Source organism: Homo sapiens, chromosome 2 (assembly GCF_000001405.40).
Source record: "Homo sapiens chromosome 2, GRCh38.p14 Primary Assembly".
In the NCBI taxonomy this organism is placed as follows: domain Eukaryota; kingdom Metazoa; phylum Chordata; class Mammalia; order Primates; family Hominidae; genus Homo; species Homo sapiens.
In genome coordinates this window covers 42,998,234-43,209,572 of record NC_000002.12, presented here as the reverse complement: position 1 = coordinate 43,209,572, position 211,339 = coordinate 42,998,234, and the positions used below count along the sequence as shown (strand labels likewise).

At 51.0% G+C, this 211,339-nt stretch overlaps 1 protein-coding gene, 5 long non-coding RNA genes and 1 pseudogene across 15 annotated transcripts, besides 54 other annotated features; 5 read left to right on the top strand and 2 right to left on the bottom strand.

The window, feature by feature from the left end:
- Nucleotides 14,644-15,563: an enhancer, noted in NCBI's record as "H3K4me1 hESC enhancer chr2:43421149-43422068 (GRCh37/hg19 assembly coordinates)". NCBI's record gives its function as "activates a minimal SCP1, AML or CMV promoter by ChIP-STARR-seq in naive H9 embryonic stem cells {active_cell/tissue: H9 hESC(naive)}" and the evidence as "EXISTENCE:reporter gene assay evidence [ECO:0000049][PMID:30033119]".
- Nucleotides 18,520-19,118: a transcriptional cis regulatory region, noted in NCBI's record as "candidate enhancer chr2.1723 targeted for multiplex CRISPR interference". NCBI's record gives its function as "positively regulates ZFP36L2 gene expression in K562 cells {active_cell/tissue: K562}" and the evidence as "EXISTENCE:mutant phenotype evidence [ECO:0000015][PMID:30612741]".
- Nucleotides 21,296-22,029: an enhancer, noted in NCBI's record as "H3K27ac-H3K4me1 hESC enhancer chr2:43414683-43415416 (GRCh37/hg19 assembly coordinates)". NCBI's record gives its function as "activates a minimal SCP1, AML or CMV promoter by ChIP-STARR-seq in primed H9 embryonic stem cells {active_cell/tissue: H9 hESC(primed)}" and the evidence as "EXISTENCE:reporter gene assay evidence [ECO:0000049][PMID:30033119]".
- Nucleotides 22,030-22,763: an enhancer, noted in NCBI's record as "NANOG-H3K27ac-H3K4me1 hESC enhancer chr2:43413949-43414682 (GRCh37/hg19 assembly coordinates)". NCBI's record gives its function as "activates a minimal SCP1, AML or CMV promoter by ChIP-STARR-seq in naive H9 embryonic stem cells {active_cell/tissue: H9 hESC(naive)}" and the evidence as "EXISTENCE:reporter gene assay evidence [ECO:0000049][PMID:30033119]".
- Nucleotides 22,110-22,280: a silencer, noted in NCBI's record as "fragment chr2:43414432-43414602 (GRCh37/hg19 assembly coordinates)". NCBI's record gives its function as "represses an EF-1alpha promoter that drives an FKBP-Casp9 reporter gene in an ReSE screen in K562 erythroleukemia cells {active_cell/tissue: K562}" and the evidence as "EXISTENCE:reporter gene assay evidence [ECO:0000049][PMID:32094911]".
- Nucleotides 23,498-24,231: an enhancer, noted in NCBI's record as "H3K27ac-H3K4me1 hESC enhancer chr2:43412481-43413214 (GRCh37/hg19 assembly coordinates)". NCBI's record gives its function as "activates a minimal SCP1, AML or CMV promoter by ChIP-STARR-seq in naive and primed H9 embryonic stem cells {active_cell/tissue: H9 hESC(naive and primed)}" and the evidence as "EXISTENCE:reporter gene assay evidence [ECO:0000049][PMID:30033119]".
- Nucleotides 24,304-25,261: an enhancer, noted in NCBI's record as "H3K27ac hESC enhancer chr2:43411451-43412408 (GRCh37/hg19 assembly coordinates)". NCBI's record gives its function as "activates a minimal SCP1, AML or CMV promoter by ChIP-STARR-seq in primed H9 embryonic stem cells {active_cell/tissue: H9 hESC(primed)}" and the evidence as "EXISTENCE:reporter gene assay evidence [ECO:0000049][PMID:30033119]".
- Nucleotides 24,304-26,219: a biological region, named in NCBI's record as "P300/CBP strongly-dependent group 1 enhancer GRCh37_chr2:43411165-43412364".
- Nucleotides 24,348-25,547: an enhancer, noted in NCBI's record as "P300/CBP strongly-dependent group 1 enhancer chr2:43411165-43412364 (GRCh37/hg19 assembly coordinates)". NCBI's record gives its function as "activates an origin of replication core promoter dependent on BRD2, BRD4, P300/CBP, MED14 and CDK7 cofactors, with strong dependence on P300/CBP, by STARR-seq in HCT116 cells {active_cell/tissue: HCT116}" and the evidence as "EXISTENCE:reporter gene assay evidence [ECO:0000049][PMID:35650434]".
- Nucleotides 24,949-25,243: an enhancer, noted in NCBI's record as "tiled region #12188; K562 Activating DNase matched - State 5:Enh". NCBI's record gives its function as "activates a minimal TATA promoter and a strong SV40 promoter by Sharpr-MPRA in K562 cells {active_cell/tissue: K562}" and the evidence as "EXISTENCE:reporter gene assay evidence [ECO:0000049][PMID:27701403]".
- Nucleotides 25,262-26,219: an enhancer, noted in NCBI's record as "H3K27ac hESC enhancer chr2:43410493-43411450 (GRCh37/hg19 assembly coordinates)". NCBI's record gives its function as "activates a minimal SCP1, AML or CMV promoter by ChIP-STARR-seq in naive H9 embryonic stem cells {active_cell/tissue: H9 hESC(naive)}" and the evidence as "EXISTENCE:reporter gene assay evidence [ECO:0000049][PMID:30033119]".
- Nucleotides 29,112-29,637: an enhancer, noted in NCBI's record as "H3K27ac hESC enhancer chr2:43407075-43407600 (GRCh37/hg19 assembly coordinates)". NCBI's record gives its function as "activates a minimal SCP1, AML or CMV promoter by ChIP-STARR-seq in primed H9 embryonic stem cells {active_cell/tissue: H9 hESC(primed)}" and the evidence as "EXISTENCE:reporter gene assay evidence [ECO:0000049][PMID:30033119]".
- Nucleotides 30,092-30,948: a transcriptional cis regulatory region, noted in NCBI's record as "candidate enhancer chr2.1717 targeted for multiplex CRISPR interference". NCBI's record gives its function as "positively regulates ZFP36L2 gene expression in K562 cells {active_cell/tissue: K562}" and the evidence as "EXISTENCE:mutant phenotype evidence [ECO:0000015][PMID:30612741]".
- Nucleotides 30,092-31,213: a biological region, named in NCBI's record as "CRISPRi-validated cis-regulatory element chr2.1717". NCBI's record gives its function as "regulatory_interactions: ZFP36L2".
- Nucleotides 30,689-31,213: an enhancer, noted in NCBI's record as "NANOG-H3K27ac-H3K4me1 hESC enhancer chr2:43405499-43406023 (GRCh37/hg19 assembly coordinates)". NCBI's record gives its function as "activates a minimal SCP1, AML or CMV promoter by ChIP-STARR-seq in naive H9 embryonic stem cells {active_cell/tissue: H9 hESC(naive)}" and the evidence as "EXISTENCE:reporter gene assay evidence [ECO:0000049][PMID:30033119]".
- Nucleotides 31,214-31,740: an enhancer, noted in NCBI's record as "H3K27ac-H3K4me1 hESC enhancer chr2:43404972-43405498 (GRCh37/hg19 assembly coordinates)". NCBI's record gives its function as "activates a minimal SCP1, AML or CMV promoter by ChIP-STARR-seq in naive H9 embryonic stem cells {active_cell/tissue: H9 hESC(naive)}" and the evidence as "EXISTENCE:reporter gene assay evidence [ECO:0000049][PMID:30033119]".
- LOC124907755 (uncharacterized) lies at nt 33,998-38,094 on the top strand. Its single transcript, XR_007086298.1, has 2 exons — nt 33,998-35,521; nt 37,785-38,094. It is a non-coding gene; the product is annotated as an uncharacterized LOC124907755 (long non-coding RNA).
- Nucleotides 35,291-35,370: an enhancer, noted in NCBI's record as "active region_15662". NCBI's record gives its function as "activates an Ori minimal core promoter by ATAC-STARR-seq in GM12878 lymphoblastoid cells {active_cell/tissue: GM12878}" and the evidence as "EXISTENCE:reporter gene assay evidence [ECO:0000049][PMID:35858748]".
- Nucleotides 38,437-39,122: an enhancer, noted in NCBI's record as "H3K4me1 hESC enhancer chr2:43397590-43398275 (GRCh37/hg19 assembly coordinates)". NCBI's record gives its function as "activates a minimal SCP1, AML or CMV promoter by ChIP-STARR-seq in naive H9 embryonic stem cells {active_cell/tissue: H9 hESC(naive)}" and the evidence as "EXISTENCE:reporter gene assay evidence [ECO:0000049][PMID:30033119]".
- Nucleotides 39,298-39,943: an enhancer, noted in NCBI's record as "H3K4me1 hESC enhancer chr2:43396769-43397414 (GRCh37/hg19 assembly coordinates)". NCBI's record gives its function as "activates a minimal SCP1, AML or CMV promoter by ChIP-STARR-seq in naive H9 embryonic stem cells {active_cell/tissue: H9 hESC(naive)}" and the evidence as "EXISTENCE:reporter gene assay evidence [ECO:0000049][PMID:30033119]".
- Nucleotides 39,329-39,623: an enhancer, noted in NCBI's record as "tiled region #1558; HepG2 Activating non-DNase unmatched - State 8:EnhW". NCBI's record gives its function as "activates a minimal TATA promoter and a strong SV40 promoter by Sharpr-MPRA in HepG2 cells {active_cell/tissue: HepG2}" and the evidence as "EXISTENCE:reporter gene assay evidence [ECO:0000049][PMID:27701403]".
- Nucleotides 40,047-40,106: a silencer, noted in NCBI's record as "silent region_11419". NCBI's record gives its function as "represses an Ori minimal core promoter by ATAC-STARR-seq in GM12878 lymphoblastoid cells {active_cell/tissue: GM12878}" and the evidence as "EXISTENCE:reporter gene assay evidence [ECO:0000049][PMID:35858748]".
- Nucleotides 41,236-41,882: an enhancer, noted in NCBI's record as "H3K4me1 hESC enhancer chr2:43394830-43395476 (GRCh37/hg19 assembly coordinates)". NCBI's record gives its function as "activates a minimal SCP1, AML or CMV promoter by ChIP-STARR-seq in primed H9 embryonic stem cells {active_cell/tissue: H9 hESC(primed)}" and the evidence as "EXISTENCE:reporter gene assay evidence [ECO:0000049][PMID:30033119]".
- Nucleotides 50,871-51,066: a silencer, noted in NCBI's record as "fragment chr2:43385646-43385841 (GRCh37/hg19 assembly coordinates)". NCBI's record gives its function as "represses an EF-1alpha promoter that drives an FKBP-Casp9 reporter gene in an ReSE screen in HepG2 liver carcinoma cells {active_cell/tissue: HepG2}" and the evidence as "EXISTENCE:reporter gene assay evidence [ECO:0000049][PMID:32094911]".
- Nucleotides 50,954-51,023: a silencer, noted in NCBI's record as "silent region_11418". NCBI's record gives its function as "represses an Ori minimal core promoter by ATAC-STARR-seq in GM12878 lymphoblastoid cells {active_cell/tissue: GM12878}" and the evidence as "EXISTENCE:reporter gene assay evidence [ECO:0000049][PMID:35858748]".
- Nucleotides 51,281-51,799: an enhancer, noted in NCBI's record as "H3K4me1 hESC enhancer chr2:43384913-43385431 (GRCh37/hg19 assembly coordinates)". NCBI's record gives its function as "activates a minimal SCP1, AML or CMV promoter by ChIP-STARR-seq in primed H9 embryonic stem cells {active_cell/tissue: H9 hESC(primed)}" and the evidence as "EXISTENCE:reporter gene assay evidence [ECO:0000049][PMID:30033119]".
- Nucleotides 56,589-56,737: a silencer, noted in NCBI's record as "fragment chr2:43379975-43380123 (GRCh37/hg19 assembly coordinates)". NCBI's record gives its function as "represses an EF-1alpha promoter that drives an FKBP-Casp9 reporter gene in an ReSE screen in phorbol 12-myristate 13-acetate-treated (for megakaryocytic differentiation) K562 erythroleukemia cells {active_cell/tissue: K562(+PMA)}" and the evidence as "EXISTENCE:reporter gene assay evidence [ECO:0000049][PMID:32094911]".
- Nucleotides 68,436-69,006: an enhancer, noted in NCBI's record as "H3K27ac-H3K4me1 hESC enhancer chr2:43367706-43368276 (GRCh37/hg19 assembly coordinates)". NCBI's record gives its function as "activates a minimal SCP1, AML or CMV promoter by ChIP-STARR-seq in naive and primed H9 embryonic stem cells {active_cell/tissue: H9 hESC(naive and primed)}" and the evidence as "EXISTENCE:reporter gene assay evidence [ECO:0000049][PMID:30033119]".
- Nucleotides 69,007-69,578: an enhancer, noted in NCBI's record as "H3K27ac-H3K4me1 hESC enhancer chr2:43367134-43367705 (GRCh37/hg19 assembly coordinates)". NCBI's record gives its function as "activates a minimal SCP1, AML or CMV promoter by ChIP-STARR-seq in naive and primed H9 embryonic stem cells {active_cell/tissue: H9 hESC(naive and primed)}" and the evidence as "EXISTENCE:reporter gene assay evidence [ECO:0000049][PMID:30033119]".
- Nucleotides 69,315-69,384: an enhancer, noted in NCBI's record as "active region_15661". NCBI's record gives its function as "activates an Ori minimal core promoter by ATAC-STARR-seq in GM12878 lymphoblastoid cells {active_cell/tissue: GM12878}" and the evidence as "EXISTENCE:reporter gene assay evidence [ECO:0000049][PMID:35858748]".
- Nucleotides 74,776-75,537: an enhancer, noted in NCBI's record as "H3K27ac-H3K4me1 hESC enhancer chr2:43361175-43361936 (GRCh37/hg19 assembly coordinates)". NCBI's record gives its function as "activates a minimal SCP1, AML or CMV promoter by ChIP-STARR-seq in primed H9 embryonic stem cells {active_cell/tissue: H9 hESC(primed)}" and the evidence as "EXISTENCE:reporter gene assay evidence [ECO:0000049][PMID:30033119]".
- Nucleotides 75,195-75,264: an enhancer, noted in NCBI's record as "active region_15660". NCBI's record gives its function as "activates an Ori minimal core promoter by ATAC-STARR-seq in GM12878 lymphoblastoid cells {active_cell/tissue: GM12878}" and the evidence as "EXISTENCE:reporter gene assay evidence [ECO:0000049][PMID:35858748]".
- Nucleotides 75,538-76,301: an enhancer, noted in NCBI's record as "H3K27ac-H3K4me1 hESC enhancer chr2:43360411-43361174 (GRCh37/hg19 assembly coordinates)". NCBI's record gives its function as "activates a minimal SCP1, AML or CMV promoter by ChIP-STARR-seq in primed H9 embryonic stem cells {active_cell/tissue: H9 hESC(primed)}" and the evidence as "EXISTENCE:reporter gene assay evidence [ECO:0000049][PMID:30033119]".
- Nucleotides 75,705-75,754: an enhancer, noted in NCBI's record as "active region_15659". NCBI's record gives its function as "activates an Ori minimal core promoter by ATAC-STARR-seq in GM12878 lymphoblastoid cells {active_cell/tissue: GM12878}" and the evidence as "EXISTENCE:reporter gene assay evidence [ECO:0000049][PMID:35858748]".
- Nucleotides 77,199-81,177, bottom strand: LOC105374570 (uncharacterized). Of its 3 annotated transcripts, XR_007086297.1 has the most exons (4): nt 80,665-80,737; nt 79,864-79,943; nt 79,584-79,776; nt 77,199-78,519 (listed from the first exon to the last, which is right to left on the bottom strand). It is a non-coding gene; the product is annotated as an uncharacterized LOC105374570 (long non-coding RNA). The 3 variants fall into 3 exon arrangements; XR_940018.3 differs by lacking the exon at nt 80,665-80,737 and adding an exon at nt 81,111-81,177 and having other exon boundaries at nt 79,584-79,943; XR_940019.3 differs by having other exon boundaries at nt 79,584-79,943.
- Nucleotides 77,860-77,909: a silencer, noted in NCBI's record as "silent region_11417". NCBI's record gives its function as "represses an Ori minimal core promoter by ATAC-STARR-seq in GM12878 lymphoblastoid cells {active_cell/tissue: GM12878}" and the evidence as "EXISTENCE:reporter gene assay evidence [ECO:0000049][PMID:35858748]".
- Nucleotides 78,400-78,459: an enhancer, noted in NCBI's record as "active region_15658". NCBI's record gives its function as "activates an Ori minimal core promoter by ATAC-STARR-seq in GM12878 lymphoblastoid cells {active_cell/tissue: GM12878}" and the evidence as "EXISTENCE:reporter gene assay evidence [ECO:0000049][PMID:35858748]".
- Nucleotides 81,708-82,208: an enhancer, noted in NCBI's record as "H3K4me1 hESC enhancer chr2:43354504-43355004 (GRCh37/hg19 assembly coordinates)". NCBI's record gives its function as "activates a minimal SCP1, AML or CMV promoter by ChIP-STARR-seq in primed H9 embryonic stem cells {active_cell/tissue: H9 hESC(primed)}" and the evidence as "EXISTENCE:reporter gene assay evidence [ECO:0000049][PMID:30033119]".
- Nucleotides 103,285-103,334: a silencer, noted in NCBI's record as "silent region_11416". NCBI's record gives its function as "represses an Ori minimal core promoter by ATAC-STARR-seq in GM12878 lymphoblastoid cells {active_cell/tissue: GM12878}" and the evidence as "EXISTENCE:reporter gene assay evidence [ECO:0000049][PMID:35858748]".
- Nucleotides 107,128-111,827, top strand: LINC02580 (long intergenic non-protein coding RNA 2580). Its single transcript, NR_151714.1, has 2 exons — nt 107,128-107,538; nt 111,533-111,827. It is a non-coding gene; the product is annotated as a long intergenic non-protein coding RNA 2580 (long non-coding RNA).
- On the top strand, nt 107,128-145,528 carry LOC107985876 (uncharacterized). Of its 2 annotated transcripts, XM_047446566.1 has the most exons (3): nt 107,128-107,538; nt 111,533-111,615; nt 137,013-145,528. In XM_047446566.1, the coding sequence occupies exon 3, from the start codon at nt 140,920-140,922 to the stop codon at nt 141,838-141,840; it is 921 nt and encodes a 306-aa protein (XP_047302522.1). In that variant the 5' UTR covers nt 107,128-107,538; nt 111,533-111,615; nt 137,013-140,919; the 3' UTR covers nt 141,841-145,528. The 2 variants fall into 2 exon arrangements, with proteins under 2 accessions (XP_047302522.1, XP_016860949.1); XM_017005460.2 differs by lacking the exons at nt 107,128-107,538; nt 111,533-111,615 and having other exon boundaries at nt 139,918-142,332; nt 143,024-145,528.
- Nucleotides 108,075-108,746: an enhancer, noted in NCBI's record as "H3K27ac-H3K4me1 hESC enhancer chr2:43327965-43328636 (GRCh37/hg19 assembly coordinates)". NCBI's record gives its function as "activates a minimal SCP1, AML or CMV promoter by ChIP-STARR-seq in naive H9 embryonic stem cells {active_cell/tissue: H9 hESC(naive)}" and the evidence as "EXISTENCE:reporter gene assay evidence [ECO:0000049][PMID:30033119]".
- Nucleotides 118,079-118,185, top strand: RNU6-242P (RNA, U6 small nuclear 242, pseudogene; annotated as a pseudogene).
- Nucleotides 122,004-122,542: an enhancer, noted in NCBI's record as "H3K27ac-H3K4me1 hESC enhancer chr2:43314169-43314707 (GRCh37/hg19 assembly coordinates)". NCBI's record gives its function as "activates a minimal SCP1, AML or CMV promoter by ChIP-STARR-seq in primed H9 embryonic stem cells {active_cell/tissue: H9 hESC(primed)}" and the evidence as "EXISTENCE:reporter gene assay evidence [ECO:0000049][PMID:30033119]".
- Nucleotides 122,543-123,082: an enhancer, noted in NCBI's record as "H3K27ac-H3K4me1 hESC enhancer chr2:43313629-43314168 (GRCh37/hg19 assembly coordinates)". NCBI's record gives its function as "activates a minimal SCP1, AML or CMV promoter by ChIP-STARR-seq in naive H9 embryonic stem cells {active_cell/tissue: H9 hESC(naive)}" and the evidence as "EXISTENCE:reporter gene assay evidence [ECO:0000049][PMID:30033119]".
- Nucleotides 124,632-125,398: an enhancer, noted in NCBI's record as "H3K27ac-H3K4me1 hESC enhancer chr2:43311313-43312079 (GRCh37/hg19 assembly coordinates)". NCBI's record gives its function as "activates a minimal SCP1, AML or CMV promoter by ChIP-STARR-seq in naive H9 embryonic stem cells {active_cell/tissue: H9 hESC(naive)}" and the evidence as "EXISTENCE:reporter gene assay evidence [ECO:0000049][PMID:30033119]".
- Nucleotides 125,399-126,165: an enhancer, noted in NCBI's record as "H3K27ac-H3K4me1 hESC enhancer chr2:43310546-43311312 (GRCh37/hg19 assembly coordinates)". NCBI's record gives its function as "activates a minimal SCP1, AML or CMV promoter by ChIP-STARR-seq in naive H9 embryonic stem cells {active_cell/tissue: H9 hESC(naive)}" and the evidence as "EXISTENCE:reporter gene assay evidence [ECO:0000049][PMID:30033119]".
- LOC124907756 (uncharacterized) lies at nt 125,473-135,944 on the bottom strand. The gene is made up of 2 exons (XR_007086299.1): nt 135,720-135,944; nt 125,473-130,381 (listed from the first exon to the last, which is right to left on the bottom strand). It is a non-coding gene; the product is annotated as an uncharacterized LOC124907756 (long non-coding RNA).
- Nucleotides 128,408-129,110: an enhancer, noted in NCBI's record as "H3K4me1 hESC enhancer chr2:43307601-43308303 (GRCh37/hg19 assembly coordinates)". NCBI's record gives its function as "activates a minimal SCP1, AML or CMV promoter by ChIP-STARR-seq in primed H9 embryonic stem cells {active_cell/tissue: H9 hESC(primed)}" and the evidence as "EXISTENCE:reporter gene assay evidence [ECO:0000049][PMID:30033119]".
- Nucleotides 162,308-163,021: an enhancer, noted in NCBI's record as "H3K4me1 hESC enhancer chr2:43273691-43274404 (GRCh37/hg19 assembly coordinates)". NCBI's record gives its function as "activates a minimal SCP1, AML or CMV promoter by ChIP-STARR-seq in naive H9 embryonic stem cells {active_cell/tissue: H9 hESC(naive)}" and the evidence as "EXISTENCE:reporter gene assay evidence [ECO:0000049][PMID:30033119]".
- Nucleotides 162,308-163,054: a biological region, named in NCBI's record as "H3K4me1 hESC enhancer GRCh37_chr2:43273691-43274404".
- Nucleotides 162,975-163,054: an enhancer, noted in NCBI's record as "active region_15657". NCBI's record gives its function as "activates an Ori minimal core promoter by ATAC-STARR-seq in GM12878 lymphoblastoid cells {active_cell/tissue: GM12878}" and the evidence as "EXISTENCE:reporter gene assay evidence [ECO:0000049][PMID:35858748]".
- Nucleotides 165,744-166,685: an enhancer, noted in NCBI's record as "H3K27ac-H3K4me1 hESC enhancer chr2:43270027-43270968 (GRCh37/hg19 assembly coordinates)". NCBI's record gives its function as "activates a minimal SCP1, AML or CMV promoter by ChIP-STARR-seq in primed H9 embryonic stem cells {active_cell/tissue: H9 hESC(primed)}" and the evidence as "EXISTENCE:reporter gene assay evidence [ECO:0000049][PMID:30033119]".
- Nucleotides 166,686-167,627: an enhancer, noted in NCBI's record as "H3K27ac-H3K4me1 hESC enhancer chr2:43269085-43270026 (GRCh37/hg19 assembly coordinates)". NCBI's record gives its function as "activates a minimal SCP1, AML or CMV promoter by ChIP-STARR-seq in naive and primed H9 embryonic stem cells {active_cell/tissue: H9 hESC(naive and primed)}" and the evidence as "EXISTENCE:reporter gene assay evidence [ECO:0000049][PMID:30033119]".
- Nucleotides 167,329-167,623: an enhancer, noted in NCBI's record as "tiled region #14376; K562 Activating DNase unmatched - State 5:Enh". NCBI's record gives its function as "activates a minimal TATA promoter and a strong SV40 promoter by Sharpr-MPRA in K562 cells {active_cell/tissue: K562}" and the evidence as "EXISTENCE:reporter gene assay evidence [ECO:0000049][PMID:27701403]".
- Nucleotides 167,628-168,570: an enhancer, noted in NCBI's record as "H3K27ac-H3K4me1 hESC enhancer chr2:43268142-43269084 (GRCh37/hg19 assembly coordinates)". NCBI's record gives its function as "activates a minimal SCP1, AML or CMV promoter by ChIP-STARR-seq in naive H9 embryonic stem cells {active_cell/tissue: H9 hESC(naive)}" and the evidence as "EXISTENCE:reporter gene assay evidence [ECO:0000049][PMID:30033119]".
- LINC01819 (long intergenic non-protein coding RNA 1819) lies at nt 170,017-181,720 on the top strand. Of its 7 annotated transcripts, none has more exons than NR_175899.1 (6): nt 170,017-170,453; nt 170,974-171,050; nt 172,808-172,877; nt 176,047-176,343; nt 176,671-176,839; nt 176,937-177,776. It is a non-coding gene; the product is annotated as a long intergenic non-protein coding RNA 1819 (long non-coding RNA). The 7 variants fall into 7 exon arrangements; NR_110585.1 differs by lacking the exons at nt 170,974-171,050; nt 176,047-176,343; nt 176,671-176,839; nt 176,937-177,776 and adding exons at nt 174,421-174,518; nt 178,272-178,438; nt 179,596-180,659; nt 181,388-181,720 and having other exon boundaries at nt 170,030-170,453; NR_175903.1 differs by lacking the exon at nt 170,974-171,050.
- Nucleotides 181,754-182,569: an enhancer, noted in NCBI's record as "H3K4me1 hESC enhancer chr2:43254143-43254958 (GRCh37/hg19 assembly coordinates)". NCBI's record gives its function as "activates a minimal SCP1, AML or CMV promoter by ChIP-STARR-seq in primed H9 embryonic stem cells {active_cell/tissue: H9 hESC(primed)}" and the evidence as "EXISTENCE:reporter gene assay evidence [ECO:0000049][PMID:30033119]".
- Nucleotides 182,570-183,386: an enhancer, noted in NCBI's record as "H3K4me1 hESC enhancer chr2:43253326-43254142 (GRCh37/hg19 assembly coordinates)". NCBI's record gives its function as "activates a minimal SCP1, AML or CMV promoter by ChIP-STARR-seq in primed H9 embryonic stem cells {active_cell/tissue: H9 hESC(primed)}" and the evidence as "EXISTENCE:reporter gene assay evidence [ECO:0000049][PMID:30033119]".
- Nucleotides 208,207-208,988: an enhancer, noted in NCBI's record as "H3K4me1 hESC enhancer chr2:43227725-43228506 (GRCh37/hg19 assembly coordinates)". NCBI's record gives its function as "activates a minimal SCP1, AML or CMV promoter by ChIP-STARR-seq in naive H9 embryonic stem cells {active_cell/tissue: H9 hESC(naive)}" and the evidence as "EXISTENCE:reporter gene assay evidence [ECO:0000049][PMID:30033119]".
- Nucleotides 209,013-209,072: an enhancer, noted in NCBI's record as "active region_15656". NCBI's record gives its function as "activates an Ori minimal core promoter by ATAC-STARR-seq in GM12878 lymphoblastoid cells {active_cell/tissue: GM12878}" and the evidence as "EXISTENCE:reporter gene assay evidence [ECO:0000049][PMID:35858748]".

Below are 211,339 nucleotides of genomic sequence, written 5' to 3'. Positions count from 1 at the left end.
CCACGGTTATGCAGCCACGCCTAGAAGTGGCTGGTGGCAGAACCTGTATTCACAATCTCCCGTGGCTGAGCCCCATTTCCCCACACCTCCAGGCTCTTGGGGAGCAGCAACTCTCCTGCTTCCCGCCCCCCACCTTCCCCAACATAGTGCCAGCTGGGCGGCCACAAGATACTTAAATCAAGGCTGTGGCTTACTCAGTGGCTGCATGCAGTTGGTGCCATCTAAATGCTAGATGACTGAGTAACTGAACAGGATTGAATGCAATCTTTTACTTGGAACAATAAAGTGCAATGTTGAGAGTAGGAGCTCTGGAATCACTCAGCTATATGACTTTAGGGTACTGACAGACCCAGCTGAGCCTCAGTTTCCTCACCTGCAAGATGGAAATCGCCATTGTGTCTTCCACACAAGGTTACTGAGAGAATTTCTGCGACGCTGGGTGTGATGGGCTTGGCTCCGTGCCTGGCACACATTTTGCAGTCAAAAATGTCAACTGCTGCTGCTCCACTTTCGGGGTAGAGCTGGGGCAAGCATATTCTCCCATTTTAACAGTGAGGAAAACTGAGGCCCAGAGAAACCACTTTCCCAAGTTCCTGCAGGACTTGGACTGCAACTGCAAATTGCTGATTCCTAGCCTGGAACCTTTAACAACAGGCCAGCGCTTCTCATCCAGTCAGTGTGGATAGAGGCAGTGGAGTCAATGGAGGAAAATATTTTTCTAGACCTTACAAAAGTTTCTGATCAGCAAGAGAGCAGTGTCCTCTTGGAAAGATAGTACTCTCATTTTTCTACCCCTGTGAAGGAGGGATTAATCAAGGAGGCCTTACAGGAAGAGGTGGGCATCAGAGTAACCTTGTCTCCTTAAAGGAGGAAGACACTGTGGCCCTTCAGGGGAGGCTGAGCCTGTCTCTCCAGGGTGACCTGCCCTGTTAGCCTTCCAATCCTGGAAGACCTCCAGCCTGGCCTGGCCTGGGGTCCACAGGCTGTACCTGAGTGCTGTACCTCTATTCCCCTGTTTTCCCCCATCCCTTCCCAATGCAGGGCTTTGGGAGAATCTCCTCCAAAGCCAATTTCTATTTTTTTTTTTTTTTTTTTTTTTGAGAAAGAGTCTTGCTCTGTCACCCAGGCTGGAGTGCAATGGTGCGACCTTGGTTCACTGCAACCTCCGCCTCCTGGGTTCAAGCGATTCTCCTGCCTCAGCTTCCCGAGTAGTTGGGATTACAGGCGCCTGCCACTGCGCCCAGCTAATTTTTGCATTTTTAGTAGAGACGAGGTTTCACCATGCTGGCCAGGCTGGTCTCAAACTCCCGAACTCAGGCGATCCACCCTCCTTGGCCTCCCAAACTGCTGGGATTACAGGCATGAGCCACCGTGCCCGGCCCCCAAAGCCCACTTCTGTCACCTCACTCCTGTCTGCTCTCATGGTCAAGTCCTAGCTTCTGCACCTGGCATCCCAGGCAAGGCCCCTGCACCTGGCCCTGCCCTCCTGCAGCCCCTACTGACCCGTAGCTAACATTGCAGCAGCTCCCCGCCCTCCACTACTCCCCTCTTCTGCTGTTTCTCCACAGCCTCCTCACCAGTCAGCACACTATAGAGTTTACAGATTTGTCTTCATTGTCTGTCTCCCACTAAAATGTCAGCTGCAGGGATTTGGGGAGGGGGAGAGGAGGGGTCTTTTTCATCGTGCTCAACAAATACTTGAGGGAATGACTGCATGATCTCCACCCTCCTGCCACTGCACACTCATGCCAGGCACCTTTACCCTGATGCTGTTATGCCCTTGCCCTAATGTCCTCCCGATGCCTTTGGCTGAATCATGCTACCTCTTGCAGAAAGGCTTCCGGGATTATACCTGCCCACAGCCCAGCCTCCCCTCACTGACCTCATCACAGTGCAGAAATCCCCAAGCTCAGGTGGATTTCAGAGGAAGAAGGTGGACAGGGCAGGCCAGCTCCTTGGGGCTGTGCAGGGACCAGGTATGCATAGCCCCAGGCTTGGGAGGCTGGGGCTCCTGTAACCCACCAGCTTTGTCCAAGGGTGGGAGATGAGTCCTATACTTTCTCCTCTTTTGACCCTAAGATCCTTTCGCTCCAAGTTCAACTTCAGGTAAACCTGTGGCAGGGGAGCCCACAGTTGAAGTAGGAGGTGTCTTGTAGCCCAGGTGGACTGCTCAGCTCTAGGAAGGCCAGGCTCTGACCCAGAGACTCTGCAGCCAAGGCTCTGCCCTAGGGGCTTCTCATGAGCTGGAGGTTCAGGACCCCCTTGACCTTGGAATCCTTCCCTGAGCATTCTTTTTTTCTTTTTCTTTTTCTTTTTCTTTTTTTTTTTTTAAGACAGAGTCTTGCTCTCTTGTCCAGGCTGGTGTGCAGTGGCACAATCTTGGCTCACTGCAACCTCCACCTCACGGGCTCGAGCCATCCTCCTGCCTCGGCCTCCCGAGTAGCTGGGATTACAGACACACACCACTATGCCCGGCTAATTTTTTTTTTTGTATTCTTAGTAGAGACGGGGTTTCACCATGTTGGCCAGGCTGGTCTCGAACTTCTGGCCTCAAGTGATCCTCCCGCCTCGGTCTCTCCAAATGTTGGGATTACAGGCGTGAGCCACCGCGCCTGGCCATCCCTGAGCATTCTTGAAAGAAGCTGTCACCAGGCAGGCTGTGCTTCCCTGGGAGCGCACAGATGGGAGGGAGAGAGAAAATTCTCTTCACAAAGAAACCCAAGCTGGGGAGGCAGGTGAGTGAAAACCAGAGAGATAGAAGGTGAGATGACTCAGGTGTTGCTGTGGTCCTGGCCCAAGCACAGGGCAGCAGGGGAGAGGTGCCCTGAGGCTGGATCTGGGGCCATGGGCCCTCGGGTGGAGAACGTCCTCCTCAGAGCAAGCTGGAGCCACTGGCCTCAGAGGTCTTCAGGGCCCAGGATGGTGGCGTCTTCTTCCCTCTGGCTCCCCTTCACTGGGCCCATGTAGTCCCCACCTTCATGCATCCTGGGGAATGGGGAACTGGAATGGCTCCCATGAACTGGAATGGCCAGCCTCCCTCAGCAGTAAAATAGTCTCTTGTGCAAGGATTAAATGGCATATAATACATAAAATACACCTTGCCTGGCACACAGTGGCACTAAGTCATGTCAGTGCCTTGCCCCACACCCCTGGTGGGCACCATCCCTGCAGATTTTCCCATGGTCACTTCTTCTAGTGAAGTCGGAGTACACAGAGAGCCTCTTTGCGTGGGGCTCCATGGAGGAAGAGGGATGCAGAGGGCTTGAGACCCCTCGCCCTGCCCAGGAGGGGTGAGTGACTCTTGCACCTGTACCTTATCCAGTTTGGGAAGTCCCTTCACTTCCCTTGGCCCCTATTCACCCCTAGCTCCTTCTCAGCCAGCCTCCTCCAGCCCAGCCCTCCTGTCCCTGGAAACTCCTCCAGGCTCCTGCCCTCCTACAGCAATCGCACCCCCCACCATGTCCCAGAGCACAGTCTCTGGGCTGCTCCCTTCCATCCTGGAGGTCCTGCAGTGTGTGGTCTAGGGCCAGGTCCTCAATCACTGCGCCTTGTTTCCTCATCTATTATTCCCTTATCGTTACTCTTCCCTGGAGATACAGGAGGGGAAATGTTGTGCTCATCAAATAGTCACTGAGTTCCAGAGGGGTATAGGAAGCCCATTTATTAGGCCACACTGTCCTTTTAAAATTTCTACCTCCAGCCGGGCACAGTGGCTCACGCCTATAATCCCAGCACTCTGGGAGGCTGAGGTGGGAGAATCGCTTGAGCCCAGGAGTTTGAGACCAGCCTGGGCAACATGGAGAAACCCCGTCTCTACTAAAAATAGAAAAATTAGCTGGGCATGGTGGTACGTGCCTGTAGTCCCAGCTACTTGGGAGGCTGAGATGGGAGGATCATCTGAGTCTGGGACGTGGAGGTTGCAGTGAGCTGAGACTGCACTACACCACTTCACTCCAGCCTGAGCCACACAGTGAAACTCTGTCTCAAATAAAATACAATAATAAAATAAAATAAAATAAAATTCCCTAACAAGAGCCTGATCACCAGGTGGCCTGTTTACAGGAGACCAGCCCCATGGCAGCATGTCTGTGAAATGGTAGATTTTGTGTGGTCAGAAGGATGTTTAAGCTGTCAGGTAAAGTTAAAAGAGCTTGAAAGACTGGGTGAGGTAGCTCATGCCTGTAATCCCAGCACTATGGGAGGCTGAGTCGGGCGAGTCACTTGAGGCCAGGAGTTCAAGACCAGTCTGGCCAAAGAACTTTGGTAGAGACGGGGTTCCGTAGAGATGGAACCCCATCTCTACCAAAAATACAAAAAGTAGCCGAGCATGGTGGCACACACCTGTAGTCCCAGCTACTTGGGAGGCTGAAGTGGGAGAATTGCTTTAACCCAGGAGGTGGAGGTTGCAGTGAGCAGAGATTGTACCACTGCACTCCAGCCTGGGGGACAGAGCGAGACCCTGTCAAAAAAAAAAAGAGCAAGGAAAGAACCATGTGTTACAGCACCACCTCTTCGGCTGAACATTGTCTTTAACAGACACACATGTATACATATACACTAGCGTGGGCATGACATTTTTTTCTGGCAGGCTACCTGAGAAACTATTAAGCGGTCACCTTCAATGAAAGGTTGGGAAAAGAGGGGAGAGTTTTATCTTCATTTTATACTTTTTGTTTGACTTTCCTACCATGTGAATATATTGTTATTATTTTTTATTATATTTTATTTTTGAGACAGAGTCTCGCTCTGTCGCCCAGGCTAGAGTGCAGCGGCGCAATCTCGTCTCACTGCAACCTCTGCCTCCCGGATTCAAGCAATTCTGGTACCTCCCGGTAGCTGGGATTACAGGCATGCGCCACTACGCCCGGCTAATTTTTGTATTTTTGTAGAGACAGATTTTCGTATTTTTGTGGAGACAGATTCTCGTCATGTTGGTCAGGCTGGTCTCAAATTCCTGACCTAATGATCCGCCTGCCTCGGCCTCCCAAAGTGCTGGGATTACAGGTGTGAGCCACTGCACCCAGCCTGTTATTATTTTTTAAATGTCCAACAGATATTATCTGAGTGCTTGGGATGAGGGGCCTTTCTGTTCTTTTTCTGTGGTGTCAAAGAAGAAAGAGGTAATGGAAGTTGGCAGGAAACAGCTATGGGTTTGTTGGGTCTTGCTGTTGGGGGCAGGGCCTGGCTGCGGACAAGAGGCTGAAAGGCCCAAGGACCCCAGAAGGGGATGGAGGAGTCACTGCATGGGGTGGGGGTCCTGCCCAGCCACCCACTGGCTGGGCAGCCTCTGAGGGGCCTGGGTGGGGCCTCAGGCTTTGGAGCGCTCTCTCCCTGTTGAGCTAAGCCTCCCAAAGCACCAGCTCCTTTACTCAGGGGGCACGAAACAAGACCTCTGTCTGTGTGCCTGAGGTTTGCCCACAGTTTGCATGTCCCCCCACTGCCTGTCCTCTTCCTGAGCCTCTGGCCGTGGCCTGTGGCAGATGGAAGGCGGAGGTGAAGGAGATCTCAGGCCAGGGGCTCTCTGATGAGTCTTGCCATGTCTGCTCACAGCTGCCTCCCTCCATTCCTGTGGCAGATGACCGGGCAGGAGCCACACCTTGCTGGCTACTCCTGGAGGGCCTGGGGATGCCCAGGGCTGCAGGGGTGCAAAGATGACACCCCACATATCCCCATGGTCGGGCCAGACAGGCTCCCTAGGTTGCCATTGCTCCTGGCCCAGCCCCAGATGGGGCAGGCTGTGGTTTCTGGGGTCAATCACCCCTGCACTGACCACCACGCCAAGCCATGCCCCTCATCCCTAGTGGACAGAGACCTCCCCATACATCCCTGAGGCGGGAAAAGTGCTGTGAGCTCCATTTCACAGGCTGAGAAACTGAAGGCCAGGTTGGTAAAGTGACTTGCCAAGGACATGGTGAGCTGGTGACAGCATAGAGCCTGAGAGCCAGGTGTCTCTCCATCCTGGTGCTCGCCCCTTAAGGGCGGGCTGATAAGAAATGAAGTTAATAGGATCTCAGGATTATGTGAGGAAAAGCCTGCCCTAAAAGTGACCCGCAGCCTGTGATCCCAGCACTTTGGGAGGCCGAGGCGGGCGGATTGCTTGAGCTCAGGAGTTTGAAACTAACCTGAATAACATGGTGAAACCCCGTCTCCACAAAAAAAAATGCAAAAATTAGCCGGGTGCGGTGGCAAGCGCCTGTAGTCCCAGCTGCTCAGGAGACTGAGGTGGGAGGATCACTTGAGCCCGGGAGGTAGAAGCTGCAGTGAGCCAAGACTGTGCCACTGCGTTCCAGCTGGGGCTACAGAGTGAAACCCTGTCTCAAAAAAAAAAAAAAAGAAAGAAAGAAAGAAAGAAAACTTATGTCTGCTGCACAAAAAACTGCACACAGATACTTATAGTAGCTTTATTCATAATTGCCAAAACATGAGCATAACCAAGATGTCCTCCAGTAGTTAAGGGAGAAATAAATTGCGGGACATCCAGACAATGAAATATTATTAAATGCTAAAAAGAAATGAGCTATTGATTGGGCGTGGTGGCTCACACCTGTAATTCCGGCACTTTGGGAGGCCAAGGCAGGCGGATCACCTGAAGTCAGGAGTTCGTGACCAACCTGGCCAACATGGCAAAACCCCATCTCTAATAAAAATACAAAAATTAGCTGGGTGTGGTGGTGCGTGCCTGTAATCCCAGCTACTAGGGAGGCTGAGGCAGGAGAATCATTTGAATCCAGGAGGCAGAGGTTGCAGTGAGCTGAGATTGCGCCACTGCACTCCAGCCTGGGCAACAGAGTGAGACTCCATCTCAAAAAGAAAAAAAAAAGAAATGAGCTATCAAGTCATGAAAAGACATGGAGGAAAAACTTCAGTGCATATCACAAAGTGAAAGAAGGCAATCTGAAAAGTTACGCATGCTGTATGATTTCAACTATATGACATTTGGGAAAAGGCAAAACTATGGAGACAGTAAAAAGATGATCGGTAAAAAGGTGGTCCTCTGGGGCTGAGAAGAGGGAGAAATGGGTAGATGGAGCACAGAGGATTTTAGGGCAGTGAAACAACAGTGTATGATGTCATTATACATTTGTCCAAACCCACAGAATATACAAGGCCAAGAGTGAGCCCTAATGCAAACTATGGACTTTGGGTGATACTATGTGTCAATGTAGGTTCATTGATTACAACAAATGAACCACTCTGGTGGGAGATATGGATAATGGGGGAAGAAGGAGGTATATGAGCATTCTATAGTTTCTGCTCACTTTTGCTGAGAAGCCAAAACTCTAAAAAAGAAAGCCTTTTTTTTTTTTTTTTTTTTTTTTTTGAGATAGGGTCTTGCTCTGTCATGCAGGCTGGAGTGCAATGGCATGATCACGGCTCACTGCAGCCTCACCCTGTCAGACTCTAGTGATCCTTCCCACCTCAGCCTCCCAAGTAGCTGGGACTACAAGTATGCACCACCACACTGGGCTACTTTTTGTATTTTTTGTAGAGACCAGGTTTCCCAGGCTGGTCTCAAACTCTGGGGATCAAGTGATCTGTCCACCTTGGCCTCCCAAAGTGCTGGGATTACAGACATGAGCTACTACACCTGGCACAAAGTCTATTTTTAAAAAAGTGACCCAGGAGCAAGGGTTCCAAAGAGCCCCTCTTGACCCTCTCCCCAAGGCCCTTTCTGGTCCATGCCAGCGGGGAGGTGGGTTAAGGGATGCTCAGCTCCTTCCCAGCATGAGGAAGTGAGACAGGCTTTGGTCGGCTCCCAGTGTTGGGGGCTGCAAGACAGCAGGCCCATCTTCACCCCTCTCATCTCCCCTCACACTTCCTGGAGGAGCCTCAAAGGTCCTTGGCCGTTGGCTCCCTTCTCCCCAGCTTCCTGTTTGGGTTCCACAGAGAGGTTTGGCCGTTTCTGCAGCTGAACTGGGAGCCAGTTGAACTGGTGAGAGGGAGGACACTTGCTGGGGAGTGGGTTGAGGGGCTGCCAGTCCAGGGGGCAGCAGCTGGGGGTTGGTTGGAGCCTCAGCTAAAATCATTTGGAGGCTCAAATCCTCAGGCCTGGAGCCTTTAAGACCTCAGTTAGTTCAGCCTCTACCTGGATGCAGCACATATTGGGGTTGGGCCGCTGAGCCGTAGACATCACCTTAGCCTGCTACAGCCGTACAGGCACCTTCTTACTGGTGTGACTTGAGCAGTCCACTTTGTCCAGCCAAGCCCCAGGTTCACCATCCGTGAATTCCCACTCCGTAGGCACACAGGCTGGTAATCAGCACTTACTGTTATGGCAGATGGAGCCCATACTTTGGACACATCAGAAGACAGGAAACCCAGCCTGTCCCCTACTCCTTCCTACCTGCCTCTTACCCTCTGCTCCTTGCGGCCCCTCACACCGCAAACTTGATCCTAGCTCCAGACCTGCCAGGGGTCTTGGGGAGTAGATGACAGGCCCGCCCTCAGAAAACCCAGGGTGGTTCAGGCTAGAGACAGACATACTTTGCTAAGTGGTCACTCGAGGTAGCAGCGTGGGAAGGCTGAGTTTCAAGGAAAGATTCTTAGGGAAAGAGTGTTTCAGCCAGGCATGGTGGCTCACGCCGATAATTCCAACACTTTGGGAGGCCAAGGTAGGAGGATCACTGGAGCCCAGGAGTTTGAGACCAGCCTGGGCAATATACTGAGGCCCTGTCTGTACAAAAATTTTTGAAACTTAGCCAGGTGGTACACACCTGTGGTCCCAGCCACTGGAGAAGCTGATGTGGGAGAGGTGGGAGGATCACCTGAGCCCACCAGGAGGTTGAGGGAGCCACGATGGCACCACTGCACTCCAGCCTGGGCAACAGAGGAGATCTTGTCTAAAAAAAACAAAGAAGAGAGTCTCAAGTCAGTTGTTTCAGAGTGAGTGGAGATAGCCCAGCACAGAAAGCTGGGCAAGGGGGCCGGGTGCGATGGCTCATGCCTGTAATCCCAGCACTTTGGGAGGCCGAGGCAGGTGGATCACCTGAGGTCAGGAGTTCAAGACCAGCCTGGCCAACATGACAAAACCCTGTCTCTATTAAAATACAAAAATTAGCTGGGCATGGTGGCGAGCGCCTGTAATCCCAGCTACTCCAGAGGCTGAGGCAGGAGAGTCACCTGAACCCAGGAGACGGAGGTTGCAGTGAGCTGAGATTGCGCCACTGCATTCCAGCCTGGGCAACAGAGCAGGACTCCGTCTCAAAGAAAAAAAGAAAGCTGGGAAAGGGGATCCCATTAGCAAATACCCAGAGGTAAGGCGGGTACCTGATGTGGACAGGCTCCCACTCATCCTGCCTCCTCTACTCTACTCCCTGGGATCCAAGACTGGCCAAAGGCCTCAGGTGCCCTGAGGTATCAGCAGGATCACAGTCCCTGCAGGTCCTGGCTCTGTCTGCCCCCACCAGGAAGCAGGCTCACCAGGTGAGCAGAGGCTGAGGTCACTGTAGTGCTTGCTGGCTACAGGGAGGGGATTGGGCCTGACTCACAGGGCCCACAGGACACAGCCCTCCAGCTGTGGCTGGGAAAGGACGGCCCTGCCCCCAGGGAGGCCACACCACATACCCTGGAGCCAGGGAGGGAGGACGGCACTGCAGGGGCTGCCGCCAGAGGGGCATGCCCACGTGGGCCCCACCTCAGCAAGGCTATTTACAAATAGGAAAGGCAACGCCTTCCTTCAGTGGAGTGTGTTGGGGAGAAGCTTCTCTTTGTGGGTGCACAAAGGGATGTTTGGGAGTCGGAACTCTGCAGGGTTGGGGTTAGGAGTAGAGAGGTACCCAGCTCCTGCTTCTCCAGCCCCAGCACAGCTACATCCTCCTGCCGCTGCTCCTAGGAAGGGTCCCAGGAAAGGAGAGTGTGAGCCCAAAGTGTGGGCTGGCCCCTGGCACCACGGTGCCCTGGCAGAGAACTGCCTCCCTCAGGAGATGAGGGCCTTCCGGGGCCAGCTGCTTGGCCTCCCCCTTTAGAATGGGGCCTCCTGGGGGCGGAAGCCGAGTCTTCTTCCAAGACAGAACCAGGGGCTCTCCTTCTTTCCGTTCTCCATGTCCCCTGGCAGTTCTGTGCCCATTTTCTCTGGTGACATATGGCCTGGGCCCGTGATGTCAAAGGGTCTCTGCTTCTTTTCCTTGGACTGTAGGGCTGGCCATCCCACGCCAGACCTTCTCCCTGGTCCATGAGGGTTTGGAGGGGAGGTAGGGCTGAGGAACGGTTGATGGGAGGAGAAGAAGGCAGGGCTGATACATAATTTGTGGAGTCCAGTCTAAAATGGAAAGTCAGGGCCCCGTGGTGGCTCACACCTGTAATCCCAGCACTTTGGGAGGCCAAGGCAGGCGGATCGCTTGAGGTCAGGAGTTCAAGACCAGCTTGGCCAACATGGTGAAAACCCATCTCTACCAAAAATACAAAAATTAGCCAGGCATGGTGGCATACACCTATAGTCCCAGCTACTTGGGAGACTGAGGCACGAGAATTGCTTGAACCCGGGAGGCTGAGGTTGCAGTGAGCCAATACCGCGCCACTGCACTCCAGCCTGGGCAAGGGATCGAGACTCTGTCTCAAAAAAAAAAAAAAAAAAAAAGGAAAAGAAAAGAAAAAAAGAAAGTCAGGGCCCCTTGCCCTTGCTCAAAATTTTTAAATTCCAGGATGACATTAACAGAGCATTAAACCAACCATGGGGCTGCATAGGTCACTGTTCATGAAGCCAGCCCTGCAGGAGAGGGCAGGTGTTCCAGAATCAGGGCCCTTGGTGGGGAAAGGAAAGGAGGTTGGAGCAAGGACCCAAGGTCCCTGCTGGACCCCCAGAAAACAAGGGAAGTGAGGCTGATGAGGCTGGATGGCACCAGATGCAGAGGGTCCTGAACACTCAAACTTGACCCTGATCCTAGAGGTAGACACTGAAGATTCCTGAGCCACAGGGAAGTGGGCCAGGGAGGCTGGGTCAGGGCAGCAGAGACATTAGACCTGGGAGGGCCTTCGAAACTCATCTGCTTGCCCTTTCCTGAAGAGGAGACTGAGGCCCAGAGAGGGACCAAGACCCGCCCAAGGTCACCCGGCAAAGGGTGCAGAGCTGGGCCAGAGCCCTGGCTGCCTAGAATCTTGTCTCAGGTTGTGCGGCGAATTAAGTTGAGAGCTGATGTGCAGGGTAGGAGGGCAGCTGGTGCTGGGCCTCTGGTGTCTGTGTTCACCTAAGGAGTAGGACCCACCCTCCCAGCACCTCTGAGCCGGCACTTTCCTTTCCTGGGTGCTCTTCTCCTCTGGCCCTGCCTCAGGGTTTCCTGTGTCCCTCTCACTTGGGGTCCATCCTCTTGCTTCTCTGCTGCCTTCCATACTTGGCCCAGGAGCGGAGCCTCACTAGGCATCTGGACTTTTGGAAAATTCCTGCCCCACCCCCTACCCCACTGCCAGCCTGGCCTTCAGGGGCACTGAGTGGGGGACCCTGTGACAAGAAGATAGCCAAAGGCCGGACGCGGTGACTCCCGCCTGTAATCCCAGCACTTTGGGAGGCTGAGGCGGGTGGATCACCTGAGGTCAGGAGTTCGAGACCAGCCTGACCAACATAATGAAACCCCATCTCTACTAAAAATACAAAAAATTAGCTGGGCATGATGGCGGGCGCCTGTAATCCCAGCTACTTGGGAGGCTGAAGCAGGATAATCACTTGAACCCAGGAGGCGGAGGTTGCAGTGAGCTGAGATGGTGCCATTCCACTCCAGCCTGGGCAACAACGGTGAAAGTTCATCTCAAAAAAAAAAAAAAAGAAGGCAGCCAAGGCCCACAAGGTTCCTCCAGGCCCCAGCTACCCTATTTCCTCTAGCCTGCCCCTGTAATGTAACCAGATGACCTGTCGCCTCCCTATTCTCCCTGCATTCCAGGGCCCACCTAACGCATCTGGAGGCCTCACGGAGGCCTTGGGGCCCCCTGAGGACCACAAATCCGTTACTTCTCAGTGCCCTTAGGGACATGGAGAATGGTCCAAAAACAGTCTATGCAAATACATGCAAAAGAGATGTAAATAGAAATGTGAGCATCCCCAGTTAAAGCCAATTTCGGCTTTAAGTGTTGCTTCCCTCCTCTCTGCTTTGCCTGAGTCATCAAAATTTGTGAGTTTGTGTGAATGAGTGAGAGTGCGTGTGGGAGAGAAAGAGAGACAGACAGAAACACAGGGCAAAAGACAGCGTGGCAGGCTGGGCGGGAAACCTGGCTCAAAGTGTGTGTGCTGTGCTGGGATATGGGAACACTGCTTATGGCTGAGAAGCTCGTATTATATGTTTCCCGGACTCCCCACTATCCCCTGACAAACCCTGGGCTCACTGTCAAGGATGGGGGAGCTGGACTGTGGGGAGCAGTGGTCCAGGGAGGAGGTGAGGGGCAAAGGGGAGCAGGTTGAGGTTCTCAAGGATGTACTGGGGGTTCAGCTCTGAGTCTAAGACAAGGGGCTGGGGCCCCAGAGGAAACCTCTGAGCCCCTGAGGTATGGGTCTGGAAGCCCCATCAGTGCCAGTCAGAGGCCATCCCCTTCCTTAGTGTTGCTGCTGCCCTGAGGAACTCGTGTGGGAGCCACTGGGCCAGCGAGGCTCTTGACCTTCGGGGGCCTTTCTTTCCTCATCTGTAGACACAAGCGCTGGTGTGAGGAAACCGCAGTGCAATGCTGATTCTACACCATCCTGCACTGGTAAGATGATTTGTAACATGCAGGAAGAAGGAAAATGGCAGGTCCTTCTAGACGTCTCTGCAAAAAACTTAGTAAAACATCTTAAAGGAATGAGCCCCATTTTAGGAGGGAGAGAGAAATCCCCATCTAGAGCCAGTGGGTCTCCACGTGGAGTCTCCTTGGGTCATATCCTCGGTTCTGAGGAGATCAGGGGCACCCTTACTTGGAAGAGCTAAAGTCATCTCTCCCACATAATGGAGGCCATAAGCGGTTGTTAAGTGTTCAGGTATCAATACAGGTGAGAGAAAGTTGAAAGGAGAAAGGGGCCAGGCGCAGTGGCACACGCCTGTAATCCCAGCACTTTGGGAGGCTGAGGAGGGAGGATCGCTTGAACCCAAGAGTTTGAGACCAGCCTGGGCAATATAATGAGATCCCCAAGTCTACAAAAATAATTTTTTTTTTTTTTTTTGAGATGGAGTCTGGCTCTATTGCCCAGGCTGGAGTGCAGTGGTGTGATCTCGGCTCACTGCAAGCACCGCCTCCTGGGTTCACGCCATTCTCCTGCCTCAGCCTCCAGAGTAGCTGGGACTACAGGCGCCCGCCACCACGCCCCGCTAATTTTTTGTATTTTTAGTAGAGACAGGGTTTCACCACATTAGCCAGGATGGTCTCGATCTCCTGACCTCGTGATCCACCCACCTCGGCCTCCCAAAGTGCTGAGATTTAAAAAAATTTTTTTAAATTAGTCAGGCATGGTGGTGCACACCTGTGGTCCCAGCTATTTCGGAGGCTGAGGCAGGAAGACCACTTGAGCCCAGGAGGTCAAGGCTGCAGTGAGTTATGATCGCACCACTGCACTCCAGCCTGGGTGACAAAGCAAAACCATGTCTTAAAAAAACAAACAAAAAGGCCGGGCGCGGTGCCTCACACCGGTAATCCCAGCACTTTGGAAGCCTGAGGAGGGTGGATCACTTGAGTGAAGTCAGGAGTTTGAGACCAGTCTGGCCAACATGGTGAAACCCCGTCTCTACTAAAAATACAAAAATTAGCCAGGAGTGGTGGTGTGTGCCTGTAATCCCAGCTACACGGGAGGCTGAGGCAGGAGAACGGCTTGAACCCAGGAGGAGAATGGCTTGAACCCGAGAGGCAGAGGGTGACAGAGTGAGACTCCATCTCGAAAGAGAGAAAGAAAGAAAGAAAGAAAGAAAGAAGGAAGGAAGGAAGGAAGGAAGGAAGGAAGGAAGGAAGGAAGGAAGGAAGGAAGGAAAGAAAGAAAGAAAGAAAGAAAGAAAGAAAGAAAGAAAGAAAGAAAGAAAGAAAGAAAGAAAGAAAGAAAGAAAAGCAAGCAAGCCACACATGGTTGGGAACTGTGGCTGAAAAGAAGCTGAGCTTGGGGCCTAGACAGCTGTGGCAAGAACGGTGTTAGGTCCTTTTCAGTTTTGTATGGCTTTTGCACCAGGCAGGCCAGCTTCTGCCATTTCCTGTCTGTTTGAGCGTGGCCAAGTCCTTTAATTTCACCCAGCCTCAGTTTCGCCATCTGTAAAATGGGGATGACATTGCCTGTCACTAGGCCTGCAGTGTCAATGCAGTTCACTGACATGCAGAGAGAGCAGTGCAGGCCCAGGCTACGGTGGGGCTTACGTACCATAGTAACTTACCCACACAGTCATCTGGGGCTTCCCCACAAACAGGAATGAGAGCATATCAATAGAGTTATTATTTGAATAAATAATTCCATTTTTCTATATTTATAGAAAAAGACGCAGGTGAACCCTGTGTCATACTGCCTGTGGTTCCTGCTGTGGGGAGGGTGACCATGGCTTCACCCAGGGGCAGGCCCTAGGCTTAGGTGAGATAGAGCAGTCCCCGCCCCCAGCGCTCGGAGGCTGTGCACTTAAACTTCAAAGGACCTTCCAACAGATGCAGCTGGTTTCCTGCAGCCGTGCAGCAGCCAATGCCAGCCTGAATCACCCCGGCCTAAGGGAAGCTGGGGAGCAGAGGCCCGCAGAGACCTTAGCCCAGGTTAATATGAGAGGCTTCCTGGAGGCAGAACACACCCAGATTCTAACTGCTAGAAGAAAGAAGAGAATGGCGTGTTGGGGAGTTGCTGTAGCCCAGGGTGTTGGGGCCTGGGATGTGTAGATTCAGAGGGGTCTTTAGGAGGAACGACTTGGGAGATAAGAGCGATAAGAGCACTGATAAACGAGGTCACAGGTAGGAATGTAACCTGCGGACTCTCCAAGCCCCAGGAGTAGCTGGGTTCAGGCAGGTCCTCTCCTCCAGAAGGCCCACCAGGAGTGCCTACAGTGGTGTAGCTTGCAGCTTCCAAGCTACAGGAAGAGTCCTTGGGTCTGTGCTGTGGGTATGAGAGAGTGAGATGGGGTGGACACGGGCCAGGGCCAGGGCCAGGGCAGGATGGGGGCATGGGGAAGTGGTATCCCTAAGCAAGGGGCTTAGAGGCCCTGTGTGGGGCTGGCCCACGGCAGGTGGGAGGGATTTTTAGGTAGGCTCAGGTGCAGATGGAGACATTACGCCGTGGCCCCACAGGTGGTTAATATTTAATCTCCTCCTTAATCATTAACTCCCTGGCTGGCTGGGGAGGAACAGGGCTGTTGTCAAATCAGTAACCACAGGCCCAGGAACAATGTCCACAGATCTCATGGCCTCTCCCATTGCTGGCCGAGTGGGGTAACCCCTGGCCCTGGGGGCCAGGTGCATCTCCCTCCCACGGTGACCTTGGGCCATGGAGAGGGCTTGAAGAGGCCAATCCTCTCCGAGCCCCTGGATCGCCCTTTACCCTCCACCCTCTACTTACTGGTGGGGAGTGGTGGGAGGTGGTGTCCATTCACGCATGAGGGTTCTAGTCCCTACCCACTCCTTCCAGGCTGTGTGACCTTGGGCAACTCACGTAGCCTCCCTGAACCTCAGTTTCCTCATCTGTGCAATGAGGATAATTATTCGTGTCTTGGAGGATTGTCATGAGATTTGAATGAGAGGAGGGTATACAAGGAAGTACTTTCTAAGCTGACGATTGAGTTAGCAAACAAGTTAGAGAAAGTACAGATGGGAAGAGACAGAGAGCAAAGGGTAAAGAGGAAAGAAAACAGCTTGAGAGCTCTTGTTTCCATCCACCCAAATGCAGTTCCTTTCCTTGGAGTTTGTTTTAATTCATTCAAGGAGTGTTGATTGATAAGGCTGTGTCTCCCTAAGTGGGGCTTTAGGGGTAATTTAAAAAGGAGTCAACCTCACCCTCAGGGAGCAAGAGTGACCAGGCTCCAGGGCTGAACCCAGCAGTGTCTGGGATGAAGGTCAGCAGGTCAGTGGGATGGGCTGGAGGGTCAGAGCAGGCCTTAAGGCTGAAGCAGGGCGGGGAGAGGATCCTGAGGGATGATTAGGAGTTGCGTGTGGAGGTGTAGGGAGGACTGTGCGTGCAAGCTTGCACCTAGGGATGTTTGTGTCCTTGAATTCAAGCACATAAGCAGACTATCTGAACACAGCCTGTCGCGAGGGTACACATGAATCACCCACAAACTCAGAGTAGTCAGCCACCCACCCACAAACACACACACACAGATGCACACGGTCACCCCAGGGGCGTGTGGACACACCAGCACCTTGGGATGGCAAGGCCCTCCTCTTCCAGCCCCAGCCCTGAGGCTTTCTGGATAACTTAGCATATGTGTCCCCCAGTTTGTGTGCTTTCTGGGCCTGGCTGACACCCATCACAGGACTGAACACTTCTGGCGTTCCAAAGTCTTCAGGTACATCAAGAAGCCACGGTATCCTCTCAAAGCCACCAGGTCTCCAGCTGGGACCCAGTGAGTGTGGATGTGAGGGAGCTGTAGGCAGAGAGCTTGGAGCTGGTATGGAGCCCTGGACACATCGCTGCCTGGGACAGGAGACAGGGCAGCTGGACATTGCAAACCCTCCCTGACCACTCCCCAGCCTGTGGGAGCAGGTGGAGGCTGGCCTGGGGGCAGCAGCTGGCGCTTCTTGGAGGAGGTGGGCATGGAGCTGGCCTTTAGAATGGAAGGATTTGAGGGGCAGAGATAGGTCGCAGGGAGCTACTGGAGCCCCCAGGAGCCAAGCCCCCAGCCCTCCTCTGGGTGGTTCACTCACATGCCACACTTGGGCTGGGCCCAGCCTGCCAGAACCAAAAAGAAGCCAAGCAGTGACTTTTTTTTTCTTTTCTTTTTTTTTTGTGAGACAGAGTCTCACTCTGTTGCCCAGGCTGGAGTGCAGTGGCTCAATCTCAGCTTACTGCAACCTCTGCCTCTCAGGTTCAAGCGATTCTCCTGCCTTAGACTCCCAAGTAGGAGTAGCTGAGACTACAGATGCATGCCACCATGTCCAGCTAATTTTTGTATTTTCAGTAGAGATGGGGTTTCACCATATTGGCCAGGCTGGTCTTGAACTCCTGACCTTGTGAGCCGCCTGCCTTGGCCTCCAAAAGTGCTGGGATTACAGGGGTGAGCCACCTTGCTCAGCCCAGGCAGTGACTTTTGAGAAACTGGGCTGAGTGGTAATAAAAACAAAATTCTGTCCTTCCCCGTGCTGCCTCCTACAGGGGACTCTGAGGACTGGAGGTCTGGGGGAGGGGTCCAGCTCTGAGCTTTCTAAGCAAATACTAAGACTTCTCCTACAGGAAGCCAGTCCTGACCCATGGTCCCTGCCCCAAGGAGTTGCTAATCCAGTGGATGCCATGGATCCAAACTGCCAGAGCCTGAATCCTGCCTTGATCTGTTTCTGGCTGTGTGACCTTGGGTCTGTTACCCGACCTCTCTGTGCCTCTGTTTTTTAATCTAGAACCTGGAGGTGATAATAGTGGAGTGAATTTGCTGCTTGTGGTTGCTGTGAGGGTTAGATGAGACCCAGGGCTCAGCACAGTGCCTGGCATATAGTAAGTGCTACAGCCATTTGAAGGAGAATGTGTTTTTGACTGCCATCTTTAGGGAAGCTTCCTGGAGGAGGAGACATATAAGCAGGCCCCTGAAGGACCAGCAGGATCCCCAGAGATCCAGAGGGAGGGAAGGTACCACTTCCCTGCGGAGGGGCCAGGGCGAGTGTGGGCAGGAAAGAACGTGGCATAGTTGGGGTCACCAGGAGCCTGTGAGGCCACAGCCCCTGCTTGGAGGACGGAAGTGAGGGTGATGATCAGGGTGGGGAGTGGTCAGGGAGGGTTTGCAATGTCCAGCTGTCCTGGAGAGGGGAACGCTTGGAGGCTTGTGAGGGGAGCCCCAGGATTGCTCAGGCTGAGCTTGGCAGCAAAGAGCAGGCCCTGTTGGAGGAAGAAACCCAGGCAGAAGGCTGTCGGGAGACAAGAGCCCTGCAGGAAGGAGGCACGAGGGCTCTGGGCTCAGGCGGTGCTGGGAGGCTGGCCGGAGACTGTGGAAGGGGCAGTGCACAGGCCTCATCTGCAGGCTGGCCTCTCCAGCTGGACTCATTCAGAAAACATCCTCCACAAAGCCCCATCAGAGAGCCCTGGGACATGCTGAGGCCCCGTCCAGCCCCGACTTCCTATGGGTCTGGCCCAGTGACCTTGGGCAGGTCACTTACCCAGCCTCCATTTTTTCTTTTTTTTCTTTTCTTTTTTTTTTTTTTTTTTTGAGACAGTCTTGCTTTGTCGCCCAGGCTGGAGTGCAGTGGCGCGATCTCCGCTCACCGCAAGCTCTGCCTCCCAGGTTCACAGCATTCTCCTGCCTCAGCCTCCTGAGTAGCTGGGACTACAGGCGCCCACCACCACGCCCAGCTAATTTTTTTTTTTTTTTTTTGTATTTTTAGTAGAAATGGGGTTTCACCGTGTTAGCCAGGATGGTCTCGATCTCCTGACCTCATGATCTGCCCGTCTCAGCCTCCCAACCTGCTGGGATTACAGGCGTGAGCCACGGTGCCCGGCCCCCAGCCTCCATTTTTTCATCTGCCAAGTGGGCACAGGAATTCCTGCCCACTGTCCTTGCCCATGGGGTTGGAGAGGCGGTCTGATCTTGGGATGTAGAAGTCCCAAGAGGAGTCTCTGCTGCTTTCCACCCAAGGGCCAGGCAGGGAGGTTCAGGGCTGGGGAAGAGCCAGGCTACAGCTTTGCCTCTCTCCTCCTGGGCTGGCCCCTCAGCTTATCTGGGTCAGGGCAGAAGCTGGGGTGGGCGCGGAGGAGATACTCCTTCAGCGGCCTGATAGTGTGAGGGGATGATAAAGGGCCCAAGCCCAGCAGCCAGCTTAGGGAGAGGTGGTGCGACCAGTGAGGCTGGGCTGGAGGGTGGCATTGCTCCAGGCTGGCACTGCCCTGCCCCTCATCCAGCCCCACTGCATCCCTGAAGGGCAGTTGGGTACTGCCCAGCCTTACACCACCCCATGGGCAGGAGAAGGGAGAGGCCTCTGAAGGTTGATGGTGGCCTTTGGACACTGTTTCAGGGAACTGATGGAGGCAGAGGCCAGCCTCTCGGGTAACAGAAGGGTGACCGACTTGCCCTGGGTTGCCTGGGGCTTTCCCAGTTTCAGAGTGGAAAGCCTGTCCTGGGAAACCCTTCAGTCCTGAGCAATTCAGAATGGTTTGCTGAGGCCAGCCATTCAGTTTTTGGTTTTTTGTTTGTTTGTTTGTTTGTTTTTTGTTTTTTTCTTGAGACAGAGTCTTGCACCCAGGCTGGAGTGCAGTGGCGTGATCTCAGCTCACTGCAACCTCCACCTCCCAGGTTCAAACGATTCTCCTGCCTCAGCCTCCCCAGTAGCTGGTATTACAGGCACATGCCTCCAAGCCTGGCTAATTTTTGTATTTTTAGTACAGACAGGGTTTCACTATGTTGACCAGGCTGGTCTCGAACTCCTGACCTCAAGTGATGCACCCGCCTCGGCCTCCCAAAGTGCTCCCACAGGCGTGAGCCACCACGCCTGGCTGCCTTTGTTTCTTATCTACAACAAAGAGGTGATAGTAGAGTACATTTGCTGCTTCTGGTTGCTGTGGGGGTTAGATGAGACCCAGGGCTCAGTGCGGTGCCTAGCACATAGTAAGTTCTACAGCCATTTGAAAGATAATGTGGTTTTTTGTTTGTTTTTTAATTTTTTTTTTTTTTTTTTTTGAGATAGAGTCTTGCCCTGTCGCCCAGGGTGGAGTGCAGCGGCTCGATCTCGGTTCACTGCAACCTCCACCTCCTGGGTTCCAGCGATTCTCTTGCCTCAGCCTCCCAAGTAGCTGGGACTACAGGTGCATGCCACCACACCTGCCTACTTTTTTTTTTTTTTTTGAGACAGAGTCTCTCTCTGTTGACCAGGCTGGAGTGCAATGGCAAGGTATCGGCTCACTGCAACCTCCACCTCCCAGGTTCAAGTGATTCTCCTGCCCCAGCCTCCTGAGTAGCTGGGATTACAGGCGCCCACCACCACGTCCAGCTAATTTTTGTATTTTTAGTAGAGGCAGGGTTTCACCATGTTGGCCAGGCTGGTCTCGAACTCCTGACCTCAGGTGATCCACCCACCTCAGCCTCCCAAAGCGTTGTGATTATAGGTGTGAACCACCGCACGGCCGAGAATGTGTTCTTGACTGGCATGTTCAGGGAAGCTTCCTGGAGGAGGAGACGTATAAGCAGGCCCTTGAAGGACCAGCAGAGTCCACAGAGATCCAGAGGAAGGGAAGGTACCACTTCCCTGAAGAGGGGCCAGGGCGAGTGTGGGCAGGAAGGAACACAGCATGGCTGGGGTCACCAGGAGCTTGTGAGGCCACAGCCCTTCCTGGAGGATGGAAGTGAGGGTGATGATTGGGGTGGGGAGTGGTCAGGGAGGGTTTGCAATGTCCAGCTGCCATGGAGGGGGGAACGCTTGGAGGCTTGTGAGGGGAGCCCCAGCATCGCTCAGGCTGAGCTTGGCAGCAAAGAGCAGGCCCTGTTGGAGGGAGAAACCCAGGCAGAAGGCCGTCAGGAGACAGGAGCCTCACGTGAGGGAGGCACCGCGGCTGGGGGCTCAGTGCTTGATGACAGGTTCAGAATAGGCTGCTGGGACTGGACAGGAAAGCTGTCAGGAGGGCAGAGGGATACCTGGGGACACCTCGCCCCAGGGCATTCAGAAGGGAGTCCCTCTGCAGCCTGTTCTTCCAGCCTACGCCCCCTTGCCCCCTGCCTTGGGCTTGCTTTCCTCCAGCACTTACACTGTAAAAAATCATGGCCTTGGATCGGCGCAGTGGCTCAGGCCTGTAATCCCAGCACTTTGGGAGGCCAAGGTGGGCGGATCACAAGGTCAGGAGCTCAAGGTCAACCAACCTGGTCAACATGGCGAAACCCTGTCTCTACTAAAAATACAAAAATTGTCCAGGTGTGGTGGTGCCTGCCTGCAATCCCAGCTACTCGGGAGGCTGAGGCCGGAGAATTGCTTGAACCTGGGAGGCGGGAGGTTACAGTGAGCCAAGATCATGCCATTGCACTCCAGCCTGGGCAACGAGAGCAAGACTCCATCTCAAAAAAAAAAAAAAAAAGGTGGGGGGGCTTTCCTTACCTTGATGCTGACACAGGAGGTGAAAATCCTAAAGACCCTTGGCCCTGGCACCCCATCTAGGATGGGCACGGACGGGGAGATGAGAGCAAGATTCATGCAGGAAACAGAGCACCCCAGGGGAGAAGGCTCTGAGTTTTGTTTGGGTGATGGGCCTGAGGGGATGAGACAGGCAAGTTGCATCCAAAGCAGCTCCTAAGGTTCAGACAAAAGAATGTATAATATCTGAGAGGGAAGGTGGGCTCTGGGGAAATGTATGAATCAGATGCCAGCTGGGCGCAGTGGCTAACACCTGCAATCCCGATACTTTGGGTGGATCACTTGAGCCCGGGAGTTGGAGACCAGCCTGGGCAACATGGTGAAACCCTGTCACTACACACAAAAAAACAAAAATTAGCCAGGTGTGGTGCGTGCCTGTAGTCCTAGCTACTCAGGAGGCTGAGGAAGAAGAATGGCTTGAGCCCAGGAAGTGGAGGCTGCAATGAGCCGTGTTTGCAGCACTGCGCTTCAGCGTGGGTGACAGAGCGAGACCCTGTCTCAAGGAAAAAAAGAATTAGATGCCCCCAGAGTGGCTATTCTAGACTGGATGGGCCGTCTACCCCACCTCCCTCCCAGGAGCCCAGAGTTGGTGGTGTGGACAAAGTCTGTTAGTAAAGCTGGATGTGGTCCTGTTGTTAACATCAGGGTTGGCAAATGGGCCCAGTTAAGCTGGTCACATTCTAACTGTAGGCGCTGTTGCTTCCAGAAAGTCCTTCCTGGCCCTCTGTGGCCCACCCCCACCACGGCTCCTTCCACCTCACATCACGCCCCGTCACTTTCACCTACTTACACCTCCACTATCCCCTCCTCCCTGGAGGTGTCCCTGTCTGGTCACCTCTGAATCTCCAACACCTTCCAGGTAGTGTGCTCAGAAGATTGCACACTTCCAGGCATCTCCCACCACACATGCCTGAAGATTCATGTGTGGTGGGAGATGGGGTGCCCAGCAGTGACCACGAAGTTCCAGACAGGTGGGGGTCCTGGGGAAGGGCTGGTAACCTGGAGCTCAAGGAGGGGCCCAAAGGCCAGTCGAGGTGTTCTGAGGGGAGAGAGTGCTGCAAGGGGTCCCCAATTTCTGAGGCTGTTTGTGTCTCTAACCCAGCCTTCCCTCCCTCTTGTGCCAGACTCAGCCAAGAGAACAAACTGTGTGAGCAGATGGTGCTGCTGTCCAGGCTGAGACAGAATCCCTACAGACAGGCTGGCCAAAGGGTCCGGCCCTGGACCTCCTAGGTGTGGCTGAGGCTGGGGAGGGGAGAGGCTGAGGGCCGGGCCACCAGTCTGGGAGAGGCTGCGGGGAGAGGTGCTGAGGGCAGGGGAGCCAGGCCTGGCTGGCCTTTGAAGGGCAGGCCTTCCTGGGGAGGACACTTTAATCGCCCCCAATTAAACCATCGCCGGAAGCTTTTAACAGCCCCATAAGGCCTTTTAAGGACCGCCCTTTTGTTAGGCAGCCAAGCTGTTATGCAAAAAGAGAGCAGGCCAGAGCCTCTTACCACTTTCCCCAGGCCCTAAGACCAGCGGGCCCCAAACTCCAGTCCGAGTCCAAAGAGGCTGCTTGTTGGGGAATCAAAGGCTGGGGAAGCTGCTTTGATCTGGGGAAACCCAGCCCTTCCCAGCCTCCCCAGCTCGAGACCTCCTCCCACCCCCGCCCAAGGGCTTGAGCCCTTGAGGTCTTCACTCCCACAGTTTCCAGTGTGGAGCCTGTTGGCTGATCCCCGGGGTCCTGGGAGGCTGCCCCTGTGCCTTACTTCAAGAGGCAGGCCTGCCACAGGCTAGGAGCTTCCAGGGCTCCCACTACCCCTCAGGGCAAGGACACCTTGGCCTCACCTCTTCAACCTGCGCTAAGGTCTTCTCGGTCCCATGAGACTCCGAGTGTCAGATGGGCGTCACCTGGGACTCTGTTAGAAGCGAGGACTCTTGGGCCCCACTCCAGGCCTTCTGAACCAGAACCTGCTTTTTAACAATTTCCTCCGGGAAAGTTGAGACATTTGAGAAGTAATGCTCAAGTGTCTTCCCTCCCTGGCCCCCAAAGCAAGATAGAGTGTAGGAATGATGTTAGCCATGGTAGACTGTGGGCACTACACCCCTCTGTTTTCCAAATTTTCTTCACCATATCTGTTTTTAAAAATGACAACAAAGCCTTTTCTGTAAATAGCAGCTTCTGGAGGACCCCAAATGGAAGGCTTCCATTTGGTCCTTTGGTTGACATCAAAACCCTCCACCCTGGTGTCCACATCTGCTTCATCATTGCATACCCAGAACTGCCGGAGGGAGACAGGACAGACATTCCCATTATACAGAAGAAGAAACAAACCCAGGAAGGCTGGTGGACTGGCTTGAGTGAGGAGCAGAGTTAGAGGGAAACTCAGGAAACCCAAGCTGGTTCAGGACCTGCCTACTGTCAGGTCAAGTCAGGCTGCCACAGACAGCTGTGAAATGGGAGCACTACATAAGCGTGTCTGGCCTGGGGGTGGGCGCAAGGCGGGGCTGAACTACAGCTCCCTCCCCACTCACCAAGGGCGTCCTTGTTGGGCAGGAGGAAGGGGAGCCTTTTTCTTTCCTTCTTTTTTTTTTTTCGAGATGTAGTCTTGCTCTGTCGCCCAGGCTGGAGTGCAATGGCGCAATCTTGGCTCATTGCAACCTCTGCCTCCTGTGTTCAAGCGATTCCCCTGCCTCAGCCTCCCGAGTAACTGGAATTACAGGCACCCGCCCCCACGCCCGGCTAATTTTTTATATTTTTAGTAGAGACGGAGTTTCACCATGTTGGTCAGGCTGGTCTTGAACTCCTGACCTCAGGTGATCCACCTGCCTCAGCCTCCCAAAGTGCTGGAATTATAGGCGTGAGTCACCACGCCCGGCCACCTTTTTCTAATTTATGCAAAAGTCCCACACAGGTTTCCAGAATTCCCTATTTCCCTCCTCCTCCCCCTAAGAGTTGCAGGTCATCAGCACCTGTCACTTGCTATCCTTTCAGGCTTAGTATTTTCTTTCTGGGTCCCATGCAGTCCCCATAACAACTCTCTGACTCATTCTTCCCATGAAGCCTTCTTCCTTCTGCTGTTTTCCTGGAAGTTGTTTCTTTGAAAACTAAACAAGACCGGAAGAGCACTCCACCAGATGAGTCAGATCCTGTAGGGACCAAGGTGTCCCACCGCAGACCCTCGGACAGATAGTCTGGCTCAGCGGGGAACACCAGTAGGGGTTGGTTTAGAGGCATTTTCTGGATGTTTTCAGGTCTTGAGCCTTTAGCAAATCTTGAGTACCTGGGTGTACAAAGGGCTGAAATCCACCTTACTTTTCCTCCAGGGTCTTCCAGCAACCCCTAGATTCAGGCAGTGTGTTTAGGGCCCCTGGGGCTGTGGGAGAACCCTTTAGCGCAGGGCCCAGCAAATGCTTTCTGTAAAGGGCCAGATGTAAAAAGAATAAGGCTTTGGAGTCTTTTGTCTCTGTCACAACTACCCAACTTGGCCATACCTGACTGGGCACAACTGTGCTTCAATAACATTTTTTAACGGGCACTGACATTTTAATTTCATATGATTTTCACATGTGCCAGAGTGTTATGCTGCTTTTGATTTTCTCCCTGCAACCACGTAAAAAATCATTCTAGCTCTCAGGCTGCACAAAAGCAGACAGTGGGTAAAACCGGGCCCACAGGTCAACTGTAGCCTCAGCTACTTGGGAGCTCAAACCATAGTTTGCTGACCCATGAAACAAAGCGAAGTTTTTCAGATCGGTCATCAAGTCAGCCTTGGATTCAAGTCCTGGTTTTTTAACTAACCACTGGTGTGAGTCATGGCATGTTACTAAGCCTCTCTGAACCTCTGTTTCTTCTCTGTCACCTAGGGACGGTGGTGTCTGCTGTTCCGGGATTGAGAGAGATGAAGCACTTACTCACCTCAGTGACTGGTGTGCGCAGCCACTCCCTGTAGGTGAACCATGAACTTGTAGCAGCCCATTCGGAGGTCAGCGGGAGGGGGCGCGAGCCTAATGAGGTCAGGAGTCCTTTCCTGGAGGAAGGCGGGGGTGAGCTGGACTGATATGAGACCAGCAGTGATGGAAGGAGAGAGAAACTTTGGAGAGGTCAGGTCAAGAAAACTCAATCCTGGGGTCTGGCCATTAAAGGCTCTGAGAAGGGGCCCCCTTCAAAGTAGGGCCAAGGGGAGGTTCATCTACAGGTGCTGCCTGGGCGCCGGGGAACTGGGGTGGGGGGACGGTGGGGGAAGACACCATGGACTAGAGATATGTGAGGAGGTTGCTGGTGAATCCATGTGATTGGGAGTGGGAGTGGTGGGGTGGGGGTTCCCCTGAGTGCCAGGATCTATAGATGGAAACAGCCCCAGGGAACGTGCCTACAGGCACTAAATGCAGTTTTGACTGCAAGCACATTTCCGCAGTAATGTGAAGGGGCTGCCTATTGTTTTGCTGATGAAGTATCTGTCCTTTCCCTCCTCCTGCCCTCCATGGCACCATCATGTCATGGTACACGCCAGTCCCTTTGCTCCTCCATACTGACTGGTGCAGGGGTAGCATCTGAGCAAAGCCCAGCCAATCGGGGTCCTTCCCTAAGAGTCTTGTTCACGTGGGATCAGAGAGAGTATAAGTCCCTCTGTGTGAGCAGGAACATCAAGATGTGAACCTCAGGCCTGGCCAGCAGCTGTGTTGCCTACCACAGGGAAGTCAAAAAATTCAGGAGAGAAGGAAGTTGATCCCACCAGGAAGGGATTCAGTGAGAGTCGGGAGAGGCCTGCGTTCCTGCCCTTCCACTGTGTGTGGCTTGGCGACAGTTCTTCCTCTGATGTAGGAGCTACCCAAATTCTTTGAATAAACGCCTCATGTGATCTTGGCTCACTGCAACCTCCGCCTCCCAGGTTCAAGCAATTCTCCTGCCTCAGCTTCCCTAGTAGCTAGGATTACAGGCGTGTGCCACCACGCCTGGCTAATTTTGTATTTTTAGTAGAGATGGGGTTTCACTATGTTGGTCAGGCTAGTCTTGAACTCCTGACCTCAGATGATCCGCCTGCCTCAGCCTCCCAAAGTGCTGGGATTACAGTTGTGAGCCACCACATCCGGCAAACGCTTCTTTTTCTAAAGCAAGTCTGAGTTTCTATTACTTGCAATTAAAGAAAGTCATTGACCACATGCATCATCACAGCATTCCTCCCCAGCATTTATTGCTCATTTGCTGTGTGCCAGGCACCGGATAAGTGCCTTACATCCATTACTTAATAGACTTCTCAGTTATGCTGTGAGCTGCGGGTGCGCCTACCAACATTTTACATTTGATTAAACTGAGGCTCCGACTTCACCGGACGTTTAAGTGGGGTGGTCTTCAGGCCCTGGGCTGAGTTCTCTTTGGCTGATTATTTGAGAGCCGTGATTACTCTCTCCCAAACAATCTTCCCATTCCTGTCTTTTAATTCCACCTCTACGATTTCCAATTTTCAATCTAGAAAATTTCTTTGTTTTACTTATTTGAGACGGGGTTTCACTCTGTTGCCCAGGCTTGTGTTCAGTGGCACAATCTCCGCTTACTGCAACCTCCACCTCCCAGGCTCAGGTGATCCTCCCACCTTAGCCTCCTAAGCTCCCGAGTACCTGGGACTACAGGTGTGCACCACCATGCCTGACTAATTGTTTATATTTTTTTGTAGAGATGAGGTTTCGCCATGTTGCCTAGGCTGGTCTCAAACTACTGAGTTCAAGTGATCCGCCCTCCTCGGCATCCCGAAATGTTGGGATTACAGGTGTGAGCCACTGCACCCAGCTGATGTTTCTTTTATTTTTAATTAATTTATTTACTAATTTATTTCGAGACAGAGTTTCACTCCTGTTGCCCAGGCTGGAGTGCAATGGCGCAATCTCAGTTTACTGCAACCTCTGCCTCCCGGGTTCAAGTGATTCTCCTGCCTTAGCCTCCTGAGTAGCTAGGATTACAGGCATGCGCCACCACCCCCAGCTAATTTTGTGTTTTTAGTAGATATGGGGTTTCACCATGTTGGCCAGGTTGGTGTCGAACTCCTGACCTCAGGTGATCCGCCTCCCTCGGCCTCCCAAAGTGCTGGGATTACAGGCATGAGCCACCGCACTGGCATTTTTATTTTTTTGATACTTTTTTTTTTGAGATGGAGCCTCACTCTGTTGCCCAGGCTGGAGTGCAGTGGCCTGATCTCGGCTCACTGCAACCTCCTGGGTTCAAGTGATTCTCGTGCCTCACCTCCCAGGTAGCTGGGATTATAGGCGTGTGCCACCATGCTGACTAATTTTTGTATTTTTAGTAGAAGCAGGGTTTCACCATGTTGGCCAGGCTGCTCTCAAACTCCTGACCTCAAGTGATCCACCTGCCTCGGCCCCCTAAAGTGCTCAGATTACAGGTGTGAGCCATGGTGCCCAGCCCCTTTCTTTTAAAATCAAGACTGTAATCCCAGCACTTTTCAAGGCCAAGGTGGGAAGATTGCTTGAGGCCAGGAGTTCAAGACCAGTCTGGCCAACATGGTGAGACCCCTTCTTTTTAAAAAAAAAAAATACTGATATATCCAGTTGCTTACTTGCTAGGGATATCTCAAAAATAGATCTCAAAAACTAAATTCCTGCTCTCCCTTCTCCCAACAAATCTGCCCCTCCTCTGGGGTTTCCCATCTCAGTAACTGGCCCCACCCAGTTTCCCCAGTCAGAAACCTGAGCGGTATATTTGACATCTTCTCCTTTGACCTCCATAACTGCCCTATCACCAGGTCCTATTGTACCCACTCCCTGCGCACATCTTGGCTCTGCCCCTTCTCTCCGGCTCCACTATCCCCTCCAAGTCCAACCACTCTTCCCCTGGAAGATAGCCTCCTCCCTGGTCTCCTGAAACCCGCTCTAAGCCATTACCCCTTCAGCTACTGGAGTACAGCAAGAACTGCAGCCATGCCCCCCACCACTTAAAACCACTCACTGGTTCCAGTCAAGAGTCCTTCCCAAGACCTGTGTGTTCTCGCCAGATTCAGCCCTGTCTACTTCCCAACCTCATCTTTGGTCTATCTTTTGCTCCCTCACTGTGGCCTCCTTTCAGTACAAGGAGTACCCAGCTCTTCTGACCTCAGGGCTTTTGTACATGCTGTTTCTGCTGTTTGTCCAGTGCTCTCCCCATCTCTACTTCCCTAGCTCCTATCATTCCTAGATATCCTTCAGTTGCTGGTGTAAGCTTTAGGGATACCCTCTCTTGGGCCCGCTGGGAAATCTGATCCCATCGCACCCTTCACTCTCTGCAATACTCACTAACTATGCGTTGGGTGTGTATTGAATATTTGTCTCCGTTGCTAGATGATTCACTCTCCCAGGGCAGGGATTGGGTCTGTGTCGTTCACCATTGTACCTGCGGCACCCAGCGTAATGTCAGGCACAGAGCAGGTGCTCAGAGACATGTGCTGAATAAATGAGTGAGTGACAGAGGCTTGGGGAGGACCCATGGCTTGTGCTAGGGTCTCGCTGCCAGTGAGTGGAGGAGCCTAGATGTCACCCCAATCTCTTGGGCTCTCAAGTACACTCTGTTAGCTTCATGCAATATTGGCACCCTTGGGAGAACCAGGAAGGGAGAGGCTGAGGATCCAGACCCCAGGTGCTTAGACTCACCAGAAAGGATGCTGGAGCTAGAGTGGGGTGGGGGCAACCAAATGGAGTCAGATTAGGGGTACGGAGATTCTCAGGCACTCAGCACAAAAGCTGAGACAGGAGCTATTCAAGGCCATAGTGTGGCTTAGGGATGGAGCTGGGGTGGAGACAAGGGTGGGGGTGGGGGAGAGGGAGAGGACACCACAAATGGAACCCTGGCCTCACACCCAGGCCCCACACAAAGAGCTTGGCCTGTGCTGCCTCATCTACTACCCTGCCCACCATGCAAGGCAGGGATTAATATGTCCTGCTACAGACAAGGAAACGGAGCTTGAGAGAAAGAAAGTAGCTCGCTCAAAGTCTCCCAGCTAGTAAGTGTCAGGACCAGATTGGAATCTGGAGCCTGAGAAATCAGCTATTTGGAAAAATCAGTCCAGACAAGAAAATGGTAGGACAGAGCCCACCGTGGGTGAGAGGTGGTGACATGGCCACCCTCCCTCCATCATTTCACCCCTGCAGGCCCATCGTCTGTGGGGACATCTTTTTGAAATTCCAAAAGCTCTGGATGCAAACCCCAAAGCCTCTCTGAGTAAGTCCTCAGGTGGCCAGATCCTCCCAGGCTGGCGCCTACCTCCCTGGAGGATTTCCCCTGTACGGCTTCCATTTGAAAAGGAGCTTAGGGCCTCGGTACCGACCCCGCTGGGCCGTTCGATGCCCTGGCTCAGGGATGCAGAGTGGAGGAGCCTGGCCTGCTGGGGAGGGGGTGGGGGTGGGAGCAGGTGTGGGGTGGAGGAGGGGGCACTGGAAAATCCCTCTGAGCCTGGCCTTGGGTGTTGAGTTTATTTAATGTTACCTGTGGACCCCCCACCTTTTCCCCCATTTAACATCTCTTGTACGTAGCTTTTTAAAAAACTCACATCAGGCCGGGTGCGGTGGCTTACACCTCTAATCCCAGCACTTTGGGAGGCTGAGGCGGGTGGATCACCTGGGGTCAGGAGTTCGAGACGACCCTGGCCAACAAGGAGAAACCCTGTCTCTACTAAAAATATAAAAATTAGCTGGGCGTGGTGGTGTGTGAGGTGTGTGACTGTAGTCCCAGCTACTCAGGAGTCTGAGGCAGAAGAATCGCTTGAGCCCGGGAGGCAGAGGTTGCAGTAAGCCAAGATTGCCCCACTGCGCTCCAGCCTGGGCAACAGAACGAGACTCGGTCTCAAAAAACAAAATAAAACAAAAAAACCCCAAAAAACCTCACATCCTTTATGTAGCATTTTATAAATATGAACTCATCAATCCTCAGAACAACTTTATGATATAGATATTATTGTGCCCAAATTTTACAGGTAAAAAAGTTGAAGCAGAAGGTCAGGGACTTGCCCAAGGTCATCAGCAGTCAGTGGCCGAGGTGGAGCTTGAACCCAGGCAGCTGGCCTCTGGACGCTATGCTCCGAAATCCCTCCTCTCTTTGGAGACAGAAGCCTCTGAAAGTCTTGCTCCCCAGCCAGGCCGCTGAGGGCCTCAGAGATAACCGTTCCTTTCTTTTCACACAGGCCCAGAATTTGTTTACCTTGAGTGGGCAAGTAGCCGCCCCAAACAAAGGGGATGCGAGTGGAGATAACTCAATCGTTCAGGGCCTGGCCAGGCAGTTGGGAGGGCCAGGATTGAGCCCAGCCAGCCTGGGGGCCAGGCTTGAGAAACTGCTGGGACCTGGCTGCCGGCTGTTTGTTGCAAAACAATGAGTCAGCCCCGGAGGAAGGGGAGCAGGGGTGCTGGGGAATCGGGTGGAGAGGCCTCTCCTCCCTCAGCCCTGACTCCAGCTTTTCCCATGGTGGGTTCTGCCCACCCCCACCCTCCCAGACCTTGGTCTTCAGAAGGCTCAACCAATTTCCTTTTTTGTTGTTTGGCTGTGATAGGAAAAGTATTGAAAAATAGAAAGTGCCCTAGACAAGAAAACACTCTGAAAGCTGAAACGTGAAACCTGGCAGCCTGGGCCAACGCCCCAGCGGGAGGTGGCCAGCGAACCAGGCTTCTATCCCTGGGCTCCCTCCCAGGCAGGCACCAGCCCATGAAGGCACTGCAGCCCTGTCAGTAGAGCTGAGAACTTGGAGGTTCAGGGATGAGTGGTGACCGGTTCAAGGTCGCATGGCTGGTGCTATGGCCCGGGAGGGTGGGCAGGTCTCAGGGACCAGGTCACTAGATAGGAAGAGGCTGGAAACACAGACTTCTTTAAAAACAAAACGTTAGCCTTGCCAAGGGACCATGCACTTCTATTCCCACATGGCACCAGAGCTCCTTGCCAGAGGTACACCAGGGTATGTGACAGTTCTCCACCCTGGCCTGCCCCAGTGAGCCAAAGCCACTCCTAACAGATCCCATCTGCCCACAGTGGGTGTCACGAGCCACTCCATTCCTCCTCTGGCCCTGCCTCCTCCACCTCCGGGCCCCTTCCTCTCACTTATCTAGTAAAGATAGTGCCTTCCCGTTGTTGAGAACAGGACAGAGGGAATTTGCTCATGATCACAGAGCAAATTTATTAATTCATTCATCAAAACCATGTTGGGCTGCTACAGAGCCTGACTCCAGAGAATAGTGAGAAGGGAGGGCACGGTCTCTTGGGGAGCCAGCTGTACACACAGATAACTGCTTTATCACAGCACATCGATCAAGACTTATCTGCCATGTGTGCAGTGGGACGCTGAGGGGCCTGACCCAGCCTGAGGGACAGAGAAGTCTTTCTGGAGGAGTCAGAAAGAGCTGGGTCTTAAGAACTGAGTATGAGTGCACCAGGGCCAGGGGGTGATGATATCCACAATCTCCCAGGCCCCCTGTCTTGGCCCTATCCACTGTTGGGTCTACAGAACCACTCAGTCCATAGAACTGAGCTCCCACAATGGTCCAGTGGTCCACAATGGGGGTGGTGTGGGTGTGGACACAAGGCAAGTATCACATGGTACCTGCCCTCAAAAAGCTTCCTGGGCCATTGGAGAAGACAAAACTATCATCCTTGCAATGTTGAGGAAACCCAACAAGTGTTGGGAGCTCCTCTGTGAACAGTTGTCCCTCCCTCTGTATCCTAGGGGTATTGTGGCGGGGGGATTGGTTCCAAGACTCCCATGGATATTGAAATCCACAGAAGCTCAAGTCCGTGATATAAAATGGCATAGTATTTACAAATAACCCACACCTAACTTCTTGCATACTTTATTTTTGGCTAAGCAGGCATGAATGACTCAGGTATACTTTAAATTATCTCTAGATTACTTATAATACCTAATACAATGTAAATGCTATGTATTTTTTTTTTTTTTCCTGTAGAGATAAGGTCTTGCTTTGTGGCCCCTGGCTGGAGTGCAGTGGCTTGATCATGGCTCACTGCAGCCTCGACCTCCCAGGTTCAAATGATCCTCCTACCTCAGCCTCTGGATTAGCTGAGACTACAGGGACACACCACCACGCCCAGCTCATTAAAAAAATTTTTTGTACAGCTACGATCTCTCTATGTTGCTCAGTCTGGTCTTGAACTTCCAGGCTCAAGCAATCCTCCTGCTTCAGCCTCCCAAAGTGTTGGGATTACAGGCGTGTGCCACTAGGCCTGGGTGCTATGTAAATATTTATTATGCTGTATTTTAAAATGTTGTATCATTTTTCATTGTATTGTTATTTTTATCATGTTTTTAGTATACTTTCCATCCGTGGTTGGTTGAATCCATTGATGTGGAGCCTGAGGATAGGGAGGGCCTACTGTATCTCTATGCAGAGCTTACCTTGTTTGGCCAGGCGTGGTGGCTCATGCCCATAATCCCAGCAATTTGGGAGGCCGAGGCAGTCAGATTGCTTGAGCCCGTAAGTTCAAGACCAGCCTGGGCAACATGGCCAAAAACAGTCTCTACAAAAAATACAAAAATTAGCTGGGTGTGGTGGTGCACGCCTGTAGTCCCAGCTACTCTGGAAGCTGAGGTGGGAGAATCACCTGAGCCTGGGAGGCTACAGTGAGCTGAGATTAAGCCACTGCACTCCAGCCTGGATGACTGAGCGAGACCCTGTCTCAAAAAACAAACAAACAAAACAAAACAAAACAAAACAAAAAACCTACCTTATTTAATCCTCACAGGTGGACATTCTTCTTATTTCCATTTTATAAACAGGAAACAGAGGCTCAGAAAGAGGCTCTGGAGTGGAGCCAGAATCTTAACTCAGGAGCCTGTGTGTGGAGCCTGAGCCTTTAGCCACTCTGCTTATTCCAGTTCCAGGGGATGGAGGGATGGGAGAAGCAGCAGTAACAGCCTTAATTGCCAGGCTAAAGAGCCAGGACTTTATTCATCAGGCAATGGGGAGCCAGCAAAGGCTTCTGAGGAAGGGAATTACATAATCTGACCTGTGTTTTGGCACAATAACTCCAGAGGCCACTTGGAGAATATATTAAAAATACAGTGCAGGCTGGGTACAGTGGCTCACACCTGTAATCCCAGCACTTTGGGAGGCCGAGTTGGGTGGAGCACGAGGTCAGGAGATCAAGACCATCCTGGCCAACATGGTGAAACCCTGTCTCTACTAAAAATACAAAAATTAGCTGGGTGTGGCGGCGCGTGCCTGTAATCCGAGCTATTTGGGAGGCTGAGGCAGCAGAATTGCTTGAACCCAGAAGGTGGAGGTTGCAGTGAGCCGAGATCGCGCACTGCACTCCAGCCTGGTGACAGAGCTAGACTCCGTCTCGAAAAAAAAAAAAAAAAAGCCACAATGCAAAGGAGGATAACTATCTTGCTGTTCAGTTGAGAAAGGTTGAAGGCTGAGTGGGGCATTGAGGCTGCTGAGAAAAAGGGATTGCTCAGAGAGGTAGAAGATCTGGCTTCAGCCCTGGTCTGGTCTCTTCTTCAGGAGAATAATCATTGCTTGACCTCCTCTGACCATCTGCTGCCAGTGAAGCCAGAAAATGGTGATTCACCCAACAGATGCCAATTGAGCCCCTCCTAAGTGCAGGACCTATCAGTCCTGAGACCCAAAAGGGGCAAGACATTTTCTGACCTCAGGGAGCTCAGGTCATTGTGGTCCATAATCCTCAAACAGTTAGCAATGTCACACATGCTGCCTTATCCCCTCCAACCCTCCAACAGCTCTTAGAGGAGTTTTCATATAGACTCTTTTCTGATTGTTTAGGCAGAAACCTCTCCCTGCCTCCATCCTTCTCTTGCCCCTGAGAGGCTTTGAGACTCATCTATCTTCATATGTACATTTCCCACAGGACCAGGTACAGTACTGAGTATATTACTAAGTAGTCATTTAGTCTTTGCTGAGGCTAATTAGTAATAATGGAGAAAAACTGTTCTCCCGCTGACCTTGAATCCAGACCACAGACAAATTCCTTAATTTATCCAGAAGTTTTCAAAAGGTGCTATGGGCCCTAGAGTCCCTGTTAAAGAATGAGGCTGACCAGGTGGTCCCATTCTGTGAGACCACAGGGCTGTTACTGTAGGCTCAGAAATGATGACCTTGCTGAGCCTTTAAGGCCACAACCCTGTGTACTGTGGACAGAGTGATCTCTGAAGGCTGCCAGTCACTCCAAGTGAGCCAATCAGCACAAGCTATCTGGAATTAAAAGCTATATTAAGTTATGAATGAGAGGGCTCCTGTGAGGATGGGATCTGGTGTCCTGTATTACCATAAGCTCTACGCTGCTCTAGACTTTGATTGTTGAGGCAGCTGAGATACAGGCAAGCCCAAATCTAGAGCTTGGAAAGGACCCTGTGAGGCTATTCTAGTCCTTTGGGGGCCTCAGTGCAGGTAGCTCTGGAGTGAGAAATGGGGTAGGACCTGGGAGCCTCAAGTGGGAAGTGACTATGGGGGGTCAAACATGCTGGAATGCATTTTGAGGGCTGTTTTTATTTCCTGGACTTGTATGTTTTTATTTCCTCTTTGCCCTTCCTTAGGATTTACTAAAGCTCTTTGGGAAGTTTCAGCTGCTTCAGCTGTGTGTATGTGTGTGTGTGTGTGTGTGTGTGTGTGTCAGATCTTCGGTGTGAGGTGATGGACAGAGGACAGTGAGGGATTTGCTGGGGGTGAGGTTGAGCTTGTATCAGTATCAGGAAGCAGAAACTCTGGGTTTTATGGTCGGGGGGCAGGGGTTTTTCTCTTCCCCTCCCAGACCCTGTTGCAGCAGTGAGGCGGCCCAGGTCATGACGGGGATTATTTCTTCCTTTCATTTCTGGCAAAAGCTACAGGAGGGGAGTTCCCCTTCTCTGTTTGTTTTGATTCTGTTGTTTTCTTAAAGAGAGGAAGGAAAACCATCATCACTTTTTCGGTTTTGTGAACAATAAAGGCAGGCTGAGAGGATGTTCGCCTGGGCTGGGGCTGTGGGGGCTGGGCCAACACCTCCTCCTCTTTCCCTCTGGCAACCCTTCTCCTGGCAGCTCGGCGCCTGGGGAGACCCCCAGAACACAGATCAGGCCACGTTGTGGGGTCAAGTTTAAGTGCCGGCTCTGCCTTTTAACTGCTTTTCACTGGTCTGAGGTGTATCTGTATAAATGGGAGTCATAGGGTTGTTGAGATTAAAAACAAAAATACTCGCTTGTAAAAACACAGTGCTGGGCCTACACTAAATGTCCCAGAAATGTCTTTCCTTTGCTTCCTTCCACTGGGGGGGTCTATATCATGAGCCCAGTGGTATGGTATACCCAGGGCCACCCTCCTGTCTTCCTGCTTGTCCACCCAGAGCCGGCTTCTTCCATGGCAGGACCTGCAAATGCTGGACTCACAGAAGGCTCTGAGAAGTAAATAACAGGTGAGGCTGGGGGTGCCTTCTTATTTCTTGGGGTTGTCCCCAGTCTGTTAAGAGACAGTCTAACCTTGCCTTTGAATTTCTTTTTCTTTTCTTTTTGAGATGGAGTTTCCCTCTTGTTGCCCAGACTGGAATGCAATGGCGCAATCTCGGCTCACTGCAACCTCTGCCTCCTGGGATCAAGCCATTCTCCTGCCTCAGCCTCCCAAGTAGCTGGGATTATGGGCACCTGCCACTACGCCCAGCTAATTTTTTTGTACTTTTAGTAGAGACGGGGTTTCACCATGTTGGCCAGGCTGGTGTTGAACTCCTGACTTCAGGTGATCCACCTGCCTTGATCTCCCAAAATGCTGGGATTATAGGTGTGACCCACTGTGCCCAGCCCTTGAATTTCTCCTAGCCCTTCAGTTCCTCAAGCTTCATGCCTCCCAAGGTTGCACCCCCCATGGCCTGTCCTGCAGTCCTGGGGCCCTTCTCTGAGGGGATGAAGGGGGCACTTCCCTGAACAGAGAGAAAGGGAGACCCACACCACTTGGATTAAACTCCCTGGGCCCCAGCTGGCTCTGCAACTTGGCCAAGAAGCCCTATCTCCTAGGGCCTCAGTGTCTTAGTCCGTAAAATGGTTCCTGAACTTTTAAAATACAAACACTCTTTTGTAGAGTCGAAACACTTTGCAGACCTGCACTCTGTGGCAGTACTTGTACTTTTAAAATCTTTTGATTAAAAAAAGGACAAATGGGCTGGGCGTGGTGGCTCACCCCCATAATCCCAGCACTTCGGGAGGCCGAGGCAGGCGAATCATGAGGTCAGGTGATCGAGATCATCCTGGCTAACATGGTGAAACCCCGTCTCTACTAAAAATACAAAAAAAAAAAAAAAATTAACTGGGCGTGGTGGCACATGCCTGTAGTCCCAGCTACGCAGGAGGCTGAGGCAGGAGAATGGTGTGAACTCGGGAGGTGGAGCTTACAGTGAGCCCGGATTGTGCCACTTCACTCCAGCCTGGGTGACAGAGCAAGACTCCGTCTCAAAAAAAAAAAAAAAAAAAAAAAAGACAAATGACCATCTGCAAGGATACCTTCATCTGTGCTTTAATTTTTTTAAAATTTTATTTATTTATTTATTTTTGAGATGGGGTTTCGCTCTTGTTGCGCAGGCTGGAGTGCAATGGCATGATCTCAGCTCACCACAACCTCCGCTTCTGGGGTTCAAGCAATTCTCCTGCCTCAGACTCCTGAGTAGTTGGAATTACAGACATGCGTCACCACGCCCAGCTAACTTTTTGTATTTTTAGTAGAGATGGGGTTTGTCTGTGTTGGTCAGGCTGGTCTTGAACTCCTGACCTCGGGTGATCTGCCCACCTTGGCCTCCCAAAGTGCTGGTATTACAAGCATGAGCCACTGTGCCCGGCATGCAATGCTTTTAGATGAGTGTATATTTTATTCAACAGCCCTAAGTACTTTTGAAAATGTGTCCCCTTGGCTGGGTGTGGTGGCTCACATCTGTAATTCCAGCACTTTGGGAGGCTGAGGCAGGCGGATCACCTGAAGTTAGGAGTTCGAGACCAGCCTAGCCAACATGGTGAAACCCCGTCTCTACTAAAAATACAAAAAATTAGCCGGACATGGTGGCTGGTACTTGTAATCCCAACTACTCGGGGGGCTGAGGCAGGAGAATTGCTTGAACCTGGGAGGCAGAGGTTGCAGTGAGCCGAGACTGAGCCACTGTACTCCAGCCTGAGCAACAGAGTGAGACTCTGACTCAAAAAAAGAAAAAAAGAAAATGTGTTCCCTTATGTGGGAGGCATCAGCTTGTGGATGATGCTGATTCCTAAGGGGCTTGAGGCTCCCAGCATGTGCAAATTTGTGTCTTTGAGGGGACAGATAGCCCTGGAATTAGTTGATTCCTCCTTGGCCCTCCTGGGGCAGACCCAGGGACTCAGGGACACCAGATGGGTAGCCCTGGCTCAAATGCAAAAGTCCAACAGTGACTGACCAGAATGTGCAGTGTAGTGGTTTCTCTTTAACATGTGGATCCTGCCTTGGATGCCTGCCAGGGCTTCCATCCTTGTTCTGCCACTAACCAGCTCTCCCCCAAGGCATGCTACTTTATCTCCTGGGCCCCAGGATTGTCACCTATAAAATGAGGTTGACAGTACTTGCGAGTTTTTGTGAAAATTAATGAGATAATGAACTCATGAGACTTACTTAGCACAGGGCACAGTTGTTGCTTAACAAATATTACTTTTTTTTTTTTTTTTTTTGAGATGGAGTTTTACTTTTGCTGCCCAGGCTGGAGTACGATGGTGCGATCTCAGCTCACTGCAACCTCCGCCTCCTGGATTCAAGCGATTCTCCTGCCTCAGCCTCCCGAGTAGTTGGGGCCTGGCTAATATATATATATATTTTTTAGTAGAGACGGGGTTTCTCCATGTTGGTCAGGGTGGTCTCAAACTCTGACCTCAGGTGATCCACCCGCCTCGGCCTCCCAAAGTGCTGGGATTACAGGCATGAGCCACCACAGCCGGCCCAAATATTACATTTAAAAGCAAAAATAAAAACAAACCCACGAGTGCCCAAGCTTCTCTTCTTGCAGTTGCTGCTCACCATCCTGTGGGCTGGTGCTGTCTGCTTTTGGAATGGTCTCCTTTGGCCCCTCCATCCTTCAAGCTCAGCCTCCTTCAGGAAGCCCTCCTGGCTCCTGCAGACTGTCCCTGCAGACCCCTTCCCTTGCCTATGCCCCTTTAGCATGCGGCGCTGGCCCTCCTACGTGGTTCCCTGATGGGCCCTGTCTCCCTGAGAGCAGGATTCCAGTCCCCCTGCACTGTTGCTTGGGGAGCCCTGCAGGTCCAGGCGCCATTCCCAGCCCCACACAGCTCTGGAGACCAGAGCTTGGTTCCCAACCACATGAAGGAAGGCGCACGGAAAAACCATAAACCCGAAGGCTGAGCGGGTTATTTGTCAAAGCAGGACAGATCTGCGGCCAGGGACGTGGAGGGAGTGCGCTGGCCCTGAGTGGAAGCGAGCATTTCAGGGAGCCGGGATGAGCACCGAGGAGCTGGCACGGGCAGGGCACGGCAGGAAGGAGGCCCATTAACACTTCTGCCCCGACCACGCTTCCTCCGGCACCTCGGCCAGGATGCACACAGGCGCGTTTGTCCCACTTTCACTGCGGCACTGTGTTTGCAGCAGCCCCGGCTCCCCAAGCCCCAGGTGGGTGGGTGTTGCCTGGGCACAGATGCCCTTTATGGATGGGCAGTGCTGGAGGGAGGCAGGTTCAGAATTGACCTTAGAGCTACCTCCCTGCCAGCAATGCAGCCACTCAGGAGGCCTGGTTGCATGGAGGCCATGGCATTGCCCCCAGGGACCCCAAATCATGGGGGTAATCCCAGGAGAAAGCAGCCGCCTTTAAAAGGCGAGAGTGCCCCAAGTGAGCCCTCCCTCCAGGGCCCATCACTCTGCCTGCTGCCACCTCCTGGCACGGGGACTGTGGATTCTCATCTCCTTGAGGGGCTCCAGGTGGCAGGCCTGCCTTGGTGAGGCTCGCAAAGGAGAGGGAAAGAAGGAAACCCCATTGATGCCTCATTGCCCTCCTTCCACCATCCCAGGAGGAGTGGGGCCTCAACCAAACATCCAAGGACTACCTTCCCTTCCATCCCTTCCATGAAGCCCAGCCTGCGTTAGCCTGAGAGTTTATTCACAGAAGGGCCTTTGGTGCTCTTTCTTAGGCCAGTGGGTGACAGAAGTCACACATGCCCCAGACAAACCCTCCAGTCACGCCCCACTGAACTTCCATCCCCCATTCACACTTAGCCTCAAGACCCTCTGCCCTGCCCCAAGGCCTGCCTGGGTTCTTTTTTTCAGCTGTCTTTTGCTCATTTAACTAGGGACAGGTGCAGGCACGTGCTGGCTGACTGTCAGCGCCCCCTAGAGATGGCCCAAGGACCCGCACCCACCCCCAAGGAGGCCTCAACTGAACCTTTTCTTTGGAGGCTGGGAGGTGAAGGAAGGGAGCCTCCGTTCCCTGCCAGCCACGACGCCAAGCTCACCCCGGTGCAGTTAGCCCCTCTCTGTAGAGATCATTGTCCTCCTTTGACATCTGGGGAGACTGAGGCTGGGAGAAGAAAGAAAAGTCAAGCCCTGCCTCCTGGGGTTCTCAGTCTAGCTGGGGCGGCGTCAGGTGGGAGGGGCTCGTGAGTGGGAACAGAGCAGGTCCTCCCTGGGTGCCCGCCGGTGCCCTGCCTGCAGAGTCACAGGCACTGTGCTCCGGGTGCCCCTTCTCTCTGGCTGGGCTTGGCGTGGCAGATGGACCACCTTGAGGAGGGCAGGAGGGGCTGCCAGGCCCTCAGGAAGTCAGATGAGCTTCCCTATCTCCTGGAGCCCCCCAGGAATGGGACACCACACGGCCACAGCCACCAATGCTTGCTCACTTGGGTTTATCTCCAACCCTCTGATCCGACTGGAGGGTGTGCCACTGGCCTCAGTCACAAACCTTTTCACATCCTGCAGAACCAGATGTAAAGGTTGGCTGGCCAGGCACAACCCACCCCCGCCAATCCCCGCCACCCCCACAACACACACACAGACAGACAGAAACACTTCCTCCATGCCCAGCGCCCCTCCTCCCACACTCACCACACGGATATCCCTGCGGACACACCTCGGGCACAAATACGTTCTCCACCCACGCCCTGTCCCCTTGGGGGCATAGACAGCACACACGCCTGTGCTCGCCTCACAGCCCCCGAAACCTCCCTCCCACCACAACCCCACAGACACAAAGATGCCTCCACTCCCTTCCCAGACACTGCCCTGGCCTCAGCAAGCTCACACATTGAGACTCCACCTTGTCCGAGACTGCACGCTTGTGCCCTCACGTGCTCAGGAACCCACTCTGCAGGTATCCACATGCCCAGGAACCTGAGCCAAGCCCCTCACGACCCTAGCCTGGATCAAGTCATTTATGGTGATAAAGCACTTATTTATAGTTCACAGGTTCTGAAAGGCAAGTGTGTGTGTGTGTGTGTGTGTGTGAGAGAGAGAGAGAGAGAGAGAAAAAAAAAATGAGCAGGGTGTGGGACAAGCAGGGCAGAGAGGAAGAAAGGGAAGGAAAAGTTCTGTGACTCACTTGCAGCTTAACAATGCCACATCTCAGCTCACCAGGCCAGGGGGAAGGACCCATTTGTCAACACAGCCAGGGCCTGGCTGTGGGCCAGTCAAGTGAGGTCCTGTCTCCTAGGCCGATGAGATAGGGAGGTGAGGATCCCCCTCAGAGACAATTGCTGTTCCCCCGTCTGCACCCTGGGGGGTATGCACTCTGGGCGGCCCCAGAGCCCTTCTGTTTATCCTTACCATAACTCCCCAGCTGAGGCGGCCCCACCACTCACAGCCTGGACCCTGCTTCCGTCTCTAGGACCCCGTGTTCCCCATCCAACCCTCCAGGCCATTCTTCTCGCTGTGCCTCCTGCCTGCAGTGCCCTCCATCCCCTCTGCACTTGGTCCGCTCCATCCTTCAGGCTCCAGCGCCTTCCCCTGTTCTGCCTCCCGCTTCTGAACGCTTCCTGCTTTCTCCAAACCACAGTCTCTTTTCCATGTTTTCTGGATAGTGAGCCACTACTCTCTTCCCAGTTAGACTATGAGCTCGTCAAGGGCAGGCCCTGGAATTTCTTCCTCTGCCCCCAGAAAGTCCCACCCAGGACCCCAGCAGGGCTGTGGAGCAGCAAGTGCCAGGATGTTCTTGAGAGGCAGACAGTAAGGGACTGAGAGGGACTGAAAAGGCCAAGTGAACCCTTCTGCAGCCTCTGCCTGGCAGGTCCTGGACAAGCCCCTCCACAGCTTAGGCAGGCTAGGGCCGCAAGGATTTCTCACCAGGTCCTGTCTGACACCAGGGTCTGGGGGACAGAAGCTGGGGGCCCAGAGAGCAGCACATGGCCTCACCTGCCTGGTGCCAAGCTCATGCTAGTTTTCCTCAGGAGCACACCCATCCCTACAATAGCCCTGTGACCTAGGGGCTTCCACTAGCTCAGGAAACTGAGGCTTAGAGAGGCCTGGGGATTGCCCAGGTCACCTAACTGGTGAGCAGCAGAGCCCCAGATCCATGCTCTTTCCTCCATTCCCTACCGCCCCTGCCCCCACAGTCCCTGCCCCCAGCAGCCCCTGCCTCTGAATCTCACTGGTCTCAGACCTCAAACTTTTGCTCTGTTTCATCTCCTGAAACTCTGCTCATTTCTTCCCCTATCACTCTCCTGAGCCTCCACCCCTTTGCCTCACTGCACCTCCTTTTACTTGCCCCTGGAGCAGAAGAAGGAAGAAGGCCCATAGCTGTGGGCATCTGTATATGCTGTTTCTCAGAGGGAGCGAGGCTTAGTACACAATTCTGGATGTGGAAAGCCTTTTCTTTTTTTTATTTAAAAGTATAATTTTTAAAAATATAATAGGGGCCGAGCGTGGTGGCTCATGCCTGTAATCCCAGCACTTAGGGAGGCCGAGGAGGGCGAATCACCTGAGGTCAGGAGTTCTGGACCAGCCTGGCCAACGTGGCAAAACCCCATCACTACTAAAAATACAAAAACTAGCCGGGTGTGGTGGTACATGCCTGTAATCCCAGCTACTTGGGAGGCTGAGGCAGGAGAATCACTTGAACCTGGGAGGCAGAGATTGCAGTGAGCTGAGATCATGCCATTGCATTCCAGCCCGGGTGACAGAGCAAGACTCTGTCTCAAAATAATAATAATAATCATAGGGACAGGTAGGCCAGATGTGGTGGTTAAAAAAAAAAATAGAGACAGGGTTTCACCATGTTACCCAGGCTGTTCTCAAATTCCTGGGCTCAGGTGATCCATCCACCTACAAAGAGCTGAGATTACAGGCGTGAGCCACCACAAGGCTTTTCTTTCTTTCCTTCTTTCTTTCTTTCTTTCTTTCTTTCTTTCTTTCTTTCTTTCTTTCTTTCTCTCTCTTTCTTTCTTTCTTTTTTTGAGACGGAGTCTTGCTCTGTCACCCAGGCTGGAGTGCAGTGGTGCAATCTCAGCTCACTGCAAGCTCCACCTCCCGGGTTCACGCCATTCTCCTGCCTCAGCCTCCTGAGTAGCTGGGACTACAGGTGCCCACCACCACGCCTGGCTAATTTTGTTGTATTTTTAGTAGAGACGGGGTTTCACTGTGTTAGCCAGGGTGGTCTCAATCTCCTGACCTCGTGATTCGCTCGCCTTGGCCTCCCAAAGTGCTGGGATTATAGGCGTGAGCGACTGCGCCCGGCCCCCTTATTTATTTATTTATTTTTGAGACAGAGTCTTGCTCTGTTGTCCAGGCTGGAGTGCAGTGGCACGATCTCAGCTCACTGCAACCTCCACCTCCTGGGTTCAAGCAATTCTCCTGCCTCAGCCTCCCGAGTAGCTGGGATTACAAGTGTGCACCACCACGCCCAGCTAACTTTTGTATTTTTTTTAGTAGAGACGGGGTTTTGCCATTGTTGGCCAGGCTGGTCTCGAACTCCTGACCTCAGGTGATTCACCTGCCTCGGCCTCCCAAAGTGTGCAAGGCTTTCCTTTTCTTTCTTTCTTTCTTTTTTTTTTTTTTTTTTTTTTTTTTTTTTTTTTGAGACAGAGTCTCACTCTGTTGCCAGGCTGGAGTGCAGTGGCATGATCTCGGCTCATTGCAACCTCCACCTCATGGGTTCAAGCGATTCTCTTGCCTCAGCCTCCCGAGTAGCTGGGATTACAGGCACCGCCCCTACACCCAGCTAATTTTTTTTTTTTTTTTTTTGTATTTTTAGTAGAGACGGGGTTTCACCATGTTGGCCAGGCTGGTCTCGAACTCCTGACCTCGTGATTCGCCCACCTCGGCCTCCCAAAGTGTTGGGATTACAGGCGTGAGCCACCACACCCAGCCTGCAAGGCTTTTCTTAAACCTGGACTCAGAAGCTAGACAGAAACCTGTCCTTCCCTCTCCAGGGACCAGCAGGGGCTGTGTTCCCAAGAGGCTCTCCTTGTGGGTTTGCACCTCTCTGGCTGACCGTCCCTTGCACACACACGTACCATAGCTGACTTGCCTTCAGAGCCCACAGAATCTCCTTTTTAAGCAATGATGGGAAAAACAGGTAATGGGTGCTGGGAAACACATGGGGCAGACTCTCTTCGTGGTGCAACCTCAAGCGTGTGATCCCAGCCTGCACATAGCATGTGATTATTTGATAAAAAATCGCATTCCAACCCCAAGCCAGCTGTCCTTGGTTTTCTCCACCGCCCCCCCTTGCTGGTTGCCGGACCCACCGTGTCTGTGAAATATGGTTGTGATTTTATGCTTAACCAAAGTCAAGGCTGGATTCCTTGATGAGTTCAGTTTTGCTAGAAGATAAGGACTGACCCAGATTCTTGTGTGCTGATACTATGGGGGGAGTGTTCCAGGGAAAGGGGAGATGGACAGCCTTTGGAGGGGTAGGGTCCACTCTTTGCCACAAGGGGGCTTTGGGTGGCACAGTTTGGAGTGGCTGCTAGCACACCTGGGGATGGTGGCCTTCATGACACAGAGTTGGGGGTGCAGGCCTGGCAACTTCATTACCTGGTAACTTCACTCGCCTGGTAACTTCACTACCCCCTTGAAGTAAGTGTGGCCATGTGAGTTGCTTTGGCCAAAGAAATGTGAGTAGAATGGATACATCTCCCTTCCAGGTAGCAGCAATAAGAGCAAATGTGTGAATCCCCATAGCCCCTTCTTGCTACCGTGTGATCATCTGCAATGCTGTTGATATGAAGCCTCCTTAAGCCCGGGTCTCTGGGCTAGCACAACACAGCTCAGGATCCTCCAAGTCATCTGCAGTGCTCATTTGCCATGACAGAAATAAATCTTTGCTGTTTTAAGCCACCAAAACATTGGGATGGGCCAGGCCCGGTGGCTCATGCCTGTAATCCCAGCACGCTGGGAGGTGTAGGCAGGTGGATTACTTGAGCCCAGGAGTTTGAGAGCAGCCTAGGATTTGTGTGTTCCAAGCAACATAGGAAAACCCTGTCTCTACAAAAAATAAAAAAATTAGCCTGGTATGGTGGCGCAAACCTGTGGTCCCAGCTACTCGGGAGGCAGGAGAATTGTTCGAGGCCAGGAGTTCCAGACTGCAGCCTTGACGACAAAGCGAGACCCTGTCTCTAAAACAAAACGAACCCCCCAAAACATTGGGATGTTTGTTACTGCAGCATAAACTAGCGTCTCCTGACTGATACACCTACCTCATTGGGTTGAAGAGATTACCTAGTGATGAGATTATGCACTAAATAACACAAGTGAAGAGCTTAGCAAAGTGCCCGGAAATACGCGGCTGTTTCTTCCTCCTTTTTCCCTTTCTCTTCTAATGTTATTTCTCTTTTTCTGCCACTTCGAACCAGGTCACAGGAAGCTTTCCAGGCCCACTAAGTGTGTATAATAGTACAGGAGCACAGAAGTGATAGGTGGCTGGGGGGACAGACATATATGCAAGTGACCATCACATGATGTGCTAAGTGCTATATTACCACTGTGAGTCCAGAGCTAGGCAAGCCCAGGGGAGGTATGTTTACTGACATCCTCAAAAGTGAAGTCTGAACTAGAGATACTAGATATCAAAGGGTTAGTTCGGTTTCTTTAGGCAGAGCAGGGAGAATGGAGCATTCTAATAATGACAGCAACTGCCATTTACTGAGCACCTGCTGTGTGCCAGATATTGAATCACGCAGTTTTCCAATTCTCCCCTTCTGTCGGATCTACAATATCTATGATGCATGTATTACTGGTTTTTCTTGTTGTTGTTTGCATCAAAATTTTTTTTCCCCAAGAGAGGATCTCTCTCTTTTGCCCAGGCTGGAGTACAGTGGAGTGATTACTGCTCACTACAGCCTCAACCTCCTGGGCTCGAGTCATCCTCCCACCTCAGCCTCCCAAGTAGCTGGGACTACAGGCATACGCCACCACACTTGGCTAATTTTTTTTTTTTTTACTTTTTTGTAGTGATGGGGTCTCACTATATTGCCCAGGCTGGTCTCAAACTCCTGGGCTCAAGTGATCCTCCTGCCTAGGCCTCCTAAAGTGCTGGGATTACAGGCGTGAGCCACCGTGTCCAGCCCAGCCCATTTCCTGCGTTTTCAGTTTTGCTCAAGTTGTTCCTTGTGTTTGGAATGCCCTTTCCCAAATATATCCTTCTGCCTGAGGCCTGCTTTTCCTTCTAAGCTCGGCCCAGTTCCCCCCTTGTCTCTTTGCTGAGATGGCCTGGCTGGAATGGAGACTTGGGGAGTGTGTTCTGTTTGAATGATCTGGTTTGAATGATGGGATGAGAATAGGAGTGCAGATATTTGCTAACATTTAATACACAGATTTCAGTCACACATGTATATGATTTGTGGAAGCATAATTATCCTGAAGGTGTGTGCCAAGAGTTGTTTCTTCCTGATAGCAGAACATAATCAAACAAGTCTGGAAACCACTGCTGTGCAGAGTTGTTGAAGTTGGTTGTTTACTGGCTGTGTGACTTGGGCAAGTCACTCAGCCTCTCTGAGCTCAAGTTTTCCTGCCTATAAAACGGGAATTATCTTGGTGCCTACCTCATGAGGTTATGGGGCCTTGGTGAGATAAAGCTTGGATAAAACTCAGACACATCTGTGCCTCCCAGATGTGTCTGAGTTCCAGCCTGGGCAGAGCCTTGTTGGGTGCGTCCAAGCTGCTGGTGGGTCCTGACAGGAGAGGCAGAGAAGGGAGGGGAAGAGGAGCTGCACCAGGTGACGGGGACTCTTGTGACTTAGGCAGGCTGAGCTGAGACATCCCAGTGGTGTTTGATAAAAGGCGGGGGCTCTTCTCTGGCCAAGTAAATATTAGAAGAAAAGGCTGTCTCCAGGGAACGGCTCCCCTCCCACTGCCCCTTGAGGGCCAAAGTCCCCAGGGGCCAGTCTGGAGGCTCCTTTTATGTGACTGTAAAGTAATCCAGGGCCTGGCAGGGTCGAGCCTGGGCGGGCACTGACGCGCAGGGCGGCATTGATGTGGTCAATGATTACCTTTTATGCCTGGCCATAAAGGCAACCGCCCAGCCCTCTGGACAATGCCCCCTCTAGACAATGCCTCGGGAGGGTGGGTGTACACACACACACACACACACACACACACACACACACACACAACTGCCAGGCAGGGACCTGTCCCAATTGAGGTCTCCAAAGACATCCTTGCAAGGCATCTCCATCTCCCTTGGAGTCCCTGAAGACTTGGCCCAGGAGCTAAGGGGTTTAGGTGGCCATAAGTGAGGCCAGTGAAGTGTAAAACACAAAAGAGTGACATCCAGGGGCCTGGATCCTGTTCCAGGTGTATCTATGCAGATGGGGAGGGGTCGCCACCCAGACTCAGGTACCACATCTCCAGGGAAGGAGGGTATTCTGGGACAGATCAAAGTCTACTCCCATTTTACCGGTGATGCAGCTGAGGTCTGTGCGTGCTGTGGCTTGCCCCGGGTACCAAGGATGGAGATGATGGCAGAGCTGGGAGTAGGACCCAGGTCTGCTCTGACAGTGACAAACCCTCTGGCCACTGCCCCCAAGGGGGTCCAAGTAGGAATATCAGGGGTCAGGAAGGGTTTGGGTCACTTCTCAGACAAGATATCTCTCCTGGGGCTCAGAGGGGAGCTGGTGAGAACCTGAGGTCGTGGCTCCAAGGCTGATGTGGGAAAAGACCTAGGGTGAGCCCCTCCAGCGGCCACAAAGGCCATGTGCAGGGCCCTGCCCTCATGGGGGCCCCTTACATAGCCCCACCTCATTCTGTCCCGATGCACAGATACTCCCACCACCTGGATGATGGCGGCTTTGCTATGCGGGTCAGGGCTGGGGCATAGATGGCCAGATTAATATTCTACCTCCTTGGTTGATAAGGCCCGTAACCTTTGTCCCGGCGAGCGAGGCTGGAGAAGCGGGGGCCATGGCCCTGGTAGGGAGGTCTCACTTTGTCAGGTTCCAGAGCCGGGGCATTGCTGCTGGGTGCTGAGGACAGGGCTCAGGAGACCTGGGTCCCCGGCCAGCTCACCCTGGGGCTGTGCATCGCTTTTCTCCCCAGCCAATGGGAGAAGGACTCTGTGCTGTCTTCCTGGTGAGGATGGTAAGGATCACACCAAGGACTCTGCAGGGAAGGTCCTGAATGGATCAGGCTGCTATCTTGAGGAAAGAGGGTTATTATTCACAGTAGTCATAAATGCCCTGTGAAATTGGAGTGGAGTTGCTTTGAGCTTTGGCCAGAATGCCCCAATCAACCTTTGGCTCTGATAAAGATAAGCAGGCTCAAGGTGATAACACATAAACCAGAAACTGTCAACAGGAGCTAATTAGGGCACTGGGTGCCGGGGTGAGCCACGCCCCCTACACCTGATGGAGGAGAAATCTCAGGTGGGGGAAGATGTGGGCTCATTGCCTGGACCTTAGCCTATTGCTTTTTTGTCACCTTCTGGCCACTTTTCCACCTCCAACCGCTACCTCCCACCCCTCTGCCTGCATTATATAACATAACATGAAACAAGATGGAATAAAACAGAATCCAATGTGATGGGTGCCATATAACACAGTGGAAAGAGTCCTGACTTGGGGCCAGGTGTGGTGGCTCATGCCTGTAATCCCAGCACTTTGGGAGGCGGAGGCAGGCGGATCACATGAGGTCAGGAGTTCGAGACCAGCCTGACCAACACGGTGAAACCAGGTGTCTACTAAAAATACAAAAATTAGCCAGGCGTGGTGGCGGGCACCTGTAGTCCCAGCTAATCGGGAGGCTGAGGCAGCAGAATCGCTTGAACCCGGGAGGCGGAGGTTACAGTGAGCCGAGGTCACGCTACTGCACTCCAGCCTGGGCGACAGAGCGAGACTCCGTCTCAAAAAAAAAAGTCCAGAATTGGGAGCCAAGGAACCCGAGTCCAGCCTGGTTCTGCATGCCCTTGAGCTGGTCATTTGTCCCTAAGCCGCAGTCTCCCTCTCTGTAAAATGGAGGCCAGAAGTGGGGCAGGTGTGCAGTCATCCCTTGCTGGGATCCCGTCTAGGTTTAAAGTCCATGCTCTTCTGCGACACAACACTGTAATCTGTGAAGTGCACAAAACATTGCCCTGGTGCCACCCAGTAACACAGGGGTGTGTGTGACACTCGGCAGAATCACAGATCCACCCCTCAGGGAGAGGGAGGTCATGTGGAGGCCCTGAGACATAGCTAGTTCCCAGGGGTCCTGGAATCCCTCTCCCTATCTGCAGCCTGCACTAGGGGCACTCAGGTCTATTTTTAACTCAGTGCCCAGTAAATAAATGTGGCGTTGAAGCTGGGGCCCAATGGTCCATTTCCCCTCCCTCATCAATATACATCTCCCCCGCCCTGCCCACCACACACACACACACACACACACACACACACACACACACAAGTTGAAGTGGCCGCCCATAGGTAACCCCCAGTGCTGAGCCAGGGCTCCTGGCGATGTGGTTCAGGCTGGGCCTCCTTCGAGCTGGGGGAGTTGCTGGAGGAACCAGCCCTGCTCCTGTCCTAGTTTTAGCCCAGATTCTGCTTCCCATCAGCAAAGTCCAAGTCACTTTTCCTGGGAACTGGCAGGAAGGGTGTAGACAGGGTTGGGCAGAGAGAGAAGTGGGTGTGAAAAGACAGGGAGGGGCCGGGAGCGGTGGCTTAACCATGTAACCCCAGCACTTTGGGAGGCTGAGGCGGGTGGATCACGAGGTCAGGAGATCGAGACCATCCTGGCTAACACGGTGTAACCCCGTCTGTACTAAAAATACAAAAATTTAGCTGGGCATGGTGGCACATGCCTGTAGTCCCAGCTACTCGGGAGGCTGAGGCAGGAGAATCACTTGAACCTGGGAGGCAGAGGTTGCAGTGAGCCAAGATTGTGCCACTGCACTGCAGTGTGGGCGACAGAGTGAGACTCCATCTCAAAAAAAGAAAAAAAAGGGAGGAAAGTGGCCAGGAGGTGGGTGAGTAGGAGGGAGGAGAAAAAGGAGGAGGGCCTGACCATTCTTCCTGCCGCCCACTTCTCTGGGCAGCAGGGTCACCTGCACCGAGGCTTGCCTGGTTCGGGGCTGGGCAGGCAAGGCTAGGCAGTGACTCAGCCCCAGGCCCAGCCACCCACTCTCACAGGCCCCAAAACTGAGGGAGGAGGGCACAAATCAGGACCTGGGGGCTGAGGTCTCAGCCTCAAACAGAAGTCACTACAACGGGCAGTGGCTCTAGGCTGGGAGCAGTTTCTCCTGCCTGGGGCGTAGTGGGGCGGTGAAGAGGAGAAGGCAGAGTCTGAGGAAGGTGATGTCCAAAGTGAATCTTGAAAGCTGGGTAGAAATGCATCTTCCTTGACCTCTGTCAGCTCAGCTTCCTCCTCTGAACAATGGTATCTTTTTTTTTTTTTTTTTTTTGAGACAAGGTCCCTCAGTTGCCCAGGCTGGAGTGCAGTGGCGTGATCTCAGCTCACAGCAACCTCCACCTCCAGGGCTCCAGTGATCCTCCCACCTCAGCCTCCCAAGTAGCTGGGACTGGGACTACAGGTGCACGCCACCACACCCGGCTAATTTTTGCATTGTTTGTAGAGATGGGGCTTGCCATGTTGCCCAGGCTGGTCTTGAACTCCTGAGCTCAAGTGATCCTTCTGCCTCGGCCTCCCAAAGTGCTGGGATTACAGGTGAGAGCCATCGCACCCGGCCAACAGTGGGTATAATTAATGGGACTTTTTTCATTGGCATGGTCAGGAGGATAGGACACAGCCTCGCTAGTGGTAAGTGCTGGGTGCTGACATGTGGGCCACTGACGCTATGGGCAGGAGGGTTAGCGGGGAGGGGATTTCAGGCACAGTGAACAGCACAGACATGAAGGCGAAAAACGAAAGAAAACAAAATGCCACAGCCCTGAGCCATCCGGGGTGCTGGGAGCAGTGCAGAGTCACTGCCAACTTCTGTGTGTTGCAGGCAGGAGCAGGCGTGGTGAAACTGCGGAGTGGCCGCCAGAGCGATCAGAAGTCTAGCCAAAGAGGCGTGGACCCAAGAGGGCCAACCCTGGTAGGGGGAAGTCCCCAAGACTGGGCCACAAGGGCCTGATCTCAACTCCTAGGTGTTGAGAGAGGCCAGAGGCTATGTGGGGCTTTGATGCTCCTTCTGTGGGGTGAGGGTGGGTGAGAAATTTTGAGGAGGTGCAGGGGAGGAGTCTAGAGGGGTGTGTGTAGGAGAGAGAGAGAGAAAGAAAGGGAGAGAACTATAAAGTTGGAGGCCAATACCAAGGGGCAGCCAGAATTAATGCCTGTTCTGGAGAGGGAGCAAGCAGCACCGGTCTCTTTCCCAACCCCGGGCCGCTTTGCCCTCCAGTACCAGGAAGTGCCTCTGCGGGAGAGAGGCCAGGAGGCTGCTCCACACACATCCTGCTTTTGCTCAGTCTAACTCTCCTCCCTGGCCTGCCTCAGCCCTGCACCCAGACTGTTTCATCAGGTCATAGAGCGGCTGGGTGTGAGTGTGTGGGTGTTTGTGTGTGTGTGCACACACATGCGTGTACATGTGGCATTTCTAGATCAGAGAATGCTCAGAGGCCCTGCTAAAGGTCAGGTCAGTAAGGAGTGAGGGCATGGCCAGCCCCTCAGGTCCTGGCACCCAGATAGCTCCTTCCCACCCAAATCTGCCAGGCCTCGGGGGCAGTGGCAGCTGACAGGCCTCTGAGTCAGGATGGGTGAGGAGGAGGAGCTGAAGGGCCGGCCAAGGAGGAGTAAGTCGTCACCTGCTGAGTGGCGGGTCATTCGTTTAGCCCAGTGATGGGGAGCAGTGCTGCAGGGGGCAGGGGTCGGAGGGGAGGGGGATTTCTGCCATTGAAACAATAGGCACCCTAGTTCTGTGTTACTGGGGCTGGGGGCCAGGAGGCAGGATAGGACATGCTCTTGCCTCCCCACCTCCGCTGTGCTCAGCAGCTGGTGGAGACCTGGGAGGAGAATCCCAGGCTGATGCCTAGCGTGGGCCCAGTAAAGTCTTTGGGGATTTGATGCAACCCCGAGTTCCTGATGGCTCATGGAGAGGCTGTGCCTGCACCTCGTGGCGATGAGCCATCTGGGGCTCGCCCCGCACCCAGCACATGGCTAGGAGCATAGTGAACTCCGTCTCTAGGAATGGGCAGGACCCAGGAAGGCTAGTGAAAAGATGCATTTGAGGCCTGAGCTCTCTGTGTCCAGAAGCAGCCCCCTCAGGTTGTGGGGGGACACTCTGGGTCTTGCACCTGCCAAGGCCCCTGCCACAGAGAATGGGAACAGCACTGCTCCCCCAGGGCCACTCCAAGTTTTCTGGTCTCAAGATGCAGTCCCTGTGGGGCTGTGGGTGGGCCCCCTCTCTGCCTAGCCCAGTTCCAGCTACAGAAGCTGTGTGGAAACATCTCCCCTGAACCAAGTGCCTTTGAACTTTCCAGGAATGCTGGCCTGGGGCGGAGCAGGGGTGGCAGGGAAGGACAGGCGTGGGGTGGGATGTTCCAGAATCTACTGGGACCCAAACCCGAGAGCACCGAGTTCCCACGAGCCAATGCCTGGCTGTGGAGGAACCGGGAGGTCACAGGGATGCAATGGGCAACATCAGGATGAGGCAGGTAGGAGTGTGCGCGCGAGTGAGACACAGGGCTGGAAGGGACCTGGAATGTCACATGTCCATGCCCCTAATGCCAAAGGCTGCCTGGTGCAAGTAATATTACTTTTTCTTTTTCTTTTTTGAGACAGGGTCTCACTCTGTCACCCAGCTGGAGTGCAGTGGTGCGAACACAGCTCACTGCAGCCTCAACCTCCTGGGCTCAAGTGATTCTCCCACCTCAGCTGGGACCACAGGCATGAATTTTCTGTAGAGATGGGAATCTCACCATGTTGCCCAGGCTGGTCTCAAACTTCTGGCCTCAAGTGATGCTCCCACCTTGGCCTCCCACAGTGCTGGGATTATAGACAAGAACCACCATGCCCAGCCTCACTTTTTTTGTTGTTGTTTGTAAAAAATGTTAAAGAAGAGACATGGTAGAGTGTAGTGGTTGAAAGTGCAGACTCAGGCCGGGTGTGGTGGCTCAAGCCTGTAATCCCAGCCCTTTGGGAGGCCGAGGTGGGCGGATCACAAGGTCAGGAGTTTGAGACCAGCCTGGCCAATATGTTGAAATACCGTCTCTACTAACTGGGCGTGGTGGCATGTGCCTGTAATCCCAGCTACTCGGGAGGCTGAGGCAGAAGAATCGCTTGAACCCAGGAGGCGGGGTTGCAGTGAGCGGAGATCGCGACACTGCACTCCAGCCTGGGCAACAGAGCGAGACTCTGTCTCAAAAAAAAAAAAAAATGTAGACTCCAGGCTGGGCGCCATGGCTCACGCCTGTAATCCCAGCACTTTGGAAAGCTGAGGCGGGTGGATCACCTGAGGTCAGGAGTTCAAGACCAGCCTGGCCAACATGGTGAAACTCCATCTCTACAAAAATACAAACATTAGCCAGGCATGATGGCGGATGCCTGTAATCCCAGCTACTTGGGAGGCTGAGGTGGGAGAATCACTTGAACACGGGAGGCGGAGGTTGCAGTTAGCCAAGATCACGCCATTGCGCTCCAGCCTGGGTGACAGAGTGAGACTCCATCTTAAAAAAAAAAAAAAAGGAAAGTGCAGACTCCAGACCCCATAGCCTGGGTGTGGACCGTGACTGCCCACTCCTAACTGCTTTGATGGTGTGAAGTCAGTTTATCTGTCTCTGTGTCTCAGTTTCCACAACTGTGAAATGGGCATCAGAACTGTATCTACCTCACAGGGTCATTACAAGAATGAAATGAGCAAATATAAATGAAGTGTTTAGAAACGGGCCTTACGTCAACTCTATGCAGGTGTGGTTGGTCCTTGCTGAAGGAATGGAATTCCATGTCAGTCAATCGATTATTGCCAGGCCCAGGCCCAGGCCGGCCAGAGCTCTGGCCAACTGGGCCCACATAGGGTGTGTCAGGGCAGCCAGTGTCAGCACATCCAAAGTCCCCGGCCTGCTGAGTTGGCAGAGGGCCTGCCCTGACACTCCCCAGCCCCAAAGAACGCTCTAGAAAAGTGCCTGGGGCTTCCTTAGGTGTCAGTGGGTAGAGGGAAGAGGAGCTTGGGAGCCCCTGACCGTGGCTGAGACCCTCCCGCAGCCCTCGCTGTGTGTCCAGGCCTGGCACGGGGCAGTGGCGCATGTTTTCCATGGCATGTGGAGGGTACGAGGGTGCAGGACTCACTCCAGGGGGGCTGTAGTCACATGTGTGTGCTTATGGGGGCTCAAAATCCTCCAATCCATGGGCGCTCTCCTGCTCTGACTAGAACTGATAGCAGCAAGTCCAGGCCAGTCTGTCTGGCACTAATTCTGAGCTAACTTACACTTCTAATGATTTCATCCAGCAAGTCAGTCAGTCAGGCAGTCAACAAACATTTTTGGAGGCCCTATTGCATGTCACACCATTAAAGTGGAGGTACACAGACGTCTCTGTCTTGAAGGATGGGCTTATTGTGATGAGAAAGGGATTCCTGGCTGCAGGCATTGTGTGCACCAAGGCACAGTGAAAAGGGAAAGCCTGCCCAAGGTGGGAAATGTGGCCGAAGGGAGGGCTAATGGGAGGAGGGCAGGGCAGGAGGCAGGGCTGGGGCTGAGATGAGGAAGGGCCCTGTGAGGCAGGCTCAGGGGTCCAGCATCCTCTGGAAGGAGCCCTTGAAGGTGCAACTTCAAATATCCAGAGATTGAAGGTGACTTTCCTGTCATCCCACGAGGCCTGGTCCAGGAGCTGTTCAGTGAGCCTTGGCTAGTTAATGACAGCATGAGTGTTGGGTGGGTCTGAGGGTCCAGGTTACCCCATACAATGCAGACCACATGACTGGCTCATTGTGGAGTTGTGCAACATGGCATCTCTGTGGCATCTGGGGCCTGGTGTCTGGGCATTAGTGACTGTGCCCATTTGTGTGTGTCAGTGAGTGTCTGTGGGCTGTGGTTCAGCCATTGTATGTGTGTGTGTGTGTGTGCGTGGTGCAGGTGTCTGCCATGATTGGGGCACTCCCCAGGTGCTGGAGGGCTGACGAGTATTAGTCCGTAGATACAGCCTACCCCAATCCCATCCTAGGCACAGCTGCTATGGTGAGAACATCTGGAGGTGATTCCACATCTGGGCTTGCAGTAGTAACAGCAGCAGGATCATACCTGGCTGGAATGTGCATCTCTGGGCACAAGGCCAAGCAGGCGTTGGCTTCCCTGGAGCCTGGCCCGGGGATGTGCAGGGGTGGGAGTTCTGGAGTGGGAGTAGCTGGGTCTTAAGGCTCCTGAGGGTGACTGTGGGGATAAAGGTCCAGCAGCCCTCTCTCCCTGCCTCTCCAACCTCCATCCATCCCCACTCCAAATGTCCATTCCTTCATCCACCCATTTCTGCCTTTCCATTTGTCCATCCATCCTCCTCTGCCTTTCAGCCCATCTGTTAGTCTATCCATTTGTCCATCTGTCCTCCTCCACCTTTCGGTCTGTCTGTTAGTCTATTCGTTTGTCCGTCCATCCTCCTCCACCTTTCGGTCTGTTAGTCTATTCATTTGTCTGTCTGTCCTCAGCCATCTTTCAGTCCATCTGTTAGTCTGTCCATTTGTCTGTCCGTCCATCCTCCTCTGCCTTTTGATCCATCTGTGAGTCTATCCATTTGTCCATCCGTCTATCCATTTGTCCGTCCGTCCTCCTCTGCCTTTCTGTCCATCTGTTAGTCTGTTTGTCCATCTGTCTTCCTCCATCTTTCAGTCCATCTGTTAGTCTATCCTTTTGGCCTCCCATTGGCCCCCTGTCTGTCTCTGGTCCCCTCCGTCACCTGCCTGTTCCCCCAGGCACCTCATTCTTGAGTGGTCTGATGCAGGCTATGATCAGGGGCTTCACTCTGGCCCCTCAATAGCCCCTGTGGCTGCAACTTGGGCCTGCCCAATCCCTAGTGTGTGAGCCTGCCCGGTGCGCCTCTGCCTCACTCTGGAGGGTGTCATGAACTCCTAAAACAGATCTGATGCATCCTTGCCAGTCCTGAAATAATCACACCAACAGCTTCAGATTCCCCTTTCAGTCCTGTTCCCAGATGGTCCTCTTGTCTCTCACCTGGACAAGGTTCCTCTCCTCCAGGGAGGACTCCCTGACCACCCACCCATGGGCTCTGCGGCCACCACATGCTCTACTCATAGGTCTCAATTTGTTGCAGCCAGGCTCAGCCTGTGGGAAACCCGGGCTTTCTCCCAAAAGGGATTACCCATGACATGGACCCAGCCAGACCTTTTCCCACTCAGAATTTCAGCATGGTGCTGTGGCCCCCGCGGGAGGTTCTTCCTGTAGAACACCAGGATCCCCGCTCACCTTCCACACATAGGCTCAAAGCTGCTGCTTCCCAAAGCTCTGCTTCCCTGGGCCACCTCCCACCCTCCCTTGCCTGGACAATGGGTTCGAGGGGCTCACCTGGTCAGAGAGGGACAGACCTCCAGGTGCCGCTCCCTCCAGGGCCTCAGAGAACTCAGAGCGCCAGGGTGGGGGGGGTGAGGGTGGGGTAATTAATCATGGAATGTGTGTCTGTGTGTGTGTGTGCAAGTGTGTGTGGCATTCATTTATAGAACAAACATTTCCTGAGCACTGGCACGTGCCAGACACCATTGCAGGCACTGGAGAGATAGCAGTGAACAAAACCAATGGCCCCTGCCCCCAGGAGGCAGATGTCCCAGCCAGGGAGACCTAGGAGGCTGCAGGGCCTGTGAGTGTCAGGGAGTGTGAGTGAGTGTGAGGATGGTGAGAGCCTGTGGAGAAGGGGCCTGTACAGGAACAGGGCCAGGTCTAAGTCAGGACATGGGTGTTCAGACTCAAGTGTCTGTCTTTGGTGGATAGGAGTGTCCACTGGGTTCTGTGCCAAGGAGTTTGTGTGCCTGTGCAGGCCCAGAATTGACATGTGCCTATCAGCCAGTTTGGGAGGCTGTGTGGCAACCACACCTGGCTGGCTCCCAGGCTGCGGGGCTCTATTTTTAGAAGCGACAGCCTGCAAATCCCCGCACCCACCCCCATCCCTATCCCATACCTGCTCAGGTGCCTAGCCTCTAGGGAGGGCCCGGCTGGCCTATCTGCAGAGAGAGCCCACACTTCAAATGGAGCAGCCTGTGGCCCCCAGGTAACCGGGGTGGGGTGTGCCTGGGTTCCTGCTGATCGATGGGGGAATCCCAGCTGCCTTGCCTCACACCTGCAGCCCTACCTCCTGCCTCCCAGCATAGCCCCTGTGTGGGAGGCACAGCTCTGGAACCCTCCAAGGCTCCGCTGGCCCATGGTGTGCCCTGCCTGATCACCCTCAGAAGTGGGCCAGGCAGGGTTGGAGGTGAGAGGGGAGGAGGGAAGCAGATCAAGGATGACCTCCCATCTTATCAAATATCTGAGCCCCTCCATCACCCCCTCCTTCCATGGGGTCTTCTTCCCTGGCTGCAAGTGGATAGTCCAGGTAGGTAGAAGCTAGGGCTGCCTGGGTGTTGCCCTCCCCTGCCTCTGACACTCCCTCACTCTCTGCACCGTGTGTCCTATTTACCTGATCTTCTCTCGCCCTTGTCACTGCTCTGAGTTAATAACAGTCGTGCATTGATCTGTTAGCAGGCATGATGCTAAGTGCTTTGCGTGTATGCTCTCCTTTCATCCTCAGAGCAACTCTGTGAGGTCAGCAATTGTTATTCCACTAGAAGGGAGAAAGCCGCAGCTCAGAGGCATCCACATCACCCAGTGAGGAGGGCAGAGTGTAGGGCTTCCTGCCCAGGTTCTGGAGAGCCCTTAGCTGTACTGCGGCCTTGGGATCACGCTCTGTTGCTCTCCTCCCAGCCATGGTCCCTTGGTGGGAGCTGAGCTGTGTCCTCGAGGGGTGTGGACTGTGGACATTGTTCACAGGAACCAGAGACATCACTCTTTAGGATTCTACCAGCAACACCTGAATTGGCTCGACATTTGTGGAGGTGATGTTTCCCCGAATTACTCACTTTTGTTTGATAATAATTAAAATCTTTATTTGGTCTTATTTAATATAGTTTAGAAGCTATCTAATCTGGTTTTTTTGGAGAGGCAAACTTCTTTTGAAAATGTAAGTTTTGGCTGGGCGAGGTGCTGTATGCCTATAATCCCAGCACTTTGGGAGGCCGGGGAGGGTGGATCACCTGAGGTCAGGAGTTCCAGATCAGCCTGGACAACATGGTGAAACCCTGTCTCTACTAAGAATTAGCCAGGCCTGGTGGCGGGCACCTGTAATCCTAGCTACTAGGGAGACTGAGGCAGGAGAATTGCTTGAACCTGGGAGGCCGGGGTTGCAGTGTGCCAAAATCATGCCACTGCACTCCAGCCTGGATGTCAGAGTGAGACTCTGCATCAAAAAAAAAAAAAAAAAAAAAAAAAGAAAGAAAAAGAAAAGAAAAAAAAAGAAAGAAAAGAAAATGTAAGTTTTGCTTTTAATTAAAAATAAAGTCGCCGGGCACGGTGGCTCATGCCTGTAATCCCAGCACTTTGGGAGGCCGAGGCGGGTGGATCATGAGGTCAGGAGTTCGAGACCAGCCTGACCAATATGATGAAACCCCGTCTCTACTAAAAATACAAAAATTAGCCGGGTGTGGTGGTGTGTGCCTGTAATCCCAGCTACTCAGGAGGCTGAGGCAGGAGAATTGCTTGGAGCTGGGAGATGGAGGTTGCAGTGAGCTGAGATCACGCCATTGCACTCCAGCCTGGGCAACAGAGTGAGAGAGAGACTCCATCTCAAAAAAAAAAAAAAAGTCTTAGTTCAGAAAACTCAGGATGCACAAAACTATTCAGACTGTTACTTTAGCATTTTCCCATTACTGCATCAGTAATATTCACCACACTTTGCTAGATGTTCATTGATTAGAGTATTGGAATCAAATTCTGCTCTAAATGTGTGTGAATACATTGGAGAGGCTTTGTGTTTTTCACTGTGAAATGCAATTGTGTCTCTTTTTTTTTTTGACAGTCTTTCTGCGTCGCCCAGGTTGGAGTGCAGTGGTGCAATCTCAGCTTACTGCAACCTCCGCTTCCTGGGTTCCAATGATTCTTCTGCCTCAGCTTCCCGAGTAGCTAGGACTACAAGCACATGCCACCACACGCAACTAATTTTTGTATTTTTAGTAGAGACAGGGTTTCGCCATGTTGGCCAGGCTGGTGTTGAACTCCTGACCTCAAGTGATCCACCTGCCTCAGCCTCCCAAAGTGCTAGGATTACAGGTGTGAGCCACTGAGCCCAGCCACAACTGTGTCTTGAATAAGAAGGTGCCTAGAAGTCAAATTAAAGTAATAATAATGACTTATTTTTTTAAATGTGTTTTATTGGCTCCTCTTCTTCTGTGCACTCCCTGGACTGAGTTAGGGGTGCACAGAGGGAGGAAGGAGCAATAAGCACATGTGGGGTCCAGGCTGTAGCCATGGAAGATGGTGGCAACCAGGGGATCCCAGCCACCTCCCATCCTCTGGTCCCTCCCCTGCTGTAGAACCTACAATGGCTCCCTACAGATGCTTCCCAGGGTAGCTCCAAGTCCTCTGTCCAGCAGGCAGCCTTGCCTGCACAGCCTCCCTCTCCTCCTCCCGACAAGCACCCTCTCACCCAGGCAGACACTGCTCCTGCTCTGCCCGTGGCCCGTGGCCTCTTCTCTCGCTGCCCTCCTGCCTCAAGCTGAGGCACCCTACCCACTTCATTTCATTCAATCTGCAGAATGTCCCCACAGGCTAGGTTTTCTTATGCATTTTTTTGTTTGTTTTTTAGAAATGAAGAAACTGAACTCAGAATAGGACAGCAACTTGCCCCAGGTCACACAGCTAGTAAAGAGCACAAGTGGGATTCCAGAGCAGGCTCACCTGACTCCAGTGTGCCATGCAGTTCAGCTGCATTTCATAGATCTTTACTGAGCATAACTCAGTGCCAAGCCCTGTGCTAAGGATCGGGGATACAGACTATTAGGGGAGAGGGATAATGTATATGCACATGCATGCATGCATGCACACACACACACACACACATACACACAGACACACACACAGACACATACATAGACACACATGTACACAGACACACACACAGACACACACACGGACACACAGCACACACAGATACACAGACGCATATACAGATGCACACAGACACAGACACACACACACACAGACACACACACACACAAACACAGACACATACACACACATACACAGACACACACAGACACATCGACACACAGACACACACGTACACAGACACACACGGACACACACAGACACACAGATGCACACACAGGTGTACACACAGACACACACACATACATAGACACACACACACACACACACACACACAGACACACACACACACGTGCACGCGCGCATGGTTCTGATACCATTTCCTGCTGGCAGGTGGTGGGATGTCCTCTGGTCCTCTCTGCCCTTTCCCTTCTGAGTTTCAGATGGGAGGGAAAGCAGACAGGGAGGAGGTGGTAGGTGCTGAATTACTCACCACCCAGTCTTAAAATCTTCACACTTGTGACTTAGACTCCCAGATGGTCCCTTTCAAGAAATGAGCTCTATTTCCCTTTAAAAGAGGGAGAGAGTATGAAAGAGAAAAACGTTTTGTTCTGCAGTTTCAAGTTGTCATGTGGGGGCAATTTGTTCCTTTTCCTCCCTATCTCTATCTCTCTCCTCCCTCACCTTCAACCCAGACTGGTCCTAAGACCACAGAGAGCATCACTTCCACCCATCCTTCCCTGCACCAGCTTTCCCCAAATCCCGGTGTCCAGTGCTGAGCCACTAGGCTGGGGCTTGGGGGGTGAGGCACAAGAGGGTTTCTTCTTTTTGACACTTGGGGGTTGGGAGGGAAGTCAGGGGTCCTTGGCTAGCCCAAGACTTAGATCTGAACTCCTTCACTGTCTCCTACTTTTGTTGAAATGTTGGCTTGTTTGTGGATAGAAAGCTCTCTGGGCCAGGCACGGTGGCTCACACCTGTAATCCCAGCACTTTGGGAGGCCGAGGCAGGCGGATCACCTGAGGTCAGGAGTTCGAGACCAGCCTGACCAACATGGAGAAACCCGGTCTCTACTAAAAATACAAAATTAGCCGGGCATGGTGGCACGTGCCTGTAATCCCAGCTGCTCTGGAGGCTGAGACAGGAGAATCGCTTGAACCTGGGAGGCGGAGGTTGCAGTGAGCTGAGATCGCGTCATTGCACTCCAGCCTGGGCAACAAGAGTGAAACTCCATCACAATAAAAAAAAAACAAAGATTGACTCTAATTTCTTAAAAAGCATCATGCAAACTTGAGACTTCTTTGAAATGAGAACATCTAAACCAACCAATAGCTTTAAAATGTAATGAAATAGTCATGATTTCCAGGCTTTCCAATTAATGAAGTTGTCATACAATTATGGTTTATTGACATTAAATGACATAATTTTCGTTTTCATTTTCTGGTTTTTAAAAAATACTTTGGGCTGGGCACGGTGGCTCACGCCTGTAATCTCAGCATTTTGGGAGGCTGAGGCGGGTGGATCTCTTGAGGTCAGGAGTTGAGACGAGCCTGGCCAACATGGTGAAACCCTGTCTCTACTAAAAATACAAAAATTAGCCGGGTGTGGTGGGTGAGTGTCTGGTAATCCCAGCTACTCAGGAGGCTGAGGGGCGAGAATCACTTGAACCTGGGAGGTGGAGATTGCAGTGAGCAGAGATCACGCCACTGTACTCAAGCCTGGGCAACAGAGTGAGACTCTGTCTCAAAAAAAAAAAAAAAAAAAATGAAGCCAGTATGTCCCCTCTCACCTTCCAAGTCTCAAACCTTTTTGCAGGAGCATAAAATTTTGATAGGCCCCAGACACTGCCTATGTGACTTAAAGAACGAACAGCCTGGCCGAGGGTGGCTCCTTGAATATTGTTAAAGAGAAGTGAGAGAGAGAGACAGAAATACAAATGATTTGGAAACATGAAAAAAAAAAAAAGCTAACATCTCTCATCATAAAGAATGCAAATTAAAATGAGATACTGTTTTTTTCATATCTCAGATTGGCAGAGACCAAAAAGTGATTTTTTGTACAATTTGGTGCAAATTTTTAGAGGACTATTGGATGATATCTATCATAATGCGAATTGCTCATTCCTTTGCCCCATCAATTACACTTCAAGGAAGCTGAGCTCCAGATACACTCACAGATATACAAAGATGCCTGTAGAAAGACTTTCATTGCTGTGAAAAACTGGAAACAGACTAGATATCAACTGACAGACAACTGACACAGATGGCAAGACATCACAATCTGGAATAGTTCACAGCCATGAAAGGTGTGCACGTGTTGATATGGAACAAATACCTCAATACAGAATTAAGTGAAAACAATTCAAGGTGCAGAGCTGTGTGTAATGTATGATTTCTTTTGTGAAAAAAGGAAAACAATACACACCACACACATATGTTTGTGTTTATTTATAGTTATATACTAGGAACTGCCTAGAAATACTTGGAAGAAGACTCAGAAATTGAGAAGAATAGTTGTTTCTGAGAGGGGAACTGTTTGCTTGCTCTGTTTAATTTAATTTTTTACTTTTAATTTTTTTTTGAGATGGAGTCTTGCTCTGTTGCCCAGTCTGGAGTAAAGTGGCATGATCTCGGCTCACCGTAACCTTTGCCTCCTGGGTTCAAGTGATTCTCCTGCCTCAGCCTCCTGAGTAGCTGGGATTATAGACGTGTGGAACCATGCCCAGCTAGTTTTCATATTTTTAGTAGAGACGGGATTTCACCATGTTGGCCAGGCTGATATTGAACTCCTGACCTCAGGTGATCTGCCAGCCTCCGCCTCCCAAAGTGCTGGGATTACAGGCGTAAGCCACCACGTCTGGCCTAATTTTATTTTTTAATTATAAGTGCATATCTCTTTTTTAATTTAAAAAAATCTAGTTAGCAAACAGATAGACAAATGCCTGTGGAATAAAAGAAGTAAAACAAACGAATGAATGACTAAATGAATGGATGAATGAATTTTAGGTGCTTGGTTGGGGAAGGAACTCCACTGAAGGCCTGGTGTGGTGGCTCATGCCTGCAATCCCAGTAATTTGGGAAGCTGAGGCAGGAGGATCGCTCAAGGCCAGAAGTTCAAGACCAGCCTGGGCAACATAGCAAGACCCCCCCCATCTCTACAAAAAATAAAAAAATTAGTCAGGTATGGTGTCACATACCTGTAGTCCCAGCTACTCAGGAGGCTGACAGGAGGATTGCTTAAGCCTAGGAGTTTGAGGCTGCAGTGAACCATGATCACACCATTATATTCCAGCATGGGTGACGGACCTCGACCCTGTCTCTTAAAAACAAACAAACAAAAAAGGCCGGGTGCAGTGGCTCACGCCTGTAATCCCAGCACTTTGGGAGGCCAAGGCGGGCAGATCAACTGAGATCAGAAGTTCAAGGCCAGCCTGGCCAATAGGGCAAAACCGCATCTCTACTAAAAGTACAAAAATTAGCCAGGTGTGGTGGTGGGCGCCTGTAATCCCAGCTACTTGGGAGGCTGAGGCAGGAGAATCGCTTGAGCCCGGGAGTCACTGCACTCCAGCCTGGGAGACAGAGCGAGACTTTTTCTCTAATAATAATAATAATAATAATAATAATAATAAAATAATAATAAGAAGAAGAAGAACTGCACTGCATCCTGGAGCCCAAGAAGCTCCCACCACCTGGTGGAGACACAGAAAGAGCAGAGAACCCGATGTTCTATGCAACTGTGGGAGGAGGGGCCTGGAGGAGTCATGAGGGCTTTTCCTAGGAGGCCTGAAGAATGGAGAAGGCTGAGCCGAGGGGAAGGAGGAATGGTAGGGGGTGGTTTGTGGGTTTTTGTTCTGGGAGGCCTTCCTTTCTCCCCTGCTCCCACCTGCGGCTCCTCCCTTGAGTATATGTCAAGCCTGGGAAGCCCCAACCCCTAGCGTGGTACCTGGCATACAATCTATGGCAATAAACAGTGGTTGATCGAACTGATGGAATCAGTCACTGGTTAATTCAGGCGACAGTGAATTAATTACTCCCCTTTCCTACCCGAACATCCCCCCACAAACAACAACAGATGACTTTCTCAGAGCTGCCATGGATAGCTGTACAGACTGTCCACTGCACAACTCCAGGAGGCTCTATTTTCCTAGACTGTCATGTGAGTGATGCCTCCTGAAGCTGTGGGACATGGTGCACCTGCAAAACACTGTTTCTTCCTCTTCTAAACTCAAGCGAATTTAATCCACATGAAGAGTGAAAGGGCTCAGGGAACGAGGATCTCCCAACTCTGACACTGCAGGGTTTCCCCTCCCTTTTCCCTCCTGTTCTTACGGCCTCGCCCTTTCCTTTATTCCTTTCTAACTTGGGCTTGAGGCAACTTAGCCAGATCTGGCCAATTACACTACAACTCAACTTTACAGCCTGGAATTTGCTTGCAGTACGATCTCAGGCAAGTCCCGGAACCTCTCAGGGCCTCAGTTTCCCCATATGAGAAATAGGTAAACGTGTAGGGAGCAATTCTTGATCATCCTCCTTGGCTTGAAGGGAACGTATCGGGGTAAAATGTCGAAGAAATGCATCCCTATGGGACCTGGCATTCTCGAAGGGACAAGTCCCAACGTCCTGTCCAGTCCTGCCTGGCCCTACTTACCCTTGAGACCTACACTCTGCTTCATGGGCAACATCCTCGCATGGAAGGAATTGTGCTGGGAGCAGCCTTGGCCAAGTCCTCACTGACGATACTTACTGTGTGCCACTGAGCAAGCTGCAAGCCCTGCCTGGGCCTCAGTTTCCTTTCCTGTAGAATGGGAACTTAGGCCAGATCAGCAAGTGTCGAATGCCAGACTGGGTCAGGCGCGGTGGCTCACGCCTGTAATCCCAGAACTTTGGGAGGCCGAGGCGTGTGGATCACCTGAGGTCAGGTGTTCGAGACAAGCCTGGCCAACATAGTGAAACCCCATCTCTACTAAAAATACAAAAATTAGCCAGGTGTGGTGGCAGGTGCCTTTGAGGCAGGAAAATCACTTGAATCCGGGAGGTGGAGGTTGCAATGAGCCGAGACCACGCCATTGCACTCCAGCCTGGGCAATAGAGTGAGACTCTGCCTCAAAAAAAAAAAAAGCTAGACTGAGTCTTTCATGGCCTTTTCTTTTTCGCTTTAATTTTTGTAATTTTGGTCTTTCTTCTTTGTGACTACAAACATCATACATGCTCATAAAACTTCAAACACTTCCAAAATAGGTAATGTACCAAGGGAAAACCAACCCTGAGGCTCACTGCTAACTCACTGCTAACATTTTTTTGGGTAACTTAATTCTGACATAATTTCAAATTTACCAAAAAGTTGCAACAATACTACAAAGACTCTAGTATAACTTTTTTGCAGATATACTAATTGTTTACATTTTACCCCTTTTACTTTATTTTTCTTTATATATGTTTATGTGTGTGAATGTGGATGTGTGTATGTGTAATTTTTTCCTGAAATTTCCCAATTAAGAATAAGTTGCAGACATCATGCCCTTTTACCTCTAAATACTTCAGGGTGTATTTCCTAAGAACAAGGATGCTCTTTTACAGTGCAAGACTTACGTAACTCCTGCATGGTAGACACGGGAAACTCAGCATTGATCCAATACTATTCTCTAATCCACAGCCCATATTCAAGTTCAGCTGTGTCATGATCTTTTCACAGGTTTCCAGCAAAAGTCCTGAAAAGTCCTGGAAATTCAGGGCAATATAATGAGTTTTCTTAAAGCCAATATGTATTTAGCTTAAAGGATTATGCTCTATTCTAAAACCTGCTCTCCTCTCTTTTTATTTTTTTGGTGTTTAAGATGTCGCTTGTCTCTTTTTTGATGAAATGATGGTGCCAGGAGAAAGTGATTTGTTAGCCTAGGCTCATGTCTGCAGTCCCAGCACTTTGGGAGGCTGAGGTAGGAGGATCACTTGAGGCCAGAAGTTCGAGGCTAGCCTGGGCAACAAAAAAATAAATAAATAAATTAGCCAGGCATGGTGTCGTGCACCTGTAGTCCCGGCTACTTGGGAGGCTGAGGTGGGAGGATTGCTTAAGCCTTAAGAGGCGGAGGTTGCAGTAAGCTGAGATTGCACCACTGCACTCCAGCCTGGGTGACGGAGCGAGATCTTGTCTCAAAAAAGAAAAAAAAATGGTTTATTATTTCTCTGATATTCTTACTTGACAAAATAAAAACTGGGTGGTTGAATGTTAGTCCACGGACTTCTTTTGTAGAGATGCCCCTATATGGCCCCTCCAGCTCCCGTGGTCTCTAATTCTGGGACCCCTCACCTGAGGAAGGTTTCCTGCGCCCTGTTGAGAGCACAGCCACTCCTGAGGCTGGGGTGGGGGCTGGGATAGGCAGACACAGGCCCTGCCCCAGGAGCAAATGGTTTCTTACCCAGCAGAGGGGACCTTTATATGTTTTTTTGTTTTGTTTTGTTTTGTTTTTTTGAGACGGAGTCTCATTCTTTGGCCCAGGCTGGAGTGCAGTGGCATGATCTTGGCCCACTGCAACTTCCATCTCCTGGGTTCAAGCGATTCTCCTGCCTCAGCCTCCCGAGTAGCTGGGACTATAGGCACGCACCACCATACCCAGCTATTTTTTGCATTTTTAGTAGAGACAGGGTTTCACCATGTTGGCCAGGCCGATCTTGAAAGCCTGACCTCAGGTGATACTCTTGCCTCGGCCTCCCAAAGTGCTGGGATTACAGGTGTAAGCCACTGCGCCTGGCCCACCTTTATGTTTTCCAGACTCTCTGGCCTCTGTCTGGAACCTTCCTGACCTTGTGAGTCTCCCCAAGAGGCAGACTCTAGGCACCAGGCCTCACTTTCCCAGCCTCCCTTGCAGTTGCTGCAGGCTTGTGACCTGGCTCAGCCAATCAGACACACACATTCAGCAACCCTGACTCAGGCAGAAGACACAAAGAAGCAGAGATGGAGTGCATCTGCCCCAAGTGGAGGCAGCAGCAGCAGCAGGAGGGAGGTGTCGGGGCAGTGGGGCCGCAGGGCCAGTCCTCAGGTTGGTTACTCAGTTGTCCTCCCTGGTCTGTCCTCAAGGCGTGATTTGGGCTGGGGTTCTGGCTGCCGTCCAGCCCTCCCTGGTTGCTGTGAGCCTGGCTCTCTAGCCAGCCCTAGAAGTCCGTGAGTTAGTTCTCTGTTGCTTGCAACCAAGAACCCTGACAAGTAAGTACAAAGAAGTCAGTATTCATGGGGATGGCAAGGAAGGGGGGCCTGGAGTGTGGACACATCTGGGCTTGATAAGCAGTGATTCTGAGGCATGGGCAGCCATGGAGGAATCTTGTTGCCTTGTCTGAAATGTGGATGGGACACCCTGTCTAGGTGCTAGGTGGGGAAGCCCAGACAAGGAGTGCTGTGGGTAAGGGGTGGGAGGGATCTAAGAGGGGAGAGCCTAAAGCTGGGGACTGAGGATTGAACTGGGAGGAGAGAGATGGACTCAGGAAGAAGAGGAGGGTGGCATTGCAGAAGGAGATAGCCAGATTGGGTCACATGGTTCCACATGCTTAAAATATTTTTTCACCTTTTTCTTTTCTCTTTTTTTTATTTTTTATTTTTATTTTTGAGAGGGAGTCTTGCTCTGTCACCAGGCTAGAGTGCAGTGGCACAATCTCAGCTCACTGCAACCTCTGCCTCCCAGGTTCAAATGATTCTCCTGTCTCAGCCTTCTGAGTAGCTGGGATTACAAGCATGCACCACCACACCCAGCTAATTTTTTTTGTATTTTCAGTACAGATGGGGTTTCATCATGTTGGCCAGGCTGGTCTTGAACTCCTGTCCTCAGGTGATCCGCCCACCTTGGCCTCCCAAAGTGCTGGGATTACAGGTGTGAGCCATCGCGCCCGGCCTTTTTCACCCTTTTCTATATGCCAGGCAATGTATTGGTTAATAAAACAGTCCAGGGATGGGTATTATCCTCATTTTACCTACAAAGAAATTGTGTTACAGGAGGATTAAACAACCTGAATAAGATCAGAAAACCAGAAAGGGACAGGGTCAGAATTCAGACCTAAGTCTGCCTAACTCTGACACTGATGCTCTTAACAACCTCAACAGGTGCTCAGATGAGGAAGCAAAGTCTCTGCCTCAATCCCTGAGTTTTTATATAGTCGGCCCTCAGTGTCTGTGGGTTCCTCATCTGTGTATTCAACCAACTGCTATCAAAAACATTTGCGGGCCGGGTGCGGTGGCTCATGCTTGTAATCCCAGCACTTTGGGAAGCTGAGGCGGGCAGATTGCTTGAGGCCAGGAGTTCAAGACCAGCCTGGTCAATATGGTGAAACCTCGTCTCTACTAAAAATACTAAAATTATCTGAGCATGATGATGCACGCCTGTATTTCCAGCTACTTGGGAGGCTGAGGCAGGAGAATCACTTGAACCCAGGAGGCAGAGGTTGCAGTGAGCTGACATTGCGCCACTGTACTCCAGCCTGGACAACAGAGTGAGACTGTCAAAAAAAAAAAAAAAAAAAAAAAATTGAAAAAATATGAGGAGGCTGAGGCAGGCAGATCGCTTGAGCCCAGGAGTTCAAGATCAGCCTGGGCAACATGGTGAAACCCCATCTCTACTAAAAATACAAAAATAAATTAGCTGGGTGTGGTGGCGCACACCTGTAGTTCAAGCTACTTGGGAGGCTGAGATGGAAGGATTACTTGAGTCAGGGAGGCAGAGGCTGCAGTAAGCCAAGATTACACCACTGCACTCCACCCTGGGAGACAGGAGACCCTGTCTCAAAAAAAAGTTTTTGAAAAAAAGTTGTGTCTGTACTGAATACACAGACTTTTTTCTTGTCATTATTCCCTGAACAATATAGTGTGTACATTTATGTACTGTAACAACTATGTACATACCATTTACATTATAATTAGGTATTTAAAGTAATCTAAAGATGATTTAAAATACAGAGGAAAGGCTGGGTGTGGTGGCTCACACCTGTAACCCCAGCAATTTGGGATGCTGAGGCGGGTGGATCACCTGAGGTCAGGAGTTCGAGACCAGCCTGGCCAACATGGTGAAATCCCATCACTACTAAAAATACACAAATTAGCCAGGTGTGGTGGCGGGCGCCTGTAGTCCCAGCTACTCAGGAGGCTGAGGCAGGAGAATGGTGTGAAGCTGGGAGGCGGAGCTTGCAGTGAGCCGAGATAGCGCCACTGAACTCCAGCCTGGGCCACACAGCGAGACTCCATCTCAAAAAGGAATTTTATCACTGTGAGATAACACACTTTTCTTCTTGTCTAAGCCAATTGAATAGGAGTTCTGTTTCTTGTCGCTAAAATATCCTTACTAATTTGGTATGCTAATAGCTGCAGCAGGAACAACAGCCATCAGTTAAAAGGGGAAAACCTGACTCCTTGACCAAGGGGGACCCTGAGAATTCCCTTCGCCGCTGGTTCAGTGGGGAAGAGGGAGAGAGTGTGCAGAAGCACAGGCGGCCCGAGGCCCTTGCACTCTGAATCTTGTGGCAGGCAGAGAGCTCCCATCGGAGGAGGCGCCGCTGCTGGCCAGCCAGATTTCCAACTCCCATTTCCTGTAGGGTCAGCAGAGGTGGAGGATGGGGTAGGCAGAGGAAAGCAGCTTTAGTTTCCGAATCAGGATGGAAAACAGATGTCCCAGTACCCCGCTGGGCCCAGATTCACCCTGGACAGAGGCTGGGCCTGTTCTCAGCCCTGACCCGTCCACCAACCTCCTGTCCGCCACATCAAGTCCAGATGTGGCTTCTTCCAAGTTCTAATAATAATTTTGATTTGTTGCAGCGAAGCAACCTTCACCCCCTAGCTCAACCCTAAACTTACCAACTCACCATGGAGTAGAGAAGGAGTAACACTATGAAAGCTTTGTAAGGAAACCTGGGTGGGGTAGAGAGGAGTGTGAACTTGAGATTCAGACCAATGTGGGTTCAACCACAGCCTGGTCTTTTACTAGCTTTGTGATCTCAACCATTACATCAGTCATCAGCTTCTGTGTAAGAAGCCACCACAAAACCTAGTGGCTCAAAATAACAACTGTTTATTGCTCACGATTCTAAAATTTGGGCAGGGATTGACAGGACAGCTCACTTTTTCTCTACATAGTGTTGCAGGGAATTTTGCGTGTGTGTGTGTGTGTTTTGAGACAGGGTCTCACTTTGTCACACAGGCTGGAGTGCAGTGGTGTGATCATAACTCATGGCAGCCTCAAACTCTCGGGCTCAAGGGATCCTCCTGCCTCAGTCTGCCAAGTAGCTAGGACTACGAGTGCACATAACCATGCCTGGCTAATTTTTAAATGTTCTGTAGAGTCAGGGTCTTGCTATGCTGCCCAAGCTGGTCTCGAGCCCCTGGGCTTCCTCCCTCTTCACCCTCTCAAAGTGCTGGGACTCCAGGCACAAGACATGGCGCCCTGCCCATGGTGTTGTGTTTTGTAAGTTAAGACAATGGTGCATGTGCATGAGCAGAGGAAGTCCATAAAATGCATGTCCACCCTGTTCCTGGTCTCTCATCTCTGTACAGATCATTCCTTTTCTTTTCATCTGTCCTTACTCATCAGTAAACCAAAGGAAGAGAGTGTTGGTAGAATATATGCATAGCAAGAAGAGAAATTAAAAGGTGTTAGTTTTGGCCAGGCACGGTGGCTTATGCCTGTAATCCCAGCACTTTGGGAGGCCGAGGCAGGTGGATCACCTGAGGTCAGGAGTTAGAGACCAGTCTGGCCAACATGGTGAGACCCCGTCTCTACTAAAAAAAAAAAAAAAAAAAACATTAGTAAAGTGTGGTGGCACACACCTGTAATCCCAGCTACTCAGGAGGCTGAGGCAGGAGAATTGCTTGAAGGTGGAGGTTGCAGTGAGCCGAGATCGCGCCACTGCACTGCAGCCTGGGTAACAAGAATGAAACTCTGTCTAAAAAATAAAAAATTTAAAAAAAAAAGTTGTTAGTTTTGTGTGGTGTTCCCACTCTTCTGGTAGGAATGAAATATATATGCATGTATGACCTATGAAATATGAATTGCATAATTCTGATGATTGTACATATGAGCTAAATGCTCTTTTTGCATTTAAAACTGGCTTTGCACCATATAAAGTTGAACAGCAAAATTCATAGTAACATTTTCAAATTTTAGCTTTTTTATTAGGGTAGCATTAAATAGCAAGTTAAAAACACCATGGTGAGTTAAGGGAGAGAGACTATCAAAAGAGAAAGCTTTATATTTTAGTGCCTCTAACAATGTTTATCTTGCTTTTTGAATAAGGGGCTCCACATTTTCATTTTGCTTTGAATTCCAAAAATTGTATAAGCCTAGGCATAGGCCTCTTAAAGCCTGTGCCAGAACCGACACAGCATCACTTTTGCCACATTCTATTGGTCAGAGCAAGTCACAAGGGCAGCCTAGAGCCAAGGAAGAGGTGGGGGTATGCAGGTGTGTGTGTGTGTGTGTGTGTGTGTATGTGTGTGTGTGTGGTGCGGAACTGGCTCCACCTTTTGAAGGGAAGAACAGCATTCTAATACAGAGAGGAGAGGAATTGTCAGTGACCATCTTCGCAGACAATCTACAACCACCATAGGTCATCCCCTTTCTGATCTCATCTTCTTATCTGTAAAATGGGAATGATTCCCCAGGGTTGATGGAGAATAAGGGAATATTGTGCTTGCAATTTCCTGGAACATGGTGATGCCTCATTCAGGGTTGGTCCCTCCCCTTCTATTTTTTGTTTTGGGAGGGCGGGGAATGGAGCCTCACTTTGTCGCCCAGGCCGGAGTGCAGTGGCACAATCTGGTCTCACTGCAACCTCTGCCCCCCGGGTTCAAACGATTCTCCTGCCTTAGCCTCCCGAGTAGCTGGGACTAGAGACGTGCAACACCACGCTCTACTAATTTTGTATTTTTAGTAGAGACAGGGTTTCACCATGTTGGCCAGGTTGGTCTCAAACTCCTGACCTCAGGTGATCCGCCCACCTCGGCCTCCCAAAGTGCAAGGATTACAGGCGTGAGCCACTGCGCCCAGCCCCGCTTCTATTTCTTAATCGTGCTTTATAAATGCTTACTGATTTGCTGTCTCATTTCAGTCATTCATTCACTTAATCTTTATTGAGTCCTATGAGTCAGGCTCTGCTCTGAGAGCCAGGGATCACAGCTGAGAATAAAACAGACAAAAGTCCTTGCCCCTATGGAGTTCGTTTTGACAAGAGAGACAGACAATAAATGAGGCAAACAAATAAAATACGTATTGTGTTGGGAAGTAAAGAGGCCAAGGAGAAGGAAAAAAAAACGGTAGGGGGCTAGAGAGTTCTGTGGTGAGGGCCCAGTGTTCGCTAGGGCGGCCTGGGAAGGCCTCACTGAGAGGAAGTCATCTGAGTAAATCCTAAAGGAGGAGCCCTGGGGATGTTCCAGGCAGAGAACAGCTAGTGCAAGGGCGCCGAGAGGGGAGCACGTCTCAGGTGAGTGAGGGGTGGTGAGGGGTCCCGGGTGGCTGGCGGAGGGAAGAAGGGGAGAGATAAGGGAACTAGGGAGGGCAGATCAGGAAGCATCCCCACTACCCGCCCCCACAAAGGAATTTGTCTTTTACTATGAATAAGATGAAATCACAGAGGCTGGCGTGGAGGAGGAGAGCAGTGGCTGCAGGGTAGGCCAAAGACTATAGTGGGAGCAAGAAGAGGCAGGGAGACTGGTGGGAGGGTGGCCTGGCCAGGGGCGTCCCACTGGAGGTGGGAGAGGTAACTGAATTCTGAACAGTGCTTTGGAGTTAGACAGGACTTTCCTGTCAAATCACAGGATATCAATTTGGCATGACAAGCAGGTGTTATCAAATCCTCATGTTATAGAAGACAGCATCAAACCTTGGCGAGGCTGGATGACATGCATCGTGTCACGTAGTTACTAAGCAGTGTCTTTCTGAAGGCAGGAAGGTTGCGGGGTCTGTCTGAAGCTGACAGTAACGGATGTGTGGTCTGCACGTGGGTGTGTCTGTAAGTCTTGCCTTTCTCTGGGTCTCCATATCTGTTGTCACCCCATCTCCACCCCCTACTGCCACCTGTCAGCTTCTGCTCTTCTTACGCATTGCAGACACATCTTCATCTTCTCCCAAGCCCATTTCTAAGGGGCCTGTATGTTTCTGGTGCCCAGAGTGTATGTGGGCGACCGTTGTAGCATCGGCATGCCTCATAAGAGTGTGAATGCCCCAGTGTGTGTGTTTCTGAGTTTGTGTGCATTACTTTGGCTGTGTGTGAGGTGTGTGTGCATACTGCTGGCTGTGAGCACCTATAGATGGGGGGCTTAAGGGACTGGGTGTGTGCACGAGAGTAAATGTGTGTGCAAATGTGTGAGCACATGGAGGTATCCTCTCTCCTCCTTCAAATTTGCTCCCATCCTGAAAAGCCCAGGTCAAGCCCACTTCTGCAAGAAGTCCCCTCACTTTTCTAGGCCATAAGAAGCCCTCCACCGCTGACATCCCACCACCCCCTCTGTCAGAATCACACACTCCGTGGCTTTGATTGCTTTCGAGTGGATCTACCTCCTAGAATGCCAGCTGCCCACATGCTGCAGGGCAAAGTGGACATGCAGGCGCACATCCCTGCCCCTGTTCAACCATCAGGCTAGACCTCCTGGGGTCACCTCCCCCAGCCCCCCACGTGAGTTGTTTAATGGTGCTTTGGAGAAGGAGGGGCAGCAGCCTCAGTAGGGTCTAGTAAGCAGGCCTGGTGGCCTCCAGCAGGCAGACGCAGGTGCGCAGAAGTGGCTGTGTTCCAGGCTCCCTTCCTCCCTGTGGGTAGCAGCTGAGTCCAAGCTGTAGAATGGAAGTCTACACTGCACTCTGTCAGTGAGCTCCCAGGGTGGGCTCGTGGGGGTCCTGGGAACGCAGAGACTTGGCCCTCTAGAGAGACCTGCGGGCCTCAGGGTAGCTGGTCCCATCCTTTGCTCCCTCCCCTGCACCCTCTAGGGGCCCCCACACTGGGCCCCAAAGCAGGGCTCCTTCTGATGTAAACCCCTCTCCTTCTCTTCCTCCCAGGGCACTGGTTCCTCTGTGAACCCTGTGGCCTCTTCTGTAGGTACTACAGGGTCCTTTCTCTTTAATCCACTGGAAATCAGGCCTTTGCTGTTAGCCTGAGTTGCCCGACAGACTAGAGAATCATTTCAGCCATGAGCCGAGCCATCCTCACATGGACCGCACTGGAAATCCTGGAGGTGTAGGGCCAGTTTAGTCCCCACCCCAACAGCCTGCCCTTCCCCCAGTCCTGGCCAGGCTCCTGCCTCAGGCCTTTTGTTCTAGCTGTTTCCTCTGTCTGAAATGTTCTAGCCCAGACTCTGCTTGGCTATTCCTTCCCCAAGCTCCTGTTGAAATGTTGGCCTCTTCATGGGGCCTCCCTGGAGCACCCAGCTTAGTACGGTGACCCGAGTGAGTGCACACCCTCGCACCCACCAGCACTCCTCATCTCCCAGCCCTATCTGCTTCCTCTTTCTTTCCATGGAACCCACTGCCTACATGAGGATTATAGAATGTAAGGCTGGGCGCAGTGGTTCACACCTGTAATCCCAGCACTTTGGGAAGCTGAGGCAGGAGGATCCCTTGAGGCCAGCCTGGGCAACATAGTAAGACCCGTCCCTACAAAAAAGAAAACGAAAATTAGCCGGGCTTGGTGGTCCCAGCTACTCAGGAGGTTGAGGTAGGAGGTTCACTTGAGCCCAAGAGTTTGAGGCTGCAGTGAGCTGTGATCCTGCCACTGCACTCTAGCCTGGGTCACAGAGGGATACCCTATCTCAAAAAAAAAAAAAAGACAGAAAGAAAGGAATGTATTTATTCTGTCTATTGTGCCTCCCCAACAAAATGTGGGCCCCAAGAGGGCAGGAATCTTTTTTTTTTTTTTTTTTTTTTTTTGAGATGGAGTTTCGCTTTTGTCACCCAGGCTGGAGTGCAATGGCACGATCTCGGCTCACTGCAACCTCTGCGTCACAGGTTCAAGCAATTCTCCTGCCTCAGCCTCCTGAGTAGCTGGGATTACAGACAGATGCCATGACGCCCAGCTAATTTTTGTATTTTTAGTAGAGACGGGGTTTCACCATGTTGGCCAAGCTGGTCTCGAACTCCTGACCTCAGGTGATCCACCCGCCTCGGTCTCCCAATGTTCTGGGATTACAGGCGTGAGCCACCACGCCCGGCCGAGGGCAGGAATCTTTACTTTTCTCGCTGATGTCTCCCAAGTGCCCAGAACTTGCCAGGCCATTTTAGGTGCTCCATAGACATTTATTTAGATTGTCGCTGGCACTGGAGCTGAGAGCAGAGAGAAGCTTGAGGGAAGAAGGGGGGTCCTCAAAGCCATGGCTACCCCTCAGAGGGGAGGCAGGGGCAGGGGAAGGAGCGGGGCCGGGCGGCCACCGGATCTCTGGACCCCTCCACCCCACTTGCCCTCCTCCCTCGGGGGTGGGGGGGCATGTCTGCCCTGCACACGCATGTTGGCACACACCTGCGTACCCTGCATAGGTGGCCCCACCTCCCACCTAGTCCAGATGCATGCGCGGCTGACGTGGCTGTGGTTTTGAGGCCCCAGAGGTACAGATTAGAGTCAGGGCGTCTGTCCTTTTCGGCTGCAGGAGCAGGGTGGGATGGGGACAGGCACTCCCTGCAAGCAAGCACCCAGAGGCCCTTTCTCCCTGACCTCTTGCACACACATGTGGACAGACAGGTGGTCCCCCAGGCTGGCTGTCCTTAGACCTCAGGCCCAGGAGCTGTGCACCTATCTATACTAGGCCTTGTTGCAGGGGAAGAGGGGCGGCAGAGGAAGTGGCTGCGGGCGCCCTTCCTAGCGTCTGAACTTCCACCTTTAGTGTTTGTGCCCGACACATGGGCGCCCAGCTTTGTTTGTCAGTTCTTTCCTTTGAGGGAAGCGTTATTTCTTTTGCCTTCTCATGTCAAAACCACATCCCTGCGGGAGGGTTTCACATTCAGCCCTTAGTGGTGTTGAGCTTGTCTGCCCAGGCCTCCCTCACGCGCACACCATGTGGCCAGTCCTGGGGAGCATGCCGGTCCCCTGCTCAGAAACCTGCTGCTGCCCAGGGCCTACCAGGTCCAGCCCCGCACTCAGACCCAGTGCTCGAGGCCCTGCCCTGCCGCCTTCCCTACCCCAGGCATCCTGCTTTGCGGGCAGATGTGTGGCCTTGAGCCAGGTGTCCAGGTTCAATGCCAGCACTGTATGACTGGCAAGTCACTTAGCCTCTTTGTGCCCAGGTTCTCTTCCTCGCAGAACTATTGTGAGAGTTAAGTAGGTTCACATATGCAAAGTGCTTAGCACAGCACCTACTGTGCAGGTAAGGTGTCAATTAATATTAGCTGCCATGATGATCATTTCCTGCCTCAAAGTCAGGAGGGCCTGAGAAATGGCTTTGTCAGGGCTTTGCAGCCCAGCTCTGGCCTCCCAGACTGAGCCAGCTGCTTCCAGGTCACCTGGGAGCTTGTTGGAGACTCAGAGTCCCAAGCCGCTCTAGGGGTTGTGACACAGCAGCTGTGGGCTGGGCTGGGGTGGTGGGGCTGGGGGCCTCACACCTGGGCCTGCAGGCATCTGTGGGACAGGAATCCCCTGCAAGGCCCTTCCCCAGCCTCAGGCTGGTCCACCCACCCGAGTCTTTCCAATTCTGCTTCTCCAGATCCCCTGTGCCTTGCAAGGTTCCTGTCCTGCAGGAAGTAGGCCCACAAACCCTGCCGCCGACACCCCACAACCCCTCCTTCCTGGAGCCTCAGTTTCCTCAAGTATGAAAGGGGATAAAAAATGCCCACATCTCAGGATTAACATCAAGCAAGGTCTTAGATGAAAAGCACCTGGCCCATGGCAGCCGAGAAGGCTAGTTATTATTACTGCTATTGGTGTTATTGCCCGCACCCTGCACCTGCTGAGCACCTGCATGTTCCTCTGGGTTCCCGGCAGGGTCTAAATGCCTAAACTCACATCAGGTGTTAGGGAAGTTGTGTTGACCAGGGTGGACTCTGATTAACCTTCCACCTCCTTGCCTTGGGCTCTTGGAGCTGAGAGGGAGCACCATGGCTGGAGTCTGAGTGTGGCTGGCCCTCACTCAAAACAGCCTGAGTGAAGGAGGAAGGAAGAGAGGTTGAACTGAGTGGCTTGGGCCCCAAAGGATGTTGAAAGCTAGGCCGCGGAGTGACAGTTCTTGGGGGCCCCACTGTAGCTCCCTGCCCGCCCCACCGGCTGCTGTCAGTGGGAAGTGCACAGGCCCGGGGTGGGTAGAGGTAGGGTCCCAGCCTGGGCCAGCTCCCCGGGCCCTGCCACTGCAGACCTGGGCAGCCACCAGAGCTTTGCGTCTTGGGGTCAGCATTGCCTTCTCCAGGCTCCTCCAGTGGAAGCCGCCTCCTCACCGCACCCCCAGGCCCCACCTCGCCCCACCTCACCCCACCTCGCCCCACCTCACCCCACCTCGCCCCACCTCACCCCACCTCGCCCCACCTCACCTAGGCGCAGCCCCAGAAAATATCTATGAAGCACTCACTTCATAGATAGCACCTGTGCCAGGTGGTTTCAGTTCCACAACCTCATTTAATCCTCCACAATTCCCTGACATTTTATAGGAAAGAAAACTGGCTCAGAGAGGCTGAGTAACCTGCTCAAGATGACACAGCTTGTGGGTGGCTGAGTTGGCCTTCCAACCCAGATTCCTGTCATGTTCCTCAAGCCGACAGGTGGGTGAATTTGTGCTGGAAGAGACTATGCGACTAGGCCTCTTGTTTGTTGGGGGAAGAAATAGACACCCTGCACTGGGAATTGAGCGCCCCAGGCCATGCCGCAGGCTCCTGGCAGAACCAGGACGGGTTATAGAAACTTCTTTTGGCATTGGGTGCCAATGGGAGGGGCTCTGCCGGGAAGGCTTCCTCCTTTGCTGCCTCCAGGTCTCCCCTCAGAGGCCACCTCCCCACAGAGAAGCCTTTCTGGCAGTCCTAGCTGAAGTAGGGCACTATCACCCTCTATCCTGGGCTGGCTTTAGTTTTCTTTGTAGCACTTATTGTCACTTGCAGTTTTATGTATCCAATTATTTATTTATTGGTTCTCCCCCATGCTAGAATATGAACTCCATGAGCTCCAGGAGGGTCTGTCTTGTTCCCTTGCCTAGAATAGTACCTTGCACAAACGCCACAATTTTTTTGTGGAATGAATGAATGAGAGTGTCAGGTGATAAAGAAGCAAGCATACATGGGGGAAAGTTTGGTGTGATAATTCTGGTGGAGGAGGGAACTGAGAAGTAATTTACAAAAGGGAAGGGGCAGGGCCACTGTGGACAGCCATAGCATCTGGCACGAAGACTGCCAAGTGAATGGTGCCCCCTGCAGTTGGACAGTTCTCAACTTGGACAACAGTCCATGGTGCCCTTAAGGGTGGGAAGGGACCATCCCCTCAGCAGGGACTGAGGGAGAAGGGAGCCATGAATGGGGCAGGTCTGCAGGTGCCCTCAGCGGGAGGAACAGGCTGTTCCCTCTGTAAGGACGCCACGTGGTTGCGGTTAGCAGTTTGCCATCCGGTGTTGTCTCCACAGACAGTTGTCCAACCAGGGAGGGGGCTACTGCTCTGCTGTGAGCAATCGCTAGTACCTGGAGCACCCAGCAGGCTTCGGGCAGGAAAATCACCTGACACACCCCACAAACACACACCAAACACTGTGGACAAAGATAATCGCACAGGCAGAGGGGGGCTGTTTCCTGAGCCAGCCCCGGGCTCAGAGGTGGAGGACACTGTGTACTGAGGTCTCTCCCCTGAGCAGGGGCCTCGGTGAGGAACTTGTCACAGCTCTGTGGCCTGCCCCCCTTCCTCCTCCCCAGCCCCACAGGCTGGGCACAACAACAATCACCTGGCGATCGCAGGCCGTCTTCAGTGAGTCACCCTGCCCACAGTGAGCCTGGCTGGACGATGTTATCAGCTCCCCTGCTTACTTAATTCCTTGGGTGACATCACCACCGCCTCCGTCTTCTCCTTCTCGGCACTGTAGCCTGCAGCCTGGCATATCCTGGAAGGGAAGGCGGTGGAGGTCTCTTGCCAGAAACTACCAGGGCAGGTAAATTGGAACCTTCAGTTCCTTGACCTTTAGCCCCAAGGGGCTTGCCCTAGTTTCTTGCTTTGCACACAGGGGCCTCAGTTTACCTCCCAGGAGATGCTGTCTGCAGTGAAGCCCTGGGAAACACATGGCACCTCTACTCTGTGCTCATTCCCTCTCTCCTTGTGCAGAGGGGGTTTCCTGTTGGACAGAGGCCAAGCTGCTTGCCCTTCAATGTGTCCAAGTTTATCCTGGGGTTGTACCCCCAAGTCCAGCCTAAGTTCTGTCTCGCGTGGACACAGCTGCCTCCGAGCCTCTGTGATGGGCCTTTGGGTTCCCAGGCTCTCCCAGGCTCAGATGGGGCAGCCCTGCTGGCCTTCTACCCGCCTCTGTGTCCGGCCACCATGACCTGGGACTCAGCCCCTCACCTCCTGGGAGCCCAGGCCAGCCCTTCCCCGCCACAGCCTAGCATTCCCTTTTGCGTCCCCTCACCTTCACCCTTGCCAATACCGACCTGCAGGCCCAGTGGCACATGGGAAGTGCTGTAGGGTCAGTATAGCAATGACAGAAGTGACTGGAGATGTGTGTGGTTCCCTTTCAGCCTGGCCTCCTCCTCTGCATCCCAGTGGGATGAGGGAGGGGATTAGTTCCTCTCTCTGAATTGTCCTACTCTACCCCCTCCCCACCATTTGAGCGGGACAGCAGAGAGGGGAGACTGAGAGGCCCCAGGGAGGGGCTGAGCACAGGCCTCTCTGGCTGGACCTCGGTCTGTGATGGGAAGCTGCCCAAGCCTGGCATGTGAGGGAGGCAGCCAGGGGAAGCCGGTGGGGCTGGGCAGGGACAAGAGGCAACCCTCTGAGCTGCCAGACAGCTTCCTCTATGACCCTCAGGGGACGGTTCCTCCAATGGCACTGCCAGAGGCTGGGGAAAGAGGTGTCTAAACACCAGTCACTTTTGCTCTAGTTATTTGACCAAAACGAATTGTTCCTTAGAAGGAAAAAGAAAAAAACAAAACCACGAAACCCAAAAAACCTCACCATTGATGTCATGCCGATCACCCCGTGGGCTGATAAACAAGTCCTGGAGCAGATAGCATCCCTGGGCAGGGTGAGCACCCCCCACTGCACCCTTCCTACGGGAAGCTCATCGGAGGTCGGCCTCGCCACTCTGCACACAAACACTGCTGCCCCCTCCACATCCTGGAATGCTGTAGAATGCTGTTCCAACCTTCTGGAGTGGGGGGCCCCAGAGAGAGGTCAGAGCAAGCCTGGGCTCCTCCCCACACATGCCACTCTCACTGGACTGATGTTTCCTCACCTGTTGAGTGGAGGAGTGATAGAGGTATTAAGTATGAAGGTTCTTGGAAGTGTTCACTGGCCAGCCAAGAGGCTGGGGCCCTGCAGAGAAGGGAAAGGGGAGAGGGAACATTTCAGAGAAGAGATCCCACCTCAATGATTTAAGGTCAGTTGACAACATCTGGCCTCAGAGCTGATAGGGTCCCTTTAAGTCCTGAGCTGAGTTCTTATGAATGCTTCTAGGGAACTGCACGCCTTGAGAGTGATTGGCACCATTGCTGAACTCGGCCTGTGGTCTGCTCAGACCCTTGGCTCCTTCTCCAAGTTCTAGAATACAACCTAACCAGAGTTAATGGGTGTTCTTTCTGTTGTACTTCCCTACTTGATTGCAGACTAAGCTCAAATTCTAGTCCACCCTGATGGCTTCCCTCAGTTGAAGTGTACAGCCTGACTTCAGCTCTAGTTTGAGCCCTTATTCCTCTTTTTTTTTTCTTTGAGATGGAGTCTCACTCTGTCACCCAGGCTGGAGTGCAGTGGCATGATCTTGGCTCACTGCAACCTCTGCCTCCTGGGCTCAAGCGATTCTCCTGCCTCAGCCTGCTGAGTAACTGGGATTACAGGTGTGCACCAATGTGCCTGGCTAATTTTTGTATTTTTATTAGAGATGGGGTTTCACCATATTGGCCAGGCTAGTCTTGAACTCCAGCCCTCAGGTGATCCTCCCGCCTCGGCCTCACAAAGAACTACCACTCCTGTCCTGACCCCTTATCCCTCTTTAACTCTGAGCTCAAAGCTCCCGTCCACTTCCATAGCCCATACATACCTCACACTCATTTGTCCCAAACCAAACTTGTCTTTCTCTCACCAGCACATTCCTCCACTTGAATGCTACATCTTAGCTCACAGTCACACTGTAAGCCATCATCCACACCAGAGGCTGAGCCACCCCTGACCACTCCTTCTGTCCAGGGCATCTTATTGGCCCTCTCATCTGGTGAGTTCTAACGCTTTGGTGTCTTAAGGCTTCATCCCCTCTTCCTCATTCCTCTCCACCCCTCAGTTTCTATAGTAATTTAGATCCTCATCTCTTTCCTTAAGAACAGCCAGCGGAACCAATCAGAACTCCGAGGCCATCCTCGCACAGCTGCCAGGGGCTCTTTTCTGATGCCATGGTGCCCCCCTCTCAGTGTCTCCCTGCCTGCCCCTCCAGCTTCATGCTCTGACCCTCCTGGGTGCAGACCATGTGCATCTGGAAACAGCTGGGCCTACCTGCTTCATTACCAGTGCTCAGGCTGCTGGCAAGGCCCTCCTCTCCTCCTCTTCCCCCTTCACTGCCTCCTCCAGGAGGCTTTCCTGACTGGAGACACATGGCTGGTGCTCCTTCCTCCATGCCCCTACTCTGTCCACTTCCTGCTGAGCATGCTCCTCCCTGGGGTGCCTTCCCAGTTACAGACTCAGCCCCGACCCTGGCCACAGACAGGGCCTTCTTCTCTCTACCTAGACTGTAGCTCCACCAACCCTATGTTGTGGCTACATACCAGGCAGACCTGGGTGTGGGTATCCCGTTTTACCCACTTCCCACTGGGGACCTCGGACAAGTGACTTTCTCTCTCTCGGTCTTCCTTTCCTCATCTGTCAAATGGGAGGATAACATAACCTGCCTCCCAGGGTGGGTGGTTGGGCCTGGCACACCGTGAAGGGCAGCACAGGGCGTCCATGCGGCACCCGCTGTTTTGATGACTTGCTAGGACCTGGGAGAAAGTGCAGAGGGACCAGGTCTCTCCAGCACAGTCCTCCTGTTCTTCCCCCTTTCTGGCTGTCTGTGATCTCCACCCAGCAGAGGGCTTGGGCGAGGCCGCCTCTTCCCCTCTGCAGCACTTCCTCCCCAGGACCCAGTGCTGTCCACACCGGCGGCAGGGTCCAGTGTCAGACTCGTTCTCAGCCGGGGACTGTGTGGGCTGCCGCACTCCTCTCCCTGGTTGCAACTGCAGTGCTTTGCTCAATAAGGCCCCAAGGGTTGCTGCAACCACACGGGGACTGAGCCGCTGAGGTGGCACACAGTACACCAGTGGCTTCTAGCTCCAAAGTCCAGATGCTATCCACTCTGCCCTGCTGCTGCCCCTTCTGCCTTTCTTTTGGCATCTGAATGACCTTAGTCTCCTCATCTGCAAAATGGGCATAATAATTGCTTCTCTTGCTTCCTCAGCCAGAGGACAGGGAGAACAATGGGGCTGGGCTGGGAAGTTGTGAGGAGGTGGAGACCTCGCTGTGTGCAAGGCAGGAGAGCCTGGCTGGGCGGGGGATATGACAAGAGTTGCTGTAGGGAGACCTCACCATCCATCCAGCCGCCTCCCATCCTTGGCCAGAGCCGCGTGTCTGAGTCCACAGCGCCCCCTGCTGGCTAGCCGGCCCAGAAGCTCCCTGTGGGCAGCCCCAGCCCCACACGGCGTTTCCCCGCAGGGACCACGCGGAAGGAGCGGACCCTGCCCTCAGGGAGCCCTATCGGAGGAGGGACGTGCAGCCAGGCCTCAGGGAGCCCAGACGGGGCGTGGGGAACCGGGGCTTTTGTCTGAGAAGGGAGCTCCCGAGGTCAAGGAGCATACCATTCTGCTCTGAGGAACCTGCTGAAATCCTTCTGCGGAAGGTCTAAGGCCTGCCAGGGAGCCAGTGGTCAGCTCCAAGTCCAGCAGCCATCCCTTGATTAGGGCTGCCCCCACCCCGCTCCCATCCCACATGGACTTTGAGGGAGGGACATCGGGCAAGGACAGACCCTGGGAAATCAGGCTGGGGCTGGTAAGGTCCCTGGCTCGCCCTCAGGCTGGGCCCCCGTTGGCATCAGTGGCGGTGCTCCCAGCCCTCCGGATCCCAGGTGCCTTTCTTCTCCGTCGGACCTTTTCTTCAAGTCGGTGGCTTCATCATCTCAGCTTTTCCTTAGGCTGGTTCTGTATTGGGTGCTGGGGATTCTGGGAGGAGAAGCCCGTAACTGGCCCTCTGGGATCTCAGACATGCCCTTATCCCCTACCCTACCATCCCCCTTCCCTCCTTCCTCCTCAGTGTCTTCCCTGCTCCCTGGGCTCAGGGACCTGCTCTGGGAGGAAGGCAGCTGAGGCAAACAGACACCCCGCCCCCCCCCACACCAGATTAAAATCCAGCCAGCAGTGCCATCCTTCCAGGATGCTCTCCCAGTCATCCCACATCCTGGGCTCTGCTTACTGTGTTTGAGACTTTCCCCTCAAAATCCCTTCTCCCTCAACTGCCTACATAAGTCCCCAGTGGAATTTCACCTTGTCCAGGAAGCCTGCCTTGCTGGATCTCAGCCTCTGTGGTTTTTCCCAGCTTTAGACTTGCGCAGGATTTCCTGACACACGCTGCTTTATCCCATCTGCCCATAGTAGATGCTCCACGCCTCAGGAAGGAAGATCTATGGCACCTTCTTCCTTGCACCCCTGGGAAGACCCAGGGGACAGTCTCAACATGCTCACTGAAGCCCATTTAAGTCAGTGGTTTTCAACTGGGCACAGTTTTGTCCCCAGGGGACATTCGTCAATGTCTAGAGATAATTTTGATTGTCACAACTTGGGGAGGGGGCGGTGCTACTGGCATCTAGTGGATGGAGGTCAGGGATGCTGTGACACCCCACGATGCACAGGCCAGCCCCAACCCCAACAAAGAACTGCCCAGCCCAATATGTCAGCAGTGCCCAGGTTAGAAATCCTGATTGAAATAAATTCATAGATTGAGGTATAAATATAGCATCCAAGAAGAGGCAATGGCTCAGGCAGGAGCAAATCATCCCTCTGAAGGAGACAGAGCAGGAGCCTCCCCTCCATATGACCATCGCAGTCCCAGGTCCCTCCCACGGCCTTTCTTGGGCTGGTAGTGTCTAAGTGGAGGCCCACCTGAGCTAGAGGAGGAGGAGCCAGGGTCTGTCTAGAGAGGGAGTCCGTGGGGGAAGAGGGCTCTGTGTGAGGAGCTCTTTGGGTACAGGCTTGGCCTCAGTTTAGTCATCTGTAAAATGGGGATAGGGTGGCCCCTTCCAGTTCTAATGGTTTAGGGTTCTAAACTGAGTCTCTGATGTGCACAAGTCCTTTTTCCCTCTGCTGATGGGCAGGACCCCTCCAGCAGAGCTGAGGGTAGAGTACCGGCTTTGGGCCCCTTCACCAGATGTGTAGGGTTATTGTGGCTATAATTGCCCTTCCGGGAAACAGCTGTGAGAACAAGAATGCTTTGATAGGTTCCATCAAAGCTTCCTTCACGTCTCCTGGGGACTGACTGGGTGGGGGCGCATAAAGAACTTCCAGCTGGGAGCAGCTGTTAGCCAGGCCCCCATGCAGAGGTGGAGGCTCCACAGGGTGGCCCCACTTTGGTTGGGGTTAAGAATGTCCCAGAGGCTGGTCACCCTGAGACGGGCCTCTCTGAGGGCTCTTCAGGGGCTGTCTCTGTGCCCTCCTGGGGTGGGCTCGAGTGGCGCAGGGCGCTTGGCTGCAGAGCGGAGGTGGCACTCTCCTGGTGTGAAAACCTCTTGTGCCACCAGGGGCCTAGCTCTGGCTCTCTGGGGCAGGGGTCCACACAGAGGGCAGGGGAAAGTGAGCCCACTGATATCCTCTCAGTCCTCTCAGAGATAACCTGGTCTCTGGTTATCAAGGGGACCTGGAGCACCTCCCTCTCCGGATCTCACAGACCTGCCTTATGGGGGAGAGCTCTATCTGGGGTCCACACCTCACCAGGAAAGGATTGGCCTTGGAGGAGAATAAGCCTCTCTGCCAGTCAAGGCCTTTTTAGCACTTTCCACAAGGAAACTGTTGCCCAAGCAGCCCCTTCTGCAAGTGGGGTGTGTGTGTGTGTGTGCGCGCATGTGCCTGTGCACACTGGCTGCACCGCGACTGGGCTGAAACATCCCTGGGTCCTATCGTGCGGCTCTGCAGGTAAGGCTACATTTTGGAGTTGGCCCTGGGTCAGATGCTGGAATCTCCACAGAGACATTGAACTCCTCCGAGCCTCAGCTTCCTCATCTATAAATGAGCAAAGTATCAGTTCCTACGTTATGGATTGTTGTGAGGGTTGAATGAGGGAATGTATGTTAAGCATTTAGCGTGGTTGCTGGGGCATAGATTGTGCTCAGTGGGTGCTGGCAAGTGTGGCTTTTGCTGCTGCTGTTGTCATCATCATCACCATTCAAGTTAACATCTTGATTTCCAGAATCCAACTTTCAGGTGATCTATTGCTTTAGCCTGATGTGAAAAACAAAGCACTGCCTGGCTTTCCCCACAACCCCACCGCCCTCCAAGCAGCTTGCAGAGGCAGTTGGGAGAAGGTTTAGCCCAGGAACACCTTGGACATTTGGGGTACAGGATGAGGACCACAGATGTGGGGTGGCTGGGGATGCAGCTGAGATTGGCTGTGTTCCTGTTGCTTTCGGGGAATGTGTGTGAGATCATGTGTGGTGAGTGTGTGAGGGTGCAGGAGTGTGGTCTGCACCGTCTGGGTGTGTGTCTGTGTGGGGCATGCATGCATGCTCTGGGTGAGGGCACGTGTGTGCCGGGTGTGCACCATGTAGGAATGCTTCTCGGTCCGTGTGTGTGAGGGCTTCTCTGCATTGACACCCCTCTGGGTTTCTCTGCCCCCCTGCTCCCCAGCTGAGTGCATCTGTGTTTCTGCTGCTGTGTGTGGGTACCTGGCCCTTGGGTCCTTTCTAACAGTGCCGTGGTGGGCTGATTTGTGGGAGCTTCTGCTGCATGAGGGGGCTCCAGGGCTGACGTGAATGGAGGTAGCACAGGCCTGCTGCTTCAGGAGGGCTGAGTGTGGAGGCCTTCTGGGTCTGCAAACATCCTCCTCATGCTAGTGGAAGTTAAAGATTCTTTCCTGCAGTAAAGACTATCGGGTTATTAAATCTAATTCTGAGCCACGATGGAGTTTAGAGTTCCACCCTGGACTAGTTCTCTCATTTTACGGCTGGGGATCTGAGACCTAGCCAGGGGTGGGGCATGGCTTGAAGTGTGGGCCGTGGGGGCTATGGGCTGCTGTTGGGCACCTCCCTGGCCCTACTCCCTACCCTGAATGGTGTCTCTCCGCGGCCAGACCCGGGGCAGAGGTAGAAGTCTCAGCAGAGAATCTGGGTTTCGGCACAGCTTCTGCTGGTCCTGGCAAGGACTTCTCTGGGAACAGGCTCCTAGAGCATAGAGTTTCTGATAAACAATGAATAACTTTTTAGTATAGTATGTCATAAATATTGCATGGAACATATTTATACTAAAAATTATTCATTATTTGTTTGAAATTCAAATTTAACCTGGCATTCTTATTTTTATTTGCAAAGTCTGGCAACTTAGCGCCAAATGGGCTAAGAGGCTGGGGGAGAAGTAAGGAGACCCAGCCGGCCATGTTCCACCCTGGCCAGCAAATTCAGGGCAGCTCCAGTCAGCTCATGCCTGTTGAGTGATTCCTGGGGCTCAGCCTCGTGCCGGGAGCATGGGGCTTACTCAATCTGAGGCCCAAGGCCTCTGCCTAGTAGATCCACATGGTCTAACTCAGTGGACCTGAATGGTGGGGCCAGGGAACCAGACTGGCTTAGGACAGCTTTCCTACTGATGTGGCTGCTGTTTTTCAAATGTTAGGAGATACTACTGTAATGAATAAAATGCACATTTGTTTCAAGGCAAGCATTGCATAATGGCTGTTGCTATTAAAACTTTTTCTCAATCAGGAGAACACCAAAAGCATAATTACTAGTGGAGAGGGACACATTTAGGGGTGTGATTTTCTACTGAAGAGTGTGAGAATTCTAGGACTTGACCTTTCACGTAGCATAAACCCCATGGGCATGTGGTGAAGCCTATGGATGGACCCCTTCTCAGAATAATGTTTTCAAATGTGTAAAACAAAATTCACAGGGCTGCAGAAGAAACCAATGCTACTAAAATACATTTACCAAAGCATTAAGAAAACAGCTCTGATGTAGTAATATGTGTGCTTCTTTATTGACACTTTAATTGTGATCACTTTAAAGTGGTGATAATATAAATGATATTTGAAAAGACCTGCAACAACTCAGATGTGATTTAAAAATGCCTGTGAGTTTGGCTGGGCTGGTGACAAAGCTTGAGGTTCTGCAAATACAACTGGAGATTTTTCCTACGTCCATGTTGAAAGGAGAGGCTACCTTTCAGTTGGAGCCTAGTGAAAATAAGGAGGCATTTTTTTTTACCGTCTGAACTCATGAATGGCAGCATCATAGGAAAGGTAGAAAAGAGAAAAAAAGAATAAAACAACCCCCACATTCATGGACCCCTGAATTCTATTCCCAGACCTCTGGGTGAGAAGGGGCATCTGTGGACCCCAGGTTAACAGCATGTGCTCTTGAGGAAAACCCACAAGGGGATTAGAAAAGAGTTCAGGCAAGAGTCACTCATGCACAGAAGTGGGGTGAAATCAGACAGGAGAATGATGGGCAACCTGCAGGCATGGGCCAGTGTGTAGGGGGCTCCGTGGCTGCCCACAGGGCCCAAGAAAGACACTAAGTATGCTCCTACCTGCACTGCCTGACCCAGTGCTGCAGACCTTGGGTTAAGAATTGCTCTCCAAGGTCCTTGCTGTGTGGGCAGACCCTGTCCTTCCTGAGCAACCAGCTGTGAGTAGACACTGGGGGATCTGGGCTATTCTGGAGAGAAGGTCCTGGAGGGAAGGACTCAGGCAGAGCTGGTGACCAGGTGAGACCAGAGGCCCTGGTTCAGAGAGGTGCTGTGGGCAGCTTTGGAATGCGGGGGAGGGAGGCAGGAAGGGTGGGGGGGGGTGTATTCAAGCTAGAGCTGGGTTTTGTCTTCATGGGTAGGAGTGCCAGGATGAGATGCACGTGAGAGGAAACCATGAGGAAGATTCTGGAAATCTATGCCTTTTGCCTCCTTCCTGAACTCCCTCTCTCTCCTCTCCTTCCATCCCATCTGGAACCAGGATCCAATTTCCTCTTTTTTCAAAATACAACTCAAAACAGATTTAATCTCAGAGGATTGTTCTGTGAGGAGAACCTGTGGAAACAAGTTGTTTCTGAGGTTGTAAGATAAAAATAAAAAGCTCTGAAAAATACAAAGCTCATTCAGCACATGAAGTGACTTGAATCTCTGGCTGCCGGTCACCTGCATCCTGCCTGGACATCAGCTAGGGCCACATCTCAGGGTTGGTTTCCCTCACCTGCCCCTTCCTGTCCTAAAGTGGTCTCAGTCTATGGGGACCTTTCAGAAACGACCACCTAGAAACCCTAAATTTGGGAAGGGCCTAGCCTCCTGTGACCTGTGATAATCCTCACAGCAGAGACTAAGAATGAAGATTCCCAGGCCCCTTCCAACTGAATGAATTGGAATCTCCTAGCAGCTTCTGGAGATTCTACTGCAGCTGGTGCATGAAGTCCACCCTGGGTAGCCCCTGTCCCTGGCTGGCAGCTTTCTCAGTGAGCTCCTGGAGGTGGTCCGTGTTGGGGGCCTTTCTTTATGCAGTGTCTCAGAGAGGGGGCTTCAGGACAGAACTTTTAAGCTCTTGAAAACTGCCTCTTGATAGCCACAATCATTCTGAAGTGCAGTGAGATGGGGTGGGGTAGAGTGGGGTGGGTGTTGCCCAGTGTGTAAGACATGGGATTCTTTCGCGCCAGGTGACAGAGGGTCAGTGTTGATGCAGTAGAATGTGTTGGAGTCGACTGACAGGGGCTGTCCCAGACACTCCTCAGGTGGTGTAGCAATGATGCTCCTGACCTCCCATCACTCAAGGCCAAGGGACACAAGGGACACAGGCAGTCCCACAGAAAGGAGGGCTTTCCATTCCTCTGGAACAAACTGTGTCTGATCCACTGTGGGCAGCCTGCATTTATGGTCCTAGACACCTAAAGCCCTTCTCTATAAGCTTTAAATTCCTACCAGGCCAGCATTTCCAGAACTTTTTGAGCAACGTTACCGTACCATGGAATGTAAAAAGTCTCCTCCCACAAACACACAAAATTAGTAATTTTTTTTTTCTTTTTGAGACAGGGTCTTGCTCTGTCTCCCAGGCTGGAGTGCAGTGGCCCAATCATGGCTCACTGCAACCTTGACCTCCTAGGCTCAAGTGATCCTCCCACCTCATCCTCCTGAGTAGTTAGGACTACAGGTGCATGCCACCATGCCTGGCTAATTTTTATATTTTTTTGTAGAGACGGGGTCTCACTATGTTGCCCAGGCTGGTCTCAAACTCCTGAGCTAAAAGCAATCCTCCTGACTTGGCCTCCCAAAGTGCTGAGATTATAGGTGTGAGTTGCTGTGCTTGGCCAAAACTAGTAACATTTTTAGTTTAAAATTTATGTTGAGGCCGGGCGCAGTGGCTCACGCCTATAATCCCAGCACTTTGGGAGGTCGAGGCGGGCAGATCACGAGGTCAGGAGATCAAGACCATCCTGCCTAACACGGTGAAACCCCGTCTCTACTAAAAATACAAAAAATTAGCCGGGCGTGGTGGCAGGCCCCTGTAGTCCCAGCTACTCTGGAGGCTGAGGCAGGAGAATGGCGTGAACCCGGGAGGCAGAGCTTGCAGTGAGCCGAGATCATGCCACTGCACTCCAGCCTGGGTGACAGAGCGAGACTCCATCTCAAAAAATTATGTTAAAAAATGTATTAATATATGTATGAAAAGTATAAATATGTGACTACACTTATCATCATATGATAATCTGCCTTTACAAAATGGGACACTTTATCAGATGTCAGGAATTCATATTAGGGCTTGCTGAATGCATGAATGATGTTGAGAATTCTGTGATCTCTAACACATTTCAGAAGTGCTGTACTGGTCTGTGAGATACTTGAGGACAAGAGTCAGGAGTAGTGTCCCCTCATATCTTGGGGTGAACTGTTATATTGGTGGCTCCCAGTGAATAATATCTTTTGGCATTCATGCCCTTGTATCGTTGTCTTCCCCTCACGGGCTTGAGCATGTAACTTGCTGTGGACAATGTAACATTGATAAGCATGATGCAAGTATAGATCTAATAAGCACTTGCTTCTCCTCTTGCGGCTTGTTCTATTGGAATGCTCTCAAGGAATCTAGCCACCTAGCTGAAAAGAAGTGTGGGTAGATTCATGAATGATGAGACAGCACATGGAGACAGAGAGGCCATGTGGAGGAGCTAAGGCATCAGATATTTTAGTGCAGCCATTTTGGACTTTCTAGGCTAACTCAGTTGAATAAGTGGCACTAAGATGCCACCTGGAGCAGAAGAACCAACCAGCTGAGCCCTACCCAAATTCCTGATCCGCAAAATCATGAGAAATAATAAATCATTGCTGTTTTAAGCCACTACATTTTGGTGTGATTTGTTACACAGCAATAGATAACTGAGATACTAGTAATATGTGTGTAGTAAATGTGTATGAAATGACTGAATGGCAAATCACAATTCTAGCCCTGGTGCTAATCTCTTACATTGGTCTTGGATACTCATTAAGCCTTGATCACATCTATCTTCTGGTATGATTCCTATGATGGTTAATCTTATGTGTCAACTTGACTGGTTCATGAAGTGTCCAGATATTTGGTCAAACATTATTCTGGGTGTTTTATGAGGGTGTTTTTGAATGGGATTAACATTTAAATCTGTAGACTAAGTAAAGCAGATTGCCCTCCATGATGCAGGTGGGCCTCATCCAATCAGTTGAAAGTTTAAATAGAACAAAAGGTTGACCCTGCCCTAAATAAAAGAGAATTCTGCCTGACAAACCTAAAATTGGAACATCAGCTCTTCCTGATTCTGCAGTAGCCTGCTGGCCTTCACATGGAAACTGGGACATTGGCTCTACCGATTTTGAACTTGCCACCCTCCATAATTGCTTGAACCAATACCTCATACTCTCTCTCTCTCTCTCTCTCTCTCTCTCACACACACACACACACACACATGTTCCTTGACTTATGATGGGGATATATCTCAGTAAACCCATCGTAAGTTGAAAATATCATAAGTCAAAAATGTACTGAATACACCTAACCTACCAAACATCACAGCTTGGCCTGCCTAATGTAAATGTGCTCGGAACACTTACATTAGCCTACAGTTGGGCAAAAATCATCGGGCAATACAGTAAACTGTAGAATATCAGTTATTTAACCTCATAATTGTATGACTGACTGGGAGCTGCAGCTCACTGCTGCTGCCCAGCATCATGAGAGAATATCATACCACATACCGCTAGCCCAGGAAAAGATCCAAACTGAAAATTTGAAGAATGGTTTCTACTGAATGTGTATTGCTTTTGCACTATCATGAAGTGAAAAACATCATAATTCTGAACCATCATAAGTTGGGGACCATCTATGTATACATAGGAGATGTATATATCTCCTATAGGTTCTGTTTCTCCAGAGAACCCTGACTAATATAGATTTTGCTACCAAGAGTGGATGCTACTATAACAAATACCTAAAAATGTGGAAGTGGCTTTGGAATTAGGTAATGGGCAAAGACTGAAGAGTTTTGAGGTGCATGTTAGAAAAAGCCTAGAATGCCTTGAAGAGACTGTTGGTAGAAATACAAACATTAAACGTGATTCTGGTGAAGGCTCAGAAAGGAAAGAGTTGTAGAAAAAGTTTCTATCATCTAAGAGAATACATATATCATCATAAACAGAATGTTGGTAGAAATATGAACATTAAATGTACTTATGGTAAGGTCTCAGAAATGAGGAGCATGATGTTGGAAACTGGTAAAAAGGCAATCCTTGTTATAAAGTAGTAAAGAACTTGGCTGAATTGTGTTCAGTCAAGGTAAAACTTGGGAGTGATGACCTTGGATATTTAGCACAGGAGATTTCTAAGCAAAGTGGTGAAAGTGTAGCCTGGTTTCTCCTTACTGCTTATAATAAAATGCAAGAGGAAAGAGATAAGTTGAAGGAATTGTTATGCAAAAAGGAACCAGAATTTAAAGATTTGGAAATGCTCAGCCTGTCCATATTTCAAAAAGAGAGAAAACACGTTTCTCTGCTTGGTGCAAATACCAAAGGCCTGTCTGGACAATCACTCCATAAAAAGATTCCCACGAACTTAATCAACCATCTCAGTTGAAGCCAGGAATAGAGATGGGATTATATTAGCAGAAACACTTCCAGCTGGGACTAAAGAAAACAGAGAAAATGGAACAGAATGAAAGAAGGCTGTTGGACTTCTGGGATTCTACAGGACAGGACAATAGAGTTATCCAGCTTTGAACATACGTTATCCTTCAAGAAAAGGGAAGAATGACCCCTGAAGACAATTTGGAGATTATCAGGGCTGCCATTCACACCCCAGGCCCAGGGGCTTGGTTGTTTTTTCCTGCTTTCAGAGAGCGGGGCCACCTTCTTGGTTTCAGTGGGCCGAAATGTTGCCCAGTGCCTCAGGGGCAAGGTGACTAGCAGAGCTGCAGAATGGGATCTACCACCTAGGGTGGTGGGGGTGATGAAGCTGCCCCAGTGGGCACAGCATTCAGCCAAAGAGGATTATTCATTATTTTTTGTTTTTTTGAGACAGGGTCTCCTTCTGTCACCCAGGCTAGGATGCAGTGGTGTGATCATGGCTAACTGCAACCTTGACCTTCTGGGCTCAAGCAATCCTCCTGCCTCAGCACCCCTACCCCCGAGTAGCTGGGAATACAGGCATGCACCACCATACCTGGCTAATTTTTGTATTTTTTGTAGAGACAGAGTTTCGCCATGTTGCCCAGGATGGTCTTGGACTCCTGAGCTCAAGTAATCCTTCTGCCTTGGCCTCCCAAAGTGCTGGGACTACAGCCTAATGGATTGCAGATCTAATGGAATTTTCCTTGCTAGGTTTTGGATTTGTTTGGGATCCATTGCCCCTTTCTTCTTTCCAATTTCTCCCTTTTGGAATAAGGATGTCTATTCTATGCCTCCCCACCATCGTATTTTGGAAGCACATAAGCTTGTCTGGTTTCATAGGTTCACAGCTGGAGAGAATTTTGCCTCAGGATGAAACATACCTCAAGTCTCACCCATACCTGGTTTAGATATTCAGTGAGACTTTGGACTTGGAATTGATGTTGGAATGGGTTAAAACGTCTGGGGTTGCTGGGATGGGCTGAATGAATTTTGCATGAGAGAAGAACATGAATTTTATGGGGCCAGAGGATGGAATGTCTTGGAGTAAATTGTATCTCCCCACCAGATTCACATGTGAAAGCTCTGACTCCCAGTGTGACCCTATTTGGTGATAAGGCCTTTGAGGAAGTAATTAAGGTTAAATGAGGCTGAGTGTGGTGGCTCATGCCTGTAATCCCAGCACTTTGGGAGGCGGCAGGCAGATCACTTGAGGTCAAGGGTTCGAGACCAGCCTGGCCAACATGGCTAAACCCTGTTTCTACTAAAAATACAAAAATTAGCCGGGTGTGGTGGGGCTTGCCCATGGTCCCAGCTATTCAAGAGGCTGAGGTGGGAGAATCTCTTGAGCCCGGGAGGCAAAGGTTGCAGTGAGGTGAGATGGCGCCACTGCACTCCAGCCTGGATGACAGAGTGAGACTTCATCTCAAAAACAAACAAAACAAACAAACAAAAAAGGTTAAATGAGGTTCTCAGTGTGGGGTCCTAATCTGATAAATTGGTGTCCTTATAGAAAAGGAGGAAGCGCCACAGCCCTCCTCTCTGCATGCATGCCCCGAGGGAAGAGACTGTGAGAGGGCACAGTGAGAAGGAGCAATTCAAGGAGAGAGGCCTTATCAGAAACCAACTCTGCTGGCATTTTCTTTTTTTTTTTTTTGAGACAGAGTCTTACTCTGTCCCCGGGTTTGGAGTGCAGTGGTGTGAACTCAGCTCACTGCAACCTCTGCCTCCTGGGTTTAAGTGATTCTCCTTCCTCAGCCTCCCGAGTAGCTGGAATTACAGGTGCCCACCACACCTGGCTAATTTTTTTGTATTTTTTGGTAGAGATGGGGGTTTCACCTGTTGCCCAGGCTGGTCTTGAACTCCTAAACTCAAGTGATCCACCTGCCTCAGCCTCCCAAAGTGCTGTGATTACAGGCATGAGCCACCATATGTAGCCCCGTGCTGGCATTTTGATCTTGGACTTCCAGCCTCCAGAAGTGTGAGAAAACAAATTCCTGTTTAAGCCACTCAATCTGTGCTATTTTGTTACGGCAGCCCAAGCAGACAAATACAATTCCCCACAGCAATTTGCAGAGGAGTCATGAAGACTTAGATTTCAATTCTAGCTTTCACTGATTCATTCATTCAGCCAATATTCAAGTTCTGCTATGTGCTGGACACTGTGTCTACTGATTTCCACATCCACTGGGTTTCAATGGTGAGCAAAATGCACATGGTTCTCGTCCTGAAGGAGCTTAAAATCATGTAAGGGAGACATATTCCTCAAATAATTACTCGAAGAGACATAAAATAATAGCAGCAATGAGTGCTCTAGGAGGATGTCTCCTAGTCAAGAGGTCAGGGAAAAGTTTTTGAAGAAGTGACACCAGACCTGAGATACAAAAAGGGTGATTAGGAGTCAACCAGGTGAAGATGGGGAGGAAGGGTGTTCCATGCAGAAGAAACAGCATGTGCAAAGAATGCTTCTACCAAGGAGGAAGCTGGTGGGTGTTCAGGGGACTGGAAGAAGGCTGCCATGACTGAAACGGAGAGAGGAGGAGCAGAGTGGGAGGGGCTCGAGAAGAGGCTGGATGGCACAGGCCGGGCAGACCATGCCCAGGTCTTTGTCATAAGAGCAGTGGGAAGCCATTGAGCTGGCTTAACCTGGGAGTTGGCATGGCTAGATTTGCATTTCCAAAAAGGTGCTCGAGGCTGCCATGGGGGTGAGCGTGGTGGAGTGGAAGAAGACTAGCATGGGGACTGGCAAGGATGCTCCTGCAGGATTCAGGAGAGGCATGCGGGGGCCTTGGACTAGGGTGGTGGCAACAGACATGGAGGAAAGGGCAAGATTGGAGAATGATTTATTAAGGCAAAAAACCGGACTTTGGTGCCCAATTGTCTATAGGAGGTGAGGACAAGAGAGGAGCAGGGATGACCTGAGGTTTCTGGGTTGAGTAGCCAGGTGGGTGGTGGTGCCATCTGATTATAGAGAGATGATGGGGAAGACCAAGTTAGGGCTGGGGGCCACTACTTACCAATTGCATGAACTTGGACAGGTTACTTTTAAGCCCCTATATGCTTCAGTTTGCCCATCTGAGATAAGTGATGTGAGATGATATTTGTAGAGGATCTGCTCAGAGCAGCTGCTCCTGCATATCAAGCTTCCTGATCTTTTCCTCTGTGAAGTAGCCTGGGCAGATGCTATTGTTCCATTTTTAAGGTTGAGGAAGCTGAGTCTGCAAGATTGGAATCTTGCCCAAATCCACATACTTTGAAACCAGGCTTATAGGCAGGTGGTGGGAGGAGCCTTCCCTCCCTGCCAGTCTGCCTTCAACATCAGCTCACAGAGCCTAAGAGCAGAAATTATTCATCCATAAGTTGCTCAGCCTTCACTGGAGGTCTGGTATGGGTGGGGAGGAGGGAACATTGTTCAGGTGAGAAATGCAATTAGGGGAGGGGACAGAGCAGTGTTGGAGTGAGCAGGGTGAAATTTAATTTTAAGCACCAAATTCATGTCGTAGCCAATTTCCCAAATGTGGGCTGCTCACAAAGTTTCTTTTTTCACTCACATAAAGGCTCAGATGCTGTGATTGGCAGGCAGCCTTCCTCTGAGTGGAGATTCAGGCACCCAGGCTCCTTCCACCTTATGGCTCTGCTGTCTCTAGGCCATGAGGTCAGGCAGCGGGGGAAAGAGAGGTGGATGAGGCACATCTGCCTAACATCCTTAGGCCAGAAGCGAGACACATTGTTTCTGCTCACACTCCACTGGCCACCCTGGATAGCAAGGGAGCTGGAACTGTAGTCTAGATGGGTGCCTAGGGAGAAGGGAAAGGGAGTTTTGGTGATAAGCTTCTCAGTCCTGCTGTAACAGGTCAGAGCTGATTTCTACATCCTAAATATTACATTCTGGAGCCTGGTAAAGAGAGACATATCTTCCTGGACAGGAACTTGAACTGCTCCAGGCCAGGCTCCCAGGGTCCATCTGGGACTAGGCCTTTTGGTCAAGGTGGAGGAGAGGGGACAGAAAGGCTGTCCAGGCTCTGCTGGGATTTCTCCAGGAGGGGACAGGACCAGCCTTGGGGTAAGCAAGCTGAAGGAACCAAGCTTGATCCCATGCACTGGCTGAATGGGTGGCAGGAAGGCTCCTTCTGGGTACACTTTTGTGAGCCACAGAAATAGCCTCTGGCCAAGGCCAATGGGGAATTTGTCCTAAGTTTCTGAAGAGAGTGGGCTGTGCAGAGCCAGTGAGCAAAGCCTCTTGTATTGCACATAATTACATGTTTGTGGACTGCCAGAGAGAGGGGCATTGTTGTGAACTTTACTTGGGTGGCCTCATTGAGAAGGGATATTTGAGCAAAGACATGAAGATGCTAAAACATGAGGATACTTCAGGAAGGGCAGAGGGAACAACAGGCGCCAAGTCCCTGTAGTAGGAGCAGGGGTGCTGTGTTCTGGACCCTTTGCCTTCATCCAGGCCAGAGATGATGGTAGTAGCAGTGGGTAAGAGAGAAGAAGTGGTTAGCTTCTGCATCTATTTGGTAGGTACCTCCCTCTTTCCTCCTGTACCTTTCTTGGTTTTCTAGGAGTGACTTGTGAAGACACACTGAAGTGTTTCTACCTCTGTGCCGTTTTATAGACTGTAAGCCCCATGAGGGCAGAGAATGGGCCTTACCCTTACAGTGGGCTCAGGCACAGCTTATCCCTAGCACCTGGTTAAACATGTCTGTGTCCTGAGTCATCAGATTTCCTGGGGCTGAGCCTGGGTGTATTGCTCATGATGAGAAAAGCTTTCCTGTGGCTCGGACACTCCTGTCCCTCTTCTAAAGGAACTGTCCTGTGTATCCAATCAAAGGAGATGGGGCTTCATTGTCTTTTTTTTTTTTTTTTTTTGAGATGGAGTCTCACTCTGTCACCCAGGCTGGAGTGCAGTGGTGTGATCTCGGCTCACTGCAACCTCCGCCTCCTGGGTTCAAGGAATTCCCCTGCCTCAGCCTCCCGAGTAGCTGGGATTACAGGCACGCACCACCACATCAGGCTAATTTTTGTATTTTTAGTAGAGACGGGGTTTCATCATGTTGGCCAGGCTGGTCTCGAACTCCTGACCTCAAGTGATCCACCCACCTCAGCCTCCCAAAGTGTTGGAATTATAGGCATGAGCCACTGCGCCTGGCCAGGCTTCAGTGTCTTGAGTACCAGAGAGTCACAGTCCATCCATTCTTCCCGGCCCTGCTGTGAAGTGCTCAGGAGCTCAACAGTGGACAAGTTCCTGGGTTCTGTTTTGTCCCTGATAACGCCTGCCTGCTGGTTTCCTGGGGAAGTGACGGGGGCACATATGGCTGTGCCCAGCAGGTATCCCTGGCCCAAATCAGCTTGGCCTGTGCTCAGGCAGGGAGTGTTGGGCTCTGCATTGCTCACTCATTGATGTCAGGAGGGACCCACAGGAGTGTCTTGAGCTTGGTTGTGGAGTGTCCATCACCCACAATGTGCAGCCTTTGTTTAACCTGGGCCCTTCCCTGCAACACCTCTTGCCCTCTGACTTTTGCAGAAACTTGGGTGCAACTGATATTTACGATCCAGCAGGCTCTCGATGTTTGGGAGGGCTCTGTCCACTGGCCTTCCATAAGCCCCACAGTCTTGAATGCAAAATGTTGGTGTGGGCTTCTGGCTTTCTCTCGAATGGTGTTTTCTTGAGAGTTATATGTCTCCTGTGCTCTCATGCCACAAATTAACTGCCTTTTCACTTTTCCCACAGGTTTTATCTCTCTTTCTGTGTGGCAGGGTCTTACAGTGTAGTTGTTAAAAGTGTGTGAACTGGCCAGGCATGTAATCTCAGCACTTTGAGAGGCCATGGTGGGCAGCTTTCCTGAGGTCGGGAGTTCAAGACCAGCCTGGCCAACATGGCGAAACCCCATCTCTACTAAAAATACAAAAATTAGCCAGGTGTGGTGGTGCGCACCTGTAATCTCAGCTACTTGGGAGGCTGAGGCGGGAGAATTCCTTGAACCCAGGAGGTGGAGGTTGCAGTGAGCTGAGATTGTGCCACTGCACTCCAGCCTGGGCGACAGAGCGAGACTCCATCTCAAGAAAAAAAAAAAGTGTGTGAACTTTGGAACTGGACAGATTTGAGTGGGCATTGCGGCTTCTGCTCTTACTGGCTGTGTTATGTCTGGCAAAGTCCTCTGAGTGTCAGTTTACTCATCTGTAAAACGAAGACAATTGCAGTATCTACCTAGTAGCTTGGTTGTGAAGCCTCATTGAGGTAGTAACATAATGTCTGGACCCACAATAAATAAGAACTATTATTACACTTAATGAAAACCCTACTGGGTGTGGTGGCTCATGCCTGTAATCCCAGCAATTTGGGAGGCTGAGGAGGGCAGATTGCTTGAGCCCAGGAGTTTGAGACCAGCCTGGGCAACATGGTGAAACTCTATCTCTGCAAAAAAAAATACAAAAATTAGCCGGGCATGGTAGCATACACTTGTAGTCCCAGCTACTTGGGAGGCTGAGGTGGGAGGATTGCTTAAGCCTAGGAGGCAGAGGTTGCAATGAATGAAGATTGCTCCACTGCACTCCAGCCTGGGCAACAGAGTGAGACCCTGTCTCAAAAAAAAAAAAAAAAAAAAAAAAAGAGAACAAAAATTCCCCAAAAAAAGAAAAGAAAAAAGAAAACCCAAAGCTGCTTGTGGGGGCTTTCAGTGCTGGGCGCAGGCCAATGTCCCCAGCCAGCTCTGAGGCTTGTTCCTACTTCTACCAGCCTCTCAGCCCAGTCCACTTCAGGCCAGGGCAAAATACGAAAGCCCTGCTTGTTCTGGGTCTTCGGGGGAGTCTGTGAATAGCTGAATCCATGAATGATGCCTCTGCAGGTGCCAGGGACCCACGGCTCCACCCTCACCCAGTGCAAGTGCTGCCTGCCAGACCCTTGTCAGCGGTTACAACCTCCAACTGCCTCCCGCTGCCCGACTTTTATCAAAAGCTCAGTTGAGAGAAATAAAGTTCATGGGGGTTATTTAAAGGTCATGCATTCCATCCATTCTTCCAGATGGGACTTATCCCTGAACGAAGTCAGACTCTCACGAAGCTGAGTCGTTCTTGGAGCACAGTATTTAGTCTCCACACAATCTCTACTACGTCCCTCCCTTATGATGGAGACTTGAAGGAAATTGGCTGAAGGGGTCTGGCCATTATGTTTATTTTGGGATGTTGCTGCTTCAGCTAGTGTTCTCTGTAAGGCCTGTGAGTGGAATGAATATATTTTAGGCTCCAGTTTCCAGCAAAATTCTGCATCTTCAGAGGAATTAGGGGGCTTCTGACTTATGGGCAATGTGATTCATGAAACTAATCCCAATTCCCACTTTACTTGGGTTGCTGGGAAGCTCTGAGCCAAATTGGGCACTCATCCTTAAGAATCTTAGAGGCTCTAGTAGGCTGGGCACGGTGGCTCATGCGTATAATCTCAGCACTTTGGGAGGCCGAGGTGGGCGGATCACGAGGTCAGGAGATCGAGACCATCCTGGCTAACATGGTGAAACCCTGTCTCTACTAAAAAAATACAAAAAAATTAGCCAGGCATGGTGGCAGGTGCCTGTAGTCCCAGCTACTTGGAAGGCTGAGGCAGGAGAATGGTGTGAACCCAGGAGGCGGAGCTTGCAGTGAGCCGAGACCGTGCCACTGCACTCCAGCCTGGGCGACAGAGCGAGACTCTGTCTCAAAAAAAAAAAAGGAATCTTAGAGGTTCTCTTGGGCTGTTTTTAAAGGAGATGATTACTTTCCAGGTGCTGGTTTCTAACAGATGAGATTATAATTATTATTTTGTATGTATCTTGTCAATTGCTTCAGGGCTTTAGTGGGACCGGAGTGGGAGTAAGTAAATAAAATCATCCTCATCCTGAAAACAAAAGAGGAATGAAGAATTGGTCTGGGTGAGTGAGAGAAGGAGGAGGCAGCCAAGGGGAGAGATGGTGTAGGGCCTGGTGGTGACAGGACAAGTGTCCCTTTCTAGGCCACTGTGGTGATGCTGAAGGGTCTGGCTTCACTGACCCAGGGGGTGTGAAAAGAGGATTTTCCATGAATTTGAAAAGAGAACCGCAGTCATTGCTCAATTTGCACTTCTCCCCATGGCCCCCAGGCTTTGGGGGGTATTTTTGTAATGTTGTGAAACATTGAAACTTGCAGTGTCTCCTTTCTCTTCCTCTTCTCTCCCAACTCAGTCACTCCTACCCATTTCTTTTTTTTTTTTTTAAACCATGTTTTGCTCCTTCCCTTCATGTGGCCACTGGTGCAGGGGTTTGAGATGGGCTGCCCACTGTGACTGCTCCTCCATCTCTGGGCAAGACAGGAGTCTCTCTGGACCGAGGCCCACAATTTGCTGCTGGAACAAACAGAAGAGGGTCAAGCAGTTCAGATCCTCAACGAAAGAGTAGCAATAGAGCAGCAAATACTACTTGAAAACTCTACTGTGTGCCACTTAGGAACCATTATTATTGCCATTTAATTTTACTTATTTAAGTTTGTCCTGTGCTTCAGCTCATGGTACATGTTCATTATTTGTTTGTACAAGGCCCCTGCATCTATTTGTTTGTTTGTTTGAGACAGGGTCCTGCTCTGTCACCCAGGCTGGAGTGCAGTGGTGTGATCATAGCTCACTGCAGCCTTGAACTCCTGGGCTCAAGCTATCCTTCTACCTCAGCCTCCCATAGCTGGGACTACAGGAGCATGACACCATGCCTGGCTAATTTTTAAATATTTTTGTAGAGATGGGGTCTCACTATGTTACCCAAGCTGGTCTCTAACTCCTGAGCTCAAGTGGTCCTCCTTCCTCAGTCTCCCAAAATGCTGGAATGACAGGCATGAGCTACCACATCTGGCCCATTTGTCTGCTTATCCACTTACTTTGCCCAGAGTTTCTCATTGGCCGCACTATTGACATATCAAGTCAGATCATTCCTTTTATGCAGGCTGTCCTGTACATTGTAGGATGTTTGGCAGCATCCTTGGCCTCTCTACTACATGCCAATATTACCCACCCCCACACCTCCACTGTAACAACCAAAAATGTCTCTGGATATTGCCAAATGTCCCCTGGGGAAAGGGAGCAGAATCATCTCAGGCTGAGAACCACTATCCCCTTGTCCCCTTCCTCACTCCCCTCCTCTCCCAATAGAAGCCTCTCTGATGCATCTGCTGTGTGTCCTCCTGTTTGCACACATCCTTGCAGCTCTGTTCACTGCCCCATTCATATCCTTTGCCCACTTTTCTATTGGAGTTGCCATCTTCTTTGGATCTGCAAAGAGCAGTCCTTGTGTTTTCTTTTCTTTTCTTTTTTTGAGATGGAGTCTCACTCTGTCACCCAGGCTGGAGTGCAGTGGTGTGATCTCGGCTCATTGCAACCTCCACCCACTGGGTTCAAGCAATTCTCATGCCTCAGCCTCCTGAGTAGCTGGGATTACAGGCTCCCGCCACCACACCTGGCTAATTTATATATTTTTAGTAGAGACGGGGTTTCTCCATGTTAGTCAGGCTGGTCTTGAATTCCTGACCTCAGGTGATCCACCCACCTCGGCCTCCCAAAGTGCTTGGATTACAGGGCATGAGCCACCGTACCTGGCCAGTCCTTGTGTTTTCTAAATATGAGTCCCACATTGGTGTGGCCTGTGTTTTCTTCTCCTTTTCTGTCATCAGTCTGCTAACTCTTGCCTTACAGATGAGGAAGCAGAAGTTCACAGCCATAGCTGCCCATGCTCACACAGCTAGTAAGTGGTGAGCCAGGTCCAGGCCTCTGTCTCCAGAGCCCAGGCTCTTGACCCCTGGGCTACAGCAGTGTCCCTTCCATTCAAATATGACTTCGCAGGCAGGCAGGCAAGGTCAGGCCCTGAGGCCCGGGCAGGGAAGGGAGGTGGCTCACTCCAGGTCATGCAGCTCGACAGCAGCATCACCCAGGTCACCCTGATGTGATGCCAAGTGTCTTGGGAACTGGATTTAATGTGTTTTTTTTTTTCTTTTTTTTTTTTGGTTGAGGAATGACCAAGTGATTTCGCTTAAATGTCCAACAGGAGGCTGTGGCTCTGGTGAGAAGAAGAGGTGGGGATCTGAGGGTGTCTGTGCGAGGAGGCTCCTCTGTTGGCTCTGCATGGTGCTCACAGACACATGGTTGGGCAGATTTCTGGATCTGGATTTTCTGGCCTGGATCTCTGTGCCCTGGACCCTGGCAGAAGAGTGCTTCTCTCCCGGCCCAGGGGATGATGGATGGAGAGGAGCCAGGTTTTGTTCCCTAAATGCCATTCACATGACTCTCTGACCTCAGGGTCCTTCCCCTTTCTCTTGTCTTTTTCTCCTTCACTGCATTCTGCCCTGCTTTGGTTTCCCTTCTCTATTTTCCTTTTTTCAATCTACACAAAGCCCTTGGAGGGCTGGGGCTGACCTGGGGCCTCTTGGCTCTGGCTGAGGTTGGTTTCCAGTTCCTGGACGGTAGCCCTGGGGCTGTCTGACTTCAAGGGCCATAATGAGACTTGGGAGGTGGGAGGTTTGGGAGGAAGCAAGCCGGCCAATGAGCCAGTGCCTGGAGGCTGGTCCTCTCCTGCATCCTCAGGGCAGGACCTCTGAGCCACCAAAGCCCGAGGACAAATACCTAGTTCAGGCCACAGCCACTCCCTACCCATCCCTGACAGACATGCCTAGTTCATCCCAGATCTCTTCCTACCAGCCTCAAGATCCTTCTCAGCGGAGAATGTGGGACGGAAATGTATCACCTCTGGCTTATAGCTTCATCTTTACTTCCTGGAAGCCTTTCCCACCGTGGTTCTCAACCCTGACCGCTTAGCAGAATCACCTGGGTAACTTTCCAAACAGACTGATTTCCAGGCCCCAACCCACGATTCAGATTTCATGGGTCTGGAGTGTGGCTGGGGATTGAGATGTTGTAAAATCTCCCTGGGTGATTCTGCTATGTGGCCAGGACTGAGAGCTACTGTTTCACTGAGGCCAGAGTGTTGCAGAAAGAGCACAGAAGGCAGGTGGGGGACTGAGTTCGTGTCTGGACAACCCTCAGGTGGCAGCATGTCTCTCAGCAAAGCCCCTTCCCTCTCCAGGCACTGGGCAGGAGCACCCTAAGGAGAAGTGACAGATTTGTGGAGTTTTAGACTCAGAAAGGGCCAGGAAACCAACCAAGCTACCCCTCATCCTGCAAAACAGAAGACTGGAGGGGGTGGAGTAGTCAGGGTCTCACAGGGCACTGGCAGGGTTGGGGGTGTGGGAAGCCAGGCTAGGCTTTGGGCTGCCTCCTCCCACTGGCTGGGCCCCTCAGTGAGTCCTCTTTAGTTTAGAATGTTGGGAACATGATGTCTCCCCACTGTTTACTCGAAAAGGAGCCTGTTCTCTCAGTGCCTGGTAGTGGGGAAGCAATGGCTAGAGTTAGAGGGTATTGGTCTCAGCCAAACTTGGCAAGAGGACTTTTGCAGTGCCGCTGACTGTCTGCAGCTGTTTTATAGGCCCTGTGGCTCAAAAGGGGAAGTGTGGCTGCATTTAGAAAGTTGTCCACAAGGAGGAATGGTGGGGGTGTGGGAGTGAGGGTGGGGCTGACAAGGGTGGCCAGGCTGGGGAGCTAGAGGAGGAGGAGGAGGGACACAGGCAGGACCTGTGGACAGGGGTTTGATTTGGGGCCCACATGTTGTCACTGTGGAAACTCTTGGGTTTGAGGGGATGGAGATAGGGGAGTGTGAAAGGGAGGCAGACAGACAAGAAAGGGGGAGGTGGGGAGGGAAAAGAGCTCCCAGCTGGGAAGCCTGGCCTTTCTTAGGTTGGAAGCAAACATGAAGTGTGCTGGGAGCATGCCCAGCCATGCCCTGAAGGCCCAGGAAGGGGTTTCCTCTAAAGGGGTGCAGGGAGATGGTGAGAGGTGCTGGAAACGTGGAGGTTTTCTCAACATAGTCCAGCCCACAGAAGGGGATGTGAGAGGAGGAACTCTTCCTTCCCCCAAGCTATACAGAAATATATCTGATATCTGAGTCCATTTAGGCTACGATAACAAAATATCATGGACTGGATGGCTTATAAACAGCAGACATTTAATATCATAGACTGGATGGCTTGTAAACTGCAGACATTTGTTTCTCACAGTTCTGGAGGCTGGAAGTCCAAGATCACGGGGCCGGCAGATTCAGTGTCTGGTGAGGGCGATCTCCTCATAAATGGTGACTTCTTACTCTAACCTCACATGGCAGAAGGGGTTAGGGGTCTGTCTCAGGGCATAATATAAGGGCACTAATCCTATTCATGAGGGCTCCACCCCCAGGACCTAATCACCTCCCAAAGGCCCGACTCCTACCTTCATCACTTTAGGGGTGAAGATTTCAACATATTAATTTGGGGGGGACATAAACATCTGGACAGCCTGAATGAAATGCACCATCCCTATGGCCAGGAATGCACCCAACCCTTCCCAGGGCTGACCTGGGGCTCAGGTCTCCATGGTAGCAACAGGAAGATTGCTACACAAGGCTCCTAGCCCAGGGGTTGGAGGCTGGAAGACCTCAGAGAGCCTGACTGAAGATCCCCATGCCTCAGGCTCCTGTTCCTGTTAATGACAGGGAGATGTACCTCCCCTGCCCTATCACAAGTGCCCTGCCCCAAGCATCAGGGAGAAACATTGAGCTCCTGCTGATCGTGGGTCACACTCCCACTGCTTCCCTCAGGCCTACTGCTCTCCCTCAGTCACTGGCACCTGCAGGGTGCTGCTCTCTGCTGCCCCCCATGCCCTAGCCTTGTCCCTACTGTATATGTGGGGATAGAGTGATGGGGTGGCGGAGGTGGGGGGTGGTGGTACCATAACTTCAATCCAGAGCTTTCCTACAGAAGATCCTGCCTTCACCAGAAAAGTGCTTTAGCAAAGCTCCTCTTCCCAAAGTAGCCCCACCCAAAAGGACCATGAGAAGAAGACCTTATCCTAACTTTGATCGTATTACACTGGCCATAGAAAGCTCCACCACCTTTGGTGATAGATTCAGCAGCCAGAGAGATCTACTCTGAGGGTGGGAGTTAAAGCAAAGAGGGGAGGTTTGCATTGGTTCTGACTCTGTGGTTGAGCATCTGATGTCAGAAGCATGACTCCCAAAGAGCCTGCTCAGTGTACCCTGGGGAACAAGGTAACTCAACTCAACCCAATCCAACTCAACCCAATTCAACTCAACCCAACCCAACTCAATTCAACCCCACTCAACCCAACTCAACTAAACTCAATTAAACTCAACAAAACTCCCATTCATTCACTCCGTGATTTAACTATTATGTACTAGTCACCAACAATGTGTCAACCGCTGTGCTAAGTGCTGGGGATGCGGAAGAGAGCAAACAAGACACAGCCCTGCCCTCATGGAGCTTCGAGTCTGGTAGAGGCACTTAAGGGCATATCACGGGTCTGTGTCTCTATTAAGCTCATGAGGATGGCCGTGGGAGGGTAGGGAGAGGAAAGGCCCTTACCTCTGTGGTCTTGCTGGAGAGACTATATTCATATACACAAAACACTCAGAGAATGAGGCAAAGTTTAATAAGTCCATTGTTGACTCTGGTAACCACTAGGTGGGCCTGACCACTAACTAACCTTGAAAAAAAAAAAAAAATTGGCCAGGCATGGTGGCTCACGCTTGTAATCCCAGCACTTTGGGAGGCCAAGGCAGGCAGATCACTTGAGGTCAGGAGTTCAAGACCAGCCTGCCCAACATGGTGAAACCACGCCTCTACTAAAAATACAAAAAATTAGCCAGGTGTGGTGGCGCGCGCCTGTAATCCCAGTTACTCGTGAGGCTGAGGCAGGAGAATAGCTTGAACCCAGGAGGCAAAGGTTGCAGTGAGCCGAGGTTGTGCCACTGCTCTCCAGCCTGGGTGACAGAGTGAGACCGTGTCTTAAAAAAAAAAACACCCCAAAACAAAAACAAAAAAAATTAGTTCTGACATGAGTGTGTTGGACTGGAAAATCCATGTGGACTCTGCCGTCTTTCTTGGTTTCTTCTTCCATTTGGCTATCTACCCCCTTCCCTTCCTCCTTCCACCTCACTTAGAGCTAGAAACCTTCCATGGCAAATGATTGGATTCTAGGTTTGGTTAAATGCCTACCATTTACAAAGTACATTGCTAGCTGCAGTAGGATTCAGAGGTAAACAACACTGGCTTTCCCCTTAAGGACGCTGGGCCTGACTTGGGTTCACAAATTGCTATGACAGAAGACAGTGAAAGATGCATGCATCTTTGGACTGCATTTTACCAGTTCAAATATTTTATTTTTAATAATATGTAATAAAATATAAGGTATAACAGGGAAATGAAATGCACAGATCTTAAGCGTGCGGTTCCAAGTATTTTGAGTGTGAGTGTGACTGTGTGTTGCAGGGGGAAGGTAACAGAAGAGTTGAGTCCCTTCACTGGGTATGGCATTTGGAATATCAGTGCTATCATGTTTTGGCATGTCTGCTGCCTGCCGTTTTGTTTTTTAAATTGCCAACTTCAGAAAGTTTATAAGACTAAGGAATTCCTGTATACCCTTTCCCCAGATTCACCAATTATTTACATTTATGAAATCATTTGAGAAAAATTTAGAGAAATCTTGCCCCTTTACCCTTAAATACTTCAGTTTATATTTCAAGGACATTCTTTTACGTAGTCTGGCTTCCTCTTAGCTGAGCCTTGGGCATTTCATTTTCAGACAGTATTGGGTCATTCTATATCTTAAGTAAAGCTGATTTAATGGGAGAGAGAGCTGGATTGGTTTTCTGCTTGATGCTGTGCTGGTGGCCTGGCTGTTGGGGGCTGCCTAGGTCACAGGGTCCCCCAGGGAAAATCTGTTGACTTCCGCAGCTATGCTTGAGTCTGCTTGTTACTGGACAGCTGGTCTGTCCCCTTAGAGGCTTGGCTGAACTCTGTGCTCTCCTTCCCTCTACTTTGTTCTCGAGTTTTCTGCACATTCTTCCACCCACAGATGTGAATGTCGTGTGATGTTGGCTTTCCAGTGTCTTGCATGGCGTGGTAGCAGCAGAAATGAGCTTGGCTGGGCACCCTCTCTGGGCCTTGGAGGCAAGCCTGGGCTCCTCTGAAAATACAGGCAGCTTCCTTTCCCTGACTTGCCTGGAGGAGCCAGGCCCTGTGGTGCGGTCTGGCTCTGAGGCCTGTGGTCCTGCTTGGGACTGGCAGTCTTAGGCTGAGGGAACATTTTCCAGAGTATAGCCGAGGGACAGAATGTCTCAGTAAGACGGGCTCGGAGGGGAAGTGTTTTGGAAAGGCCTCTGCTTGCTCTGGGAGGCGTTCAGGATGCTGAGGTTTTGGAAATCTATGGCGGCTCTTCACAACTGCTCCCAGCTTTGGGAGGAGGAATAGACGGGTGCTCGTTTCCTCGGGTTCAGTGGCAAAGGTGAAGACCAGCACTGCCGACCTGGGACCTGGGCCTCTCCCGGGCCTGGGGAGGACACTGGACTTTGAAGGGGAATGCAGCCTAGAAGGCCTGGACCCTGGAGTCAGGAGATGCTGCTCCCATCCAGTAAGCCCTGGCTGGAGCTCTTCTGGGCACCAACCCTGGCATAAAACCAGTGGGGCCTCTGGGCCTGCACTCAACAGTGCCTCTGATGGAGCAGGTAGGAGAACCCCCCGCAAATCCACCAGGCAGAACAGAACACGCTGGAGGCATTTAACCAGGCAGGCACGTCTCCTGCAAGGAGAGGCCAGGGAAGGGAGAGTTCAGATGCCCCCAGCTGCCAGGGGATGCTTAGCGGAGGAAGTGAGGCCTGAGCCCCCCTTTCTAGCACCCTCTCCCTTCTTCTGTTCTGCTTTTGTATACAACCAGCATGCCGAGGGTCCAGTTCCAGCTCTGTTCTGTGATCTTGGACAAGTCCGTTTATCTCCTTGGGCCCATTTCCCGCCTGTGAAATGGGACGTGGAGCACTGGAGCCACCTTCCCGGGACAGTGCTGAGTGGTCACCAAATGTTGGTGGGCTTCAGAGGTGCTTGGAGAGCTTAGGCAGATGCCTGGGAAGTTGGGAGCCTGAATTCCCGGTGGTGAGGCCCAGGCGTGTGTAGGCATTGCTTTCAACCAGCTCTCCTGGTGGTCCTTGGAGCGGAGCTGGGTTACTGTGGAGGCACCACATCCCCCGCCCCTAACTTAACTGCAGGCTCCTTGGACCCAGACTCGGGCCTTTATTCCTGGATGCATTTTTCCCGGTGTCCGGGAGGGCCTGGTACAGGTGGGGGCACCCGGGCCTGGCCACTGGGCCGTCCACCGGCCCCTCCCACCCGGGAGTCGTGCCACAGCCCGGGCAGCCTGGACGCAACCCCCCTCCTTCCCTACGAGCCAGCTTCAATGCCCCGCATTACCATTTCCATGGCGCCCTCCTCCAGGGCCCCATGGAAATCACGAGGCTTTCTGAGGAGTCGTGCAGACTTCAGAAAAGACCCTGGGCCCCCTGCCCACCCCGGCTCCCTGGCCGCTGTAATCCCGCGCGGGGCGCGAGAGACAGAGCTCCCAGTCTCCTCGCGGCCCGGCCGGGCGCTCATTCTCCCACAGAGCTGACGTTTCTCTGCGGCCCAGCTGGCTGCAGTTTTTAGAAATAACAATATCCCCGGGGGGAGGAGCGGCGGGGTGAATGGGCGCCTTTGTCCCGGGCCCTGTGAAGCCCGATTAATTATGCGCGGCGGAGCGCGGGGAGCTCGGCCGCCGGGGCCCCCCCTGGGTGGCTGAAAGGCCCGGGCTTGGGAGCGCGGCCGCCGGCTCCGCGCCGCCGCACAAAGGGCCGCGAATTAGAGAAGCGGCAATTACCCCGCATTTTGTATGTGCCCTTGTCTCGCTGACACTGTGGACGGCCCCTCCCCGGGCGGCTGCACTTTGAGGATTTTCAGGCCCTTTCTTGGTTACCAGGGGCGACTGGGCAGAGGGCTGGGGGCTTGGGGAGAGGGGGAAGTGCCAAGGGCCGAGTGGGATCGTGTGCAGTGGGGGGCGTCCCGGGGTGGGGGGCAGGGAGCGGCGTGTGGGTATCGCCCCTGGGGACCTCGGCCTCAAGTCTAATGCTCTCTCCAAAGCCGGAGCCCTTTCAGCATGCAGATTCCAGGGCCTCACCACAGAGGACTCCCTGACTCGGGGATTCTGGGGCGCCCAGAAAACTGCATTTTACCAGTCCAAATATTTTTAATAATATATAATAAAATATAAGATATAGCGGGGAAATGAAATACACAGATTTTAGGTGTTCAATTCCATGTCACCCACATCTCATCAAGATATAGAACAATTCCATCACTCCAGAAAGTACCATGGGTCCTCTTTCCAGTTTCTCCACCCCACTGCTCATCCCCCCAGGTAACTACTGCTCTGATTTCTAGCACTATTCCTAAAGTTTCATCAGTTTTTGGACTCCATAATAAATGGAGCCATACAGTATACATTTGTTTTGTTTCTGACTGTTCTCATTTGGAATCATGTTTTTGAAATCTATTCCTGTTGTGTGTATTAATAGTTTAGTTTCTTTCTTTTGATTAAACAGTTTTTTTTGATCCATTCACCTGTTGATGGACAGACACCTGGACTGTTTCTAATTTTTGGCTGTTATAAATAAAGCTGCTATGATCATTTTGTACGAGACTTTTTTTTGTGAACACGTGTTTTTGTCTTTTGGGTAAATGTCTAGGAGTGGAATTGCTGGGTCATAGAGAAGGTATTTGGCTTTACTAGATTCTAAAGTGGCTATATGATTTTGTATCCACACCAGCAATATATGAGGGTTCCAGTTGTTCTACCTTTTCGTCAGCACTTGATATTGTCAGTCTTTGTGATTTTAGCATTCTAGTGAGTGTGAGGTGGTATCTCGCTGTAGTTTTCTGGGTGGGTGATTTTAATGCATGAGTTCCAAGGAGTACACTTGGAGAAAACTCCTGTCTAGTCCAATCCTTGCATTTGCCTGCAAGGTCCAGCAGAGGAAATGTCCTCCCTGAGGCCCACAGCTGGTTGAGCAGAGGCAGGATCAGGACACAGGACTCCCATCCCAAGCTAAAGCTCTCTTCTTGGTATCATGCTACCCCTTTGGCCCACACCTCCTGAGCCTGTGTGTATGAAGCATGGATCGTGCTCTGCCTAGGACCATTCAAAGTGGACCTGGCAGGGCACTTCTGAAGAGTCCCCACCTGCCACCCAAGCAGCAGCATCCATGGGACTCAGGTTGAGAGACTGGGCTTGGCCAGGTACATATGGTGTGTATGCGAACATAGGAACAGGGGTAGGAAGCTGCTGGCTAGCTACTCTTGACTCTAACTCCCAGGACACAGACCTGGCTTTACTGCTCTCCACCATCTTACCATACATTTGAAGAGCCAGCCTATGTGAAAGCCTAAACCCTGAGAGTTCCTCTGCTTCAGGTACTCATGGGGGGCTTTGCATATTTTCTGATCCAACACACAGGAGATGCTGGGTGGATGGGAATAAGTAAGCAGGAGTCCTGGGGCTTCCAAAGTCTTCCTTTGCCTGTAAGCATTGTCCTACATGTGCTTTTTTTTTTTTTGAGATGGAGTCTCACCCTGTCGCCCAGGCTGGAGTGCAATGGTGCGATCTCAGCTCACTGCAACCTCCGCCTCTCAGGTTAAAGCAATTCTCCTACCTCAGCCTCCTGAGTAGCTAGGATTACAGGCGCGCACCACCACACTCAGCTAATTTTTTGTGTTTTTAGTAGAGACGGGGTTTCGCCATGTTGGCCAGGCTGGTCTGGAACTCCTGACCTTGTGATCAGCCTGCCTCAGCCTCCCAAAGTGCTGGGATTACAGGCATGAGTCACCGCACCCAACCTCTACATGTGCTTTTTAAGACCCTCCAGAACCTGGCCTGACCTATCCCAGTTGCCTTGTTTCCGCCTGCCTTCACCTTGCACGTGGTGCTCCAGCAATAGTAGACACTGGTCTATTGTTGTTCCCCTACCCCCTCCCATCCCCATCAACACAGGCAGTGGGGATTGTGTTTTCCAAAGATGACTGCACCACAATATATCTCCCAACCCAAAGGCTCTTGCAGTGTGACTGACACTCCTCCCACTGAGAGGAAGGGGGTCTCTGTTTCCTCTCATCAAATTGGGATAGGGGCTTGAGACCGGTCTGACCAACAGACTATGGCAAAAGGGATGATTTTTGATGCTAAGTCATATAAAAGCTAGAACTTCCACCTAGCTCGCTCTCTCTTCTTTGGGATGTGTGCTGTAGGAATTTAAACACTGTGCTATGGAAATGCCCAAACTAGCCCACATGGAGAGACCCATGTGGAGGAGATCTGAGGCCTCCAACCTGCAACCAGGCTCAACCACTAGATTTGTGAGTGAATGAGCCTTTAGATGATTCCAAACTCCAGCCTTCAGTGTTTCCAGTGGAGGCCCCAGTCAACAGAGAGCAGAGACAAGCTCCTCCTGCTGTGCCCTGTCCGGATTCCTGACCCTGACTGGATACCAAACATAATTAAGGGGTGTTTTATGCCAATATTATGATAATTTGTTACACAGCCATAATGACTGGAACGCACACAAGATTTCTTGCATCCTCCCCATGTTAATTCATATTCCCCTTGCTCCAAGCCCAGCTCTAAGCTTAACTCTTCTCTTTCAGGTTCAGCTTGGTTGTGACCTCTGCTAGAAGCCCTCCCTGGCCTCCCTGTGCACTGAGCTGGTGGTTCCTCCTTTGCGCCCCAGGTACATGCTCAGATCTGTGTACCCTACACTTTGTCCTCCAGCTTCGTGTTTGGATGTTCACAACTCCCATGAGAAGGGCCCCCGAGAGCTGGCACAGTGCATGTGTTTCCTCTCCAGACTTCTACAAACCTGGCACATAATTGTTTGCTGAAAGATGGCATGTTCCTAAAACAGAGGAAGTAGAACCGAATAAAGCGAAATCCAACTTCCCACTCCCTGCTCTCACTTCCTCTGGGACAGGCCTTGAGCAAGAGAGACAAAAAGAACAAGAGATGATCTTTCCCTTTAATGGGATTTCAGTCTGATCAGGGAGATAGTAACAGAAAGACTAGACTAGACTAGTGTATGATTAAATGACATTTGCCATCCCCAGAAGAGGGAGAGACCTGCATGGAACAGGGTGGTCAAGGCAGGCTTCCTGGAGGAGGCAAAGACTTAGATTTAACAGTACCAGAGCTCCAGGATAGATCCTCCTCTGACTGAACTCCCTATTTCTTTCTCCCACCCCAACCTTCCCGGGTCCCCAGCTGAAGGGATACGTGTGTGTGTGTGTGTACATGTGCCTGCACACATGTACACATGTGGTTAGAAAGGGGGTATTAGTATCTCTCTCCTAGGATGGAGTCTCAAGGACAGGCCCATCATCTCCTCAGTTTGCCCCTCTCTCTCCCACTTCACCTAGGGAATGGAATAAGAATGGGATAAGTATAACACAATGAGACGAATGCAGAACCAACTAGATGTACACCCAACAATGTGGATGAACCTTAAAACAGTGCTGCCTGAAGAAGGCAAGAAACAGAATGAAATCTGCAGCACATCATTCATATAAACTAAAAATACATGCACAGAGAAAGGCCACTTTTTTTTTTTTGGAGACAAAGTTTCGCTCTTGTCACTCAGGCTGGAGTGCAATGGCACGATCTCGGCTCACTGCAACGTCCACCTCTAGGGTTCAAGCGACTGTCCTGCCTCAGCTTCTAGAGTAGCTGGGATTATAGGAGCCCACCACCATGGCCGGCTAATTTTTGTCTTTTTAGTAGAGACGGGGTTTCACCATGTTGCCCAGGCTGGTCTCAAACTCCTGACCTCAGGTGATCCACGTGCCTCGGCCTCCGAAAGTGCTGGGATTACAGGCGTGAGCCACCGCACCCAGTCAGCAACGTATGTTTTGTAGAGACACAGACAAAGATGTGATGTCAAACACACTAATGTGGTTGCCTCATTTATGGATGGGGGACTGGGCTGGTGAATGAGGATTAAAGGAATAAATAAATAAAACAAGAGAGGGCCTCTGTACAGAACGGTGATGACAGCGTGCCGTCGAGGAGAATGATGAACTCAAACTTTTGCACCTGAGAGCCAAACAAAAGCTCAAAACCAAAATCTCTCTTAGAAATGATGCCACTGACTTTAGGATGGCACTCATATCTGTGTGAGTGGGAGAGAGAAGGGTTTGGGGCAGGGATTTGACTGTAGCTGTAATGTTTTATTCCTTTAAAAAAGATAAGATAATCTGAAACAAAATGTTAATATCTGTTGAATCTGGGGAGAGGCTATGAGGGTTTCTGTTAAACCATTTTGTGTACATTTTAAATACAGTCATGCATGAGTTAATGATGGGGAATAAGTTCTTAGAGATACGTTGTTAAGCAGTTTTGTTATTGTGTGAACATTATCGAGTGTACTTACACAAACTTAGGATGGAATAGCTGACTATATAACTTAGACTATATGGTCTAGCCTATTGCTTGAAGGCTGCAAACCCATACTCCATGTTACTGTACTGAATAATGAAGACAAGTGTAATACGATGGCAAGTATTTGTGTATCTAAACATAGAAAAGGTACAGTAGAAATGTGGTATCGTAGTCTTATGAGAGTACTGTTGTATATGCAATGCTTTGTTGACTGAAACATCATTATGTGGTTCATGACTGTATATCATAATTTTAAAAAATATTTTAAGAGGTTGCCAATCAAGACACTACAAACTAATTTTGTGGCTTTTGTCAAAATTCATTTCTTTCTTTCTTTTTTTTTTTTTTGTTTTGAGACAGGGATCACTCAAGCAATCCTTCTGCCTTAGCCTCCCAAGTTGGTGGGACTACAGTCTTGTATGCCACCACGCTTGGCTAATTTTTTTTTTTTTTAAATTATTGAATAGAGATGGGGTCTTGCTATGTTGCCCAGGCTGATCTCAAACTTCTGGACTCAAGTGATCCTCCCTTCTTGTTCTCCCTAAGTGGGATTACAGATGTGAGCCACTGTGCCTGGCCCTGGCTAAATTTTAAATTATTTTTGTAGTGACAGGGTTTTGCTATGTTGCCCAGACTGTCTTGAACTCCTGGCCTCATGTAATCCTCCTGCCTTGGCCTCCCAAAGTAGAATTCATTTCTGTTGCTAGGTTGGCCTCTGAACAGTTTTACAGAGCTGAATGCTCTAGTCTTCTGTGACACAGTCTTTTTCTTTTTTTTTTTTTTTTTTTTGAGACGGAGTCTCACTCTGTCACCCAGGCTGGAGTGCATTCGGCTCAATCTCGGCTTACTGCAACCTCTGCCTCCTGGGTTCAAGGAATTCTCTTGCCTCAGCCTCCCGAGTAGCTGGGATTACAGGCATGCACCACCATGCCCGGCTAATTTTTGTAGTTTTAGTAGAGACGGAGTTTCATCATGTGGCCAAGTGGTCTTGAACTCCTGACCTCAAGTGATCCACCCACCTCAGCCTCCCAAAGTGCTGGGATTACAGGCATGAGCCACCATACCCGATGACACAGTCTTAATAAGGAGAAGAATATGAAGAATTTGACTTTTTATTGATGCTAAAAGCATTAATAAATAAGATCTTTGGAAAAATGTGGAAAATGGAAAATGTCACTGCCTGCTGTCTGTAGGGTGAAATGAAATGGCTAAAGAGCTATAGGAGCATTTTGTTCTCACTTGTTGGGTCAGATCAACTTCCCAGGACTTTTTGGGAAGATCACAAATCCTAGACAATCGTACTGCACTGCTCTAGGAATTCTTGGAGGGCTGGAAGTCTCACAATTAGGGCTTTTTCTCTGGGCACCAACCTGACACGCATGGCAAGGGGGCTGAGCAGTTGTCTATGGTATAGATGCTATATTCTATGACTCCTGTTGGCCCTAGCCATAGCTGATTGGTATAGAGGGTCAAAGCTGGGCCAATCAGATTATCTGTCTCAAGATTCTGGAATTCTGAACTGGGGCAGAGACAGGGAGCTGTGGGAATGTGGTTGCTTTAATGGGAATGTTCTGGTGAGGAGATGCATTGACTCCAGATGCTTACATCCTTTCCTGAGGCTCAATTGTTCAACCTTTTCTTGAAATTTAGGGCCAAACAAAAGGTCAAAACCAAAATCACTCTTAGAAATGATGCCACCGACTTTAGGATGGCACTCATATCTGTGTGAGTGGGAGAGAGAAGGGCTTGGGGCAGGGATTTGACTGTAGTTGTAATGTTTTATTCATTATTGTGAATTTTGTCATATTATTGTGATTTGTCAGGGTTGATTTCTATTACTTGTCCTATGGAGTAGGTTACTATATTTTTGTCTTCTCACCTTCCCCTGGTGCTGCTGTTAATACATATGGTATCTTTATTGAGTTAGAAAAAGATGCCTGACTCTGGGTGGACAAGCAAGAAAAAGCTGTTCTTTCCTTCAGGCGGACACAGCCTCTAACGAGGGTGGAAGGTTTGGCCAGTGGAGCACGGGCTGGGTTTCAGGCCATACTCTGCTCACTTCCTTGGCCCAGCCCTTTTGTGCATTGCACAGATGACATCCCCATTTATGGCGGCCTTACACCTGTCCACCATGTGCTTTTGGGATGATCTGTCTTCTGCAGCTAGGCATTGTTCAGAATATGAAGGGCTATTCCAGACAAGATTCACGGGACATGGACTATCATGCAAGTCCTATTCTGGACTTTAAGGCTCATGACAAAGATGTTAAAAGTCAAACCTGCTCAAAGTCAAGACTTAAAGGAAATGTAGAAAAACTCTCTGGCCTGATAAAGTCCACAGAAGCCTCATCTTCTGATGAATGATCTTCAGGCTTGAAAGGATGCCTTCCTCCAAACAGGCTGGCAGACATTCTTGAAATGTCAAAGGATAGGCCAGGGGTGGTGGCTCACGCCTGTAATCCTAGCACTTTGGGAGGCCAATGTGGGCAGATTGCCTGAGCTCAGGAGTTCAAGACCAGCCTGGGTAATGTGGTGAAACCCCATCTCTACTAAAATACAAAGAATTAGCTGGACATGGTGGTGCGCGCCTGCAGTCCCAGCTACTCGGGAGGCTGAGGCAGGAGAATCACTTGAGCCCAGGAGGCGGAGGTTGCTGTGAGCCAAGATTGCACCACTGCACTCCAGCCTGGGTGACAGAGCAAGACTCCATTTCAAAAAAAAAAGAAAAAAAAGAAAGAAAGAAAGAAATGCCAAAGGGTACTCTTCCATCCCCCTGTGAAAAAAACTAAAAAACTAGTGGTGAGAAGTTAAGAGCAAGATCACAGGAACAGATGACAAGGAGGTGTCTGAAGGCCACAATGAGAGTGACATGGAAACCAGTCAAGGCACTGATGGCCATGGGAAGAAAATGATCTCAAGGAAGAGATAATTCCTTGAGAGGAGGCTGCTCCAGCTCTGATTTGTTCATTCATTTTACAGTCAGGAAGCCACTCCACCCCAGAAGAAGGTAATATGAGTCCTACTACCTTTCTGAAAGGAAGGTGAGTACAGAAAAGCAAGACAGTAACTTTCCCAAGCCAGGGAACCCCTGTCTCCCCAACTTCTGCATCATGTAGACCATTTGTGTCTACAACTTACAGGAGGCAGTGTAGACTAGCAGTTGAGAATGTGAGTCTAGAATCAGAATGCCTGGGTTCAAACCTCAACTCTGTCACTTTCCAGCTATTTGGCCTTGGACATATTACTTAAACATTTGTGTGTTTTAAAACGTGTACACAATCCTTTGACTCTCTTTCCATCAAGAAGTGGAGCCTATGTCCCCTCCCTTTGAACCTGGGTGGAAATGTGGGAGTGCCTAGACAAATAGAATGTGGCAAAAGTGACACTGTGTGATTTCCAAGGCTAGGTTAGAAAAGACCCTGCAGCTTCTGATGATTCCTTTAGGGACACTCATGTCGGGAGGCTTCAGCTGCTGTGAAAGAAACTCAGCTACCCTGAGGCTGCCTTGTAGAGGGACTGCATTTAAAGTGAGAGATTCCTGAGGAGTTCCAGCCATCCAGCCCCAAGCAGTGTGAACCTCCTAGTCTAGACCCCAGCATTTGAGCTGACCTCAGCCCCAGCCACCAATTGACTGCAAACTCATGAGACACCCTGAGTGAGAACTGCCTAGCTTAGTCTCTGTCAACCCTCAAATTTCAGGAACAAAATAAATGATTGTTGTTGTCTTAAGACCACTGTTTGGGGATGGTTTCTTATCATGCAATAGATAGCTGATGCAGACTTTTCTATAACCTAGAAACGGAATGCTGCCATCACAGAACCTAAGTCATGTGGCTTTAGGACTGGGAGATGGGTAGAGATTGTAAGGACTTTGAGGATATTGTTGATGGAAGTCTGATAGTTCTCAAGGAAGTTGCTGGTGAGGGCTTAAAGGAAAGTGAGAAATTTTTATTAGAAGCAGGAGGAAAGGGGACAAACCCTTATTACGTGGTGGAAGAAAGTTAGTAACATTGTCACTTGAAGCTATGTGAGCAATAGAAAATGTGCCTAATGAAGGCTGGGCACGGTGGCTCACACCTCTAACCCCAGCACTTTGGGAGGCCGAGGTGGGCAGATCACATGAGGTCAGGAGTTCGAGACCAGCCTGGCCAACACGGAGAAATCCTGTCCCTACTAAAAATACAAAAATTAGCTGGGCTTGGTGGCTCATGCTTGTAATCCCAGCTACTCGGGAGGCCGAAGCTGCAGAATCGCTTGAGCCCAGAGGGCAGAGGTTGCAGTGAGCTGAGACTGTGCCACTGCCCTCCAGCCTGGGTGACAGAGTAAGACTCTGTCTCAAAAAAAAAAAGAAAAAAAAGAAAAATGAAAAAGAAAATATGCCTAATGAACTAATGGTTTGGGCTAAAACAATTTTTAAGCAGACTGTTGAAAATGCTAGTTGGATTAGAAAATGCTAGTTGGATTATTTTAGCTGTATATGATAAAGACAGAGAAAGATGAGTTAAAAGGAAGCTTTAACTTTCAAGCAAAATTTATAAAACATATACAAGAGCCAGGGGCTTGCTGGATTTGAAAATAAATCTGCTTTTCATTCTCAGCCTCCCAGATGGCAAAAGATTCTCAAAGTATGAAAGGGCTTCAGGACAAAGATAAAACCCAGAGTGGGACTATAAGAACCTTTGTTAAAATCTCAGAAATATCTAAGGCTTCATAAAATATTTTGAATAGACAAAGGCCCTCTAAGTATTTCAAGAGTGTGCCTCAGTGCTCGCTTCAGCAGCACGTATACTAAAATTGGAACAATACAGAAAAGATTAGCATGGCCCCTGTGCAAGGATGACATGCAAATTCATGAAGCACTTCATATTAAAATAAAAACAAATTAAAAATAAAATGAAAAAGAGTGTGCCTCACAGATCCTCTTCATTAAACAACAGGGCTTCTAAGTATCTTAAGTAAATCGTTTTACACCAGCCTCACATTGAGAATGTAGAGAATGTTTTCTTGATGAAATGTTTGGTTATAGCTTTTGACTAACAGAGTGAGCCCCAATAGGATTCATGGGAAACCCACACAGTTTTTAATAGAATTATTTTGTCAGAAGCACCACCAGCTTGGGCAAAAAGGGTCAGAATAGTGTGAAATGAAAAAAGGCTTTTGGACCCCCAAAATTCTATGGGAAGGAAACAAGCTGAAAACTACTCAGTTGGAAACACCAGGTGTATTGGTCTGTTTTCACACTGCTGATAAAGACATACCTGAGACTGGGCAATTTACAAAAGAAAGAAGTTTAATTGGACTTACAGTTCCACATGGCTGGGGAAGCCTCACAATCATGGCAGAAGGCAACGAGGAGCAAGTCACATTTTACGTGGATGGTGGCAGGCAAAGAGAAGATGAGCTTGTGCTTCTTTTTTTAAAACCATCAGATCTCGTGAGTCTTATTCACTATCACAAGAACAGCACGGGAAAGACTTGCCCCCATGATTCAATTACCTCCCACCAGGTCCCTCCCACAACACGTGGAAATTCAAGATGAGATTTGGGTGGGACATAGCCAAACCATATCACCAGCCATTTTTTATAGAGAAAGAAGGATGATTCAGAAGGTGGAACCAAGAATCTAGAGAACAGAGCCAAAAGCCACAAAGAATCATTCCCAGGCAGTAGAACTGAGCCCTAATCAAGAAATTGGCAACACAATATGAGCCTGAATGGATTTCAGAATTGCTATGGACCAGTCATGGCTCTGTGCCTCCTCTCCCCTCTCTTGAATAAGAGTGTTTATAGTGGCTACACTATGCCTATCTCATCATTGGATGTTCAGTGTGTAAGCAGCAGATAACTTTTTTTTTTTTTTTTTTTTTGACACAGTGTTTCACTCTTGTTGCCCAGGCTGGAGTGCAATGGTGTGATCTTGGCTTGCTGCAACCTCCGCCTCCTGGGTTCAAGCGATTCTTCTGTCTCAGCCTGCTGAGTAGCTGGGATTATAGGTGCCTGCCACCATGCCCAATTAATTTTTGTATTTTTAGTAGAGAGAGAGTTTCACCATGTTGGCTAGGCTGGTCTTGAACTCCTGACCTCAGGTGATCCAACTGCCTTGGCCTCCCAAAGTGCTGGGATTACAGGTGTGAGCCACTGCATGCGGTCCAGTAGCAGATAACTTGTCTCTTTAGTTCACAAGTCTCTGAATAAAGAGGAATAGTACTTAAGGAAATGTGCCTGAGGAATTACATCTGAGGAACTTCCTCCATACCTGAATGGTTGATATAATGGGATCCTAGACCTCTCTAGCCTAAATCTGATGCCATAATAGATGAGATTTTGGGGGATCTTTGCAAAGGAATGAGTATATTTTGTATGTGAAAGGAATGTAAATAATTTATGTCCAGAGGATAGACTATGGTGGTTTTAAATATGGCTCAGATTGTTGACCCATTTCCTATCAAGAAATGGAACTGTTTCTCCCTCCTGCTGTACCTGGGCAGGCCTTTTTAACTGCCTTAACAAATAGAATGAGGTAGAAGTGACACTGCATGGCTTCCAAGTTCTGGATCAGGAAAAGTGACGCAGCTTCTGTCTCTCTGGATATATGCCTTTGGATTGCTGAGTGGCCATGTAAAAAACTCCAGCTATAGCCGGGCGCGGTGGCTCATGCCTGTAATTTCAGCACTTTGGGAGGACAAGGTGGGCGGGTCACCTGAGGTCAGGAGTTTGACACCAGCCTGGCCAACACGGAGAAACCCCATCTCTACTAAAAATACAAAAAAAAATTAGCCAGCCATGGTGGTGGGCGCCTGTAATCCCAGCTACTCGGGAGGTTGAGGCAGAAGAATTGCTTGAATCTGGGAGGCAGAGGTTGCAGTGAGCCAAGATCGTGTCATTGCGTTCCAGCCTGGGCAACAAGAGCAAAACTCCGTCTCAAAAAAAAAAAGTCCAGCTATTTTGGGGCTGCCATGTTGGAGAGCTCATGTGGAGAAACCACACAGATAGAGAGATGCCTGAAAGACCCTGGCTTTCGCAGCCTCCGCTTGTTTGTGTCCTCCCAGCCCAGGCACCAGACCTGTGAGTGAAGAAGCCTTGAAACTGATCCTATCCTCAGTCACAGTCTGACTACAGCTTCATGAGACCCCAAGCCAGAACTTCCCAGCTGATCCAAAGAAACCATGAATGATAATAAATGATTATTGTTGTTTTAAACCACTAAGTTTGGAGGTGGTTTGTTATTCAGCAATACATAACCTCTTTTCTAAGTGATCTAGAAAACAGGACAAACAATAATACCTACTTCAAAGGAGGGAAAACAAGTAAGGAGTAAATGAGTTAGACTTTGTAAAGCACTGAGCTCAGGGTCTGGTATGCAGTAAACTCTCAATGAATGCTATTTACCCTTTACAGAGCTTCTCAGTGGCTGGTATCTTGAATGATAGTGAGTCAAACAAAAGTGGTGTTTACTTTAAGTGTACTCTATTTAAGAAGGAACTATGTGCCTGACAGTGAATGTTTGTTGAATAAATGAAAAAAGACAATGATTTTCTTTTTGGGGGGGTGGTCGCTACTCTCCAAAGATGGCCCTGGATGATATTCATTCCCTTCTAGAGTTCCTTCCCGTGCTGAATCTGGTCCAGGCTTGTAATTCACCTTAAGCAGCAAAATATGTCCAAAGTGGTGCCAAGCCATTGCCAGTCCTAAACTTTAATAAGGCTTGGTGACTTCCACTTTATTACTTCTGGGAGCCCTTAGCTGTGATGTAAGAAGTCTGGATACCCTCTTGGAGAAATGCGCATGAAGAGGAGATGTGGAAGGGCCACATGGAGAAGGAGGAGCCCATACAGGACAGCAGGAGAGAAGGAATCCCATCAATGCACCAGTCCCAGCCTAGCCCAGCCCTCCAGGTTCTTTCCAGGGTACCTGACATGTGAGGCCACCATCTTGACTCAGCCAGCCCAGTCTAGCTCCCAGATGACTTCAGTTCCAGCTGCCATCTGGCTGCAGCAGCATAAAAGTCCCTTGGTGAGATCAGTGGAAGAACTGCTCAGCCAACTTATAAAGTTATAAGAGATAATAAATGTTTGTTGTCCATTTTAAGCCACTGCATTTTAGAGTGGTTTGATACATACAGGTAGATAACCAAAAAGTAAGTGCCTAGGACAGCGCCTGCCATACAGCAGGCATTCAATAAATATTGGCTGACTAAATGAATGAACCTCTTCATTCTCTTCCTGTGAAACCTTTTCTGCCTGGGTCTGGGCCTCCTGAGACGCCCTCCTTACCTGCTGCTCACCCCTCCTCACCTGCTGCTCACCCCTCCTCTTCTGCCTTGCCCATGTCCCCCAAGGAATAGGGGACTAAAGTAAAATGGGTGCTCCTGTTGGGTTCCCAAGAGCACAAAACCCTGAAACAGGTCTCCCTTGTGAGGAAATTCCAGGCTGTAGATCTCTAGGTATAATGGAGGCAGGTCTCTGTAAGTTTGTTAAGAGAAAATAGAAGAGAGAATCTGTTCTGGTTCTCTCTTGGGTTTGAATTCCAGTCTCTCCAAGTCCTGACTGTGTGGCAATGAACTGCTGATTCAACCAACTTCCTTATCTGGAAAATGGGTTCAATGTCAAGGCCTTAGTGTAAACAAGTAACCATGACATCCTTGGTACAGCACCTGGAGTGTGGGAGGTGCCATGGGGTCATTAGTGTGTCTGCATCGTGGATGAATCTCATAGACAGGATGAACTAGGTAAGCTGGTCATGAAAGCACATGCTGTTGGTGATTCCATTTCAATGAGGTTCAAAAAGAGGCAAAATTAATTGATGGTGAGAGAAGTTCCAAATCACGGTCACCTCTGAGGGGGACGAATGTTGACTGGGAAGGGGATCCAGGGAATCTTCTGGGGTATTTGCAGTGTTCTACATTTCATCCAGGTGTGTTTGTATGTAAAAGTTCATCAAGCCACGCCATTAAGACGAGTGTGTTTTACTGAGTGTGTTATATCTCCCTAAAGAAGTTGAAAAAATGTTCGCATGTCTCCCCTTCATGCAGGAGTGATCTTCAGGAATTCTCCAATTCTAGGGCCTCTTGCTCCTCATGGGCTCTCTGTCCTGCCCCCTCACCCCAAGTCTGCCCTAGAGCAGCTTTGGCAATGATATCTTCCTGCATTGCATGAATTGGCTGGCACTGCCCAGCCTGGCCTGGGGCTGAGTTCCAGGATGGGAGTCATGTTGAGGGATGCATTAACCTGCTCCTGAGAGGGCAGAGTGGCTGGGCTTGGGTGTCCTCAATGTCTCTGGGGGCTGGTGAGTGGGAAGGGGGCCTCACCCCTATACACGGGGATGTCTGGCTGTGTTGGGGGCCGGGGGTGTTTGGAATAAGCGAGCAACAGCGGCACATCCTTGGCATGACGGGCCCGCTTCCTGGAAGGAGAGCAGGGAGGGGTGCTGCTGAGGGTGTCCAGGTTGGGCTGAAATGAAGAGCCTGTCCTGCTCACAACCCTGCTATTTGGAACCTGGAGCCATGACGTTCCTCAGAGTTTCCATTCTCTGTGCTGCAGCTGTTGGTTACGTGTTTCATTCAAAATGCTTTGCAGGAAGCAGCAGGCTTCACATTCCAGGGTTTGTAGTCATTTTTTCTCTCAGAGCTCTCGGGCTGGGATTAGAATGTTCTTCAAGCCACACTGTCCTCGGCTGGACTCCCCAAGAGGAAGTGGGTGGGTCTCTGGGGGAAGAGAACATAGGCCTAAATGCAGGGACGGAATGAAAAAAGATTGGCCAGGCGTGGTGGGTCACGCCTGTAATCCCAGCACTTTGGGAGACTGAGGCGGGCAGATCACCTGAGGTCAGGAGTTCGAGATCAGACTGGCCGACAAGGTGAAACCCCGTCTCTACTAAAAATACAAAAATTAGCTGGATGTGTTGGTGGGTGCCTGTAATCTCAGCTGCTTGAGAGGCTGAGGCAGGAGAATCACTTGAACCTGGGAGGAGGAGGTTGCAGTGAGCCGAGATTGCACCACTGTATTCCCGACAGAGCAAGATTCCGATTCAAAAAAAAAAAAAAGAAAAAAGATTAAGGCCAGCACAAGTAACTCCTAGAGAGGCCAGCTGAGTTGAGGCCCAGGTATAGTGAAGGGTAGAAAGCTGGTGGGTGGTGGCTCTTGCCCTCCCCAGCGTTAGGCCAAGGAGAACGCAGAGCCTGTGGTGTGTGCACGTGTGTGGTGGGGTGGGGGCAGGGGGCGTGAAACAGACTCAGTGCTGGCCTTTTATCCTGATGGACCCACACTCATGCTTCCTCTCACTGTGGTCACTGCCCTCGGGCTGAGGGAGAGGGTGACATGGGTGTCACTTGCTGAGGCGGCAGCAGGAGACGTATCCTCAGGTTTGGGGCAGGCAGGGGAGCACATTAGCACGTGGACCACATAGATACGTGGATGCAGACAAACAATGACGAATGTTTGCTAGAGTGTCTGCTATGCTCCTGGCACCCGGGTGGGTGTTGGGAATAATACCGCAGGTACAAGACAGACTCTATGGTTGCCATCACAGGAAGGCCTGGCAGAGATGGCCTGGAAGGTGTCCACTGGGATAAGGGAGGGAGAACAGATTCAGGCAGTGGGGGCTGGTAGGCGCCAGGCTCCAGTGGACAGAGATGGGAGCAGGCGAGTGTAGACCGCCGTCGTAGATCCCGGGAAGGAGTGGTACCCAGAGAGTATGAAGGAAGGGCAGAGCCCAGGAAGGAACTTGCAGGGGGTGTGGAGTGGCTGAAGATCTGGAAGGGGAAGGTGACGGACAGATTAAGTCCTGGGGTCCTGAGACAGGGCTCCCTCTCCAAGTCATGAAAAGCCCAGAGGTAGGCTCAAGAGGAGGAGGAGGAGGAGGAGGGGAAGGGGCAGGGGCCACAGGCAGCCACCCCTAATCCAGTGTCACCCTTTCCTTTGCGCTCCTGGGGCAGAGGGAAGGAAACCCTCCCTAAGGGTTAGACCCTCATTAGGCTCTAATGAGAGCCTAAGTCTGGCACTTTAGAGGTGACAAAGCACTTTTGCTTCCCGTGTAGGCAGAATTCTAAATATGGCCCCCAATATTTCCATCCGAACCCCTGAACATGATAAGACATCAAGCCCATGATCATGTGAAATTATATGGCAAAGGGATTTCAAAGACATCATTAAGGATAGAAATCAGTTGACTCTGAGTCCAAGAAAAGAAAGATGAGTTGGTAGGGGCCTAATCGAATCACACGAGCCCTTTAGAAGCAGAGGGTTTTCTCTGGCTGGGGGCAGGAGAGGAAGTCACAGATGTGAAGTGTGAGGGAGGGTTCGATACATCTTTGATGACTTGAAGAAGGAGGGGACCATGTGGAAAGGACTCGAGAGAGAGCAGCTTCGAGGAGCTGATAGAGATCCCTGGCTGACCGCCACCTCAGTCCTGCAACTGCAGGAGTGGAATTCCGCCACAACCCGAATGAGCTTGCAAGGAGATGCTTTCCCAGAGCTTCTGGAAAAGAGCTTCTGATAGGAGCCAGCCAGCTCACACTTTGATTTTCAGCTTGTGAGACCCTAAGCAGAGACTATAGCTGAGCCCACCTGGACTTCTGACCTGAAGTGTGAAATAAGAAATGGGTAGTGTTTAAGCTGCTTTGTAATAATTTGTGATGCAGCAATAGAAAACGAATATACTCCACTTTCTCATTTAACCCTGAGAAGGTCTTTGGGAAGCATCTGACGACTCCCTCTGCAGATGGGACAGGCTAAGTGAGGCCCTCGGTTTGCAGGTGCCCAGCTGCGGCTCAGGGCTGAGCCTAGCTGATTTTTTGGTATCACAAACGCTTTTCCCACCTGAACGGCCACAAAGGAACCACAGGCACTCAGCCTTGGCCAGGAGCACCAGAGGTGGGGGACCTGCATCTCACACTCCCCTTTCTAAGATGCACCTCAGCAGATGCAATCCTGCTGGAGCCTGCAGGGTACAAAGCCATCCCAGCCCCGCCACCTCCCTGGAGAAGAGCAGAGCTCTTGGCAGAAACCAGAGAAGGGCAGTGACCTCAGCCTCCCCCTTCCTCTCAGATGACAAGTCTGGGCTCTGTTAAGGCAAGAGACAGGAACTGAGATCCAAGGAGCCATGAGGTTCGGCTTCCCCTCCCCAACATCCAGTAAAAAGCATTCTCTGACTTGTCGGGATGGGGATTTTTTGAATTTTATACTCGTTTTCTGAATCATTTGTTGGGCACAGTTGGGCATCTCCTAGGAGTCCAGAAATGTTTGCAGGGAGGGAGGTTTTGTTCCTGCTTTATTGATTAAAAAGCCCTAATGAAGGTTTTCTCATTCCTGCAGAGGCCTTTTCTAAAAACCTCCTTAATTCTTCCCAGATGGCGTCCAGTTCTCCCTCCCCAGCAGGGTGGGGCTTCAGAAAGTAGGAGGGCTTTGTGTCTGGCCGACTGGGGATCTCAGCTCTGTCACTTAGTCCCTGAGGGGTGCGTGGGGGCAGGCAACCTCCCCAAGCCTCAGTTTCTTCAGGAGTTTCTAAGATGCAATGAGCCAACAGATATGCACAAGGTCCCTGGCAGGCAAGAAGGAAGCACTCACTATTGCTTCCTTACCCACGTGCCTGAGCACAACACAAGAACTACCTTGGAAATATTTTTTCGACAAAAGAAAACAATTTTGATTCTCATGACAGGCAGGCCTGGTTGGCCAGCAGCAAGAGTCTTCTGTCAGCAAAGTTTGCCTTTGTGCTTCACCTTGCCGAAGCTACTTCCTCCATCTGTGGCGCATTTCCTTCTTTCCAGCCCTCCCTGGCCAGATCCCAGGCCCTGGGAGCGGGGACACACTTGAAACCTCGGCAAGAGTCTTCGAGTTCAGTATTGCAAAGGGAGGTCAGGGTTGAATGGTGGAATCCAAGGCCCTGGAGCAGATGGGCCAGTGTGGGAATATTTTCGGGCAGGGGAGGAGGATGTTGCCAAGGTCCCTCAAGGTGTCTGTCGGGTGGGGACCAAAAGCAGTGGTTGTGCAAGCCTCTCTCCTGCTTGGGTTTATCCTGACTGTCTATTTGCAGGTTTGGAGGTTTGAGCTGAATCCTCTTAGAAGTAGCTTTTGCTGTCCTTGACATTTGAGAAAAATCTGCTTGACTTCAGCAGGTCCTGGGGGCAGAGTTTGGGAATGTGGGAGTGGTCATGTGTTTGTCGGGGTGAAGGGTGAGAGGACCTTCAGGCTCTGGGCCCCAGAATCGTTGGCCCCATGACAAGAAGATTGGAGGGTTGGTGAGGCTGTTTTCCCTGCTGTTCCCCATGGCTTCTGGGGTGTTCTGGGATGGATGGTATTTGAGGGCCAGTGCAAGTCCCTGGGATTTGGGAGTAAAGCTAGTTCCTCTTAGGGAAACCTTCCAGGGCAGAGGCTGAAGGAGGTACTGGGGGATGAGGGGGGTGTCTATGAACTGGGGCCCTATGCTCGGACTGGGATTTTGAGGCCAGGGCCCAGTACTGCCCTCAGCTGCCTCCACCCTCCTCCCCTGAGCTGTGGGCTTAGAGCTGAGCCAAGCATAAAACAGACAACCTCTCTCTGCTTCTATGTCCCCACCCCCATCCTGACGAAGTCTGGTTTTCATCACTCATTAATCACTGCAGCTTCCCACAGCCTGTGTCTGTCTGTCCACACTCACCAGCCCCCTGGGCCCTGGGGGGATGGATAGACAGACAGGCAGATGGTCTTTAACTTGGGGAAATTTCGGGTCACACTGTGGGCTGCTCCCTCCCCCAGGGCAGGGGAGAGGCATGCTTCCTGGGTTGTTAGAGGTCACCGCTACCCCCAGCCTGGCCTGAAGCTGCCAGCCCGACCCACCTCACCCTGGCAGCAGGCAACTGGGGCCATTAGCTGTCCTGTTCACCAGGAAGGAAATGGGTTGGAGGGCTGAGGAATTCTAATGAAGCTTCCCCAGCTGGCAGGCCGGCTGGCGGGTGAGAGCTGGCACCTCCACCCCTGCTAGAGTCGGTGCCAGCCCTGTCCGGCCTGGCCCGCTTGGTGACCACCTGCCGCTGTGGGAACCCCGGCCTTGGGCCGCCTCGCAGAGCCCCTGAAGATTCCCAGGCACTGGGGTTCTCGGCCCCTGCCAGCCCACCCTGCTTCCCTCACATCACCTCTCTGCTCCTGTCCTCCTTCCCCTTCCCCTTGACCTCACCACCTTGACTTCTCTGAAGGAGATGGGGCCTCCAGGGTTGCATTGCCATGCATGACCCCACCCACCAGCCTCTCATTGCACGCCACCCCCTCCAACCACCAACTCTGGACTCCTGAGTACTGATCTGGTTCTTCTCTGACCCACTGTCAAGTTGGAGCTACTCACAGCCTCTCTAGGCCTCAGTTTCCTGGACTCTAAAGTGGGGTGAAAATTGCAGTTCTGCTACATCTCTTAGGGTTACCCTCCTGCTATGACTAATTAGAATGCCATTGATTGAGGGTCTGCTGGGTGTGGAATATGATGTGCAACTGGTGGGAAAGAGTACCAGGTGCCCTAGGTAGGGTGCCAAGGGTCACCCTCACTGTCATCCTCATCCCAGGGCCATAACATCACTGAATTTGATCACAGAATTTGCCTTCTGGGCCCTCCTGGCTTTTGCATACATTTCTCTAGGACCTCCCTGCTGACCTCAGCCTCTCCTGCCTTCCAAGAGGATTTGTCTTTTAAAATAGGAGACTAAAGACAACAGCTCTTGTCCCACAGAAAAAGCATTCTCTAAAACAAGCATGAGGTTCTAATGGCAGGACTCCAGGTGCTGCAGTAGTTGAGTGGGGGACATTCTAGGTGAGGCAGGGGGGTGTGGCGGGGGTGTGGTGGGGGTGTGTGTTTCAATTAGGTGGCTGCCAGCTTACCTTACCTTGCATGGGGCGGGGAACCCCAAGCACTACACTGGAACTTTCCCCCTCTCAACCCTGGACTTGTCCCCCTCCCCAAATGTCCCTCATGGGAACCGGGTACACAGTGGCCATTGTGGTGTGGGAGAGGAGGCAGGAAGTGGCAGTTGAGAGGGCCACTTTTGGAGTCTAACAGTTTTGGGTTTGAATCCCGGCTCAACCATTTGCAGGTTGGATGACCCTGGCCTCTGTTTCTTCATCCATAAAATAAGGATCGTAAGAGTACTGCCTACCTGGTGGGGCTGTCAAAGATTAAGTGATATAATATGGTTAAAGTGCTTGGTCACGGTGCCTGGCCAGAGAGGGTGCCCCATACATGGTGGCTACAGTGCTAGGAAGCCCTTAGCTCTCCCAGATACCATGGCCTGCCTGCCATGCAGGGCACTGGCTGACGGCTGGTGGGCAGCACGGCCTAGGGCTGGGAGTGGTGGTGAGGAGTGTCAGGCAGCCATGGGCTCCCCAGTGGTGGCCACAGCAGAGAGCTGGAAATGAGACCAAGTGTGATCTTTCCTCCCTGGTCCCACGCTCCGTGCTCCCCCAGAGCTGTGTCCCTGGAACCCAGGAGCCTCCAGCTCTGGCTACACGCCAGCCTTTCCTCATGCAGGCCTCTGTCTTTATAGCCTCCTGTTGGCTCATCTGCCCTGGTGGGTGGGAGCTGCTTCACCGAGGATCAGAAGATGACATGGATCCCCAAATGGTTTCCACTGGCGCCAGAATGCCGCACGGCAGCCAGCTGTCAGCATTGCCATGCGAGATGGCAAGATCCCCAGCAGGGGCAGAGCCCCTCAGAGAGCAAAGCCCGCCAGAACCAGGGTTCTGAAGTCATAGAACTCCTTCCCACAGATCCAGGATGCACATCTGCATATCATTGCACAGTGGTTTGCATACATTTGCATCCAAGTCCACATCCAGTCCCTCCATACTGTTCCTTTTTCCACCTCTAGTAAGAATGAATATTTAACGTACCACTCCAAAGTTATAGTAGCTAAGCCCCCAAACCCAATTCCATCCATTTCAAGTGTGTTTTGAGGGCCTGATGTCTGGAGCAGCCTTTTTTGTTGTTGTTGTTGTTGAGATGGAGTCTCGCTGTGTCACCCAGGCTGGAGTGCAGTGGCACAATCTCAGCTCACTGCAAGCTCCGCCTCCTAGGTTCACGCCATTTCCTGCCTCAGCCTCCTGAGTAGCTGGGACTACAGGCTCCTGCCACCAGGCCCGGCTAATTTTTTGTATTTTTTTTTTTGGTAGAGACGGGGTTTCACCGTGTTGGCCAGGATGGTCTCGATCTCCTGACCTCGTGATCTGCCTGCCTCGGCCCCCAAAGTGCTGGGATTACAGGCGTGAGCCACCATGCCCGGCCAGACCAGCCTTTATCAAAGATGGAGGATGAGGAAACTAGAGTCCTTGCTTTTAGGGTACTCACAGCCTAACTGGGGAAATTCACAGGTGAGATCCAGGAAAATGTATTAGGGTGCATTCCAGGGTGCAGTAGCTATAGATAAATAGGGTGCTGGGGTTGGGGGCAGGAGCTCCAGATGGGCTGGAGGAGCATGGGTGGTAAGCTCCAGGGTCCCTGGCACAGGGCTGCACATGTGCTGGCCACTGTGTTGATGAGGGGTCTATGAGTTTTTAACTCAGCCCCCCATCCCATGGCTCTCTCTGGTGCAGGAACTACATGTGGTCGCCTTGCATTGTACCACAGGCCTGCACTCCACTGCGACAGACTGGACCCAGTGTGGGGCCAAGGACAAAGGCGGCCTTCCGTGAGGTAGTTGGACTTGGGAGCTCTGAGTGGGTGGGAGTGCCTGTCCCACCTAGTCCCATCCATGCACCTTCATGTGATACAGAGGAGGGAACTGAGGCACAGAAGGCTGGGTAACGCACTCAAGCATCCACACAGGAAGAGGAACTGGAAGAGGAACCCAGGCAGCTAGGCTCTTTGGCCAGTGCCTTTGGCCACCACACTCCATAGTTTCCCACCAAAGGACATGCTCGGCTCCAGGGCAGGAGTTAACAGACCATCAGGGGTTGGTGAGGCCGGCTCTGGAGTCCCACTCTCAGGTTTTGGCTGGCTTCTTGATTGCATCCCGTTTGATCAGCTGGGTCTTTTGAATGCTGACTCCATTGATTGTCAGTGGTGTGACTTCAGGGAAGCTGCTCGATTTCTCCACCAAGGTTTCCTCACCTGTGGAGCGAGTGCAGTGAGGGCACCTATTCATGGGAACCTGATTCACATGGCACCGCAGTGAATGTGCAATGCACGTCTGCTGCTGGGTGGGGACCGATGGGGAAGGTCTGACAATGGCTTGTTGAGGGCATGTAAGGAAATGGGCCTGGCTGGAGCAGAGGCCGCCCAGGGGAGGAGAGAGGGACAAGGCTAGGCCTGGGGAAGGGAGCCCCAGTGCCCTCCGTCATTCCAGAGAGGCAGATGTGGTCCATGTGGCCAGAGCTGCCTGTGGCTTGGCAGCTTCTCCTCACTGGCCTCATCTGGTCCCTCATAGAGATGCTGGGACTGCCCCTCCTTAGGAGCTTCAGGGCTGGGAGTGGGTGCTGTGCCCTTAAGAATGCCCTCAGAATGCCACCAGGTGCTCACAGTCAGCCTGCAAGACCCACAGCATGGTGAAATTCTGAGTTGCCGACATGGTGCTTGAAAGCAAGACTTAAGGTTACATTTTGCCTTCCCTGGTTTCCTTTAAAAAAGTCCGGAGATGGATGGGGGCTTGGCCTCTCCACATCATTGGGAAAAGGTCATCAGACTCCACTGCCGAGGCAGGAGGGTCAGGGGCAGTTGGAAGACCAGGGGTATCCAGGGAGGAGGGGCAGGGGTTCTAAATAGAGGCAAAAGAGCAGAGTGAGGAGGGGCTGGGGGATGTGGCCATAACTCTGAGGACCCCATTATAGGAAAACACAGTACTCACAGGCAGACACACACCTGGACATGCGTTCTTGCACCCATGGGCCCACAGACCATCGTCAAGAGGCTCAGAGAGTAGTGAGCCAGCCTGCAGGTTTCCAGAATATTCTCTTACGAGAGTCTCTATCCAGGAGTCTAGTTGGGGATAAAGCAAGGCCCTCTCCTTTACACTTTTTATTTAAGCACATTTGGGCAGATTGAGTTTGCCTGTTAACTAGAGTTAAAAGGGACTTGGGGCTCAGCCTCTTCTTGGTCCTACAGCTGTGGGCAGGGAAGAAGGAATGAGGGGTAGATAGTACACAACTGAGATCTGCTTCCACCTTGGGTTCCAGTCTCGAGGCACCAGCTCTGTGTAGGAAACCCACTGATGGGCAGCCTGACCTGATCTGGCAATGTATGGAGTCTGCTGGAGGTCTAGTCCCTGCCTCATCCTTCCCAACAGCCCCTCCTTAGGTGGGTGCTCAGTGTCTCTGGGGAGAATGCTCTAAGCTTTCTCTTCCACTATTAGCTCCACTCTATTCTTGTTCCCTGGCCCTCCTGCCCCAAACCCTGCAAGTTCCTTTTAGCTATCCTCCTTTCTGCCTTTCTGCATGGATTAGATCCTTTGTGACTTGGTCCCTCCTCATGGTAACTTACATACAATAGCATTAACAAAGCAGAAGTGTACAGCTCGATGGATAGCCACATGTGTGTCTAGACCCATGGAAACACCAGATCAAGATTTGAAACACTTCTAGCTCCAAAGCTGGTTCCCTTGTGCCCCTCTCCAGTCAATACCATCCCTAGTGGTGACTGCTAGTCTGACTTCTGACATCCTAGATTCATTTAACCTGTTCTTGACCTTCATACAAATGGTATCAAACAGTCTGTCTATGTCCAGCTTATTTTACTCAATATAATGCGTGGGAGATTCACCCATGCAGTTGTGTGTAGCAGATGCTTTTTGTTGTTGTGTTCTAATCACTGTGTAGTGTTCCATTATATGAGTATGCCACGATTTGTTTAGCTCCCCTGCTGATGGATATTTGGGTGTTCTAGTTTGAGGTACTATGAATAAAGCATTCATGTGCATACCTAGTCATGCACACATGCATTCATTTCTCTTGGGTGGACAAGTAGGAGTGGAATTCCTGGGAGGCTTGAGGTTTTTTTAACTTAAAAATTTATTTTGAGACAGAGTCTCTCTGCCTCCCAGGCTGGAGTGCAATGGCGTGATCTCAGTTAACTGCAACTTCTGCCTCCAGGGTTCAAACCATTCTCCTGCCTCAGCCTCCTGAGTAGCTGGGACTACAGGCATGCAGCACCATGCCTGGCTAATTTTTGTATTTTTAGTAGAGGCGGGGTTTCACCATGTTGGCCAGGCTGGTCTCAAACTCCTGACCTCAGGTGATCTGCCCACCTTGGCCTCCCAAAGTGCTGGGATTACAGGCGTGAGCTACCACGCCTGGCCAGGAGACTTGGAGTTTTAAGAGGTCAAGTCCGTCCTTCTCACTGGCCAGGCTTTGGGACATAATAGTGTTAATGAAATAGTTGTCCCCACCTCCCAGTGCCCTCCCCGTTCCAGGTGCAGCTTCTTGGGAAGGTCAGGTGCTCTTTCATACTGTTGGCTATAAGGAATGGAAAGACCCATCCTAGAGGGCTCATGCCTTTAAAGAGCCACTTGAGACCGGGCATGGTGGCTCACACCTATAATCCCAGCACTCTGAGAGGCCAAGGCAGGCAGATTGCTTGACTCCAAGAGTTCAAGACCAGTTTGGGCAACATGGTGAAACCCCATCTCTACAAAAAATACAAAAATTAGCAGGGTGTGGTGGCATATGCCTTAGTCCCAGCCACTCAGGAGGCTGAAGTGGGAGGATCGCTTAAGCCCGGAGGTGGAGGCTGCAGTAAGCCATGTTCACACCATTGCACTCAAGCGTGAGTGACAGAGTGAGACCCTGTCTCAAAACAGACAAAGAAAGAAACATAAAGAGCCACTTGAAGAGGCCTGAAATGCTACGGAGGGAGTTGCGGGCTCTTCTTCAAGGCCTGGTAGGAAGGTCAGGAAAGCATGGGGCCTGGGGCAGCAAGGCAGGAAGGATGCAATTGCACAAGGTGCTGGAGGCAACTGAAGCTCCAGGTTAGTGACCTGTCCAAAGCCACATGGCCAGTATGTGGCCAGCAGGGATGTCAACTCAGGTGAGTCTTCCTCTAGCCCAGAGTTCTTCTGACCACACAAAGACTGCCCTCTCTGTGGGGAGGAATGTAGAGATAGTCAGGGCTCAGCATTATGGACCTGCTGGGTGCTCTGCCCTGAGATCAGCCTCCAGGCAGTTCTTTCTTGGGATCTTCACCCCTGCCTGGCCACCAGCCATGCCTCTGGCCCAGTCCCCTCCCAGGGAGACATTTGCAGGCCTTGAATAGCCTGAGTCATGGCTGTGAGCTGGAGGAGAGAGAGAGAGAGACAGAGCCTGGGGGCTGGTATCATCCAAGACCCCATGCCAGGACCTTCCAGTGAGCCAGCCATGGATGAGTGGGGGCAGCACACAGAGAACATTCCTGGAAAACAATTTGCCTTTAGTAACCCTCTCAGGCTTTCTTGGCCATACCAACACATTTGGTCTCAGGTTGGCAAGGCCTGGGATGGCTGTGAGCATCTGGTGAGGCCTTAGTGGGTCAGGGGGAATGCTGCTTTGGCCTCCTGGGAACTGCCAACGGGCATCTCCACTGGAAGGTCCTGGATGGTACCTTCATGATGCAGTTCATGGTGTGAAGACTTCAGGCTGCAGAATTAGCGATTCACTGACTTTATTCCAGAGAGGGAGAGAGCCCAGATATATATGTATGCATGTAAGTGTGTATGTCTGAGTAATAATGTGTGTGTGGGTGCATGCATCTATGACTTAGACATTCATTCATTCATTCAATCATTCTGCAAATATTTACTGTTGCCTATTATGTGCCATGGGAGATTCCACAGTAAATAAAAGAGGCAAGGTCCCTGTCCTCAAAGGTGTTATTAGACCCAGAGCACACATCTCCATGTGATGCGTGTGTACATAAAGGAACATGTGGCTGCCTGTGTGTGTGTCTGAAGAGAGGTCTGAATATCTGAGTTTCTGAGTATGTGTGTGTCTAAACATATGAGTCTGAGCATGTGTGTGTGAAGGGGAGAGAATTACTCATCCACTTAGAAAGGCCTCTCCCAGAGCAGTTATATTTTCATAAATAAAAATAATCAGATAATGAGTTCATTTCCGATCTCAAGTTTGATGCCAACATTCCAGTGAAACAAGACTCGCTGGCGGGCTGGCTGCACTCTGTGTGGCTTGGATTAGCTGGGGAAAGTGCAGAGGCCAGACCTGCCACTTGCAGGCTGTAGGGAGTAGAGGAGGAAGAGAGGGTGGCCTACAACCAAAGGACTGACAGCATGTGTCTGGGGCTGAGTAGCCCCTCACCCTTACACAGGTATCAGCAGACAACACTCAGGAGTAAGTTCGGGCCTTATACCCCCAACAGCCTGTGTAAGGCCTGAACTTCCTCCATTCACTCCTTGGAACCAGTGATGGACAGAGTCTGTGCTGCTTTGTAAATGCAGATGGCCCCAGAAAAGATGGCCCACTGAGCTGCCATGAATCATGGAAGGCTCAGTGAATGACCCTTTCCCTGGGCACCCAGGCCAGAGCTCAGGGATGCCTGCTGGGAGAACAGTAGCAGGGTACAGAGAGAGGTTGTGACTAGATCCCCTAGGGGAGAGGGATAGAGGCCACAGGCAGACTACAGCCCCTGCTTCTGCTTGGATTGACATTCAAGGAGTCAAGTTAATGCCTCAGTTCGGCATTCATGGTCTTGGACAATGGTTTTCCCAAATGGATCTGGGCTCTCCTGGTCCACCTCCCCTCACCCATGCTCCTGCCAGACACAACCATCTTCTACTTGGCCCTCTCTGCCTTTGCTTAGGCTATTCCTTCTTGGAATGCTTTTCCCCAACTCTGCATGCCCAAATGGATCAGGTCTTGAAGATCCAAATGTGGCCCCCTTCATGCAGTCTTCCCTAATTCTGCCAGCTAGGAATGCTTTCTCACATTCAGTGGTGACCGCCTTTTAACAGTGTCCTCCTTTTCCTCCTGGACTCCAAGTTCCAAGAGGGCAGGATCTGTGCCTCCCTCAGCTGATTTTCCTCCACAAGTCCTAGCCAGCCTGAAGATGGGGCTGCTCCTGCAAGCTGGTCAGAAAGGTGAACGGAGCTGGAGTCAGTAGCAACTGTAGGTGGACCTGGGGGGAACCAGTCAAGGTTGTGCCTTGAGATATGCCCCTGCTCTGAATTTGAGACCTAATGCCAGACAGGAGTGCCCTGGAGTTAGATAGGGGCTTGGAAAAGGGCACTAAGGGGAGAGGGATGGGGAAAGGAGAGGGGCTTTTCCTAGGAGGCACGACTTGGACCCCAAAGCGAGACATCTGTGAGATGTCAGGGTACTACACTGGGGGGCTGGGGTGGAGGATTGTGGGGATAATCAATTCAGAGGCACAGGCTGATTTTCTGCAAGTAAGGAAGAGGAGTCCACAGAGGTTGTCTGTCCATCCATCCATCTGTCCATTCTTCCATCTGTCCATTTCACTATGTACTTACCTGTTCATGCATTCAACAAGCAGCATTGAGCCTCTCCTGTATGCCGAAGCCTTGTGGAGCTTTACATACATTATTTCATCTACTCACAACAGCTGCGTGAGGAACGTATCTCAGAGGAGGAGGCTGAGCCTCAGAGAAGTTGAAGGCAACGTTCAGGGTCACAGTCCAATGTCCACGCTGCTTCTCCAAAACCCGAGCTCTTCCCACGCCAGCAAAGAACAAATGGCTTATTTCTCAGCCTCTCCCTGGCTTCAGGCTGAGCTAGATCATGGCCCTTGGGCAATATGATTAAGCCTTTTTCTTGTCTGGGAAGTTCAGCCTGTGTCTCCACCCAGGGGCCCCAGACACAATTTGGCCATCAGCCAGCTGTCTTTATCCTCTAACATCTTTGCTGACAAGACCACTTCTAGGGGCAAGCTCCTAACCCAAGGAGCAAAGCTTCACCAGTGGAATTTTTAACAGAGAGAGAAGCTTTTTTGGGCAGGCACCCTCTTACTTTGCCAAGAGGGAGGATAATCCTGGCAAGAGGGTCCAGCATGACAGAAAGAGCTGCAAGTGTTGTCAAAAATCACCTGGGAGGTTGCTGTAAATGCATATTCTGGGGCCCCATCCCTATACAGTTCAGTTAAATAATCTGGGATGGGCACAGAAGTCTGAATTTTTTTTTTTTTTTTTTTTTTTTTTGAGACGGAGTCTCGCTCTGTCGCCCAGGCTGGAGTGCAGCGGCGGGATCTCGGCTCACTGCAAGCTCCGCCTCCCGGGTTCACGCCATTCTCCTGCCTCAGCCTCCCGAGTAGCTGGGACTACAGGCGCCCGCCACTACGCCCGGCTAATTTTTTGTATTTTTAGTAGAGACGGGGTTTCACCGTTTTAGCCGGGATGGTCTCGATCTCCTGACCTCGTGATCCGCCCGCCTCGGCCTCCCAAAGTGCTGGGATTACAGGCGTGAGCCACCGCGCCCAGCCCAGAAGTCTGAATTTTTAACAAGCCCCAAAGGTTGTTGACGTGCGTTGTCAGAGGACTCACAAGAAATGGGCACGAAACAGGACTTCCCTTAATGCACCTGAAGATCACACCACTGTTTAGCGCGGACACATTTCACAGTTAAATGGCACTCATCTGAATATCTAAAATCTTTCATTTTTTTTTTCTTTTAACCTGTGCTGATGCTGTGGATTTCTTGGATTCCACAAGCAGATCCTTACACTGAATCCCCTTCAGACTCATCTCTTTAAATGTGGCCTATCCACCCAGCCTGACCAAATCTTTTTGGATCCCAATTTTATTATTCAGTGCATTTCCCACTCTTCTCAGCTTGGATGGTCTGCAAATTCTACCAGCCACATATCCACCCAAGTTCCTGATAAACATGTCGAAGGGGCCAGGACCAAAGCTGTGTAAGAAGCTCTCGCCACACCACCACAGGCAGGCCTCAAGGCCCAGCGCCTGAGGAGTCACAAAGCCTGCAACCTGAACTGCTTCACCCTCCAGGCCTGCATGGCAGAGGACGCTATGAAAGGCTTGCTGGAATCCAGCCACGGGAGCCTGGCCATTCTAGTGTCCTCCCTCAGCCCATCAGCCGGACACGGAGGCTACCTGGATCAGATGCTGAACTCCTTCATGGCTTACTGCATTTTGGATGGACAAACCCATCTTTTCTCAGTGCATGTCCAGAACTGTGGTATCAAGTTCACAGATAGGTAGAGCAGGTTTCTCTCCGTGCCCCTTCCTGAGACTCAGGCCTCCTTGGTGACTATGCTGCAGTTTGGCAATCTCTAGGCCAGGAGACCTATGTATGTATATACCTGTGACCCAGAAGATAGGGTGGAGGTAGGCAAGGAGTAGGCAAGGGGTGGAGAGTTGGGGAGAGGCGAGACTCGTGGGAATTTGGTTTTCCTTAAGGCTGGAGTTTGGAATAAGTGGTCAATGTAACTGGCCGTAAGCCTTGGAATGAAACTCCTCCTTTCCCACTGGCAGAAAGGGCTGAGCCGCCGCCTTGCACATCCCAGGCTGGAACTTGAGCCGCGCAGCTGGCTGTGTGCAAAGTGGGGAAAGAGGGGAAGAGGGGACTCTAACAAAAATGTTCTGGGCCTGGCTGGGAATGCTGAGCACAGAAATTTGATCGGGGACTGAAACAACTCCAAATGTTTCCCACATTTCTTGGAAATGGAGGCATTCTCACCAGAACCTGGGTTTTCTTTTGAATAACACTTCCCCCTAAACCTGTCCCCCACCCTGAGAGGGTGGGAGTTGGGACGGGAAGCAAGCATTTACCATGCCATCAGCGATCCTGGGCTGTTTGTCTCTGAAATTACCATCAGCCATTAGAAGGGAAAAGTGGGGAGGCTTTGCAGAAGAGGTGCAAGAACCACCCAGCAACCCCAACTCGCTCCGCTGGGCTGCTGAGGTCCAGAGATTTATGTTCCTCCCTCTGCCCTGGTTCTAAAGCTCCTCCTCTGAGTTCAAGCTGAGTGGAGCTGCCTCCTGCCCTCCAAGGGCAGCTGTCCTGCAGCTCGCCCCTCCCTTTCTCTAGCTGTCCACCCCTTTGGCCTCTGCTCCCTGACTCCTGCTCTTTCAGGGGCCATGGGAGAGAGAGGCCTGACCCCTGGATTTTCACTGCCACCTCTTAGCCATTAGCCTGGCGCCTGAGGCCCTCGTCACACCCCAGGCTATGCTTGGGGCTGGGAGCCCTTTGCTGCCCACGCCTGCCCCTCTCAGGAGCTGGAAGAAGCCGCTGCTATGATAGAAGTTTCCATCAGAAAAAGGAGAGGAAGTGAAGGTTGCAGAAGGAGGAGAAAACAAAAGCTGTGTCAGTCTTTGCCCATGTCCAGATCTGGAGCCGGACAATCGCCCCTCGGGGGCTCGGCTTTGAGCCACAGCTGTGTCTGCCCTGTGGAAGGAGGAGCAGCCTCCCCCCACCTCTGGTTTTCCATGAGGTGGAAATGGGGCACCTAAGGAGAGGCACGAGCAGTAACAGAACCCTCTTCATACATATTATGCCCCCCAAGAAAGCGCGGGGCCTGGGTTCAGGTCCACTTTGTCATGAGCTGACTCTAGGGGACAGGCCCCCACCCGGGCTTCTCTCTCTTGTGGATGTGGACTGTATGGGTACACAGGGTTGTGCCAGAGGTTCCAGATGCTGCAGGACAAGCATGGCTCATCCTGGAGAGCATCAGGTTTGCCAGACTGTAGGAAGAAAAGCACCATCATTTTTATATTGAAGTAGCCATGTGTATATTATGAAGGAAGATGCAAAACACATATCAATTTTTAAGAAAACACCACTTTTCCAACAAATCACACCATTGGAGCCCCTTGAAGCTACTCCCTCGGATGCTCACTCTCCACTCCCTTCAAATACACCAGCCCTCTGTGCCTCAGTTTCTTCGGCCAAGAAGTGGGGTAGTGTTAACCCCACGTATGAGGAAAGGCTGGTGGGGCTGGGTGGAGGTGGGGTGGGACGGAGCTGGGCGGAAGCAGGCCTTTCCTCCTCCTGGGCCTGCAGCTTGCAAACTCCAGTGCTGTGTCCCCAGAGGAAACCTTCATTGAATGGGTCACTGGGCTTCCCCCAGCTGAGCTGGGTGTGACGATCTCCAGCTCTTGGCCATGTGCCTGGTCACCCAGATCCCAGTGGCCTGGAGACTTCCTGCCTGAGCCTCTTTGGGCTGAGGCTCCCAGGGCAGGTGCAGTGTCTCCAACAGGGGACAGCCCTGAGGCAGGGCACAGGTATGTGGGCAGGGACTGGGCACCCCCAAGCACTCCTACCTGCTCCTTTCATTCACTGGCCCTGGAGAAGCTGGGAGAAGAGGGTTTGAGGGGAGGGAACAGGGCATTCCTTCTTCTGGAGGCTCAGAGCATCAGGAAGAAGGTTGTGAGCTGCCAACCTGCTGCTGAAGCTGGCCCGTACCTAAGTTAGCCTGGCCCACATCAGACTTTACAACTTGGAAATCCCACCCAAAAGGATGGATTTCTTTTCTTTATTTTTGACGGAGTCTGACTCTGTCACCCAGGCTGGAGTGCAGTGGCGCAATCTTGGCTCTTGCAACCTCCACCTCCCGGGTTCAAGCAATTCTCCTGCCTCAGCCTCCCGAGTAGCTGGGACTACAGATACACACCACCATGCCCGGCTAATTTTTGTATTTTTAGTAGAGATGGGGTTTCACCTTGTTGGCCAGGTTGGTCTTGCACTCCTGACCTCAGGTAATCCACCCACCTTGGCCTCCCAAAGTGCTGGGATTAGAAGGGTGATTCACCGTGCCCAGCCTGGAATTCGTATTTCTCTTGAAAAGCTCAGGCCTGACCATCTCGGCCCATATGGCACTCACAGGCCACAGTGTGCAGTGACTGTCCTGTCGACAGCAGGCTTTGCCACAGGCCCCACGGCCCCTAATGCCCCACGCAAGGCACACCTGTCCACTTCTCCCATGCCCATCACCTGCCGGTGGTTGTGGGCTGGAGTGTGTGGTCTCTGACGACATCTCCCGTGAGGAGAGACGTTTGGTCAGCTGGGGCATGACCCCCACAGCCCAGAGAATGCTCTTTGAAAGTCAGAGCCTTTCTGACCCTCAGGCATGGCTGGTGAGAGCTGGGTGGCGGGGGAAGGCCCCAGTGCCTCCTCTTCCCACTCCCATGGGGCACCGTCAGCCCTTCACATTGCCCTGGGCTTTGGAGGGACCTGGGGCTGCAGGCAGAGAGCCCTGAGGGAGCTACAGTTCTGTTGGGGCTGCTGGAAAGAAACATGTCCCATCCCTTGAGCCCCTGACCCTAGTGACTGGCATCCCCTACACTGCCCCAAGTGGGTGAGGTGTCAGCACTGACACCCGCCTCTGCAGATCTCCCAGGCAGTTTCCCTGAAGGCTGGGAGCTCCCAATTCCCAAACATCCCCAGGCTGTGGGTGGCCAGGGGGTGAGGCCAGGGCTCTTTGTGTCTCTGCCTTTTCCAGACACTGCCAACCTTGTCATTCATTCATCACATAATTGTTGGGTGCTTACTGTGTGCCAGCAAAGACGTGAGGCACCCCTTCTGACTGTGTGACCTCAGGCAAACCACAATCCTTGCACCTCAGCTCTCTTATCTGTAAAACTCGGATAAACTCGGATATGACAGTATCTGATTTAGGAGGTAGTTATGAGGATTACATGAGATGATGTATGTCTCCCAGGCTGGGCGTGGAGCCGGTACACAGCAAGCGCTCAATAAATGTTGTCCATGTCACAGGTACCATTACTAGTAAGAACGGGCCAGCTTCCTGCCCCTTTGGTGTCTCTCCTTCTCTGGCCTCCATTCTCGGCTTCTGTTCCTCTTCTCCCTCCCTGCTCTCCGCCAGAGGCCCTAAGTCTGCACCCTGAAGCGGGGCTGCGGCCTCCCTGGAGTCCCAGGCCCACGGGCGGCCCCCGCCGGCCCCCTCCAGGTGCACAGAGGCCCCATTCTCCAGGCGCGCGTCCCCTCGCCCGCTCCTGGGGGACCCTGCCCGGTGACCTCGCGACCCCGCCGTTTGCGCGGACAAAGAGGGGCCTTTTGTTCTCTGGCCAGGCCTGCCCGGCCCGCGCAGCTCCCGCCCTAATCCGGCTAATTACGGTCCACACGGCGACCGGGGCGCGCGCTCGCCCACCACTTTCCCACGGCCGCGAAGAAAGCCCCTCAGTGCGCGCCGGGAACAGAGCGGCGATTCAGCTGCGCCCTGCGCCGTGCTGCTGCCGTGGCCACCCTTCGCTGCGTCTTCTGCCGTTCCCTTGTCCTCTACCTCTGTCTGTCGGTCTCCGGGCCTTCCACCCGCCGGCTGTTTCTCTTTTGGTCTCCCTCTCTGTGTCTCCCCATCTTTCTCCCTCTCTGTGTTTTTATCTCTGTCTCTCCCCGGCGTTCTGTTATCTGTCTGTCCCATTCTCTCTGCCCCTCTGCCCCGAGGCCTTCTGCCTCTGTGTCTCTGTCCCCTGGGCCTCTCCCATGGCGGGGGTTCAGCCTGCCCCTCACTGGCTCCACGTGGGGTCCCAGCTTAAGCTGAGCATCAGCTTCCCCAGCCCAGCAGCCTCGGGCCTCCGTTCTCTCCCCGCTGGGGACCCCAGGGTCCTGGCCCCTTCTAAGGAAACCAAGGAAGCTCTGGGGCCGGGCCATGCCTCCTAAATGGTTTTGGGGAAAGCTCCAAAACAGAGAAGTGCCTCAAGATGTCCGGTGCTGGCCCAGGTGTTGGGGGAGGGGGCGGGGAGGGCTCCTGCAGCAGCTCCTGCTGGTGTGCTGTGGCCAGGTCAGAAACGGGAGCCACTCTGAAGTAATCTCAGCCTTGGGGACAGCCAAGGAGAGAGTCTGGTTTGTGCTTGACTAGTTCCAGACCAGCCACCATAGAGTCCAGACAACTGCTTTTCTAGAATTCACTGTGAATATGTGTCTAAAGGGTGCTGGACAGGCCACAGAATGGGTCTTTTTGGCAGAAGAAATTCATTCATTCATTCATTTTAGGGCCCAAGAAATTCATTCATTCATTCACTCATTCGCTCAGCAAGTATTTACAGAATGTTTACTATGTGCCAGAGATTGTTCTAAGCAGCAAGGAGAAAGCCATGAACAAAATGAAGATCGTTGTGCTGCATTCTAGCAGGGAAGGCACATGGGTGAAAGGTAAGAGAAGGAGATTGACAGACGGTGGGAACGGCTAAGAAAAAACGCAAAACCGGGTGGAGGTCGGCCGGCGTGGTGGCTCACGCCTGTAATCCCAGCAGTTTGGGAGGCCGAGGCAGGTGGATCACCTGAGGTCAGGAGTTTGAGACCAGCCTGGCCAACATGGTGAAACCCCATCTCTACTAAAAATGCAAAAATTAGCTGGGCGTGGTGTTGCACGCTTGTAATCCCAGCTACTTGGGAGGCTGAGGCAGGAGGATGGCTTGAACCTGGGAAGCGGAGGTTGCAGTGAGCCAAGATCATGCCACCGCACTCCAGCCTGGGCAATAGAGCGAGACTCTGTCTCAAAAAAGAAAAAAAAAAAAAAAAAGGAGGTGTCAGGAGCTGGAACGGGGTCAGAGGTGGCCTATCTGGGTTGGTGACACTGGAGCAAGACCTGAGTAATGTCAGGGTGTCCTCCCTCCAGGGCAGTGGCTGGGTCTGCAGGCAAGTTCCCACCAAAGCTGCCAGGTGGCTCTTCCTTCTGTCCTCAGGTCCCAGTCGCTGGGAGACGCCGAGACCCACTGAGGCCCGGTGGTGGCCCCCAGCTCACTGAGGGGCAATGGCCGGGAAGAGGTTGGCTGAAAGACTTGTGCTGCAGGAAAACTCCTCCTGTCCCTCATTTTGCTTCCCTTTTTCTCATCACTGTCAGGGGTTTTCTGACAATGATGACCTTTGAGCCACAAATAAACCACACAGCCACATGGGAGGGGTCCTGACCAGGGCCTGGTGGTCTGTGTCCCAGGGAGAAGTACAGCCCTCCTGTCTGCAGAGAAAGTGAGGACTTCTTTACATCAAGGTAATTGAGGGAGAAGGATTAGTGAGTTTTCTGAGCTCATAAATCACAAAACAACCCAGTGGTGTTGTGGGTGTCCAAATCAGGGGGGCAAGAAAGACAGAAAAGGGCAAAAAAAAAACCACAAACAAAAACACTCTGGTGGGGTCATGTTGGCTTTGGACAAAGCAAGAGAACCTGGGGCGTAGCCGAGGCGGGACTAAAGGAAACACCGTAAGACCCAGAGGTGCTGGGGCTGAGATTTAGGGCACTGAGGGAGTTTGAGAGCCAGCCAGCGGGCGCCATCACGAGTGTGTTGGGTATACGTGGTTTGTGTGTGGCATATGGGAGGATGGAGCAGGCCCGTGTGACCTTCCTCAACCTCTCCCGCCAGCTGGCTCCCCTGCCCTCAGTGCCCTACCTGGCAGAACCTGGTCCTGGCTGAACTACCACTGAGCTTATGTGACCCCTCATCCTGCCAAGCCAAGGTGGGGCTGGCCAGGTTTATGGGCCCAGACACCTTCACACCTGGACCTTTTCCCCTTGGGACTTTGAGAAGCAGACAAGTGCCACAATTCTGTGTGGGGCTAAAGGAAGAAATCCCCAGCTAGGTCCGGGAGACGGTGTGTTCCTCATGGCCCTGCCCCTCACTAACTGGGGGCCATAAGCGCACCATTTGCCCTCTCTGGGCCTCACTTTCCATACTTGGAGAATAGGAATGGTACTAATAATCGTCCCTCTTCACAGGGTTACAGTAAGGATAGATGAGACTGAGATGTAAAATGTATTCTGTCAGCCAGTGATCACATCTTGTTTGACCAATACATGTAAAATTTTGACCTATTACTCACACATATAATCGAAACAAAAGTTTATACTTATCTGTTATATTCTGTTGAATGCATTGATCTAGTCTATCCTGTTCTGTTTCTTTCTATTTTTTAAAAAATCACAGATCATAATGCACTGGGTCTTGAACTACAGTTTCAGAAACACTGTCATAAACCATGGAAGGGGATATAAAAGCATTTGTGGTTTCATCACCTAGAGAGCTTGCTGGAAGTGGGGCCTGGAGTAGCCTTGGGAGCTGCCACCCTAGGCACACCAATGGTGACCCCAGTGCCACTCATCACTGGCCTATGTGGGCCTGCTCCTCTGTGGTGGACTTGAACCTTACTGCTCCAGCCATCTCCCCTGCCTGCCTGTCAAGCCTCGCTGTTGACTGTAGTCATCTTCATGCCAAAGGCCAGACATAGCCTGCGAGACTTGGATGGGACCTCGAGGGTCATCTCATCTCTCACTTTATATAGGAGAAAACTGAGGCCCAGCCAAGGAAAGTGACTTATTCAAGGCTGCCCAGTGAATGGGTGGCAGAACCAGAACTAGAGTTCAGATGTCCCTCTGTCAGCCCAAGGCTTGTTTTCATTACGGCCTTGTTATCTGCCTGATTGCAAACCCAATCCCCCCTTCTCTCTATGTCTTGGGTTCGGGAACCACTCCTGGCCTGAGCAGAGCAGGAATAAAGCAGCAGGGCCAGTCTAAAGTCTGCACATACTAACCATGTGGCCAAAGGCAGGCCTGTTAATACTTCTAAGCCTCAGTCTCCTTCTCTATAGAGTGGGAATGATGTTTTCTGCTCTTCCTAACACACAGGGTTGCTTTGTAAATTAAATGAGATAATGTGCATCAAATAGGCTTTGAAAAACCTTTTAAATATGCTTAAAATGGAAGGGTTCTTGAGGGTTGGGGTATGGTTGAATAGGTGAAGCACAGGGGTTTTCTTAGGTGGGTGAAATTATTCTGTATGATATTGCAGGTAGATACCTGACACTATGTACTTGTCAAGACCTGTAGAAATGTATAGCACAAAGAGTACATTTTTACACAAAATAAAAGAATCATTTAGGAGATCAGAGGATACGAAGATGGAATGCAAAATGTGACAAAACTATTTAACTGGATTAAAAACATGTAAAACAACTTCACTGAAGTGGGGGAGGGGTGGGAGTTTTTGATCTAAGCAACTTTGGAAATGAGTGGAGTCTATAAGACTAAAGACTAAAGAAACTGTGCCTAAGCACTATACTCTAGTTGATAAAGTAGCTTCTCATGGAGTGTGGTTAACAATTCCAGTACCACTATACATGTGTATTGGAACTGAATGAGTAAGTCAATGGATAGTGGATGGTAACAGACAGGTTTCTCACTGTGGGAGTGGAAGGTTACAGACAGGCAAGGGGAGAAGGCTAGAATGATCCTTGTGATAATTTATTAGAGTTGTAATATTAGTATGAAATCAAGTTTAGATTGCACTCCATCCAGGGCAACAAGAGCGGAACTCCGTCTCAAAAAAAAAAAGGTACCTCTCCCTCTCCCTCCCCCTCCCCCTCCCCCTCTCCCTCTCCCTACGGTCTCCCTCTCCCTCTTTCCACGGTCTCCCTCTGATGCCGAGCCAAAGCTGGACTGTACTGCTGCCATCTCGGCTCACTGCAACCTCCCTGCCTGATTCTCCTGCCTCAGCCTGCTGAGTGCCTGCGATTGCAGGCGCGCGCCGCCACGCCTGACTGGTTTTCGTATTTTTTTGGTGGAGACGGGGTTTCGCTGTGTTGGCTAGGCTGGTCTCCAGCTCCTAACCGCGAGTGATCCGCCAGCCTCGGCCTCCGGAGGTGCCGGGATTGCAGACGGTGTCTGGTTCACTCAGTGCTCAATGGTGCCCAGGCTGGAGTGCAGTGGCGTGATCTCGGCTCGCTACAACCTCCACCTCCCAGCCGCCTGCCTTGGCCTCCCAAAGTGCCCAGAGTGCAGCCTCTGCCCACCCCGTCTAGGAAGTGAGGAGCGTCTCTGCCTGGCCGCCCATCGTCTGGGATGTGAGGAGCCCCTCTGCCTGGCTGCCCAGTCTGGAAAGTGAGGAGCGTCTCTGCCCCGCCGCCATCCCACCTAGGAAGTGAGGAGTGCCTCTTCCTGGCCGCCATCCCATCTAGGAAGTGAGGAGCGTCTCTGCCCGGCCGCCCATCGTCTGAGATGTGGGGAGCGCCTTTGCCCCGCCGCCCCGTCTGGGATGTGAGGAGCGCCTCTGCCCGGCCGCGACCCCGTCTGGGAGGTGAGGAGCGTCTCTGCCCAGCTGCCTCGTCTGAGAAGGGAGGAGACCCTCCGCCCGGCAGCCGCCCCATCTGAGAAGTGAGGAGCCCCTCCGCCCGGCAGCCGCCCCGTCCGGGAGGGAGGTGGGGGTCAGCCCCCGCCAGGCCAGCCGCCCCGTCTGGGAGGGAGGTGGGGGGGTCAGCCCCCCGCCCGGCCAGCCACCCCGTCCGGGAGGTGAGGGGCGCCTCTGCCCGGCCGCCCCTACTGGGAAGTGAGGAGCCCCTCTGCCCGGCCACCACCCCGTCTGGGAGGTGTGCCCAACAGCCCATTGAGAACGGGCCATGATGACAATGGTGGTTTTGTGGAATAGAAAGCGGGGAAAGGTGGGGAAAAGATTGAGAAATCGGATGGTTGCCGTGTCTGTGTGGAAAGGAGTAGACATGGGAGACTTTTCATTTTGTTCTGTACTAAGAAAAATTCTTCTGCCTTGGGATCCTGTTGATCTGTGACCTTACCCCCAACCCTGTGCTCTCTGAAACATGTGCTGTGTCCACTCAGAGTTAAATGGATTAAGGGCGGTGCAAGATGTGCTTTGTTAAACAGATGCTTGAAGGCAGCATGCTCGTTAAGAGTCATCACCACTCCCTAATCTCAAGTACCCAGGGACACAAACACTGTGGAAGGCCGCTGGGTCCTCTGCCTAGGAAAACCAGAGACCTTTGTTCACTTGTTTATCTGCTGACATTCCCTCCACTATTGTCCTATGACCCTGCCAAGTCCCCCTCTGTGAGAAACACCCAAGAATGATCAATAAAAAAAAAAAAAAGTAAAAAAAAAAAAAAAAAAGAAATCAAGTTTAATATAGATACAGATAGTGACATATAGGAATATTTATATGTTTGTGTATATCTGTTGTGATATACATACAGGTTAGTAGATACACATGTATTTCTATGCTCTGTCAGCTAAGAGGGCCTAGAAGTAATGACAGCCCAGTAGCTGTGAGCACACTTAGTGCTCAGATTTTGGCTTCTAATATCATTCTCCAATTTTAAAAACCCCCACAAAAACCAGGGCTTCTTGTAAAAATGGCTGATTCTAGGATTGGAACAGGAAATGTACAAGATGAACCTGGAACATCTTGTAGTGCCAGAAAGTAAGGAAGATCTGAGGAAGAAATGATGGGAGTATGTCAAAGGGACACAGGAGACAACTGGTAGAGCTCCAGTGGCTAAAGCTGGAACAAAGTGAGCAATAAAATAAATACAGTAGTATTGGATAATTACCCAAAGTAGAAGAGAAATATCCCGGCTCACGCCTGTAATCCCAGCACTTTGGGAGGCCAAGGCAGGCAGATCATGAGGTCAGGAGTTCAAGACCATCCTGGCTAACATGGTGAAACCCCATCTCTACTAAAAATACAAACAACTAGCCAGGTGTGGTGGCAGGCACCTGTAGTCCCAGCTACTCAGGAGGCTGAGGCAGGATAATCACTTGAACCCAGGAGGCAGAGGTTGCAGTGAGCCGAGATCATGCCACCGCACTCCAGCCTGGGCAACAGAGCAAGACTCCATCTAAAAAAAAAGAGAAATATCCATGAGTTTGAACTTATATAAATAAATGGCTACATAGAGAAAAGGGGGAGAAGATACAAAAATACAGAATTGCAGATGATATTCACAGATACTCAAGGATGAGCATAGCTCCCTGCTCCTTAAATGTGGGCTCCACATAGCAACTTACCTCCAAACAGTATACACGGAAAGGGGAAGAAAGAATAACTTCATAGTGGAGAAACCTGACAAACACTACTTCTGTTAACTGTGAACGCAGTTGACATCGACAGTGACAGGTCATGGTGGTGGCATATACTCTTGATAGGATGTAATGAAAGTGGCACTTCACCTTTGAGGTCTTGCTCCCTCAAACCCATAACCTAAAACATCAGACAAATCCCAGCTGAGGAACATTCTACAAAATACCTGACCAATACTCCTTGAAATCATCAAGATCATCAAAAACAAGAAAAGTCTGAGAAACTGTCACAGCCAAGGGAGACCTAAGAAGACATGATGGCCAAATGTAATGCTGCATCCTAGAACAGAAAAAGGATATTAGGTTAAAAAAAAAAACAACTAAGGAAATCTGAATAAAGTATGAACATAGTTTAATAATAATGTTAATCTTGTAGGGCTGATATCAATAGCAGTTTATTAATTGTGGCAAATGTACCGTACTAAATGTAAGATGATGATAATAGGGGAAATTGGGTGTGGAGAATATGGGAACTCTCTGTATTATCTTTGCCATTTTTCTTTAAAACTTTTCTAAAGTAAAAATTTTATATCGAAAATTGAAAGCCTTACATTGGTAATTATTCACAGCTTATGGCTAAGACAGGTGGAATTGGGAGAATGCCCTGGGAAGGTTTCAAGGAAGTACAAGGGAGGATTTGGGGAACTGCTCAGGGGTGAGAAATACAGCTTGGGAGACAGGGCGGAGGGGAAGCTCGGTGCACATCCCAGACTGAGGAGGTGTCAGAGGGAAAGGGTCCTTGGGACAGGGTGTCTTGGGACCCTTTCCTGCCTGGGAGGGCTTCTGGAGGAGGAGGTGAGTGGATGGGGAGTGACAGCCTGGCTCTTTGCTCTCCTACCTTATCCTGACCCACCTTGCCACATCTCTGGGGCCAGCCCTGCTCCTTATCTGGAGGCAACCCATCAGAGGAGTTAAAGGGTCAACTCTGGAATTGGAAAAGCTGGCCACTCACCAGCATGTGACCTTGGATAAGGCTTACACCCTCTCTGAGCCTCAGAGTACTCATCTACAAAGAGTGGTGAAAAATCTGTGTCAGAGGGTTCTTGCAAAGGTAAGTTGAGATAATGCCCATGAGGGCCAACACCTGGTACATGCTGGGGACTTGGTGAGTGTTACAGTCAATTTATCTTCCCTTTAGTCTACCTTTGAGCAAGATCAAACAGCCACTTTGCCCTCATACCTGGAATCCAGCCCTTCCTCTGGATCCCACGCCCCATGTGGCAGTTTTAAAACCTGGCCCCCAAATTCCAACACTCTTTCCATCTAGAGATCAGCAATTTTTTTTTTTTTTTTTTTTTTTTTTTTTTTGCTTTTTTATTTTGAGACGGAGTTTCGCTCTTGTTGCCCAGGCTAGAGTGTAATGGCGCGATCTCTGCTCACTGCAACCTCCACCTCCCGGGTTCAAGTGATTCTTCTGCCTCAGCCTCCCAAGTAGCTGGGATTACAGGCATGCACCACCACGCCAGGCTAATTTTTGTATTTTTAGTAGAGACGGGGTTTCTCCATGTTGGTCAGGCTGGTCTTGAACTCCCAACTTCAGGTGATTCGCCCGACTCAGCCTTCCAAAGTGCTGGGATCACAGGCGTGAACCACCACGCCCGGCCTAGAGGTCAATTTTATATCCCCTCCTGTTGAATCTGGAATATGTGACTGCTTCACATAATAGAATATGGCAAAAGTGATGCTGCTGCCAGCTCTGGGCCTAGGCTTTCAGAAACTGTCATCTTCTACTTCCTGTCTCTTGGGGTTTTCACTCTTGGAATCCAGCCACGGTACTGAGAGGGAGGGTGAGCAGCCTGTGGAGAGGCCCATGTGGAGAGGAACGGAGGCCCCAGCTCTCAGCCCTGGCTGAGCTCCCAGCCAGCAGCCAGTTCTCGCTGACTGCCTGAATCATCTTACAAGTGGGCCCTCAAGTCCGCAGATGAGCTGCCCTAGCTACCACCTTGCAGAGAAGAAACGAACCTTCCCACCATGCCCTGCCCAAACTGTAGATTCAGGAGCGAAATTAGTCATTGATGATATTTTAGGCCATTAAGTTTTGGAGTTACAAAGCCATAGTAACCTGAACATCTGCTAACTGGGTCCAGGACTGTTACTATTGCTCCACCTCCTCCTCTTCCTCCTCTCCGCCGTGTGCTTGAGTTGTGATGTGGGTTGTGGTGTGGTGGTTTAGTGGGTGGGCACCGAGCCACACTACCTGGGCTCAAATCCTGACTCTCACATATCAATTGTATGACTCTAAGGAAGCAACGTAGTCTCTCTGTGCCTCAGTTACCGTGTCTGTAAAATGGGGGTGAAAGTAGTACAGAATTGTTGGGAAGATTAAATGAACTAAGCAACATAAAGCACGTAGAAAAGCACCGGGCATGTGTACAATTATTCTGCCAAGCCAAGGCCCCAGCCCTCTTGGGTTCTGGGGTGCTGACTCCCTGGGGCCTCCATCATTTGAGATGATCCCTACCTGGCCATTTGAGGCCCCAGACTTCCCAGGTGCCACCAGCCTACCTCCCCGGACTATCACTCTTCCTGCTGGTGTCAGGCTTTGCCCATTAGGCCAGTCTTGCTCACTCCCATGACACTTCTGGCTCTGCCCCCTGGTCCTTCCCTGCACTGCTATAATTCTGACTTCCTTTTGGCTGGGCTGTTGGGGAAAAAGAGAGAGTGGTGAAGCGGAGGTGGACCCCCGCCATAGAGGGTGGTGCACTGGTGGGTGTGTTGGGGGAGCTTTAGTTCATAAACTTTACTGGGAAACAGAAGCCTTATCATCCACACATCTCTTGGGAAGACATTGATTTTCTTGCTGACATGAGTCCAGAGAGTAAGAAACACACTCACAATATGAGCAAGGCCTGCCGTGGAAAGCCAGAGAATTTTCACTAAATCTTTCTTAGGAATTGCAATGATAGCACGCAGCAGATTCCTGAGGAAGGTGGCGTTGCGTGTTAATTAGGTTTTGCCAGAGAAAAATGAACGTGCTCTAAGACACTTTCCCACGTATGTGTTCGTGCAGGTTGTGAGAACTCAGAAAAGCTTTGCATCCAGGCTGTGCCCAGGACTCAGATTTCACTAGCTCCAGGGGTTCTCTTTTGCAGTGAACACAGTGGCCTCCTCATTAGAGCTTTTCAAACCAGGGTGGGCACTGAGGAAGGGATTGAAAGTCCCCTGGGGCAGAGGGACCTTTGAAATGGGGAGCCACTGCCCCAGCCTGAGAAGCAGAGAACAGTGACCTGGGGGGGCGTCCATGGGGGTAGCCTGAGTTCCGGAGCTTGGTGGTCCCGCAGCGCTACTTAAAGGTCACTGCACCATCTCCAGTGATTCCCTGAGTCTGCCCTGCGGCTTCCAATTCCCCCAGTGGGCCTGGAAGAACGACCCACTTCATGCTGGGAAAGCCATGCTGATGCTGTTGACCTGCAGGAATAGAATTTGGAACCGTATCCCTCCCTCCATCCCCTCACAGGAGACAGAAAGCAGGGAGGATTGAGAGGATCTGGGCACGCGGGGGTTGCTCAGGAAGCAGGAGGGGGCTGGCTGCAGGGAGAGAGCAGCAGGAGTTCACCTGGGAGAGGAAGTATGTGAAGCAGGCTTGCCGCAGCACCACCTGGCCACCTGATCCCCCGGTGGAGTCTCAGGAATCCCATTTCTGGAGGTATTCAGGCCATGTTGAGTGTGTGGGGAGTGTGAGGCGGAGAGAGCCCTGAGTCAGAATCCACACCATGACACTCACTGTGGTGATGACAGCAGGCACATTCCGATAGGGACAATATTGATCAGTTCAGTAGTTCCTGACCTGTCTGGCTGCAGAGTTGAATCTCCTAGAGCCTTAAAAAGAAAACAAAAAACGATGCTGGACCCCACTGCAGGCTGATGGAATCCAGTGGGAGCCTGACGCTGCCCGGGTGACTGATGGCCAGGCAGGACCGAGGACCGCGGGATTGCACTCGGTAGAGGACCCCCTCCCCTAGTGCCTTCGGCCGTCCCCACAGCCGTGCTGAGGTGAGCAACCAGGCTGCTGGGTGGAGGGAAGGAGATGCCCAGCCCCCTTGGGGCAGGATGGAGTTGGATGCCTCTCCAGCTGCCACTGGCCCCTGGCAGGGCTCAGAGGATGCCCCTGCATTAAGTGAGGACTCGGGCTTTCTGTCTCCCAGGACCCTCACGTCCCTCAGCCTCTGCTGCCTTTGGGGCACCTCTGTGGCCAGGGTGGCTGGGTGGCCTCCGTGTGCTCCCCAGCCCTGATTCCACCAGCCCTGTCAGCCTGGCACAGCCTGGGTCCCCTGCCAGGTCTGGTGTGCAGCTGGCGTGAGGCCTAGAATCTGTCAGCGGCTTCATTGAGATGCTGCCCCATCTCTGCCCTAGTTCAGGGTTTCAGAGCCTTAAGGCACACATCCCAGTCTTTTCCTGCTCCCTCTGTCACCCTGGAAACAGGTCTCAGTTTCTGGCGGCCCAGGGTGGATGGTGGGGTTGTCCCCATAGGGCAGGGTAGGGCATGGGTGGGGGGCAGTGCTGGCTGGCTGAGTTGGGACAGACCTAGCAGAACCAAGGCTTGGCAGGGTGTGGGGGCTGGGGAGGGCCAGGGCAGGCCCACGCTGAAGAAAGGGCCCTTTCTGAAGTTCACCGGCATAAAGGGAATTTTTTTTGTTGGTTTGTCTTCCCTGGTGAGGGTGCCTTCTTCTAATTTACACAAAAGTGTCATATGTGTCAATGGTGGCCAGGTGTGTGGAACCTGTCTCGGGTTCCCTGGGCATTTCCTGAGCCCAGAATCTCTCTCACACCCACCTGGTCAGTGATTTATCCATGGGAAAAACCTGGCAGCTTGTGGAGTTCTGGCAGCTTGTGGGGTTCGGCCCTTGAATCTCCTGTGGTGGGTGACTCTGGATGTGCCCAGCCCCACCTCCAAGATGAGGAGAGACAGGACCTTCTCCTCCCAGACTCCCAGCCAGCCACTCTCCCCTTACCAAGCCCAAGAGGGGAGGATAGTGGGTGGCTGTGTGGAACCTGTCTGGGGTTCTCTGGGCTTTCCCAAGCCCAGAATCCCTGTCACAGCCACCTGGGCAGTGATTTGTCCATGGGAAAAACCAGGTGAGGACTAGAAACCCTGCTTAGTTCTTGCCCTGACTCTCCTGGACTTTCTCCCCCAAAAACCTCCACTTACTTACGCACTCCCCACAGCTTCATGAGGTTTCAGGGGAGGTTGAAGACCATGCTCTGGATGTGAAGTCATTCGGCCTGGACTCTGGTCCCGGCTCAGCTGCTCCTGCATCCCCCCAGTTCCCAGGGCCCCCATTTGCCCATCTGGAGACAGGGCCTTGCCCTTCCCAGGCAGGACTGCAGGTGAGTGTGTGGACTGGCACCTGGCTGGCCCACTGGGGTCCCCTCAACTCTGAGTGGGGTACATCAGTGACTGCTGTGGGTGCCTGCCCAGGTCCCTTCACCAGCCCATGATGCAGATCCCAGCTGCTATGGGAGAGTTGGCTGCTGAGGCTCACTGCTGCCTGCTTCTCTGAAGAATTGTCCTGTCTGACCAGCTGGGAGATTATCCCCTCCCAGATGCCCATTCCCCAACTTCATCCCCATTCCCCAAAACCAATGTCTGACCCAGGGTAGCAGAGCTGGCCCCTTTGCCTTCAGGTGGGACGGACCAATCCCATGGTGCTCCCAAGCTCCTTGGGATCCAGCTGAAGCTAGAGGCCACATCTTTGCCTTGGTTTCTCCCTGGCCCCATCCCGCTTCCCTCACTGCCCTGCTCCTGAGAACACTCCCCAATAAACCACATTCACTGGGTCCCCTCCCAGGCTCTGCTTCTAGGACAGCAGGCACGACCTATAAGAACTCTAGGGCCCTGTGGCTCCAGGAGCACCTGACCCTGATCCGGCGATGAAGCAGATCAAGGCACGAGTTGTCCTTGGCTGCAGGAGCTCAGAGTGGGTGAGGGAAGTGTGGCAGCTCAGGAGCCTGAGCTAGGGGCATTGATCTGTGCAGGGGAGGCAGGCTGGAGGAGCAGCTATCCAGCCTCGCTCACCCTTCCCCCGGCCCCCACCCTGAGCCTGGCCCCTGGGAGGCACATGTTATTAGTCCTGTCTTACAGGGGTGGCCGCCGAGACCAGATAGTCACTAAGTCTCTAAACCGTAGGTGACCCAGTAAATTGAGTGCCTTTGCTGGATTCCAGTGCCTGTGTCTTGCTCATTGCCCCTGAGTAGTTGCACAGTGTCTGCCCTGGAGGCATTGGCAGAAGCCGGGCCCTTGGCAGGAAGGAACTGGGGGAAAACTGAGTACTGGGTCTCCCCTGGTGTGGGGAAAGGGCCTGACCGCGTTAGAATGGCTGGAGCAGCTGACCCGACCCATCTGGCGGGCAGCTGGATTGGGAAGTTGGGGAGCAAGCTTCCTGCAGAGCTTCTTTCCCTTTTCCTGCCAGGAGAAAGGGGTCTTACAACTTCCCATCCTCATGCTGACTCTACCCTTCCCTGAATGTGCATGGGTGGGTGGCTCAGTGTTGAACACAAAGGCAGGGGTACAATGGGGACATTTCAGGCACCATCATTGGTGAAATTAGGGACACTCTCAGGATAGAGGACTTCTTGAGGCTTTCTTCACATCACCAAGTCATGTACACTGTGCCCTCATCTCAAAGAGCGGGGAACGCCTTTGACACTTGGACCATTCCAACCTCCTTCTTCCACACCCCTGCACATACCACAGCCTGCCTGAACATTGAGACACCCCCTTGGCATTTGGGGAAGGGGAGTCTGGAAGAGCCTCAGGGGAGAGGCCAGGTGCCCTAGCAGAGAGGGCTGAGGCCAAGGAGGAGGAGGAAGTGCTGCATGCTTTAATGACCCGTTCATATTCCCATTCATGTTGGCTGGGCTTGCATTGACACTCCTGGGCCAGTGCAGCTGGTCACTTATGCACTGCAGCCACTGCTTCCTGTGCTCAGCTGGCGGTGAGGCTGCAAAGGCTGGGGTCGCCAGCACCAGCGACACCCTGGCCCCAGCAGCTGCTCTGATAAGCTCAGGCTCAGCCGGCGGAAGGAGGGTGGTGGCCCCTGGCTCAGCAGCCTGGCCCAGAGAGCTGTGGCCATTGTGCTATCTTGCGTGTTTACTGCACACTTTCCTTCTGCTCACTGCCAGGAAAGCCATGGCTCTCTGGACTCCAGGGAGGAGGCAGGACATGTTTAAATGAGTGGCTTTTGGGCTTGGTGAAAGCCTCCAGCCCGTGGGCACACAAGAATGGTGAGGGGTGAACTGATGCAAGTCTGGGGGCAGCGTAGCAAAGTGGATCTCAAACCCTAAAGATGTGCATGCCTTCTGACCCGGCAATCTACCAGGAATTCATCCTAAGGAAATAATATTAAGTTCATACAAGGCGTGAGTATAAGGACACTTATCCCAGCCTTGTTTACAACTGATACCAGTCAATGGCAGATTGCACATTCACACAATGGAGCGTGTGGCAGCCATTTACACAGCGATGGTATTATCAATAAAGCTGCGATGAACATTCTGGTACATGTCTTTTGGTGGGCATATGAACGCCTTTCACTTGGGTACATACCTAAGATGGGTTCAAAGGATTATGTGTGTTCCATTTGAGTTGATGCTGCAAAACAGTTTATGAGACTCCCACCACCAGTTTATGAGAACTCCAATTGTCCTAACATCTTTGTCAACACTTGGTATTGTCAGCCTGTATCGCTTTGGCTCTTCTAGTGAATGCATAAAAGTGTTGCGTTGTGGTTTAAATCTGCATTTCTAAATATATGCCAACAGAAAAATGGATAAACAAATTGGGAATCTACATGGCAATTAAAAAGAACGAACTACTGATTCATGCAACTACATGGATGAACCTCAAAAAACAATTATACAGAAATGTGTACACAAAAGAGCACATACTGTATGGTTCCATTTATACGAATTGCCAAAACAGGCGAAAGTAAGGTGATAGAGGTCAGAACCGTTGCCTGCTCTGGGATGGGGAGGTATGGACTAGGATCAGGGAAATTTCTGGAGTGTTGGAAATGTCTGAAACTTTGTTCTAGGTAGTGGTTTAAAAGTGTATATACATGTACAATTTCGTCAAACTTATCTTTGCATTTTATTGTATATAACGTATACTTCATAGAAAAAATTTAAATATATACTAAAAGAGGGAAAATAATGTAGATCTATATTGATTAATCTGGAATTATGTTCAAAATAAAGTAAATGTAAAAAGCAGCTTGCAAAATTCTGTGGACATCTAGGGCTTCCCTCATGAGCTCTTTTTTGGTGAAAGTCCAAAACTAACATAAAATGTGGGGTTTCAAGCTAACACAAAATGTAGGAATTACCCTGAATAATGTGCAAAAGATTCCAAGTGCATAGGAACCATTGAATAGAGATAAGAAATAACCCATTGGCACATTGATAAGGAAATCAAATATTATAGCTCTCAGCACCACATTTTGAAGGACTGTAAGTGATAAGGCAGGAAAATCTGTTAATTATGTGGATTCTGAATATTGAAATGAAAACAGTTAAAGAAATCTGGAATATTTAACCTGGAAAAGAGACAACTTAGAAGCAAGTATATTTAGGGATTTGACGGCTTACCATATGAATGAGGTCTCAAATTTATTCTGCGTCATTAGAAAGAGAAGCAAAAGGAAACAAGATGGATCTCATCAGAGAAAGAACCTCTGTTGATGGGATATTGAATGAGTGGTCATCAAGATTCCTTCCAACTCTGATTCAAAAAGTCAGGTGATAAGGGCACATGATATATCCAGAGTCACATGGACAAGAGTTAAGACTAGAATCTTAATCCTATATGCTAGCAGTGAAATTCTATAAGCAAGTTTGTGGAGAGGAACAAAAAAGGGACGTGTAGACTTAGCAAAAATAGCAGCAATACTCCCTCCCATCCCTGAAAGAACTCCTCTTCCCAATGTGACTTTTTAGCACCTCCCATCAAGAAGTGAAGTCTATTTTTCTGTCCTTTGAACCTGAGTTTGGCCCTGTGACTTGCTTTGGCCAATGGATCATTAACAAATGTGAAGAAAGCAAAGGCTGGAAAAGAGCTTACACACTGGACTTGCCCTCCTTTCCTGCTCTTATGATTGCCACCATGTGAATAAGCCCAGGCTAGCCTGCTGGAGACATGTCCCAGTCACTCCCATTACTCCAGCAGATAACCAAAAAATAGCAGTTCCAAACCCCAGATGCGTGAGTGAGATCATCCTAACCAAACAGTCCCCAGCTGAACCACAAGCTAACTGTAGCTACCTAAGTAAGCCCAGGTGAGGCCAGCCAAAGAATCAGCCTGCTGAGCCCAGCTCCAATTGCCAACTCTCAGAATCATGAGCTACTAAGTGCTTAAGTCACTAAGTTTTGGGGTGAGACGCTAGGCAGGAAAAGCTAACTTACACAAAAGGCAGGCATCTTTTTGAATAAAAAAGTCATAAAAATCCTGTATTTCAGAGATTCTGGAGGCAAGAAGTAGCTTAAGTTATGATGTATTTTTATTTTTATTTTTTATTTATCTTTTGTGAGACAGTAGCTTGCTCTGTCACCCAGGTTGGAGTGCAGTGGCACAATCACAGTTCACTGCAGCCTTGACCTCCTGGGCTCAAGTGACCCTCCCACTTCAGCCTCCCAAGTGGCTGAGACTACCAGTGTATGCCCAGCTACTTTTTAAATTTTTTTGTAGAGACGGGTTCTCCCTATGTTGCCCAGGCTAGTCTTGAACTCCTGGCTCAAGTGATCTTCCCACCTTGGCCCTCCAAAGTGTTGGGATTACAGAAGCAAGCCACTGTCCCTAGCCATGTGTATTTTTAAAATCAGGATATTCTCAGCCTTGGATGGGGGCAGACAAGTTCCTGGAAATACAAACAACAGACATAGAATAATAGGTATAAGGACAACAACAACGATTGCTAACATTACTGTGCCAGGCGCACGCCTCAGCCCTTATCACATATTATTTCACTGAATCATCGTAACAAGCCTAGGAGTCTGTTCTAAGACACAGACATGCCCAATGACAGTACCGATGGGTGGCTCACCCAGCTGGGGCTTGTGAGGGGTAGGGCCAGGAAGTGATCTTTTAGAGCAACCTTGCAGGGAGGGTGTGTTTTCTCAGGGCACGCTGCGCGCTCATCCTTCCCCAGGTGGGAGGTTGTGGCCTTGATTTACCTCCCACCCCATAGCCTCCTTTCCTCCATCATCCTCAGCTGTCCTCTCCCTAGAAAATCTTCAAAGGCCTTTCATGATGTGCTCAGTGATTTCCAGACTTCCCAGTCTGAGGATCTCCCTTTCTAAGCTCTCATCCTCCAGAGGCTCCTCTTCCCATCCTACACCACTGCCCTTTTACACAACTTCAAGGCTGAAAGGGTTTTGGAGCTGCCCTTTGCACGGAGACCAGGAAGCAAAGAAGTCAAGGGACTGGCCAAGGTCACCCAGCTGGTCCTGCCTGGGCCTGGAGGACTCAGACTTCTTAGGTCCCGATCCAACATTTTTTTTTCATCACGTGGGCGCATCAAGGAGCTGTTTGTGAGGCTGATGGGATTGAGCTCTGGACTTGGGCCCTGGGGTCCAAAGAAGTTAAGGACAATCCTTCAAGTCTCTGTGGTTGAGCTGAGATGGAAACAGCAGGATCTGCAGCTTCTCCCGCTGAGCAAGGCACAGTGTCTCCTGCTCTGCCTTGCATTGCTGCATTTTCTTCCTTTATTGTCTGAAACAATTTCAGCCTCTCCCAGTGTTGGATTTGCCCAAACTCCTCGTGGAGGTGGATGTGAGGGGTGCCATTGTGTGATGTGTAACTGGGTGGCGGTATTAGTGTGGACACACACCTCATGGCATGTCTGTCTGTGCCAGCAAGCATCTGTCGGTCTGGGTGTGATGTGACTCAAATGCTGAGGCTCACATTTCCTCCTTAACCCCTGCCCCCCGCACCCCTTCCCGTTCCTCCCCTCCCCTCTCATAGCAGCTGTATTCCCCGCTCTCCTCCCAGGGAAGGAATGTTCCTGGCAGCCTCAATGCCCACCCCAGGCTGAAAGCAGCACAGGTGGGACACTGTGTCCAGCTGGCCCCAAGACAGGGCCGCCCAGAAGAGTCTCCCCCAGCGCCCCCCATCAGTGCTGCCTGCAAGCAGCTGTTGCCTTGAGGGACAGGATTGCCCCAAGAGGAAGTGCCTGGAGGCCAGGCAGCCTGTCTGTGGAAGCCCATCCTGGGCTCTGCCTCAGGTCCAATCCAGGGGAGTGGGGTTGGCTGGGAACCCTTGGGGGCCAGGGCTCCATTCCCTGTACATCCCTTGGTACCCCATCAACAGATTCATCCTCGGCACCTACAACGTGGCAGGAGCTGGGGCCTGGCCTAGGAGCTTTCAGTGCAGGCAGGCAGAAGTTCCCACACAAAACGCAAGTTGTCTGGGCGATGCCAGGTGGGCGGTGGCAGGGCCCCCTCTGGGAAAACGGTCCTGTGGTTCTGAGAAGTGCAAGACCCACTGCACTAGGGGTAAAAACCAGACACTACAAACTCACATGACAGCAGCAGGTAGGACTTGCCCAGGGTTGTGAGAAAAGCCCATAAATGGTTTTAGTGGTTTAGAGCGAGGCACATTTGTCCTTTGGGAGTAAGAGTGGGGAGGTAGGGTGACACCTGTGATGAGCATTAAAGGATGGGTGGGAAGCAGAGGAGAGCGCGGAGAAGCGTGATCCTGGCAGAGGCACAACATGAGCCAAGGTGTGTGCCCCTAAAGCGCATCTGGTTCCATTGTGGGACCGAGGCTCGTGCCCAGCCAAGAGGCCAGTAAAAGCCAGCATAGGGACAAATATCTGTGTTTGAAGTGTCGTAATTATGAGGAGAGGCACCTGGTGAGACCTGGGGGGTTGGGAAGGCTTTGGAGAAAAGGGGAGGTCTGAGACAGGGGAGAGAAAGGAACACGGAAGGAAGATACCATTTATGAACCCAGAAGGGCCCCTCACTCCCGGCCTTGATCCTGAAGGCCAGACGCCCAGGGACTGGGGCCCACGGCTGCGATATCTGGGACAGCAGGGACCCTCAGCTTGTCCCAGCAAGGATAGCTAAGGCTTAGACCAGGGCAATAGGGATTCAGTGTGTCTTGGGAGACTCAAGTCTGGGGAGCCTCCCTCTGGCCCCTCTTCAGCTCCCAGGAGGCCCTTGCCCTCACACAGGCTACATCTGTGGAGCACAGAGTTGAGCAGGGGGCTCTGTGAGGGTTGTCTCATTGTGGCTAAGCAGCTTGAGTTGTGCTGTGTGATCTCAAACAAATCACTCACCGTCTCTGAGACTCAGTTTTCTTGCCCCTAGTACAAGGGAGTTGGGCTCCATGGGATCCCAAATAATTCCTACCTACCTCACTTGCCAGTCCTGATTAACTGGTAAGTCTGTGTGGAGGATTGTGAAGCCAAGTCCAGGATCAGAGGGATGGATGCTGTGATGGATTAGTGATGTCTGCTGTAGCCTCCCAAGGTGGTTGGGTGGCACATGTGCTTCACCTCTCCCATCTTCATCACACCCTTTGTGACATCCTGTGCTCTAACAGTAGGCAGAGGACCAACCCCCCATGAGAAGTGGTTATTCCACTACTTGTGACAAATCTGTGTGTTCCCCCAGGGCCAAACATCTGGATAGAAGGCATGTGTCTCCAAGCAGCTGACACTTGGTCTCATGTAGACAGAGGCATAGCTGCAGTTTCATAAGGAAGTAGAGGAAGGGTGGACGGGCGCAGTGGCTCATGCCTGTAATTCCAGCACTTTAGGAGGCTGAGGCGGGCGGATCACCTGAGGTCAGGAGTTCAAGACCAGTCTGGCCAACATGGCGGAACCCCATCTCTACCAAAAATACAAAAATTAGCCGGGCATGGTGGTGGGCGCCTGTAATCTCAGCTACTCGGGAGGCTGAAACAGGACAATCGATTGAACCCAGGAGGCGGAGGTTGCAGTGAGCCGAGATTGGGCCATTGCACTCCAGCCTGGGTGACAAGAGCAAAACAAACAAGCAAACAAAAAAATTAGAGGAAGGGTAAATACCCACAAATCAGAGTTCTTGGTCCATTTACGTTTCTGGCATGTGGAGAAATTGGTACCCAGCTGCATTTATTTATAGCTAATAAGAAGGAAAATTTGGGCTGGGTGTGGTGGCTCACGCCTGTAATCCCAACACTTTGGGAGGCCGAGGCGGGAGGATAACCTGAGGTCAGGAGTTTGAGACCAGCCTGGCCAACATGGTGAAACCCCGTCTCTACTAAAAATACAAAAATTAGCCAGGTGTGGTGGTGCGTGACTGTAATTCCAGCTACTCAGGAGGCTGAGGCAGGAGAATTGCTTGAACCTGGGAGGTGGAGGTTGCAGTTAGCCAAGATCACGCCACTGCACTCCAGCCTGGGCGAAAGAGCGAGACTCCGTCTCAAAAAAAAAAAAAAAAAAGGAAAATTTGGTTGTTGTGTTTTGCTGAAACAGAAAAAAATTGTCAACAAACAAAAGAACAGATTAAGAGAAATTGATGAGTTATATAATTGGGTTTAAATAGAGCCTAAAATCTTGAGAAGAACTTTAATCAGAAAATAAGAACAGTTTTGTGAAATGCGTGTATTTTGTGTGTCTGTCGATGTGTGTTTGTAAATGTAGCATATGTGTGTAGACTGTTGATACACAAGGCATAGGTTCATGTATAAATGTGATGTGAATGTGTATTTAGTGTGTGGGTGGTATGCAGTAGGTATGTTTACATGTGTTTGGTGTGGGTACATGCAGTATGCCTATTGTATGCAACGAACATAGAAAAGGTAGGTATAGTGTGAATGTGTGCAGGATATGTGTGCATTGTGTGTGTGCACGTAACCCGTGACATGTGTATTTCGGGCTAGTATAAGGTGTCCTTGCTCTGTGACGCACTGGCCTTGAGCAGGGCCCAGCAATGACGTGAAGTAACATCAGTCTGAAACAGCTCCCGGTGGAGCTGCATGGAGAAATGAAAGAGAAGAGGCCTGTGACTTTCCCGGGGCTTGCCCCTCCAGGAGGAAGTGAGGAATTGTAGGGGTCTGCTTCCCACACCCTGCGAAATCCAGACATGCAGAAAGCGACTGGGGTCCTGTGGAAACCTTGCTGCCAGCTCATGGTGCCTGATGAAAAATCTTGCAGCTTAAGGCATACAGAGTGGTAGGACGGACCCTGGAGACCCGGAAAGTGGGAGGGGCGGAAGGTGAGGGGTGAAAAACTACATTTTGGGTACAACGTACACTACTCGGGTGACGGGTGCACTAAAATCTCAGACTTCACCACCGTACAACTCATCCATGTAACCAAAAACCACTTGTACCTCAAAAGCTATTGTAATAAAAAAAATTCTTTAAAAAAAAAGCTTGCGGTTTCCAGTTTCCAAGAAAAATTGCTCATCAACCTTTCCAGACCTTTTCACCCCTTCAGCAAAGATGGGAAAAGTTCCCAATGGGTTTTCACTGGGAAGTAGAGCAATTTCCATGATAGATTTGGAGCGCTTCACTGGTGATAGCAAAGGCTTAAGAAAAGTAATAATTAACTGACAGACAACTGGAGCTTCCATAACAACTGTTCTCAGTAAAGGTTGCTTCGCCCAGCACATTAGTACATCGAAGACCACAAAATGAGAGCGAGAGAGAGAGCGAGAGAGCGAGAGAGAGAGAGAGAGAGAGAGAGAGAGAGAGAGAGAGAGAGAGAGAGAGAGAGAGAGAGAGAGATGCAAAACAATCTGTTTTAACTGCCTGCAGGCAAGATGTCCAGAGGATTTTATTCCCCTGCAGAGGGCCCCAGGCTGGGTGTGGGGCGGAGAGAGCAGGAGTGCAGGCTGCTCTCCATGTGCCCTGCAGAAGTCATGGCGGCTTGCTGAGCCTCAGCTTCTGATGTGTCCGGGGGGACTGGTGACCTCAGCCCTTCCTGCCACACAGGACGGCGGGGCGAGTGCAGAGGCAGCAGCCATGAATGTTTTTGCAGAGTAGAAGGGACAGTCCCCAGGGGCAAGGTTGTTCCTGGCACAGGGCCTGGCACCAAGTAGGTGTCCAGTAAATAACTGTTGAATGAATGAGTGGCCCAGCAGGGACCATCCAAGAGAAACAGGCTGATTTCCACCAACCTCGGAGCGGGGCTTCCAGGGCAGGGCTGGGGGCAACATGTCTGCCGGTCCAGCTGCCCCGTTTCCTCCTCCTCTTTCCGGCCCTCTCCCCATAACCTTGGGTGGTTCCCACACCCCGGCTCGGAGGCTTCTGCTGCCATTGTTTGGCTGTTATCTGGGCCCAGGTCTCTGCCAGCCCAGACCCTTCATTGGATCAGGAAAAGGGGAAAGAGAAGGCAGACTGTGGGGGAATGAAAGCTTCAGGGATTGAGGAGGAAAGGAACCGGATGTCAAATGCATCTGAGGGGTACAGCCTCAGGTGAGGAAACCAGGGTTTAGAGAGGAACAGGGATGTTCCCACGGTCACACTGAAAGGTGACAGAAAAATGATGATCATAATGATTTTGGCAGGGACACCAACATGCACACCATAGCAACTCTCAGACTTAGCAACAGAGCCCTTTCATAAAATAAAAATATATTGTGGAAAACTGAAAGTAGAATAAAGGCCCTGCTGGTTGAGTTGGGGTGGGTGAGGGTGGGATGAAGACACAGAGCCCAGCTGATTAATTTCCCCGTTTTTCTTTATGCCCCTCGAGGCACCTTGGCTGGAGCAAAGATAGAAAACCACCCCAAAAGCTTGATTGTAGCTTTCCCCAAAATGTATTTCTAGAAAATCTGTTTTATGACTATGTGTCCCATGAAAAAAGGGTTCTGGCTAGGTCTGGTGGCTCACACCTGTAATCCCAGCACTTTGGGAGGCTGAGGCAGGTGGATCACTTAATGTCAGGAGTTCGAGACCAGCCTGGCCAACATGGCGAAACCCCATCTCTCCAAAAAAAAAAAAAAAAAAAAAAAAAAAAAAAAAATATATATATATATATATATATATATATATATATATATAAATTAGCCAAGTGTGATGGCACATGCTTGTAATCCCAGCTACTCAGGAGGCTGAGTTTGGAGAATCACTGGAGCCTGGGAAGCAAAGTTTGCAATGAGCTGAGATTTTGCCACTGCACTCCAGCCTGGGCAACAGAGCGAGACCCTGTCTCAAAGGAAAAAGAAAGTTGGGGGCGGGGGTGGGTTCTGTGGTCAAATTAGTTTGAGAAACACTGGATTAACCAAAGTGAGTTGGGTCTCTTCAGGATTTCTTAGAGACTTGAATATTTACATTGTGTACTGGGAGTCTTAGGGTGGTTGGTGTGTAGGGTCCTGTGAACCTACCTGTTTTATTGAGGGCCATCCCTGTAGGATGGTGCTAGGCAGAACACACTAGGGAAATGTTTTTTACTGGAGAATAGTAATAATAATTTTCGGGAGGCCAAGGCAGGAGGATTGCTTGAAGCCAGGAGTTCCAGACCAGCCTGGGCAACAAAGCAATATTTTGCCTCTACAAATTTTTTTTTTTTTTAATTAGCCAGATGTGGTGGTGTGTGCCTCTAGTTCCAGCTACTCAAGGAGGCTGAGGCAAGAGGATCACCTGAGCCCAAGAGTTGGAGGCTACAGTGAGCCATGATCCTACCACTGCATTCCAGCCTGGGTGACAGAACAAAACCCTGTCTCAAAAAAAAAGAGAAAGAAAAAACATTGCCCTCTGTCTTTCCCTCAAGACCTATCTATACTAGCCCAAAATACACATGTCACGGGTTACGTGCACACACACGATGCACACATGTCCTGCACACATTCACACTATACCTACCTACTAAAATGAGGGTAGAGGGGAGGCAGTATATACTGTGGAATGAATATAAGCTTTAGTCTTCCCTGACGCTAGAGTTAAATAAGTCCTGTGGGAAGCCCAGGCATTTCCAGGCCTCTTTCCTCCTGTCTCTGTCCTGCAAACACAAACACGGCCTGGCCCAGCATGGATAAGGTGAGTCCTGGGTCCACCGGCCAGTTATTCCTGACATATCCCCGTCCCAGGGCTGAGCTGACCCTTTGGCCCAGACAGGAGGCCCCAAGCTCGGGCTGGGCCGTGAGAGCTCCGGGAAACCTGGTTCCCACTTGGCCTGTGAGGCTGCCCTGGCCTCTCTTTCCTCTTCTTACCGATGGGAAGAATTTCTGGAAATGCGCTGGGCCAGTGACAATGAGGCAGGATGCCCTCCCCGCTCCCCAGACCAGCCTGGCTGAGAGACCCACCACCCCTCAGGGGCTGGGGCCCACAGAGGTAACCTGGCTAACCCCCTCCTGCCCTGTCACAAAGGGGAGGGCGGGCCAGCCCCTGCTCAGGCTCCCAGAGCCAGCTGGGAAGGAGGGCAAGCCCCTGGGCCATTTCCCAGAGGCCACATCCGTGCTGGGCCTGTCTGGCCTCCGGTGGCCCAGTCTTTCCCTCTTTCTTTTTTGCACTGGGACAGACAGCGGGGGGGAAGGACCCCCCACCCCCCAACACACACCAGGTGCTGGGATGCACCAGTGACCAAGGCAGCTCTGTCTCTGGGGCTCAGGATGAGGTCAGGGGGGGTCCCACATGTAACCTGGGAATGTCGATATAATGTTTTGAGGGCTTTGACAGACACTAGAGCCTCAAAAGCTCCAGTCTGGGAATGAGGAGGCCTTCCTGGGGACGCCCATTTATGAAGAAGCTTCCCTGGCTTCTGGGCCTAGAATCCACGAGGAAACCTTGCTTTCAAGGAGTTTCTGCTCCGTGTCCTCCTCCTCTCCACCTCTTTCTCTGCTTTCATTTCGTCGGACTGGCTGCGCCCCTACCTTTCTCTCTGAATCCATCACACCCCTCCCTGACTCCTGCCAGGCCATGGCAGAATTGCTGTTCCCAGGAAGGGTAGGTAAACGCTGGAGACGCAGCAGACCTTTCCCCACAGTACCCTGGCTTGGTGTCCACCCCTCTGCCATGGATGGCAGGAGGGACAGCCCCCCTACCCTGGCCGTACCTTTGCTCAGCCAGCTTCCCTTCTCGGTGACTCCATTACTGAGGCCACAGCCCATCACCCAGCCATCCTTCCTGGGGGAGGTTGGCCAGGAATTTTTGTACATTTATAAGTTTGTATTGTCTGAGGGGAAGCAGCCAAAAAAGAAAAGTTTTATCAGAGAATTGGACTTGGCTTTCCCTCAAAAGCCAATGGGGTTTCTGAGGAACGGATTTGAGGGGACACTAAGGCCTGGGGGGCAGGAAGGGCCTGGGAGTTCTGTGTCTCCCTTTAACTGGGGGCTCCCTGAGGAAGGGGCTGTGTTCCCACCTCAGAATGGGGGCTCTTTGAGGCCACAGCCATGTCCCTCAGTCTGAGCTGCTTGAGAGTCGGAGCCCTGCCTCTGCCCCGACTGGAGTGTGATGATCAGATGCCCCGCCCCACCCCTCAGGTCGAAGCAGGCACTGGGATCCCAAGGTGGTCCAAGGATGTTGCAGGGACCAGTGTTCCTTGGCCAAGGTTCTTTTAGTCCAAGATTCATCTCCCCGCCCCCAAACGCTCTCCTTTGCTCCCAGGTCTCCCAGAGTCTCTTGGGCCTTTGCTTTGGAGACTTCCTGCAAATTCCACAGCCTGGCCCCGGCCCCGGCCCTCTGGCCTGATCAGCCCAGGTTCTCCGGTCCGGCCACTCCTCTAGACCTTATTCTGTTTTTGTTTTTTGTTTGTTTGTTTGTTTTGTTTTGTTTTTAGACAGAGTCTTGCTGTGTCACCCAGGCTGGAGTGCAGTGGCACAATCTCGGCTCACTGCAACCTCCGCTTCCCCGGTTCAAGCAATTCTCCTGCCTCAGCCTCCCAAGCAGCTGGGATTACAAGCGTGTGCCACCACGCCCGGCTAATTTTTGTATTTTTAGAAGAGACAGGGTTTTGCCATGTAGGCCAGGCTGGTCTCGAACTCCTGACCTCAGGTGATCCACCTGCCTCGGCCTCCCAAAGTGCTGGGATTACAAGCATGAGCCACCGCGACTGGCCTAGCCCTGCTTATTCTCAAATTTCCTCCCCATCCCCCTACACACCGGTTGGTTTCTACCTCTAGCCTTTTCTTATGCCATCCCCTGGGCCTGAAGCACGCTTTCCATTTCTGCACTTAGCAGTTTTTATCATCGTTTCTGGCCCAAAACAAAGTCCTCCACCTCCCAGCAGCCTGCCCTGACTGCCCTACCCCATGCCAGCCTCACCTCTCTCCTCCCTCCCCGGAGTTCCCCTCAGAGCCATGCACCCATCACTTTATGGGGTCTGACACTTCCATGCTCAGTCCCATGCAACACACAAGCTGCTGGAGGAGGGGCAGGGGCAGAATGATGGATGAGGCTGCAGCGGCTTTGCTCCCTGCCGGGGCTGTGGTTAGATCTCCCCTCCAAGAAGCCTGATATTTTCCAGGAATTTCCTGAGGGGAGGGGGCCAAGTACTCTGGAATGAAAGCCAGCTGTGGGGTTGAGGCCTGAGGGTGGGGAAGGGGGCTCTGGGCTTCCTGGCTGAGTCAGCGGACCATTCCTAGGTAATTTATGGGCTGAGTCAGAGCTGTGGCAGTGGGGCGAGGGGTGGGGTTGGGAGAGCTCCCTGGTCTCTAGGCAGTCTGTGGAGGGGAGGGCAAGAGGACTGGCTGGAAGTAAGTCTGGCTGAGTCCAACACAGACCCCCTCTCCCCATCAGCCTCCCCACTGCTTGGAGCCTGTAAAAGCAGCAGCCAAGAGACGGAACCGTGGGGGATGGATGCAAGCTGGCAAAAGGGGAGAAGCCCCTGGCAGGCACTGGGGGCTCCTGAAGACAGAGGGGCACGCTGGCAGGGAGGGGCTTGGGCCAGCCTCAGGGCTAATTTGAGGGTAAAGAGAACTGCTAATTCCAGCACCTCAGCCTGGGTGCCCCCTCCCGCCCTTTTGTAGCAGGCCTGGCCTGGGCTGAAAAGCAGATCTGGGTTCTAATCTCCCTTCTGCATGGACCTGCGGGTGACACAAGCTTGGTGCCTTCTCCTCTCTGAACTTCAAGTCCTTACTTGGACAAGATGGCCTGGCTCCTCCCAGCCCTGGATTTGGGGATGCTCCGATGCTGCCTGGGAGCCCAGTCTGATCATGGTGGCCTGGAAATCAAGGCTAAGCGAAAGGAAAGCCTGAAAGAGCTGCACTCTAAGCACCACAGCAGGACTTGCCCCTGAATGGAGATGGGGCTGGGGCAGGAAGGTGGCAGGGAGGGGCTGGGCCCTGTGACTGTCACCTCCAGGTTGGAGGAGTGGGGAGGGAAAGGCAGGGCAGGGTGCGTTATCACACACACACTCACCCACATACACTCAAGCACACACCACAGAGTCCAAGGAAAACCTGTTTCTGTCCTAGCACTGAGCCAGGGATCCCACACAAAGATGGGTCCTGGCCAAGCGCAGTGGTTCACGCCTGTAATCCCAGCACTTTGGGAGGCCAAGGTGGGAGGACAACTTGAAGTCAGGAGTTTGAGACCAGCCTGGCCGACATGGTGAAACCTTGTCTCTACTAAAAATACAAAAATTAGCCAGGCATGGCAGTGCATGCCTGTAATCCCAGCTACTCAGGAGGCTGAGTCAAAAGAATCGCTTGAACCCAGGAGGCGGACGTTGCAGTAAGCCAAGATTGAGCCACTGCACTCCAGCCTGGGTGACAGAGTGAGACTCCGTCTCACAAAAAAAAAAAAAAAAAAAGAAAAGAAAAAGAGAAAGAATGGGTCCTGATGAAGTTCCTAGGAGGCTCCCTCCTGCTGACAGAGCACAGCAGGAGTGTCCCCCTGGGCGATGGGGCCCAGCTTTCCCATGTCATTCATGGGCATCTGTTGCATCATGATATCTGTTGCAGAATCATCCCATAGTGGCTTCCAAGCAGGGCGTTGCAGCTGAGACTGGCCCTGGTCTCAGCATCTTCGGAGAGGCCCCAGATTGATAAGTGTCTTGTTCTGAGTCATGGCTCAAAGTCCCCATGACAGACAGGAATCCCTATCAGCATGGTAGATTTCATAAACCCCAAATTAGGGCATGAGATCTGAAAAAGAATCTGGGGGATTTGTGATAACATGTGAGGGCATACAAATAAGGACTCTTACTTGCTCAAGACTAACAAACTGCATGTCTTGACAAGAGTAGCCAAGATGAAATCAAATGTAGACAGGAGGGTTCTGAACACACGTGGGGTCACTGGTGTGGCTTGGCCCGGGACTACCCCTCTCCCCCTCATCACCCAAATCCACCAGAGCCTTCTAGAGGAAGCATTCTCCCCACTGGTGGCGTGGTGGGGCCAGGGCCTCGACAGGGACTGTTGTAATCATCCAGGTGGGAAATGACAGAGAGGTGGTGAGAGGCGGGTGGGCTCTGGAAGAAGTTGGAATCCTGCTGACAAGATGCTCCAGTGGTTTGGACATGGGTCTGAAAAACTCCAGGACGGCTATCCAAGGTTTCGGCCTCAGTGAATGAAGGGATGGGGTTGCCACTGACTGAGGAAGAGAATGTATTCTATTGCATATTTAATTAATTACTTTGATGTGAAAAGTCCAAATAACAACTATGTCTGGAACTGAGCAGGGCATCCGTGGGACCACCGCCCACAGGCACCCAGGGCTTATGGCACCACCCACCCCCGTCGTGGGAGGCCCCAGAGACCCCGGCAGAGAAAGAGGGAGGCTCACCCTCTTGCTGTGGTGTGTGTGGGAGGGGCAGTGTGAAAAGGTCTGGCCCACCTGAGTCCCCTGGGCTGGTAGGAGAACTGGGGCCGGGCAGGGGGTGGTGTTGGAACAGGAGGGGTGGTGTGTGAGCCTCTGTGGGCAAAGACCCACCGTGGCCCACAGAGGCTCTTTCTCCTCAGACCCGGTGTGCTGTTACCAGAGCCTTCTAGAGGAAGTGTTCTCCGAGCTGAGGGCGGCTCTTTGATTCTCCAGGCCACAAACCCCCGCAGCCCGGCCTGGCCAGAGGCGTGCCTGTGCATCCCGGCAAGTGAGCGCCCAGGGACTCTCGGCCAGAGAGGCTGTGAGGGTGGCTTTGTGAGGATGGCTTTGTGTGGCTGCACATTGCCCTTGGCCAAGCCCCGCTGCCAGGAGAGGCAGCTCGGCTGCCAAACCTCCTGAACCCAAGTTACCTGAGCAAGCAGCCCTATCCCCTCGCCTGCTTCTCACTGCCTCGCCTGCCTTGGGCCTGCCCGACCCAGGGGGTCACATGCCTTGTTCCCCATCAGTGGAGACCAGGGACAAGAAGACAGTTCTGTGGGAAGAGCCAGGAGGACCATTTGGGAAAATACAGGTTCCAGGTGTGTCTCCAGACCTTGAGAGTTGGTGTCTCCTGGGAAGAGGCCCTGATGAGATCTGGGGAGATTCGGATCTGATGAGATTCAGGAAGCCCTGGCCTCTCCGTACTTGAGGAGACGGGACACACAGGACAAGCTGCAGGCTGGTGAGCAGGTATGTTCTGCTTCTTTGAGGACAAGAGAACCCTGGATCCTTGAGGGCTCTCAAGGGGCATTTACAGGGTCTGAGCCTAAATCGAGGCATCAGGTCCCAGAGAGGGCGAGGGTGCGTGTGCTCAGACAACCCGAGGTCCCGCAGAGGCCACCAGAGCCCCCAAGGGGGGTCGGAGAGAGTCCACTTCCCGCCAGAGGTGCGATGTGGCCACATCACTGGGCACCTAGTCCTTCTTTCTGCCAGCCTCAGCCATATGATGAGCAACCAACGCCTAAAGCTTCCTGAGCTGGAGGCGGGGAGGCAGGACTGGGGAGATTGGAGCTGGAGTGGAGTGGGCCTGAGCTGGGGACGGTGGGGTTCCTGTGACCCCGCAGGGTGAATGCCTGAGCTGGTTGCTCTGGATATGTGACCTGCTCCTCCCTTCTGTAAACTCTTCACCCTGATCTGGAGAAGGTGATCCCCAAGGGCTAGGACCCACCCACCCAGAAATACACTAAATAAGTAAATGTGCTCTGTTCAGATTTTATCTAATCAGGATTCCAGAGCACAAGACAAATGGCCTCACGTCCGGCTGGGAGGTGTAATTCATTCTCCTGGGTGAGTCCAAAGCCTGGGGCAGAGTGGGGAGAGGAGGGGCGGGGTGATTTAGTGTAGTGGAACGTGCACTAAGGGTCTGGGAGGCCCTGAAGCTTGGAGTGCAGGGCCCAGCGCCAAGACCTCCAGAACAACCCAGCCTTCCTCGGGATCTGCCCAGGGATGGAAACGAACCCTAGTGTCCTTTCTTTCAGGGAGTCTATTTCTGGGACTTATTCCAGGGAATATACATAGGTGGTCATTCAAAGATTTAGCCACAAAGTTGTCCTTCACTGTGACTTCTAAGCCTGAAAAACCGGAAGCAACCTAAATGTCCAAAAATGGGGCATGGGTTAAATACATTGTGAAACATCCAGAAAACAAAACACAATTGAGCCTTTAAAAATGATGTAGAAGAGCATCTAATGACATAGAAATAAGCAGATAGCATAACGAACAGAATAATACAAAGCTGAGATGTATATAAAATAATCTGATTTTTAAATCATTGATTGGGCTGGGCGCAGTGGCTCATGCCTGTAATCCCAGTACTTTCGGAGGCCGAGGCAGGCAGATCACCTGAGGTAGGGAATTCGAGACCAGCCTGACCAATATGGAGAAACCTCATCTCTACTGAAAAATACAAAATTAGCCAGGCGTGGTGGCACATGCCTGTAATCCCAGCTACTCAGGAGGCTAAGGCAGGATAGTTGCTTGAACCCGGGAGGCGGAGGTTGCAGTGAGCCGAGATTGCACCATTGCACTCCAGCCTGGGCAATAGTGAAACTCCGTCTCAAAAAAATAAATAAATAAATAATAAAGCATTGATTTATGAAAAACGTTGGAAGGATATACAATAAAACATTGACGAGTGGTGAGCTAAGGGGTAATTTTAGATTGCTTCTTTTTCTTTGTTTTTATTTTGGTTTTCCTTATTTGAATTTTTAATTTTTTTAGCATAATCATGCACTTACACAATAGACAAATATAAGGAGAGCTATTACTTTACAAACCAGAATCTCCGAGATTTAGCTCAGGAAGAATTCCTGGGTAGGAGAGACAGCTGGCTCAGTCAGCCCTCACTCCACCTCCCTCTGTGCACTCTCCTCTTTGGGTCACTTTTCTTCATTCCCACGGCTTCTTTCTGGCTGGGCCCCAGGGATGCCACCACTTTTTTAATTCTGTGGGCCAAACATAGCTAGAAACCCAGCCTTGGTGGTTGTTTGAGACCGAGTCTCACTCTGTCACCCAGGCTGGAGTACAGTGGCGTGATCTCGGCTCACTGCAATCTCCACCTCCCAGGTTCAAACAATTCTTATGCTTCAGCCTCCTGAGTAGCTGGGATTACAGGTATGTGCCACGACACCAGGCTAATTTTTTGTATTTTTACTGGGTTGGCCAGGCTGGTCTTGAACTCCTGGCTTCAAGTGACCTGCCCATCTTGGCTTCCCAAAGTGCTGGGATTACAGGCGCGAGCCACCACACCTGGCCGAAACCCAGTCTTTCGCTTCTTTTAACAAGCACAGCTAAGAAACCTGGGAAGATCAGACCAGATGGCACTAATAAGGGCACTGAAGGGAAGGCAACAGGACGTAAACATGGTGCCCAGAAGAACTGTAAACCCAATCCAGCTTCCCAAGGCAGGGGTGTCCTAGTCCTACCTTAACCAGTTACCCTCTGGAGGCTCCCAACTCCTGTCCATCCTATGTGGAGGTTTATGAGGGGACAGAGACCCCACCAAGTCCTTTGTCCCATCATAATTTTTATCACCTTCTTTTCAGGTTCACCTTCTATTTTGAAGACCCGCTTCTTCCTCAGGTACCTGATCTTGAAAACGACCTCCCCTTTCAGGTAGGACCCACCATGACATATGGAGAGTGATCTAGCCCTTGGTCCAGGCTCCTGATAAAAAATATTCCAGCGCACCCCCAAGCCACAGCACTCATTTCAGAGAACTGGCACCTCACACACATAAAAGGCCTCTCAGGACCCAAGAAGCTCCCAGGCTCCAAGAGCAGATACATTGGCTTGGCAGCCCCAAGCTTTCCTTCACACCACTCCACCTGCCTCAGTGAAAAACAGACAAGTAATCAATGAATTATTTCCCCATTAAAATAAACTAATAGCATTAAAAACTGTAATCTAAATATAGGCTAATTGTAAAAAATATGGAAAATCTGAAAAAGTATAAGAAATAAAATGAAAATACTCCATAATAATCACACTAAATGGAGATAACCATTATTGCTATACACATACACATTTAAATGAAACTGAGGTAATACCATGTGCATACACACATAGTATATATAAAATCCTGATCTTTTTCCATATCAATTACATCATAAGAATTTTCTTGGGTCATTAAAATATTCTTTGAAAATACGATGTAAAATGGCTGCATAGTATCCTATTGTACGGTACAGTGGTTACTAAGCCAATTTCCTAGTGTTAGGCATGTGAACTGTTTCAAAATTGTTCATTATTTTAAATAATAATTTAATAAACATTCTTACACATACATCTTTGCATACATCTCTGATTATTTCTTTCTCTCTTTTTTTTTGGGCGGGGGGGATGGAGTTTCGCTCTTGTTGCCCAGGCTGGAGTGCAATGGCATGATCTCGGCTCACCACAACCTCTGCCTCCTGGGTTCAAGTGATTCTCCTGCCTCAGCCTCTCGAGTAGCTGGGATTACAGGCATGTGCCACCACACCCAGCTAATTTTGTATTTTTGGTAGAGACGGGGTTTCTCCATGTTGGTCAGGGTGGTCTTGAACTCCCGACCTCAGGTGATCTGCCCGCCTCAGCCTCCCAAAGTGCTGGGATTACAGGCGTGAGCCACCGTGCCCAGCCTCTGATTATTTCTTTAGGATAAAGTCCTAGAAGTGGGATTATGAAGTAAAAGGATGTGAATCCCTGCAAAGTTCTTGGTGTCTGGGAGCAATGTGTTTTTGATAAATTGTGTTACCGTAGTCCCCTCTTATCTTCAGGGGACATGGCCCAAGCCCCGCAGTGGGTGTCTGAAATTGTAGTTAGTATTGAACCCTGTATACACTATGTTTTTTCCTATACATACATACCTATGATAAAGTTTAATTTATAAATTAGGCACAGTAAAAGATTAACAACAATAATAAAATAGATCAATTATAACAATATGCTGCAAGAAAAGTAATGTGAGTATGGTCTTTCTCCATGTGTCTCAAAATGTTATATTGTAGATCCTAGCTACCTGAGCTAAGATCTGAGATCTAAAATCTTGATTTTTTTTTCCATATAAATTATATCATAAGAATTTTCCTGGGTCATTAAAATAGTCTTTGAAAATACAATTTTATTTGATTTATTTATGTATATTTTTTGAGACAGGGTCTCTCACTTTGTCACCCAGGCCGGCGTGCAGCAGGGCAATCGTGGTTCACTGCAACCTCGACCTCCCAGGGTCAAGTGATCCTCCAGCCTCAGCCCCACAAGTAGCTGGGACCACAGGTGTGCACCACCGTGCATGGCTAATTTTTGTGTTTTCTGTAGAGACGGGGGTTTCTCCCTGTAGCCCATGCTGGTCTTGAACTCCTGAGTTCCAGCGATCTGCCCACCTTGACCTCCCAAATTGCTGGGATTGCAGGTGTGAGCCACAATGCCCAGCCTGAAAATACAATTTTTAATGGCTGCATAGTATCTCATTGTTTGGCACAATATACACTTTTTTTCTTTCCTTATTAAGTCAAGAACTTCCACCTTTTAATTTAAAGGAAGCACTTCACGGCTTCTCTTTGGCACATCCAAATTTCCAGCATTGCTACTCTTGTGCTTTGGGGCCATTACAAGGTAAAACAAGGGTTACTTGAACACAAGCACCATGATACCTTGACAGATGGCCCCTAAGGGACACGCAGGTGGGTGGCAGCCACAGCATGGATACGCTGGAGAGAGGAATGATTCATGTCCCAGGTGGGACATCAGGGGATGGCCTGTTGGAGTAGGAGTCAGGAGGCCAGTGTGGCCAGAATGGAAACTTGACATCTATTCTTATGATTCTTTAAGGGAAGTGAACCCCACTGTGACAGCCTGGCCTAGGCCAGAAGGCAGCAGAATGGCAGAGGGCAGCTTCCACAGCTCCAACACCTGCTCAGGTGTTTATGGCAGTGAGGAGGGAGAGCATGTCCCAGAGCTGGGTTCCACTGTGCCGGGTGCTGAGAGTCCAGGGCTGACTAGGTCATGACTCTGCTTCTAAGTTGATTTTATAAATTCGGCACAGTAAGAGATGAACAACAACAATAATAAAATAGATCAATTATAACAATATGCTGCAATGAAAGTTATGTGAGCATAGTTTTTCTCTCTATGTCTCAAAATATTGTAGATCCTAGCTTCTAAGTTCAATTTATAAATTAGGCACACAATCCCATGGGGTCGACGGATGGACACTGTTAACAAGCATATGGCATGACAGATAGGGGAGGCTTCCTGGAGGAGGTGACATTTGAGTGGGGCATTGAGGGATGAACAGGTGAATTGGATTTCAACAGGCAGGGAATATATTAATACCTGTTTGCTGAGAAGAGCATAAGGGACCCATCGTTATTAGGGTGTGGACCCATGGCCTTGATCTGGGATTATCACTGGGAAGTAGAGAAAGCAGAGAGTGAGAAGAGGGTTCAGAAGAGGACCCTGGGCCACATGGCCATGTTGAAGGTGGGGTAAGAGGTGGGGCTGGAAAGTGCTGGAAGGGGGCTAAGGAGGAGCATCAAGGCATGAGGAACACCAGTGGAGTGGGCTGTCACAAGATTTAAGAACGACCAACGGAGAAAATATCACATATTGATGGGAGGCCAAGAGAGACAGGCTCTAAGGAGGGCCCAGGGCCGGCAAGCATTTGGTCCCGGGAGACCCTGGCAGGGGCCGGGCTGGTAAAGTGGACAGGATAGAGGTCGGGGGCATTTGATTCCTGCGGCTGTCATGGTAACAAACCACTTCAAACTGAGGGGCTTAAACAACACACATTATTCTCTTACAGTTCTGGAGGCCAGAAGCCCAAAATCAGTCTCGCTGGGCTAACGTGAAGGTGTCAGTCGGGCTGGTTCCTTCTGGAGGCTCCAGAAAAGAATCTGTTTTCTTGCCTTTTCTGGCTCAGTTTCTCGGCTTGTGGCTCCTTCCTCCATCTTCAAAGAGCACCACTCCAATCTGCTCCTCCATCAGGTCACCTTCTGCCTGACTCCTACATCCCTTTCAGAAGGACCCTTGTGATTCCATGAGGTCCACCCAGATCACGCAGGATAATGTCCCCGTCTCAAGAGGCTTAATCTAATCACAGGTGAAAGCCCTATACGAGGTGTCATGGACAGATTCTGGGCCTAAAGACATGAACATCTGTGGGGGCATCACTCAGACTTCCACGGGTGACAAGGGCCCCATGGTGGGAGGGGAGAAGAGGAGGAAACGGGAGAGTGAGGATTCACCAGGAGACTGGCCCGAGAAAGGAGACACGGATTGGACAGGCTCAGCCAGTGGAAGACCGTCCTGCCTGGAGGGAAGTGGCTTTTAGGAGTTTTTTCCTGAGCCTGTTGTGTCTCCTTCCCTCCTTTCTCCCCCAAATCCAACTAGAAAACTAGAAACATAATCTGTTGTGTTGACTCCATAGGTCTTGCTTCCCCTCAACCCAGACACCGACTCGCCCAAGGGTCTTCCAGCTGGCTGAGTTGGAACCTGCATTTTTTAACCACAAGGAAAAGAAGCCCAGAGCTACCAAGAATAATATTTTATTGACTTGGAATGAGTTTTGGAATCTGTATTTTTAACAAGCTGCCCAGGTGATTTTGATGATCAGACAGTTTGAGGTGGTTTTTTTTTTTTTCCTTTCCTCTTTCTCTTCCCTTCAGTAAACTGTTTTTCAACTTTGTTTTTCAGTGAAAACCATTTCCTCCTCGTCGTGGCGCAGGTCCAGAGGCTGCGCCCATCTCTCCCACGTCAACAGTCCTGTGTCCTTGGCGAAGGACTGTTCTCTCATTCAGTGCCTTTCCTCTCTTCCTGGGCCAAATCCCTGCTTTGCGTCTCCCTGCAGCTCATAAAAAGCTGAATTACCTGAGGCAGGGAAAGCCCCACCCACTGTCATTCTCAGGGAGGAGTGGAGTCTGCAGAGGCCGCAATGCACAGCTTCCCTATCCCCCTCCACCCGTGTTTTCCCAGAGCAGCTCTGTTCCAGGCCCGGGGGTGTCCCTGGGCCGAGATGGAATCCAGCCCTGACCACCTCCCAAAGCCAACAGCCCTGAGTGAGCGTGCAGAGAAGCAAGAGCTGTTCCTGATGCAGAGCAAAGACATCTCCCAGTCAAGGGGGATGAACTGATTTGGGACAAAAGGCAGTTGTTGGCTGAGGAAGGCAGGATCTGGGGGAGCCCTGTGCTGAGTGGAGGTGGGTGGGTGTATTTCCTTGGCTCACAGAGGCCTCTTGTCTGGTGGGATCAGCTCCTCCAGCCAGTTGCCACCTGGTCCAGCTTTGGGAGATGTGGAGAATGACTTTCGCAGTGATTTCCACTGGGCCATGGCATTGAAACAGCTGCAGGAGGGGACACAGCTGGTGCCACCCCTACTCCGTCCATTAGAGCTGCTGTGAAGGAATGCCACCCTCCCCATGGGGAGTGAGGGGGCCCTACTTGCTGTGGTTGGTTCCAGGGACCATGGGAAGAGGCAAACCCCTATTTTCAAGGGCACAAGTTGGCTTTTATTAAAATAAAATTTCATCATCACTTATTCCAGTGGCTCCCAAACTTGGCTAAACATCAGGATCACCCAGGATGTTTGTTAAAAAATAAAGATTATGGCCGGGTGCAGTGGCTCACGCCTGTAATCCTAGCACTTTGGGAGGCCCAGGCGGGCAGATCACTTGAGGTCAAGAATTCGAGACCAGCCTGGCCAACATGGGGAAATGCTGTCTCTACTAAAAATACAAAAATTAGCTGGGTGTGGTGGTGCATACCTGTAACCCCAGCTACTCGGAGGCAGAGGCAGGAGAATTGCTTGAACTTGGGAGGCAAAGGTGGCAGTGAGTCGAGATAGCGCCACTGCACTGCACTCCAGCCTGGGTGACAGTGCGAGACTCTTGTCTCAAAAAAAAAAAAAAAAAGATTAATAAAAATAAAGAGTTTTAGAACTCATCCTAGACGGAATCAATCAGAATCTCTTTGGGTAGGCTTGGGCTGGAATCAGTGCGAAATCTGACTAATCAGATTGCTTTCCTGATTCCAGACGGTTGAGCCCATAGAACAGGAGTGAGAAGATGGAAGGGCGAGGGGGCTGGGATGATGAAAACTTGCGCCTGCAGCCACCATTCATTACAGAGCGCCGGGGGCCAGCTGCAGAACTGTAGACTCCTCATACATCATCGTGTTGAGTCTTCAAAACAAACCTATGAGGTGTGCCCAATTGTTTCCATTTTGCTGGTGAGAAAATGGGAGCTCAAAGTGGCCACACACACAGCTAATAAGAGGCAGAGCCAGGACTCAGGCCCAGATCTTTCTCTTGACTCCTCTGCCGTGGAAGGGATCATGAGAAAACCTGGCCCCAGCTCCGGAGTCAGGCCAGCACATGACCCAACTGTCATGCCAGCACAAGCTGCCTTCTGGACACTTCTCTGGTGGGCTCTCTCTGTCTCAGGGCTTCAGCTGCCCCCTGCTCACTCCCCTCACATCAGTCACTGTGTAGCTGGGGACACAGAGGTGGCTGAGACATGGCCATCATCAAGGCAGGGGGTTCATGGAAAGGGCATGAGCTACAACCAGGAGAGAGGGCTTCTGGTTCCAGTGCCACCACCCAGAGCTCTGAAAGGGGCCCCAACACCCTTTTAGATGGACTAGATTGGGTGGTCTCTGGGGGTCCATCCACTCTTAAAAAGCAGAGTCTGATCACCTGACTGCCCTGGCACCCCCCCCGCCACTCCAGCACGTGGCCCTTGCTGACACATCTGCCCTGCAAGGCTGATGAGCTGTGGCTTCTTGCCTCTTTGGCTCCTTCCAGCACCCAGGAGTTTCTGGTACATGGTAGGCGTTCAGTGGGGTGACCCTTCATGGATAATCAGCAATTATGCATTAGGCACTATTGATAACCGCAGACCCTGGACTAAAATACTAGGAATTCAGAGAGGGCCCTACCTCTACGGAGTTTATAGCCTCGTAGGGGAGAAAGATAGAAAACACCATGAATCGATTACAATTGTGGTCAGTGCTAGGAAGAAAAATAATAGGATAGTTTAAGAATGGGATTGGGGGGAGTTCTAATTTAGACAGAGGCATTAGAAACATTTAACCTGAGACCCGAAGGATGAATAAGAGCCATATGGAAACTGGAGGTAAGGTGGGAGTGGGGACAGTGTTTTGGGCGAAGGGAGCAGGAGTTGCAAAGGCCCTGAGGTGGGGAGGATGGACACCAGGGAACCCAATGAGGGCCAGTGTGGCTGCAGGGACTGAGCTGGCAGGAGGGGCTCAGGAGCAGCAACTGATATTGAAGATGGCCAAGGTCAGACCATCAGGGTCTTGTGTTTGTTTGTTTGTTTGTTTGTTTTTCTGTCCCTCAGGCTGGAGTGCAGCAGCGCGATCTCGGCTCACTGCAACTTCCACCTCCTGGTTTCAAGCAATTCTCCCGCCTCAGCCTCCCGAGTAGCTGGGATTACAAGCACCCGCCACCATGCCCGGCTAATTTTTATATTTTTAGCAGAGGCGGGATTTCTCCATGTAGCCCAGGCCGGTCTCGAACTCCTGACCTCAAGTGATCCACCCACCTCAGCCTCCCAAAGTGCTGGGATTACAGGTGTGAGCCACCATGCCCCGCCAGCCATCAGAGTTTTATAGCAAGAATTTTTACCTTTGTCCTTAGTGCAATGGGAAATCCTTGAAACGCTATTATTGCCTTCCTCTGCAAGGAAAGGTTATTTTGGTGAGCAGTGGATAGAGGAAATGCAGAGGGAGCCACTAAAGGGTTCTGGTGAGATCTGGAGCCCTGCTGGGATAATCTGACCAGAGAAAGCAAAGATTCCAGAGAGCTAGGCACACTTGCCCTACCTCCAGCTGCACACAGCTGGTTCCAGCTTTGTCCTGACCTTCAGTCTGGCATACAGGGTAGACCCACTGGTACCTGGTACCTCACTCTGGGGGTGAGGTGGCCACCCACCTAGGTCTGGGTCCTGTAGCAGTTTGGCAGCAACATCTGGGTGATAAGAGAAGGCGATTTGACCTACTCCCAGGGACAAGAAGCTTTGACTCTTCAAGATCATAAAGTCTTCCCTCCTGGCCTTGGGTCCTCCTGTTGCGGGAGAGGTGAGGTGGGGTGAGGGTCCTCCGGGAGGGCAGGCTTGGCAGAGCCCAGCACCATCTCAGCAGACACTGCTCTTCTCCTACTCTCAGCACCTCCAAGGCAGTGAGTGGCTTTCTCTTGTCTAGAGGACAAAATCCGTTCCTCACCTGGACACAATGAACCTGTCTGTGGGATTTAGGGAGCATCAAGGAGGGAATTTAGTTTCCGCAGACTTCAAGGAAGACTTTCTGGAGGAGGTGATGCCTGAGAGCTATCCAGGAGAGAAGAGTGAAAAAATGTTAAGCAGTGGAAAAACATGAACCAAACTGTGGCTGCATCTTCCCATAGGTATGTGTAGGTAGACTCAGCATTTTACTGTTTCTGGGCATAAAGCACAGTACCATCTGCCCTAGGAAGCCCTTCTGCCATAGTAAACAGCCTCACATGGCTTCCAAAGGGCTCTTGGGCACTTCAGGGACCAGAGCCCAGCACACTGCTGGGGAGGCCAGGCTGTGCCTGGGTGGCCTGAGCTCTGGGAGTTTAAGCCAACGTGGATTATTGTTAGGAGTGAGTTTCATAGCCCTGCCTCTCCCATTCAGAGATCTCCACTCCCTACCCAGCAGCCTTGCGTAGGGTCTAGGATTCTTCTCCCCACATCACAGGTGGGCAGAGGAGGACTCTGCCTTAGGGAAGGTTGAAATTAAGATCCTAAACTAAGTTGGGCTGGGGTTAACTCTTCACAGATGGAGGATCTCCTTCAGCACGGGCTGAGGGCTGAGGGCCCCAGATCAGGGCATCAGACTCCTGGGGCTGCTTGCAGGGTAGAGAGGACCTCCATTCTGACGAGTCCCAGGACTCAGCACTGAGTAGAGAGGGGAGGGGCCGTGCCCATTTGACCAGACGTCCGATAAGGCAAGAGACTCTTGTTTTAGCATCAGAGCTGGAAGAGGCCCAGGGAGACTGTCCCTTGAAGCTTGAGGCCCTGAGAGGGACACTGGCTATGGAAGGTTGAACAATGGCCCCCAAACACGTTCACATCCTTATCCCCAGAGCCTGTGAATATGTTCTCTTAACAGGGCAACAGGGACTTAGCGCGTGCAATCAAGGATCTCCAGATGGGGATAACCCAGGTGTGCCCAACCTAATCTCAGTGTCCTTGGAAGAGGGATGCAGAAGGAGTCAGAATCAGAGAAGAAGGTGACACGATGAAGGAATCCGAAATTAGAGTGATGCTCTTTGAAGATGGAGGAAGGGACCACAAGCTGAGAAATAGAGGTGGCCACTAGACACTGAAAAAGGCAAGGAAGTGGATTCTCCCCTGGAGCCTCCAGAAGGAACCAGCTCTGCCGACACCTTGACATTAGCCCATTGAGACTGATTTAAGGGCTGCTGGCCTCCAGAATTGTAAGAGAATAAACGTGTGTTGTTTAAGGCCCTTGGTTAGTAGCGATTTGCTACAGCAGCTGCAGAAACCTAATAAGTATAGGTTCCACCTAGAGACGCAGAACTAGCCAGCGGCCGATCCTGCTCCGGGACCCTGCAGGCCCCAGCTCTATGGAATCCTGTCGCACACGGGATGGACGTGGGCTAGAGGCGGAGGTGAGGCCCCAAGGAGGCCCACAGACCAGGGCCTCCAGGGAATGTGCGTGAGTGCGCAGGGGTGCGTGTGTGAGAAGGGGAGGAACTTGTCTTCTTCGTGCATTGGGGATTTTCTAGGCAGACAATCCTCCAAAGTCATGTCAACATTTTTCTCTCCAGGAAAAAATAACTCAAGTCTCTATCAGAAACGTCAGAGTTTCACATGCACACCAGTAGACAGACTTGTGGGTGCCAGCGAGAAATGAGCTGCACCCTGGCCCTGGGCACCTTTCATCTTCAGCGGGCGGGGAGCTAGGCAGAGGGGGTGGGGGGAACCAACACAGCCACTGTGGACACATTGTGCCATCTGGACTTCCCCAGAGCTCTGGGAGTCCTATGGCGGGAGTGGCCCCACCCCTACCACACAATGCTTCCCACTTCCACCAAATCTCTGGGAAGATTCAACACATTTCTTAGCAGCCGAGAGCCATTGGAATTTCCAGCCTTATCCCAGATGTGAGGCTGACCACGATGGGAGTTTGGCTTTGTAAGGCATCTGGGGGGCTGGCAGTGCCCTCAGGCCCCCCAGCACTGGCCCGGCTGGGCTAACGTGCGTGATCCTCCTCACTCTGGGTCCTGCTGTTGGGCTTTCTGTGGCGAGCCGAAGAGAGCCCATGCATGTGGTTTTCGCACATGTGGAGAGGGCTGGGGGGCCTGAAGCCAGCAGGGTGGAGCCCCACAGTCAGGAAGAGACAGACAGCCTCTGGGGCCAGGAGTGGGGGCCGTGACAGGACGGGAATCCAGAGGGGTAAGGGGACTGAGGGAGAGCCAGAGAGGAGCGTTCAGGGAGAGTGGACACAAGCCTGAGGTCTGGCGGGGGCTAGATGTGGAGCCGGTTGGGTGGGGATGAGGGAGGCTCAGGGGTTTAGGGGCTCAAGGGCTTGGTGTGAGCTGGGGTCATAGCTGGTGCCTGGCCACGGGCTGCTGGGAGGGTAGGAAGCGAGGACAATGACCCTTTACCCAGCCAGTGAGCCCTAGTTCCTGGTGCCAAGAGCTGCTCACTCCAGGGCCAGTATTGTGGGAGGCAGGTAGAGAGCTGCAGTGGGGGAAATGCATGCCCATGGCTGGCTCACCCGTGTCGGGGAGAAAGGCAGTGGCCATGAGGGAAAGCACAGGGGAAAGCCCTCCAGGGCCAGCGGGCTCTTCAGCAGGAATGCGGGTCCTCAATGGGTGAAACCATGGGGGGAATAGGAATGTCACCCCTTTTTGCCAGTCTGTCTGTGATTGTCCTCTTTGTTAGAATAATGGCCCCCTGAAGATGTCCACATCCTAATCCCTAGAACCTGTGAATGTCACCTCAAAGGCAAAAGGGACTTGTAGATGTAATTCTGTTAAGGGTCTTAAGATGGGGAGATTATCATGGATTATCTGGGAAGGCCCAACATCATCACAAGGGTCCACATAAGAGGGAGGCAGGAAGGTCAAAGGCAGTGAAAAGGCATGTGCGAGCAGACAGAAGGGAGACTTGAAGATATCACGTGCAGCTGATTTCATTTGTTTGTTTTTGTTTAGAAACAGGGACTGGCACTGTTGCCAAGGCTGGAGTGCAGTGGTGTGATCTCGGTTCACTGCAACCTCTGCCTCCTGGGCTCAAGTGATCCTCCCACTTTAGCTTCCTGAGTAGCTGGAACTACAGGCGTGTACCACCACACTGGCTAATTTTTAAAATTTTTGTAGAGATGGGGTCTCACTATACTGCCCAGGCTCAGCTGACTTTGAAGATGGAGGCAGGGGCCCCAAGCCAAGGAATGCAGGTGGCCTCTAGAAGTGGGAAAGGCAAGGAAATGGGTTCTCCCCTAGATCCTCCAGAAGGAGAGCAGCCCTGCCAACACCTTGTTTTTAGCCCAAAGATGCTGATTTTGCCCTTCTGGCCTCCAGAGCTGTATAAATTTGTGTTGCTTTAAGCCGCTAAGTTGGTGGCGATTTGTTACAGCAGCAGTGGGAAGTAAACACACCTTCCCATCATGTGGTAGGCTCCAGACTCTGCCCTACTCCCTGCGGCAAGGATTTTCAGCGTGACATGGGTAAGGGGCCTCCCTTCTGCCTGCCCCCCAGCACTGACTGAGCTCCAGTGCAGGGCCTCAGGCCAGGAGCAGAGCTAGGCCTTGTCCAGGGCTTTTCCTTGCACTTTCCCTCATGGCCACTGCCTTTGCTCACCCATGGGTGAGTCAGCCATGGGCATGTGGTTCCCCCACTGCAGCTCTCTGCCTCCCACCATACTCTGTGGCTCCACTGCCCCCCGCAACAATGAGAATAATGTTTACCAGCTACAGAGAGAGAGGGAGAGGGAGAGAGAGAGAGAGAGAGAGAGAGAGAGAGAGAGAGAGAGCGCGAGAGCGAGCGAGAGAGCGCTCTGGAAGGCCTTGCTTCCTGGGAACTGGTTGTCAGCAACACCTGCTGTAAATGAGGTTTTAACAAACAAATTCAGGGTCTGTGCTAAGGAAGGGGCAGGAGGTGGCCAGGTTGGGTCAGTGTGTGTGGACATGGGACAGTACAGACGACCCCACATCCCTGCCTCCTAGAATGTTGAGATGTCAAAGCATCCCCTTCCCCAGGTCACTTATTTTTCTCCTCTCTCCTTACAAGCCCAAGCATAGACAACTATGCACAAATGATGCAGGACTCACTTGCACACAGATATACGCAGGGCCACAAGCAGTGCCAACATGTGCGAAGATGGAATGGGCAAACATACACGCAGAGACACCACCCAGCACACTTACAAACATGCATGCACCCACAGACACCTACACACCCATAAATGCACATACACCCACTTCCCGCACTTACATACCCCCACACGGATGCACACAAATACAGACACACCTATGCATGAGTCAAGACCACCCATGCAGTGGACCCCTGGACATCTGTGAGCAGGGCGGAAGGTGCAGGGCATCCTTCCATTCCCTCCCCCACCCCAAGCCCTCTGCTCCCTGCTCTGGAGACCTCTGCTGGTGAGGCCAGGAACGGACGGCCAGCCCCTCCTTGGCTCTGGAGCTGAAGGAGGGGAGATGGGAAAAGAGGGACCAACCAGGGCCACCTCCCAGGCTTTCGGCACTGCTGACTCCACCTGGCCCAAAGGACTTTATTCACTCTCCAATTCCAGCACCGAAGGAGAGATTTCTCCTGCAAAGATCTCTCTTGGGCTTTTTGCTGACCCAGGCCCACCCTGTTCTATCAGTGGACACTTCTAGTGTTTCTGCTGCGGAGGAGGGGGTTTCCCTCTACAGAACAAGGCTCCTTCACTTTCCCATGCTGGCTCCTCACACCCCCCTCACCCCCCCAGGGCTGTTTTGTGGCCGTCCTGGGCAGGCAGTCTTCCTCCCTGCTGCCCACTGGATATCTGAGTGGGCTCGTAGCTCCCTGTTCGAACCTCCACCCCCTATGGCCCCTCATAGGTCCTACCCTCCTGTTCTCAAGGGCTTTTTCTTTCCATTTTGTCCTGCAGGAAGGGGAGGAAGTGAAGATCTTCAGACTAAGATGGATGAAGCTGAATTCAGATCTCAGCTCCAAGGTAGGATGGCAGCTCTCAACAGCTCTCAGCAGCTCTTAACCTCTTGGGCAGCTAACCTAACTGCCCTCAGCCTCAGTTGCACCAGGTGGAATGGAGCTTATGATAGTGCCCTGGCAGGGAGATGAAATGAGATAACATGCTCAGTGCCCAGCACCCAGAAGCTTCCCAGGGTGCCATCTTTCGGAGGCACTCCAACATCACTGGAAATAAAAGGAGACCAAGAAAACCATATCTGCAACTCCTCTATGGGACAGTTGCATGTTTTAATGAGTGGTTTGCAATAGGGTGATTAGGGATACCCCCAAAAGAGCAGGCTAGTATAATAGCAGTCAGTCTCTAAGGAAGGTGGGGAAGGTCTCTGCAGAGTTTTTGTCTCATTGGGGTGAGAGCTGAACCGCTCAGAGGAGATGGAGTGTTGCTAACAGGGACCCTCTTCTCTGCCTACTTGGTAACGGGGACCCTCTTCTCTGTCTACTCCCTCATTCCTCCAAGCACAGATCAGTTTCTGCTACACTAAAGTGGAACATAGTAAAAGAATATGGCTTTGGTAGGATATGAAATTATTCACCTGCCTGGAGTCTCCATGTGTTTCCACTGGGCCCTTCTTGTCAGGTAGAAGTCAGTTGGGTCTGTCTCCAGTCTTGGCACTAAAACTCTCTCCAGATCCTCCACTCAACCCGGCCTCCTCACATCCTCTCTGCCTAGTCTCTGTGCTCACATCGCTACTTAACTCATCACTCCACACCTCGTTCCCCCAACCTTAGGCCACTGGCACAACCCATTTCGGAAGCCTCAAGACTTCTTCAAGGATCAGGATTTCCATTTTGGGGAAATCAGATAGTTCTCATATACTAGCCTGTTTGAAATGGCAACAGGAACAAGAAGCAGCAGCCACCATCCTGCTCAGAAAGCATCTCATGACCTTTCCTTTAAATATCTTCGTCAGGCTGTCCCGACTTTCCAATGGGTTAGATTTCAAAATGTTTCTATGAAGTGGTTTGGCATTTCACACAATGAGCCAATAGAAAGTCGAGAACTCAGGGTTATGAATGGGGCTCAGTTTTCCAGGTTGGGGCATAATAAATGCCCATTAAACCCATCTCAAAGCTGGGCTGCCATTCAGCTACACGGGAAGGACAGAAAACCCTACTGTTGCAAGACCTGTAGTAGAAATGGAAAAATCACAATGCGGATCTGGAAAAGTCAACCTATTTTCTCTTGAAAACTGATGCTTGAAGGAAAGCAGGGTTCTTAACAGGAGGATGGGCAGATGGGTGTGGCATTCTGAAGGAAAGTTTTCAAGGGCTTTTGAAGTCGAAAACTTCTATTCTTCATCATTCTAGTTATCTCTCTGACTTTCAGTCTGCCTTTTTCTTGACTTGGGGGTGGGCCTGCCCTGTCTCAGTCAGCACGTTGGCTGGGTAGACTGAACATACAGTGGGAAAAGGACCTCTTGAGGTAATTGGGGTAAGGTCGGAAGAAAGGGAGATGACCGAAGTAGGCTCTGGGATTTGGAATTTCTGTTTTAAAGATGGCCTGAGGAAGAATGAGCAGAACTGAACCCATTACAGTTTAAAACAAAAACAAAAAACAGGGAAGAATAGAGAGATTACGGAACATGTGTGACCGCCCCCCCCCCCCCCAACCTCCCAGACAAGTTCCAAGGCTGACCACCAGGTGACACCACAGGCCCAGGACAGCTTGGTTGCTGTCTGCAGTCAGTGGGGGACCTCAAGTAAGTTGGGGAGCCAGCCAGCGGTTCAGATCCGCCTTCATTCTGACTGCCCTGGAGGCAAAGCCAGCCAATGCCCTTCTCCTGCTTTCCCGGGTCACCACCTGGGCTCTCCTGAAGGGATTCTGCTGATAATCAAGGTGAGGTGGGGTGTGGAATGGTGCTCAGAGGGCCAGGGTCCAGGGAGAAGAGGCTGAATGAGGAGCAGAGGAAGGGGCTCGGGAAGGCAGTCACAGAACCCGATAGCAGAGGGGATGGAAAACAATGAACCTTTATTGAGAGTCCGCCCCCACTCACAGGTTCTGGCCAAGGGAGGCCCAGAGGGGAAATCAAGCAGCCCCACCCACAGGGCTGCCCACAGATGCAGGTGATTCACAGTTTAGGCTGGGCTGATAACAGCCCCCGCCAGCTGAGAATGGGGCCTTTGTGCAGTGCCGTCCTCGGGCCCCCTCGCAGCTGGGCCGGCTGCAGCAAGCCTGGGAGGAGGGCTGGATGGCAGGCGGCGGCGGGGCTGGATGGGAAAATGCGGAGAAACCCAGCAGCCTCCGCGGTGAAGGGAACTTTGAGGTGCCACAGGGCACATGTGCAGGGGAGAGAGACGGCGTGGTTGGAGCACTTTCCTTCCAGATTTTCCATCTCAGCTGTGTCCCCCAGCCATTCACTCATTTCCCCAGGGATAAAAAAAAAAAAAAAAAAAAAAAAAAAAAAAACGCGGCTTGCAGTACTAAGGGTTGCGAATGGCTCAAACTTGACTTGAATCAGCTTGGTGAGAGGGGGATGTTGACTATTGGCTCAAGCAGGGCAAAGACAGAGCAGGCCCTGAAGAGGCCAGAATGAGGCCTACTCACCCACCAGACTATCACCTCCTGTCTCTTCTCTCTCTGTCTCTCAGAGGTGAGCAACACCCTTTCTTCCGCAAATGGGCTTTGTGCACCCTCCTTCCCCTGCAGGAATAATGCCTGTGGTCGGTTCAGCATTACATCCTCACAGTCTCATGACCAGAAAGGAAATTGTACTGTCTGCTACCAGGCTTGCTTAGAAAAAGTCCTGAGGGGAGTTTGAGACCGTCCTGGGCAACATAGTGAGACCCCGTCTCTATGAATTTTTTTTTTTTTTAAGTTAGCCGGATGTGGTCGTGCGTGCCTGTAGTCCCATCTACTCCAGAGGCTGAGGTGGGAGGATTGCTTGAGCCCAGTTCAAGGTTGCAGTGAGCCATGATCATGCCACTGCACTCCAGCCTGGGCAACAGAGCAAGACCCTGTCTCAACTTTTTTTTTTTTTTTTTTTGAGATGGAGTGTTGCTCTGTCGTCCAGGCTGGAGTGCAGTGGTGCAATCTCAATCTCGGCTCACTGCAACCCCTGGCTCCCACGTTCCAGCGATTCTCCCACCTCAGCCTCCCGAGTAGCTGGGATTATAGGTGCACCACCACACCCGGCTAATTTTTGTATTTTTTGTGGAGATGGGGTTTTGCCACGTTGGCCAGACTGGTCTCAAACTCCTGACCTCAGGTGATCCACCGTCTTGGCCTCCCAAAGTGCTGGGATCACAGGTGTGAACCACCATGCCCAGCCTTCAACTTTTTTGAAAAAAAGAAAAGAAAAGCAAAAGGCCTGAGGAAGAACCCTGATTGGATCCACTTGAATCATGTGTCCAGTTCTGGGCAATTGCTGTGGTCAGAGGTCATTTTCCCAGATTGAGTCCCTTGCCTGCCCCTGTGGCCAGGGGGAGTGGGGCACATGGCAGACAAATCCAAGAACCTTCTTGCTGTGTACTTGGGGTCTCATGTGGCAGAACTGCTAGTTGGCCCCCAGAACAATTTTCCCTTTTCTCTCATAGACCAAAAGGTGTTTACTGGAATAAAAACTACATTTTCCAGGCTCCCTTGCAGCTAAGTATAGCTACATGTCTAACAGTTCTGGCCAATGGGATATGAGCAAAAGCATTGTCTGTGACTTCCAGATGGTGTCCTTAAAAGGAGAGAACCTGCTTCTGGGGCCCTCTCTCCCCAACTTCGTGCAGGCTAGAAGCCTATGTGATGGAGTGTCATCTTGGATCCTATGGGTGAGGGCAGGACCAGAGGGATGGCACATCAGTAAGTGAGTTAGAAGAAGTACAAGTGCCTGATACTATTTTGATCCCAAACTGTCTATGCCTGGACTGTTGCACAAGAGGAAAGAAACAGCGATCTTGTTTGAGCCACTCTTATTTTGGATCTCTGTTATATCAGCCAAGTCTATATCCTAATTAATACATCTTGGGACCTTCTCTTGGTACACATTGCTGTGGGCTGAAACTCTATCTCTTGTGTGAGGACTAATTTTGTTCCCTGCATCCAAATCCAGAAAAATTCTGCCTGTGGCCAGCCTCCCCTCTGCTGAGAGTGTGGCAAGACACCTAACAGGGCCAGATCTGCTCACCCTAACCTGAGAAGTTAATTTCATTTTTCCCCCTCTATCCTGACTCCATGCCACTGGTATGTTCAAAGGATTTTGCATACGGGTTAGAGCAGCCTTTGCTTCAGCTCAGGAGCTGCTATGGAGTGGAGGTCATGGCCCTCTCATCTGCTGGGGGTCCTGAGTGCTGGAGCCATGGAGAAATGTGAAGGTATCGCTCCCTCCTCCACTGAGTATGGGAGTGGTGCTCCTCGCATTAACGTAAGGGCTAGCGCAGCAAACAGCCCGTCTCCCCCTGAGACAGGGAACTAGAGGCCCAGTTACCGAGAGCTGAGCAATGGAACATTCAGGAAGAACTGCTCTTCTCCTGGTACCTGGGAATGTTCCAGCCCTAGGATCCCACCCAGATCCTCTGTGGCCTAAGGGAGGAAAAAGAAAGGGCCAGAGGGCCAGGTGTGGTGGCTCATGTCTGTAATCCTAGCACTTTGGGAGACCCAGTCAGGAGGATCCCTTTAGCCCAGGAGTTCGAGACTAGCCTGGGCAACATAGGGAGACCTCGTCTCTGTTATTTTTAAAACAGTTTTTAAAATATATAATTAGAAAAAGAAAGGGCCAGAGGGCAAAAGAACACTAGTGTGATAGGTCCTGGGCTCCTGAGATTGGGGAGAGGCAGTATCTGTGACGTGCTATAGGCCAGTGTAAGAGACGGGGCACAGAAAGTCATCGAATGGTTCTGTGTCTAACAATGCCCCACCCTCATTCCAAGCTTTCATAATTAAAGAAGCATAATTGAGTGGAGCCCAATTGGGAAAATCCAGAAGGAAACGTTGCCTCAGGACCACAAAAACAGGCTGAGGCTGGGCTGGGCTCTTCCTTTCTTTCTGTGCTGATTGTGTTGAAGAACAATGGCAAGCAGGCCCACGTTTCTCTTAGAGCCTTCCTTGGCTCCCAAGTGGCTGGCTTCACCCCTTCTTCTTTCCTTCAAGCCTCCTCCCTTAGTTGGGGGCTCCCTAAGAGCCAAAATGGTGCCTCTATCCTCAGACCGGAGTCAGAAGTCCCAGGGAGTCCCAGGGCCACAGGAGCCCACAAGCCCCACCTGAGCCAGCAGGAAGACAGTGTTCGGTTTCCAGGCTAGGCCTTTGTCCCCACCGCTAACCAAAACAATTCTCCACACTGGTTTCCCCTGACACCAGCATTGTAGCCAAGGAAGGAGCAGTGACTTTTTGATTCTCTCTCCAGTGGGGTACATTAAGCCCGAGGGACAAATGGGGCTGGTGACATGATAGCATGGGGGCGAGATGCTGACAGCTGACCCCTCCACACCCATGCCACTGTGAAAACATGCAGCCACTTGTAGCTTGTGAGGTGTAGCCAAGACTGACCACCCATGAGACCTGGGGTCACCTCCCCTCCCAGGACAGCCCGACTGACTTCCTTCTCTGCCGAAGCTGAGTCCTGATGTGCTGCTTGCCCCATCGGCTCTGCCCCTCCCCTCTGCTCTTGCACAATGCATGCTGGAGCTCTTGCGCCACGGTCAGCACACTCCCCTGTATCTTCAAGCTCTTTTTGGAATGTTGCCTCCTCCTCCAGGCCTTGAACCACCACCTCCAAGTGGAGGCTGTTTAATCTCACATTCTCTGCACCTCAGGGCTAAAAGATGTGGAGTTTTGGCCTTATTATTCCTCATTGTCATTTCCAGCACATTACTCCCAACCTCTTATAAAACCCTGCGCCACTGACACTCCTGCCTCCTGCTATGTTGCCCTCCCTCCTCTCCCTGTCAGCTCCCAGCTCCCATGCACTGGAAACTCCAGCTCCAACCTCCTCTTCTCCACTCCACCTCCTGCCAGTATCCTAGAAAAATGGAGGGACCTATGTCCGCACTCTGACCTCTGGCTTCCTTCACCCTCATCTCAAAGAATTCTGGCCTTAGCTATTCGTTTATCCCTGAAAACTTTACAGTCACCAGAAAGCCTCACTCCTTCTGAAATCAGAAATTCTCTCCTTCGACTATATATCACCCCCAAGCCCATTTGCTTCCTGGCCTGGGTGCCCTGCCACAGCTCTCTGTCCTCATGGAGCTCTCCAGTCCGTTGGTACCTTCACTCCTTCTCCATCCATCAACCCCTCCTGCCTTTACTTCTCTCCTTTCCCACTAAGATTCCATGGCTCATGAATGAATCAATGGCAATATTCACACAACAGAATATCCTAAGCAGGCTAAGCACATGAGCCACAGCAACTGAAACAATGTCGATGAATCTTAGCAAGATACAATTAAGCCAAAAACTTAAGTCCCAAAAGGTTATGTAGAGAATGATACCCTTTTAATGAAGGTAAAGACAGCTAATATAAAAATATGTCTATAATTTTTGAAAATATAGAGAGATGCGGGCTGGGCGCTGTGGTTCACGCCTGTAATCCTAGCACTTTGGGAGGCCGGGGTGGGCAGATCACGAGGTCAGGAGATCGAGACCATCCTGGCCAACACGGTGAAACCCTGTCTCTATTAAAAATGCAAAAAAGTTATCCGGGCTTGGTGGTGGGTGCCTGTAGTCCCAGCTACTCGGAAGCTGAGGCAGGAGAATGGCGTGAACCCGGGAGGCGGAGCTTGCACTGAGCCGAGATCATGCCACTGCACTCCAGCCTGGGCGACAGAGCGAGACTCCGTCTCAGAAAAAAAGAAAAAAAAGAAAAAAAAAGAAAAAGAAAATATAGAGAGATGCAATAAAACCATATAAAAAGGAAAGCACGGTTGCACCTTGTACACAGAATTCAGGATGATGACCACTTTGAGTGGAGAGAGGCAAGGGGATGGGTAGGGGAAGGGGAACAATATGGTGAAATGGGGGTCACTGTCAGAAGTTTTGTTTGGGTGGTGGTTTTGCAGGTGCCTATTACATCTTTAAAAATAACAAATTAGGTTGGATATAGTGGCTCACGCCTGCAATTCCATCACTTTGGGAGGCCCAGGTGGGAGGATTGCTTAAGGTCAGGAGTTTGTGACCAGCCTGGGCAACACAGCAAGACCCTGTCTGTGTTTGTCCCTTTGTATTGCTATAAAGGAATACCTGAGACTGGGTAATTTATAAAGAAAAGAGGCTTATTTGGCTCACAGCTCTACAGTCTTTACAAGAATGGCATCAGCATCTGCTCAGCTTCTGCCGAGGCCTCAGGAAGCTTTTACTCATGGTGGAAGTCAGAGTGGGGAGCAAGTGTGTCACATGGCAAGAAGGGAAGCAAGAGAGAAGGGAGAAGGTGCCAGGCTTTTCTTAAAAACCAGATCTCACGTGAACTACTTACCACTCATTACACTCAAAGCCATTCATGCGGGATCTGCACCCTTGACACAAATACCTCCCATTAGGTCCCACCTCCAGCTTTGGGGATCACATTTCAATGTGCAGTTTGGAGGGTATAAACATCCAAACTATATCAGAAAAGTTTATATATATTTTGAGACAGAGTCTTGCTCTGTTACCCAGGCTGGAGTGCAGTGGCACGATCTTGGCTCATTGCAACCTCTGCCTCCCGGGTTCAAGCAATTCTCGTGCCTCAGCCTCCCAGAAGCTGGCATGTGTCCCCATGCCCAGGTAATCTTTTTGTATTTTTAGTAGAGGCAGGGTTTTCCCATGTTGGCCAGGCTGGTCTGGAACTCCTGACCTCAAGTGATTCACCCACCTCGGCCTTCCAGTTGGAAAGCCAATTGGAAGATACAATTTGGCTTAATTGTATCTTGCTAAGATTCATCCACATTGTTTCATGTGTTTAGCCTGCTTAAGATATTCTGTTGCGTGAATATTGCCAGTTGATTCATTCATGAGCCACAGAATCTTAGTGGGAAAGGAGAGAAGTAAAAGCAGGAGGGGTTGATGGATGGAGAAGGAGTGAAGGTACCAATGGACTGGAGAGCTCCATGAGGACAGAGAGCTGTGGCAGGGAACCCAGGCCAGGAAGCAGACAGGCTTGGAGGTGCTGGGATTACAGGCGTGAGCCACCATGCCCTGCCCCAACCCCCAATTTTTTAAATTTTTAATTAGCTAGGCATGGTGGTACTTGTCTGTAGTCCTAGCTATTCTGGAGGCTGAGGCAGGAGGATCGCTTAAGCCCAGGAGTTCTAGGCTGCAGTGAGCAATAGTCACATTACTGCTCTTCAGCCTGGGCGACAGAGCAAGACCCTGTCTCTAAAAATAAAAAGAAAAAATTAATAGCTAATTAAATAAAAGTAAACCATGCATGGGTCAATGATGAGTGTATCAGGGAACCAGTGCTGTGGGTAGGTGTGGGGAGTCCAACAAAATAAAGATTCCATAGGTTATCATTACATTACTCTCTTGCAAATACACTGATCCTTCCTCATTGTCTCTCCACAGAATCCACAATCTCCCTTCGTCTGTACCAATCTTTTCTCATTCTTTCAATCACAATGGAAGAAGCATCCTAGTTTCTTCAGTCAAAGAAAAATTCCATGTCTTATTTCCTGAGTCCCATCTTTTCTTGTCTTCTCAAGGACTTTGTTCCTTTGGTTATCCCCTCGCTCTGTCTTCTCAATCTCTCCCTCTCTCATGGATTATTTCCATCAGCACACAAACATGCTCCAGTCTCTCCCATCTGAGAAACAAATTTTTATTAGAGCAGAAGTGAGGCTGCAGGCCAGGCATGGTGGCTCATGCCTGTAATCCCAGCACTTTGGGAGGCCAAGGCGGGTGGATCACCTGAGGCTTGGAGTTTGAGATCAGCCTGGCAACATGGCAAAACACCATTTCTACTAAAAATACAAAAATTAGCCGGGCATGGTGATGCGCGTCTGTAATCTCGGGTACTGGCATGTTGAGACAGGAGAATCACTTGAGCAGTGGAGGTGGAGGTTGCAGTGAGCTGACATTGCACTGCTGCACGTCAGCCTGGGCAACATACGGAGACTCTGTCTCAAACAAATCAATCAATCAATCAATCAATAAATAAACAAAAATTAGCCTGCTGTAACAAAGAGACCCCAAAAGACAGTGTTGCAAACAGGCAGAAGGTTAGCTCCTGCAGGAGTCTGGGAAGGCAGAACCAGAGTGATAAGACAGCTGCTTCTTTCTGTTGCTCTCCCACCCTTAACTTGAGGTTTCCCTCCAAGGTGGTTGCTCTAGCCACTGACAGCACTTCCACCTTCCAGCCAGATGGAAAGGGAAAAAGAGGAAGAGGATATACCTTCTTCCTTTGAAGAGCATGGCCTGGAAGTTGCACACATCATGTCCGCTCACATTCCATTGCCTCAGACTTGGTCATGAGACATACCTAATTGTGAGGGAAGTTAGGAAATAGAGTTTCTAGCTGGCTGTTAAATGTGTTCAGATGAGTATTCCACCACTATTGAAGAAGAGGAGAATGGATATTGACAAAAAGCTAGCAATCTCCACTATACTCTGCACCTTTGTTTACCCAAATAAATGCACATTCTCTTCCCAAACATGGAACATGCTAATCCCCCCTACCCAAGCATGAAGCCCACAGGTCCTGTCCGTTACTGCAACTGTCTCAAGGTCCAGGCTTTCTTGGTAATTGTCTGATCTTTATATGAAGTTCAGATATTAGCCTAGTGATGAATAAACTAAAAGATAAGTCATGTATTTGTCCCCCTCCACCAGCCAACAACACATACGCAATATACAAGAGATGTAGAAACAGGATAACCACAATTAAAACTGCCATTTGGAAAGGGACGAATGGAGAACCCATAGCAGGCACAAAGCATAAAGTAAATCCCACCGGGCAAGAATTCCAAAGATTCCCTGCCTCCCAGGGAACTAAGTTCCTTAGTACTAATTCCTGGGAAACATTTCCTTTATCCATTATTCTCTGTGGCTCCTGGCTCTGCCTTTTGGGAGGTCCTTCCTTGTTTGTTGTCCTCCAAGGCCACATCTGAAGAGGCCACTGGAGAACATGGTGTGCTAGGGTGGCGAGAGTATGGGTTTTATAGCCCATTTCCTGCTGGTGCAGGTTTGAAAGCTCAGGGCTTGCTTTAGGGGTTGAGCAATCCCATAGTTGTGCAGGCCAGGCTTCCAGACTTTCATTAATTAATCTTCTTCAAAAACTTAGTATAACAATACAAAAATTAAATTTAAAAGAATGATTTTATTTATGATCATATTGAAAAACACAAAATCCTTAGGAATAAATTTAACAAAAGAAGTTCAAGACTTGTACATTGGAAACTATAAAACATCAAACATCATTAAAAGAAATTAAAGAAGACCTAAGTAAAGGAAAGACACCCTGTGTTCATGGATTGGAAGACTTAATATTGTTAAAATGGCAATATTCCTGGAAATGATCTACAGGGTCTATGCAATCCCTATTAAAATCTAGCTGCCTTTTTTTTGCAGAAACTGAAAGCTGATCCCTAGAATAGCAAAAACAATCCTGAAAAGAAAGAACGAAGTAGGGAGACTCACACTTCTCTCTTTCAAAACTTATTACTAAGCTATAGTAATCAAGACAGTGTGGTACTGGTATAAGGATATGCCTGCACATATAGATCAGTGGAACAGAATTGAGCTCTAAAAATGAACCCTTACATATATGGTTAACTGGATGTTCAGCAAGGGTGTCAATACAATTCAATGGAGGAAAGAATAGCGCTGGGACAACTGGATATTCACATTCAAAAAGTATTATTGAATCCTTACCTCACATCATATAAAAACTAACTCAAAATGGCTCATAAGAGGAAAAAATGCCATAACATAGTTATTAAATGTAAAAAGTAAATGAAAGTAAAAAGTAAAAAGAAAGTAAAAAGTAAAGAAAAATAAAAGTAAAGTAAAAAGAAAGTAAAAAGTAAAGAAAAATAAAAGTAAAGTAAAAAGAAAAGTAAATGAAAATGGATCCAAAAGTAAAAAGAAAATGGATCCTAGAACTAAACGTAAGAGCTAAAACTAGAATACTTCATGACCTAAGATGAAACATTGGTTTCTTAGATATGACACCAAAAGCACAAGCAAAAAAAGAAAAACTAGATACTTTGGATTTCATCAGGTAAAAAACTTTTGTGCTTCAAAGAACAGCAGCAAGAAAGTAAGAAATATGACCTACAGAATGGGAGAAAATGTTTGCAAATCCTGTGTCTGATAAGGAACTTGTATCCAGAATATAAAAATAACTCTTATAATTCAACAGTGAGACAAAAAATCCAATTTTAAAAATATGCAAAGGGGCCAGGTGTGGTGGCTCACACCTATAATCCCAGCACTTTGGGAGGCTGAGGCTGGCAGATCACTTGAGTCCAGGAGTTCGAGACCAGCCTGGGCAACATGGCAAAATCCCATCTCTACCAAAAAAAAAAAAAAAAAAAAAAAAAAAAAAAAAAAAATATACATATATATATATATATATATATATTAGCCAGATGTGGCGGCACATGCCTGTAGTCCCAGCTACTAGGGAGGCTAAGGTGGGAGGATCACTTGAGCCTGGGAGGCTGAGGCCGCAGTAAACCATGAGTGCTACTGCACTCCAGCCTGGGTAACAGAACAAGACCCTGTCTCAATAAAATAAAGTGTGCAAAGGATTTGAAAAGACATTTCACCAAAGAAGATAAACAAATGGCCAGTAAATACATGAAAAGATGCTCAACATCATTAGCCATCAGGGAAATGCAAATTAAAACCATAATGAGAAAGTACCCCACACCCAGTAGGATGGCAGTAATAAAAAAGGCAAATAATTACAAGTGTTGAAGAGAGTGAGGAAAAACTGGAACCTTCACACACTGCTGGTAGTAATGTCAAATGGTGCAGCCATTCTGGAAAACAGTTTGGCAGTTCCTCAAGGGGATAAACATAAAATTACCTTATAACTCTGTGCTTTCACTCCTAGGCATATATATATCCAAAAGAAGTGAAGACACATATCCACACAAAAACTTACATATGAATATTTATAGCAACATTATTTATAGAGGCCAAAAGTGGAAACAACCCAAATGTTCATCAGCTGATGATCAGATAAACAAGTTGTGGTCTGTCCATACAATGGAATATTATTCAGCTATAAAAAGGAATGAAATAATGATACATGCTACAACATGGATGAATCTTGAAAACATTGTGCTAAGTGAAAGAAACTAGACACAAAAGGCCATATGTTATATAATTCCATTTATATGAAATGTCCATAATAGGCAGAGCCAAAGAGACTGAAAGTAGATTAGTGCTTGCCAGGGGCTGGAGGAGTGGAGGGAAGGGAATTGGGACTGACTACTAAAAGGTACAGGATTTCTTTGTGTGGCAATGAAAATGTTCTGGAACTATGTAGCAGTGATGGTTGCACAACTGTGAATGTACTAAAAACAACTAAATTGTATACTTTAAGAGTGTGTAAAATAAGTATGAGCTTTATTGTATGTGAACTATATGTCACTATAGTTTTTTTTTTTTTTTAAACAGTACAGTATACTTCTACTCTTTTGGTTTCCAATCTGTTCCATGAGCAACTAACTCAGCCAAAAAGCTGGTAGACACAGTTCTGAAGTCTGCAGACACATATATGCATATTATTTACTGGTTTGGCCATCTCTATACTCTGTGCTCTGTCCATCTCACACTGCTTGACTTAATGATAGTTTCTGAGGTTATCTGTCACAGTAGGTCTGAGTGAAAAAGCAACACTGTCAATCTGATCTTGACTGCTGGGCTAACGCCCATTGTCTGTCAGGGAATTCTTAACTGAGCTGATTGGGGAAGGCTTAGGTCCATAGTCTTATTTCCTGGTACAGCTGCCTCTTTGGAGCCACTTGAGACCACTGCTTCAGTTCACAGCACAAAAGCAGTTGGCTTTTTCAACATGTGGAAGCTCAAAATACAGGACTCTCAGTCAACTTAGATGATTGGCCACAGGCAGGAAGAGCTCCATCAGCAAGGCTGCATTCACTTTCATCTCTGCTTGCAAACTCCTGGCTCTATTCTGAGTTTCTTTGTCTTACAGAGCCCTGTACCAAGTGGAAAGAAGCCAATACCTACCAAAAATTGGACCTTTTCTAGCTACCTCGCCCAGAGCTGGAAGCTCAGTAGGCATGTGAACTGCCTTCCAAGATATCATAAGAGATAGTGTTACCAAATGCTTTGCGTAATATGAGTCACCAGCCTTCCAACCTGAAATACCTGCCCACTGTCTGACAATATCCCTCATTCCTCATATTTAGAATTTTGCCACACCACCACTCTACTTCTAGATACACGATTCATTGTTAATTAGAATATGGTTTAGACTGCTGTCACAAAAAGACCTCAAACTACATTGGCTTAAACAAAGTAGAAGTTTGTTTTTCTACCATGTAAGTTGATGGTCTAGGGCTGATACCGTGGTTTGGTGGTTTTGGAGGACTCAGGCTTTTCATATCATATTAATTCATGATTCTCAGTATGTTACTTCCATCGCAGAGTCTAAGAAAGACAGCATCTTTCATAGGTTGGATTTCTCAGGGAACTGCCTCAGAGACAGAGATTTGCAGACAGGGGTTTTATTGGGAGATCTGTTGGGGTCATCCCTCATGGAATGAGGGAAAGGCATGAGAGAAACAGGGCTGGGTACAGGGGAGAGTTGAGCTGTGACAAAGTCACAACACAGGCCTTGGCCACCCACAGGAGCTCTGCAGCTGGGGTGGTCTTGAAAGTTGTCTCAGTGAAGGCAAGGTGCTGAGCTTATTACCCCAGCAGTCATTGTATTTAGGCTCCGTGTGGTACCTCCAGGAAGGAGGCCTACATTTGGGAGACAAGTTTCTGGGGAAAGATTCAGCTGAGCTGTGAGCTGACAATACTCTTAGCAGTTGGGGGAAGGAGCGCTTATTTTGAATGGGGTATGGGGGAGTACACCACAGGGTCCCCCAGAGCTGCTGTGATTCCTACCATGAGGTTTATCCATCCGGTGGGAGGTGGAAAGCCCCCACAGCACTTCCACTCATGTCTCATTGGCCAGAGTTAGCCACGCTATCTCAATGACCTGGAAGAGCCATGTGCTCAGCTAAAGGCTCAAGAACAAAAGCAAAAGTGAAGACTTTTGGGAGCCTATGCCTGTGTTCTTTGCTTCCATGTCCATCTCCAGCCATTGCTCCAGTTGTCCATTCCTCCTCAGAACCTGGCGGGGGCAGGGAGCCCCCTCACCATAATACAGAATCAGTGGGAGCCCTGAGCTTGCTTTCCTGCCACTAGATGGTCCAATATGAGGGTGATGTGGGACAGTGACAGAACATGAGGCATTAGATTCTCATAAGGAGTGCACAACCAAGATCCCTTGTATGTGCATTTCACAATAGGGTTCGTGCTCCCATGAGAATCTGATGCCTTTGCTGATCTGACAGGAGGCAGAGCTCAGGCGGTAATGCAAGCAATGGAGAGCAGCTGTAAATACAGATGTAGCTTCGCTCACTTACCCACCAGTCACCTCCTGCTGTGAGTTCCTAACAAGCCACAGTCCAGTTCCTAACAGGCCATGGACCAGAACCAGTCCATGGCCCGGAGTTTGGGAACCCCTGCTTTAGGTGACGAAAGTGGAAGATGGTTATATAGTTTCCATGGGTCCTGATACAAAGCCAGGGCTGCTGGGGTTTAGTTTTGGTTCTTCCCCAGCTGCACAACGGGGATATGGCAGCACTGGATATCAAGATGCTGAGATGGGGTCATGTCCCAAATGATCCAGGAGCAGGATGGGGTGACATCATGGAACCACAGGAGCCAAGGTCCCCCCAGTCCCCAGCTTCCCCACTGGGACAACAACATGGCTCCCATATTCAGCTCACCTTTCATATCCAGCACTCCATGGTTGGGGCAACCCAGTCAACCTGGTAGATAGCTCTTTCTACTCTCTCCTCTTCCCTACAGCACCCCTACTCTGCATCCAAGCTTCTGCCTTCCCCCAGAGAGTAAGGAGGTGAGCTGCCCTTTGAATATGCAGTGTACGGCCCAAAGACACAAACTGTCAGGGGCCTCAACACATTTTGCATTCATTTCTATTCTTACTAATAAAACCTAGCACATAGTAGGCACTCAATAACTACTTGGAGAATGAATGTGTGCATGAATGAATGAATGGATGAGGCACTCAATAACTACTTGGAGAATGAATGTGTGCATGAATGAATGAATGGGTGAATTAATTAATTAATTAATGGATAGATGGATACAATCACTGCTCAACTTTGTTTTCCATGACCACCAGCTCCACTCTTTGGGAGACAGCTCTTTCCTCTGGGATCCTTGCAAAGAGGCCGTCATGCATCAGGCTCACCTTCCTCTCCCTCTAACTGAAACCCACAATGATGGGGCTCTGTCCACAGTTTGGCCCACTGCCCAGCTGGTAACGATGGCCCATGTCCCCATCAAATGTAATTCTACATAATTAGTTCCAAATCTGTCGCTGGCCAGTGGTGGGGCTGGCAGACACAGGCAGTGCCACCCAGGGCCATGTGGGAAGCTGTCAGAGCCACGTCTGTGTACTATTCAGGGTGGCAGATGCCTACCTCCATGTCCTCCTGCCCCCCAGCACCCTCAGTTTGCCATCTCTCAGAACTGAAGTTGTATTTCCTTTCATTTCTCTTCAACATCTTTTCCCTGATATGATGTCTGCAGGTATTCATGCTCCTGTATAGTTCCCTCCCACACTGAATAGGGTTGCCCTGTTGAAACGTTGGAATATTCTGGAAATGACCATGTGTGACTTCCAAGGCAAGGTCATAATAAAAAACATTGCAGCTCCTACCTTGTCTCTCAGATCACTAGTTCAGGGGAAGCCAGCTGCCATGTCATAAGGATGCTCAAGCAGTCCTACAGAAAGTTCCATGTGACCAGGAGCAGAGGCCTCCTGCCGGCAACCAGCACTAGTGGCAGGCATGTGAGTGCGCCATCTTGCAAGCAGCTCTTCCAGCCCCAGTTGAGCCTTCAGATGACTGCAGCCCCAGCTGACATCTTAACTACAACCTCATGACAGACCTTGAGCAGACCCTCTGGCTAAGCTTCTCCCAAATTTATGACTCCCAGAAACAGTGCAAGATGATACATATTTATTGTTGTTTTAAGCTGCTAAGTTTTGAGGAAATTTGTTACACAGTGAGAGGTACTCAATACACTGAGTCACTCCCCTAACCCATAGCACAGGCTGAGTCCCCAAACCTGCACTAGAGGCAACAAAGAGGGAGAAGCCCTTTCCATGGAGCTAACTGTGCATCTGGGGAGAAAGAGTCATCCTAAGTCCATCTGGGGACCATGAGGGTTGGTGTGGGATCTGGTGGGGGTGGTCTAGGGCCTAGAGCAAGTAGCCCTGGTATAGGACACCAGGAAAACAACTCAGGGCAGGATACAGGGAGTCCTTGGGCAGGGTCCTAGAGCTCCTGGGGGGCTTGGAAACACTAGGGTGATTAAAAGAGAAAGCACTGCAGGTCAAGGAAGCAACACAATAGTCTGTGAGCCCTCTCAGTAATATAACCACGACACAACTCTATTACTGATACTACTAACCATAATGACAATCAGAAGAGCTACCTGCCCTCTGAAGCATGATGAACAAGTACTTCTGCATTGTCTCTTGCACTCTTATGTAAAACCCAGTGTACACGTGCTTTTATTATATCCATTTTACAGATGAGAAAACTGAGACTCTGGGATGTTAAGAAAGTGGCTTGCCAAAACCCACCCAGCTAATAAGTGCAGGGCCAGGATTTGAATCTGAATAGTCTGACTCCACAGGCTCTATACAAGTGGCCTAGAAAGCAGTGTGGGTCCTCCATGGGGCCTCCTGTTGCGCACCACAGAAGCCCTGGCTCTGAGGCCCACCTTATCCCAACCCCGGAGTTAGTTGAGTGGCTGGAGCCATGGCTGCCCAGAGGCCTAAGGCTGCCTCAGCACCCTTCTGGCCTGCTCCCTTCCTCCTTGGCTCCCTGGCTCCTGCACCTGCTGGATATTCTCCTTTTCCTAACTCTGGGGGCCTCTCAGGCTCACTGTAGGTGCTGCAAGGCAAGGCCCTTTCTGTATGCCCCTGGGCCTGTCCTTCTGCCTGTGACCCTTAACCTGAAGCACAAAAGGTCTGCGTGGGAATGGAAGCAGGGCATCAGCTGAGGGAGCTGTGTATATGGTCAGCCCAACCTGGCCTTGTAGTGAGGAGTTTCAAAGCTTGAAGCCTCCTTCTTTGGGAGATTCTGCAAAGGTGCCAACCCCTTGCAAAGGAGCCCTGGCATCAGAACCCTCCCCAGGGGTGTCCCAGGGAGTGGGGGTGCCCTGGGCCCTGCAGCCCATACTCCTTGAGGGCAGCAGGCTATGGGGCACCCTGGGCATAGCTTTGGGAGGCCTGCAAAGGATTTCTGTGCTGGGGGCAGGAGATACCCCATGGCGCGGCAGAGCATCCACAAAGTCCCCACCCATGACAGGGTCTCCTAGGTTGAGAGTGGGCTGGGGAGTGGGTTGGGCAGCCAGGGTGCCAATGCAAAGAGGCCCCACCGAGGTATGAGACACAAGCATCCCGGGCATGTCCTGCTGTACTCCCTGTGAGACCTGGGGAACAGCGCCATGCCTCCCTGTGCATAAGGTGGCAGGAAGAAGAATCGACCGTCTGACCCTAGTGATTGGGGAGGAGGGCAGGGCCAGCACCTCACCCCACACAAGCACAGGAAGAGGGGCGGCCCCACCAGCCCCGGCTGAGCTGACCCCCCGCCCTGTCAGAGGGAGGCACTGGTCTTAAAGCCACCTGCTTCCTCCACCCCACCTTCCATTTCCCAGAGAGGCCAGAGGCAGAGGGGTGCAGAAGAGAGAGCAGAGCCCCTTTGCCTGGGCACATCTGGGCTCACTACATGGGAAAGGGCCCCAGGACAAGGGAAGACGAGAAGAGACAGGCCAGGCCCAAGGAGGGAGAGGACCTGAGATCGAAGATAGGAGAGAGGAAGACAAGAAGGAGAAGCAGAAATGAGAAGGTTGGAGAAATCCGAAGAGGCAGCTAGGGAGAGTGGGAGGTAGGCAGAGGGCAGGCAGGAGAAAAGAAATGATTCTTTTTGAACAGGCCCGCGGCTCCTCCAGCACACTGACTCAAAGATGTGGGCAGCTGAGCCTGCCTGCTCTGTGCCGTGGCTTTCTCAGTTAGTCCAGGACCACTGGGAGGGGAGTGGTGGACACCCAGCTAGCGCCTCCCCCATCAGGAGCACCTACAGTCTGTGATGACTGCCCCCAGCACCCTAAGTCAATGTTTAACCGTGGCCTGAGCCCAGGAATGTTCTATCTGGGACATGCAATTACAGGGGGTTGGGTTACAGTCCCACCACTGGCAAGGGCTTGGTGGCAGGAGATAAGAAGGTGGCACCAGGAAGGGTTGTGTGTGTGCTCAACCGTGGGCTCCCAGCACACCCCCGGGGCCGGCTCACAAGGCTCCATTGTTGGGGTCTGGCTCCCAGCCCATCGCCAGCCAGATAGGAGCTGCTGTTTTGACAAGGCGAGAAAAGCACACCCCAAGTTCGTACAGATCCCGTACCCCATTCTTATCAGGTGGAAGGTAGGGAGCTAGCAAAGCTAATGTTGATTTAGAGAAAAAAAAAAAGGAAGAAATATTAGCAATCATGGGAAAAGTCAGTTCCGGCAGCTGAAGGCAGGGTTGGGAGTGTCAAGGGCTGGGGAAGAGGCCCCACGGTTCTGGTGCTATGCTGGGTACTATGGTGCGGGAGTGGAAACCAGGCATAGCCATTCTGCTTCCTAGGACTTGAAGTCTAGTTAGGACAAGAATAGTTCATTTATTCACCTAAATATGCAGGCTCTGTCGTAGGTGCTGGGGGGATTCAAGTTGCTGAACTTCTAGTGGAATGTGCTTAAAAATAGAGAGCTGTGAACATCTGCACTTAGCTGGGGGGACAGGGCGAGTGAGACAGAGGGAAGGCGGGGATCACTCTTGGGTAGACAGGCAAGGCCCTGAAGGCTGAAGGAGAAATGCAGATTATTACCAGGAGGCTGGGTGTGAATCCCAGCTCCTTCTCCACCAGCGGATTCTGAGAGAGGAATTTTGTCTGACTGAGCCGCAATCTATAAAATGAGGAAGACAGGAGAAACTACTTAAGGTGGTTAAATAGAGGATTGGAGGAGAGAAGTCATGCAGGTACTGAGCACAGGTGGCCCCTCTGGAAATCAGTATCACAAATGGGTAAATCACAGGCAGCTGGTCATCCAAGCTGGGAGCTAAAGTGTGGTAAACGTGGGCTAGACCCCAAGCTGGTGCTGTAGGCTAGGATTGGGCTAGTTAGCACAGAGCAGGGACGGCAGCTCTGGGAGAGAAAGGAGGCCAGCCTGCTGTGAGGGTAGGGTCACGTCCCCTCTTTCCCCAGCATGAGGGGCCGGCACACCACAGACATAGAGGGCAGCTGCCATCACCACTCAAAAACTCTGCGACACCAGTTTAAAGTGTGCTGTAAAATACAGATTTGGAAGAAATGAGCTGAGTAGATCACTTTAAGGATGAAAAATCCCTATAAAATGTCAGTTTGGGCCGGACGAGGTGGCTCACACCTATAATCCCAGCACTTTGGGAGGCCGAGGTGAGTGGATCACCTGAGGTCAGGAATTCAAGACCAGCCTGGCCAACATGGCGAAACCCTATCTCTCCTAAAAATACAAAAATTAGCCGGGCATGGTGGCAGGTGCCTGTAATCCCAACTACTCAGGAGGCTGCGACAGGAAAATTGCTTGAACTCAGGAGGCAGAAGTTTCTGTAAACCAAGATTGCACTACTGCACTCCAGCCTGGGTGACAGAGTGAGACTCAGTCTCAAAAAAAAAAAAAAAAAAAAAAAAAAAAGAAAGAAAAAAAGAAAAAGGAAAAGAAAAGAAAGAAAATGTGTCAGTTTGGAGACCCACTGATGAGAAAGAGCCACAGGGTGACCTCCTGTCTTGTGCATGCAAGTCATGCACTACTGTAGGTCTGCAACAAAGCTGCCCTGGGCAGACAAGGCAGGGGAGAAAGAGGTTGTGTTAGTCTGCTTAGGCTGCCATAACAAAATACCAGACTGGGTGGCTTCGACAACAGACATTTATTTCTCACAGTTCTGGGGGCTGAGAAGTCCAAGATCAAGGTGCTGCCAATTTGGTTCCTGGTGAGTACTCTTGTCCTGGCTTGCAGATGGCTGCCTTCTAGCTGTGTCCTCATATGGCCTTTCCTGTATGTAGTAGAAGAGAGATCTCTTGGCTGGGCACAGTGGCTCATGGCTGTAATCCCAGCACTTTGGAAGGCTGAGGCAGGTGGATCATGAGGTCAGGAGGTCGAGACCATCCTGGCTAACATGGTGAAAATCCATCTCTACTAAAAATACAAAAAATTAGCTGGGCGTGGTGGCATGCGCCGGTAGTCCCAGCTAGTCGGGAGGCTGAGTGAGGCAGGAGAATCACTTAAACCTGGGAGGCGGAAGTTGCAGTGAGCTGAGATCGCACCATTGTACTCCAGCCTGGGCGACAGAGCGAGACTCTGTCTCAAAAGAAAAAAAAAAAAAAAAGAGAATAGAGATCTCTCATATCTCTTCCTCTTGTTATAGGGACACCAGTCCTATGGGACTAGGGCCCCACCCTTCTGGTTGCATTTCACCTTAATTACTTCCTTAGAAGCCCCATTTCCAAATACAGCCACACTGAGGGGTTAGGGCTGTGACATGAATTTTGGAGGGGCACAAACATTCAGTCCATAACAGAGGCCTTCTTTGGTGTGCAAAGTAGAGATGAGAACGTAGTGTGCAAGGAGTTAAGACCTTTCCTGGGATTAGAACAGACTCACAGATACTATCTTCCTCCCGAGGCAGTTATGGCTGACAGCACAAGAGGAGCTAGCTACAAGGGGCCCATTGCTCCCTAGAGCCCTGAGAACAGTTGCTGGAGAAATTCTTAAATCAGTAAGAAACAGAGTTAGCTTCTGCAGTTATTAATTTCTACTAAGCAGAAACTTAGTAATGGCAATAACTGGCCATGCCCAAGTGTTTGCGTTTCTTTAAATCCTAACCATTGGTGGATAGCAAGTCTTTATGCTTCTTAGTTTAAGGGAAAAAAGTAATTACAGAAAAAGCATGCTAGGGTAGACAAAGAATACTATCTTCCATTTCCTAATTATGAATACCTTAGAAAATCTTAACTGGTTGGTTCACATTATAATGTTATTCATTGTATATTATTATTTTCATTATGTATATACAACATATGCGTAGTATATTGTTCACTTTATATATTGTTACTCATGTGGTGATGGCTGAGTGAAGAGCAGGCAGAGTGTTTGAGGGGGAAGAAAAATAAACTTTTAGGCAGCTTACCTGCCTGTTATTTTGTATACATCATCTCATTTAATCTTAATAACAGCCATGCAAAATTAGCATTAGTCCTATGTATTTATTTGTTGGCTTGTTTGTTTTAGGGAAAGGTTAGATGAAATTTCCTCCATTTTTACAAAGAGGGAAACTGAGGCTCAGAGAGGTGATGTGACTCTGAAAGTTCTCCAGCTACTAAGTGATAGAGTCAGGATTCATACTCCGGGATTTCTCATGCTGATGCCTGTGTTCATTACATTCATTGCTACCCTGATTTTGCATACCCAGAACATTGAGGCCATAACAAATGCTGTGCACACAAGCACCCAGCCCCTTTACACGGCCCTACATGCTCACATGTACCTCATGTGTAGTGCTCACACATGTGTACACACAGGTCTGTGCCTGCCATATCCCCCTTGCTCACATGCAGCCACAGGTTGGCTACGTAGGTCCCAGCTGGAGAATGTCCACGTGATCCCAGCACGAGGTCAATATGACATCTGCTTCTTCTCCTTCTGAACACCAAGCTCTCAACCTCCAATCATGAATCCTTCTTTGCCTCATCCTTTTATAGAAAGTAGAGGCTACACACAGTTTCTGGGTCCTTTGTCTCTGTCTGCCCAATCTTGCAAGCTGGCCTTGATAGCAGCTCCTTTACACACCTTCAGCCCTGTGCCAGTTGACCCCACCCAGCAGGCAGCCATTTCACTGTGGGGCTCCCTGCATCAATGCACTGAATGGCACCCTGTTGCCCCCATTCCACTGTTCATTGTGCCTGACTCCCTACTTAATTTTTAAGACTTAAGTTAATTTCTTCAGGAAGCCTTCTCACCTCCCACTCAAGGCCAGGTTGGGTTCCCCTTCCCTGAGCACCCATGGTACCCTGAATCCACTTGTAAGAGCCCCCACCCTTCCTTGAGGTATGGATCTCCTTTCTTGCCTATAGTAGGACCTCTCCTACTAGACTGGGAGCTCTCTGAGGGGCAGGCACTGGGTCTGCTGTCCTTGTATTTGTGGAGGACAGCTCACAGTAGGTGCTCAGTTAGGGCTACCAAATTTAACAAATAAAAATACAAGATGCCCAGTTAATTCTGAATTTCAGATAAACAATGAATAGTAATAATAAAATAATAACAATGAATAGAAATATTGCATTATTTTATCTGTCAACCCAATGCCCAATAAATGTGGATTGCATTAATTCATAGGTGAATGAGCAAACAGCACAGAAAAAGAAACAGCAGTATATGTGGAAGAAAGCAAGAAAAATCAACTGGCCTGGAACCTAAGACTTGTCCAAAGATGTCACAGAGAGTAAAATGAGAAAAATCCAGTAGCCCGTGCCCAGAGCAGTTCCTCGTACCCAGTGAGTACTCCATCAGTAGTGACTGAGAGACTGAATGAATATTTTGCAGGAGGGAGGTGGTGTTGAATGCCAGAAAAAGTAGCAAGGATGTCAAAACAGAAATGGAGGGTGTGGTGGCGACAGTGGCTTTGGTCATGGGACATTTGAGGGAGTCAAGTGACCAGCAGGCTGCAGCCTCCAAGTCCCCAAAACTCAGATTCACAGAGTGGCCATGTCCTTATGAGAAATCAAGACTCTCCTCCCGGGCATTGTAGGGGTCTGTGCCTGCCTCGGCGCAGGTGCAGTTCAGCAGTGGACAGGGCAGCCCAGGCTCGAGAGGCCTTCCCAGGCCCACAGGCACAGCCACCCCCTCTAGCGGGACCTCCACTGTCAACCTTGGCCTGACTGGATGCCAGAGGATCACAATAAGTGCAGACCCCGGTTCTCCCCTCCCCATCACAGAGCAGAGGGAGCCACAGTTCCCTTGGGGCCCCTGGAAGCCCCCACCAGACTGGGCTTCCCCTGGAGCTCCGCATGCAGAACGTGGCCTTGGGGAGTTTCCCGAACCCTCTGAACCCTCTGAAACATGCGGCTGGGCTCCCAGGCCCCAGGCTGCCAGGCAGTGTTGTGGGGAGAGGGATGGTGTTGAGCTCCGGGGAGGAAACAGACCCCCATTGTCCCCCTGGGCCTGGCAGCACAAAGGGAGCCTGTGTCATGGCAGCAGATGTATGTGGCTGACTGTGGTGGACACCGGCCTAGGAGAAGCATACAGCCTGGGGACCCTGTCTGCTTCATGTCCCTCCAAGTGGGACCTGTGGGCTGGTTCTCTGTGCCTGAGGGATGGCATGTACGTGGGGCCACTGGCTATCTCCGACGGTGCACACCGTGTGTTCACACCAGGAGGTCTGAGTGCAGCAAGTGTATGCTTGCGTGTCTGCATGTGGCGATACACGTGTGCCTGGGCGAGTCTGCAAGTACGTAAGCATGTGGGTCTGTGAGTGTGCGCATCACATGGAGGGCAGGTGATGCTTCTGCGCACGTGGGAGCCCATGTGCCCAAACAGGCCGCCTTCCCCAAGAGCCTGGCCAAAAACGGCAGAACTGGCTGCCGAGCTTTCTTGGGAAAAAAAGTACCAAGATTGGGACCAAGGCTCTGTCCAAGGGAGACTCAGGCTGTGCACACACACATGCACACACACACACGCACACACACACAGTGGAGATGCTGCATTCTGCCTGGTACAGTGTTAGAGGGCAGGGCGGGGTGGGGCAGTGGAGGGGGGGTGGGTTCTCCTGTGGGGTGAGGGCCGCCCAGATGCTCCTGGGGTTTTGGGTGTGGCTGCCTCCTTCACTTAGCCTCTCCTTGTCTCTGGCCTTGGCTTCCTTTCTGCTTCCTAGCGTCCTGAACGATCAGGAACCTCTTTCGGGTTGGGGACCCTCACACAAGTAGTGGTGGGGTAGAAGGGCAGGAATGGCTGTGGTCTTCCAGGTTCAGGACATGCCCCAAGAGCTGAGCTGCCTAGTATGGCCTTGCATCCCTCCCACCCCAACCCCCAGTGAATTGGATCCCACCCACTCAGCCTGCACTTCCAGCCTTACCAGAATCAGGAAATGAGATTTCAACTCCATTCAACTAAATCCAACAAATATTTACAGAGGATCTTCTAAGCAGTAGGTTCTGTAAAGCTGGGAGGGGCAGGGAGAGGCCCTTTTCTGGGCCCTGCCTCCTGGGATGACTCCAGGTTCAAGACAACAAGGCCTTCCCTACGGCTTTGCTCCCTACGGACACCCACAGCTGCTGCCTGCACCCAGCACCCACACCCCTGCCCACTGGCCATGATTAGAGGCCCTGTCCATGAGGGATGCATGGAGGAGCCTCTCAGGGATAATGCCTACTGCACTGGTTCCCCCCTCGCCCCTCCAGGGGTTGCCGTATCCCCTGCGCCCTTTAGGAGATGGTGCAAGATGCTGAGGAACTCAGAAGCTTGGGTTTCCTTCTGATTATATTACTCTCCACAAAGACGGCTCCTCTGCCTTCAGAGTCCCACCCAGCAGGTGGGACTCTGGGGCTTTTGAAAATGGGCAGGCATCTCCCAGCTTATCCCATGGGAAAAGATGGAAGCTCCCTCCCTCTATCTTGGTCTCCAAGGGAAATGCGCCTTATGACCCTTTGGGTTAGGTGTAAAAATATTGTGAGTCAGTTTGTTTTTTCCATCTGGAAATTTAAGAATGACTTGCCAAATATTTAATAAATGGATTGACACAATGCCCCCTCTTAGTCCCAGTTTCAGACTGTCCTGAGTCCCCAAAAGTTTCTGTAGGAATTCCGGGGACAAAGGTGGGTTCCTCAGTGTGGGATGTGTTGGGGGGCACCGTCCGGTTCTGACTCTCTTTCAGCGAACGGCTTCGTTATAACTGTGTAAGCGCCCCAGCGCGTCGCCAGTGTGGCTGGTTTTAGAAAAATGATGCCTGAAACAGAATGGGCCCATACTTCATGAATGAGAGAGGTAAAGCAGAAAGCTCTTCCTTAGACAATAGGTTCTGTGGGTATCAAATCTGAGGACAATTTGTGCAGTTTTCTTTGACAAAAAGGTGAGTAGGTTCTAGATCACTGACCTTTTCTACAAGTGGCTATGAGCAGTGTGTGACCTCGGTGGGTATTTCAGACAAAAACAGTCCGTCTTACCATATTATAGTGAACATTTCAACAATAAGAGAGAGAAACAGCTTTCAAATGAAACATATGCTAGGGAGAGAACATTTTGAAAATGGTTATTTGGAAATGTTGCCATCATAAGGTGATCTTAGTTCTGAAAACGATGTAAATATGTCAGTTATTAAAAACTCTATCTACACAATTAAAAAAACAAGCTCGGGGCTGGGTGCGGTGGCTCACGCCTGTAATCCCAGCACTTTGGGAGGCCGAGGTGGGTGGATCATGAGGTCAGGAGATTGAGACCATCCTGGTTAACACGGTGAAACCCCATCTCTACTAAAAAAAAAAAAATACAAAAAAATTAGCCAGGCGTGGTGGCGGGCACCTGTAGTCCCAGCTACTCTGGAGGCTGAGGCAGGAGAATGGCGTGAACCCAGGAGGCGGAGTTTGCAGTG

Coding starts and splice junctions, on each gene's coding strand:
- LOC107985876 (XM_047446566.1), top strand. CDS start 140,920: ATGTTGTCCATGTCACAGGTACCATTACTAGTAAGAACGGGCCAGCTT.